This window comes from Tamandua tetradactyla, chromosome 7 (genome assembly GCF_023851605.1).
Source record: "Tamandua tetradactyla isolate mTamTet1 chromosome 7, mTamTet1.pri, whole genome shotgun sequence".
Classification (NCBI taxonomy): Eukaryota; Metazoa; Chordata; class Mammalia; order Pilosa; family Myrmecophagidae; genus Tamandua; species Tamandua tetradactyla.
In genome coordinates, this window is record NC_135333.1 from 138,424,465 (window position 1) to 138,651,375 (window position 226,911).

The window sequence follows — 226,911 nt, forward strand, 5'->3', positions numbered from 1 at the left end:
GCCAGCAGAGACCTCAGTGCTCCTTTCTTGCTTGCTCTGGGTTTGTCTGTGTCCAGAACTTGTATTTGGCAGTCCAAATTTGTTAATTAAAATCACAATTGGGGCTTGGCTGAACTACCTTCCCTTGCTCCCAGTAGAGACTACTTAAAGATATGCTCCTTAGGGAATTATCTCATTCACCTGACTATTTTGTATCTCAAACATATCTTAATTTTGTTCTTGCCTGGGGCAGTGCTGAAGCCTGGGAACGCTGGAATGCTCTATCTAATGGATTGTTTAAAAAGGAGAAATAAAAGTAAAAAAAATCCTTTTGAGAACCAGCCTCCAGCCCTGCAAGTTTGCCAGTCCAGAGCCAGAGTTGGTACCCAGCTCTGTGTACCCTTTTTCTGCAACCCAGCTCTTTTCCAGTATTCTGAGCTCATCTAACTCCAAGTGCTCTCTTTTTTTTTTTTTTCAGCCTGTCTTGTCTTTACCAGGGAGAAACCTCCCAGTTCCTTTTGTGCTTGCTCCAGGTGTATCTGTGCTCAGAGCTTGTATTTTTTTCAGCAACCCAAATTTGTTAATTAATTTCACAATTAGGGCTTGCTTGAGCTACCTTCTTTTCTCCTAGTAGAGAGGGATTCTGTTTCCCCCCAGTGAGAGAACCTAGTCAACCTGCCTTGCCACTGGAGGAGGGGCACCAGCCTCCATGGCTTGGGAGACTTATAATTCTGTGCTGTGATTTCAGCCATTTCACCCATTCCAGACTGGTGTGCGATGTGTGTCTGGTTATAGATATTCCCTAACAGATGTTCCAGACAGTTCCTGGCTATTTACTAGCTGCCCTAGGGGATGAATTACGTTTCACACCTCACTATGCCACCATCGCGTCCTGCCTCCTGTGTGAGATTTTAAAACATTTTTTTGGATGTATACCACATCATCTATGAACTAATTCTAATAATAATGAAACAACCAGGTGAATTCAGAATGTAGGACATTCTATGAGACAATGGGCCTGAAAAATTAAAATATTTAAAAATGTCAGTGTCATGAAAAAGAAACCAAAATAGCAAAATAGCAAAGAAACCATTCTGTATTTTAAAAAGACATAACAAAAGGAAATGCATGAATATTGGAAGTTTGATGAAGAAAAATGTCATGAAATACATTTTGGGGACAATGGTGGAAATTATATATGAGTTAATTTATATATATTGTTATATATATTGCATATAATAATGGTACTGTGATTATGTGGATAATGCCTTTATTCTTAGGAGACATATACAGATTTACTTAGAGAAATGCTGATTTTGGCAACTTAATTTCAAATTACTCAGTCAACAAAGCATATATAAATAAATAAAATGAGAAAAGGCAAAGTGGCAAAATAATCAGGAAATCTAGGTGAAGAGATTTCATGGTACTATTCTTTCAATTTTCTATAGATTAAAACCTTTTTCAAAATAAAATGTTGGGAAACAGAGAAAAGGGACTGAAATGAGTAGTTCAATTTCCTAATTCTATTCCTGTTAGGCTATTACTAAATAAATTAATGGGTAGCAGTGAAAACAAAATTTATTTGTGCATGGCTTTATATTAAGGAATGAAACCAGTTAGTAGTGAGCCATAAGCTTCAATGTTAAAAATTGCTCAGTTGTTGATACAATTATGTTGCTTGTTAGAAGAATTTCTCATACTTTATGGTTTAAACTTTTAATGGAAAAAAAAACTCTGGAGGAAGTAAACTAGATATGTATTCAGGAATGTAAGTTTCTGCTGAGTAAATTTGGCTATATTTAACAAATCTCACTTTTTCATTATTACAAGACTTTAAAAATTATCTGCTATTCTATGCATTCATGAAAGTGAATATTGACTTCCTCCTTTCCTCTAGGGTTTTAAAAAACCTGCATCTTTGCTTGGTTATGACTAAATGGATCTGACTGATAGAGGCAGAGATATTGGTGTAAAAGGACTATAAGAGATAGGACTGTTTTATTGCCCATTTATGTAATTATATGTGTCACTAAGGACAAAGGTCCTTGGAACAAAGACGAGAGGCAGAGTGGAAACAGTTCCCTACATTAAGATAGATGGATTTGCTTCCACTTCTCCCTTTGTGAATTTTTTCCCGAATGATTGTATATTCTTTCAGTTTTATAGTAACATTTTGAAAACTTAACCGTCTTTCTGGGCAAATTTGGAAGACTGGAGATATGCTTCACTCTGATAAAAAGAAAATGAAGTACTTTCAAGAGCATTCATAGGCTTCAAGTCGAGAGGACAGCACTTGCTTTCTGAGGTCTGATAACCCCTGGTCAAAGAGGGAATCCACACCATGGATGTGGTGGGTGAAAAGGAGGCCCTTCAGCAGTTCTTTGAAGGTAAGAGGTCAGTTTCCAACATAAAATTACTGCTTCTGGGAAACGGCACTGCTTCCTACCACTATTTTGCTTTTTTAGAATTCGCTTAAATTTCCCTTTGGAAGAAATGCTATCATACTAAGATAACTCAACTGAAATTGGAAGTGGAGGTTTATTTTCTACATTAGTAGCAAAAATCATAAGCATAGGTAGTGATTAAAAAAGATGAAATTTCTATCTAATTGACTGTGAAAAGAATCAAGGGGTCATCAAATCTACGTTACCATGACTTGTCTCTGTCCTGTGCTAGGCTTTATTCCTTTATGCCCTGATTATTTTTCAGTTTACAGATTTTGACGTCTTATCTCTAAAATGATTGAATATAACACAAGGCAAATTTTATTTAAAGCCTTTTTCTCTTAGTATATTTAAATATAAAACAGCTCCAAACAATACAGAATTCCCTTTCCCCATTTTCATCCTCATTTTGCACAACACTTTGAAAATATGTAACTGGATAATAATTTTTTTTAAGTTAAAAATCATTTTCCCTAAAGGAGAGGCATGCTATGGAACAAAGTTACATGTTTTTTCTTTCTTCTAAACCCTGAAATGGCAGTGCTGCTTCCAATATTTAATTGGGTCTGTTGGAAATGTTAGCAAGGATGTGCCCTCTTGTGGCCCCTTTTAGGTGGGCACTGGGAGATGCCACGACTGTGTGGCTCCAGGTTCTTACAGTCAGCCATGCTCAGACTTCCATGTGAAAGGAAAAGTGGATATGGATTTTATATGTTTTAAGGTATTTCCCAGGAGGGAGTATGAGAAGAATTGAGGGAAGACCTTCTATTTTCAGAATCCATAAGGTAGTCAGAAGTACAAAGAGACACTGGTTTTGGCATTTCTTGTGCTTAATAAAGTGCCTGACAAATAGTAGATGTTAAAAGGTTGAATGGAGTTGGCCAAACATTGGCAGTACCGAACCCTAAACAGTAACAAATCATACCAAAGAAATAGTGAGATTTTAGGTTTAAATCGGAAGGTATCAAAACAGTGCAGTACTTTCCAGGACTTTGTTCTTACCAGAAGTGGCAAGAAGGAACATAAGGCTAAGAGAATAGTTATGTTATCTCAACCCTGCAATCAAGCCCATTGAATGTTCTGCCTCTGACAGTGTCCAAGTTGGTGTTGTTTACCTGAGTCATCTTTGGCATCTGGTGGACAAACCAGTGTTGCTTGATGGTCATGGCCTCATTTTACATCACATGCAACACTTATTCTAGTAGTGAGTAGTACGCGCCAAGCTACAGTTGCACCTGCTTTGTTTTAGAGAAACAATAAATTCATTTTTTTTTTCTTTGTATGCTGTATGGTGGGGTCACATTTCATTCTTTATCCATGTGAGTATCCCCTTATTGCAGCATCATTTGTTGAAGCTTTGTTTGTTTGGTTTTCGTTTGTTTGTTTGTTTGGGAAGTGTATGGGCCAGGAATCGAACCCGGGTCTCCTTCATGGCAGGCAAGAATTCTACCACCAAACTACCCTTGCACCCACTAAATTCATCTTATAAAATGGAACAACTCTACCTCCTTTCCTTCCAGAGCTGGAGAAGACCTGAAAAGTGAATTTTGTCTGCTTTCTTTTTTGGAGAAGAACTATTATGCCTATAGGACCCCTATACTGTCATTAGTTGTACTATTTTCAGCAGTCTCTGGGGATATAGTTTCCATAAGACCTCTCTCTAGCTTGTTTCAATATCTGTTTATTATTATTATAACAGCATCCTAACCTACATTCTTCTCTCCATTGAAACCTTTTTTTTTTTTTGATGAGGGAAGACTCAGTTCTCTATGGAAAGAGAGTCAAACAGAGTTTTATCATATCATCTTTGGTAAACTTTACAAATACAAAATAGAGGCATTAGCTAAGGTGGTCACTGCCCAGCGCCACCTCAAAATCACACAACTAGTTGTCAGGTTTTATTACTTCCTCTATTCAACAAACATTGAGCACCTACTCTGTGCCAAGCCCAAAACCTCCTACTTCAAATGTATCTTACAGTGCTTTGAGGCTTTTCCCTTTGATTTTAATGATTTTTTTTTCCTCTGCACCTTTTTCAAATCTTCCTTAGAATGAGGAGAGCAAAATGAGATGTGTTATTCCAATAAGGAAGGCCGGTCATTGTATGTTATGCACCTATTGTTATGGTATGTTTCTAATTGTATACAATCTTGTATAAAAAAAATCAAGAGGTAAAGGGGATTTTAGAGGTTGGTAAAGCATGTAGAAGAAATATCAAAGAAAACTCCTGGTATGTAAGACATGAGAAGCATTAATAATTCTCAACTGCTCTTACCACCTAAGTATGTGAGCAAATAAAGGAAACATGGGGAATGTTTGCAAGAGTTCTGTAGGAAACAGTGGGATGTCCAGAATGAAGAGAGAGTAAATTTACAATTCTCCAATGATGGTGGAGTTCTATGTATAATTTACAGGATTGATGGATGACTTTAGGCTAGTGTTAACTAAAAAGGTAAATAAAAATCCCCTCGCCATCTTGGAATTAACAATTTAGGAAAGAAGATAATCTCATGCTCAGCTCACCATTAAATAAATCAGTCCTTGAAATATATTTAAGCCAAATACATAGGGAATCCAGAAATAGGAAAGCTTAACTGATTTAGGGAATCTGGCAATGTGAAATTCAGTGAAATCCTGTAGGGTAAGTAGGTAAGGAGAATGGCCATAAGGCTACAGACCAAGGAAAGGAAATTTGGATTATTTTAATTAGAATTTAGTAGAATGCACTTTCAAAGTTTTTTCTTTCATTCTAATTTGTTTCTTTGTTTAAATTGCAAGCATAATAAAAAAGTCAGCAAGACAAATAAGTGATGTAAGTGGAAAGAGACTAAAAGTATAACAATAACAAAAACTGAGAGGGATGTTTCTGTCCTTTAAAGTTTGGGTAATTAAGCAGATTTTGGATAAAAATAAATAGACTTGAAACCATAAAAAAAAATCAGGTCGTGAGCATCAAGAAAAGTCTTAGCAATTTGTTACCAAAAGCAAAGTTATTTTTCTTTTTCTTCAGATACTTCATTCTAAGGAATTAACCCTAAATAATGTATTTTCCCTATAAATATGCTTATATTAAAAAGTACCTGGATTGACAAGATCATCTTGAAGTAAATGGCCTTGACTGCCAAAGCTGTTTTTATTTTAAACTTTCAGATATGCCTGAAGTGTTATGGTGTGTTTCAGAGCATGAAAAGAACAAAGGGTGGTTCCAGGCAATTCTAACTCTATTTCTAATTGCTACTGGTACTGATGCAATAGGTAGAATCATTAGTTAAAGCAAAAGAGGTGTATTGGTTACTCTGGGAACCCCAACATCCTTTTGAAACTTAAACATCAAAGCAAAATGTTTGTTGACTTTTTTTTTCAGCAAAACTGATACCACTGCAAGAGCAAGGTTATGAGAAATGCATACATTATTTTATTTACAATGACTAGAAATTGGTTACAACCTTAATTTCTAATTGTGTGGATGAATTACATAAAGTATGGTTAGTCATGTAATGGAATACTAGGCAGCTATTTAAAAAAAGCTTGGGAATAATTGATATAAATTACAATTGGGTGTATATAGGTTTCTAGAAAAAAGTTTATTAAAACTGATTTGAGGATTTCCGGAGAAGATAGCGGCTTAGTAAGATGCGCGGGTCTTAGTTCCTCCTCCAGAACAGCTACTAGAGAAGTAGAAACGATACAGAACAGATCCCGGAGCCACGAAAGAGACCAAGAAGACAGCGTACCCCATTCTGGAATGGCTGACTGGCTGGGAGAACCCGCTCTGGTGAGATCGCCAAGGGGCGCGGGCTTCCCCGGGCCGGGGCGACAGGTGGCCAGAGTCCCTCCCTCCCTCCTTCCCGGACCGGCTGGGAGAATTGGACAGGCGGTCCCCTCAAGCCGCGATGACTGGCGCCCCCCTCCAACGCGCGGCCCCCCCAGACCAGCTGGGAGAATTGGATCGGAGATCCCCAAGCCGCGGAGAATGGCGACCGGGGTCCCTTCCAAACACGTGGCTTCCCGGTCCGGCTGGGAATGGTGGATAGGCACTCCCCCAAGCCGCGGCGGCTGGTGCCCCCCTGCCACACTTGGCGCCCTGGGCCGGCTGGGAAATTTGGACAGGTGCTCCACCAAGCCGCAGAGGCTGGCGACCCTCCCCACACGCGGATCCCCGGGCCGTCTGGGAGATTCGGATTGGCACTCCCCCAAGCCGCTTCGGCTGGTGAACCCCCCTCTACAGCGAGAGTTTTCCAAAGTTAAAGGAGCCACAGCATCTTTTACTGGTGGGACACGCAGACAGATGAGCACCACGAGCGCCACCTACTGGGCAGGATAAGAAAAACAGAACCCAGAGATTTCACAGAAAAATCTTTCAACCTGCAGGGTCTTACACCCAGGGAAATCTGATTAAATGCCCAGACGCCAGCAGAAGATAACGGATCACGCTCAGAAAATTGAAAATATGGCCCAGTCAAAGGAACAAACCAATAGTTCAAATGAGATACAGGAGCTGAGACAACTAATGCTGAATATACGAACAGAAATGGAAAACTTCTTCAAAAGCGAAATCGATAAATTGAGGGAGGACATGAAGAAGACATGGACTGAACAAAAAGAAGAAATAGAAAAACTGAAAAAACAAATCACAGAACTTATGGAAGTGAAGGATAAAGTAGAAAAGATGGAAAAAACAATGGATACATACAATGATAGATTTAAAGAGACAGAAGATAGAATTAGTGATTTGGAGGATGGAACATCTGAATTCCAAAAAGAAACAGAAACTATCAGGAAAAGAATGGAAAATTTTGAACAGGGTATCAGGGAACTCAAGGACAATATGAAGCGCACAAATATATGTGTTGTGGGTGTCCCTGAAGGAGAAGAGAAGGGAAAAGGAGGAGAAAAACTAATGGAAGAAATTATCACTGAAAATTTCCCAACTCTTATGAAAGACCTAAAATTACAGATCCAAGAAGTGCAGCGCACCCCAAAGAGAATAGACCCAAATAGGCGTTCTCCAAGACACTTACTAGTTAGAATGTCAGAGGTCAAAGAGAAAGAGAGGATCTTGAAAGCAGCAAGAGAAAAACAATCCATCACATACAAGGGAAACCCAATAAGACTATGTGTAGATTTCTCAGCAGAAACCATGGAAGCTAGAAGACAGTGGGATGATATATTTAAATTACTAAAAGAGAAAAACTGCCAACCAAGACTCCTATATCCAGCAAAATTGTCCTTCAAAAATGAGGGAGAAATTAAAACATTCTCAGACAAGAAGTCACTGAGAGAATTTGTGACCAAGAGACCAGCTCTGCAAGAAATACTAAAGGGAGCACTAGAGTCAGATACAAAAAGACAGAAGAGAGAGGTATGGAGAAGAGTGTAGAAAGAAGGAAAGTCAGATATGATATATATAATACAAAAGGCAAAATGTTAGAGGAAAATATTATCCAAAGAGTAATAACACTAAATGTTAATGGACTGAATTCCCCAATCAAAAGACATAGACTGGCAGAATGGATTAAAAAACAGGATCCTTCTATATGCTGTCTACAGGAAACACATCTTAGACCCAAAGATAAACATAGGTTGAAAGTGAAAGGTTGGGAAAAGATATTTCATGCAAATAACAACCAGAAAAGAGCAGGAGTGGCTATACTAATATCCAACAAATTAGACTTCAAATGTAAAACAGTTAAAAGAGACAAAGAAGGACACTATCTACTAATAAAAGGAACAATTAAACAAGAAGACATAACAATCATAAATATTGACGCACCGAACCAGAATGCCCCAAAATACGTGAGGAATACACTGCAAACACTGAAAAGGGAAATAGACTCATATACCATAATAGTTGGAGACTTCAATTCACCACTCTCATCAATGGACAGAACATCTAGACAGAAAATCAATAAAGAAATAGAGAATCTGAATATTACTATAAATGAGCTAGACTTAACAGACATTTATAGGACATTACATCCCACAACAGCAGGATACACCTTTTTCTCAAGTGTTCATGGATCATTCTCAAAGATAGACCATATTCTGGGTCACAAAGCAAGTCTTAACAAATTTAAAAAGATTGAAATCATACACAACACTTTCTCAGATCATAAAGGAATGAAGTTGGAAATCAATAATAGACGGAGTGCCAGAAAATTCACAAATACGTGGAGGCTCAACAACACACTCTTAAACAACGAGTGGGTCAAAGAAGAAATTGCAAGAGAAATTAGTAAATACCTCGAGGCGAATGAAAACGAAAACACAACATATCAAAACCTATGGGACGCAGCAAAGGCAGTGCTAAGAGGGAAATTTATTGCCCTAAATGCCTATATCAGAAAAGAAGAAAAGGCAAAAATGCAGGAATTAACTGTCCACTTGGAAGAACTGGAGAAAGAACAGCAAACTAATCCCAAAGCAAGCAAAAGGAAAGAAATAACAAAGATTAGAGCAGAAATAAATGAAATTGAAAACATGAAAACAATAGAGAAAATCAATAAGACCAGAAGTTGGTTCTATGAGAAAATCAACAGGATTGATGGGCCCTTAGCAAGATTGACAAAAAGAAGAAGAGAGAGGATGCAAATAAATAAGATCAGAAATGGAAGAGGAGACATAACTACTGACCTCACAGAAATAAAGGAGGTAATAACAGGATACTATGAACAACTTTATGCTAATAAATACAACAATTTAGATGAAATGGACGGGTTCCTGGAAAGACATGCACAACCAACTTTGACTCAAGAAGAAATAGATGACCTCAACAAACCAATCACAAGTAAAGAAATTGAATCAGTCATTCAAAAGCTTCCTAAAAAGAAAAGTCCAGGACCAGATGGCTTCACATGTGAATTCTATCAAACATTCCAGAAAGAATTAGTACCAACTCTCCTCAAACTCTTCAAAAAAATCAAAGTGGAGGGAAAACTACCTAATTCATTCTATGAAGCCAACATCACCCTCATACCAAAACCAGGCAAAGATATTACAAAAAAAGAAAACTACAGACCAATCTCTCTAATGAATATAGAACAAAAATCCTCAACAAAATTCTAGCAAATCGAATCCAACAACACATTAAAAGAGTTATACATCATGACCAAGTAGGATTCATCCCAGGTATGCAAGGATGGTTCAACATAAGAAAATCAATTAACGTAATACACCATATCAACATATCAAAGCAGAAAAATCACATGATCATCTCAATTGATGCAGAGAAGGCATTTGACAAGATTCAACATCCTTTCCCGTTGAAAACACTTCAAAAGATAGGAATACAAGGGAACTTCCTTAAAATGATAGAGGGAATATATGAAAAACCCACAGCTAATATTTCTCCTCAATGGAGAAAAATTGAAAACTTTCCCCCTAAGATCAGGAACAAGACAAGGATGTCCATTATCACCACTATTATTCAACATTGTGTTGGAGGTTCTAGCCAGAGCAATTAGACAAGAAAAAGAAATACAAGGCATCAAAATTGGAAAAGAAGAAGTAAAACTATCACTGTTTGCAGACGATATGATACTATACATCGAAAACCCGGAAAAATCTACAACAAAACTACTAGAGCTAATAAATGAGTACAGCAAAGTAGCAGGTTACAAGATCAACATTCAAAAATCTGTAGCATTTCTATACACTAGTAATGAACAAGCTGAGGGGGAAATCAAGAAACGAATCCCATTTACAATTGCAACTAAAAGAATAAAATACCTAGGAATAAATTTAACTAAAGAGACAAAAAAACCTATACAAAGAAAACTACAAAAAACTGTTAAAAGAAATCATGGAAGACCTAAATAGATGGAAGGGCATACCGTGTTCATGGATTGGAAGACTAAATATAGTTAAGATGTCAATTCTACCTAAATTGATTTACAGATTCAATGCAATACCAATCAAAATCCCAACAACTTATTTTTCAGAAATAGAAAAACCAATAAGCAAATTTATCTGGAAGGGCAGGGTGCCCCGAATTGCTAAAAGTATCTTGAGGAAAAAAAACGAAGCTGGAGGTCTCACGCTGCCGGACTTTAAGGCATATTATGAAGCCACAGTGGTCAAAACAGCATGGTATTGGCATAAAGATAGATATATCGACCAATGGAATCGAATAGAGTGCTCAGTATAGACCCTCTCATCTATGGACATTTGATCTTTGATAAGGCAGTCAAGCCAACTCACCTGGGACAGAACAGTCTCTTCAATAAATGGTGCCTAGAGAACTGGATATCCATATGCAAAAGAATGAAAGAAGACCCATATCTCACACCCTATACAAAAGTTAACTCAAAATGGATCAAAGATCTAAACATTAGGTCTGAGACCATAAAACAGTTAGAGGAAAATGTAGGGAGATATCTTATGAAACTTACAATTGGAGGCGGTTCTATGGACCTTAAACCTAAAGCAAGAGCACTGAAGAAATAAATAAATAAATGGGAACTCCTCAAAATTAAACACTTTTGTGCATCAAAGAACTTCATCAAGAAAGTACAAAGACAGCCTACACAATGGGAGACACTATTTGGAAACGACATATCAGATAAAGGTCTAGTATCCAGAATTTATAAAGAGATTGTTCAACTCAACAACAAAAAGACAGCCAACCCAATTACAAAATGGGAAAAAGACTTGAACAGACACCTCTCAGAAGAGGAAATACAAATGGCCAAAAGGCACATGAAGAGATGCTCAATGTCCCTGGCCATTAGAGAAATGCAAATCAAAACCACAATGAGATATCATCTCATACCCACCAGAATGGCCATTATCAACAAAACAGAAAATGACAAGTGCTGGAGAGGTTGCGGAGAAAGAGGCACACTTATCCACTGTTGGTGGGAATGTCAAATGGTGCAACCACTGTGGAAGGCAGTTTGGCGGTTCCTTAAAAAACTGAATATAGAATTGCCATATGACCCAGCAATACCATTGCTAGGTATCTACTCAAAGGACTTAAGGGCAAAGACACAAACGGACATTTGCACACCAATGTTTATAGCAGCGTTATTTACAATTGTAAAGAGATGGAAACAGCCAAAATGTCCATCAACAGACGAGTGGCTAAACAAACTGTGGTATATACATACGATGGAATATTATGCAGCTTTAAGACAGAATAAACTTATGAAGCATGTAATAACATGGATGGACCTAGAGAACATTATGCTGAGTGAGTCTAGCCAAAAACTAAAGGACAAATACTGTATGGTCACACTGATGTGAACCGACATTCGAGAATAAACTTGGAATATGTCATTGGTAACAGAGACCAGCAGGAGTTAGAAACAGGGTAAGATAATGGGTAATTGGAGCTGAAGGGATACAGACTGTGCAACAGGACTAGATACAAAAACTCAAAAATGAACAGCACAATAATAGCTAATTGTAAAGTAATCATGTTAAAACACTGAATGAAGCTGCATCTGAGCTATAGGTTTTTTTGTTTGTTTGTCTGTTTGTTTGTTTGTGTCTTTTTTTTACTATTATTATTATTTTTATTTTTTCTCTATATTAACATTCTATATCTTTTTCTGTTGTTTTGCTAGTTCTTTCCTAAATCAATGCAAATGTACTAAGAAATGATGATCATGCATCTGTGTGATGATGTCAAGAATTACTGATTGCATATGTAGAATGGAATGATTTCTAAATGTTGTGTTAATTCCTTTTTTTCTTTAATTAGTAAAAAAAAAAAGAGTTGAATGGATCAACAAAACAGAATATATACCTCCATCAACAGTTGAATGGATCAACAAAGCATGATATGTACCTATAATGCAGTAGTTTTTTGTCCACAAACAGAATAATGTTCTGATTCATGTTACCAGATGGACGTAACTTGAGGACAACATAGAGAATGAAATAAGCCAGAGAGTAAATTGCAAATATTGTGTTATCTCAATAATATGAAATAAACAGACTATGAAAATCATAATTTCAGAAACTAGAATGCAGTTTACCAAGGCCCAGGTGTAAGAGGGGAATGAGAAATTAATTTTTGACTTTATAGCATCTTTATTTGGAGTGATGGAAATGATTTTGCAGCAAAAGACAGTGATAGAGACACATCTTTGTGAACGTAGTTGAGTACTCAGCTGTCCAATTGTACATTTCAAAATGGATTAAAAAGGGACTTTTAGTTTTCATATGTTACCATGCAAAAAGAAAAAGCACATAAGAGTAAACCCTAATGTAAACAGTATGCTAAAGTAAATAGCAATGTATAATATATACATAATAATAAATGTGTAAGAACCTGCAAAAAAAAACTGATTTGAAAAGAGTTTAGATAGCTAGATATATGTACAAACATAAGAATACATAAAAACTAGAAGAACGCGCTTATTAACACTATGGACTTCCTTATCTTTATTATGTAATAATCAGGGAAAGATTATTTAAAATAAAGGAGAAGGGGTTTAATTCAGCAAATCTGTTCTGTTTATGATCCTTATGTCATGGAATCTTGAATAAGGGATAAGATTTTGTTGGCTTGTCCAGGTTAGTGTGATGCCCCGATATATCCCAGAGTAATTTGGACAGTGAATAAAGAAGTATTTGTAAAGTCCCCTTGGGAATGGGGAGAAAGGAGGAAATATTCAACTTTCCCATTTGGAGAATTCTTGATATTCTTGCAAACAATGGAGACAACCAAATCAATAGGCTGAGCTCTCGATCTTGGGGTTTGCCTCTATGAAACTTATTCCTGCAAAGGATAGGCTAAGCCTACTTATAATTATGCCTAAGAGTCTCCTCCCAGAAAACTTCTTTTGTTGTTCAGATGTGGCCTCTCTTTCTCTCTAAGCCACTCAGCAGGTGAACTCAATGCACTCCCCTCTATGTGGGACATGACTCCCAGGGGTGTAAATCTCTCTAGCAACATGGCACAGAACTCTTGGGATAAGCTGGGCCTAGGGTTATGGAATTGAGAAAGCCTGCTTGACCAAAAGGCAGAAGACAAAAATGAGACAAAATAAAGTCTCAGTGGCTGAGAGATTTCAAACAGAGTTGAGAGGTTATCCTGGAGATTATTCTTACGCATTATACAGATATCCCTTTTTAGTTTTTGTGTACTGGAGTGGCTAGAGGGAAGTACCTGAAACTGTTGAGCTGTGTTCCAGTAGCCTTGATTCTTGAAGATGATTGTATAACAATATAGCTTTTACAGTGTGACTGTGTGACTGTGAAAACCTTGGTTCAGATGCTCCTATTATCCAGGGAATGGATAGATGAGTAAAAAAATATGGATAATAAATAAATATTAGGGGGATAAGGGGTAAAATAAATTGGGTAGATGGAAATATTAGTGGTCAATGAGAGGGAGGGGTAAAGGATATGGGATATGTGACTTTTTTCTTTTTATGGAGTGATGCAAATGTTCTAAAAATGATCATGGTGGCGAATACATAATTATGTGATGATATTGTGAGCCATTGATTGTATGCCATTTATGAACTGTATGTGTGTGAAGATTTGTCAATAAAAATATTTAAAAAAAGATCACATTCGGTTCCTGGTACCTGTCCATGCCAAAAAAAAAAAAAAAAAAAGCCTATAAAAAAATCATTACGTCAAGAAAAATTGTAAAACCTTTCTCACTGATTAAAAAGATTATTAGGTGTCTTCAGTGGAAAACTATGCCTAGATCACACCATTCTAGGAGATCTTATTCTATGGAGTTTGTACTTTCGATGACTTTGAGTTATTTTAAAACTCCATATATTTTAGATAATTTATGTCAATGCAAATGATTCAAATCTATAGACATGAAAGTGAATTATATTATTGAGGGGATCAGCTGTTCCAAAAAAGCCAGTTTTGCATCTATTTGTAAATTCATTTCATGTCCTATATATGTCTGCTCTTTAAATTCTCCTTTAAACTTATTTTAACAGCTTACTAGTTCCTTTATTAACTAAGCTGTTAAAATCTTTGACACATGTTAATTTTAAATCTGTATAAGATTCATCATTTTAACTTTCTTTCTTTTTTTTAATAAATATCCTTTGACGCTTTCAATTGGTCAACTTAGAATACTTTGTAAATTTCAGCTTAAGTTTGAACCAAATTAATAATAACATTTACTGAGCATTTACCATGTGCCAAGGACTGTGCTATATATTGTTTGCATTCATTATTTTATTTAATTCTTTCAAAAGTCCTCTGGATAAAAAGGAATAAGAAAATAAGGTATAATAAATCATATCTCCATTTACAGCTTATCTTTGGCAGCTGTGACCTTAAAGTCTAAATCTTTTTTCCCTATATGTATCTTTTAGACTACCTTGATATCAGAAGACTCATCCTTTATCACCAAGCCTTTCAGAATAATGTTGTCTAAGGCTGATTTGAAAGCAGTATTGTTACTGGTCATTATATTCAACCTGTAACGAGGAACTTCTTGAATTGGTGAGAAGCTATTTATAGCTCCTCCTCTGTAATGTCCTGATGTTTCTAGCTGCTTTTGGACGTTTGCCCTTTGCCATTATGTGTCACATAGTGAAGGCTCATGGTCACAAAGGATTCCCAGTACTGTCCAAATGATTTTAAGACTCAAGCCATAGTTTCTCTGCATTGATGGCTATACTAGCTGTGAAGTACCCTCAAACTTGGTGGCTTAAGTCAGCAAGCATTTATTATCTCATAGTGTCTGTGGGTCAGGAATCCAGGTGCAGCTTAGCAGAGTCAAGGCCTCTTGTGGGCCTGTGGTCAAAATGCTTCCCAGGGCTGATGTCTCATCTGAAAGCTCAATAAGGGTAGGGTCCACTTCCAAGTTTATTCATGTGGTTGTTCTCATGACTCAATTTCTTACAGGCTGTTGGGCTGAGAGCTCCCGTTCCTCTCTGACTATGGGTCAGTCCTGTGGGTCTCTTTATACGGCAGCTCACAACATGGAGCTGGCATCCCTGAGAAAACAAGCAAGTGAAAGTTTTTTAAAATAACTTTTTATTACCTGATACTGGAAGTGCATTCCCTTAACCTGTGCCATGTTTTAGTCATCAGAAGCAGGTCAGTAAGTCCAGCCACATCAAGGGGAGAGGATTTCACAAGGGCATGTATACCAGGAGGCTAGGGTCACTGGGGGCTGTGTTAGAGGTGTCCAACCACAGTGACCATTAGAGAAACAGTTTTGGAGAAGCCTGCCAGAGGGTACTGTTCAGTTATCTCAAAGATTTTAATAGAGAAAAATAGCCTTAAATAAAACTTATATTAGCATACAAATATGATCATCATGCAGCTAAAGAGTTAAGAATATTTATCCAGCATAACACCAAAGGACCCTTGACTTTATACAGGCAGGACGCTTGTAAACATAAGAAAAGGCATTCTCAAACTTAGGCATGCATCAGAATCACCTGATAGCTTTACACCCAGTTTCTAATTCCTTAGACCTGCAATGAGGCTCAAGAATTTGCATCTTGAGAACCACTGTATTAGAAACTCAAACACTTGTGGGCTTATCATGAAAGCAAAAGAGAAAATTCCTTCCATGATTTAGCAGAATAGGAAAAACTAAGTACTAAGTGTTGATCACAGTAAAAGCACAAGAGGAAAACTGGCAGACTGAAACTCTGGCTCAATTACCGAAATCTGTGGAGGCAGCTCATGGAACCAAATGTCTTTGAAGGGCAGGAACATCTCCTGAGATCTAGGAGAAGGAATAGTCATTCAGGAAGCTGCTGTCAAGACTAGCAAGCTTCAACCATTTTTCTGCCCCTGGTTCTCTGTTTAAGATTAAATTCCTTTGAAAGAGCCTGGAGTCATAGGCTTTCACCCACCCCTCCTCACTCACCAACCATCCCCCTTTTCGGAGGAGTGAGCTCCATTAACAGTGCATGCTGTGTGAGATAGTGGTGTCCTAAGACAACACAGGTGGCTATATCTAAGAGGGAGTTAAAGACTCAGGGAAGTCAAATACATGTGCCATCCACCAGCTGCACAGGAATACATAGAGGTGCCAAGTGCTCAGGGAAATGCATTTGAAGCTCTGGAGCAGAAAAGCAGTGGCTGAGATGCCTAACCTAGATGGGATTATTCTAAAGCAGATTCAAGGGAGGTTACACAGAATTGTTGAATAAAAGAGAAATGTAACTTGGGAAAAGAGCCTCTGTGGTGTCAGCATCTAATAGGCAACCAATAAATATTTATAGAATAAGTGAATAAAAGAACAGTTCAAAAACTATTCCATATATTGAGTGGCAACTGGGTTTGGGGCATTCTGCAAGTTCAAATTTAAGAAGGAAAACTTGCCTAAGGGTAGAGCTGTTAAGTGAATAAAACGGACAGAGGCAGTGTGATAAAGTGTTGCCAGTTGGTGGAATGCCTCAGATTCCATTATTACCAGAAGTACAGTGAAAGATATCTTAAATAGTCCCCATATGTTATTTTTTCCAAAAATAAGAAACCACCTCTAATTGGCTCGTGTTTCTGAATTCCTGTGAGAAGAACTAGAAGCTCCTAACAACTGAGTATCATGTTGGAGGCTGGAGCTGGGCAAGACTGTGATATGGATGACCTTTGACCTCAAGTCAATTTCTCAATTCTCTATCTTTCAGTATGGAACCACCACTTTCTCACCCTCTCAGATAACCCACATCTTCACTCTCTGTCCCATGAAACCTGAGCTTGCACAGAAAGTTCAAATGGCAAATGATCTGATGCCACCTTTCAGTTTTATAGAGCCTTATATTTTAAGTGCTTCTACAGAACACAAAGCTGTTTTGATCAAATGAGTCAAAAGGGTCACCTCCTCCAAGAGTCAATTTGGCTAATCTCTATGGGCATCAGGCTGCTTCCTAACATCCCTTCCTAACATCTTATACCACAGAGCAGGGGTATGCCTTGTCTATCTGAAGCAGTATCTGCTTCTGTCTGGAAACAGCACGGACTTTTCAGGAGTCTGAGAGCAAGAATATGCAAGGGACAAGAAGAATGAGCCAACTCATGCAAGCAATTTAGGCTTATCTGAATATTGCTATCTGATGTTAGTAGGTGGTTAGAAACTTTTCTGCCTTGGGAAAAAGCATGCAGAACAGAAACTGTTGGCTTGGGACCACTGAGAAGAAATTTCTTTTCTTCTTTCATGCTAATATATACAAGGTAAAGACAATTTAGTTGGAATTTTAAACATGCTGTAATGAGATCAGTGCTGACCTTGGTGACCTGCACACATTCTGAATTTGAAAATTTCCAGGGTTATCACCATTTCTATGGAGTCCTGGGATCAAAACCACCCAAACAAACCCTCCTGAAGGGAAGGTCCAGTCGCCTTCTTTGGAGTGACTAGTGCTGTCATCTTGTCAACTTTGGAGTCAGAACTGGGCTTATGGAAGACTGTACAATGTTTTAGAAGCTATAGAATTACAATCCAATCTAGTCATTTAAAATTAACCACTTTTTGCTTGGTAAAAATCCAATATATACCCAATGTTGGGAAACATGGATAACCTAAAAGAAGAATATAGTTATTGCTTGTAAGCTCACTATTCCATGCCAACTACCACACACAGTGTCAATCCTGCAAGTTTTTGTAAACCAAAATGGGATTTTTACTATATTATTTAATAATAGACTTTTTCACTGACCATAGAGTAAACATCTCTTCTTATCAGTGATTATTAGTCTACAAAAGAGGTTGACAAACTATGTTCCATGGGCCAAATGTAGCTCACAGCCTGTTTTTTTTGAGATATTGGAACACATCCACTCTTCTTTGTATATTTTTTTATGGCTTTGAAACCAAAGTTTTAGAGGGTGGTATAGTTACTGGTGAGGCCAAAATCTAGGAATGGATCATAAGAGGATGGGGCTAGGTGAAGTGATGAAAAGATTTTTGGAGGTGAGGAATTTAAGAACCTAAGATATTAAGGTACTCTTGGGTGAATGCTGAAGTAACCAGCAATATGGCAAGAGCAATGTTGGAGAGAGGGAGAGATGCTGGAGTGCTTGGGACCAAGAGGCAGACTATAAGGAGGGGACATAGTTGTTTGGCATATGCCTCAAGTAAACGGAGGCTTATAAAGAAGGGAGGAAGAAAACTGGTCTAGGAATAGCAATTAAAAGTAAGGAAAATGCCTTTCCCATCTTCAGACCCTGAAAAACATGTAGGATAGAAAATAACCTCTATTTAAAATGTTCCGTATTTGAACCATTTCCTTTTGAAGGACATTTATGTTGGTTCCAAATTTTTGCCTATTACAAAATTTATTTTTTTACCCAAACCCTTTATTATTTACTTGGCATGAATTTCCCCAAAATGGAACTGTTGGCTCATGATATTTTAAAAAATATTTTAGTCCTTTGGTAAGAGTTGCCAAATTATCAGCTAAGAGGTTTTAAAATATTGATATGCAGGTTCTCACCATCACTGGTGCCTGATATTATTTTGTATTTTTTGGTCCAGAAAAACTTATTCTAACCCAAGCGTAATTAACCTGGGGTAAAAATCTGGTGGGGCATTCTTGAACCTTCTGAAATTTGGTAGAAAATATGTATTTGGGTATGTTCCCACGTTAGAGGAAGACTCCATAGTTTTCAACAGATTCTCAGTGAGGTCCATGACCTGGAGGGGGTTATAAATCACTCCTCTAATGGCAAGATATTGGCTGCTCTTCTTTCCTGTCCTCCTGGAGGATCCAGAGCCTAGAGCAGCCACCTTGAGGGAGGTTGTATTCTGAATGAGGGGGGAGATTCTGGATGGGCCAAGTTTCATCTATCAAAGAATCTAGAAACTTATAGGTTCTACTCAAAATGGTGGTAAGATATGGGAAAGGGAGATGTACTGTATGATGATTAGCAGTGATCAAAAATCACTGGTTCATGTTTACACTCTGTGTTGCAAGGAATAGTGTAAGTAAACATTTATACCGAACAAAAGTTTAACTTAAAAAAGGGGTGAATTTGTAAACATCTGATCTCAATTTCACTGGTAGGTGTAGAAAAACATGTGGCTTCCCCCTGAAGAGTTGAGCTGACCAGGAAAAGGTGATGATTTCCTTTGCTCTAGGTTTCCTTCTTTCTCCTGGGGCTGTTGCTGAAAACCTATTGCTAGAGGCCTTTGAAGAGATACTTCCAGGGATCCAGTTGGTGCCTAGTCTGATAGGAGGAACCCCTTGGCTGTGGGTCAATATTTATTGGTCATTTAATGCCTCACTTGCTTTCAAAAAGTTTGAGAATAGTTTCTATTAAAGGCTGCCTTAAACATTTGTGTAAAAAGTCAATACAGGAGAAAGGGGAGAGAAACATGGAAATCAAGGTAACAGTAGGTCAGCAAGAAGATTCAATATCTCGTCCCTCAACTCTACTGCTCCTTCCAAATACTGGGCTATCGTTCTCTTCCCCATCCATCAACAGACTCTGAAATATCTACTCTTTTCTTTCCTCATTTCCCTTTCACTTTTCAACCCACTTGAGTCTGGCTTCTATCCCCACTTAACCTGAAATTGCTCCTAATTGTTAGATCTCATTAAAGATCTTTAGCCCTTATCCTCCTGGAGTTCTCTCTGGAATTTGTCACCATCACCCATTTTTTAAAATTTTATTCATAGGAACCTCTTATTTGCTTTCATCGAACTTTTTCTTTTCTGGTTCTCACTCAGCCTCTCTGGTTTTTTTTTTTTTTTTTTAACTTTTTTTTAATTGAGAAAAACCTTCACACATACTTTCTGTACATGGTGGACAATCAATGACTCACAATATCATCACATAGTTGTGTATTCATTAGCATGATCATTTTTTAAGAACATTTGCATCACTCCAGAAAAAGAAATAAAAAGAAAAAAGAAAAAACTCGTACATGCCATACCCCTTACCCTCCCTTTCATTGACTATTAGTGTTTCCATCTACCTAATTTATTTTACCCTTTTCTCCCCCATTATTTACTTATTTGTTTTTATCCATATTTTTTACTGATCTGTCCATACCCTGGATGTAAGGAGCATCAGACAGAAGGTTTTCACAATTACACAATCACATTGTAAATGTTATATCTTTATACAATCATCTTCAACTCTTGTAAGAGACTTTAATTTTTTTCCCCTTGCTGGTCATTTTCAGCATTACTGTTGACTCATTCAAATAACATTGCCTAAAAGTTACTGTTGAATCTCCGTTGTCTGAGCTTGGCATAACCATCTTAATGTAACATTCTAGCCAGCACTATCTCCAGAGATTCACCCGTTCTCACAATCTCTGATAGGTAGTTTGGTGTAGTAGTCAAGAGCATGAATTCTAATTTTGCCTCTGCGCCTTGCTAGGGGCAAGAATTACTTCTCTGTGCCTCAGTTCTGTGTCTATATAATTGGGATAAGACAAATGCCTACTTAATAGGGTTCTTGTGGTGTTAAATGATCCATGAGCTTTAAAACAGCACCTGTATTAATGTGTTAAATGATGCAGGAGCTTTAAAACAGTACCTGTATTAGTATGTCTTTATTGTTATTGTTGTTATCAATATTGATATTATTATTAACTGCATGCCAGCTGCCCTGAGATTTCCTAGTTTCTTAAATTCAGCATGTCCTTTCATAACACAAAGCTGCCTCTGTCTGGAATGCTCTTTCCTACTCTTTAATCTCCAAATTCCCTGGGCAGAAGTAGAAGATAAATTCTCCATGCTTCTCCAGCATTTTATCCAAACTGCAATAGCACCCATCACATCAAAGTTTAATTTATATATTTATATGTCTGTCTGTCACAGAAGACCAGGTGAAGACTGGTCCTCTCACCTCACCAGTTTTGCAGGCTCAGTGTCTGGTGTGTAGTGGCTAGTCAAAAAATATTTGTTAAATATGAGTTAAATGAATGAGATTCTTGATCACAACTTCATGTGGAAAGGCTGGGGCCTTTATTGCATTATACGAAGTAGTTCAGTTAGTAATGCTCCTTTACTTTAAAATGATTTGCATATCAGAATCAACTCTGGAGAGGAAGTCCCAGTTCCTCATCGATGTGTTATATATAGCTTACTGCCAGATGTGTTGCCAATAGTGGCAAACTTCTGGCATGGTAACTCTAGTTTCACTTAAAAGGGTCCATTTACTGGCAGGCAGGTAATGGAGGTGGTGTGATGCTCAGCACAAAACATGGCAGAGATGCTAGCTGGAGTTGGAGAAATCCAAACCCAAAGTCCGTAGGTGAGAGGTTCAACTCAAACTGGCTCATGAGTTGAGAATGAAGATCAGTACTTGGAATCCACTAGGAGATCTTAGGAGTCAAGCAGAGGGATGGAAGCTGTAGTCGTGAGAAAAAAATAGATGTCCAGGAACTAGGACACAGTTAAGGTAACAGACTTGGGGTGTGGAAATAATCTTGGGGGTAGTCAGATCACAGCATTCATTCCTTTCTGAGGCTGCATGTAAAAGACCACCCACATCAGCAATGGGAATTGGGGTCATGGCACTGTTATAAATAACACAAATCAGCCATGATTGTGTGTGTTCCCAACTTCAGTCTGCCAATGTGGTGATGACTGACACTGGTTAAAGCACAAGTTTTTTACCCCGATTTCTGGGGTTCAAACCCCACTTCTGCTTCATACTTAAGATGCTGCCTTGGCAAAAGACCAGGCCTCCCTAGACAGTTTTTTCATCCAGAAAGCGGGGGTAATACATACTTCATAGGGAAGGAAGGAGTGAAAATTAAACAAGACAATATATGTAAACTACTTTGCATAGCACTTGATATATAGTTGTTTTCCAAGAAAGTATTATTAGTAGTATTCCACCATTAAGGAAAATTTTATACTTATAAAAGAGACCTGAAATAGCCTCTGATTAAGAAAACCACTGCCATTTAATGAATGCTTGACTTTATGCTAGACAGTACTAAGACACTTAGCTGTATTAATTCTTAATCTGTACAACAAAGTGAACTGGTAAATAATGTTATCACCATTTTACTGATGAGGAAGGAGATTTAGAGAAGTTATGTACCTTGCCCAAGGGTACACAGCTAAAACTAACAGAACTTGGATTTGAACCAAAGTCTGGCTGACTCTTAAGGTCTTCATTCCTAACTCCTGGGCACATTGTCTTCTGGACCAGTAGCAAATGTACGTCTGTAGAAGTAGTTGTGGAACTTACAATTCCTGTTAGAATAACCAGGGCTTTCTTTTCAACAACTAGCATGCAATTCCACTCTGTAGATAAAATTATTCCAGAGAGTGAGCGATTGGTACTTCAGTGCCATTTGGCATTTTTATTTGGCAAAGCTCAGCTCCAGCACCATGAGATGAGGCGTTAGCGGCTCAGGGCAACGGTTATGTTCCTAAAGTAGGCAGTTACAGAAATTCAAAAGACAAAGCCACAAAGAGGAATGCAAAGAAATAAGAACACCAGCCCTGGTCTGTAATACTGCTCGGTACATAGCAAAGACCTACGGAGAGAATTTAGGCAGCCAGGTTTGCTCAGAAGTATAGTAGGACAAAATGTCCAATGGGACAAAAAGTCCTGCAAGATAGAAACTGATATTTGATGCTCTGGTATTAGCACATAAGAAACAAATGTCATATATAGCATTAGGAATTAATGTGTCTTAAGGAAAACATCATATGACAAGATATTAAAATAGTGTCATTCCTATGGAGTTGAAGCTGTTATTGTCTTCAAATATTAGGAGCTGAGAAACATACTTCCTAGGAATCTCTATGGTGTGCTGGTTAAGGGTATAGGTCTTGATTCAAACAGACCTGGGTTTGAAGCCTGGTTCTTTCACTTAACCATGTGACCTTCGGAAATTACTTAATATTTTAAGGTTTCAGTTTCCTGCAAGATAGGGACAATAATATCTACTTCTTAGATATGAGGATTAAATTATGAAATGCTTAATAAATGGTAGTTATTATTGATTTTTATTAGAATGTTTACAAGGATGAAAGAAACCACATTGATTGCTTCACTATTTTAAAACATGAATGAGTACAAGCTACCTACATATATCCATACATTTCCTTTCTCAAAGAAATGCTCTTCTCTTGGGAAGTTATAACAACTTTTACATGTTCATGTTAATTCCAGAGCCTTTATAATCATAAAAGCCATTTATAGTCCTTAGTTGCCAAGCAACAAAGGACAAAGTACTGAGAATTTCCTTCCATTGCAAAAGGTTCAGCTTTTCCATGTTGGTCTTGAAATGAACATTTTTCAGAAAAAGCAGAAGAGTACAACTTTAAAACTGTATTTCCAAGGTTTAGTGGGCAGTCCTTGTTTGGGGATAAGCTCAAAACTGAAAAGATTATATTGTTATTACTGTCCTCTTCTTGAATAGTGTAAAGCACTCTGTGCTAATTATATAGGAAACAGGTAAGAAGTTCTGAAGTTAGGAGATGTAAATGCATTTTAAGGAGATATATATATTTTTGATTTTGACCATGTCCTGTTACTCTCCCTCTCTAAAAGTACTAGTTCTTTTATCTGTTGATTATCTTGTGGGAAAGGTTGGGGTGGTGTCAAATATATACTAGGCAGTATTATCTGCTGACCTCGATATCACTGACATCAAATAGGTCATTTAATCAAACATTGGCAGAGTTTGAGGAAGCTGGCTTCTAGGTTCCTAACTAAAACTGAACTTTCTACTTCCTTAGGAGCTATCAAAGCTTGTAATTATTTTTTTGTTTTTGTTCCTGGATAGTCAGTAAGGAAAGGTTTGGATATTCAAAAAGAATGGAAACAGTCTATTACTATTTAATTTCTTATGAAGAACCTCAGCAGAAAGAGGCAGGAAGGACACCTATAAAATATCCTTTCTAAATTTTTCAAAGTAACATCTAGTCAGGCTGTTCTGCTGAGATTAAATGTCTTTTGCGATGATTTTTTTTTTTTGCACCTGAATATAAGGTCTAGCTGTTAGCTTCACTAGGCTAATCCCAGGTGATCAGAAGAGGAACAAGTACAAATCTATTATCCATGCATCTCGAGCAGTGTCGTGCCTTAAGAAGCATTTGAAGAACTACCATTTTCCTCTTTTTTAAATTTATTTTACTCTTCATGGGGCCAAAGACAAAGACACAAATCTCTACCCTAGGAGGATCAGTTTTCTGTGTGAAAATTGGAAAAGACCTTTAATGGTGGTGAGGAAGTAAGAGTGGAGAAACAAGCTCAGGACGTTGTTCTCCTCCTTTGCTGTTTTTATTTTTTTTTTTATCAAAATATTGGGGGAAAAGAGCCACACATGTTTTCCAATTTTTGCATTTTCATATTTTGCCATTCTTTTCCTAAATTCATCCTCAAGGTTTTCTTCTCACTCTTCTATTTGTATTATGCTTCCATATAGAGTTTAACTTATTGGTCCCAGTACTAGATTCCTAGGATTTCTGAAACAAATTACTACAAGTTCAGTAGCTTAGAACATCAGTAATTGTATTCCTTCACAGTTCTGGAGGCCAGAAGTCTGAAATCAAGATGTTGGCAGGGTTGTGCTCCCTCTGAAGGCTCTGGGGGTGAATCCGTTCTTTGTCCCTTCTACCTTTCGGGGACTGCCAGCATACCTTATAGCATTCTTTGGTGAAGTAGTTGTGTCCCTTCACTCTCTGCTCCATCTTCACATTGCCTTCACCTCTGTGTGTTTCTGTATCAAATCTCCCTTTGCCTCTCTTTTAAGGACACACATGATGGCATTTAGGGCTACTGGAATGATCCAGGATGAGCTCCTCTTTTCAAGAGCCTTAACCTAGGTAGGTCTTTTACTATCTGTTTTAGTCAGGATTCTCCAGAGAAACAGAACCAAAGAGATGTGTGTGTGTGTGTGTGTGTGTGTGTGTGTGTGTGTGTGTGTGTGTGTGTGTGTGTATGTAAATATTATGAGATTTATTATAGAAATTGTCCCACATGACCATGGTGACTGGCAAATTTGAATTCCATAGGGCAGGTTGCAAGTTGAGAACTCCAGTGTAGGCTTTGAAGATGGAAAAGGTGGCTGGTTGAAGTAGAAATGAAAACTCTTCTTTCTGACTGCTGAAATCATCACTCCTCTTTTTAAAGCCTTCAACTGACTGGATGAGACTTCTCTCACTGTTGAAGGCAATCTCCTCAGTTGATTGTTGAGGTAATCCGCCATAGAGGCAATCAGCTTACTGATGATTTAAGTCCACAAAATATCCTCACAGTAACAATCAGGCCAGTGCTTGATGACCAAACAACCTGATACCATAATCAGGTCAAGTTGACACATGAACCATCATAAGACAGCATTCACAAATCTCAGGGGATTGTTGTGGTTATCTCGGGGAGGGGGACATTTTTCAGCCTACCACAGCCTCTCAACAGACCGCTGAGAAGACGACATTTTACAGAAGAAAAAACTGAGCCTCAAGTTGAGCAATTTGTCTAAAATTATATTAGGTGGCATGATTGGTGGCAAAACTCTAGTCTTCTAGTCCAAGTCCAGTGCTCTTTCAATCTCCATACCACTCTGCCTCTCCCAAGGGAAAAGCAGATAAAGACATACATGGCTTATTGGCATCCATATTCTAGTGCTGGACATCAGAAAAATATTAAGCTTTGCTTAAGTATTTGGGGAAAACACCTTCCTTCAAACCTCCTCTTCCTCATTTATACCTAGCCACTGTGTAATCTCTCATATGCTCGCCCCCAGCCAGCATATGAGAGTCCAACCATCTACCACCCACCCATCTGGAATACAGCCAGCAAGTTTCTACTTTTTCTAGCTTCCTTTTCTAGGCCTTCATTTAACACCCTATTTTTCTTTCTTGCAATTCCTTTGATGAAAAGGAGGGAGAAATTATACATAGATTATATATATATATATATATATATATATATATATATATACGTATGTATATGTGAATATCACTATATACATAATCATAGGTATTGCAGAATACACACATGCATGTTTAATAAGAGGATATATTATACATAATATTCTGTGCCTTCCTTTTTCTATGTAATAGTGTAGTCTAAAGATGTTTGTATTCTAGCACATGCAGCTCTACTTCACTTTCAAAAGAACTATCTGGTACCTCTTTTTATGAATAGTAAGCTATAATCCATTCATCAGTTCCTAAAAAGGAACATTTGTTTGTTTCTATTTTGTTGATGCTTTAAACAATTTTTCAATGAGCGTTACAACGAAACCAATGCCCTTCACCAAAACCATTTATTAAATAATTCCCTTTTCCCCCTATGGACCGCTAGTGGAAACTCTAGGGCAAAGAAAATTCCTAACTGTATGTATTGTGTGAGTTTTTTAACATCCTGTTTTGATGAAATTGATCTGCCCTGACCTCAGTAATTGACTCATTGTTCTGAGCCCTGTGTCTGGAGGGTGGGTGGGGAGCAGAAAAGAAATAAGAGAATACACATTTATCACATGCCAAACACCCTCCATATTCACACAAATTCATACAAACCACAAATAACATGGTTGAGAAGAATGAGAGCAGAGTCGTTTTATACTGAACTTCAGAAATTTCTCTAGGTTAGCATTTTGGAGTATAGTTGTTCTTCCAGGTACAGTTTTGCCTAAGTCTAATGCAATTCCCTCTATCTTTCTCCATCTTAGCTAAAATATAATAAACTTTCCCCCCACCCCCATTGGATTAGAAGCCTCACCTCTGTACCTCCTAGGACCCTGATGTTATCACACTATATTCTCCCTGCCGAGTCCTTGTCTGGGTTCCCCTCCCCTACCTTGAGGGCAGGCTGTGTGTTGGTCATTGTCATATCCCCAGTGTATAGCACACAGCACCTATTAAATATTTCTTGAATGCCAAATGACTAATTAGCAATTTTGTCAAGTGTCTAGTTGAAATCAAGATGCACATTTCCATTGATAATCCCCTGATCTGCCAGTGAGACAGCAAAACAGGAACGGAAATGACGTGTTTCTGCATCTGCGTGGCCACTTCTCAGGGGACACACGGAAGCTCCTTGAAGTCTTCTGCCTTTCCCAGAGTCCAGCAGCCACGTTTTATCAATCCATTTAGAGTTCTGAGTCTGTGACAGTTCTAGAAAACCCATGTGGGTGTCACCATCCTGTTACAAAATGTGCTTGCCACTATTTATTTACTCAAGTGGAATAAAGGTTAACTTTTATTTTATCTCTCAGATTATCAGGCACATCAATTTCAGGTGATTCATATCATGTTAAAGTCCACAGACAAGTCTTCTGATTTGGCCACTATTTCCAACAATGGCTCATATTAATTCCTTTTTTTTTTTTGCACGGGCAGGTACCGGGAATAGAACCCGGGTCTCTGGCATGGCAGGTGAGAACTCTGACACTGAGCCACCATGGCCTGCCTGCTCATGTTAATTCTGCCTGAAAGGGCAGATTACATTATTCCTGGATCAGTGTGGGACTACCTGTGCAAGGAGGACCAGGAAGACTCCCAGGATTCCAGACTATTAGGTGGAGCTTTTCTTAAGGGTAGTATTCTGCTAACTCCAGTCTCCTGGAGTGCACAGCAGGATGGACAGGAGATGGCCGCGAGCAGAGGAAGTCCCGATCCCTGCCCCAGGCCCCTCACTCAGCTCGCTGATATTTTCTCTACCAGGGCATCTGCACAACCACCCAAACAGCCACTAAAACAGGGATTGGGAATCATCTAGATCCTTCCAATAAGTATCAAAGACAAACACACTCTTCTCCTAAATATCACTCAAATCCGGTAGTGTGTTGGTAAATATTTAACAACCAACTCTTGGGCGGGGAGGTGGGTATGGGTGTGGGGGAGTCCTGATTTGTAGTGTGTGCCAATTTCTGTGCCTATTTCAAGCTACCAGTGAGATGCCATTAAATACAGATTTGGGAGGAGACGTGGAAATTGGCCATCACAGGCCCTGCAGCTGGCTCCTGATGACCACTGCTTCAGCCCCACCTCCACAGCCCTGGGTCAGATTATAATCAATCACAGGACTGATCCGAGTTCTGGCTTCATTTACACTCATTTACCTTGAAAGCTCTTCCTGGCACTGCTTTGCTCCTGCTGACTTGTTTAGGTAACTGTGATGTCCGGTGCACATTTCTATTGCATTGCTTTGCTTTGCTATGGTGTATTTCTCTATTGGTCTTATCACTGGTCTGTGAACTTCTTGAGTACAGATAGTGACGGTGATGACAAAGGGTAGCACTTATTGAGTTAGGAACTATGCTAGGCACTTTATATGCATTTTCTCATTTAATCTTCCCATCAACTCTATAAGGTAGAAGCTCTTATTCTCATTTTATGATAAGGAGGCACAGAGAGGCTAGATAATTTGTTCAAGATTTCATAGCTGGGAAGTATCTCAGCCAGAATTTGAACTTAGGCCTGACTGTGGAACCAGGACCCTTAACTGCTAAGGCTCATTTGTCCTTGTGTCTCTAGCACTTGGCACTGTGCCTAATCCATAGCAGATGCCCACTGATTGTATATCAGGCAATTTAATGTGGGAAAGCTGATGTCAGCAGTGACCTTGACTAGTCTTTTTGCTCTGGTCTTGTCTGGTTGCAGTCCAGTTTCCTAACTGTAGGCAGAATAGCCTTTCAAAAATAAATACCTGTTTGTGTCACTCTTTTGCTTAATTTCTTTCAGTGACTCCATAACTTTTAAGGTAAAATCCTTATCTCAGCACCAAGGAATCTCCATGACTTGGTATCTGCCAGCCTTTGTATGTATATCTTCCACCATTTGTGGTTACATTCATTCATTCAAAGCTTTCTGCTCATCCAAAAACTACAATATTTATTGAATAACTACTATGTTTCAGGCCCTGTTCTTGGTGCTTAGGATTTGTACAATAAGAGGCAATTCCTTCCCTAAAGGGGCTTAGAGTTGAGTAGAGAGAGACAAACACACAACAAGTAATTGGTGCAGAGGTTGAAATAAAAGATCATATAGTTTGTGGTGGGATGGTGAAGGGCAGTTGCTCTGTCTCTGCCATCTCTTCTCCTGCTTCCTCCTCTGGCCATGCTACAGATGTATTTCCAGAGTCCTGCTGCTGATTACTTGAATTTCTTTGTAAATGCTCTTTTCTCTTCGTAGAATGTTTTTATTGCCCCCCTTCACCTAATGAAACTCTCTTATTCTCAAAAATTCCTCTCAAGCTAAAAATCCTGCCAAAAATCCTTGGCCCACCCCAGCTGGCCAGTTTGAAAGGGTCCATGTATACAAGCTCACATTCATGATAACACACCCTGTAACTGATACTTCTTGACCACCCTGGACTGTGAGCTCATCTCTGATTTTTATTCCTGGACACATATGGACACTGTTCTAGTTTGCTAGCTGCCAGAATGCAACACACCAGAGACAGATTGGCTTTTAATAAAATGGGATTTGTTTAGTTAGTTCTTCGGAGGAAAGACAACTAACTTTCAACTGAGGTTCTTTCTTATGTGGGAAGGCACAGGGTGATCTCTGCTGGCCTTCTCTCCAGGCCTCTGGGTTCCAACAACTTTCCTCGGGGTGATTTCTTTCTGCATCTCCAAAGGCCTGAGCTGAGTTGCGAGTGCTGAGATGAGGTATGCTGAGCTGCTTGGACTGTGCTACATTGAGCTCTCTCATTTAAGCACCAGCCAGTTAAATGAAACATCATTCATTACAGCAGGCACGCCTCTTAGCCAACTGCAGATGTAATGAGCAACAGATGAGGTTCACGTACCATTGGCTCATGTCTGCAGCCACAGAACTAGGTGCCTTCACCTGGTCAAGTTGACACCTGAATCTAACTACCACAGACACTATGTAAAATTTGTGAATAAATAAGTCAAAGAACTAATCCATTGATAATTGAAAATATGTCTGGGAAAACAGCGTCTTTACTCCTCTAAGTCTGCTCTGGTGTGTTTTTAAATGCCCACACTGGATTTCAGATCCAGTTTCATTTTCAATGGATTTTCAAGACAAAGCTATCTTTAATAAATGAGAAAGGTAATGGTATTTGTTTTTCCTCCTTTCCTCCTCTTCTTTTCTTCCTGTTCTCCACTTCTTCTTTAGAATAACCATTGACATTTACACTTCAGTTTCTCATGAATACTGGCAATATCAGAGGGAACTTGCCAAACCACAATGATTTGGGGCATCCTTGTGGTTAATTTTTAGAATCCTTGAAAAAACTAGAGTTGCTGCAACAGACAATTTTTGCCATCTTCCCTGAGGTCTGAATCCACTGGATATCATTGTTGACAAAGGGCAAAAAGGTAGATAAAGTGAGAAGGGGACATCAGGAAAGTGATATGAGTAGGAAGCCTGTCAGAGAGAAACAAGAAAGGGTCTTCACGTAGGACTGCGGGTGGTGGCTGGGCAGTGGGCGAGGGGGCAGGAGTAACGACAGGACGTCCTTGCTTATTACGCTCACCCTGTTCACCCACTTTTAGAAGCGCTGTTTCCGGAAACAGTGGGATTTGCGGGTTTATTAAGTAGGCCCTGTGGCTACGACTTGGATTTGTCTAACATACTCTCTAGGACTGGCCTTCCTAACCATGACCTTTATTCTGGTCTTCCTAAGTCCACGGGCAGTGGGCAGGTTACCATCCTGCAGTCATCACTGCCTAGAGGGCAAGGAAGAGGGCTCAGGTAAGAAAGCGGTGTGCTTTAGAAGATCAATAAAGGGGGCAGCGTCTCTGGCACTCTCAGGAGCCCCGGGCAGCCCCTCCTTTAAAAAAATTTTTTTTTATTGACAAATCTTCACGTACATATAGTCCGTACATGGTGTACAATCAATAGCTCACAATATCATCACATAGTAATGTGTTCATCACCATCATCATTTTTTAGAACATTTGTATCACTCCAGACAAAGGAATAAAAAGAAAAAAGAAAAAACTTATACGTCCCATACTCCTTACCTCAACCATTCATTGGCTACTAGTATTCTCATCTACCCAACTTATTTTACCCCTTATCATCCCCTCATTTTGTGAGGAGGACTGTGACAGCTTTTTCCAGCCACCAAAAAGTAAATGTAGAAAAGTGATGGATTCAAGGGTTGAAACTGAGCCTACTCGACAGGGAACGGGATGCCCAAAGATACTCTCTTTGCAGGCTGAGTTGCTATAAACAAGTGTTTAAAACCTTTAGAGCCAAGTGATTATTTTTAAAAGCATAAGATTTATTTTAAGAGTCTTTTGAGAGTTGCCCTCTGTGTGTAAAACCTCCCGAAAACAATTTCATCTGACACTTTGGATTTATCTTTTTGAGTAATTTCCTTTGGGTTTGGAAAGCACAGATGCGATTTTGGAGTCCTAGAGAAAGCTGGCTTCTGCAGGGAACCTCTCTCCTTGTTCATTAAGGGGTTTGTATGTACCACAGGAGGGAGGCAGGCTCTGGGATCTGCAGGAGTGTTCTACCTCTGCCTGGGGCTGGGGCTGGGCTGGTGGGTGATGTAAAGAAAGTCACATTTCGGTCAAACCTCAGAATCTATGTACTACCTCCTATTTCTACCTGGAGAATTGAGAGGGAGGGGAACGTGTAAAGCAGATGGCAAACCAGCAGGGGCTTCAGTGGGAACCTAAACAGAGCCCTCCATCCATCTGCTACTCTCAGCAGGCAGCTGGTCCAAAGCCCAGTGAAGTAGCAGGAGCAGGCCGGCTGGCACTGTAGGGGAGGCGAGGAACACAGAGAGGGTGAGACATGTGCAGGGATCCGAGCAGGCCAGGGTGGGCTTCCCGGTGGGTCACTTCTAGCTGTGTGACCCTGTGCAAGCTTCGTTCACCTAAATAATCACTTTGCCTCATCTGTAAACCAAAGATAATATTAATGTCCCCTTTTAAGATTTCTATGATGATTAGATGAAATAATGCGGGTAAAGTGCTTGACCCAGAGTAAGAAATCCAAAATTGGAGATTCCCTGGACAACCATGATGGTGTTCAAACTAGTTTCCCTTCTCTCTTATGGTCCTTTCTCCACAAGGCAACCAGAGTGACCTTTTAAAGTGTAAAGCCTATCATGTCACTTTCCAAAGGCTTCCACTGCTCTGACCTCATCTCCTGCCCTGTGTCCCATGCTCTCTGTGCTCTAGTATGTGAGCACACTGCAATGACATATTTTCTCAAATATGCTAAGCTCAGTCCAGCCTCCAGGCTCTTGGACTAGTCTTGCCCTCCGCCTGGCACACTCTGCCCCCAATCATTGCATGGCTGGTTCCTTCCTCCACGGACTAGCATATCACCCTGTTTTATTTTCAGCACCACTGGAAAGTATCTGTTTATTTATCATTCATCATGTTATACATATCCTCCCACCCCCACTTTATTCCCCTACTTACAATGCAGGCCCCCGAGGGGGGAGCGTATCTTTTTATTCTCACTGCTGCATGCACCTTGTATAGTGTTTGACACAAGGTAGGTGCTTAATGAATGTTTATTGACTGAATGGAAGAATGTATATGGGCCAGCTTATCTTCATCCTATCCTTTCTTCAAAGTCTAGCAGAGTAGTATTCTAGGAACCATTCCACCAAGTAGGGATTTATCCCACTTTTCGAAGTCTCTGTTCCCCAGTGCAACCCAGGACCCTGGAACATGACAAACATTGAACATCTTTCCTGGCTATGCTGAGATTCTGCAATGCTCTGTAGGGGCTCCTACTCTAATGGGGGATTTCCTTGACCTAGTTTTTTTTTTTTTTTTTTTTTGTAGTGTATGGTGGGGTCACTTTCATTATTTTTTCATGTGATCCCATTATTGCAGCACCATATGTTGAATTTTTTGTTTGTTTGTTTGTTTTTTGGGAAGTGCATGGACCAGGAATCAAACCCGGGTCTCCCACATGGCAGGCGAGCTTGCACCCACTCCTTGACTGTTTTTAAGGAATAGTTCTGAGTCTACTTTTCTCCAGATTGGAAGATAATAATGAGAATATTCGGGAATTTTTCAACTCACTTTTTCCATTGCTGATGAGCGTTTTGGATTGGATTAGGAGCCTCTCTGTCATGCTACAATCTACTGTTTCTTTCTTTTGCTGCCAGCTTTTGAAGATTGTATGTTAGGATTGTTTTCATTTCCTTGTTTAGCTTCTGCCGATGATTTTTTTCCCTATTGTTTGGCTGATTCTAATATAAGGATAGAGAGAGATTTTGTGATTCTGTTTCTTTTCCCCACCTTTTGGTAATTTATCTTTAGCTTATTCATTGACCCTAGTCTCCCCAACCCATTCACCTACTTATTTCTTCCACCATTTTCAAGTTGCAGAAAAATTATCATACTATTTGGAGAGAGGATTAAGAAATCTTCTGGAAGGTAGGTACTTGAGATGGGAAACCAAGTATACATATGTTTGGTGAAGTAATTTACAGTCAGGGAAAGATATAACTATTTAGGAATGAAAGTGACTTTTGAAAAAGAAAAATGGTGCGCTCAGTGTAAAAAATTCAAATAATATAAAAATCTGAAAAAATTTGAAAAAGAGGGTAAAAGATGTGTGTTGATACATGTGTACAATTTTACATAAATGGGATCATGCTGTATATATATATATATACAGTTATATCATTTTATAACCTTTTTTCACTCATTTGTGTCATGGAAATTTCTCTATGTCAATAACTACTACTCTATAATATAACTTTTTAATGACTACATAATATTTCATTGGATGTATGTCAATTCCATTGAAGGCCATTTATTCTCAATTTTTCATTATTATGTATCACACTGTCAGGATCATTTTGTGTAGACATCCTATTTACATTTATGTGACTCTTTCCTTAGGGTGAAGTCTAAGAAATAGAATTTTTTTGTCAAATTATTTATGCATATTTAGGTATTTAGAAACATACACTAAACCATTTTCAAAGAGGTTATTTTATTTATACTCCCATCAGCAATGTATAAGAGGGTCCTCTTATCCACCTTCATCATTAACAGCAGTGTATTAGTTTGTTAAGCTGCCAGGACGCAATATACCAGAAATGGAGCAGCTTTTGTAAAGGGAATTTAATAAATTACAAGTTTACAGTTCTAAGCTTATGAAAATGTCCAAACTAAGGCATCCAGGTAAAGGCACCTTAATTCAAGAAAGGTCGATGGGTCTGGAACACCTCTGTCAGCTGGGAAGGCATGTGGCTGGCTGATCCTTTGCTCCTGGGCTCCATTACTTTCAGCCTCTGTTCCTGTGGGGGTTCCTCACTTTGCTTCTCCAGGGCTGGCTTTCATCTCTTAGCTTCCCTTATCTCTCTCCAGGTTCTGGCTTGCTTAACATCTCATGGGAAGGCACACAGCAACGTCTGCTGGGCTCCAACCATCTCCAAAGACCCGTGTCTCTCTTCTCTGAAGCAACTGTTTTCCAAGCCTCTACATCTGCTCTCTCTTTCGGCTCCAGCTCTCTCCAAAATGTTTCCTCTTTCAAAGGACTCCAGTAAACTAATCAAGACCCACCTGGAGTGGGTGGAGTCACGTCTTTCTCTAATCAAAAGTTCACACCCACAATTGGGCACACCACACCTCCATGAGATAAGCTAATCAAAAGCTTCCAACCTACACTTTCAAATCAGGGTTAAAAGAAACAGCTGTTCCCACAAGACTGGCTCAGGATTAAAACATGGCTTTTCTGGGGTACATAATAGCTTCAAGCCGGCACACTGGGTTTTGTTAATTCTTTGATTGTATGCCAATGTGGTAAGCAATAAATATTTTTCTGTTCTTCAAATTGTTGCTTAGTGATCCATCTTTTCTTACTGATGCCAAAGGATATGTTTATCATGAACTAAATTGCCTATTTCTGGACTTATTGGTGTCCCTTTGCTGCACCTATTCATGCATCTCTCAGTTACCCATCCCCCCCCCCCCCCCCATTTTCCTGGCTATTCTTATGTATTAATTCTTCCAGAAGAATTTAAAACACTTTAACTTAGGGAATACTTGCTTTCAGGTAACACACAGACCAATTAAAAAGTATTTGTTGAGGGCGGTGCAACAGTGGCTCAGTGGCATGATTCTCGCCTGCCATGCCAGAGACCTGGGTTCAATTCCTGGAGCCTACCCATGTAAAAAAAAAAAATATATATATATATATATATATATATTTGTTGGGTGTAAATAATAGTTTGTCATGTGATGGGAGGAAAAACAGAACAACCAGTCCCCAGGTAAGGTAAAAAAATCAAGCAAGTAAATGTGACAGAAATGTTTAGACTACCACGCTAGTCCTCTTCCTTAGCTAATGTCTGACTTCATCTCGACAATCAGCTTTAAAGTCTACTGGATAACATGCTTGGCAGAAATCACTGAATTGGTCACTGGATAGTCAATGGGTTGATTCTCCTGATTGGAGTGTCTCTCTCCCCAACCAAGTCAGGCTCTCAGGGTTATGGCTATATAACCATATATATAAGCAAATATGACTGCTGAAGACTGTCATTTTCAGAGGAGAGTTCTCAAAAAAATGAATATGTGGATATGGCAGCCATCCTAAAATAATGTCTCATATGTTTGTGGATACAAGATACAATAAGGGTCCCTGCCCTTAAAGACTTTAGTAAGAGACAACAAAAAAGCAAGCAATTATAATACTTTATAAGGGAAAATATGTGGCATTATGGATGTACATATAAAGGGGTGCTAAACCAGCCTTGGACAAGCAGGGAATGCTTGCTGGAGGAGGGTGACATTTAAAGAAATTTTGGAAGAAAATACTTGAATGGAAGAAAAACCACATTCTCAACAAATGCATTATTCCATTTAGGTGCTTAAATTCTAGGTTGTAAGCTTGTCAATATTTTTAGCCATTTGGTGTTCTTCTGAAGTCCTCATGGACCTCAAGATTTCTGTTTGTCTTTGCAGCTCAAGGGGCCAATAGCACTCTGGGGAACCCAGCTCTGGATACAAGCCTGCTGGAGGAGTTCTTGGACAATGACTTTGATTTGGGGGCCTTGTAAGTAATGAGATCACCGTTCTCCACTTAATGTTCTTAAAATTATGAGATAATTAAATGAGTTGGGAAGTGGTCCCTCCTATTTTATTTTTAGAAGAACTTGGGTAGAATTTGTATAATTTCTTCTACCAATGTTTGGCAGATTTCACCAGTGAAGTCACCTGGGCCTGGAATTTTTTTTGTTAGAAAGTTTTTTGGTTTTGTTTTTACCATAACTTTAGTTTCTTTAATAGATATGGGGCTGTTCAGGTTTCTCTTAGTAGTTATCAGCTTAGGCAGTCTTTCAGTAATTTCTCCATTGCATCTAAGTTGTCAAATTCCTTGGTATAAGGTTGTCCATAGTATTTCCAGGTTATACATTTAATGTCTGTAGGATCTATAGTGATGATCCTTTTGTCATTCTTGATATCAATAATTTGGGTTCGTGCTCTTTTTTTTTGTTTTCCTTCATCAGTCTGGCAAAAGGTTTATCAGTCTTCTCAATCTTTCAAAGATTTTGTTTAAATTTAAATGAATTGTTTTTTTGTTTTCTATTTCATTGCTTTCTGCTCTTATTATGTGATGTTGCTATAGCCATTCCAATTTTATTTTGTAAATTAATTTTTAAATGTGCATACAGTAATATTCAATTTTTGGTATCTAGTGTTTGAGTTTTGAAAAATTCATAGCTGTATATCCACCACCATGATCAGGAGAAAGGTAAGGGAGAGAGTAAAAATGATGGGTGGGGAAAGGCTGCTGTTTTAGATTTGAAGTCAGGAAAGCCCTCTCTTGATATATGAATTTGTATGTACAGCACATATATATGGCCATGTGGGGTGTAGAAGAGTAGTAATTCCTAATTATTAAGTACCAATTGCATATCAGGCACTTTATTGAGCTAAGCTCACTGTGAGATGCAATAGGGTTTTAGGGAAGAGGACGTTGGTGGTGTGTGAAGGCACTGGGGGGGTCATTAGAGAAAATTGGGAATTGTTGAATTATGAGTAGTCCCAGCTGAACAGTCACATAGTGCCTGAGTCATGAGCACACAGGAGGCTCTATTTCTCCATCCACACTTCAAAAGATTAAAAACAAGTGTGTGTCTGAAAGGAAGGGGTTTAGACACATTTAGGCTAAGTGGTAACCATGTTTTTAATTATTCTATTTTTTTATCAGCAGTCAAGAATCTGTTATTATTGCAACTATCTTCTAAACAGAAGCTTAAAGACAGTAATATCCACTCAAAGAGTGGTCCATTGTGTCTGCTGCTCTCTGGATCCACTTTGTGGAAACCTCTTTAGTGTAATACATTCAGAGCATGAAGACCAAAAATAGTGCAGTGTGCATTGCTGGGATTTGTGACATGGGGATTGTGAGTAGGGAGTAGGTCAGCAGTTCAGAAACAATCCCAAACTAGAGTGGTTTTCTTGAATTTAATCATTGTCTTGTTTTCGTATTTGTTTAGTTTTGAAGATAGCTTTCAAACTAATTTTTAATTAATTCTTTCCTCAAATTCTCTGAAGAGAACTGCAAGATTTCTCTTAATATATTAAGATACATTGAACAGCAAAAGGTATAAAATGCAATGATATAATGAATTTTGGAAGAGAGTAAAGCATAAGGAAAACTTGAAAATTTTAAAATTCCTTATTTTAAATCCACCAACATATTTTGTTGTCATTTAGCCCAGGAACCTTTTGTTCTCCATCTGGGCCTCATGGAAGGAGCATTGTATTCCTGCCATAATATGCCATGCCATATTTCCTGAATGATTTATTTACTTGTCCTTTTCAGCTTCTATTAAACATATTGAATTCAGTGGTTCCCCTACTACAAGAGTATCTAAACGACTGTCTAGGACCTTGAAGGTGGAATTTTAAGTTTGCAGAGTCAATTGCAAAATTTAATTTGCAGATTTAACAGAGCATATGGCTCATAATAACAATCCCTTGCCCCATTTTTCCCCACACCCTTGAGTCCTGATATCCCAGAGTTAGCCGCTTTCAACTCTTTCGGATATTTCTACTATCCTATAGCTAAATAATGTTTCTATGTTGTTGTTCTTATTTGTTTTATTTTTTTTCTTTATTTTTTATTTTTATTTTTATTTTTATTTTTTATGTTGTTGTTCTTGAGTTATGAATTTTTAGGTCTTAATGTCAATTTCTAGAAGGATTACTACATCCATACACTCATTTCTACATTCAGCCTTCTAAAATCATAAAGTTATATAAAAATTTTTATTAGATTCAAGGTTTACATTATTATCACTACGTGTTCATGTATAATTTACTATGATTACATTTTCTTTCTTGAATTTTTTGTTTTTCTTGGATTACTGTCTTGTTTTAATAATTTGTTTGCTTTCAAATGTAGCTCTCATAAATTCTTCCCTAAAATTCTCTGAAAAAAAACTGAAAAATTTCTCTCAACATTAAAATTGATCAGTTTCTTTTCTTCTTAAAGACATGCCTCAGATTTTCTATATCTTTACTGACTTTTTTCCAAACAATTTTTTTCTATTTTGTTTTATCAAGCAATGAGAAAAGGATGTTAAATCTCCAACTATGATTATACAATTATTTCTTTTTATTTATTAATTTTTATTTATTAATTCTATCAATTTCTGCTTCATGTAGCTTGAAGCTCTGTTATTAACCATGATTGCTATGCCTTCTTAATGAAATGACTCTTTTATCATTATGGAATATTCCTTTTTATGATGATTCTCCTTTTCTTGGTGTCTATTTCAACTAATATTCATATGGCCATTTCTGCCTTTTTCTGCCTTCAGTTTGCATGTGCTTTTCAATCCATTAACTTTCAAGTAATCTGAGTTTTTATATTTCAGATATTTCTTGTAGGCGACATATAGTTGGGTCCTGCTTTTAAAAAAGATCCATTCTGAGAGTCCCTGCCCTCTAACTAGAGTGTTCAGTTCATTAACATTTAATATTTATTATTGCTATCATTGTATTTAGTTCTACCATTTTATTATTTGCCTTCTTTTTGTCTTTTCTGTTTCTTATTCCTCTGTAACTTATTTTACTATTTTTATTTTTTTGCCTGGGTAGGCTCCAGGAAACAAATCTTATTTGTTTATTTACAGCAATTTGCCTCTGATTGTCTAGGTGTGGTTTTTCTCTTTATTTACCTTGCTTGAGAGTCCCTGAGCCTCTTGAATCTATAAATTTATGTCTTTACCCAAGTTTGTGGAGTTTGGGGCAATTATATCTTTATTCTTTTTTTCTGCTCCTTTCTCACTATGGGTTCATGAGTATCTTTTTCTCTCATTTTAAATTGATTTCTTCCTCTCTTTTCTTTAGAATGGATAATTCCTATTGATCAATTTTCAAGGTAAGCTATTAATTTTTTAATTTTAATTTTCATTCCTTTAATTTTTCATTTCTGTAATTTCCATTTAGTTATTTTTTTATAGTTTCTTTTTCTTTGCTGAAATTTTGTATCTTTTCGTTCCTTGCAAGCATATTTTCCTTTACTCCATTAGGCTTACCTATAATAGCAGCACTAAAATCCTTGCCTGTGAATTCCAATATCTGGATCATCTCTGCATGGGTGTCTATTAATTGTTCTTTCTCTCAAAGCTAGGTCACATTTTCCTGGCTCTTCATATGTTGCTTAATTGTATCCTGGACATTGTATATGTCTGGATTCTTTGATATTTCTCTGGAGAGTATATATACTTTTGTTTCAGCAGGCAGTTAATTTGCTTAGACTCAAACTGTAAACTGTGATTGGACAGTAATTCAACTGGCAGTTCAGTTCTTTTATCTTTAATTGGGTTATTTGCAGTCTGCTCCATAGTTGCACAGCCTCAGGAGTCAGCTAGAGATTTGGGCAGAGTTTATATACAGAATTTGGGGATCTCCTACTCTGTTTTCATTTTTCAAGAGAGAATTTGCCCCAAATTCTCTTCTCTGGTTCTTTGGAGAAAGGCTGTGGGTTTTCTATTGGAGTTTTAGCCATCCTGTGCTTCTGACTTGACTTGCTTTACACCTAAGAGTAGGCTATGCATTCCCTTCTTCCAAGTTTCAGCGTTCTCCCATAATCTGCTTGCTTTTGTCTACTTTCCAGTGTTTCCAGGTTCTTTTCCCCCTAGGGTTTATAGTTTTTGTCTGTGGGAGGATCAGGTCTGAATAGGAGCTTAGCAGTCATATAAGAAGCAGAAGCACTCTCTGTGATTCTTTTGCATTCCTTATTTCTCTGGTTATTCCTTCACTGTCTTTAATGTCAAAAGCTTCCTGGAAATGTCTGGTATCCTTCATGAAATGCTTTCCCTGTTTAAGAAACTACATACATTATTCGCAAGCAATGAGTTTCACTACAGTGTGAGCAGGCAGGCTGGCTATTTCCTTGGGTGACTTCAAAATATATATGTTTTTTCCCATGAGGATATTTAATTTTTTCTAGGGAATGGTCCTCCAATTTCTTAACTGTGGGAAATCTGTGAATGCATGCAAAGCAAAGTTGAGGAAGAGTCTCACAGGTCAGCACTCAGACTTGCAATTAATCTTTCTAGTTTTATTCCAGCAGCTCTGCTTCAGTTTCACCAAAGAGTAAACTTTCCCAACTTCTGTTGGGGTGACAGAGGCAGTTACCTAGCTATGGTAAGGTGAGAAATTGAATCTAAGGGTTTCAAACATTAAACCAATCCTTTTGTTTTCAGTCCTCACCCCTGAACTCAGGGATTCCTGGTGACTCCAATTCCCTGAGCTTTTGTGGAGTTCTCGTTCAAACTGAGTTACTTCTTGTTGACTCTTATGCCCCCTCCATCATCCCCAGACAGTTATGTTTCTGCTTTTTGCATTCTTCTAGTTCACTTGCCGTCCATCCTATTTTTATCTGCCACAATGTTATTGAAATATAGTTTGCTGTGGTCTCAGCTCAGGTACCCCTTGTCCTTTTATATTTATACTTCCTTATTCTTTTGCTTTCATTTGGGTGGGGTTTTTGAAGGGAGATAAATATATGTTCTTTCTTCCTTAAATAACAGGAAGTGAGCAAATTATTAAAAAAAATTTGAGGAGAAAACGTACTTTTTCTAGTGAATAATAAAAACAGACTTTTCTCTTCATTGTAATATGTTATAAACTTAATGAACCAGGAAAAACAAGTTAGCTTATTCTCCAAGTCAGAGAATCATGGTGGTGGTGGTGCTGTGGTGTTAATGTATGACTTTTACTTGGAACAACAGAATTTCTGAGCTATAAGAGAACTTGTAGGTCTTTCAGCTCAGTGGTTTCACACTTTAAAAGTTATGGTACTCATTGTTTATCTTCTTTTTAAATGAAATTTTATTGGCACCTAAATATATAAAACAGATAGAAACTTTAATTTTTTTTCTAAGTATTAAGAATTATTCTTCTGTGAAGCCCCTGGAGCTTCTTCCAAGAGCTTTGGAATTTCCCAAAGAAAAGCTAAAAAAACATTGCTTTAGCAGTATTTTATACTGCCTTAGCCCAAGTAGCATGTATAGAGTGCCTTGAGAATGCCAAGAAGAAACACTGTATTAATTAAATACTCACCATGTTTGGGGCATGACGTTATAGGATTTACAAACATTATCTCATTTAATTTTCATGACAATGCTATGAGGTAGGAGTAATCACTATTTCCATTTTGTAGGTGAGAAAATTGAGCCCTGGAGAGGTTAACTACTAGTGTGTATATAGACAGCTAGGAAGCAGGAGAGCTGGGACTCAAACGCAAGTCTGTCTGGTTCAAAGTCCACTCAATCACGATACGGCCCTGGGCCCTTGGCCCCCTTGGAACACCTGATAACCATCACTGTGGGTGTTATACACTGAGTCCTGCCTCCTGCTAGTGACAAAAATTATAATGATGCAATAAAATTTTTTTTTTTTTTTAAAAAGCAACCCATGTCTTTGATCCTCAGGCAACGTCAGCTACCAGATACCCCACCCTATTCCGCATCAGACCCATGCTCTCCTCCCCAGGTCAAAGGTGAGTGAGACCCACCTTCAGCATGCCTTGTATTATTACGGTTCTTGGACTCTGGGTGGTGAGAGAGACATTTCTCACTTGTTTCCTCCCCCAGGTACATGCTTCCAAACTCAGAGACCAACAGCTGGAAGGATTCCAGCTCCCTTTTTCCACTCTGCAGCTGCACCTGGGACAGCGCCTCTACAACCACCCCAGAGTACACCTGAAATGATCAACTCCGGCCAACCCCCCAGCTGCTTTCCCACCTACTACCCAAACATCAATCATCCCGCGGCTGTCCTGGACCCATCCGTGTCCTCCCACTCAGGAATACCTTGTTCTTACCAACAACAGCCTCTGTGCCACAACCCTGGGTAAGGGACATGAGAGACCGCGGCAGAAAACCTCCGAACAAGTTGGACCCCGGGGTAGGGACAGTGACAGCCGAGAGAATGAGCTGCAGAAACCTCTCCAGGAGATGGCAGCGTTGAGACATGTATCAGACACAGCAAGGACCCAGCACTCTTGACTTGAGACAATCTTTTAATTAAAAACCTACTAAACCCAAGGTCCTTGCTCGATGAAAAGTTAAAATGTCAGAAATAGAGAGACTCTGGATGATGGAGGAAGAACTAGTTATGCAGTTTCAGCTAGAATCCTTAAGGAAATTTGTGAATGAGCATGCAGAAAAGAAATGTCACTTAAGCATTAACTAATAATCTTATCATCTCTCTTCCTTTGTCCCAGTTTTTTATCCCTTTAATTCATCCTTCTGGAACTAGAGGATGGTAAAAAGAGTAAAGGCTATCAAAAATTGTAGTAAAGTTCCACGTGAAAAAAATTTCCAGGTGTCAGATACATGCTGATGTTTTGTCTCTATCTTCTCTGTCCCAGTGAATCCTCTGTCTTTGACCATGTTGTCAGTTTAATTTTCAAGTAGGTGAATTCCAGGTTCATTGAATGGAGGAAAACTAAGGTTCAGACTGGCAAGGCTCATGGAACCCCAATGAATTGCAAAATTAGACTTAAGAGGGCAGAGAGTAGAGACGTGGGAAATTAAATATAACTTCATGCAACAAGGGGAGCTAAGGAGAATTCTAACCTTTATTTTGGTTTCTTGACTTTAGAGCTACATTTCCACCCACGAAGAAGAGAAAGCACACACAGGCACTGGAAGACGCTGGGGCCTGCCTGGGGTGGACCTCCCAACCCAGACCAAGTGAGCACACCTGGGGCGGTAAACAGAGGCAAAGTCAGAGCTTTTCACTGGCCTTTAAGCAACCCTACACAATCACTTTCTTTCTCATAGAAGAGCTATGATAGGTGTTGGGAATTTATCTCTTCCCTCTTGACATAATGCTTCACGCACAGTATTGGGTGGGGGTCACACAGGAGCACTCAGGAAGAGATATTTTTCTCTTTCTCTGGGGGAGGTGAAATGCCACTCATTTCATTTTGGCAGCAATGTGTCAGGGGACCCAGCCCAGGCCAGCACCTAACAGAGACTGCTGCTGCATCCATTGCTTTTTTTTTGCATCCATTGCCTTTAATGCAATACTTTTCCACTTTAATTAATGTGCATACAGATAACAATGGAATCGTATTAAAATGCAGACTCTGCTTCAATAAATCTGAGGTGGGGTCTGAGATTCCACAGCTGTAATAAACTCTCAGGTAATGCTGATGCTACTGGCTCATAGAAGGTGCTCTGAGAAGCAAGACTTAAGAGGATTTCTTCTCTAGGGCAGGAAGGCAGAAAGTCAAGATTTCCTAGCATTCACTTCGAATCAGCAACTTCCCGGTACATCTTTGAAGTTTTGTAAATCATTTTTGAAGTTTTTCATCAGAATCACCTGAGGCCAAAATGGGAAGTCTGCTTTGCTCTTTGTCTTATGTAACATGTGACACATCATGTTTTGCACTTAGAGACGCTTAACAAGTTGAGAATGAATTGGTTTTATGGAGTCTGAAGCCTTGAACTTAAGGATTTTCAGAGTAATTGCTATGGCACTTACCAGGGCAAAAGATAATACCCCAGGCCAATTCTATGGTAAATACTCAAATATAGGTAGTGAGAACAGCGCCCCAAATTCAGGGTAGCAAGTCATATCTCTACCACCCCCCATGAGTCAGGATGGTAAGACTTCCCTCTTGGGGCTCCTCCCTTCACTACTGTCCCCAAATTCTAGAACTTAACACTGCTCTGAAAGGAGATGCATGTTGCTTTCTCATCTGGTGTGGTCTCCCAGCACAGATGGCTGCTGTTGCTTCCCATAGCTGTATAGTAAGAGCTGGTCCTCCCAGTGATGTGGAGCCTTCTCCAGCATGGGCTGTGGAGAATGATGGCTTCACCCCCCAGCTGAGTCCCACACGCTGCCATCCCCCAGGAGTGCCATGTCAGTGTTGCACTGGGCATCCAGGCCCTGCATAAGCTGAGCTTCTTTCTGCCTCCTCTTCTTTTACATGGCTCCACATGGCCCACAGTTGCACAGCTCCTCTTTTCCAACCCTAAAAACACAAAATGCTAATTAAAGTTTGCTTTCTTGGTAACATGGAGCTTGCCGTCCATCTTTCTATGTGAGGTTATCCTAATTTTTTCCTTATATCCACCCGGCAGCTTCATCGTGATTCTCAAACACAAAAGGCTGAGTAAATTCCCAGCCAGAAGAAAGAACCATCTGTTTGCTCTCCTACAGATGCCCCAACTCACTGAGAGATACTGGGCAAGTCTCTCAACCCACCAGCAGTTTCCTCATGAAGACAGATTGTTGTTCAAATTGTCCTGGCCATTATAGAGTTAAAGCTCCATCCTTTGATGGTTTTCTGTTGCCTGTCCCCAGAGAGGGCATTGAGTTTTCTCCAGAGAACAGCCACGGAATAGTAACTGAAATATCCTGACAGATAGGAAATCCTGAATCCCTTGTTTAAGTTCTGTTCAAAAGTTACTGAAAAGCTGAGTAAAGATAATTAGTTCAATACAACAGTTACAGAATGAAAATGAGCAGATGCCAAATGTCCAGGAAAAGAAAGAGAGAAGGCAAAACCTTAGTTAATCCAGATGCCACATTTTGATTATAGTTTGTATTTTCAACAAAGTTTTCTAGTAGAGAACTTTGATATGCAGAGGGGGAGGGGTTTTCACAAAGATCCTGGGGGAACAGCCTGTTGGTAGATGAAGGAGGAGCTTATGAAAATCTTCTAGGCCAGAGTAGAATTGCTGATTTTGATGGGAGATGTCTTAAATCAAACACTAAAGCTTTTCCAGTGGTCTTCTCCCAGCAGTATACTTTGGCCAAGGGTTCCAAGATCCCTTTTTATAGGACTCACAATATAGAAGGACTGGGTCAGTGGGGGAAGATGTAAAATCTTGTTTAAAGAGGAAGCAGCTGGTGTCAGCCTTCTGCTAGCTGGTTCCTGGTCCCACATGGTCTGAACTTCAAATAGAACGTGGCCTTTGGCTCACATTGAGAGGTGCACCAGCTGAATTCACATTGTATGATCAGAAAAAGTGTCTGTCTCATCTTTCCAGCAATTAGTGACTTTCCAAGTCTTGCTTTTCTTTGTTATCAAATGGGAATGATAATTTCTACTTTGCCCATCACCACAGTTTTTATAAAGTAATGTATAAAAACATATTTTGAAAGGATTCAAATGCAAGCAGTTTGCTGCTTTCACACTTCTGGTTCTTTCTGTTATTAGACCTTCTCAAGAAATCTTAACTGTAGCATGAAGGGAAGAGAAAGGTTTGAATCCCTTCTCTTTCACTCAACACTGTGACACTGGTTAAATTATTTCAGGTCTTTGAATGTCAGTTTCCACATTTGTCAAATGAGATTAAGAGTCCTTACCTGTTAACCACTTCAGAAATGTTTGACAGCTTCTATTAAAACATTTCCTATGTCCCAGAGCTTATATAGGTCCAGGAATATAAATGTGTACATTTATCCACAAAAGGACATGCATAAAATGTCCATACCAGCATTGTTTATATTCATAACCAAAAACTGAAAATAATCCAGGATAAATTGTGGTATATTCATACAATGGAGTGCTGTACAACAATGAAAATGTACAAACTACTACCATTTGGCACAATAATGAGTGAATTTCATAAATGTAATGTTAAGCAAAAGAAGCCAGCACATCAGCATATGTACCATATGATTCCATTTCTATAAACTCCAGTGCAATGCTAGATTTCAGGATAGCGGTTACTCTCAGGCAGGAGGGAGCTGCGCTTAGAAGGGACATGAGGGTGTCTTCTGGGCTGCTGTGGTATCCTGGGTGATAGTTACACATGCAAATTCATTTTATAAAAATTATCAAGCTGTGTTCTCATGACCTGTATATTTTCTTCAAGTACCTTATCTTTCAATGAAAAAGTTTATTGAAAAAAAGGATCCTTATCATAAAGGTGATTTAAGGAGTAGATGAGATATTATTTAAAATGTCTGGGAGAGTGCCTACAGTGCAGAAAGCACTCGGGAGTGGTAGATATTAGTGGTAGTGTTCGTAATAATTTTGAAGTCCCAGCTTTGAGTTCAGGTTTGTGTCTGGCATTCAGTGTGGGTCTGTGGCCCCAGATTCTGGTCCTGGGAGTCTCACCAGCTGAAATCCAGCTCCCAGGGGAGTGCCATCTATGCCACTCCTGTTGAAGAGGCTGCTACTCTACTCTTGAGGACAATGCCCTCAGCCTGCTGCTGACCCACCCCATCAGTATCGGGAAGGGTGGAGCTTCTCCCTCTCCCCCCCCCCAGGCTGCTCCTCCCCCACTGCTCGGCTCATTGATTGACTTTGCCCTCACACTTGAGTGCAAAGAGCCTGCGTTAGACTGTCATTCAGTCAGGCACATGACCTTAGTTATTTCACTTTAGATAGAGTTGCCATGGAGGCCAAAAACAGAATTATTTGCCCAGACTGAGGAATAACTAAATCACCTGAGCTGAAACAAGAGCACATGATAATGACAGTGCCACTAACAACATCTAAAGGCACCACTTCTAAACCACCACTGGTGGCAGACACCATGCTGAACACTTTACACAGATTACTCACTGAATCCCGTCAACAACCCTGGGGGAAATCACTGTTATACCCATTCTGCAGATCAGAAACTGAAGTTTCAGGAGTTTGAATCATTTTCCGAAGATTGTACAGCCACTGAGTGAGTAGCTGCAATTTAAACCTAAGGCCTTCTAATTCTAAACTCTAAGCTCTTGACCCTTCCTTTAACCTCTTTCCATTATAAGCAAGAGGAAGGAAAGATGGAAGAACTGCTTTCCCCCCTCTCTGTATTTGGAGCAAGCAGGTGAACCATGGAAGAGGGTTTTTTTTTTGGAAAAGCCTTTCAGCCAGGCGGCTTTGGGAAGGGCAGATACAGATGAGCTCCTTGCATTGCCTACTTCTAGTACTCTGAGCTGGGAAAGAATCTTTTGGGATTTTGAGAAAACTTTCCAAAAATGTTGTGTTAACAAAACCCCCACCCCCGCCCTGTATGTTTTGCTTAGGTGACATGTGATAGTGCACCCCAAGAAAAATGCAGTTTTGATTACATTAGGGATCAAAAGCAACCTGAAAAGCTCTATTATTTATTTATTTTAAGAAGTTTTCAATGGAAGCATGAAGAAAGGAAAGGTTAGATGAGTAAAGGAAAGCCCAGCCATTTTCTCAGGCATTTTTCCAATCTGTGGGCTAAATGTACACTCCATAGGATCCAATGGCATATTTCTGCATTGTTGCTTACAGCCTGCATCTGCTCTTATGAGCTGCCACTAATTTCCTTTCACTTCTGATGTCAGGCATGAGTGAAGGTAGAACAGTTAAAAGAAAAAGGAAACAGCACACATACCAATAACATTTTGCATAAGAATTACCTAAGGTTGTGTACAGTTTGGAAGCCATACTCAAATTAAGTTAAACAACTTGCAAAAAGATTATGCAAAAATAATAGATGGTATGTGTGAAATTGCCATTATTTGAGCATTGTTGACCTATAATAGTCGCAATTTCATTTGGCTGATATTACATACTAACAAGATCTTCTCTGTTATTTTATCTTGGCTTTAGCTTCAGAAAGTGCTTTTGCTTTTTTCATCCCATTTTCTGTTTGTATAACATAGCAAGATTGGCAGGACATGTATTTTTCATTTCTGTTTTACAGATACTAGAAGTAAAAAGATACTAAGTAAATAAATAGCTCATCTAAGTTCAAAAAGCTAGTTGGACCACTAATTCTTGGTGCCACAAGGGACCCATAACAAATTACAATGTGTTGGGTGTAATTAGAAATAAAAAATGAAATACAAAAAACCTCAAACTACTGTAAGCTAAAAAAAGAGGGCTCTATAAGCAAGGAGTTTAGGGCTGGTTCCCAGAACTCAAATCATGTCCTTAGGACCAGGTTGTCCTCCATTCTTAACTCTGCCTTCTGCTGTGTTGGCTTCATTCCCAGGCAGGCTTTTCCTTCATGGTCTCAAAATGGTGCCAGCAGAGTTGGAGGTATATCTCACAAGTTCAAATCCAGTGGAAAAGAGTGAGCTTCTTTGAATCTCCATCCCCTGAAGTCTGAAATCCACTCTGCTTGGCTTAGATTAGGCTCTGTGCATACTGCTGCAGTTAATGATGCAAGTACCGAATGCTACACTTGATTCAAGCTGGGTCACCCACCTGCATGGAGCTGGCAGTGGACTTCATTGGAACCACACACTTTGGTTCCAATATGCCATTGGATCCTATGGAGTGTTCACTTAGCCCACAGATTGGAAAAATGCCTGAGAAAATGGCTGGGTTTTCCTTTACTCATCTAACCTTTCCTTTCTTCATGCTTTCATTGAAAACTTCTTAAAATAAATAAATAATAGACCTTTTCAGGTTGCTTTTGATCCCTAATGTAATCAAAACTGCATTTTTCTTGGGGTGCACTATCACATGTCACCTAAGCAAAACACACGGGGGGGGGGGGGGGCGCTTTGTTAACACAACCTTTTTGGAAAGTTTTCTCAAAATCCCAAAAGATTCTTTCCCAGCTCAGAGTACTAGAAGTAGGCAATGCAAGGAGCTCATCTGTATCTGCCCTTCCAAAGCCGCCTGGCTGAAAAGCTTTTCCCAAAAAAAAGCCCTCTTCCATGTTTCTCCTGCTAGCTCCAAATACAGAAAATGAATAGAAACTATGGCAGAAAGTACAGTAGATAGAGGCTGGGGGGCCCAGCCAGCACTTCAGAATCACTGAGCCCAAGCTGTTGCTGCTCTTTTTTGTAGGTGGGGATGCAAGACTACCAGAACACCTCCCTCCTGATATTGGCCATCTTCCATGTGGTCACTGCCTCACACATGGCCTATTCTCTAGTTCCTTGTATCCATCTGTGAGTAGAAGAAAAAGGGTTTTTCAAGGAAGATCTAACCCACCGATTTCTTTGCAGTGACAAGTAGGAGTTATGGCAGTGAAGTACAAGACCAGGATGGTGAGGGTCAGTGTGTGATGCCTGCGGACCAGTGCTCTCCTGCTCTGAAGTGGCAACCGTACCAAAGTGCTCCCTGGCATAGCTTACTAAACAGTTGTTACGAAAAACTGTAAGTGGCTGTTGGAACCCATTGAGGTGGGCTGAAGTAGTCCAGTGCTATTCTCAGGACTGAATCCATTTTTGGGCTTTGATAGGAGCCCAAATCAAATGGAATGGGTTAATGAGAAGATGTTTGTCTTACTGCTAATGTTTTGCATCCTAAAGAGTGAATAGTTGAGTCATGGATTTCTGGCCTAGAGGAATCCAGACTTGTGATTCTAATTCATTATAATCTACCCATTAAATGATGGACAGACATGAATTCTTTCTGGTATCACGTGCCCACTTCAAGCTAAAAGCTGGCAAAAGGAGACTTCCCAAATCACTAGCACTTAATCCTACAATTAATTTATAATTCACAGAAAAAAATTTGGGGCCACATTAAATTGTTAGCTAGTGAACATTCCCAATCGATGCTGCAAATCAGTACCCTCAAGTTCATTGTCAATATACCCTGCAGCTTAACTTGCAAAAAACATGAATACTGTCTTCCCAGGAGACCCATTAATATTTTCTGCCTCTGAATTAGAGGAAAAATTAGAAACTCTTTGTTCATTATAACGCAGCCATTCTAATTGAAATCCCAGCAGTAGAGAGTTAGCACAAACACTGTGCGTTGCCCTCTGTCACGTATGGTCTGGGAAGGAGCCTCTTCCTTGTGGAAGAGCCCACATTTAGGAAACTTGATGTATTCAGAATCACTTCCTATACCTACAGTGTGTAAGGCGAAAACTCACAAAGAAATTTTCAGCTTTTACTTTCTCTTCTCTGGTTAATAACAGTGTTAGGCATTTAATAAGTTTTCTTTTTCTTAACATTTCAAACGTATTTAATGAAATACGTAATACACAAAGCATTGCTATTGAAAATGATTAACAATAGAATTAAAGCAAAAGTCTTGTTAGCTACCCCGCCACCATCTCATTCCTTTCTGCAGAAGTAACCATCATTGTAGGTTTTCAGTGCTGTTTGTAGATAGGGAGTATAAATAGGAAATGACCTTGCTGTAGTGCAAACAGATTTTCGATAAGCAGTCTGACTGGCTCTGGTTAACTTTATCTGGTTTAAAGCTGTTGCTGATCATTTTGACCAGTCTGCTTTTACCTACTCCAACCAGGACACTGCATATTCATTCACTGGAGTGATTATTTGAGTGTGGTGTTGATGATTAAATTTAGCTACTTTTTTTTTTAAAAAGGAAGAAAGAGATTAATTCTATTCCAGAAATTTCATGAACCAGAGTAAGGCAGTGACTTCCCAACTTCTAGCCTACATCTTTCTATTTTATTATGGAGTCAAATTAAAAGTCTAGAAAGCACAGAGGGCAAAGGCAGTCTGAGGAAACAATGCTTCCACTTGGCAAGAATTGTACTTCTTCCCTGTGGGAAGATAAAAAGTGAAAGCCAGCTGTGTTTTGAAATACCATTTCATTTCCTCAGTAAAAATCCAAGAACACTGATTGATTAAATATAGCAGAAGACATTTTCCACAATACATTTTTTTGAAATGTTTATGCAATTAATATTGTTTCTTGTTTTCTCTTTCCATAGTCCTGATGTAGACTATCGAGTTGTCACAGACAAAGGATTTAATTTTTCACCAGCAGATGAAGCTTTTGTTTGCCAAAAGAAGAACCATTTTCAGATAACCATCCATATCCAGGTTTGGGGAAGTCCAAAATTTGTCAAAACCCAAATGGGCCTGAAGCCAATAGAAACATTTTACTTGAAAGCTTTTGGAGTTAAGGTAAGGCTTGTATTTAATTCAACTTAATTCAGCCAACATTTAACAAGTATTCCAATTGTCTATTGTTTAAAAGAAATTATCTCTAAACTTAGTGACTTAAAACAATAACATCATTTATTTAGGATCAGATCTGCAACTTGGTCAGGATTTGGCTGTGATAGCTCATTCCAGTTCATGAGGCATCAGCCAGGGCAGCTCAGGTGGGTTGGGAACACTTCCAAGATGGCTCACTCACATGGTTGGCAAGTTTGTGTTGGCCATTGGCTAAGACTCAAACGGGCTGCAGCCTTGGCTCTTCTTCATGTGAATCAATCTATGGGATAGCTTGTACTCCCTCCTGCATAATGGATGGGTTCTAGGAATAAGAGTTCTAAGATATAGGAAGTGAAAGGTACTCATTTCTTAAGCCAGGGCTCAGAAACAGGTACTCTATCACTTTAGTCACAAAAACCACTCAGATTCAGGGGTGGGGATTTAGATACCAGCTCTACATAGAATGAGGGTCAAAGAATTTGAGGGAATCTTTCATATGCTATATTAAGACATTAAAAATATAGTTTAATATATTTGGATATACCATGTTTTTGTTATTAATATCATTCATTTCAATAATAATTACTTTTCTATATATGCATGTTCCTATCTAACTGTGCTACTTGGGATTAGAACAACTCTGTAAATAAGAATGGCTATTTCTTGATTCAAAATAAAAATTATTCCATAGAAAGAGGCCAGTGATTTTTAGAGACTTTAAAATATTGAATAAAGATGTTGGACTAGTAGCCAAGACATTCCTGATTTTTTATAATCCTCCTGACAAGCACTCCTCTTCATAAAGCTAGTTTTTATTCATTTCCAACCACCTCATAAACATGTATTCCTTTCCAGATTCATGCTTCCTGGTGGCAATGATGAAAGGGAGGCAGCAAAGTATGGAGTAATGATTTCTTTCCCTATAGCCAGCAGACTTTTCACTTTTCTTGATCTGCACCTAACCAGCAATGCGTTCCTGAGCAAATCCTTTAATATATTTAGCACTTTGTTTTCTTATTTGTAAAATTTAAAAGTAAAGCTATATAATCTCTAAGGTCCCATTTTAGCTCTAAAATGCTATCGTTTTTAATGCTTTCCAGGGAAAATGTTACCACGATATTTGAGGAGGAAAGGCAGCATTCATGCAACAAATGAGTATTGAGTTCATATTAGTGTCACACACTGGGCAGCCTCTCAACAACCAGTAGATGAAATAGGCGAAGTTTAGATGGTTAATCTGGGCTGAGACACTGGGTCTTTAAAAGGAGGCTTGGCCTCTGAACTCATTAGCTGTCCTAACTCCAAACTGAGCTCTTCAACAGAACCAAAAACAACAAACAGATGAACAACAACAAAAAATGTTTTCTTTCTTTTTTTGCATAGTTTGTTTATTGGGGGTTAGGTAATAAAGGATACCCTTAAGGAATATTATTTTCCATAAATTACATTCAGATTTTAAGATGCCTTCTTTATTTAGGACAATGAACTTTTTTTTTTTAACTTCTAAAATTGTGTAATATAACATTAAAGAAATGCAATCATTTTCAAAGCACACTTCAACAAGAAGAAGTGTTCTTCTACTTGTGTGCAGAACAGACCCCAGAGTTTGTCATGGACTACCATTCCATCATCTCAGAGTTTTCCTTCTAACTGTTCCAAAACATTGGAGGCTAGAAGTGATATTAATGTAGTGAATCAGCACCATACTCATTTGTTAAATCCATTTTCTCTGGCCTCCTCCTTCTCCTTTAATCCTTCTCCCATTCTATAGAGATCTTTAGGGAATGCCAGTTCTGACTTTTTCATATTGAGAAGGGGTATCCACACTGAAGGATAGGGGGATGTAATTAATTGATAATCCCTCTGGGTTTCAGGATTTATCTGACTTAGTAACCCTCTGAGAATTATATGTTCCAGCAAGACAAACCTAGTGCCTTAAACCTTTATAGAGGCTCAGGCCAAGCTGGGTGTTTTTAAGAGTGAACATGAGTGATGCTGATTGGGGTTTAGCAAACCATGGCAATTAATAGTATTTAACTGAAGCTTCCAGAACAGCTTCTTGACTCCATTTGATCTCTCTTGGCTCCTGTTGCCACCCCTTTTCAGTGATAAATTTATATGATGGAATTTGGTGCAGATACAAAAAGAAGGGAAGTTGAGGGGCACAGGATGAATTGAATAAACCTTGAGGACAATGGGCTGTTCAAAATGAGTGAGAAACAAAAGAACAAAGGTCTCTCAGAAAATACTTATTAAAAACATGAGGGCCTGTACCGTGGGCCCTAATAGCAGCCACATTTGGTCTGAAGTTGTGTGTGCATTTCTGGATTCTGAGACACTGATGTGTGTCAGCTAGTATTTCCCTAGAACTTCGAGTAGCTCTGTGACACCTAGAACTTTGAGTAGCTCTGTGACACCTGGGTCCCAGAAATGGAGTGTTGCAGACCTGAAAGTTGGCATAGTTGTATATAATAACAGTTGAAGTAACTGAGAAAGAGATCAGGCTTCAGTTAGAGTTTAAAATGAAGCCAATTTGGCTGGGTCTAAGGTAGACTAGAATGCAGGTAAAGGATGATAGTGTATGTACTCTAGACCTTTGGCTGCTGTATGAGATCAGAGGCAGAGAGGTTTTCTATATCTAGAACCTAAATTTTCTGTAACAGTCTGAATCAGCCTCCTGGGATAGCTCATTTAGACAGCCTGGACTTCTGGAGTCCAGAATGGGAACGAGGCCTTGTAATTCTCTATGGCTTAGTGTAGTCCCAGGATACATCTCAGACTATGGTGGGCTGATAATTTAAAAGTATTGGTAGAAGAGGGTGCAAGGGTAGTTCAGTGGTAGAATTCTTGCCTGTCATGTGGGAGACCCAGGTTCAATTCCCCACCCATGCACTTACCAAACAAACAAGTAACCAAACGAAAAACCAAATTAAAAATTCAGCAAATGGTGCTGCAATAATGGGATACTTACATGGATAAAGAATGAAATGTGACCCCCGCCATACAGCATACAAAAAAAAAAAATAGTATTGGTAGAGTCTCTTGGGGATCAGAGGAAGAAAAAAAAATTTATATATCAGTTTTTCCATCTGGGACACCCTGGATACCCTTTCAACCACTGGAGCCCTGTTCAGTGCCTAGGATGGTGCCTTGGGAAAAAATTTTAAATACTTGGACATTCTTTATTAATGAACATTTTAAATGAATAAATTTATTAGGTGATTAATTTATTTTTCTTATTCCATACAGGTAGAGGCCACCAATCAAATGATTGCTATTGAACAGTCCCAAGCAGATAGAAGCAAAAAGATTTTCAATCCTGTTAAGTAAGAATTTCTGAATTCCTATTGCCCAATTTATCTTGCTTATTTAAAATAAAACCCATCATAGAAATTAAATTAATAACAATATATTAATATTATGAACACACGCCCATCAACAAAAATGAAATCGGTAAAATGCACTGAATTAGTTGCAAAGAAAATTTATGTAAAGTCCTTTTAAAATCATCATTATTTTTATAATCATTTATTATAACAACCTTGCTAACCACCTTAGTATAAACTTTGGTTCCTTGAAGGATTTTGGGTGGATTTTTTTTATTTAATTTTTTCATTTAAATCAGCACAAGGCTGACAATTAATTTCAAGTTTCTGCATCCCTGCTATTCTGACAATTTATTTTTCATTATTTTTTAAGGCTACATTGATAGATTGCTATATGGGTCCCAAGATAGAAAGCATACGTGACTGGGGCTGTCCCAAACCAATATGGTGGGCCAAAGCTAATGTTCTCCTGCAGAATGACTTGGAGTGCTATTTGTTTTTTTGACTGATTTGGGGGTGGGGGATGGGGGTGCAGTTGAAACATCTCACTGTTTTGATCCTCAGTTAGTCCTATTTGCGCTGAGAAGCAGTTCCTACTACTCGCCCAGACCCGGCAGTTACTCTATTTGCTGCTCGGGCAGAAGCTCCTTCCACAGACACAGTGCTAAGCTCACACCTGGCTCTCCCCTGGCTGGGCAGGCTGTGGGTGGTCTGCCTCAGGAGGAGGCTGCCTCCCACCGCCAGGCTAGGAGAGGGCAAATAGGGGAAGAAGGTTTAAAGGAGCTTACCAGGAACTTGGAGAAATTCCTTCAGTCAGGAGCTGAGGACTGTGGCAGAGAGGCATGAATGAAATATGTCTTTTCTCCCCATGTGGAGGTAAGAGAAGCCATTTGAGGTTTAAATGGAGCACAGTGTCCTTATGACTCAGAAACTCTGGGCTTGAGCTTCTGCTGAATGAGCATTTCTTACCTTCAAGGGTTATTCTGTGGCCTTCCCTGGAAGCCATTCCTGACCATGCTGTGGGTAGCTGATTAATAATCAGCTGGAATGAATTGTCCTGATGTTGTGGAATGAGCTGGAAAATGGCACATACTTGAGAATGGCTTAGACATGATCAAAGACTGGGTATTCTCTGAACAGTCTCGTGGTATTTCTGCTGTTTGTTTTAGAATTGACCTACTGGCCAACCAGGTCACGAAAGTTACACTTGGAAGATTACATTTCAGCGAAACCACAGCAAATAACATGAGGAAGAAGGGAAAACCAAATCCTGATCAGAGGTACTGGCATCACTTTGTGTTCTCAGTGTGGCGGTTAGTTTGTATGACTGGGCAGCGCCCTTCCGAGGCCCCTCGGATCGTCTGGGCCTCCCTAAGCCACTTCCCTCTCTTCTCTGGCTCTGTCACTTTATCAACACATCACATTTGCCATTCGACACCTTTCTTTTATCCTCACTGCCTCCTGCCCAGCCCCAAACCTGTTTGCCTTGCTTCCCCATGGTTCTTTAAAGGTGCCTTCTGTTTGTGTCTGGTTGTTGCCTGAGGGCTGAGGACCGACTGTATCTCACAAAGCTGTGTCAGTCATAGTGCTGAGTCCTGGAGGTGTTCTACCGCTTCTTTTATTTAAAAAGGAAATAATACATTTGCACTAATGATTTAGACCTGTAGTTCTCAAAGTCTTGCACCCAGAGCAGTATTCCTGGCATTACCTGGGAACTGGTTAGAAATGCACACTCTGACTTCACCCCAGACTTACTGAATCAAAACTTCTGGGGGGAGGGGCTCAGCAATTTGTCTTTTAGCAAGCCCCCTGGATAATTCTGAGGCATGCTCAAGTTTGAGAATCAGTGGTTTAAAACAGGTTTTTGAGTTGGACAGAAGTGAGTTTGAATATTTGTTTCTGCCATTTACCAGCTGGCTGGGCGACCTTGGACATGTTACTTAACCTCTCTGAGAATCATTTTCTTATTCTATAAAACAAGGCCTATAACAATATACTACTTCAATAGGGTTGTTGTGAGTAAGAACAACAAAGTGCTTAGTTCGGTGTATGACACATTTTGGGCTATCAGTAGATAGTAGCTAGGAATAACAATTGTTACCATTATTGATTTACTTTAGAGAGAAGGGAGAACTCTTGTTCTGTAGGGATTGGAGAATCTATACAGCATCACTCAGGAAGTTGGTGGAGCTTTTCTTATGCAGTTCTTAAAGCAAAAGCTTCTCTGGTAAGGACAGTTATGGTTTTGAATTCAAGAGATGGTCTAATTAAAAAAAATTTTTTTTGTCAAGGGTATCTGTAAGAAGCGATTGAAATAATAGAGATGAAAATTACCTTGGAAGCAAATGGAATTTGGCTGAAGTCATGACCCAAGAATGTGGAGGGTGCAGGATACTTGGCTGGGAACAGGTTAGGATGGGTAGGATCCATTGTAGCTGAGTAAGCCCTGTGGGTTGCCCTCCCTTCAGGCCTAGGACATGCAGCTTGGGGACTTTGGATAAATGGACATCTAAGGGGGCTTCCTGTAGTGTACGTTTTCTGAGCAGTGCTGTGCTAAGGGCCCAAGAATGCAGCAGGGAAAGGCCTGCCCCAGTTCAGCACAGATGCACTGAGCCCAGGCTCCCATCAGATGCCTCTCCAGGGAGGGCTGCGTTCCTGGAGCCTTGGGGCCTGCAGAGCAGCTCGCAGATACCTCGAACTGGGCAAAGTGCTGACCCACGATAATAGCGTGAGAACCAACTGCTTTCTCCTTTCACAGGAGGGCCAACTTAGAGCAGAAGAGAAAAAGGAACCTTTAAATACACAAACCCTTCTAGGTAAATTCACTTTCGAGTAACTGTTGGGTAACATTTGATTGTACAAATGATATTTCTGTTCCCTGATGTGTTTACTCTTGCTCTGCTGTTTCTGAACTAGATACTTCATGCTGGTGGTTGGACTCTATGCTGCTAACCAGGACCAGTTCTATCTGTTATCTGCCCACATCTCTGAAAGGATCATTGTAAGGGTAAGCTCAGTTCTTTGACTTTTCTCCTCTGTAGGTAGAATTTGTATTTTAATGGGCATGCTTAAAGTATACTATTTCTCATGATGAAGAAGAGAGTAATAGCAGATCCCATTATTTTAGTATTGCACAGTGGTTCTCAACCAGGAGTGATTATTTGGCAATGTCTGGAAATATTTTGGGTTGTCATAAGTGAGAGGAGCATGCTTTGGGCAAGCAGTGGATAAAAGCCAGGGAGGCTACTAAATACCCTTCAATGCATAGGATGGCCCCTGCAGCAAGGAATTAACCCTCCCAAAATGTCAGCAGTGCCAACATTGAGAACCCTGGTTTTACACTATATCCTAAGCCTGGAACATAGCTTCGTTTCATTCTCTATATCTAAGGGAATTGAGGTTCAAGAGACTAAGTAACTCTTATGATCCCACCAGTCATAAATGATGGAGCCTGAATCATAACCCAGTTCTCTCTGACCTCAAGGCCTACAGGCTGGGAAAGATGACAGGAAGGCATTTTCATGCTTCAACATGGTTGGTGACGTCAGGGCCATCTGGGACACTGCCCAGCACATGGTAATGGCTCAGCACATTTTGCTGAATAAACGATTGGTCATAGCTTTGGATGGGAGGCCTTGGCAGCCAGAGAAGCATAAAGCTGCTGGCAGCTGCAGTTGCAGCTGTGTGAGGTCAGGCTGGCCACCGTTGAGAATGCCAGGGGCATGAAGTAACAGGTAACCACATGTTCTGGCTGGCCCTAGGAGCGGATGTGCTGCTGTGGTCTTTGAACTGATACTGGGAGGACATGCCAACTCCAGTTGGGAAAATCATTTGTTATGTCCATGCCCAGGTACGTAACTGTTAACCCTAGGCCCGGAGGAGCAGTTCTGCCTATTAGCAGAGTGGAGTCTTCTCACTTTCCACTGCTTGCCTGGAGCTATTCCGAAACAAAGGGGCCTCAGTGTAATTCTTTCAGTCTATTAAAAATAATAGGCCACCTCTTAGTGGAAATCCTTAAGCTACATCTCAGCATTTTAATGGAGGTGAAGTAATGATGCAAATAAGGTAAAACATTTACATACTTAGAGGTCCCAGGGTAAGGGTAGGGCCATGTGCCTGAGGATATATGCCCCAGACTGCGTTTTTGTGGGGTGTGATATAACCCATGGCAAATGAGCCTCCTCTGAGGCAAAGGGAGATGGGACTTTCTCCTTTATTCTTAGCCAACCCCAAAGCTGCCCAGTGCATCCTGCAGCTCAGTGGCACTGATATAGCTTTGCTTTGCTAACAAATTTGATTTAAGGTCAAGTCTGAAACCCAGGTTGCTTTTTGATTTCTGGTAAGAAGGAATAACGACAGACAATGCCATTCTTTTCATGGTTAGCATAGATTAGATATCATGAAAGTACTGCCCTGAGCTGTGCAACTCAGGCCTGAACTAGGCAATTTGCTATTCACCTGCAAACTTTGAGTGAGTTACCTGGTAACAAGGTTGTTGCATTTCCTGCTGGTGACTCCTAGAAAGCTATGCTATGACTGTTGTACAGATGCACACAAAAATACTAGAGAGCTCTGTTCTCCAGCGTTGTTAGCTGGAACTCTCTGATACCCCTTCCTCATTAGCCAAAGCAGGATGATCATTTAGTGCATCAGAGTGACTTTGAGGACCTGAAAGATTCTGAAGTTCACATTCAGTATGAACACTAAGAAAATTAAATTATTCAGTATAGATTTTGGTGTCATGCTATTTAATAAATTCTTATTTTCTAAAAATTGATTGCATTCCAGATTTGGTAGCTTTCTGCTAGCCAGAATTTTTGGCTAAGGAGAATATCCTATTCTATGAGTGTTTGTGTAGAAAGATAAAGATCAACTTAACAACAACAGTGAGAGGAAGACGAAGTGTAATAACGCAACTCCCCACCTCCCCCTCCACCACGACTTGAATTATCTTATGGATATTATTTCATTCTAACCTCAAGGCACAGAAATGAAAGTGAAGGCAGACTTTTGAGTTTATACAATTGTTTAAAGTTGAAACCAACCAAGAGAAAAACTGAATTTAAGAAATGCCACTATTGTTTGAATTATCAAGGTTTGGAAATGTCCACAGAACATGTCTGGTAGCTCCTGAGATTCCAGAGGATGCTGCACAGGTATATACGTATACACAGGTATATAGGACAGACCAGCCTTTTTTTTTACAAAAGAACCAGATATGGCCTCTTAGGCCATGTCCTGCTTCTGCCAGTTTGAGATCCAGAATGAATGATGGGAAGAAAAAATTGACAGTTAAAGATGTTGCACCATCTGATCCACAATAAATGCAGTACAGCAAACTGCATTTAGGAAATCCCATTTCATTTTGTGGACTAGGAGCTCATTCCTCCAAGGAGCAAAGGTTGTTGTTGTTTATTTTTTGTTTGTTTTTTATTTGTTTGTAGCAGAGTTTATTAGATGAGTTGCAGGCCTTCCGGAAGGATTTCAGGAGGACAAGTTTGTCCGAATTAGCCTGGGAAATAGAATGGTGGGCAGGACTCGGGGATTGTTTATCTGAGCTGCCAATCCAAATAGCTTTAGAAGTGTATTATGGTCCTATGGTGTTAATTGACCAATTTAATGGAAATTAAAGTTTACTGAAAAGAACAGATTTATTTCCCAGGTCTTTGTTTTTGGGAGCAATCCCTACTGGAGTTCTTTCTGTTCCCCTGGTTAATTACAAGGCTTTACTTTAGCTCCACCTTCTTTCCTAAAACACATAATTAGACCTGGTTTGGAGTGCTATGTTACAAGTAGGAGGGATGATTACTTTTGTCTGCCCTTCAAAGGCACCCTTTTGACACCTAATAAATTATCCTAGTTTCTTTTCCAGAAAAGAATAGAAATAGGCATGTTTCCAAGAACTCCTCTTTAACTGCTCTGCTGCCCTGCCATGAGCTGGGAAAACACGCAGTGAAAGAGGATAGAAAAACTGCAGTGAAGAGCATGGCAAGAGGGTTAGAGCAGAGGTCTCCCGGGTACCATCCCCCTTTTTCCTGGCTCTTTCCTATTCCTGCCTGCAATTGCTTCCCTTCCCAGCCTCCCCCCCCCTACTGCCCCCACCTCTGTCACCTCTTCTGGAGTTCAGATGAATTTTTAATTACCCAAAGGAATCCATTTGCGGAGCAATGCCTGTATGCCTCTGTAGATGAATACACCTTCCCTCTGCTATGGAAGGGGTAGCTCAGGACCAGGAATATATAGCACAAAGAAGGGGTTCTCAAACATGCACAAGAATCCCCTGGAGAGTTTGTAAAAATACAGATTTTTTTGGCTCTGGCCCTACAGTTTTTTTTATTCAATACGTCTAGGATGCCCAAGAATATGCATTTCTAACCACTCCCAGGCAATGCTGATGGTGTTCATCTGTGGACCACACAGAAAAGACCCATTTTCTTTAGCCCTTTCAGAAAAGTGGGGAAAAAATGATTTTCTAAAAGCTGCCTCCTTCAGCGCAAGCTCACCTTATATGCTCTTAAGCTGCTGCTTTAGAAGTCCAATGTTAAAGCAAGGATATTCCCGCTTTCTATTCCAAGCTTAAACAGAGTAGGCCCAAAATTGCCACACATGCTGTTGCATATTCCAAGTACCTGCAGGGGGCGCCTTTTACCTCATATTCTTTGTGAATGGATTTCCCCCGGAATCCAGGAGTTTTGCTGAGGGAAGCAGATTAAGTGATTACAGGTTGAACAGTGTTTTCTGGACCAGGCAGTGTATTGAGGATGAATTTGAAATTATTATATTGCTTTATTTCCTTGCATGCATATAATACTTCTCAAAGTTCTTTTTGCAAAATGTTCACATATACATGATTTCACATCAACCCTGTGAGATGGGTAAAGACATTATTTTTATTCATTAGAGGGCAAAACTGGTACATAAAGGATGAGTGACAGCCCCAAGGTGACAGCCAATTTGTGTCAGAACTTGGTCTAGAATGTCCAGGCCTTCCTTAAATGCATGAGACTATAAGACAAATAAAATAAGTATTTTAGAAACTTTAATGAATTCATTCTGGTGCTTGATACCAGCCAACCACTATTGGGTCACTTGTGAATGCAATTTTTTAATTTCAGAAAGAGAGGAGTACATTACAGTTTGCTGTAACACATTAAGATTGTGGATTCCAGAAGAATGAAATAAATTCACAGATCTTAATAATCACACGTTCCATTACTGATGACAACCCCTCCATAAGAGGGACTATAGAGAGAACATTGTAGATAAGTGGGCCTTTCCAAAATGATTTGAACATTTTTAGGAATTTGGGTTTTCTTCTAAGGTTGTTGCAGTTGTTCCAAAAAATTAAATCTACTTATATCTGCTGTTCCAGTATCAAGTTACCAACATGATGATAATTACCCTGAAGCTCATTAAGAAAAAAAAAATCCATCACTGTCCTTTGTGTTTCCATAAAGTGGCTCATTATGGTCAGTGTAGAACAAAATTATCAATATTTCATATAGAATGCCTTTGAGTTTTGTTGATTGTTCACTATAAGAGAATTTGAGTCAAAGCCAATTTGCATTCACAGCCAACAGTGCCTCTAAGGTACCTTGCAGGAAAGCTCTTTTGTTCAAGTGAATCTGTACAAACTAATGTCCAAAGTTGTTACTTTATATTCTTTCATTGCTTTTGTCTATCAAGTGTCAGTGGCTGAGTATTCTAAGCAGTTTAGGATTCAGACAAGTGGGAGGGAATTAGGAAGTTGAAGACACGGAAAAGTTTGTTAGCGAACCAAACTAAAGGAATATACTCTGTGGTTTATTTTAACTGTTCTCTTTAAGTCAGTAACCCATGCATATGGTAAAACATTCAAACAATACCAAAAGAATATGTAGTGAGCAGTGAATCTCCCTCCCGCCTTAGTTTCTCCATCTCCCAGCCACCACCATCCTTGAGGAAATCGTTGTTATTGATTTCTTTGGACATTACTATGCATACTCAGGTGCTGAGCTTGCAAAAGCTCAGATACCACAAGAAAGGCAAAAAATAAAGTCGTTGTGCTGATATTTTAGATGATTAGGGTTTCTACTGTTTGTCTGAACTTTTGATAACCTACCTCAAACGTGCAAAAATCACATTCAGAAGAATATGCCATTATTTAAAGAACAAATTAATTGTGTTGTAAGAATTTTGAGGGATTTAGAGATCTCTACTTAAACATATTTGGAAATACTTTCAACTACTGCAGGGAAAGTGAGAAGAAAGGGCATACAGTTGAAAATTCTTTGGCAAAGAATTTTATTTATGCATTATCTTCAAAATTTTGTGTGGTCCAGTAGTTTCCCTTGGATTTTCCTGGAAGATTACATTCTTCCAGGGCTACTTCTAGGCAGCACCATGAAACAGGCAAAGTTAGAGTCATTATTTAATCATAGGTTAAGTATAATTCTAATTCCAGCACATATTGGCTTTAGGCAATTTATTTATCCTCTCTGAGTCTTGACATCTATAAAATGAGAATAACAGTATATATCTCATGGGATTGGGGTGTGGGTGGCTGCTATACAACAAATGTAGCAGTGATTATTCTTTCTTCAGTATCATCTGCGTTTAAGGAATAGTTGGGGTTTATTAAGTATATTTGTAATGTCATTTGCTTGATATTGCATATGAAATCATAAATACGAAAGTATTTTGAAACTGAAAGGGCTAGCTAAATGCAAAGTTGTTCTTATTTTTTCTGAGCTTTAAGAAACTTGTAATATTTTCTGATATGCTGTTCTGGTTTTATATTATTATTATTCCTGGAAATATATTCATTTTGAGTTTTATTCTTCTTCCTTATTCATCAGGTATAATTGACCACATTCTCAGTTCCAGATATATACGATAGAAATTGGACATTCCAAATAATGATGTACAGAGCTCCTGCTAGTAAAAGGCAGGGCAGTTTTGGAAGGGGGGGGACCTTGGCAAACCTTGGGCCACAGAGTTATTTCGTCATATCAGAATGTTCCAACTTGGGATTCTCATGCGAAAGACTTAGATAACAGTTTTTTCCTTTATTATGAAGAATAAAGTGATCACCTATTCCTGCTACTATACCTTTAATTGTAACATATTTATATCTTTCCTCCAGGCCTCTAACCCTGGGCAATTTGAAAATGACAGTGATGTCCTATGGCAGCGAGGACCAGTTCCAGAATCTGCTGTCTGTCATGGTCGAGTAGGAATAAACACAGATACACCGGATGAAGCCCTGGTGGTCTGTGGCAACGTGAAGGTGACAGGGACCATCCTGCATCCCTCTGACAGCCGGGCAAAGCAGAACATCCAGGAGGTGAGCACAGGGGCCGGCCCTGGGCACCTCTTCTGAGCCCCCAGTCAGGTGTCCTGGGCAGTCCTGGTCTCTGACAGGCCTTGTGCCTGTTGGCATACCACCAACACGGCGTTTAAAAATGATGACTGTGTGAGCTGCAGGGCATCTCTGCTGCAATGGTTAAGCAGTTCTTGCCTAGAGAGAACGCAGTTACCTGACAGAAGCAGCAGGCGACAGCAGTATTTCATGGCTTCACAAGCAGGAAGCCTCAGTTGTTTTCCACAGGCCGTTACCCTTCCTTCCATGCATTGTCAACTGCCAGGGCTTGCCTTTTCCTTTCCATCTCCCAAATTGGCCTCTCCCTCCTCATCCTTCCGAGCACTGTCTCAGTCCAGTTCCTGATCATATTTCTCCTGGTCCTCCACAGCCTCTTCCTCCCCGAGTCCCTGGTACCAGCCCTGCCCGCCATTGTTTTATCTACTCATCTCTCTCAGATGAGCAAATTAGGGAAACTGCTCCTCTTCAGCTCTTATTCCAATTCTAATCCCAGCGCCCCAGTTTGCCCCATATGGAGAGGCGGTGCTGCCAAGTGGAAGGTCCTGGCCTACAAACGAGGAGCAGACGCCTCCACTTTGGGCTCTCCCCAGCGGTGTAACCCTGGATAAAACACTTGACCTCACCCAAGCTCAGTTTCTTCATCTATAAAATGGAAATATTTCCTGCCTGCCTGATCCCACTGAGTCGTTTTTTTTCCCCCTAACTAGTTAAAATAGGTGCGGAATAGACTTGGAAATTTACACTTGCTATGTAGACCGAAGGGATTAGGGTTAAGAGTCTAATTCTTAGCCAGAGCACTTTTGGTTACAGCTCTTCTGCCACTTACTTCAATTTCTCCTTCACAGCTTCTACTACATCCCTATCTTCTCACTCATACTACTGTTGCCAGCATTTGTGAGGTTGTGGCAAAATTGTGTTTTTAAACCTCTGTTTCCTTTGCTTCTTTATTCTCTTTTGATGAAAAGAAGGCCTAATCTGTTAATCATTGGCCCTTCTTCTGGAACGCATTTCTTCCCCAGTGCAAATCTGTGCTGGTTTTTCTAAACTAGCCAAGGAATGTCCTCCTTTCCTGAGAGAATTTGAAAGAGTAAGTGAATTGTGGGCTTTTATACTTAAGAAGCTATGGTTCATGTTAGCAGAACTAGGACCTAACTAGCAGAGTGGGAATTTGGAGGGCTAAAATATCCTCACACACATTTCCAGCCCTGGATTTTGTGGCTGTGGCTTTTAGAGAGAGATAAACTGTATTTCACATCATTCCAACTCAAACTTATCTTTGCAATTGACTATGCAATTCTCTACCAGATCTTATCTAAATGCAAATGAAATATAACAACTGTGGGAAATCTACAACCCTCCTACTAACACAAGCCTTTATACAGAACTTCATTTACCAAATGTCTTTAAATGTTCCTTCCTGGTTTGAAGAAAATATATTATCTTAAAATAAAAAACTTCCCTAGATCTTCTCAAATCCCTTCTAGGAAGCCTTCTCCACATAGATGAAATGTCGTCCCAATCTAAGTTCTCAGTGTGAAATTCCTGTACCCCTTCCAGTTTACAGTTACAAAGACTGACATTTTATTCTTAACTGGCAATCATCAGCCTAGGAATTTTGGCCCAGAGATGCCATGAACCCCTGTTTTCTCATCTTTGAACAAGGAATTCTCATATACAGCTTATTCCTGTTAAGGGTTTTTTCTGAAGATAAGCTCATAGATGTGAAATATTTTTTTTACTGAACAAGGCTAAACAAATAGGTATCATTTGTATTATTATTATTTAATTGTACAAATGTAAATTACATTGATTCATTTATTAAGTGATTCTTATTAATATGTTCTTAATATGTCTATCCACATTTATGAAATATGTGTTCCTAGAAACCTTGTCAGCTTATTCAACATTTATTACAGAGACAAAAGAGGCTCTGGGGGAGATTGCAGTCCTTGCCCCTTCCAGTTTCGCATGGCTGTCAGAGCTCTTCGCGGCTGCCTCCATCCTCTACCTCCATCTTCACATGACCTTCTCCTTCTCGCTCCTAGTGTTGCTCGTCTGTGTACCCCACAAGGACACTTGTCATTGGATTTATGGCCTCTTAGATAATACAGGATGATCTCATCTCGAGATCTTTAATCACATCTGCAAAGACCCTTTTTCCAAACAAGGTCATACTCACCAGTTCCGGAGGGTAGGATGTGGACATATCTCGTTAGGGGCCTCTACAGTGAGTTTCATCTTCAATGCTCCTTGACTCAGTTTCTCTAACTTTTAGAAAGGGAGCCAGTCTTCCCAAACACTCTGGGAACTGACCCTTGGTTAATTCCATGCATAAGAGCAGAGGAAATTTCTCATTCTTTGACATATGGTAACTACTGCTGGCTTTGGAATGAGCTGTTGCAAAATATAGTGACCAAACATGTTCCTTAAAATAGTATTAGTGGGCAAAATGAATATAGGTTGCTGCCTTGCCTCAACTATATGTCTTCTTATATATCCAAGCCAATGTAAGTTGCTGTATGGAAATTAAGCACACAAGCACGCTGCATAGACAGTCCTGGTAGAGTTGCTCTTTGGTACTCTTCTGGACCCATATCTGAGAAAAGAAGAAGTTAAGCAGATAAAATTGAAGCCTGTTGAAAATGAGGCGCTGGGAAAGTGAGATTGGCTTAAGCAAGGAGCAGCTTAACTGCCCAGAGAGTGACATCATGTTTACTGATGCAACTACAAACCAGAGAAGGAAATGCACCTCTTACCATGAAAACTGAGCAAAATTAGGCTGGAAATGATATGCTGAAAGCCGAAGAGAGAGGGACTTGAGAGTTGAATGTGTCAGTCAAATTCTGTGGTAAAGGCTGAAAAATAGGAAGCAAGAAACTTAAAAATAAAAGCCAGAAAAGATACCAGTTAAGACGAAATGCTCAACAACTATTCTGTTTATCCTCTAACACACTAGTCACGTGCTGGTTAGAGATAAAAGTGGATGTGTGAAGAGCACAAGAAAGCCAAATATGCAAAGTCCCTCCCTAGGGCCACATGCGGAATGCAGAAGTTTCTCAGCTCTGGGTAAGCAGGTGTCACTCAAGCTGCGCCTGATGCCAGACAGATTGGCTGTGCTGTGGGCCATGACCAGATGACAGATGTGAGAGATCACCTTCCCTGAACAAAGTGGAGCCTCACAGGCTGGAATGTCTTGTCAACTGCTGCTATTCCTAAGATAAGGATAGAGAAACCTTGGGCATGAGGCAGCATGATGGTGGTGCTCATTTATATTCATGGCCAAAACTTTCCAAAACTTCTGTGAGCAAGACCAAAGCAGGCACCCAAATTCAGTTTTTAGCTTCTTATTTAAAACACATGGATGAACAAGGCACTGTGTTAAATGCTGGCCTCTGTGGTTCCTGGGGGAGGATCCAAAAAAGGCACAACCCTTGCCTCAGGGTTTTCTCTTGCAAGCATACACAGAGGGGACCTGAAATACAAGGAGTTTATATTTAGCTTGGGGAAATCTTCAGGCCAGTACTAGAAAAAAAATGAGAAGAGCATTTGTCTTAGAAGAACATTGTTCTATAAAATGTTTAGGACCCTAAATCAATCCTCAAAAAGTTTCTTTGGTCAATAATGTGTCTAAAATACAATTGTAATAGTACTGCAGAACCTAATTGCTATGTTGAGCAATATGTCTTTGGGAAAGTGCATTCAAGGATCCAATTTACACAAAGGTTCATTTTCCCTCTCTGCAGCCTAGATGGCCTGAATAAGGATGCTCTTCCTCTTTTTTTTTCATCTGCAGCAAAGGAACTGATACTGCCTCCCCTTTGGTCTCTGGTGGGGGCTCATGAAGGTTGGGCAGAGTCCAAGGGAATATGAGAGGTGAATATAGGACTGCCAAAGGTCCAGGAGCTGAGAAGCTGGGTAGGGCCTGGGAAGTGCAGGCCCAGTCTAAGCAGACTCCTGTCAACTCCTTCCTTCAAATTCTGCTGGCTTTAGGGATTGCCCTGTCACTTCACTGCCTTCATTCTTTCATTCCTATTTTCCTTCATTAAAGTATTTTGGGTGTCTATTCCAGATCAGACACTTTGCTAGGCACTGTGTGGGTCCTCATATGAACAAGACACAGGCCTTTCCCCCAAGAATGGAGCTTTTATTAAAATTTAAGCTCCAAATAAGGAACCTTATTTGGCTCACTCATCGAATCTTCAGTGCATTGACTAGTATCTGGCACATGGTAGATACTCAATAACATTTGTTGAATAAAAGAAGGAGTTCACAGTAATAGATATATGCACAGGGCAGTATGGGATTACAACTGAACCTTCATAGTGTAGCCTGCAAGGCACTCCCTGTTCTTAATCTTTACAGTATAGCAATGCCAAACTCTGCCTTGGTTGTGCAGGCATTATTCAAGTGATTTGCTATCTTGGGATTTAACTCATGCTATTCTCTCTGCCTAGGTTCCCTGTCTTAGACCTCCCCTTCCTATTCCCAACCTACTGCACATCTTTCCCTAGCTCCTATTTTAAAGTTAATTTATTTAACAAATATTAGTTGAGCACCTATTATATAAAAGGAATTATACTAAAGACTGCTGCTGTGATAGTGGAAAAAGTCCATGGTCTCAAATATGTCCTCATACTTAAGAACTGTGTATTCTGTAGGGGAAGACAGATAATAAAGAGGACACAACTTGTTATCCAGTGGTAATTGTGAATGGTTTTATGAAGGAAAGAGAAGGTACTCTAAGCCCAAAAAGCAGAGGGACCCTTCCAAGTCTTGAAGGTTGTTTTCGTTTCCTAGGTTGCTTAAAACAGGTACTGTGAAATTGATTTGGTTTAAGCAATGGAAATATCTTACAGTTTGAGGCCAAGAAAATGTCCAAATCAAGGTATCACCTATGATGTTTTCTTCCCAAAGACTGGCTGCTGGTAATCCTTGGCTCCTCTGCCACATGGCAGAGCACATGATGGCATTTGCTGGTCTCTTCCTTCTCTTTTGGGTTTCATTGATTTCAGCTGTTGCTTCCATGGCCTTTTCTCTCTCTATATATACATTCATTCCATTTATAAAGAACTTCAGTAATAGGATTAAGTCCCATCCTGAGAGATGAGTCACACCTTAATTGAAGTTGCCTCATCAAAAGATCCTATTTACGACTTCTGGGTGAAGATGGAGGCTTAACAATGTGCACGTTTTAGTTCGTCCTCCAGAACAACTACTAAATAACCAGAAACAGTACAGAACAGCTCCTGGGGCAACGTCAGTGACCAGACAGACACACAGTGTACCCCAGTCTGGACCAGCTGGACCAGCTGCGAGCACCCCCCAGAACCATGAGTTCCCAAAGCTGCGGCAGCCAGCGCCCCTCCCCCACAGGCCGCTTCCCAGAGGGGAAAGGAAAGGACTTTGCCAGCAGCAGGGACTGGGCACAATCAAACGCCAATTGTGGAACTAATTAACAAATTCTGACTACTAAAAATAGGCCCCCAGCTTAGGTGAACCTGATCAAAGCGGAGGTTGCTCATTTTGGTCCCAGTGCCAAGGGGGCAGGACTGACAGAAAAAGGGGGAAAAAAAAAAAAAGAAGGAAACAGAGCTTTTTGTGGCTGTGTATCTACAAAGGCTTGACTGCCTCTGGATACAGTGGCAGGACTTCTCAGGCTGCAACTGCCCCAGGCATAGGCAGAAGTGAGCTCTTTGGGGGGTTTGTCTGGAGCCTGTGCCTTCCTCAGGGGCAGGGTGAAACCCAACTCATGTGGAATCCCTCCATCAAGGAATTCAGACACCAGGGCTTGGTAATTTGAAGCCATTAAAACCAGCCTACAACCTCTCCTCTGTCTCCACCATGCCCCCAGCAGGGAGAGTCTGCCTAATTTAAAGGTACCGCATCATCTTATGCTGGTGGGACCTGCAGTCAGACAAGCGCCACACACAGGGCAGGATAAGAAAAACAGAGTCCAGAAACTTCACAGGAAAGTCTTTCAACCTGCTCGGTCTCATCCTCAGGGAAAACCAACACAGGTGACTCTTTCCTCCTGATAGGAGGCCAGTTTGGTCTTGGAAAATCTGGCTGGGGTCTATAATATCTAAGTAGACCCTCCTAAGTGTGTGTGTGTGTGTGGGGGGAAGGCACCACACAAGCAGGGCAAGAAACAAGAAAAGAAGAACTGAAAAATTCTCCTCTGTTAAACAAAACTTAAGCTAAAGGTCCAGATAAAGCTGAATGAAATGTCAAAGAACAGATAAACAAAAAATTCATCCAGCAAGAAAACCCTAGATAAAAGAAGTGAAAGCAATCTCCAGAATGAACTAATTAAGGTAATTAAATACCTAGACGCCAGCAAAAAATAACAAATCACACTAGGAAAATTGAAGATATGGCCCAGTCAAAGGAACAAACCAACAATTCAAATGACATACAGGAGCTGAAACAATTAATTCAGAATGTACGAACAGACATGGAAAACCTCATCAAAAACCAAATCAATGAATGAGGGAGGATATAAAGAAGGCAAGGAGAGAACAAAAAGAAGAAACTGAAAGTCTGAAAAAACAAATCACAGAACTTATGGGAATGAAAGACACAGTAGAAGAGATGAAAAAAACAATGGAAACCTACAATGATAGATTTCGAGAGACAGAACATAGGATTTCAAAACTGAAGGATGGAACATCTGAAATCCGACAAGAAACAGAAACAATAGGGGAAAAAATGGAAAAATATGAGCAGGGACTCAGGGAATTGAAAGACAATATGAAGCACAGGAATATACGTGTTGTGGGTGTCCCAGAAGGAGAAGAGAAGGGAAAAGGAGGAGAAAAACTAATGGAGGAAATTATCCCTGAAAATTTCCCAACTCTTATGAAAGACTTAAAATTACAGATCCAAGAAGTGCAGCGTACCCCAAAGAGAATAGATCCAAATAGACATACTCCAAGATATTTAATAATCAGAATGTCAGAGGTCAAAGAGAAAGAGAGGATCTTGAAAGCAGCAAGAGAAAAGCAATCCATCACATACAAGGGAAGCCCAATAAGACTATGTGCAGATCTCTCAGCAGAAACCATGGAGGCGAGAAGACAGTGGGATAATATATTTAAATTATTAAAAGAGAAAAACTGCCAACCAAGAATTCTATATCCAGCAAAACTGTCCTTCAAAAATGAGGGAGAAATTAAACCATTTTCAGACAAAAAAATCACTGAGAGAATTTGTGACCAAGAAACCAGCTCTGTAAGAAATACTAAAGGGAACACTAGAGACAGATACGAAGACAGAAGAGAGAGGTGTGGAGAAGAGTGTAGAAAGGAAGACTATGAGTAAAGGTAAAAAGAAGGAAAATTAGATATGACCTATGAAATCCAGAAGGCAAAATAGTAGAAGAAAGTACTACCCATGCAGTAATAACACTGAATGTTAATAGATTAAACTCTCCAATCAAAAGACATAGTCTGGCAGAATGGATTAAAAAAACAGGACCCATCTATATGCACTCAAAGGACACGAGGCCAAGGACACAAATGGACATTTACACACCAATGTTTATAGCAGCATTATTAACAATTACCAAGAGATGGAAACAGCCAAAATGTCCATCAACAGACAGTTGACTAAACAAACTGTGGCATTTACATAAGATGGAATATTATGCAGCTGTAAGACAGAATAAAGTTATGAAGTATGTAACAACATGAATGGACCTTAAGGACATTATGCTGAGTGTGATTAGCCAGAAACAAAAGGACAAATACTGTATGGTCTCACTGATATGAACTGACATTAGTGAATAAACTTGGAATATTTCCTTGGTAACAGAGACCATCAGAAGATAGAAATAGGGTGAGATATTGGGTAATTGGAACTGAAGGGATACAGATTGTGCAACAGGACTGAATATAAAAACTCAGAAATGGACAGCACAATACTACCTAACTGTAATGTAATTATGTTAAAACACTGAGTGAAGCTGCATGTGAGAATGATAGAGGGAGGAGGGCCGGGGACATAAATGAAATCAGAAAGAAAGATAGATGGTAAAGATCGAGATGGTATAATCTAGGAATGCCTAGAGTGTATAATAATAGTGAAATGTACAATGCACAAATTTTAAAAATGTTTTTGCATGAGGAAGAACAAAGGAATGTCATTATTGCAGGGTGCTGAAAATAGATGATAATTAATACTTTAAAATGTCACCTTATGTGTGACACTAAAGCAAAAAATGTTTATTTGTTACAAAATTTATATTTTGACTAGAGCATTTCCTAATATAACTCATGTAGATAGTTTGATTGAATGTCATAAGTACTTGGAATCTCAGGTAGGACATGAGATTTTGTTGGTTTGTCCAGAGTGATGCACCGATGAATCCCAGAATGATTTGATCTGTGACTGGAAAAGTATTTGCAAGCCCCCTTTGGGGAATGGTGAGAGTGGGGAGAAATTCAACTTCCCCAAGTTGAATTCTTGATATTCTCACAAGCAGTGTGGACAACCAAAGCTATAGGCTGAGCCCCCAGTCTTGGGGTTTGTTCATATGAAACTTAACCCCACAAAGGATAGGTCAAGTCTACTTAAAATTTAGGCCTAAGAGTCACCCCCAAGAGAGCCTCTTTTGTTGCTCAGATGTGGCCTCTCTCTCCAGCCAACATGACGAGCAGTCTCACCACCCTCCCCCTCTGCATGGGACATGACTCCCAGGGATGTGGACCTTCCTGGCAACGTGGGACAGAGATCCTGGAATGAGCTGAGACTCGGCATCAAGGGACTGAGAAAAACCCTAGAATGAGCTGAGAATTAACATCAAGGGATTGAGAGAACCTTCTCGACCAAAGGGGGAAGAGTGAAATGAGACTAAGTGTCAATGACTGAGAGATTCCAAACAGAGTTGAGAGGTTATCCTGGAGGTTATTCTTATGCATTAAGTAGATATCACCTTGTTGTTCAAGATGTAGTGGAGAGGCTGGAGGGAACTGCCTGAAAATGTAGAGCTGTGTTCCAGTAGCTATGTTTCTTGAGGATGATTGAACAATGATATAGCTTTCACAATGAGACTCTGTGAATGTGAAAACCTTGTGTCTGATGCTCCTTTTAGCTACTATATCAACAGAAGAGTAGAACGTATGGAATAAAAATAAATAGTAGGGGAAACAAATGTTAAAATAAATTTAGTTTGAAATGCTAGTGGTAAATGAAAGTGAGGGGTAAGGGGTATGGTATGTATAATCTTTTTTTTTCTCTGTTATCGTTTTATTTCTTTTTCTGTTATCTTTTTATTTTTTTCTTAATTGATGCAAATGTTCTAAGAAATGATGAATATGCAACTATGTGATGGTATTAAGAATTACTGATTGTATATGTAGAGTGGAATGATATCTTAATGTTTTGTTTGTTAATTTTTTTAATTAATAAAAAAAGTTAGAAATAATGAAAATAAAAAAATAAAAATAAAAGATCCTATTTACAATGGGCTTAACCCACAGGAATGGATTAGATTTAAGAACGTGTTTTTCTGGGGTACATACAGCTCCAAACCACCACACAGGTCAAAGAATATGTCTCTGAGAAAGGGGTGTTTAAATTGTGGAGGATAAGTTAGGGAGTGGGATGGTAGGCAAGGAAAAAGCCATAAGTTAGAATCCTGATTTGGAAGGTGCAGAAATTGTATAGGAATTTAAATAAACCAAGGTATAGTTGGGGTTTCACCATCTCTAGGAAGCCTTCCTTTATGCTCCCCTAAGAATATTTTAGGTGCTATTGGGGATTGAATCATCTCCCCCCACAAAGGCAGGCTCAGGTCCCAACTCTTGGTCCTGTGGGTATGAACTCATTGTGAATAGGAGCTTTGAAGATGCTATTAGGTAAGGGGTGCCCGATCTGAATGAAGCTGGGCCTTAATCCAATAAGGCTGAAATCCTTATAAGCAAAACAAAGGAAATTGGACATGGAAGCAGAAGCCATGGGGAACAGCCAAAAGCTGGAAGTCAACAGAATCTAGAAGAGAAAGAAAATGATGCTGCCATGTGTATTGTCATGTGATGAAGAAACCAAGGAACCTCAATGGTTGGCAGCGAGCCAGAAGATACTGCCCTCAGGAGGAAGCAAGCTTCTACCTTCTGAAAATGTGTGCTAATATATTCCTGTTGTTAAGCCAACCCATTGTATTTGTTTTAGCAACTAGGAAACTAAAGTAGGTACCTTCTTTGAGCTATCATAATTCTCTATTCATAATTCCATCATTGCCTTGTATTTCTCCCAATGTAATGATATGCAATGTGCTTGCCTTGTGTCTATACCACCAATGTTTAGAGTTATCAGTTTTGAATCCCCAGCACCTAGTATAATATAAGAAATGTTGAAGGTGAGTGGTAAATGTTAGTGGAACAAATGAACTGAGCCAAGCTTTTTATCACCTTTAATAGCAGTGAGCTCAAAATTGTATTCCCCCCAAAGCACATAAAGTAAAGCTATTCCATTTAACTTTGAAAGACTATGTCTTTCAAAACCAGCCAAAGTAAGACTGAGTGCCTTGAAAGATGGTGGGAAAGCTTCACCACCTGCCTCACCCAGAGTGGGTCAAGGTAGGAGTTGTGGGTTGTGACACAGATTTTCTAAAAAAAAAAAAATAATAATAAAACTAAACATTTTCGTTTCCTTAGATACATGGATGAATGCCCAGGCAGTATAATTTTGTAAGAGTTTTTAACTTCAAATCTATTTGCCTGGTATTGGGATAGCCACCTCAGCTCTCTTTTAGATAGTATTTACATGGAATATTTTTTTTCCCATCCTTCCACTTTCAACTATTTGTGTTTATGAATTTATGATGAGTCTTTGGTAATAGCATATAGCTGGGTCATGCTTTTAAAAAAAAATCCAGGGCAGGCCATGGTGGCTCAGCAGGCAAGAATGCTTACCTGCCATGCCAGAGGACCCGGGTTCGCTCCCCGGTGCCTGCCCATGTAACAAACAAACAAACAAACAAACAAAATCCATTCTGCAATCTCCTAGGCAGTATATATATATATATTCTAGGTAGTATATTTTTAATTGCCAAGAGACCACTTGTTTCATAATCCGTTTATGTTCCAAAAGAAAACTGGGGAGCCCCATATAAGGCTGCCAACTTTTTACTTATTAAATATGGGCATTAAAAAAAATGATCCTCTGCAATTATCATTAGAAAAACAAAAACAAGCACAAATTAATGGGGAATTTTTTTAATCAAATGCATTTGTCTTTAGGAAAAATTCATTACATTGTCATTATTCTTATCATTTTGCTGGGAAAAAAATTTATTGGGAATGCCATTAACACCCTAAGTGCACTGACCAGGGTGGTGGGAGAAAGCTTCCCGGAGTAGGAGAAAGGCCTACATCCCAAACTTGGATAAATTTTCACCAGCACAATGTCCATAAGCAGCTCCATGATATATGTTACATGAGATCTCAGAGGTTGTTACCTGAACTAAGTCTATATTGTCAATTTTGAAATAGAAGTTTTGCCTGTGAACATGTGTGCTCATTTGTCAGAAGGAGGATTCAGCTTTCAGAGGAGAGATATAAGGCAAGAGCAGTGAGTAATGGCGCTTTGGACCTGTCATCTGCAAATGAAAACTCTGGCTCAGTTTATTATTCAGTGTTTGGAAGTCACTGATGTGACCTGAAACTTTGGCTCCTCTGAAGATAAAATGGATTTCTTTTAAAATACCTTCTGCAAAAGAAAAGGACAGTCCCACTGATAATGTTCTTAATTATCTCTCTGGGTTACACTGGTCATTGATTTGAGTAACAAATACCTAAGTGCATGAAATCTGTTCTTTAATTAAATTAGGTTGACACAAATGAACAACTGAGAAGGATAGCCCAAATGAGGATTGTTGAATATGACTACAAACCTGAATTTGCATCTGCGATGGGAATAAACACTGCCCATCAAACAGGTACACAGACAAATTTCCTTTTCAATTTTGTATTGTCAACTATTACAATTTCTAATTCCCTCTTTAACTTGAGACAGTGTGCTATGAAAGTTGACAACTGGTGCTCTGACTTGTCCTTTGTGAAATCCATAATCACTAGAATAGGAAAAGTTAAAGAATCTCTTTATTCCACACCCCACCCTTACTCTCATGTCCCAAAGTTCTTGTGCAATATTTTGAATATATGGTATCTTTTCACTCGTGTCCTCTTGCTCACAGAAGGAGCATTCAGGGCAGATGGAAGCTAGGATTGTGTGAAAAGCAGCATTCCTTGGGAGGAGAGAGTGGGTGGCTGGGCAGAAGGCCTCAGGTTGGCAAGGGGGAAGCAAGGTGGATTCCAGTTCAGGAATCCTAAAGAAGGAAGGAACATTTAGAGGTCTCCTACAGGAAAGGAAATGAAACCCGGCTAGTGCCCCACCCTGACTTCTTATGTATAGAGATTTTTCTTGTAATTTTTTTGTATAGAGATTTTTAAGTGTTTACTCACCCTTGAAACATTTGGCTCAGGGTGTCAAAGAGAAGCAAAGAAAGAGGAACACCCACTTTTAATCCTATATAGATTCTTGGCTCGGAATTTCTTCTTTGCCTCAAATGCATCGCAGATCAAAGTAAAAACTGAGAAGGAATAGCATCTATTTCCATTTATTTCCAAATGTCTTGTGTGGCTGTTGGTATTCCATTCCGACATAGGCCTGATATTCTCCAGAAATGTCTTTCCTGTCTAAACCTGTTGGAGTATTTTCTATGTAGGAATAATTGCCCAGGAAGTGCAAGAAATCCTGCCCAGAGCTGTGAGAGAGGTGGGTGAGGTTACCTGTGAAAACGGAGAGAAGCTGGAGAACTTCCTCATGGTGGATAAGGTAATTAATGAATAAATATCTGCTCCTATAGCTGTAACTCTATGGATAAACCCTCTTCTGTGGAATCACAATAAGCAGAAACATCTAACCAGGAAAGAGGATAATAAAATGAATTTTTCAACGTGTTGTGGAATAAGTTGGTATCAAGTATCCCACACTGGTCACAGGTACCAAAAAGAAGCCCCGTAAGGGAGTAAGAAAAAGGAATATGCAATAATTTAAAAATGGAATTCTGTGGGTCCTCATTGCTGGACTGTAAGTGTTCCTGGGAGAGCCCACTTAGCATGAATGCACCTAAAATAAGGTTTGTGTTCATGATAAATAGTGACAAAAAGTTTTGATTAGAATTTACCTTTAAAAATTGAAACTTAGGGTGGGCCACGGTGGCTCAGCAGGCAGAATTCTCAACTACCATGCCGGAGACGTGGGTTCAATTCCTGGTGCCTGCCCAGGCAAAAAAAAAAAAAAAAATTGAAACCTAGGAAAATATATTTTATATAACATGATTTACATGCTGCTTCTTAGAATGAGTAAAGATCGAATGAAGTGTAGGTTTGCTTTTTTCAGCATGATTTTTTGACAGAAATGTAAATTTGACTTTCACTGCAGAATCATAAAGTGGGTCAATTTTATAAAGATATTCATGGGCCTTTCATTTTTTTCCCAAGAGCCTATCTTAATTATTTGCTATTCAAATCATTTTCTTTTGAAGCATCATCATCTTTGTAGATTTTCTCTCCTTCCCTCCTTAAGAGGACTGACTCTGTCACTACACTTGGTACTTTGGATGTGATTTGAGTAGTTTCCTGATATCCTTTCTATCAATTATGCGGAATCCTTTGCAAGGTTCACTCTGCTGCCAATTTGCATCACATTGCCTTATCATATCTGAACTTTGGAAGAGAGACTGGCTGACATAGGTGTATTTGTGTGTATCTCAGTGAGACTGGTGACATAGGCAGTGGGGAGAGATGTTTGAGGGAAGAATAATTTATAATTTGTTGGTTCAAGAGGGCAGTGCTTCTCCAATTTAAAAATGTATAGGAATCACTGGGAATTTTGTTAAAATGGAGCTTCTGCTGTGGTACAAGTTGGGTGAGACCTGAGATTGTGCTTTTTTAATAAACTTTTAGGGGATGCCAATATTGCCAGACCTGCTGGTCAGCAACCATGCTTGGAGTAGCAAAGCCGAGGGTGCATTTTCCTATCAGGCCCCTCCATAGTCTTCCCACTACAAGGCCGTGGATGACAGATACTTAGTTGATGGGGTCTGGAAGTCCTGCTCAGCTTTGAACTGGAAGAGCCTAGTGGCAGAGTTGGGTTACTTACTCCTCCTTTCCAGGAACACATCTTTGACAGAAGAAACTTTTTTAGACCTGGGCTATCACTTCACTTAATGGGTGTAACTTGAGAAATTTTTTTAATAATAAATAAGCTTTCTAAAAATTTACTTAAAAACTAAAATACGGCATTGTCTTAGTTGTCAGGCTACTATCACAAGTACCACACAATGGGTTGGCTTAAACAACAGGAATTTATTGGCTTATGGTTTTGAGGGTAGAAGTCCAAAATCTAGATACTGCAAGGTTTTCTTTCCCATAGATTGCAGCGTTCTAGCACTGGCTTCTGCCAATCCTTGGGTTCCTTGGCTTTCCTGTCACCTGGTGATATCCTCTCCTTTCTCATTTGGTCTCATCTTGACTTCCAGCTTCTGGTTCCTCTTTGTGGCCTTCTCTCTGTCTGAACTTCTGCTTATAAAGAGCTCCTCTGATCTGGATTAAGGCCCACTCTGCTTCAGTTAGCCACACCTTAACTAAAAGTAACATCCTCAAAAGGTCCTATTTACAATGGGTTCACACCCACAGGAATGCAGTTTAATATACAGAACATGTCTAAATCAGTTACCTAATTCAATCTGCCTCAGGTATATTGAAAGTTATTACTCACATTTTCATAAGCTTTCTGGGGTGAGTGAGAAAGGAGTGTAGTCTCAGAGGACAGCCTGGGGAGTGGGTCACCAGGCTGCCATGGTGAAACTTTTGGGGTCACCCATTGTTAGGGAAATTTAATTAAAAATGAAATCTGCTACCGAACCAGAAATACTCTCCACAAAGTCAGAAAAGAAAGAAAAAAGGAATTTAAGCAAAATGTGATACATTAAAGGTAATCCATTAAAGAGATTATAAAAACAGAAGGAGAGCTCATGCTTTTTATGCTGCTAAATGAATGCAACCGCCATTATGTACATGTTCTCAAGATATTTCTGGTATCTTTAGGAACAGAGATAGGTTTGCAATTTGAGCCAAGCACTCCCTGAAGGTATGCTGTCTCCTCCTAGGAAAGTGGGAGATAAGGGCCTTATCTTCCTTGATGATTAGATTTTAAAAGTGGCTCTGATCTTTGAGGAAATATTTTTGCATGAGGCTTATTAAACCTTTAAGAAAGATTTACGAACATTTCAAAGGGACAGAGACAGAATTTACAACTACAAGTTTGCTAAAGTAAATGCTGAAAAAAAGGGAGGGGAGCACAAAATATATTCCTTTATTTTCAACAGAGAGAATTAGATTTCTTGTTTTAATCTGTATTTGTCTAAACACTGCCTGGTAGTGCCTGTATCACTTCTGGCTGTGGCCCTCCCCTAGAACACTCAGAAAAAAGGTTTTCTGTATAAGTAACATCTGCTCAGGGCCTTGTGGCTGTCACTATTCAGTGTAATAAGTGGCTCTCCTCCTAACCCCCAATATCTTCCCATTCCCTGGTTGAGTTGAAATGGGACAGTTAGGATTATTACCAACAGAACTCCTGCCCCCCTTCTCCCAGGAGAGGCTGCAAGTAGGAGGTGTAATTCCTGTTGCAGGCAGCAGGTTTATGTGTCACTCGAGGAAAAAACCATGCCAAGGCAACCAACCCTCAGTTTATAAATAAGTAAAACCAACAGAATCCAAAATGGAAAAGTTAGAATTCTCTTAGTAACAGGACCTTGTAGTGATGCAATCTGTAGAGGTGGCAGTAAGGTCACACTCATTTACAGAATTGGTAACATTAAGAGCAGGTGGGCATCTCTCCACTCTGATCACATGGAAAAATTCTGGCTTTCTCCTTTAGCTTACTCCTCCTAGATAGACATCAGTTGCTGGGTCAATTCTCGACATTGTGGGATTATCCCCTCTCTCCATCATAAGTGCTTCGAAGGGCATCTCCTTTATTCTTTCCCATTAAGAATTCAGGAAATGTGGCTGTAATAGTTGTAAAGCAAGCAAGATACTGAGAGAGCCTCTTGCTTTTTTACCTCCCACCCACTCTCATGGGCAATTGGTAAGTTTGATTACCATGTCCAGGTACTGTGTTTAAAGGAACTTCTTTAGGACTTCCTGGGTTTTGTTAGGATGGAAATTTTGAGTCTTCTTTCCCCTTATCTTTACCATACAACATTTCCTATTCACTTCAGCAAAACTGCCTTTTATTTCAAAACACTTTCATGTCTTTTACTCCACTCTCCTTAAATGCTGCTTTAAAATATTTCTACATATGTCTGACAAAGGTTTAATATCCAGAATATTAAAGAGCTGCTATAACACAACTAAAAAAATGGGCAGAGGCCTTGAATAGGCATTTCTCCAAAGAGGATATACAGATGGCCAATAACCACATGAAAAGATGCTCAATATCGTTAGTCATTAAGGAAATGCAATTAAAAATCACAGTGATTTACTGCTTCCCATTGACATGGATGAGTTTGTAAAGGCAGAATAATCTCTATTCAGTACTGTATGTTTGAATCTGTAATTAGATCATCTCCCTGGAGATGTAACCCAATCAAGAGTGGTTGTTGAACTGGATTAGGAGAGCTGTGTCTCCACCCATTTGGGTGGATCTTGATTGGTTTACTGGAGTCCTATAAAAGAGGACACATTTTGAAGAATGAGAGATTCAGAGAGAGCAGAGAAGAATGACATAACCACAAGAAGCAGAGAGCCCACAAGCCAGTGACCTTTGGAGATGAAGAAGGAAAATGCCTCCCTGGGAGCTTCATGAAACTAGAAGCCAGGAGAGAAAGCTAGCAGATGACACCATGTTCACTATGTGCTCTTCCAACTGAGAGAGAAACCCTGAACTTCATCGGCCTTGAACCAAGGTATCTTTCCCTGGATGCCTTTGATAGAACATATCTATAGACTTGCTTTAATTGAGACATTTTCTTGGCCTTAGAACTGTAAACTAGCAACTTATTAATTTCTCCTTTTTAAAAGCCATTCCATTTCTGATATATTGCATTCCAGCAGCTAGCAAACTAGAACAGTTGACAAGCATTTTGAGAAATTAGAACACTTATAAATTGTTGGAACAGCTGCTTTGGTAAATGGTTTGGTAGTTCCTCAAAATGTTAAACATAGAATTATCATATGACCCAGAAATTCCACTCCCAATAAATGCTCCCAAGAATTGAAAGCAGGGATTCAGCACTTGCGCCTAAATGTTCATTAAGGCATTATTCAAAATAGCCAAAAGGTGGAAACAACCCAAATGTCCATTAACAGATGAACAGATAAACAAATGTATATACATACAATGGAACACTATTTAACCATAAAAGGAATGAAATTCTAATACATGCTACCACATGTTTGAACCTTGAAAACATGTTTAGTGAAATAAACCAGACAGAAAACAACAAATATTTTATGATTCCAATTATATAGAGTATCGAGAATGGTGAATTCATAGAAAGTAGATGTGTTGGTTGGAAACAATTATGTACCCCAGAAGAGCCATGTTCTTCTAATCCAATCTTGTGGAGCCAGATCTATTGTTGGGTGGGACTTTTGGATTAGGTTGTTTCCATGGAGATGTGACCCACCCAATTGTGGGTGGGGTCTTTGGATTAGATTATTTCCATGGAATGTTACCCCACCCAGTCAAGGTGGGTCTTAATTAGGTTTACTGATCACCCTTTCTTGAGTGAAGAGATCCTCTAGTTGATTCTGTATACTGAATTAAGTCCTTTAAAGAGCTCTTGGAGAGAGGGAGAAAAGTCAGAGCCAACACAGAGAGCAGAGATATGAAACCAGGCGTAGACATGTGGAAATGCTGGTAGACAGAAGCTCAGAGAGGAGGCCACTGGAACCAGGAGCTGAAAGCAATGAAACCCAGGAGCAAAGGGTCAGTAGATGCCACCATGTGCCTTCCCAGGTAACAGAGAAAATCTGGATGTGATCAGCCTTTCTTGAGTGAAGAGATCCTCTAGTTGATGCCTTAATTTGGATATTTTCATGGTCTTAGAATTATAACTCATAATTAATAAATCCTCTTTATAAAAGCCAATCCATTTCTGGTGTATTGCATTCCAGGAGCATTAGCAAACCAAAACAGTAGATTAGAGGTTACCAAGGGCTAGGAGGAGGGGTAATGAAGAGTTACTGTTTAATGAGTACAAAGTTTCTGTTTGGGGTGATTAAGAGGTTTTGAAATAGTGGTGATGATAGTACAAAACTGTGAATGGAATTAATGCCACTAAATTGTACATTTAAAAATGGTTAAAATGGCAAATTTTATGTATATAACATATTTATAAAATATATATATATTTTTTACCACAATAAAAATGTTAAAAAAGAAGCACAGAGTCTAGTAGAAAAGGTAAAATCTTCATACAAAAAAAAAAGTCTAGCTCTTATCTAGAAATATACTGCAGATTCAGAACAGCAGCAAGGGGTCTTAGGAAGAACATTCAGCAGCAAAGAAGAAGAAGATTGGCATTGCTCTGCCACTACCTAGCTAAGAGATTTAATGTGATCACCTAATTTCTCTTGGCTTCAATTTCTTCATCTATCAAACTGGGTGAGTTACTAGAAGATCTCTCAGAAAATTATATTTCTGAAAGGCTGTAGTTCCTAGAAAGGCCTTATCTCTTCTTAAAATGAAGATCACCCTGACCCTCTAGTAGTACTTTATATGACCTCTAAGATATGTGCCTTGTTTAATTCTAAGAAATGAGAATGTAAAACAGTATTATGACATTTTATTTACAGAAATTCTTAGGTGAGAATTTTTTACTCTAGTTTCTATGAAAACTAAGGAAAATAAGGTAATATAATTTTAAAGCTGAATGGGAACTTAAAAAGCATCTAGTCCAACTCTCTCATTTTAGACATGAGGACATGAAACCCAGACAACCTGTTTCCTGATCATCTCCATCAAATTCTCGCTGCTTTTCTTCTTTAACATTTGAATTATAGTACATTATAGCAAATTATTTGTTTCAGCTCATTCATTTATTTGAAAAGGTCCATTTTTCCTTTGACCTTTGTCTCTTTCCCCATGAACATTTGAGGGCTCTGATCAAGCTCATACTTCCTTGGATTTTCTGTATTTTAGATGTGTCAGCATGCCATTCCCCAAATATGCACATAAAATTAATTCCATTTTGTTACAATCACAAATGTGATTAGGTTCAGACCATTTTGGATGAAATTGCCCTGAATTTTGTCTCTTGGGAAAATAACTCTGACATTTGAAAGCTGTTTTGAAGCTTTACCTTTAATGGGCCAAATTGAAATTTAAATAAATTTAATAACAACAGGATTATAGTTTAGACCTCATATGCTGTAGTGACTGGAAGAGATCATATTAAGATAGTTTTTCACTCTTCACTCCACTTTACTTCCATCTACCTGTCCCTTTTCATAAAGAAATTTTTATTAAAGCTAAAACGAAAACTAGAAATGCATATGAAAATGTTACTAAAAGATTGCACTCTATGATTGCTATTTCATGTCCACATGTACTTTGCAATTTTATGACAAAATATGGAAAATATGGCTGGGCCTTTAGTTGACTGTTCTTGCCATCAACCTAAGTTTGAGATTATCAAAGTTGTTACAAACAGCTTTTCTTTCTCCTCCTAACAGAAGAGATGGCCTTGCAAGATAAGCTCTTATCTGGGGTGACTTGCTTCTTCTCATAAATTCCTCTTGGTTTCTGTGTGCTTCAGTGAAGAATGTTCCACAAGGAGGAGGGAGTATTTGGGTTCAGGGCTAATACTGAGAGGAGGGGGTGACAGGAGGCGGGCACTGTGGTCTAAACCTGTGTCAGGCCCCTGGGAATTTTGCCGTTTTTGCGTGTTCATCTATCCCTTTATTTGACATCTTTATTTGTTTCTGTAATTATCTGGGAGAAGATGGAACTTTTCTTAAGCATCATTATTACATGTGCTTGGCAAAAGAAAACTGTACCTGATAAATGTAAGAAATGCCTTAAACAAACTTGGTAATGTGTCCATATAAAGATGAGGTTCATCCTTGGAATAATTAGTTCCTGACCTATCATTATTTGTTTAAGATTGCATCCTACCAACCACTGTCCAACAACAGTGTACAGCTACTTTTTATTTATTGAGTCCATCTTCCCTTCGATCATAATGTGCCAGAAATTGTCTAAGTGAATCAACCGAAGATAAATAACACTTGCTTCCTGTCCTTTGAGGAGTTTGGTCTAAAAGGGGTGATCACACAGACACACAAGAAGTAGAGTTCTAAGTTACAGTGGGAGAGGTGTTGTGGGACAAGATCATAAAATAAAGCACTGCAATTCAGAAGAAGGAAAGAGAATATCTGGAGACCACACAACGGTTCACAGGAAGGAAAGGAAGGAGGAAGACTTGAATTACAGGAGCAGAAAACATTGACAGATCCTGGGAATTGAACGTGTGAGGGGTATAGGGAAGGTGGCATCAAAGACGGCCTCTCCAGCCTCATTTTTCTCCTGTACCCTATTCAGACACCAAGTCCTGTTTTTCCTACTTTACAAATATCTCTTGTAGATCAGTTCCCCTCTTTATTCTTTACATTTTTCTTCCAAACAGTTATCATAACCTCCTAACTGACCTACTGGCCACTGTAGAATTATTTTCCTTAAAAACAGAAATAAAACAAATTCTTGATCATATACATTCCCCTTTCCCACTTGTTCTAGTTTGCTAGCTGCTAGAATGCAATATACCAGAAAAGGAATGGCTTTTAACAAGGGGAATTTAATGAGTTGCTAGTTTACAGATCTAAGGCCAAGAAAATGTCCCAATTAAAACAAGTCTATAGAAATGTCCAATCAAAGGCATCCGGGGAAAGATACCTTGGTTCAAGAAGGCCGATGAAGTTCAGGGTTTCTCTCTCATCTGGAAAGGCACATGGCGAACGCAGTCAGGGCTTCTCTCTCGGCTGGAAGGGCACATGGCAGACACGGCGTCATCTGCTAGCTTTCTCTCCTGGCTTATGGTTTCATGAAGCTCCCTGGGAGGCATTTCCCTTCTTCATCTCCAAAGGTCGCTGGCTGGTGGACTCTCTGCTTTGTAGTGTTGCAGCATTCTCTGCCCTCTCTGAGTCTCTCATTCTCCAAAATGTTTCCTCTTTTATAGGACTTCAGAAACTAATCAAGACCCACTCAGATGGGTGGAGACATGTCATCCCCTAATCCAGTTTAACAACCGTTCTTAACTAAATCTCATCAACCAGGGAGATGATCCCATCACAGTCCCAAATACACAGCATTGAATAGAGACTATTCTACCTTTAAGAAATGGGATCCATATTAAAACATGGCTTTTCTTAGGGGGCATACTTCCCTTCAAACCAGCACACCACTTTTAGATACAGACTATTATAACCCTCCACAAACTCAAATCGAGTCTTCTCTCTCCAACTCACTTCCCAACACTCACATGCACCCCTTCAACCCCAACACACCTCTGGTGCAGCCAGAGTGAAAAACTCTCTTCTCACCATCTTCCAAATACGCTAGGTCTTTGCAGAATACTATCGACACATGCTGTTTACCTTGGGCGCCTTGGCTAACTACACCGTTATAAACTCCTTCATATCTTTTCAGATGAAATGCCAACAAAAACCTGGGCTTCTCCTGTACTGCTTAACCTTCCTCTCAAGCGTCTTCCTTTGCATCCATCTCCAGGACACACAGACCCCTCTGTCTGCTTGCTCCTCACCACAGCAGACTTTTTCTCTATTCCTAAAACATACCAAGTTTTTTTCTGCCTCAGAGCCATTCCACTGAGTGTTCTCAGTTCTAAGGACTCTCCTTGCAGAGGATCTCATCGTTGGGATCTCAAGGCCGAGGCCTTCCCTGGCCCCACATCTGAAACAGTCTCCATATAACTCCAGGCTACGGTTATATTCTTCATGACATTCAGTGCCACTGTGAATGCCTTCATGCTCACTAAAAAACAGGTGCCCCTTCTGGGCTGATGCTTACCCACCACCCTCTCAGCTGGGCCTCTGTGCAGTGAAAAAACTGCAAACCTGGTCACAGCAGCCTGCAGAGAATTTGTCCCTAATTGACCTGCTCTGGTTTATTTGCCTAATTACTCCTCCCCTATCTCCCAGTTAGTTGTGTGAGACCAGAAACCTTATCTGTATTTCTCAAAACTGTATCTCCGATGCTTTATTGGTGGCTTTAACCTCAGGGATTAGAGCACTGTAGGAATTCAATATATATTGGTTGAATAAATTAATGCTTTGATTGATTCTGTCTCCACACTGCCTTAGGCCTTGGAATATATGTTTTCTAGAGTATTTATTACATTGTGTTGCCATTATCTTTCCATTATCAGTCTCCCCCCTAGACTGTGAGCTTCTCTGGCCAGAGAAAGTGACTCCTCAATCCTCTATTGCTTAATACACTATCTGATACATCCTGGGTACCCAATAAGAATTTGTTGAACAAATGTATGTTTACGTTAAAGCCTGAGTTATTGAATCTCAATGAAAAGAAGAGAATTGGGTCCATTAACATAAGTAAGGAAATCCAAAAATGGTTTTCTGGTGAAAAGAAATATTCAGTTTTAGGGATTTTTTTTTTTAATTACTTTTTCCAGTTTCGAGTTTGAAATGTCAGCTGAACATTCAGATGAAAATATCCAGAAGGTGATGGGAACAAGAGACTTGAAAGAGAAGTTGGGGGTAGAGATGAGGCTGCAGACGTGTATGAAGATATTAATTATTGAGGGAAAGAATATGAAGAGAGGAAACAGATTGGGAACTGGTGGCTAAATCTGGTCTGCACACATTTTTTTTTTTTACCCCCTCGTGGTGTTTTTAAAATGTTTGAATTGGTTCTCTACATTTAAAAATGAGATTTTCACACATAGTTTGGATTTCTGGCTCCCTTGAAGCATGAGGAGTGGCGTCAGTAGACCTCTGCTGCCTCCTATCACTGCTTCCTGTTACCTGCCTGGCCTTGCAGGCACTTGGGTTCGTATAGGATGAGAAGCGAAGAGGAGAAAATGCAGCACCTTGAGGAACGTATCCAGTTAGGAGGAAGAGGACCTGTGCAGACCCCAAGGATTGGACAAAAAAAGTAGGAGCGGAATTTGGGGCAAGCAGACAAGATCAATAAGGAAGTGGGGAGGAGATAGATGATGCAGGGGGGAAATCAACCTTACAAAAAAAATTATTGATTTTGATGATTGAAAAATCACCAATAGTATAAGATAGTTAAGAGCCTGAATTTCAGCATCAGATAAACCTTCATCCAAAACCTAACTCAGAGAGTTTTGGGGACTCTAAGGCCAACTTTACAAGTATAAAAACAAATGATTTATCCTTTACAGTTTTGAAGTAAAAATAATTCGTTATTGTGGATTGAAACTCTACCTTCTTTAATTACTTTTTCTCCCATTAAAGTAATATTTTTTTGATTAATGATTTTTGATAATGCAAATTTTCTGAGGATCACAACTTTCAGGTCATACAACATAGGAGGATTCCATAAATGGTTAGTTGTCAATAAAAGTTTTCCTTGATACCACCATTTCAGGCCTCTCTGAAATAATTTGTTTTATAGGGTGTTTTAGTTTGTTAAATCTACTGGAACACAACATACAAGAAACAGAACAGCTTTTAAAAAGGAAATGTATTAAGTTGCAAGTTTACAGTCCTAAAGCTGTGAAAATGTCCAAATTAAGGCACTAACAAGAGGTTACCTTCACTAAAGAAAGGCTGATGCTATCTGGAACACCTGTCCCAGTTGGGAAGGCATGTGACAATGTCTGCTACCTTTCTCTCCTCATTTCATTAGGTTTCCCTGGGATTTTTTTCCTTCTGCATCTTCAAAAATCTTTGACTGTGTGGGTTCTGCTAGCAATTTTCAAAATGGTTCCCTCTTAAAGGGCTCCAGTAAGCAACCGCACTTTGAATGGGGGGAAACACTTCTGCATAGAAACCATCTAATCGAAAATTACCACCCACAATTGGGTTGTTCACATCTCCATGGAAACAATCAAAGAGATCCCACCCAACAATATTGAATGAGGATTAAAGAACATGGCTTTTCTGGGGTACACGGCAGTTTCAAATTGGCACAAAGGGTGCAATATGTTATTCTTCATTTTTAAATATAAAGAAACCACATTATTAAAAAAAAATTATGTTAGTTTAAGTTCAGATAGCTGGCCCAGAATCTAAATGGGGGCTTTTTAATTTTCTAATCAGCAGTTAGCTCATCAAGGGACAAAGTAGAAATCATTCGTTAGGTTGGGGTCACAGGTTTCCCTTTGGCGGTGGGGGTGGTTAGTATTCAGTGCCATATGCACCTGATTGATTTAACATCAGACTGAATGATTACTTTATTTAGAGTTACTACGTTGGTACAACCAACATTTGATATTTCAGTAACTGATGATCTGTTTGATCTCATCTTCCTCTTTCCTAGGAACTCCTTACACTGGGGCAGGGAGAAAAATATGGCATTTATTGTTATCTTGGAAAGAATTTTCTTTTTGTAGTCATACCTTCTTAACAAAAGTTATTGCTCATTTACTTATTTTTTCATGCGTTTAAAGTAAAACAGGTTGGATGAATAGATATGTGATAAAGAAAGTAGAGCAAAAAGCTAATCACAGAATTTAGGACGTTTGTTGTATAATTTTTCCAACTTTTCTGTATGCAAGAATATTTTCATAGTAAAATGTTGAGAAAATAAGTCATTGTCCCAGACACCCAAAACTGCAACTTAAATATTGTGTCAGTAGGTGGTGGTAATACTTTGAAATTCAAATAGGCCTGTTGAAGCTCTCCCTGATATAGTACTTAGATACTCACACTTTATTTACCAAAGTGTAACTTTGTTAAAATGGCTTAATTTATGCCAAAAGTTTCTAATTTGATATTTTAGTATAATTTAAAAAGTAAAGTCTGTAAGTATAACTCGACCCCTTTTTGATTAATCTTAGGTTTTCTTTATCTAGTAAATCCTAATCCTAGAGCTGAGTCACATTACTGCCTATAGGTATGTGCTTCCTTGGATTTAGGGCTGCAAAGCACCCGTGGGCTACTTTGCTTTGTCTCAGCTATTATGACCATCATTATGCTTTTGAGCTATTTAAATTGATTAAGAGAGCTAAGGCAAAGTAAAGAAATGTTGTGCAAGACAAAGTTGCACAACTTTGTGTTGTATTTGAAGAAGTACAATCCTTTCAATTACCCCCTCTGTTTTTATTATTGAATTTATGCGTTAATGTACTATACTCATTTTACTGCTCTTTTGTTTTACTGATTTTTTCCTTCTTCATCTCTGTCCCCACTTCCATCCAATCCCCACAATAAAGGCAGTGACTCTAGTGTGTTCCATCTAAATCTTTGTACAGGTAGGTTTTTAAATAATATTATTAGCATGGTTTTTTGTAAGTGGCTTAAATTTATATGAATTGTATTGCTTCTATGTACATCAGCTCATAGTTCTAACTGATATATAGAATTCCTTGTCATGTCTCTGTGATCCTTCAAGCAGTCATTCCCCAAGTGATGGACCCCCTTCAAAACTGTTTACCATATCAATGCAGTGATTAATGTCCTCACACAGCCCCCTTATGAATTTGTAGGAAATTGTCTCTGGGATGTACTCAAGAGTTGGGTATAGAATACGCATATACTTAGTTTCATGTCATGTTGTTAGACTGCTGGTTAATTCTAATTCACAGCAGCAGTGTAAGGAAACTTACTGTTTTCCTATATCCTCACCCAAACTTGGCATTATCAGACTTTCTAATTTTGGCAGTTCTGAATGAGGTAAAATGGCATCCTAATTGTTTTAATTTGCTTTTCTCTTGTTAGAATAGAGTTGAGCTTCTCTTTCTTATGTTTAGCCTCTTGACTTTCCTCTTCGTGAATTGTTTGGCCCAATCTTCCATTGGGTTTCTGTCTTTTTCACACCTAGAATATACCTTTTCACTAGATGCTATTATTTTATTCTTTCCTGGCACTTTCAAATACAAACTATGCCAAATCCATAGCAGTGGCCTTAGAGACAATTATTCTTCTCTATGCCTTCTTGACTTCCTTCCTAGTGATAATTACAACTTAAAATCATATTATTTGTTTGTGGTTTACTTTTATTGGTCAATCTCTATGACTAGAAAATACATTCTATGAGAACAGAGACCCTGACTGCCTTATTTAATTATTGTAGCTGTGTACTTAGGAAGTGTCTAGAATATCATAAGTGCTTGATGAAGAGTTATAGATGATATTTATTCCTTGAATATTGAGCATCTATGTGTGCCAGGCACTGAGCTGGGCCTGGAGAGTCACAAGGCTTGGTCACAGCCCTCAAGGAGGTCATAGGTCACACTAGAGAAGACAAGAAATCAAATAATTACAGCAAGGTGATATGCTAAATGAGCTTGAAACCTGTGTCAGTTAAAGTACTCAATCTCCCTCCCTTCCACAGATTAACCACAGGAACAAAAATTAAGTAAGAATTCTAAGGCAAACAAAGGGCAACAGTGAAACATAGTTTGAAAAGGAATTATAAAGCTTCATGCTCTACCTATGTAAGTCAGAAGGTCAAAACACAACCTGCAGAATGAGCCCAAGAGTTGTCCTCTTTGTAAGAGAAATATGCATGTGAGCTAAGCCTCTCCTCCAGGGACCTGCTGAAAATTCAGCTGGAAATCTGAGCTTTCACACCATCCAAGCAGCCTGCTTTTCTGGTTTGGGGATTCTTTTTTTTTTTTTTTTTTTTTTTTCTGTGTCAGGGCCTGGCGAGCTTTCCACAAAATAAACTCTTAGACAAAGATCTAAAGCCCAAATAATCGCCAGGCACACCCATTAGCTAAAGACAGTTTTTCTCCCTTTGGCAATCATTTTTCAATACTCAATTACAGGATTTTTTATTCCTGTGATTTTATTATGAAACATCAATTTGTGCAAAATCAAATGTGGCACTTAAAACAAGGAGAGACTCTGAAGTCTGTGATTCTTACTGGGAGAGAAACAAGATCCTATTTCAAATTTTCAAAGCTTTCTTTGCAATCAGGCTTATTACCCTTATTCAATGTTAATAGACAGAGGCCAAGCTGTGGTTCCCAAAGAGGAGAAATCACGTCTGCTGCCTGGCTGCTCCCCAGTGTCGATGGCTCATTTATCGTGAGAACTGCAAGGGACGGGTGCTTGTAAAGTGTGCTCTGCAGACTCCAAGGGTTTCTAGGTGCTGGGGGGAGACTGAAGGGGACTTTGTTCTGGTTCCTTAGCCAATCCTGTCCCAAACAGAAAGGGAACTAACCTGCAGTGGAAACCAGTTTACTGGGTATTGATGACTCTTCCAATCTTGGGGCTTTCTCAGCTTTTCCCACTGTAAACAAAAGAATGCTTGGTCCCTTTGTGCAGCTATCATCTACAAAATGTGGCAGGTCACAGATGTATGTTTTCTGTTTACTAACCTCCAACCTACATCTTCTGAGATATGTGCCATGTGCCTGACTTTTCAGAGCAGTAGTTGTCATTATTTGTGTGGTGATTTATTTATATCTGTAAGCTCTATAAAGGCATAGATGGTGTCTGCCTTGCTTATCATTGTACTTCCAGCATTTAGTGCAGTTCCTGGCATATAGTAATTGCTTAATAAATATTTTCCATGTTATGACAAGATTGACAGAGGATGTATAGAGTCAATGTTGGCATTTGACAGAGCCCCTGTCCCTCCTGTTCCCCCTGTATTACCTTCTGAGACCAATTCAGGAGAAAGTCTTAGCAGGTATGCAGACCTTAAGAAAAAAGCTGAGAATCCTACAAAAGTGCTTTCCTTTAATGCAAATAGTTTAGTAGCTTCAAGAACTAGCACATCTACCATTATATTAAGCTACCTGGAGAAGCTGTGTGAGCAGATAGAGAAGCTGTGAAGACAGTTTTCTGATTCACATAAGTTAATTGGTGAAAATGAGTAAAGCCCAGATTAGAATTTTAGTTTAAAGCAAAAAAGGTCTCTATTAGAAATGAATGCTTTCAAAGATTTACATCTCAGAGAAGGAAATAGAAGCCCCAGAGTTAGACTGTGTCTATTGGATTGATTGTGATTCTAGGTACAAATGCCAATGGAGTCTCAAATGTGCTAGTATTTTTTTTAAAAGTGCGGTCTAAAGTCTTCTTTTTTTAATGTTTTTTATTGTGAAAAATGACATATATACAAAGAAAAAGCAATACTTTTCAAATTACACTTCAACAAATAGTTATAGAGCAGATTTCAGAGTTTGTTATGGGTTACCATTCCACAATTAAATATAAAAGTTCCTTAAACTTTTATATTTTCTCTGTTATAACTCCTCCTTCTCCTTTCATCTTTTTCCCAATCCATATGGCTCTTTAGGCAATGCCCATTCTGACTTTTTCATGTTGAGAAGAGGTGTTGACACTAAAAGATAGGGGGATGTAATTAGTTAATAATCTTGAAGAGGCTGGCCTCTCTGGATTGTTCTAGCTGCTCCAAAATACTGGAGGTTAGAAGAAATATCAACATAGTGATTCAGCGGTCATACTTGTTCCTTAAACTTTTATATTTTCTCTGTTATAACTCTTCCTTCTCCTTTCATCTTTTTCCCAATCCATATGGCTCTTTAGGCAATGCCCATTCTGACTTTTTCATGTTGAGAAGAGGTGTTGACACTAAAAGATAGGGGGATGTAATTAGTTAATAATCTTGAAGAGGCTGACCTCTCTGGATTTCAAGATTTATCTGGCCTAGGAACCCTCTGGAAATGATAGATTTCAGGAAAGCAGACTTAGTGCATGAAATTTTTACAGAATCTCAGTTTGAACCCTAGGTGTTCTTAAGCACTAACAAGAGTGTTGGTTGGGGTTTAGCAAGCCATGGCAATTAGCACTATCTAACTGAAGCTTGTATAAAATAGCTTCCAGAATAGCCTCTTGACTCTATTTGATCTCTCTTAGTCATGGATGCTTTATTTTATTCGACTTCTTTTCTCTCTTTTGGTCAGGAAGGCATTGTCAACTCTGTGATGCCAGGGCCAGACTCATTGCCAGGAGTCACGCCCCACATTGTCAGGGAGACTTTCACCCCTGAATATCATGTTCCATGTAGGGGATGGGTAATGATTTTACTTGAAAAGTTGGGCTTGGAGAGGCCACATCTGAGCAACTAAAGAGGTTTCCTGGAAGTAACTCTTAGGTCTCATTATAGCTAGCTTTAACTTCACCACTACAAAAATAAGTTTTATAAGGGCAAACCTCAAAATCAAGGACTTGGGGTGGGGGGGTGCAAGGTAGTTCAGTGGTAGAATTCTCACCTGCCATGCAGGGAACTCAGATTCAATTCCTCGCCCTAGCACTTTGCACCCCCCAACACACACAAATTCAACAAATGGTGCTGCAATAACAGGATAATCATGCAGAAAAAGAATGAAATATAACCCCTACCATACAGCATGCAAAAAAAAAAAAAAAAAAAAATCAAGGATTTGGCCTATTTCCTTGGGAGTACCCTATGGTAGAAAGGGTATCCTGGGTTTCTTAGACATTATATTCCATCATATAAATGTATCAGTGTTTGCCATTCTGCTTCTCAGTCATTGTACCCTTCAGCTCCCTCCATCTATTGGGCATCATGGACATGTCCAAAATGTATTTATTTTTTTGTTCCATATGTTTATTTTTTCCTTTGGACCCTCAAGGGACTCTACCAATACTTTTTATTTATTTTTAAATTTTTATTAATAACACCAATCAACATACAATATGAACATTCTTTTTTTATCACATAGTTGTATATTCATCACCATGATCATTTCTTAGAACATTTGTATCAATTCAGAAAAAGAAATAAAAAGAAAACAGAAAAAAATTCATACATACCATACCTCTTACCCCTCCCTTTCATTGATCACTAGCATTTCAATCTGCTAAATTTATTTTAACGTTTATTCCCTCTATTATTTATTTATTTTTAATCCATATGTTTTACTTGCCTGTTGATAAGGTAGATAAAAGGAGTATCAGACACAAGGTTTTCACAATCACACAGTCACATTGCAAAAGCTGTATCATTATACAATCATCTTCAAGAAACATGGCTGCTGGAACACAACTCTACATTTTCAGGCAGTTCCCTCCAGCTTCTCTGTTACAACTTAACTAAAAAGGCGATATCTATTTAATGCGTAAGAATAACCTCCAGGATAACCTCTCAACTGTGTTTGGAATCTCTCAGCCATTGACACTTTATTTTGTCTCATTTCTCTCTTTGCCCTTTCAGTCGAGGATCTACCAATACTTTTTGATTATCAGCCCACCATGGTCTGACATGTATCCTGGTATGACATTAAGCAATACAGAATTACGAGGCTTTATTTCTGTTCTGGACTCCAGGAATTTGGGTTATTTAAATGAGCTATCCAGACAGGTTGATTTAGATTGTGTGTTACAGGAAATTTAGGTTCTAGACATGATAAACCTCTCTGCCTTTTGTCTCATACTGTAGGTGAAGGTCTAGAGTATAGACACTATCATCTTTTACCCTTTATTCTGATTTATCTTAGTCCCAGCCAGATTTATTTCATTTTTATCTCTAATTGAGGCCTTATCTCTTTTTTAGTTACATTAACTGTTAGTGTATATAGTTATGCTAACTTTCAGGGCTGCAGCACTCCATTTCTGGGTCTTTGGTGTCAGAGAACTTCTCAAAGTTACAGGGAAATACTAGCAAATACACATATAGCTCAGTGTCTTGGAATCTAGAAATACATTTAGAACGTCAGACTAAGTGTAGCTGCTATAAGAGCTTACAGTTTAGTCTTCAATTTTCTTATAAGTATTTTCTGAAAGGGACCTTAGCATATTTGTTCTTTGGTTTCTGTTTCGCACAGTACATTGTCCCTAGGTTTATTCAGTTTGTTGCATGTCTCACAGTATCCTTCCTTTTTGTAGTTGCAACATATTCCATCATATAATTGTATCCCAGTTCACCCTTCTGCTTCTCAGTCATTGTACACTTCAGCTCCCTCCATCTATCGGGCATCATGGATAATGTCCAAAATAAGCAAACCATGTCTTACAGTGTCCTCACTTGGTTGTACAGTCAGCAGTACTCTTAATTTTAGACAATTTTCATTGGTCCATAGAGACAAAGAACTGACAAACACAGCCTCACCAAATAGCAAACTAAAACTACCCCTTATCACTCAGTCCCTTCCTCCAGTTAGTTGCCTCTGGTAGTGCTGTTAGTGTCTTCCTGTTAACTATTGTGAGCCAGTATTTTTAATTGGAACTGTATTTTGTATGTGTGCGCTCTGGTTACAAATTTCTGCAGGTATTAAACTGCCTGTTCTATTTTCCTTATTAATCCATTTAATCCATGTTGGTTTTAGTGTGTGATTTGCAGAATCACATAAATGACATCTTGGCAGAAAATCCAAACTCATTTATTCCTATTGCAGCTCTTTGAAAGTACTGTTTAATTCCCATGATAAGAAGGGATGAGAAAACTGGACTTTGCGATGTTAAATAATTTGACTATAATGTCCAAGCCCAAAGCCCATTCTCTAAACCACTAGTCTACTCTGCCCCTGAGTCCTAAGGGTTCTCTGACTACTTTTTGGCTCTTAACATTGCCTTCCCTAGACCAAAAACTCCTTTGAGGCATCAATCTCATAGAACTCTGATTTACAACTTTCGTCCACCTCCATCACTGGTCTCTATTCTGTAACATCAAATATTTTCTACAGACATTTATTTAACCATCTGCAATTAATTAGAACTACAGATATCGCCACTTTTGTTTTAAGGTGGGAATTTTTATCTAATTCCACACTAGCATTTATTTGCTAAATAATGAGATAGTATACTTTTTGTACCAACTAAAAGTTGCTTAAATGGTGAGAAACCTTTATTATCTCACTGAAAAATTGCACGGTAGCTCAGAATCTGTCAATTTGGCCCCTCAAGGTTGTGGAAGCTGTGTGTTTTACTTTGTGCTTCTCTTGGCTTTCCCCCCATGAGGTCTAAGCAGGAGGTCCCTGCATAAATCATCCAAAGACAGAAAAGGGGTAGATTCACACATCTTGTATCCTTTCTTAAGAGCAAGGGAATATCCCCAGCAGCCTCCCAATTGATCCTCCATCCATTCTTCTGGCCATGACTGTACCCTACCCGATAAACTACCAGCAAAACACAAGGAAACAAAGTGAGCCACGGTGGCTCAGCAGGCAGAATTCTTCCTGCCATGCCAGAGGCCTGGGTTCCATTCCAGTGCCTGCCCATGCCCCCCACCCCCTAAAAAATAATAAGTAAAAATACAAGGAAACAATGTGGCTACTTGAGACAGATCAACATTTTTCTACCTCAAGCTAAGAAAGGTCCCAAGTAACACAGGGGTATCCAATTTGAGCAGGGCCTTCAATTACCAGGGAATCAGGGGTGACTGGCTATTGGGTAAGCAACCAAGAGTTTCTAAGTTTTACCATATAAGCATCTTAACAGATTGTGCATAACATTGGTCAGGGACTTTTCAGATGCTTCTCTGACTGGAATTACTCATTCAAATGTCAAAAACCGACATCATAATCTATGTTTTGGAATTATGGAAATTTTCAGAGTATCAAATTGTCAACCTATGATTGTCATTTTAAGCAGTGGCAAAAATCCCCAGTTACCTAACAAGAATTTATATCATTTTTTGCAGAGTCAGACAATTCTCTAGTCCAGCAACTAAGACATTAAACATATATACCCCATGTGGCATCACAAATGGTGTTAACAGTTGAGCTGGAATTCTCTTTAGAGACTTTTTGCCGTAAACCTTGACATAATTCCATGTTTGAGAAAATGTTAATGGTTTCCAATACGTCTAGCAAAATACCAGTTCTGTGTAGAAGAATCAATTTTGGTTATGAAAATTAGTTTTCTATAATCTGCACACAATCTAATTGGACTGCTTGGTTGTGAAACAATATTTCTTGCTTGCTATAGGGCAGTTGTTCTTAATTGTTTTGGATCACCAGTTTTGTTTTTTTTAATAGAACTTGATGAAAATTGTGAACTTTTTCCTTAGAAGAATGCATGTAAACATATCCACGTATATTTCACATTTCAGGAGGTTTGTAGGCCCTTTGCAATCTATTCACAAACTCCTCTGGGATAAGGTCTTCAGCTATATGACTCCATAATGACCCCTACATAAGGGGTTCCCAATCCACATGTCTATGAGGCCTGGTCAGATACTTCAAGTGAGTACCTAGCCTTGGTGTGAGGTATCTGGGGACCTGAGCACTGTGGGGCTTGGAGAGGACATGCCCTTCTGAAGTGGGCAGCCACCACCAGCCGCAGCTCCTCAGGCATTGCTGGGAGGCAAGAATGCTGCTGTGCAGGAGTAGAGGCCTAGTATGGCTAGATCTTCAATTTTTCGAGAGGGGGTAGAAATCTAGATTTTTATGTGAAATCTATTTTAAAAACATTAGCAACCACTTCAGACATGTTTAAAACACTGAGTGAAATAACACAGGTCTGATGGCGGATTTGGTCTGTGGGCTGCGAATTTGTGAACACAGTCCTTCCCGGACAGAGACCATATCTTATAACTTTCTATCCCCATTAATGACCCAGCCCTGCTGCTCAAATAACTATTTGTGAGATCAGTGGTTTGACATGTGTCTGCTTCCTTTATGCTGCCCCATAACACTCTTCCTTTATTCTTTTTAAAATATTTTTTTAATTTTAAATTAAAAATTAAAAATTTTTAAAACTCTTCCTTTACTCTTGTTCTTTTCTCCTATAGCCTAGGGTTTCTCAGCCACAGCACTCTTGACATTTTGGGCGGGCTAACTCTTTGCTAGGGGGCTGTCCTGTGCATTGTAGGGATCCTTAGCACAGTCCCTGGCATCTGTGCTGTACATACTGGTAATAGTCCCTGGCCCCAAGTTGTGACAATCAAAAATGTCTCCAGATACTGCCAGTTATCCCCTGGGGGGCAGATTGCCCCAGCTAGAGAACCTACTGTCATAGCCACTTGTTATTGACTCTGTTGAGTGGTAAATCCAGTGGATTGTCTATCAAGCAGTGAGCAGGGCTGGAGGGTGCTCACAGCACGTCACCAGCACCCATCTCTCAGTTCCACGTTCATGAAAGTGTTCTTACATCATAGCAGTACTTCTGGGTTACTGTGCCCTCTTATACCTGTGAGGTTTGATAAAGAGCCTGACACTCTTTTTTTTTTGCCCTCAGTAAACTTGGTTTTTATTCAGGGATTGATTGAATGTGAAAGACTTCTCACCTTCTCTCTGCATTTGAATGGTGAGAACCTAATTGGTTCCTGGTGAACACGAAATAATAAACCTGATGATTTATGATGCCAAACACTGTGATTATCTCTGCTCACCTTTATCATTCCCTTCAGGGTTATATTAAATGGAACCACTAGTCCATTGCCTTAAGGGCAATAAGCCCTAGTTTCTTTCATTCACCCAGATTTCCATGGGCATTTCCTAACATTGAAAGAGAATATGGACTTTTTTTTTTTTTTATTCTCTGAGAAAAATCACAGATAAATGAATAAACTGCAAGTTTGGCTGTCTTTTCATTTCACTAGAGAGCAAAGCTATGATCTTGCAGTGCCTTGTGGCATGAACCATCACTGTGAGAATACTCATTCACTCACCCCTCAGATATGTACTGTGTTTTCACTTGGTGCTGAAGAATCAGCTCTGGGCGAGGTGCAAGGCCTCTCCTTGATGCATCCACTTTATAAGTGTTTATAATATAAGAAAATTTGACGCCAGCGTAAAGAAGGTGAGAGATGGAAGGACAGGTGGTTCAGATGGAGCTAGTTCCAGATATCACAGAAAAGGATATGTTCAGCAAACCACAAATGTTCAATATGGTTAGAGCATGGTGAAGGGAGCTGTGGTGAAAGGTGAAACTTAAATGAAGGACCCATTCTGAGTTGGAATATTGGCTCTGTTTTCATGAGCATATATACTTGCCAAACTGCCCTCAACATCTGACCAGATCATATATCCAGACTGTCTCTCTGTATCTCCTCCTTCTTGCAAGTTTTTCAAACCAGTGGGTAAAGATTCTTGTATGGTTTGAAATAGTTGACATTTTGCCCCATGTCTTATCAACAATTTTTGGTGCCAAGCTGGTGTAACTATTTTTACACCACAATTGCAAGGCTTCCTATCAGCTGAGGTTGTGGGCCTCACTAAAAAAAGTTAATTATAGTTGTGCAGTGTCAAATAATTGAAGTAGGTATAGTTACAAAGTAGTTCTTAACCAAGGGTGGGCATGGGATGGAGAAACTTCAAGTTGTCCTGGCTTTAATCCCATCTCAGCCATGATGAATCCAAATTTCTACATGTGACTTGGATAAATGTATTTAGAAAAAAAAAGTTTCTTGGGAAACTTGGTATACATTCTAGGTTAAAATCCATTGGTGGAGACATTATCACTTGTGTATAAAAGGACATTTTCAGAAAATTCTAGACTACGTTTTTAAGGATATTTATACCGGTTTCCCTGTGATGTTAGAGGACAGAAGTGTTCTAAAAGGGTCAGTTCCCATAAAATGTCCTGGAAATTTATCTTTTGGTAATTTTCCATTGGATCCATAAAGCCAGAACCATAATTATAATCAGGAAGGTAGTAAATTCTCTCTCTACCTTTATTTCCTCTTAAATAGGAAAACACATAAATAATCTTCTTGCCTATTGGATCTACCTGGAAGATGTATGGTGCTGGCAGATTTGAGTTGAAGAAATTAGAGCTGGCTTTTTATCATTATTGACAAGTAACCAGACCATCACAGCCATTGCCTATATCTCATGAAGCAGCATTAAAAGTCTTATTAGGAAAGATATTCTAGAGGAACTTGCTGTGGGTTAGAGTGGAATTTATCATCATTCTCCACAGTCTGCTTTGGTTTGGGCTAAACTGTAAATCAGCGTTTCAAGCGCAATTTTTTTAAAGGATAAAGTTCAGTTTTCAAGAAAGAAAAGTGTGTTGGCTACGGTAGTAGCAGTGAGGATAGAGAAAAGTGGATAGATTCGGGAGACCTGGGATGTAAAACTGACAACATGGTGTTACACAGTATGAGGGGACAAGGCAGGGGAAGGAGGCAGACATAATGGCCAGGACTCTGGATTGGACTGTTGGGTGGACATCAAATGACCATAGTATCTGCTGTAAATGATGTAATTGCAATTATAGTATAAGGGTCTACAATATAAACATGGCAAATAATCTATGGTTTAGTATCTTGGAATGTTGTTCTCAACTTCATAATTTCTGCCTCATTTTAATGAAAGCAGATTTAGAAGTTAAAAGAAAACCTGCATCAAAGTTATAAAATTTAGACAGGCTTCTGTAGGGAGAGTTTTTGAGTGTGCATGTGATTTATTTGTTAACATTTCTAATGAAAAAATTCTAAACATGCACAAAATAAAAGAGACAAGTATAATGTTATCAATATATGTCCAATTTTATTTTAGTTATATCCCCCCTCACTATCCTCCCTGAATAACTGGACTTTTTTAAATTACAAAATATATATTAAAAATAAGCAATAAATTTCAAAGTACATTTTAATAAGTAGTTATAGAACAGATTTCAAAGTTTGGTATGGGTTACAGTTCCACAATTTCAGGTATTTCCTTCTCCAAGATACTGGAGACTAAAACTAAATGTCAGTATGATTCAGTAGTCTAAGTACTAACTTTTCTATGATAACTTCTCCTTCTCCATTGATCCTTCTCCCAATCTTTAGGGATATTTGTTTTATACCCATTCTAATTTTTTTTCATGTTGAAAAGGGGTGTTAACAATATGGGATAGGGTGATGGAGCTGGTTGATGTTCTTGGTGATATTTGTACCTCTGTATTTCAGGGCTTATCTGCTCTGGGAACCATCTGAAGGTTTTAGGTTTCTGAAAAGTAAACTTAGTGCATGCAACTTTTGTAGGATCTCAGATAGAGCCCTGGGTATTCTTTAGGGTTGAAAGAAATGATGTTGGTTGGGGTTTGGCAAACCATGGCAATTAGCAATAACTGCTGAAACTAGCATAAGAGTAGCCTCCAGAATAGCCTCTTGACTCTTTTTAACTCTCTTAGACACTGATACCTTATTTTGTTACATTTCTTTTCTCCCTTTTGGTCAGGAAGGCATTGTTGATTCCAAGCTTATCCCTGGAAGTCATGTCCCATGTAGTAGGGAGGGTAGTGAGTTTACTTGCAGAGTTGAGCTTAGAGAGAGAGGGAGGCCACATCTGAGCAACAAAAGAGGTTCTCTGGAAGTAACTCTTAGGCATAATTATAGGAAGGCTTAGCATTTCTGCTACAGAAATAAGTTTCATAAGAGCAAATCTCTGTTTGTGACACTGCTTTCAACTCTTCTGGGTATATACCAAGTAGTGGTATTGCCGTGTTGTAGGACAACTCAATAGTTTCTGAGGAACTGCCAAACTGTCTTCCACAGAGGCTGTGCCATTATACGTTCCTACCAGCAGTGAGTAAGTGTTCCAATTTCTCCACATCCTCATACCTGGATTATTCTGAAGCAAACTCAAACATCTTTTCATTTTATCATAGATATTTCAATATTTTTTCTAAAAGAGAAGGACTTGCTTTAAAGAATTCAACCTGTATACCATTATCATACCTAAAACTTAACAGTAATTCCTTAATACCATCAAATCTAGTCAGCATTAGAATTTCCCCACCTGCTTTTTATATCTGTATGTGTGTGTGTGTGTGTGTGTGTGTGTGTGTGTGTGTGTGTATAAAACAAACAAACGTAAGTTTTAGCAGCTATTGAGGATTGTTGCTTTGGTCCATTATTTAATTAGGGTTGGAAAATGGTAATACTCCAAGTCTATCATTCCTTCTTCATTTATAAGCTATAATTCTTCTAAAATGAGAAACTGTCCTTCATCAAATACATAGATGATATACAAGAAAAGCAGGTTAAGCTTAATTCTTTGTTTTTGTTTTTTTTTTTTTTACATGGGCAGGCACTGGGAATTGAACCCGGGTCCTTGGGCATGGCAGGCAAGCGTTCTTACCTGCTGAGCTTAATTCTTTCTTTTATTACTAGTTTTCAGAAAAATGAATTGAAATTCTTAATATCATTCAATTGTGGCCAATAAAGTTTCTTTTGCTTTTTACTAATCGGGTTATGAACTCGTGTATGTTGTAAAAACATATTTGATTGCTTCAGTGTATTATGGTAACTAGTCCTTTTTATCTTCAAATTGTCCTATCTCTGGTTAAGGGAGCTTCTTCGGTTAGTTCCTTATTCGTTTTGATATAACTTCAGTAGTCTTTGATAACTTCCTTGTTTTTTGGTATTGTAAGATGTTCCAGGTTCAACTCATACATTTCCTGCTCCAAACCTGAAATCAATAGTTCCCCAAAGGTCCTACTTCCTTTCAGTGAGGAATGGTATTCAGAGATCAAAATGAAGCGGGTTCTTTGCTGTGGATAGAAGAATTTTTTCTTAATCAAAAAAAATTTTTTTCAGTGAACATAGCTAGGAAATGTCTCTATTTAAAAATAAAATGCATCATGAGTTCATACTAATATTTCTCATTCACACTTAGGTTTGCTGGAGCTTGACTTAATTTTTTGATTTTTTGTTTATATTTATTTTCTTAAATGCTAAAATCCTGGTTCATAACTCTATTAGCATAATTATATTTGCTTTATCCAAGTATATATGTAACTATATCTATTAAATTCATCACAATCACTGACAATATGATTATTGAAAAGCTTAATATTTCTTTGTAGGTTTTTTTATTGTCTTCAGTATATATCTCTCTAGCAATGGCCAAATTATTATGTTTTGAAGTTACGTAAAAGAAATCCTTTCTGTACAGAAACTCAAGTTACAGTACAAATTCATTTGTTTTATTTTGCTTTTGATTTTAAGGGGATTGCTTTTAAAATCTTGATTTAATTATAAACCATAACTATGAATTTAATTATAAATTATATTTATTTAAAATATCTACATTATTTCAAAGGCAAATCTGTACAAGTTACATTCAGAAAGCCTAACTTCTATCTCTTTCACTTATCTTGTTTCTTCCTTCCCATTATTTGTACCATTTAAAATTAACTTTTGATTTCTTTTTTCTTAGTATAAGAAAATGTTTATATTTTTGTGTTTTCCTTTTGTAGATAAAAGTTAGCATAGTATACATCCTCTTCTTTGCCGGCTTTTTTCTATCTATACTTTGTCCTACTTTCCTCCGTAATATTATCAGACATACACCTCATTCGTTTTTACAGCTGCATAGGACTCCACTGTGTGAATGTACTACATTTTATTTATCTGTCCCCTACTTTTGACTAGATGAATAGACATTTGGGTTGAGATCATGCTTTTGCAATGAGTAGTGCTTCAATAAGTAGCTTTATGGATATATTTTTATTGTTGTTTCAGTTCCACTAGGGGGTCAGTGGAATAGATTCCTAGAAGTGGGACTACTAGGTCAAAAATAAAAACATATGTATTTTTGTTAGTGATTGTCAAATTCTACCTCATAAGGATTTTTATCAATTTGCATTCTTTGGATAAATTTTGAAGGACATCTGACAAGACTTTAGGAAAAATCTACGGTTTTTCTGATGACTTTTCTTCTTCCTTCCTTCTATCCTTCCTTCCCTCCATCCTTCCTTCCTCCCTCTTTCTTTCTCTCCTTTACTTCTTATTGTAAGTTTCCTTAGAACAAGCATACTAGACCTCAGACACCAACCTTTTGGTCACTTTGCTTCTTCAAAAAGAAAGCTTTCTGCTAAGTCACAGCACCCTCTAATTCCAATTCTGTACATTCTCACTGAACATTTACTAGAGGCAAAGCAGTGTGCTGAGTTGTGTAAACTAAACTGAATCACCATCATCTCGCATTCCACAAGCTCACAATCAGGGTGAAGAGGCAGACACAGACCACCTGATACAAGACAAATGGGCAGGTGATAAAATGGAACACACTCTGAGAATGAGAGGGGTGCCTCTGCCCAGTGACCCCTGGGAAGGCTTCTGGGATAGGATAGGGTTTGGCCTGGCCTTATCAGAGGTAACTGTTTGAATAGAGACTCAGGTATGGGAGAGTGCAGAGAGCTCAGGGGGCTTCATTAGATCTGTGCTGTTCTGAGCTTAAACGAGTCCTCCAGTGTTTCACAAGACACACTCAACTAAACAGTAAAGCTGTAATTTTCAACTGTGGAGTCCTTTCTGAGCGGCTGTTCTGAGATGTTTTGAAACCCTTACAGCTTCACTTTACATGATGAGAACCTCAGAGGTTGCCCCCCAACCACAAAAACAGCTAGTCTTTCTCTTTTGGCCTTAAGCTTATCACTTTACAATAGTGGGCCAGCTTCCATGAGGCAGGGAGAACGCCGAGGGATTCGGAAGTACTTGTAAACAGAGAATACATGGGCTTGGGGTATGAGTTGACGAGCGTTCTGGGGTTTCCGTTTTGGCTGAGAGATAGAGGCATATGCTCATTGAATAGCCGAAGTGGGGGGGGGGGGGGGACGGACGGGGGAGAGAGGTGGCCAGGCCTCTCTGGCTTTGGTGGGTCTCCCATTTCTTCCTGTTCCTGATGTGCCAGTGACCCTCTCTGAACAGGAAGAATTACGTGTTTGTTTGTTAAATTGTTGTTTGGGATTTGGGCTAAAATATAAATTGTATACTTTAGCTAGCTCTTGGGATGTTAAAACAGAAATTAATACCTCAGGAATTATCCTCTCATGTATAGACAAAGAACCTGAAGCCCAGAGAGGTTATGATGTTTTACCTTGAGGCTCACAGCTGGTAGACAGCAGATTCCAGAGCACACCAGGTCTCGAGTCTTCCTCCTTCTCCTGAGCAGCCTAATGGGCATTTTACCAGGCAGTGCTGGAGCCATTTCTTCCGGAGATTTAGGGCTGAACACCCAAATCAAAATTCAGATGCCAGTTCTGGCTCTCTTTTTATAAGCTTAAATATAGCATAATGGCCACTGAAAATAAATCTATGCATTCCAAACTTGACAACGTCCTTCAGCTCCATTCTCTCTCGGGTTTCAAGGACATATTTCCATTTTATTGCAAATGGAACATAAGCAGTTTTACAACACAGCCAGCAGTTGAGCAAGACGGCTTTAAGTTTCAAAACTTCCCAGATTTATCTTGAATGAACTTGTCGCTGTGCGTACGTAAGCGTTTTCAGTGGTATGTTCCAACTGTCTTTGGGCTATGGACAGTTGTCTGGTGAGCTACAACTGTAAAATTTTATGCACTCTGTATTCTTTTCCTTTCAGGACCAGATCTTTATGGAAAATGTCGGTGCAGTGAAGCAGCTCTGCAAACTAACCAACAACCTTGAAGAAAGAATAGAAGAGTTAGAAATATGGAACAGAAAGCTGGCCAGGCTAAAGCGGCTCAGTAGTTTGAAGTCCTCTGTTAGTGAAGCAAGCTCCATCAGGTATACCCAGGAGCATCATAGAAATTTGGGGAAAGGAGAGTGGGGTGTTTCCATAATGAGAACAATGTAAATGGTCTTTTTCATCAAGCAGCAGCCTTTCTTTTCTGATAATAAAGTCCTTATTCTTCTTTGAGAATGTTTTGGAACACAGTTGCCTTCTGTAACACTTTTTCTGTTTTTTCACTTGCTGCTTAAAAACAAAACAAAACATGAAGCATCTGCTTAATAGCAGTTGTTATAGGAAGTGCTATATTATAGTAAAAGGGAGACTTCTCCTTTAATGAGAAGAGGTGGAGATTTCTAAATTTAGAAAATCATTTGGTACTGAAGGGGGGAAGCATTTTTTTTTTTAATTACTTAAGAAGGTGAATGCACAGTTCCTAGGGTCTAGTTTTGAGAAAAACAGAAATGCAATGTTTAATGTATTCATTTATGCTTAGTAGAGTTCTTTTCCACAAAAGGAACTCTCAATTGCTTTGACTTTTCTTTTTTAAAATTACACCACTGCATTGCAAAAAAGAATCATACTGCTGTCTTAGTGACAGCCTGGGCTTTTGTCATATACTGCCTGGAGAAGACATTTGCATAATAATCAATATTCTCTCTCTTTTTTAAAAGTAAATTTAGCAGAGCTGTCAGTACATCTTCTCCAAGAAGGACCATTCCTAAAAAAGCCAAGGTAAACAAAGTTAAATTTATAATGATATTTTCTATACTAGACAAACAAGTCTTTGTCTTTAGAGAAATTGATCAATATATTTTTTTCATTTATTTGGTGATAGATTCTCTACTTTATTTCCTTATGCACTTCAGGTGTTTGAATACCATCCCTTTAACAGATGCTAGCAGGTTTTAAAGGGCAGAAGTTTAGAGAAATGAATTCAGAACATGTCCATTTCAGAAATATTTATCCTATCAGTTTTTATTTATATTGTCCTCATCAGATGAAATGTATCAGGCTCTGCATGCAGATGGAGGGCATGGGGCTACAACATCTGTGTGCATGCCATGACTCTACCTAATCCCTTATCTCTGGCTTCAGAAGATCCCAGAGGGACAGCAGTTAATCCCCGAGTTCCTCTTTTCCCTTTTATATTCAGTATTGCATATGCAAATGCAAAAATAGGTACTCACTTGTTTGCAATGGTTAAAATGTGATGGTTTTAATTAATGAATAAAGATAACTTAAGCGGCTGTAAAAACAAAGAAGAGCTGTGAGCTAGCAAAGTCTTCAGTTAAAATAACATTTACAGCTAAAATATGAAGGTCAATCACTTATTAACCTAAAGGGGACCTGGCTGTTTTACAGAGAAATGTCAGGGATGACTGGACTGAGGTTGCCAAACTCCCTTTCTAGCTGCAATTCTCCCGTCCTACCTGCAATTCAGAGAGAGCTGTGAAATTCAGCTTGCTGGCTCTGACCCACCAGTGTTTCATGAAGCAGGAACCTCCCAGGGAAAGCAAACCAGAACTTAATTGATACACTGTTACGGGTAGACTTGATGGTTGGCACCTGCACTCTCCCCACCCCCCACCCCCACCCCCATTGCGCTCTCTTCCTTCAACTATACTATATTGAGCTATTCTAAAAAGATTCAGAAAGAATTCAAAATCCTTCTACATTAAAAATAATTAGAGTGCACGGGTAGTTCAGTGGTTAGATGCCCATCTTCCATGCAGGAGACCCAGGTTCGATTCACAGACCATCTACTCCCCCAAAAATAAAAAAATAAGTAAAGCATTATGCTGCAAATAAGCTTCCAGGTGTACCTAGATACATGGATATATTTATTCATATATGCAGTCTTGGACTAGTTACTTAATTGTACTGGCAAATGGGGATGGCGCCCACTTTACAAAGGCTGTGGATGGGATTAAGTGGTGATGGAGTTAAGGTGGGTGCTTAAGGAACACAGTATGAATTATTTTTAAAAATAATACTAAAACCATTGTGTGGGAGGGTGCCCTTTGGTTATTTTTTGTTGTTGTTGTTTTTTAATTAGGAACCTGGTAGGTTTACAGAAAACTCATGCAGAAAATGCAGAATTCCCATATATACCCCTATTGTTAATACCTTTCATTGGTGTGGTAATTTTGCTACAATTTATGAAAATTTATTTATTTTATTTTATTATTATTATTATTTTTTTTTACATGGGCAGGCACCAGAAATCGAATCCGGGTCCTCTGGCATGGCAGGCGAGCATTCTTGCCTGCTGAGCCACCGTGGCCTGCCCTGAAAGTTTATTTTTATAATTGAGCTGTTTACTATAGTCCACAGTTTACAATAGGGTTCCTTGTTTATGTTGTATAGTCCTATGGTGTTTTTAAAAATTTTTATTCTCGTAACATATATACAACCTAAAATTTCTCTCTTTTAGCCATATTCAAATATATAATTCAGTGCTGTGAATTACATTCACAGTGCTGTGCTACCATCATCACCATCTATGACCAAACCTTTTTCACCACTCCCAAGAGAAACTCTGTTAAAGCATTAATTTCCCATTCCCTACCTCCTCCACCTGACCCCTAGTAACTTGAATTTTAGTTTCTGACTCTCTGAATTTGCTTATTCTAATTATTTTGCGCTAGCAAATTTTCAGTGGCACAGAGGGAATGACAGCAAGAATCTACATCCATGATAGCCCTATTGCTGCAAGCTGAAGACCTGCAGCCTCTGCAGCTGCTCTTGTCTTTATTTTGCAGTTATCTCAGAATGTCAATAGCATGTCCAGTCCATAACAGCAGGCACCAAGTCTGCCTTCCTCACTCTCTATCTCCAGGGACTGGCACATAGTAGGTACTCAATAAATATTTATATTAAAATGCATGAGTGGAGGGTGCATGGGTAGTTCAGTGGTTAGAATGCCTGCCTTTCATGTGGGAGACCTGAGTTCGATTCTTGGACCATGCACCTCCCCGAAAACAATGCATGAAACTATTCTCTGAAGACTCATGATTTAAATTAAAAACGCATAATGGTTCAGTGTCTTGGATGGTGGGTGGGGTGGGGAGATTGGAGTGTGCACACAGAGGTGGAGACTAACTTCAGCCATTAGAGCACCCACTCGACTCAGAGACCTCTTGCAGTTACTGCGCTTTTGTAGGAGGTGGAAAAAGATGAGTAAAATGTGGCCCCTGCTAAGGAATTACAAGGTAGCTGGGGCAGACCGGAAGGAAATACGCATAACAGATGTACAAAACTGGATGTGACTAATGCCTCAGAGACTCAGAATATCTCAGGAATATTAGGGGAGCCTGGCCTTAAGGGAAGCTTAAGCTTTGACTAGACAGTGATGGGATGACAGTGAAGGGATCTTGTAGAGAGGTTTCAGAAAGACATTAGCAAAGGTCTGTAAGCTGAAAGCTACAATATATTTTAGGGAGTTGGAATTAGCTTTGTTGAGGATTGGGTGGGAGCTGGGTGGGGAGAGAGTGGAAGATAAGGCTGAAAATCTAGGTTAGGCCCAGGTTCTCTTGGACCACCAGGCTAAGGAGTTCATTTGGTAAGTCATGAAAACCTTTTCAGTAACAACATCTTAGCTGTGTAGCGTTTTCTTTTTTAACAGATATGAAAAGGAGGCCGCATAGCATTGTGGTTAAAACAAACATGGATTCTTGAGCTGAATTGTTTGATTCAAATCCTGGCTCTGCGGTTAATTATCTGTGTGACTCGAGTGAGGAACTTAGCTTCTGAGTGCCTCATTTTCCCCACCTCTAAAATGGGGATGACAACATATCTGTCTCAGAGTGTTTGTGAGGATTAAATAAATCAGTATATGTAAAGCACTCAAAAGAGCATAAGGCATGTAATAATGCCATATAAGTGATCACTGCTACTATTGTTTTCAAATTTATGGTTCTCATTCTTTGGTGTATATCAGAATCTTCCAGGAAGCTTAATAAAATACAAGCAATAGGGGTGCTTTGCTCCCCCTATGTTGTCTTTGTAGAAGGTATCATTTGAGATTGACTTTCATTACATTCTACCACCAACCCCCCAGATGTCATCTGTTCCTAGAGGCCACCAAGATCCTTGGGTCATTGAAATAAACATGTGAGCAGGGAATGTATTTTCTGGTTGGGTGGGGGGTATTGATGAGCAAAGTACTGGCTGTGGCTGGCAAAGTACTAACTTCCCAATGCTGCTTCTTCTGGAGAAATATTGAGGTCTCCCAATTTAGCTCTCATCCAATCCATGGGGTTCTTCATTCCCTCTGTCTCTGCTTTCCAAGAGTTGGGTGGGTGATTCCTGCTATGTTTGGGATTAGAGTGAGATGGAAAGGCCCTCCAAGTTTAAGGAAGAATTTACTGAATATGCAGAGGAGGAGAGGAAAGGGGAAGGAATGAATACTGATAAATACTTTTCAACATCCACTTCTTATAGATTCCCTGACCTCAGCTTATCCCAAATAAAATCTACTGAATTGAATTTTTCAGGGCATTTAAGTTTTTAATATTACAGAATTACTCCATGGTAGTTCTCATGTACACCTAAATTTGAGAACCACTGCATTGTTAATTGGATCATCCAATAACTCTGAAAAGGTAGGCAGACATTATTTTATTATTCCTATTTTATTAATGAAGAATATAAGGCTCAATGATGTTTAGGTAACTTATACAAGACTTGACACCGAGTCTGACTCCAGGTCCTAGACCATCTCCCTGTACTAGGTCAAAGAATTTCGGGCAAAAGTGTACGATATAAAATAATCTGGCAGGTATAGGAGAGTGAGTTGGAGGGGAAAGCACTTGTTCTGAGACTAATACTATTTAATGTCAATCAATTCAACAAATTTCATTGAATCCTTTCTTGGTGCATCATTCTATTAGGACATTCTTAGATCCATCTCAGTGAGATGTAAAAATAGTATAAACCATTCAGATCTTGATATTCAGAGTGACTTCCACTATACTTATGGGTGACTCAGTTATAATAGGATCTGTGTACTTGTAAATAACAGTAAAAATTTTCCTCCCAATATTACATTGAAAAACATTTTCTTTAATCAGATAACTAGCCTAAAAATTTCAACCGAAGGTCAATTTTAAGCTATTTCTTAACAACCACCATCATCCAACACCTTTCTGACCAAAAGCATGGCTCTGCCCTTTAATCCCAGGAAGAAGCAAAAATAAAACTCCCCATTGCATTAGAGGGAAAACTCATATTTAAGGAGTACCCACTGTCTGCCAGACGTGAGCTGCTTTCATGTGTCATCTTATTTAGGTGGGTAGAAAATCTCTACCCATATCTTCAGCTGGCTTCCCCATCATTCCACAGCTGTGTGTTGTATAGCTCTTGGCTCATACCCCATAGGCAAATTTTCATGCCAGTATGCACCAGTCCTAAAATTTTGTCTCATTCACTTTCTAGAGACTGTAATTGAATTATTTTTTATATTCCCTAGAGCGTTTATTGCACATAGTAGTGATCAATAAACATTTTTTGAATGACTATGAGAATAAATAAGGCAAAGGTCCAGAGCTGTCCTTATAAATAGGAGGTAGAATTGGGTACCAGTGTATGTTTTAAGAGTGCTTGGTAGGATTTTGTGCCACAAATGTCCTTTCTGTAGTCTGTCATGATGTTGGAAATTCTTCCATTGGAATTTGTACCTTCATGTCTTGAAGATCTTTTTGTTTTCAAAGGTATCCTATTAAAAGGGATGGATATTTGGGTTCCAATAGCATCAGGTCTGGTAGGTCTCCTCTTCCCTCAAAAAGTTGCAAGATTAAGCACACAGACAATTGTCCTATGGGATTTTAGATAAAGGGGAGATTACTGTGGCCTGAATGTAAGGAAAGGGACTTGAGGTAGGTGCTGGAAGAGAGTCATTTTCATAGAAGTAGAGGGAAGGAGGAAAATGTGAGCTGAGAAGAGCATGTCAGCCACCCCGAGGGAGCAGAAAAGATCACTAGTGGGAAAAATTCCTCAGACTTCCTTATCTCAGTGTTGTTCATTTATCACTACTCACTACTGAATCTTTTTATAGGTTTATTTTTCAGGAAAAAAACAGTTGTGCCCTAACTGGGTTTTCCAGACCTTGGTTATAACTCTAATTGCTGTGATGGCATTTTGGTAAGAAAAGCTTCAATGTTATGTCAAATTCTTTCTTTTCTCACTTATGAACTGGAGACTGACCTTCCCTTTGCTTTGAAGAGAAGCAGCCTTTAAACCAGGGATTGACCTGCTATTTAGCTTATAGATAAGAGAGCCTTTTTCAGACTCATATTTTGAAGGAAGAAGCACAGGCCTTCTGCACTTAAATGTGAAATGAAGGAGGTCTCCTTAAACATGAATGATGATATCAATCAACTGGTATGTTTTAGCAGCTTGCTGGGCCTTTCACTTGTGTGTGTGTGTGTGTGTATGTGTGTGTGTATGCTAGCATACATTTGTGTCTCTCTTAGTCATGCAAATAAATTTCTCAAATTCTTTGTTCTCCCTTCTACTTGGGGGAAAGGAGTGAGTTAGCAATCAGGTACAAGCCACGATTCCCTGGTCACTCATATTTTTTAGAAGTCTTTTGGACTCTTCAGTGAAGACTTTGCACCAAAGGGACTATGAGATTACTCCAAGATGTACAAATAAATGATATTGTAGTCAAATTTACTAAGTAATTAAATAAAACAAATACAGTAAGGATAAAAGTATTTGCTGTGCAAGCATTAGGTGACATTTGATGGGCTGCCCCTCCTGCCCAGGAAAGTGGGATGATCTTTCTCAGGCCTCTGTCACTGCGCTGGCTCCTCTGCCTTTGACCTGGTTAGCTGTGCTCCCTCAGGCCTCCTGCTCTTGCCCATGTTCTCCGGACTTTGAATAGTTTTTTCTTATTTTTAGTCTGACTAGTCACATGTTGAAAGGAGTATTTATCTAACCCCCAAAAGTGCTTTGTTAGTGTGAGAAAGGACCAGCTCCAGGACCTTGTCGTAGGGGAGATAATCATTGTCAGAGACAGAGCAAGTGGCTCTCCCAAGGCACCTCTGGTTCCTTGATCTAAAGCAGTTCCCTAGCTGTAGAAGGCAGGGTAGATCTCTCTGTACCCATATCTGTCCTCAGCATTTTCACTTTTGACTTGCTGCCCACTGTGGGAAGTTTACCCAAGTATTACACATCACTCCACAGAATTCTCAACTCAGGAAAGCACAGCATTTACCTTTAATAGATACACTTGGCATTGTCTAGCAATACAGATTTCCATTAAATCCAATGGAAAGGTCATACAAGATCTAATTCTGAGACTTTGTAAAATGTGCTTATCAGAGTCTATGAATTCCAATATTGTTAACCATCTAAGACCATAAATGGGAGGTATTAGGCATGTTATCTTGTTCCTGGCCTTGCTTCTGGTATACCTGAGAAGAACTAAACCATCGGACATACCCCCCAAAGAAGGGACCTGTCCATTTCACTGTATGGTCCTGGAAGTTCTCTGGTTATATAATGAAGTAGATGGAACAATTTAGAAATATTACTTAAGGATTAGTTTTGGGGGGCCCGGAGAATTGGGTACATGGGAGAACAATGTAAGGGAAACTGGACCAAAAAACAAACAGTTGCCACAACAGCAGTCCATATTCTGTCTGACGATGACAGTTTTGTACCTCCTGGGAGGAACCAGCTGCTGAGGACATACTGAGAATTCTTTCTTTTTGAATGGAATTCAGACATGTGGCACATCTCTTTGAGTATACTTAAGGATGGTAAACCCAACACCTTTAACGGGCAAAGCAAAATAATAAGCAGTCCCATCTGGAGGACCAGGTGTAAAGTAAGCTGGCAAGAAGTCAAGTTAGGTAAAGCTGTCAAATCCAGCACCAAGTGTTACTGTAAAATTGTAAGGCCGACTTCCTTGTATGGTTTGTGAGATGGTTCTAAAGGCATCCCCCAAAGAGGAGACCCCTAAGTGTTTAGATCCATGAGCCTTGTTAAGAATAGTTTCCCAAAGCTCAGCACCCTTAAGAAAAGATTCCGTTTGGATATATAAGTTCTGATAATTAGGAGAAAAAACAGATATTCTCATTATTTTGAAGTCATGTATTACGGGAATGGATGCTTTATTGCATTTCTTTTCCTTCCTCTGCCCATTTTGGTGTATTGTGCCTTAAAAAGATAGACAGCAGGATTATGTCAGAGAAGTGACCAAAGGGGTTGACATCTACAGCTGGCTAATCATGTGCTGCCTTTCATCTCCAAATGCTACAGTGCAGGCGACTTCCATCAGTGGGCTGTGAACTTTGCTCTGACTTTTTCCTGCAAGGAGCAGAAGGCTGCCTCCAGAATTCATACACTTCCCCTTGTAATCTTCCACTAGTTATCCACACTTCTGAGACAGCTTGCCAGCCAGAACCAGGAGACAGTGTTGTGGAAAAATCCATCAGCCTGGAGTACCTCGGGAGCCTCTGAGCTGCAAGAAGCCAAGGGCTTTTCTCACCAGGATAGAAAAGTATAATTGTGCTTGTTTCCATGGCACTCCTTTCAGCCATGGCCCACTCTCCTTCCTCTCCTATCTGTGTGGCCTGTTAGTGTACATTCTTGGCCAGCTGGATATGTGAGAAGTGTCTGGATTCAAATCCACCACATAATGCTTTGTTTATTTATTTTTTAACAGTGCCCTGACAATCGTCTCCCTTTACATACTTAGCTTGAAAGATCAAGACCGAGGTGCCCCAAGTCTCCCCCCAAGGTGAGTTCGCCTCTTGCCTTTTGGGAGGAGGATCGTTGGAGGTTCCTTCAGTAATCATCCCATTGTCCTCCTCCAGCAATCTCACAGCCACGCAGGAGCCTGGTCTGACTCCCACAGCCTCACCCTCTGGTAAGGCCTTCCTGTTCCTCATCTCAAACCTTCCCTTCGTGTGAGCGGTCGCAGAAGAAACCCCCCGTCAGGGTAACCTTGTGGCTTCCCTCCCCTCTACCCTCTGCCTTGCAGCTGCTAATGTATCCCTGGCAACCACACCGTCTTCCCTCCAAGGACCTGAAATCACTTTCTGTGAGATCCTGCCCTGTCAGGAGATTTACTGCTGCCCCATCTGGGGAATCAGAAGAGTCATTTCAACTCCTGTGCAAAAGCAATCCAAGGAGGAGGAGAAAGAACTCCATCAGCGGCAATGGACAGGTAAAGGGTGTTCAAAGAGAACAGCTAGGGCTTTGCCAGTACTTAATAAATAGTCTGTTAATGATTCCGGATAATGTTTGTACTCTTCAACTTGGAGTGGCAAAGTCTTTAAAAACGCAAATACCCAAACCGACCATCACCTATAGGATGGAGTTCCCTGCCCAGGGGTGAAATTTTGGTTGATTCAGGTCCTTACAATTTTCACCAAGGGAAAGAGTCTCATTTGTCTGTCACGGACAAAGACAGTATTAGCACTAGTGAAGTAATTATATGCATGAGGGTAGATTTTTTTGGCTTACTTGGAACTTAAAAAATGATGTGGTATCTGGGCTGTTTGCCTAAATCAACTAGGGCAAACATAGACTTTGGAAACTCTAATGAGTTCAGGGTAAGCTTTAAGTTAGTGAAAAACACAAGGTTAGCATTCCACTTTCAGATTATCTCCTTCCTAAGGACACACACGCATCACACGAATACACATGGATGTTTTTAAAGTCACATAATTTTCATGTTAAGAAAAAATTGTGGAAACTTGATCAAGGCCTAAAAATGTACTTTTTAATGTAAGATCGAATACAGTACATCCAGAAGTATACTTACTATTGTTTTTAGAAATCTCCTTTCTGTATACCATGTTAATGAGTGTCTAAAATAATAATGATGATGCTAGTAATAGCAATAAATACATATTGACATAGCTTTCAAACAACAGCCCCTAAATCAGAGTGGCGTCATATGGCGAAAATTTATTTCTCACTCACTCTGTATATCAAATGTAGATTGAAAGAGGGCTTTTGGTCACCATGTCATTCAGGACCAGCTGGTGGGGACTCCAGCTCACTGTGTATTTCCACAATTTCCATAGCAGGAGTAAGAGCATGAGCAAATTATGTGCTAGCTCATAAAACTTCCACCTAGGCATAACACGTGTCACTTCTGCTTTTACTGGCCAAAGCAAGTCAAATTGTTTATGTCTAATTTTAATGCAGGTGGAGAAGTATAGTCCTAACATGTGCTTGGAAGAAGATGACACTGAATATTTGTGAGCAGCACCAGTCATTGACATGTAGAATATGATCAGTGGTAGAGATTGGTGACTGTAATGGAATTTCTTTTCCCTTTTGATATTATTTCCTATCCTAGTCTTGGATAAATAACTTATCAATCATTGCGGTCATTATCATCATCAGGATATAATGAGATATTACTAAATGTGAGGCACTGTCATAAGTAGTTTGCATGAATAAATCATTTAATCCTTCAGCCTAAAAGATAATAAAAGTGCTGTTATTATCCCCATTTCTCACCCTGCCACCCTCATACACACTTGAGGAGACAATGCTAGCTTTATTTTTCTCATGAAATAATTCTTGAGGGCATTTGGGAACAGATGCATCCCTATAGGGTTCAACTTGAAGAAAGCAATTAGTTTCAGTCACCAGATTCTCAGTACTTGAAAATATGGAGCATTCCAATAGTGCCATAAAAATGCCCCATAGCCTTTTCCCTTGTAAAAGTTCATGGAATCTTGTGGCTGGAAAACTCCTTTCTTGCCTTGGGAGTCCACCTTGGTGTCATTTCCTGAAAGCAGTCCTCAGAAGAGACCATGCCACCTCTGACAGCTGTGCTGATAACAATGGATCCTGAGTAGGAAGAGGTCATGGACTGGTCCAGTCTCCATCTTCAAAAGATTTCTTGGCCCCTGAGAAATTGACTCCCATAGCAACAAGCGCTTCACATCCAAGGAGTATTGGGAAGAGCAGCCCTCGTCACACCTCGTGGGGATCTGCTGCCACTATCTCTGGACAATGAGTGTCTGCTTATCTTATGTTGCCATAACTATGAGAGAAACTGCAGTGACTCCTAAAGAAAGAACATCTGCTCAGGGTGCCCCTCTGTGTCTAGATAGACATGAGACTATTTAGACACAGACAGGCAGCTTCTCTGGCTAAAAATGAAATTGAAGTTCTGCCTTACCAGGCTCCCTGCTGATATACTGGAAGAGTACATCCCTCTTTCTCCTTTCAGTTGGAGAAGAATGGAAAGGCCTTAACTATTCTATTCACTTTCACCTTCAAGAAACCTGAAAAACTACTGGGAATTTAGTCAGAGACTGTCAGAGAGCAGCTAGACCAATGGTCAACTTTTTGACCTTGAGGGTCAATTATTAATATATTTTTACAATTATTTAATTGAGAAAATACACAAAGGGAGTCTATAACTATAAATTCAATTAAGTTCTTAACTGAATTATTTTTATTAATCCAATACAAATCTATGTGAGAACTCATAGTTCAAGTTTCAAGTTCACAGATGACATCACAGGCTCCTTCATGTAATTACCCAGGATTCCAGAGTCCTCAAGTCAGGAGAACCTCTGATTTAAACCAACTCACCCATTTTACAGTTGATGAAACAGAGGCTCAGGACCTTGCTTAAGGTCCTGTGGTGAGTTGTTAATAGAGAAGTTAGAATTGAACTCTGGGTCTCCTATTTCCCTATCCTGGTTTCTTTCTATTCAACTATCCTGCCTCCACTTATTTGAGCACAGTTCTAGAAAGTCCCTTCAGTTCCTAGGTTTCTCCAGTCATTGAGATAACCCCACTGTGGGACATTTCTGGAGGTCTGAGGAAAGGCCCTTCCTTTTTGCTGCTGATCCATCCTTCCTTTCTGTCCAAGGCATCATATAACATCAAGGAATCTAAGTTTCAAAGAGGAGAAAGCCACGCAGCTATTCTTTTCTCTACATATGTTTCTGAGGCATTAAATACCAATTAAAGATAAGATGTAAAAATAAGAAAGAAATGTAAGGGTAAAAAAAAAACCTTAGAAAAACTCTCAATGGGATGCAGTGTAATATCTAACACATTTATGAGCCTCCTCCTTGAAGAATAACCATCCAAATAAAATAAGTGAAAGGAAATCATCATTTTTTTAACATGCTGAGTTTAAGACATTTTTCTTCTTTTGGGCCTAAGTTGATTTGGGGCCAATAAAGTGTTGTTCAGAAAAGTTATTTTTCTTCTTCCACTTAATAAAGGTTTGGGTAAATAAGACTAATCAGAAATTGGAAAGTGAGTATTTTGGAATAGTGAACGTCTACTCTGAGGAATCAACTGAATGTTATAGATTGGATTTAAACCATAGAACTATGTAGACAGCAGAGTTAGATATTAAAAAGCCCATAAGAAAAAAAGTTATGGATTTCTACAGATTGTAAGAGAGTTGATGAAGACTCAAAAAATATCACAAAACAGAAAGTCATCTGGATTCATGCTCATTTTGGTTTGAAGATCAGAACTCTGAGAAGAGCAACTGACCAAAAGAAAATGGTCCCCTATGTTAAAGGACTCAGCCATTGATTGGTGTGGCTCTTTGAGTCTTCTTTGCATGAATATGGTTCAATCAAGGGAAGAGAAAGGTAGTCAGGATGTCGATGTGGGACTTACCCATTAACATAGTTTTACAAGTAATGGAATACACACCTTCTCCTAGGACAGTATGTGCTTTGGTTGGATACCATCTCAAATGTCTCCTTACCAGAAACTTCTAATTTAGTTTATTGGCGGGGGGGGGGGGGGGAGTTACCACCCCCCAATTGTGAACTGTATCTCCAACTTTACAATGAAAACCACTGGGAATATTAGTGGTTATTGTTACAGTGTTATTTATAGTGACAATTGCTAGAAGGTATTTGTAAAATAAGAGCTACCTTTGTATGACTGTAGGAGAATTTATGGTTTTCCAATAATCAGGATTTCAGAATTGACTAGTCTTGCTTTAGAGCAGTGACAAATTGGAGGTGTTTTATAAGGACCTGTTATTTCCAATCATGCTTTTGAAAAAATATTCTAATCTTCAAGATTAATTATCCCTCCTCAACCTCACCTTTTTATGCCTGTTAAAAAATTCTTTACCCAATCAGATCCTCAATCCTATTTATAAGGTTCTGTGACTCCAGAAACTTTAATACATGATCCTGTGGCAGTGAGGCAAATTGAGGTTCTATTGCCAGAATTTATAATGCACTTCTTGCAAATTCAGCAGAAAGGTGAACAAAAAGTGGGGCAAGAAAATAAAGATAAAGTTCTGGTTTCCCTTCTCTTCAGGCCCCATTTGCCCTATAAATTTACAGCCTGTGTGGAAGCAGCCATAAGAAAACTAATAGCAGGAGGCATGGTGCTTGAAAATTATTGTTGGGATAGCTGGAATCCAAGAAATCTGGGAGTCTTTTGGGTAGTACATATATTTATATATTAAAGGACACAAATGTTCCATTTTCTAGAAAATCCTCATAAATCAAGATTTGACTCTTCTTAGTAGAAAACATCATGTTGGGCAAGAGGCAAGAGGGTCAGAGAACTTGAGCGCCTTCGATTTTTATACAGCTCCATGTCCTTTCTGATATTCCCTCTGTACCCACTCCATGTGGGAATCTTCCCTGTGAACGTGTGACAAGGAAACATTTTTCTAGAGGTTATGTAATTGGCCTTCCTTTCTCTTTCTCTACCTCCATTTCTTCCACAAATACCTGTCGAGCACCCACCGTGAGCAGGCACTACATTGCTCTGAGGATACAATAGGAAACAAGATGAGGTCTTCAAGGAGCTCACGGTCATGTGAGCAGATAAGTAAACAAGCCCTTTCATTCAAGTGTGAGAAGTACTAACTGGGACAGAGATACTCGGGAGTGATTGTCCCCGAGTAATGTGCACTCTGGCTTTTAAGTTCTATACTGAAATTCAACAGAGGAGCTTGAACATGGATCTAAATCTGTAAATTAAGATTAAGGATTGCTATAGTTAGTTGTACAATTAGAAAAATCTTCCTTCATGAATTGTAGCAAATGTTCCACACGAACAAGGTGTTAATGATAGGGTGGTATGTGAACATTCTATATTTTAAGCATAATTTTTCTGTAAACCTACAACTTCTCTAAAAGAAAAAAATTGAGGTTTGTTTAGCAACGCACCTAAATGATTGCTATCACTATCCGCTTTATGTAAAATGGACTTTTTTTTCCTACTGCTAACAACAATCATCTGGACAGTTGCCTTTTCAAAATTGTGTTAAAATGCCTTTTTGGAGTGTATGCATAGCTATTCCCTGGCTTCCAAGCCTATTCTAGCCTGATAACAAAGGGCTTGATCTGCCTGTCATCTGGCTGTAGCTCAGGCCTCACCTTAGGCTTTAAGCTAAGCTCACTTTGTATGTATGTGTATGTATATGTGTGTGTGTAAGTGTGTCACATTTCATACACTTCTAGAATAACAAAGTTATGGACTCTGGAATTAGACTGGACTGGAATCCCGTCTCTATTCTTACCCACAGAATGACCCCTCAGTGCCTCTGTAAGAAGAGGCTAACCTCCCTCATAGGTCTGTTGTGAGACACTAAGAACAATGTTCAATAAATAGTAAATATTCAACAATTAGTAGCTGTAGTTATCATTATTAGCCTTCAAGAAAGAATACATAAATCCCATAGAATTTTCTCTAACATTTCATAGTCAAATTATTGAACAATCAGGAAGGCACTTCCACTCAATTTGTTTTATAAATTTTGCTCATCTGTAGAGACTCCAACCTATTTGTATGAAAACCATTAATATTTCATTATTTTACCTTAAAGAAAACTTGCTGCTATTTTTCTTGGTTTTTACTCCCTTTTTCCATTGGCCCTAAACCAGATTCCCTACTTTAACAGGGTCCATCAAACAGCAGGGTAGCTGCAAAAGTAGGGAGAGGTAGAAACTGATGGGGGCCAATGTACATACTTGACCCTGGGTCCCAGTGTTTCCCGAATTCAATTTTAAAGGGATTTTAAATCTGAACAATTATAGCACTTTGCTTTTCCCTTGGAACTCTAGAAAGAGATGAGGTGTTAGATTCCAGACATCTCTGTTATTTTTTCTTTTTCCTTCCAGCTTTCTAAATACTTTATTTTAAATGACTTTTGCCCTCACTCAGTAAAAGAAATATGGGTAATAAGCATCTCTCTGTCTCTTAGCAACCTCCTATGAGCAGGGCTCGGATTGGGCAGAGCAGTTGCTGTTAGGGCCTGTTGTATTTACTCAAGAGGTAAAACAGATTGATAGGGGACTGGCGGGAAGGTAGAAGCCAGCTCAATAAAAGTAAGACACTGGTGTTCAGCGTTGTCCAGTTGAGGAAAGGGCTGCCCCAGGAGTTAGTGGGTCCCCATTATTGGAAATATGTAAACAAGAATTCCCTGATGAGTTATTTCCCTTTTCTTTCCTCATCAGCAATGCACCCCTAAAATAGTAACACTGAGGTACCCAGGAAAGTACACATGTAGTCTTGATTTAGAGTAGCTATGATGATAATTCACAAACTAAATAAGAAATGCAATCACTATTAGTTTGTCACTTCTCAAAGTCAAATGGTTTCCATAATTTGGGTCAGATATTATTGCATGCATTCAATGAAGCTTAATAGAGGGTCCCTACTTTGAAGTTGTTGAGAAAGGACAAAAATACATGAAAGGATAAGTAATAACACAGAATAATATGAAATTCAATATATTGACAGAAATATCATTGATCACCACATAGAAGTTTTCGTTAGTAGATGCTAGAGCAGTAAGTAGAAAGGAGGGAGCTTTGAGCCTTAGGAATCTGATCTGGGATGGCTTCCTGGAGAAGAATGAGAATAAACTAGATCTGTAAGGCTGGTGTAGGGATGGGATGGGTGGAAAGGTGGGAGAGAGAAAGTGAGAGAAATGTTCAACTAACAGAGAAAACTAGGGCCCCGCACTGGGTTTCTGCTCATTCAGAACCTTTAACGCTGACAGAATTCTTTCCTCCTCAGAAGATGGAAAGAAGGCATTCCCAGCAAGAGATGTGCTAATCAGCCCCGACTGGGGGAGTGACTGTAAGTTTATGCATAAGGGGCCCTATGTGGGGACTTAGTGTGAGGGGGCAGACAAAGTGACAAGTTGTAAAGGCATTAATGGGGTGAGGAACAAGGACAAAGACCAGTGGGGTTGTTTTGTAATCAACGTCAGCCTAACCACGATTGAGGCAACAGAAATGGCCACTCACTACCAGACAAGTTGTGGTTGAGCACCAGAGTTTTTAATAATTCATTTTAACTTAGTGCCCTGCTTTTCTCTTCTATTATTTCAGTTCTGATTTTTTTAAAAACGCTTCCTTTGTTTGCCAGATTGCATTTTCGTGTTGCACCCTTCACTTTCAATGAATTTCAATTTAGCAGGACTTTGGTGGTCCAGAAATACTTTGGGATCTTATGAAGCTGTCTATTGGGCCTGGATCTTTATTAATTTTCTTTAAAATGCACTATGACAATAAAAGCTTCTCTTTTTCATATTTTGAATGCAAAATGGAATCCATTTATCTGGAAAATTCTCATTTCACAGTCTGCAATTTGGGGACTGTGATGTAGTACCCAGAAGAGTTTACCATGCCCTCCTCACCACAATGCAGAAGAATTTACCTCCTTTTCTCTATTTCTTCTCAATTCAGGGATTGATACAACCATCAGTTCTATTCAGATTATGGAAATCCAGCAAAAAATAGATCGTCAGTATTGCAGTAGAAGCCAATGTGGGTGGGTAAGCCTCTTCATTATGTCCCCATTCTTTCTGAAATTTACCCAGTGGCCTGAGTTTTTGAAACTGGAATGATGAAATTTCTGGAAATTAAAGCTAGGGGTGAAATCAATGGGTGCTTATGTTGTTCCTTAAGTGAAAACACATGGTTACACGGAGAGAAAAGGGGACCATAAAGTGGCTGCTATTAGCAAATGTCAATGAATCATGGCTCCAACAATTCTAGGCACCTGGCTTAATAGATAAGTCCAAAGCAAAAAACCTTAGGGGCAGCTGTGTGATTGATTCTCTGATGGCATATAGGCATGGAGCTGCTAGTTAATTTTATAGACAGGAAAGACATTGTTACTGACAGCTTTTAAGTTATGGATGAGCTAATATTTGTACATTTTAACAACAAGGGATATCATTATTTTAATTGCTGAAAAATCATTTATCTTAGCTTTTTCAGTGAGGAGGGGAAATCCAGGTACTGCAAATATTATCACTATATCAATCTCCAGCATATGGTGTTATCACCTTTGTCGAGATTATGATACATATAGAAGCAGAGAGTGCAAGTTACTTCAGCAAGCACAATGTGAAAGTTGCAGGTATTAAGAACGGCAGAGTTTTTAAAAATCTGACAAATAGTTACTGAGTGCCTTCTGATTAAAGGCAAAGTAATAGACACTACAGTTTGAGCTAGAGTCACAATTCCTGTGGCTCCTCAGCCTTATTTCTTTTCCAACCTGAAAAATGGTTTTAGGTTTCAAGTTGATGATCCTGAGTTATGAAAATAACTTGTATGATGTTTTACGAATTGTTTATGACCTGCATATTCATTATTTCGTTGAATTCTCACAAAATTCCCTAGAGGTTGATATTATTGACCCTCATTTTGCAGTTAAGGAAACTGTCATTCAGTGGGTGTTTTCGTTCCCTAGTTGCTAAAGCAAATGGGAATTTATTGGTTCATGGTTTTGAGACTTGCTGAAGTCCAAATCAAGGCATCATGAAGGCGATGCTTTCTTCCCCAAGACTGGGTGTTCCGGGGCTGGCTGCTGTTGATTCTTGGTTCTTGGCTCCTCTGTCGTAGAGTAATGCACATGGCGACTTCTCCTGGCCTCTTCCTTCTCTTGTGGGTTCCATTGACTTGCAGCTGCCCCATTTGTGGCTTTTTTCTCTCTGTGACCTTCCCTAAAAAGCCTTCAGTAATAAGATTGAAACCCATTCTGGCCCACACCTTGTCTGAGGTAACCTCACTTAAAGGTCCTATTTACAAGAATTCATACCAACAGAAATGGATTAAGTTTAAGAACATATTTTTCTGAGGTACATAGCTCCGAACCACCACAACTGGTTTGAAAGTTTGCCTGAGGTTACTCACCTTATAAACATCAGGGCAGAATATTAAGTTAAATGGTAGGGTGACATAATTAAGAGGAATCAGATGATTCAGGTTCAAATTCTAGAACTTTGGCAAGCTGCTTATTCTCCCTGCATATCTGTTTCTTCACCTTAGGTGAGGCTACTATGTACTGAATTGGATTGCTGTGAAGCAGGCAGATTCTAGGAGGCACATTGTTGGAAATAAAGTCCATGCAATGTGCTTCCTTTGGGGAAATAAGCTTCCCCCAGTCGAACAAAGCTTTCTTGATCCCAATCCAGATATTTCTATTTCCTTAAGACCTGGTTTAGTATTCATTAAAGTGAATCATTTTAGATGACTGGCCCTTTCCCCCATTTATCTGGTTTTAAGCTATATTCTCCATATATTTCAAAGGAATGGCCAGGTCGTAAGGAGAACTTGCATTAGACGCAATATGCCTTTTCCCTAGAGTTTTCCATTACAATATGCATCAAAGGAACTCTTCCTTTTTCCTAAGTATCTCTCTTAAAGGGGGGAAGAGGAATATGATTAGGCATATTCTCCATTAATTTCTCTAATACTAAAGAATAATTTGGAAAATAATTTTAGTTAATTCAGGTTCTGAAAGTGCATGATCCATCCTGCTAATGTCACTTACAAGGGAGTGATTTCTGGTAGAGAAGCTGGCATTTATTAGTCCCAGTCTTCCTTTCCAGGAGGATTGTTAGCTTGAGGACTTTGCCTCGTTTGTCTTCTGAAATCTGTATCTCTTTAAGGGGAACTGAAGTCATTTCCTGTGTATTTAGTTTTGCGCATTTGGACTGGGTTTTGACTTTCTGTCGTTTACTCTGTGTTCTAAGACTATATTAATCTTTGTGGCTTATTTTATATTAAGCCCTGAAAGAGATCACTTTGTAAAATTTGACAAGTATGTCTCTGAAAAACATAAAACCATACCATGTTAAACTTACTTTTCTATATTTATTATTTGCTCTACAATATTTAACAGTTTATGTAATATGTGATGAGTGGCAAATATCTTTTGAAGCCCTTCCTGCATATTATGATTTATGGCTTTATTTTTTTCCTATTTAGGTCTGGAAATTACAATTACAATATTCCTGTTAATAAATACACACCTACCAATGTGAAATTCTCTCTAGAAATCAAGTAAGTGCATGGTGGTAAAAACAACAACGAACAATTCCATTTTCATCATTAACAATTTTAATATTTCAATAAGTAAATAAATACATTATAATAACTGTTCTTCACAATATGATCAGGGGCCCTTCAGGCTCCCTGCGGTGAAATGGAGAGGCTCATAGGCTGTACACACCTAAGAAGTAGGAGTGTCTTTGGGTTTGAATCTCATGAACTGTAAACTGAGCCTGGTGCTCCTTGTTGAGCTGGGGTGGAAACAAGAATCCTAACATGGCCCCGGGAAGGAGGGCTTCACGGTTTGATGAGAACCTGGTAATAGTGCGAATGTACACCCATCCTTTTTGAAAGAAAAAAGGAGCTTGAGTTTGGAATTGGGCAACCGGGGTTCAAATTCTGTCTCTGTCACTTACTAATTTTGTGATTTTTGAGAAGTCACTTCTCCTTTTGGGACTATCATTTCTTTATCCATAAAATGAGTATACTACTATACCATAACATGTAGGGCTGCTGTGAAAGTTATTGTTAATAGTAGTGAAATTAATAGCTATTGTTTGTTGAGCACGGATCATATGCCAGACACTATACACTTTAATACTGGGTTAATAATCCTCACAACAACACTATGCGGTTGGTATTTTTCTTCTAGTTTGTTTTTCATATAGGATTACTTGGGTTTAGAGAGATCTAAAAACTTGTTCCAAATCTCGCAGCTAGTAACTGGTGGAGCTGGGCTTCAAACTCTGCCCATCCTTTTAACCGTCACTCTCTTGCCTCCCAAATGAGACAAGGTATGTAAAGACATTGCTGTCTCTGGCACATAGTAGGTTCTTAATGGTAGCGATTATTTTCACTACCTTGCCACCAAAATCACAAAACTCTAATCTATTCTTATGAGATCTTTTAAATCCTTTAATACTTTGACCCACCTCATTCAAAAATTATGCAGGGAACTACTCACTAGGAAGACAGAGGCACCTTTCCTTTGTCCTTCCCTTTCTTTCTTTCTGCCTCCCCACCTCTGTTACTCCTCCTCTGTCAGTTTTCCCTGCTCTCTCTGTCTCTTCCTCTGTTTCACGCACGCTGCATACTTCTTCTCTCATCAACTTTGCTTTTGCAAGGAGCTAGTGCCATTCAACCCTAGGAAGGTTTGTTTCCAGCAGCTAATGTTTTGTGACTCTGAACCCACCATATTTCAAGGCAGAGCAAAAGCTAAATGTACTATTCTCCAGCACTCCTTGAGTAACCTTGAATAGCATTTCCTCATTCCTGTCTAGCTTTTGATGAAAGGAAATGAGCTTAAATGGTGTATTCCCTGAAGCAGCAAGAATCATCTTGAGCCACTTAATTAAACTCTTTAGTTTAAGAACTAGTTTGGATGATTTCAAAGTAACACATATATCTCAACTGAGAGTTAAGGTTGTCCCTACACATGCAAAAGGATTGTCTTCAAAGACAGATAGATTTCATACTCTTTGTGTTTATTAATGGGCAGACCTCCAGACAAGGAAAAGCATGCTTTCTCACAGCACTTCTGCTTTGTGATAGCTTTGAAAACTAGTGATTTCTAATAAGGCTCCACTACCAAATCCCTGCCTGTGTTTGTTTGCATTGCTGTTTCAAATTATATCTATCCAAACCAGGAGTTTACAGAATTTGAACTCCTGGAAGCATCAGATAGATGCGAATTTAGTTGCCAGTGAAAAGAGAAGGGATAAATCCAAATATTATAAAACTCTAAGGAGATGAGAAGTTTTGAGGTTGATGTGATTTATGTCATGCGAGTGTTTTAGAAATCGACATCTGCGATTTCAGTAACCATCTGAGATCATTTCTTCTGTAATAATGAGATGTGAGCCAGCCTATTGGCATCAGTGAGCCTTGTGTAATAAAATGCCTTTTGTGAAATTTGAATGGATTTCCAAGTTATGTTCCCATGAGTTCCTCTTCTTATCAGATATCCAAGTAGAAGCTGGTAACTGCTTTTCCATTTGGCTTTTCTTTCCTTTGTCTCTTGAAGTACAACAGAGCCATTGATAGTCTTCCAGTGCAAAGTCACCCTTGGAAATATATGTTTCCATAGCAAAAGGGAAGCCAAAGGGACCCAAAGCCACAGAGAAGTCTCCCAGGAGATGACACAGGTAATGTTTTCCTGAATCTTTGGCTCTGTGTCTCTGTTTCAGAATGAAGTATGTCTTGAGTTGTGGACCTGTCTGTATTTCCCACTAAGAGAGGGGCGGCTTCAGCCAAATGCTGTGTTGCCCTTGCTGGCTGGCCCTGGTCACAGGCTCTGCTCAGCTTTTCCTTTGCAGCTTCCTTAAGAAGCAGCAAACACTGTTCTTGCTCTGCCTGGCATAAGCTGCTATCACAGATACCTCTCCTTCAGTAGTCAGAGAAATGCTTTCTTAGCCTACACTCTTTCCAACTGAGTGTAAAATGTGGTTATGAAATGGATCTCTTTTTCATTCATTATTTAGGGATACCAGCACATTTGGAGTCTCCCTGTAGCCCTGTTCTCTGACAGCGCTTACCATTTCCGTGTAGCCGCACCGGTAAGCTTTCTTTTTTTCCTTTTCCTTTTCAATAAGAATGAAATGAAACACACACAAGCAAAAAATTACACTTTAACTACAGTTGATTCTTACGTTAATATTTCCTTTTTCTCCTATTGTTTCAGGATTTAGCAGACTGTTCAACGGATCCTTATTTTGCTGGGATATTCTTTACAGATTACTTCTTTTACTTCTATCGATACTGTACCTAATTTATTCAAGTTTGGTTGGGAACTCTACCGAGTGACTGGGAAAAATACTAAGAAATACAGTTAATGGAAACTTATGTCCTTTTACAACTTCTTTCTTATAAAATAGTCACAGTTACTGCTGAAGGACTTTATCAGGCTTTGGCTTCTAACTGTTTTGAGACATTAATGAGGAAAGCAAGTGTTTGCTGGAACTTGAGATAATGTGATGTTTGATTTTGCCATGCCTATGAAGAAAACATTTCCTGGAGGAAACAGTACTGTTGGATTTGAAGATACTGCTTCTCATATTAAGGAAGCTATGAGGTCAAAATAGGCAGCTCCAACTTTACATTGTCTTGATGTATTTCAAAACTTTGGGGGAAAATAAAGAGACCCATTTCAGCTGTGTCAAGTTGAATCTAATAAGCATAGACTGTGTTTGAGAATTTGTGATGTGGCGCGCGTGTTTCGGGGGGAGGGAACAGTGAGTGGATGGTGTGTAATGTGGAGTTCACATTTAAGCAAACGATTGCTATGTGTTAGCATGTGTGAGCAAGTGCATACACACATGCACTAGAGTGAAGAATGTAGCTTGGTAATGAAACCAAGCGAAGTAGTTGTAACTCTGCTTTATGATGCTTGCTGGACACTAAACTTTTTGTGAGGTGGGACAGGCCCTCTTGTGACCAGCTGTTCACCAGGCTTTTAAGGTAACCCAGGCAATGTAGACCCAGGTGTTTGTATTTGACCTTCCCGTTGTCTTTGTTTTGATTTGCTTGGTTTGGTTTGGTTTCCTCTATACTTGAGGGGTTCTCTTCCAGGGCATTAAGGCCATTCTCAGTTCATTACAGCTGAATTGGCTTCAGATAATTCTATCTATCTATGGGTGAATTTGTATACATTTTCCAATTTGAAAATGCCAGAAATCCTCTAGCTGGAGATTTAAGCCACACTAGCTCTCCTTCTAGGTATCGGGTCTGCTGAATGGCTGCCTTTCCCTTATCTTACTGTTGTGCATAGATTAGGATGGGACAGTTTGAACTTTTTACCTTGGCACTAATACCAGCAGTAATAGCACACCCTCCCTTTCTTTATTTTCAGATATTATTAAGCATATGCCATATGGATGGAAATTAATTGAGACTCCACCTATTAAGAAAAGTCATGACTCTTATTCTCATAGAAGGCACTTTGAAATAAATCTGCCAACATAAATGTTAAACCAGAGATTAGGAGCTGAGGCTCTGGCCTTTGGTTCAAATGCAGACTATATCTGTGTGTCCTAAAGCAAATTACTTAACTTCCCTAAATTTCAATTTCTGTATTTACAAAAGAGGACAATGGGTATCTACAGCAGACAAGATTAAATGAGATTAAATAGGTAACCCACATGATAGCCTCTAAAATGAATATGAGTTGTTTTTGTTATACCTGCAAGGAGCAGAATCATTGTAAAGATAATGACGGAATTATAAAAGGATTGGGTAACTGAACACTCACACATTTATTGGGGCATTTTGGTCAACTGTAAAAACCATACTGCAGATAGCACATATGCCTGAGTTTTACATAAAGTTTATATATTTTTTCTATAGTTGGAAGCTTTTTTCTCTTTCTATGAACCGTGTGGGCTTTGTAGACAATGGAGTGGGGCGGTTATTCTAGGGTGGATTATTTCAGGATTCCTCCAGTTTTTTAGATTCAAATAAAAGTTGATTCTCTATGTTGTAGTACCAGCCTGTATCAACATGACCAAGACTTAGTTATCATTTGATCTTTTAATGGAATCTGGTGTTTGGTGTAGGAAAGATCCCATTTATTTGATTCTTCTACTGGTAGAGGAATGTTTGTCAGCAGTAGAGTTACAAGAGTTTTTGGTTTTTATTTGAACTTTTTTATTGTATAGTATAACATATATACAAAGCAAGAAATAAAAAAGCAATAATTTTCAAAGCTCTCTTCGACAATTAATTACAGGACAGATCCCAGAGTTTGTCATGGGCTACTATATGATTCTCAGACTTTTCCTTCTAGCTGTTTCAGAATATAGGAGGCTAGGAGGAATAAATACTTTTTAATCATCACAATCAACTTTTCTTTCTTTTTTGTGAGAAATAACATATATACAAAAAAGCAATAGATTTCAAAGCACAGCACCACATTTAGTTGTAGAACACATTTCAGAGTTTGACATGGGTTACAATTCCACAGTTTTTAGGTTTTTGCTTCTAGTTGCTCTAAGATACTGGAGACTATAAGAACTATCAATTTAATGATTCAGCAATCATATTCATATGTTACACCCTACCTTCTCTGTATAATTCCACCATCGCCTTTGATCTTTCTATCCCACTCTTTAGGGGTGTTTGAGCTATGGCCATTCTAACTTTTTCATGTTTGAAGGGTCTGTCACTAATGTGGGGTAGGGAGACGGAACTATCTGAAGTTCTGGAGAGGTTGGGCCTTCTAAGTTTCAGGACTTTTCTGGTCAAGGGACCCATCTGGAAGTTGTAGATTTCTGGAAAGTTACTCTAGTGCCTGGAACCCTTGTGGAATCTTGTATATTGCCCTACATGTTCTTTAGGATTGGCTGGAATGGTCCTGGTTGGGGTTTGGCAGGTTATGATAGGTGGCAAGGTTTAACTGAAGCTTGAGTAAAAGCAACATCCAGAGTAGCCTCTTGACTCTATTTGAACTCTCTCTGCCACTGATACTTTATTAGTTACACTTCTTTTCCCTTTTTGGTCAGGATGGAATTGTTGATATCACGGTGCCAGGGCTGCATTCATCCCTGGGAGTCATTTCCCATGTCGCCAGGGAGACTATCACCCAAGATATCATGTCCCATGTAAAGGGAAGGGCAATGATTTCACTTGCAGAGTTGGGCTTAGAGAGAGTGAGGCCACACCTGAGCAACAAAAGAGGTCCTCCAGAAGTAACTCTTAGGCATACCTATAAGTAGGCTAAGCTTCTCCAATATCTAGATAAGATTCACAAAAGTAAGCCTCAAGATCAAGGGTGTGGCCTATTGATTTGGGTGTCCCTAAAGTTTGACACAGTATCAGGAGATTTTCCAATGGTAAAGTTTAATAGTTCCATATTTTTTTCTCCCCTTCCTCAAGAGACATCGCCAATACTTTTTGATTGCTTGCTTAATATACTCTAGGATGTATCCAGGCATTACATTAGGCTATACAGGATTAAAGGAATTCTTTCTTATTCTGGGCTCCCTGTGTTTCAATTGTTCAAATGAGCTATATATATAGGTTGAGTACATTTGTGTGCTACAGAAAATTTCAGTTCCAGACCAAATAAGCCTTTCTTCCTTTGGTCTCAAAGAGTATGTGTGGTTCTAAAATATAGACATTGCCTTCCTTACCCCTGTGTTCTGAATTACTTTAACCCCAACCTAATCAGCTTTGTTCTTATCTCTAAATATCAGGTTTTATATATTTGTATATATAAAACAGCCTCTCAAAATCCAGAAATAATAGCAAGAGTTTTTTTTTTTAGCACATAAATTCTATGTTATTATTATTCATATACTTATGTCCAGGACAACATTAGGGTTTCACATACCAAATACTGTTCAATAATGTTACCTATAAGGGCTTCCTGTAAAATGAATACTCTTTTCCCATTAAATTCCATTAAAAAACTGTAAATCTTTTCCCCACAGACAGTCTTCTCAGGAAACTGTATTTAAAAAGCTTCAGGAAGAAACTGTGCATGCTGGGATTGGTTAAATCTTTTGGGTGACAGACTTTGCTGGAAGGTTTTTTCTTATGTTTACAGCACTCTCTCGGTTCTGAGATGTCCCCTCATTTTGGACCAGGCTGCTTTATGCCAAAAGACTTTTCCTTATCCCAAAGAAGAATCTGACTTTGTACTGATATATCTCCAAAGTCAAGATACTAAAATGTGTATAAAAGTCATAAACCCAGTCTAATCTTGAAAAAACAGCAGACAAATCCTGATTGAGAGATGTTCTGCAAAATCTCAGTTCTCCTCAAAACTCTCAAGGTCATCATAAAAAGGAAACTGTGAGAAATTGTCATAGCCAAGAGGAGCCAAAGGAGACATGATGACCAAATGCAGTGTGATAGCCTAGACGGCATCCTGGAACAGAAAAAGGACCTTAGGTCAAAATTAAGGAAATCTGAATAAAGTATGGATTTTAGTTAATAATAATATATCGATATTGGTTCATTAATTATGACAAATAGATCTTACTAATGCAAGATGTTAACAATAGGGGAACTGGAGATGTGGTTTAAGGGAACTTGCTATACTATCTTTGCAACTTTTCTGTAAACCTAAAGCTGTCCTAAAATTTAAAAGTTTATTTTTTTAAAAAGTCAGGAAACAGTCTATAACAGCTCAGCTGGAATATCACATGCTGCCACAAGGTGCCATTTTATGATAGCATAGGATAAGTTCAAGCCTGAAAAATAGGTAAGAGTTTTAACTTTAGGTTATTCAAAATATCCCAGTTGCCAATTATTTAAGCTAAAATTCTACTTATCTATTTCATTATCCCCCAAATATTATAAAGTATTATAAAGTAATCATGCAACATAAGCACATAGAATCACACTAATTCTTCATGAATTCTGATATAACAACTCAAACAAGATTTTGAAAACTGAATTTTTTCAACAACTGAACTATAAAACTTCTTTCAAAACAAACAATTGGCAGACATGTTTTTAAAAATTTTTTAATTTTTAAAATTAAAAAAATATGACAAGAAACACATTCTTAACATATGATCATTCCATTCTACATATATAATCAGTAATTCACAATATCATCACATAGTTGCATATTCATCATTATGATAATTTCTTAGAACATTTGCATCAATTCAGAAAAAGAAATAAAAAGAAAACAGAAAAAAACTCATACATACCATACCCCTTACCCCTTGCTTTCATTGATCACTAGCATTTCAAACTAATTTTATTTTAACATTTGTTCCCCCTGTTATTTATTTTTATTCCATATGTTCTACTCATCTGTTGACAAGGTAGATAAAAGGAGCATCAGACACAAGGTTTTCACAATCACGCAATCACATTGTGAAAGCTATATCATTATACAATCATCTTCAAGAAACATGGCTACTGGAACACAGCTCTACATTTTCAGGCAGTTCCCTCCAGCCTCTCCATTACATCTTGGATAACAAGGTGATATCTACTTTATGCATAAGAATAACCTCCAGGATAACCTCTCAACTCTGTTTGGAATCTCTCAGCCATTGACACTTCATGGCAGACATGCTTTCAAAATACAAATTTAAAAAACAAAAACCTTTTCTACTGCTCTTAACCTACCTCTTTTCTATTTTTATTTATTTTTTATAGGTATTTTTTTTTTTACATGGGCAGGCACCGGAAATCAAACCCAGGTCTTCTGGCATGGCAGGGAAGCATTCTTGCCTGCTGAGTAACCGTGGCCCGCCCTTTTATAGGCATTTTTGTATTTCAATGTTAGTGATAGATCCCTAACAACACACTATTTGAATCATGAGACTGTAAAGCTCCTCAAAAGAAAAGCGAAAAAGCAATTCTGTTGTCAATCTTACAAAGCACTTTCACAGAACTCCTCTCTGTAACATCAGGAGTGAGGGGAGTTATTTGTATTTCCCTATTATACAGTTGAGAAAATTGTGACATAGAAGTTAAGAAAGGACAAAGAGTGAGCCAGGTTTCCTGGTGCTAAATTTCATAGCTTTCTGCTATATTATGCCACTTTTCCTTTGGGATTTTTTTCCTTTCTTCATGATTATTTGGAGTTTGTAAGATACCCAGCAACTCAGATACTGACCCACCAAAAAGGCACTAACTCACCAGGCCCTTCTGGCCCTGTGAGAGAATAGCTTTTGATAGAAACCATTTAATACAGAATTAGGGGAAGGCAGAGGGACAGAGGTTGGGTGGGATCTTCTGCAACCAGCCCCTAAGGTGCATCTACTTGCATCGCACTGGAGCTGAACAGTTCACTTAAGAATCCTCGATACCAATCTCAGTCTGAGGAACACTTGGCAAAGTCTTTACTCAACAAAGCTAAAAATGTTTTGCAAGGGCATGTGTTGTTGATTTTTGTGTCTGATTCTGAAGAGTCATTTGAGCTTTAAGAAGCATCCAATAAGTTAGACTCTAGTGCATTTTTTGATGAGTGGTTGTTTAAAGCTTGTAGATACAGCACTGGGGGGCCTCTGATTGACCACCAGTGCCCAGCACACAGCTTCATCTTTCCTTGGTTGGATTCTGTGACTAGGAAAGAGCTGTCAGTTCTAAGGACATTTAATTGGAGGGAAAGGATGAGTGCCAAAGATCACGGTCTCAATTCTTTAATTTCTTTATGGCCCTACATAAACATAAAAAGAGAGCGTATTTTAGACAGTCTCTTGATAATGCTTGTTCTTCAGAGTTGAGGTCTCAAGCCATTTTTAGCTGTACTAACCTGTCCTATTGTTTAAATGCAGAATGGGAAAAGAACTAGACTCAGAGCCAGAAGATGTGGCCCTAGCCTTGAGATGACAACTTGCCCGTAGTGTCATCTTGCAAAATTCATTTAACGTTTTCAGTTGCAAATTTGGATTCATAATAGTCCTGAATACTACTAAGGTTAATGTGAAAACTAAATGAGAACTTGTAAAGAGGACAGTGCTGTATAAATACAAAAATCATTAAGAATCATCTCTGAGAAGACATTTTGAATAAGTAAGTGAGACATCAGAAACACTCACTTCTTCTAATGAGTTTCTGTCCATTACGCTTAGGGTAAGTTATATTTCCTTTACCATCCTGCTCATCTGGAAAACATTGCCTAGCACACAATAGGTGATTTGTTAACATTTATTAAGTGAAAAATGGGTAGATAGAAACATTTTCCTCTTATTTATGAGACTATAGCACAATGGCACACTAGAACAGATCTGAATTTTTCTTAGTCTTTCACATGATTTTTAAAAACTGCTGTTATTTGAAATAATAGGGTGTTACTGTTCTCTTCTCCAAACACATTTAAAACACTTCTAAATGACTTCCAATTGAAACTAGAAAATCAAAAGGCCCATTGTCTATTAAAGGATTCCAGAACCACCAGATAGTCAGCTACAGCTTATTATTCATCATTTATGTTTATAATGAAGCATTTAATTCTGTATACCGCAACTACATAAGTATCTAAATTAATTGCAGATTAATTGTGAAGTATTTAATGAGTGTTTCATACTGTGTCTAAACACTGAATGCATTATGGCAGTAATTAACCTGCTGTAGTGTTTCCCCTGAAGTGAACCCTCAGATCTCAGGCCTGTCATCCTGTACAATTACTGAAAAAGATTTCCTTCTAGTATGGACATTCTTGGCTTTCAAGAGCAGTATTTGGAATTATCTACAATAGGAGCTACCCAAGTTTATGTAAAGAAGAAAAAGGCTCTTAGTTACTGCAGGGAAGGTCCCTTTACCTCTAGAAAAGTACATCCATACACTCCAGCACGGCTGGTCCTTCACATAGCCAAACTCTGAGTCCAATAATGGTTTGTTCATTTCTACTCACTCACTGTTACAGATTGAATTATGTTCTCTAAGAACATATGTTGAAGTCCTAATCACCACTACTTCATAGTGTGACCCTATTTCCAAATAAGGGAGGAGATGGAACTAGGCAAGTTAAAAATGAGGTCATATAGAGTAGGGTAGGCCCTTTATCCAATATGACTGATGTCTCTTAAGAAGAAGAAATTTGAACACTGACAGACAGGCAGAAGGGAGAATACTGTGTAACAACCAGTGCAGAGAAAACCATGCATAGTTGGTAAGCCACTGCCAGAAGCTGGGAAAGAGGCATGAAACAGATTCTTGTCTCAGACTTCAGAGGAAGCCTAGTCTCCCTGACACCTTGATTTGGGCTTCTGGACTCCATAACTGTGAGAATATGAATTTCTGTTGCTTCAAGCTGCCAAGTTTGTAGTACTTTGTCATGGCAGCCCTAGGAAACTCCTTCACTCACTCAACAAACATTTATTGAGGACTCTCTGTGTGTCAAATTTATATAAGGTGCTAGGCTACAGAAGAAGCATGGCATCATTCCTGAACTTCCTGAGGCATCCACGATCCAGTGGGCTAGCCAGGCAGCCACCCAGTTAGCCATCACACAACATGAAAAACACTGTACCTGTGGCACTGACATTGTCCTGTGAGAACGCAGGGAAGGGGGCAATAAATCCTGCCTCACAGGTAAATGAGAAAGAGAATGGAAGGAAGGCAAGGGAAAGGCTTTAAGCAGGAGGAGACATCTGAGTTATGTGGATCTAAAAGGATGCTAGGGGTGTGCATGTGTGTGTGTGTGTGTGTGTGTGTGTGTGTGTGTTCAAACAGATAACTAGAAATAGGTAGAAGTTATATATGAATCAACATTTTATGGAAAAGAACCTGAGACAGCTCTTCTGCTTGTGCTGCTCACAGAGAGGCACTCCTGTTTCTGAAAGACACCCGTTGTTTCCCTCAGCTCCAAGAACCTGCCAATTGTCCTGAGACAGTCAAGGAGACTGCAGGAAAAGTAAAACACATTGGGTGAGGCATGGGATGACTCAGTGAACTGGCGATGAGACTGGGGTGGGGATGCTGAGCCTCAGAACAGTGACTGATTCACCAACAGGTACCACTGTCTCTCGGGTAAGGATTTCAGAAATATTTGTGCAATGGGTGAAGGCAAGTCATGTGCAGCAAATAATTTGTATTTAGCATTAGCTTTTTGATCACTCTTTCCATTTCAAAATAAAGAAGATTTCCTCTCTAAAGGAAGTTTACTTGTCATTCTTAAGACTCAGATGCTCATGGCAGTAAGGGCTTGGATTATCTCTTAGGGAGGACACCTGGTATGACTTCCCCTTTCTTTTGGTAACAGCACACTATTTTTTCTTTAGAAAACCAATTCCGCCCCAATTCTCAATCTTTAAGGAATGATGTGAGATTGACACCACCCCTTCCCTCCAGAGAACACATGTGCCAAGCCTAGCAACAATGAATAGTTTATGGATAAACATGTGACCCAAGTTAAACCAATGACTGGACTATAGGCAAAGAGGTACTTTCTTTCCAGAAGACTTTAGATGGTAAGCCTAAACCTGCAGCTGCTGTGGGGCTTATTATCAGCATGGCAGAATGCCTGCCAGAGAATGAAGCCAACCCAAAGGAAAGAAGCTGAAGTAAGAGAAAGACAGATTTCTGAGCCAGGTATGCCCCCATGGATTTAGCAGTTATGTGGGCTAGTAAATTACCATTTTGCTTTAATTTGGATTCTACCACATACTCAAAAGACTTCTGCAAGTACCAGCCCTTATCAAAAATTGCTGAAAAATTTTCAACACGATGCCCGATTGGCTGATTCTGGGGCTGGTCACTATTCAGGGTTTGGAAAGTAGGCCTGCTCTTGCCTGTTCCTCCTTTCCTGAGTGGCTGCTAAGTCTTAAGTGAAATCCAAAGACAAAACTAACCTTGTATTTGTATGGTGTTTTCAAATTTACTGCCTTCCAACATCTCTGCTCACTCATTTTCTTGCACCCATCATGGTTTCTCTAAAATTGCAATTCCAGCCCCTCAGTCTCCATGAACTTCCAGCTTTATTCTCCAAAGCTCAATGATTTCAAATTGCAACTTCCCATGAGAGAGAATCTGATTGGGCCAGTCTAGCTCAGATGTCTACTCAGAGGTAGACTAGCCAGTCTAGCTCAGAGTCAGGTGGCATATAGGGCTACCCCTTTAGGCTGGAAGTCAGTGGGTAGTTTCTGTAATTAGGGATGGTGGGAGAGAAGTGTAGCATTCTATCTCATTTGATACCCATATTTCTGAAAGGCAAAATTGTTATTATCCTCATTTCACATAAAATTTGGATCAAGTGGTTTGTTAAAGGCCAAGCAATCAATAAGTGACAGACATGGGATCTTGAACTCAAGACTTTCACTTTTCCCCATTACGTTATCTCACTTTCTTGAGCATCACAATTATACCTAGTCTTAATTTTCAAGGATTTGTTTTAATAACACTAACTCATTTTTTTTCTCAGAGAAAACATTAGCTGTGATTCAGAAAGAGAATTTCAAGGAAGAAAATCCAAACACAGCAGACCACTTAAAATACATTGCTATCCATTAATGAAGTAAGCTAGAGTTTGAGAATTCTGTTAGGAGAAGCTGAAAGGAAAATATAGTTGGAGAATAGTGGACTCTGTGCTTAATGCATATGTGTGGTTCGTTAACATCTGCAGAGGTTCTGGTAATAGTTAAGGTGGCTATAAATTTGATTCTTAATTTGAAGATTTGAGTACTGAATTTCTCCAGATGAATGACAGTGCCTTGTGTCTCATGTCTGGTCATTCTGTAAGTATGGATGGCTGAATCTCAGATTTATAGCTCATGCTTCCACAAACTTAGACTTTATAATTCTATCTTTTGTTACCATATCCCACCAACATTGAGGTAGAAGGAGGGAAGCAAAAATTCATTAGTGCAATCACCAGAGGTATTTCTTTGTCTCTGATGTGACCTTTTGTGTAGGACTCACCCATCTTCCAATCCTCTCAAATTCTACCTTAAACAGTTTTGAGGGTCCCCAGAGGGTGTCTGATTAGTGCACAGTGACCCATCTTTAAGTGTGATGCGATAATTGCTATGCTTCTTGTTTTCTCTTTTGTGGCTTCTTGGGGAGTTTAGTTTGGTCACTATCACTCCTCAGATTATGGCTCACCACCGATATCTACCGAAGAGGCCACAGATAGCTGCTGAAGGCACTGCTGTTACTGTACCTACAGAGCTTCTGCCAAAATCTATGTTGGGGATTCTTTGTCTGCCCCTATTGTCACCAGAGCTGCTGGAAACAATAACACCAGTGCCTTGTCCTCCATGGAGTCTGTACTGCTGGAAACAATAACACCAGTGCCTTGTCCTCCATGGAGTCTGTACTGCTGGAAACAATAACACCAGTGCCTTGTCCTCCATGGAGTCTGTACTGGAGCAGATCTTGTTTGGCAGCCTCCTTTTCCAAGGATTCAGCTTTGATTGATCTATAAGTTGTACTGTATTAAATTATAAATACCGGGGCCACGGTGGCTCAGCAGGTAAGAATGTTTGCCTGCCATGCCCGAGGACCCGGGTTCGATTCCCGGTGCCTGCCCACGTAAAAAAAAAAATTATAAATACCTTTCTACCAGGATACTACATTTTGTCTTAAAACCAAACTTGTAGACCTCAACTTGCTTCACTTAGGATGAGCCCCTTGATCTCTTATATAAAAGATCCTGGGGACATGCCCCATGACTTAGCCATGCTTGAATCCTAGGTGAATACATATTAGAGCAAAACGTAAATAAATGCACATAAATATATGAGTACCTTCTGACAATATTTCCTGTGTTATCAAAGGGTGCTTTTCATAATACTACCTCTGAGATTGTGAAAGACCAACTCATATTGAACTTTTTTTTGGAATTGCAAATATATATTAGGACACACACAACCCTTCCTCAGCTCCTGTGCTTCTGGGCATGGGAGGATATTGGTGACCAAGGTCAGTGATTGCAGGTAACTCTCTATGCCTTAAACCTTGAAAGTTGGTGCTCAGTAGCTAACTTCTTAGGGGGTGGGTGTTACTGGTTTTTCCAATACGCTTATTTCCTTTTTGTCTTGTGGCAAGAGTAGAAACAAACGAATAAAAGACTTAGAATAGCATTACTCCTGAGGTACATGTAAACCCAACAGGGATATTCCCCAATTTCAATATTCTCCAATTGGGAGACTTTCCCTCTCTCTTGACCCACTTCTGCACAACACAAATTTCTGACCCGTGAAGTTTGTGAGGAATGTACAGATCCTTAAATCTGTGCACTAATACTTCATTAACTTGTTTTAATTTCTCATTCATGTCTTAGTCATAGACTTGGAAGAGACTGTTTCTTAAGGAGGGGAAATTTTAAACATCTATTTAATAAACACGTTTAAAATCAAACAATTTTCTTGTAAACAGCAATTTGCAAAGGGGACCATTTCATTTCCCATATAATGTCTTGACAAGTTATTAATAGATGTGCTTACAAGGTCAATTTTTGATCAAGGGAATGGAAGGTGGAGAAAAAATAACCATGGTGAAAAGAAGGCACGACAATGTATGTGTGTGTATGTATGCACGCATGCACATGTTTATGCACCAAAAGTGAGTTAAGCCAGCCAAAAGTCAAGGAGTCTGTTTCTCTATTTACCCACCCCCTAGTGCCCTAACAGGTTCACAATTGTGTTACAGATCTTTTAATAGTTAGGAAACTGATAGCATGCTGAACCCAGTTTAACAGGTATTTTTGAGGCACATATTAATGTGTTTCTAATATCTAACAGGGAGATAATAAAGATGAAATTATGACAAGGACATATCCTGCTCTGAGTTGTTTCCTTTATCTGTTGCTCTTAGGGACTCTGAGCAGGAAAGATTAAAATCCATTTCAATTCCACTTTGGCTGCTATTTATGTGCAGTCTCAAATATAACATTTTTTCCGAGAGCTGAGATAGTTTTGTATATGTGGGTTTGCATTTTGTTTGTTACACCTCAAAAATAGTGAAGGATTCTATAAGGCAATAACTCTCTCAAGTGGCCCTTATCTCAGCAAAGGGAACTCTGAGAATAACCTCCTCAGCCACATGGGTGGGGTCTGATCCCCACATCCGATGAGTCCATCAGTTCAAAGGTCCAGAGCAAATGGAGAAAATTTTGCCTTAGGACAGATCATGTCTGTAACTGACTTGATGAGATCTTATACTGTCTCTAATTTTGTACTTCATCGTATTGCTACTGATAGGTTTAAGGATTTCTGATGTTATTATGAAATTAATGTATTTTGTATATGTTTAAAACATGTCTTTTTTAGGGGCCAGAGGGTGGAATGTGCTGGTTTGAAAGGAAGTATGCCTCCTAAGAAAAGCCATGTTTTAACATAAATCTCATTTCTTAAAGGTAGAATAATCCCTATTCAATACTGTATATTTGAAACTGTAATGAGATCATCTCCCTGGTTGATGTGATTTAGTTAAGAATGGTTGTTAAACTGGATTAGGGGATGACATGTCTCCACCCATTTGAGTGGGTCTTGATTAGTTTCTGAAGTCCTATAAAAGAGGAAACATTTCGAAGATTCAGAGAGATTCAGAGAGAGCAGAACAATGTAGCCATGAGATGCAGAAAGTCCACGAGCCAGCAACCTTTGGTGATGAAGAAGGAAAACGCCTCCCGGGGAGCTTCATGAAACCAGAAGCCAGGAGAGAAAACTAGCAGATGATGATGACATGTTTGCCATGTGCCCTTCCAGTCGAGAGAGAAGCCCTGACTTGTTTACCACGTGCCTTCTCACTTGAGAGAGAAACCCTGAACTTCATCGGCCTTCTTGAACCAAGGTATCTTTCCCTGGATGTCTTTGATTGGACATTTCTATAGACTTGTTTTAATTGGGACATTTTCTTGACCTTAGAACTGTAAACTTGCAACTCATTAAATTCCCCTTTTTAAAAGCCATTCTGTTTCTGGTATATTGCATTCCGGCAGCTAGCTAACCAGAACAGATTTTGGTACCAGGTCCCAGGGAAGGAGGATTAGGGGAATGTCTCAGAAGGATCTAGTCCTTTAAATTTAGTCATGGGCAGTATGTGAAAGGAAAATGGAGCCCAAAATTACAACAGGCTACGTTTGTCTAGTTCCTTTGGGTAGGGATTCTCAAACCTCAATGTGTATGCAACTCGCTGAGGATCTTATTGAAATGAAGAGTCTGACAGTAGTTCTGGGGTGGGACCTGAGAATTTCCAACAAATTCTGGGTGATTCTACTGCTCTGCAGACTCTTCTTTGATTAGCAAGACTTTAGAGTTTGCCAAGTGCAGTCTTATGCACCATCCTATTTATTGCTGATGACAAGCCTGGGAAGTACTTGACACACCCCATTTTAGAGAAGAGAAGACAGTTTCAGAGAGGTAAACAGACTTGCCTAGAGTTTGTACAGCTAGTGAGACTGATATCCAGTCTTCAGAAGCCAAATTTTGTGCTTTTCTCCCACACTACTGCTGCCTTCTCTGTATACATTAGATCTTGGTTACTGTTTCTCAGGGAAATGCAACAAATCAGAGATTTTCTTCCTTCTTTCCTGAACTGGTTCATCAGCACACCACTGTTTGTTCCTATTTCCTGTATCTTAGTAGATCTGCCTCGTTATGTTGCTTGTTGGCATGTTTTGGATTATGATTCTATCATCCAAGACATTTGTGATCCCTCTTCACTTTATACTATCCACAGGTAGTGTTCTAGTTTGCTAGCTGCTGGAATGCAATATACCAGAAACGGAATGGCTTTTAAAATGGGAAATTTAATGAGTTGCTAGTTTACAGATCTAAGGCCGAGAAAATGTCCCGATTAAAACAAGTCTATAGAAATGTCCAATCAAAGGCATCTGGGGAAAGATACCTTGGTTCAAGAAGGCCGATGAAGTTCAGGGTTTCTCTCTCATCTGGAAAGGCACATGGCGAACACAGTCAGGGTTTCTCTCTCGGCTGGAAGGGCACATGGCAGACACAGCGTCATCTGCTAGCTTACTCTCCTGGCTTCTGGTTTCATGAAGCTCCCCGGGAGGCATTTCCCTTCTTCATCTCCAAAGGTCGCTGGCTGGTGGACTCTCTGCTTTGTAGTGTTGCAGCATTCTCTGCCCTCTCTGAGTCTCTCATTCTCCAAAATGTTTCCTCTTTTATAGGACTTCAGAAACTAATCAAGACCCACTCAGATGGGTGGAGACATGTCATCCCCTAATCCAGTTTAACAACCGTTCTTAACTAAATCTCATCAACCAGGGAGATGATCCCATCACAGTCCCAAATACACAGCATTGAATAGAGACTATTCTACCTTTAAGAAATGGGATCCATATTAAAACATGGCTTTTCTTAGGGGGCATACTTCCTTTCAAACCAGCACATTCCACCCTCTGGCCCCTAAAAAAGACATGTTTTCAACATATACAAAATATATTAATTTCATAACAACATCAGAAATCCTTAAACCTATCAGTAGCAATACAATGAAGTACAAAATTAGAGACAGTATAAAATCTCATCAAGTCAGTTACAGACATGGTCTGTCCTAAGGCAAAATTTTCTCCATTTGCTCTGGACCTTTGAAAACTCACAACAAGTTATTTACTGCCAACATACAAAGGAGGAACATTCATAGGATATATATATACATTTCCATAGGGAAGAAGGAACACAGGGGTCACCGGACCCATACAGTTTCGAAAACCTGCAGGGCAAAGTCCATTAGATTTCAAAGTCTGAGACTCATTTATCCTCAGGGCTTTAGAAAGTGGCAGTCCCACCCTTTCCAAATGCCTACGCCTGCCTCTCTCTGAATGCAACCTTGGGGGATATTGGGGAGACCACCTTTTTCTCGGCTCCACCCTCTCCAAACATTGGGGCCGCACCCGGGCTCTCTGCCATCTCCGGGGCACACGCTCAACCCCTCCATGTGGTGGCAGCCAGGCTCTCCCCCAACCCCAAGAAAAGTGCTTCACCCTCTCCAAGGCCTGAGGCGGCATGACTCTTCCACTGCAATGAGGTGGAAGGCCCATTCTCTGCCTTTGGGGCAAACTCACCCTCTCCACGGGCTTGGGTGGGTCCACTCTCCTGGCCCGAGGCTTCCTGACTTCAGACCTCAGCCTCCACGGTTTTGCCTCTGAAGTTATTTTTCCTCCAAGGTGTGTCCCTTCTCTGAACCCCTCAGTCCAGACTGGCAGCAGCTCTGTTTATACAGGTCCCACAGCACTCTCGTTGGCTTTCTATGCAGTAGCCTTGGATCATGCCCATTAGACATAAGGAGTTTCCACAAATCTTTCCTGGATAACTCTATGTCTGATCCTGACTTTCTCTGAAATGGCTGGCTAGTTCCACATTTGGTTAAATCCACACTATACTCTGTAGTCTCCCTTTCTGTAGGCCCAGAATTTTCCAGGACCTCAATTTCTGGTTTCTTTTTACTCAAGAGTTCAGTTTTCAGTTTATCTCTTTCCTGTTGCATTTCACTATAAGCTGCAAGGAGAAACCAGACTGCACTTTCGACATTTAATTTGGAGATCTCTTCTGCTAAATATCCAAGTTCATGGCTTTTAAAATCTGCCTTCCAGCCAATACCATTAGTCAACTTTGCCAGATTATCTGCCATTTTAAAACAAGGATCACCTTCCTTCCAGTTTTCAATAACACGTGCCTCATTTCTTTCTAAGGCCTCATCAGAGGTATCTTTAGAGTCCACATTTCTACCAACAGTCTCTCCAAAGCATTCTAGGCCTTCTCTATCAAGCTTCTCACAAGCTTCTCTATCAAGATTCTTCCAGAATCTTCCCCTTATCCATTTAAAAAGCCACTCCAACATGCTTGGTATTTGCAAACCACAGCAGCAGCACCCCACTCTCCGGTACCAAAATCTGTTCTAGTTTGCTAGCTGCTGGAATGCAATATACCAGAAACGGATTGGCTTTTAATAAAAGGGGATTTATTTTGTTGGTTCTTCAGAGGAAAGGCAGCTAACTTTCCACTGAGGCTCTTTTCTTACGTGGAAGGCACAGGATGGTCTCTGCTGGTCTTCTCTCCAGGCCCCTGGGTTCCAACAACTTTCCCCGGGGTGACTTCTCCAAAGGCCTGGGCTGAGCTGCAAGTGCTGTGATGAGGAATGCTGAGCTGCTAGACTGTGCTACATTGCGTTCTCTCATTTAAGCACAAGCCAATTAAGTTAAACGTCACTCATTGCAGCAGACACGCCTCCTAGCCGACTGCGGATGTAATTAGCAACAGATGAGATTCACCTACCATTGGCTCATGTCCACAGCAACAGAACTAGGTGCTTTCACCTGGCCAAGTTGACAACTGAATCTAACTACCACAGGTAGGTATAAAATTACTGGTTTCTTATTTGAATAAAAAGCAGGCTTTTCAGTGATGTTTGGAGGCTCAAGTTTTGGTGGATACATAAAGGATCAATCCAAGGAAAGTAATGCAGCCAGTATATATAGAATTGGAATAAGAAGTGAAATATTTTCCCATTGCTAATAATAATTAACAAAATGAGAATAATAATATAAAAGCTACAGGTTGACAGAAGCATAGTGGGTATGCCGGTTTGAAACTGTTGTGTACCCCAGAAAAGCCATTTATTTAATCCTCATTCAATATTGCTGGATGGGATCTTTTTTACTATTTCCATGGAAATGTGACCCATCCAATTGTGGGTGGTACCTTTTGATTAGGTAGTTTCCATGGAGATGTGTCTCCACCATTCAAGATGGGGTTGCTTACTGGAGTCCTTAAAGAGGGAGCCATTTTGGAAAAAGCTTCAGAACCAACAGAGCCCGCATAGCTAGGGACCTTTGGAGATGAAGAAGGAAAATGCCCCTGGGGAAGCCATTGAAGAAGCCAAGAGACAAAACTCGCAGGTATTGCCATGTACCTTCTTAGCACATGAGAGAGGTGTCCAGAAGCCAGAGGCCCCAGCAGAAGCCAGCCACAAGCCTTCGCAGCTAACAGAGGGGTTTTGGATGGCATCAGCCTTTCCTGAGTGAAGATTAAGGCACTCTTGTAGGTGCCTTAATTTGGACATTTTCACAGCCTTGGAATTGCAAACTTGCAACTTAATAAATTCCTTTTTTAAAAGCCATTCCATTTCTCATATACTGCATTCCAGCAGTTTTAACAAACTAAAACAGTGGTAAACATGGGGCTTCAGAGGGTTGGAAATTTAGTGCTGCCTCTTACCAAACACACAACTTGGGGCATGTTACTTAACCTCTCTCTACCTTGATTTCCTTATATGTTAAAAGGGGATAATAACACCCACTTCATATGGCTTATTAATCTAGAAGTAGATTATGCCAGGGACATAGTAAGTGCTGGTAAATAATAGAGAGTGTCATTATGTCAGTCAAATAACCTAAACTCCTTTTTTTTTTGATATAGAGTCACAAAGGCCCAAAAAGCTTAAGTGATTTTGACACTCATTAACAAGCAAGTATGGAGCTTTAGCTACATACCAGACATTTGCTGCTGGTGGCTACACTAATGTAAAATGGGAAGCAGAGGAGGTGATAACAAAACACAGGCCCTCTGATTTCTATTCTATGATGATGAGTTCAGGTGTATGCTCACCACACTTGCTGCTGCTGCAATAATTCTTTGATATCTTGAACAAGCCCAGGCAGTATCACATTTACCCTATGGTACTTTATCTTCTTTCCTCAATTGTCTTCTTGTCATGGAGGAGCCTGGGAGTATGGAATGGAAGACAAAGAGCCTTTAACTGAGCCTCAGGGCTGCAGAACTAGCTAAATGGGTGCCTGGGCCTGCAGTTTAGGAGTGCTCTAAAAGCCTGAAAGCTTGGTATCTCTCTCTCCAGGTATAAATTTCCCACCCCACCCAGAGATTATTGGGTTTAGAGCTGGCATAATTTACCTGTCTGAAGTTAGAGGTATTGGCATCTTACCCAAGGAGGGTAAGGAATTTAGTTACCCTGAGCTAGCAGGGTGGGGAGGGCCAGGTTTGCAGCTGATCCTCCTGCCAATTTAGGCAAGTCTTAATTTCCACTGGATTTTGAAACCTTTGTCCTCAGAGAACTCTCTGGCTCTGAGAGTCAGTACTTTTGTATGGGGCAGCCTCTCCCCAGTCTTCAGGTTTCAGGTAAGGGATAAACACAGAGAGAAATAAAAATGCTTTATTACTTATGTGAAGCCAGGTATGTGCAAATAAATGACAAAGAAATGCCAATGAATTCAAGGGAGGGATTGCATAAACTCCCAAGAGGCTATTAACCCATCTTTACAAAGAGCTGCTTAACGTTTCACTACCTTGTATTTTCATCTTCATTTAGAACACAAATTTATGATCATTGGTAGCAATTTAAGGGGTATATTACCTTTAGACTAAGTCACTTATTGCAAATATTTGTTTCTTATTGCAAATTATTTCAAAGCTATCACACAAATTCCTTTTTCAACAATACCCGTCTGGCATCTCCTGTGAGTGAGGCCTACTTGGGCAGAAAACCCAGAAGTGTTGAAAATAGACTTTCATAGTCGCCTTAGCCCAAGGGAATTTACTGCCCCAGTTACAGTGATTTTTAGATTGTAAAGGATAGAGGACTCCAAACAGCAAAATATACAAGAAGGAAGACGCTGCAGTCCTCTACTTTCACACAGAGAATGAGAAGTTAGTAGTACCTACTTCTTAATGCATTGATTTATGGAATCGGACAAAGTTCAATGCCAAAAAAATGTTTTATCAAAGTAATATATGCACATGGTTTCATAAGTTAAATAGGACTAGTAAGCTTATCACAAAAACCACAGTTCTCTCAGCCATACCCATTTCACCCTCCAGAAGCAAATATTTTCTACTTTTAGCAATTTGTTACTGTACTTGGATGGATATCTCTAAATAATATGCATATGCTGCTATAGTTCATCAATTTTAGACATTAAATTACATGAGGATTTTAGCTCTCCTACCTCCCATCTCATCATCCAATATATTTACAGCACAACTTTACAACAATCCATAGTTTATGTGTTCATAATTCTGACTTGCAAATATCATTCATTGCTGAGCATAGGAGTTTGATTATATTTTCTGTATATGTTTGTTGCTATAAAATGTTACCATAGTGTGGATGTGTCAAATGAACTAGCCTTCGATTTGTGCATTACTTGCTTGAGAGTTGGGCTTGCATGAGCCTGATCATAGAGAGCTACCATGTCATTATGCACTAATAAAATCAGATTAGCCTATAAATATGATGCAATCCAACTAACCTACTCTCTTTTTCTCCTGTAGGCTTGTTCCTGCCTGGGCAAAGCCCAGGAAAAAGGTACAAATGGAGGGTTTGGGCCTGTATCTTATCCCCCTCCTCTCCCTACCCCTGGATCTAAACTTCACATTAGGGACTTTGTGAACATGCCAAAGGACAACCCAGCTTCCATGTTCACAGTCCATCCCAGGATGAGGGGACCTGTGGGATATCTTTCAGGTCAAGAGGGTGTGCACGTGGCATTGGCTTCCCTTGGAGGACAGGCACAAGAAAGAGACGGGAGCAGGACCTGGCTCTTGCTCTAAGCCATTTAAGGTGGATGGTCTGAGGGTGAGGGACTGCCCTAAGGGTGGACACATTGCCTTGGCTTTATATACAGACACCTCATTCTGTGGGAAGAGGTTTGGCCAGAGGAAGATCAGAGTAAGTCCCAAGGCTGGGGCCCTGGTTGCCCAGTTCTTAGCAAGATATTGCCCATGTGATTATACTTTCTCCACTCAAGAACATCTTGCCTTAACTCTTGACATGACCTCTTTAACTCAGCTCTCTAAAACTGCAATAATTCCTAATAGAATTTAGTTTTCCAAATTGTGGTCTAAGGGGGATCTGACTCAAGGCTGTGGATAATAGGCCAGCCATATGTCATTTGAAGTTACTCTCCAAAGAACTGAAAGCAACTTTGGGGCTCTCTATTAACATTTATGGAGTTTCTTCAGATAATCAGACTGAATTCCTACCTAATGTAAAGATGTGGTCCAGGGTCATAGTCTTATTTGCCTTAATTTTAGGGTCATGAGCAGAGAAGGCTGTACCTAACTGTTAATGGAAGTCCTTAAACTGAATGAAATGGAAACAGTTGGCTAAGAGATACTAGCATGCAGTATCAGTAAATGACATTCATATCGTTTCAAACTAATTTTATCTTTCAGAGCTCTGTGCTGGCTGATGGAAACAAGAATTTGAAAGGAACAAAGTAGAACCTACTTTAGTGCTTTGGGGCAGAATGGTTGCAAAAGCTATGACATTTTGTTCCAAGAGATTTCACTGAGTGAACGCTTCATCCAATCTTTCTTACTAAAATGAAGCCACAGAGCTGCAATAGGAGTGGAACAGAAAAGGATTTTAATCTGCTTAGCCAGCTGGTCTATCATCTAGATTATACAAGGGGAGGAGGAAGAGAAAAATGTGAAACAGAATGTGGTACACAGTGCAATTTCATGTGATTACCCGATAGATGATGCCTTAAAATTATATGGATAGGAAATCAATATTTGCAAAGTTCTGGCTGGGATGAAGGGTTGGCCTTCCCTGGCAATATTGATATAGCTAAAGAGCTGTGGTTAGGGGAAGGACTGGTTTCCTTGGCTATTCATTCAAATTCATTTCATGTCAATCATTTATTCAGCAATTGCAAGGCATTATTCAACAAGTGACTATTTGTATGGATTCTCTTCCTTTCCTATCTTTTTTTATTTTTATTTTTTGGCATGGGCAGGCTCCAGAAATTGAACCTGGGTCTCTGGCATGACAGGCAAGAATTCTGCTGCTGAGCCACTGTTGCACTGCCCCCTATCTTTGTTTCTACTATAATCTTCAATTCCATTACCAGGAAGGTAGCATAACATAATAGGTTACCATGAAAACCATGCAACTTTGGGTAAGTTATTTCACATCTGCGTCTCGATTTCTCATCTGAACAGTAGGGATGGTAATGGTACCTGCCCACACTAGTAGCTTGGCACATATAAATTCCCCATAAATAATAATCATGAATAATATTATGAGAAAGATAATAATTTTCTTCATTGGTTGCCGGAGATAATTTAGAGGCTAACTTTTGGAAAAAGTAGCGCCAGCCAGAAATGAATTTAAGACAATGTTTGTAACTTCCAATGGTTTTGTATTTCTAATCACCAGTATCTTTTGAGCATGTACCATGCTAGGGTATAAGCTCAACTTTTTTAGTATGTGACATCATATAATAATCCTTACAGGATAGCCTATAAATTGGGTACTGTTGTAATTTACATTTTGTAAATGGGTAAACTGAGGGTCAAAGAGGTAAGACATTTGTCATCTTTATACAACTGGTAAGCAGTGAAACTAGATCTCCTGAATTCAGAATCAGCACTGTCAGCCATCACTCTCCCTGAGCTCTCCATGGTCAAAATGATGGTGGAGACCCCAACACAATGTGGCACAGACACTGAAACAGCCAAGGTTGTAAATACAGCAAAACAGCTAATTCTAGTTCTACTTTGAGATTGGGAGTACACATGCTGGTTTAGGAGGTGGGTCCTGGATTCTGTTTGCTCATCCTTTAAAGAATTTCATCATACAGCTTCAGATGACAGACTTGTATTGTAGTAAAAAAGGAGGCAATGTTCTGAAATTCTGAATTAAGCTTTTTTCTCTTTTTTTCTATTGATGCTATAGCAAATGCCACAAACTTAGTAGTTTAAATAGTACAGTTACCCTTTCCACATTGCGGGAGTTAGGGGCAATGTACTCCCGTGATCTGGAAAATCTACATAAAATTTTTTGGTCCTCTCTTTTTACCACAGAGGAAGTCTGCATTTTTTTTTTCCTTATGGGGTATTTACAGTACCTTATTGTAAAATTTGGGCTAAGTATTTGGTCATAGGCTCTACGTAGGTCAATGTTAGGTAAAAATACTGTATGAAAGAGAAATTTTAAAAATATAAAATAAATATGAGAACTTTTTTTAAATGAAACAAATTTGAGGAGAATAATAATGAATATGCTGCATGTATAACAAAAGACATTAAGAAAAAATAACCTTTGAAATTCCTCACTGTTAGCCTGCGGTACATCTCTGATGGCCTTCATATGTCATCTGCAGCTCCCAGAAACTCCCCCAAAGTTCCCATTTAATTTCTTATGCCAACCCATGATACAGCAAAACTGCGATGGGGAAAGTCATGACGTAAGACCTTATCCTACAGGTCTGTAGGCCAGAACTCTTACTCGGGTCTCAGTGGGCTGAAATCAAGGCACTGGCAGGCTGCAGTCCTTTCTGGAGGCTCAAGGAGAGAACCCACTTCCTGCTTATTTGGGTTGTTGGCAGAATTCAGCTCCTAGCAGCTGCAGGACCAAAGTCCTCAGGCTTTTGCTGGCTGTCAGCTGAGGGCCCTTTCCAGCTTCTAGAGGTGTCACATCTCTCCGAATCACTTCTGCCTCTTCCCCTTCCGCCTTTTTTACTTTTAAGAGGTCATGTAGAGATAACCAAATCAACCTCAATCTTGGGGTTTGACCCTATGAAACTAATTCCTGCAAAGGATAGGCTAAGCCTACTTATAATTAGGCCTAAGAGTCACCTCCAGAGAACCTTCTTTGTGGCTTAGATGTGGCTTCTCTCTTTAAGCCAACTTAGCAGATGAACTGCCCTCCTGCCTACATGGGACATGACTCTCAGGGTGTAAATCTCCCTGGCAATGTGGGACTGAAACCCCAGGATGAGCCAAGACCAGCATCATAGGATTGAGAAAAGGGAGATGAGAGAAAGGAGACAGAATAAAGTTTCAGTGGCTGAGAAATCCAAACTGAGTTGAAAGGTTATCATGCAGGTTATTCTTATGCATTATATAGATATCCCTTTTTAGTTTATGGTGTATTGGAGTGGCTGGAGGGAAGTACCTGAAACTGTTGAGCTGTGTTCCAGTAGCCTTGATTCTTGAAGATGACTGTATAAAGATACAACTTTTACAATCTGACTGTGGAATTGTGAAAACCTTGTGTCTCGTGCTCCTTTTATCCAGGGTATGAACAGATGAGTAAAAAAACATGGATAAAAAAGAAATAAATAATAGGGGGGACAAAGGGTAAAATGAAGTGGGTAGATGGAAATACAAGTGGTCAATGAGAGGGAGGGGTAAGGAGTATGGGATGTATGAGTTTTTTTCTTTTCATTTCTTTTTTTGGGGTGATGCAAATGTTCTAAAAAATGATCTTGGTGATTGTTCTAGTTTGCTAGCTGCCGGAATGCAATATACCCGAAACAAATGGCATTTAAAAAGGGGTATTTAATAAGTTGTTAGTGTACAGTTCTAAGGCCAAGAAAATGTCCCAATTAAAACAAGTCTATAGAAATGTCCAATCACAGGCATCGAGGGAAAGATACCTTGATTCAAGAAGGTTGATGAAGTTCAGAGTTTCTCTCTCAAGTGGAAAGGCACACGGCAAACATGGTAAGGGTTTCTCTCTTATCTGGAAAGGCACGTGGTGAGCACAGAGTCATCTGCTAGCTTTCTCTCCTTGCTTCCTGTTTCATGAAGCTCCCTGGGAGGCGTTTTCCTTCTTCATCTCCAAAGGTTGCTGGCTGGTAGACTCTCTGCTTCTCATGGCTATGTCATTCTCTGCTCTCTCAGAAATCTCTTGCATTCTTATAGGATTCCAGTAACTAATCAAGTCCCACCCGAATGGGTGGAGACATGTCATCACCTAATCCAGTTTAATAACCACTCTTGATTAAATCACATCTCCAGGAGATGATCTAATTACAGTTTCAAGCATACAGTACTGAATACAGATTAGAAGAAACGGCAGCCTTTACAAAATGGGATTAGGATTAAAACATGGCTTTTTTTAGAGGACACACATCATATCAAACCAGCACATTCCACCCTCTAGATCCTAAAAAAGACATGTTTTTCCCATATACAGAATACATTCATTCCATCACAATATCAGAAAATTTTAAAGCATTCAGTAACAATCAAATGCAATACAAGATTAAAACCAGTACAAAGTCTCATCAAAGTTAGGTACAAGCATGGTCTATGCTCAGGCAAATTCTCTTCTGTCTCTGGACCTTTGAAAACTCATAACAAGTTATTTGCTGCCAACATACAAAGGAGGAACAGTCATGGGATACATACATTTCCATAGGGAGGAAAGAACACAGGGGTCATTGGACCCATACAGTTTTGAAGACCTGCAGGGTAAAGTCCATTAGATTTCAAAATCTGAGAGTCATTTATCTTCAGGGCTTATGAAAGCAGCAGTCCCACCCTTTCCAAGGGCCTATGCAGAGGCTTACCTCTCTCTGAATACAACCTTGGGGGATATTAGGGAGACCATCTTTTCTCAGCTCCACCTTCTCCAAGCATTGGGACTTCACCCAGGCTTTCTGCCATCTCTGGGGCATGCTCAACCCCTCCATGTGGTGGCAGCCAGGCTCTCCCCAAACCCCAAGGAATGTGCTTAACCTTCTCCAGGCCTGAGGCGGCATGATTCTTCCACTGCAATGAGGTGGAAGGCCCATCCTCTCTGCCTTTGGGGCAAACTCACCCTCTCCGTGGGCTTGGGTGGGTCCACTTTCCTGGCCCAAGGCTTCTTGATTTCAGATCTCAGCTTCCATGGTTTTGCCCCTGAAGTTACTTTTCCTCCAGTGTGTCTCTTCCCTGAACCCCCCAGTCCAGACTGGCAGCGGGTCTGTTTATACAGGTCTCACAGCACTCTCGTTGGCTTTCTATGCAGTAGTGTTGGATCATGCCCGTCAGACATAAGGAGTTTCCATAAATCCTTCTTGGATAACTCCATGTCCAAGTCTGGCTTTCTCTGAAGTGGCTGGCTGGTTCAACATTTGGGTAAATCCTCACATGGGGCACTTTTCTCTGGGGTCTCCCTTCCTGGAGGCCCAGAATTTTCCAGAACTTCAATTTCTGGTTTTTTTATACCCAAGAGTTCAGTTTTCAGCTTATCTCTTATTTTTTGCTTTTCACTATAAGCTGTGAGGAGAAACCAGGTTGCAGTTTTGACATTTAATTTGGAGATCTCTTCTGCTAAATATCCAGGTTCATGGCTTTTAAAATTAGCCTTCCAGCCAAAGCTGCTAGTCAACTTTGCCAGATTGTCTGCCATTTTAAAACAAGGCTCACTTTCCTTCCAGTCTATAATAACACGTGCTTCATTTCTGTCTAATGCTTTATCAGAAATGTCTTTAGAGTCCATATTTCTATCAACAGTCTCTTCAAAGCATTCTAGGCCTTCTCTATCAAGCTTCTCACAGTCTTCCAGAATCTTCCCCTTATCCATTTAAAAAGCCGTTTCAACATATTTGGTATTTGCAAACTGCAGCAGCACTGTACTCTTGGTACCAAAGTCTGTTCTAGTTTGCTAGCTGCCAGAATGCAATATACCAGAAACAAATGGCTTTTAAAAAGGAGTGTTCTAGTTTGCTAGCTGCCGGAATGCAATATACCAGAAATGGAATGGCTTTTAACAAGGGGAATTTAATAAGTCGCTAGTTCACAGTTCTAAGGCCAAGAAAATGTCCCAATTAAGTGTATAGAGATATCTGATCAAAGGCATCCGGGGAAAGATACCTAGGTTCAAGAAGGCCAATGACAGTCAACGTTTCTCTCTCAGCTAGAAGGGCACATGGTGAACATGGCGGCGTCTGCTGGCTTTCACGTGGCTCTACCAAAAGGGACTCTCTCCAAAATGTTTCCTCTTTTAAAGGATTCCAGCAAGCAACTTCACCTTCAGTGGAAATTTTCTAATCAAAAGTTACCACCCACAATTAGATGGGTCACATCTTCATAGAAAGAATCAAAATGCTCCCACCCAGCAATATTGAATGAGGATCAAAGGGCATGGCTTTTCTGGGGTCCACCACAGATTCAGACCAGCACATTCCACCCTTTGGACCCCAAAAAGACATGCTCTTTCCAAATGCGAAATACATTCATTCCAAAACAATATCAGAAAACCTTAAACCTTTCAGTAGCAATACAAATGAAGTACAAAATTAGAGACAGTCCTAAGGCAAAATTCTCTCCATTTGCTCTGGACCTTTGAAAACTCATAACAAGTTATTTGCTGCCAACATACAAAGGAGGAACGTTCATAGGATACACATGCACATTTCCATAGGGAGGAAGGAACACTGGGGTCACCGGACCCGTTCAGTTTCAAAAACCTGCAGGGCAAAGTCCATTAGATTTCAAAGTCTGAGAGTCATTTATCCTCAGGGTTTTAGAAAGCGGGGGTCCCACCCTTTCCAAGGGCCTACACAGAGGCCTGCCTCTTTCTAAATACAACCTTGAAGGACATTGGGGAGACCACTTTCTTCTCGGCTCCATTCTCTCCAAGCATTGGGGCCACACCCGGGTTCTCTGCCATCTTTGGGGCACACATTCAACCGCCCCATGTGGTGGCATCCAGGCTCTCCCCAAACTCCAAGGAATGTGCTTCACCCTCTCCAATGCCTGAGGTGGCATGACTCTTCCACTGCAATGAGGTAGAAAGCCCATCCTCTGCCTTTGGTGAAAACTCACCCTCTCCACGGGCTTGGGTGGGTCCACTCTCCTGGCCCGAGGCTTCTTGGCTTTAGACCTCAGTCTCCACAGTTTTGCCTCTGAAGTTATTTTTCCTCCAAATTGTCCCTTCTCTGAACCCCCCAGTCCAGACTGGCAGTGGGTCTGTTTATACAGGTCCCGCTTGTTGGCTTTCTATGCAGTAGCCTTGGATCATGCCCGTCAAACATAAGGAGTTTCCACAAATCCTTCCTGGATAATTCTATATCCAATCCTGCCTTTCTCTGAGATGGCTGGCTGGCTCCACATCTGGTCAAATCCTCACATGGGGCACTATCCTCTGGGGTCTCCATTTCTGGAGGCCCAGAATTTTCCAGGACATCAATTTCTGGTTTCTTTGTACTCAAGAGTTCAGTTTTCAGCTTATCTCTTACTTGTTACATTTCACTTTAAGCTGCAAGGAGAAACCAGGCTGCACTTTCAACATTTAATTTGGAGATCTCTTCAGCTAAATATCCAAGTTCATGGCTTTTAAAATCTGCGTTCCAGCCAAAGCCACTGTCAATTTTGCTAGATTATCTACCATTTTAAGACAAGGATCACCTCCCTTCCAGTTTGCAATAATACGTGCTTCATTTCTGTTTAAGGCCTCATCAGAGCTATCTTCAGAGTCTACATTTCTACCAACAATCTCTTCAAGACATTCTAGGCATTTTCTCTCAAGCTTCTCACAACTCTTCCAGAATCTTCCTTTTATCCATTTAAAAAGCTGTTCCTACATGTTTGGTATGTGCAAACCAACAGTAGCAGCACCCCACTTCTCTGGTACCAAAATCTGCTCTAGTTTGCTAACTGCCAGAATGCAATATACCAGAAATGGAATGGCTTTTAACAAAGGGAATTTAATAAGTTGCTAATCTGCAGTTCTAAGCCCAAGAAAATGTCCCAATTAAACAAGTCTATAGAAATGTCCAATTAAAGGCATCCAGGGAAAGATACCTTGGTTCAAGAAGGCCAGTGAAGTTCAGGGTGTCTCTCTCATCTGGAAAAGCACAGCATCATCTGCTAGTTTTCTATCTTGGCTTCCTGTTTCATGAAGCTCCCCGGGAGGCATTTTCCTTCTTTATCTCCAAAGGCTTCTGGCTGGTAGACTCTGCTTTTCATGGTTATGTCATTCTCTGCTCTCTCAGAAATCTCTTGCATTCCCCAAAATGTGTCTTCTTTGGTAGGATTCCATTAACTAATCAAGACTCACCCAAATGGGTAGAGACATATTGTCATCTAATCCAGCTTAACAACCACTCCTTTTTTTTATTAACTAAAAAAAAATTTTTTTAAATACCAAAAAACACCAAACAAATGCAAACATTTGTAACTTTGGATCATTCCATTCTACATTTATAATCAGTAATTCACAATATCATCACATAGTTGTATATTCATCATCATGATCATTTCTTGGAACATTTGCATCTATTCAGAAAAAGAAATAAAAAGAAAGCAGAAAAAAATTCATACATATCATAACCCCACTCTTCCCCCTCACTGATTGCCAGCATTTCAGTCTAAATTTATTTTAACATTTGTTCCCCCTATTATTCATCTTTATTCCATATGTTTTACTCATCTGTTGATAAGATAGATAAAAGGACATCAGACACAAGTTAACAACCACTCTTGGTTAAATCACATCTCCAGGGAGATGAACTAATTACAGTTTCAAACATGCAGTATTGAGTAGGGATTAGAAGAAATGGCTGCCTTTACAAAATGGGATTAGGATTAAAACATAGTTATTCTAGGGTACATACAGCCTTTCAAACCAGCACAGTGATGAATATACAACAATATGATGATACGGTGAGCCATTGTTTATACACTATCATGGACTGTATGTGTGTAAAGATTTCTCAATAAAAAAATATTTTAAAAAAAGATTAAGTGCTTCAGGGTCCAATAATCTTCTTATTTTAAAAACCAGCTGATTAGCAACCTTAACTCTATTTTGCTATCTAACATAACATAGTTACAGAATCTAGGGATTAGACATGGACATTTTGAGATGGGGGCATCCTTTGACTTCTTACAAATTGTGTGGGATTTATTGAACCACTGCTCTGTGCCAAGTACCATAGTAAGCACTGCGGATGCAGTAACAAACAAAGCAAAGCCCTACGTCCTAGTCAAATCACATAAGCAATAACCATAGGTATGTTTTTGTGTTTGTTTCTAGTAATTTTTGCAGCTTTGAGTATAATTATGGTCAATAAACTACACATATTTAAAGCATACAGTTTGATGAGTTTTGACGTAGATATCTATACCTGAGAAACCATCACCACAATTGAGATCATGAACCTAACGATCATTCCCCAAAATTTCTTCTTGCTCCTTTGTAACCCACCCCACCCCTCCTCAAACCCATGTCCAGGACAATCCTGATCTGCTTTCTGTCACTATAGATTCATTTGCATTTTCTGAAACTGTATTCAAATAGAGTCATTGTGTTGGTTTGAAAAGACATATGTACCCTAGAAAAGCTAAATTTCAATCCTAATCCCATTTTGTAAAGCAGCCATTTCTTCTAATCCCTATTCAGCATTGTTTGTTTGAAACTGTAATTAGATCATCTCCCTGGAGATGTGATTTAATCAAGAGTGTTTGTTAAACTGGATTAAGTTGAGGCACGTCTCTTCCCATTTGGGTGTGTCTTGATCATTTTACTGGAATCCTATAAAAGAGGAAACATTTTGGAGAAAGCTAGAGATTCAGAAACAGCAGAGAAGAACGACATAGCCACAAGAAGCAGAGAGAACCAGCCAGTGACCTTTGGAGATTGAGAAGGAAAATGCCTCCTGGGGAGCTTTATGAAACTGGAAGCCAGGAGATAAAGCCAGCAGATGACATCGTGTTCACCATGTGCCTTTACAGCTGAGAGAAAAGCCCTGACCATATTCGCTATGTACCTTCTCACTTGAGAGAGAAACTCTGAACTTCATCAGCCTTCTTGAACCAAGATATCTTTCCCTGGATGGATGCCTTTGATTGGACATTTCTATAGACTTGCTTTAATTGGGACATTTTCTTGGCCTTAGAACTGTAAACTATCAATTTATTAAATTCTCCTTTTTAAAAGCCATTCTATTTTTGGTATATTACACTCTAGCAGCTAGCAAACTAGAACAGTTGTATAGTATGTAATCCTAATTACATATTAATTTTATACTATGTAAAATTCTAATTTTCTTGTTAGAGCAGTTATACATTTACAGAAAAATCATGCAGAAAATACAGTTCCTATATACTTCACCCACTCTCACATACAGTTTTCCTAACTAATATTTTGACTAGTCTGTTACCTTTGTTACAGTTGGTGAAACATGAAGTTACTCTTGAATGTGTTCCAATTGTGACTAATCATTCCTTCCTCCTTGGTTTGCTTCAGTGGAGGACAAGAATTGTGCCTTTAGCACTTATCAGAGAGTCCTTGCACATTTAAGTGACTCTGTGTTTATGGAACGAATAAATTTTGCTGGATTAATATTCCTTTCTGCAGATGAGACAACTGGAGAGAAATAATATGGCCATTAAAAACCTTTAGGGATGGCTAATCAGGCTTTATTAGGTAAGGAGAGTATGACCAAAGGAGTAAGAAGCAACTAATTACTAAATCCTGCCTTGCACAGATTTTTTTTTAACTCATCAAATCTGTATTTTCAAACAATTGACTTTACTGTTTTGCCTGCAAGTTTAACACAAGTCTAGATTACTTCCTTTACCTTCTTAAGAGAGCACCTCCAGAATTCCTTGATAGTTTCTTTGACTTCCTTTTAAATGGCTCTAAATGTTTTTCTTCTTGGTGTTTGGATTTCTGGAACCATTTATGGGTTAACATGTCCATTTGTAGATTGCCTCTAAAAATTCTACTGATGTCAAAAGGATTAAGTCCTCACCACCCATACACCATGTATGCCATAGTAGCTTGAAGTATGACGGTGAATTCAGACACAGGAATGTGTGAGAGGTATCAAGATATGGATTTTCTAATATTTAAGGTATAGAAACAATACAGGCAATTGCCTTATTATTTCCACAGCAGAACTCTTCACCTTCAGGATCCAGTCTAAGCTGTTTTACACAAGAGGTCATCTGGTGTAGTGGTTAAGAGTGCAGTCCTGGAGACCGTCTGCTTAGCCATTGGACTGCTGTGGCTGTCTTGCCACCAGGACATGCCAACATGTCCAAAGGCAGGGCTGAGAGAGTGAGAAACCAGGTCCTAACGCTGCTGCTAAAAGCCCAGGTCATTCTGAGCACAAAGTCAGACCTACTCCTAGATGTTTCAACACCCATGAGGCCCTCTCTCACGGACACTTCTCACAAGGCCTTTAGCAATTATGCCTTGGGCTCTACTTAATTGCCTGGGGACTCGAGAGCCAAACTGCCTCAAGTTGGAATCCTGGCCACAATTTATACCCTGTGTCAAAGATTCTCTGATAGAATACCACGTTGCTCCAGACAGAATTCATGGTCTGATTCATTTCCCTATTGTGCCACCCATCTTATTATAAGTTGTCCTGTGAACTGGGTCTGTTTTTAGACCTACCTTTGAATCCATATATGGGCCTTCTTCCCTCACCCGCCACTGGAAAAACTGATCTTCCTTTATCCTCCCTTCCATGTTCAGACTCCAGGTCTTTGCCTGACCCTGCAAATACGTTGGATTCTGGGACATCCTGGATCTTCTTTGTTGATGCCTGATCAGGGGTATGATGTAATCAGACAACCTCAGTAGCTGACTCCTCCCCCTTTCCGGATTCTGGAAATGGCTGGTGCTCGAAGCAAATAAAGGTTGTACCAATGGTCTATCTTGACAGCAAATGATTTATTCTGCTCAATAACACAAAGTAACCTCTATTCCCTTGCAATTAAAAAAAATTGAGCTCCAAATCCATATCATCCTGCCTTCTCTTTCCTGAGAGGCAGTTTAAGGGATTAACTGCTAACAAAATCCTTCATTCAAATGAACAGACTCTGAAGAGTTTATGGAAAGAACATTAAATCCAGATGTTCATCTGAGATGTTGTCCTTGAGCTGATGGCAAAATGAAAACAATATAACTTAATAAAGTCAAGATGCATATAAACAGAACAGAAAAGCTTAAAAGCTCTTAGACAATGGCCAGGGTTATGGTTCCATTTCTGCCATGTGTGACCTTAGGTAAATCATATAACTTTTCAGTGTTCTCTTCTGCAAAAATAGGATTAATAATAAGTTATTCCATCTCTATCACACTGGGCTGTGGTGATGATCAAACTAGCGAGTGTATGCTTGCCTTGTTGCATCCATAAGTTATTTTTGTTATTATTATTATTGCCAAGTGATGCAGGATGTGAAATCTAATTTCTTAGTTGGACTTTTACACAACAACATCCTGTAAAGATGAGAAATCCAATATCCTTGAGCAACCTAAGTATAATTCTTTATGAAAAGTCCACATTTACTTTGCAGACAAAGTCACGTCTGAATTTTAAAATCTGTTCCTGTTACTTTCATGTTTAAGCTGACAATTTGTAATTAAATCAGGTGACAATAATGTAATACAGCTACATAACTATAATTCTTATTACAGATGAATGAATAGAGCAGAAAAGGAAGTGGGAGTATTGAATGGGAGGAATCCAAATTTGGGCATTGGATAAAAGGTTTTGTAGACTGGTTGCTATCTGTTGGCCTTGAGTGTTCCTGCTTTCAGGTCATCAAGCTTCCATTTAAGAAAAGGAAGTCACTTAGACTCCTTCTCACTGTGGGGTGAACTTAAGATTATAAGGAGCTATGAAATTTTTCTCCTTGAAGTATGCTTTAGTAAGATTAATTTAATTGAGAACTGCTATGTCACTATGTCACTATCTTGACATTCATATTGATGTGGCAAAGCAATTTGGGTAGAACTGCTGACATCTTAGCATGAATCAAGGCAGTAACACAAAACCATGATAGTAGTAAGTGACTGCCTTCTTTGCCACCAATAACTCCCAACCTGGGCTCCCTGAACACCTCCATGCAGCAAGACCTCAGTTGGGATGGCCATGTAGTGCCTTTGGAATCTGGGCCACTGTGATACCAAGTGCAGGAAAGGATGCCCTTGCCATAGGCATGGCCAGGAAGCCAGGAGCCTCTGGTCTTCAGTTTGGGCAACTAGGAACTCAGGGGAACTAGGATAAACTAGAAATTAAGGCCCTTTTCTAGATTCTGGATTCCCTGAATTTTCCTGTTTTCTGATCCTATTCTGGAAGTAGATTCAGGCTGCAACAATGACTAAAAGGACACTTTCCACCAGTCAAGTGGGATGGAAGCCCAGAGAAAAAAATGAGGTTGAATTGAAGGGAATGAGGAAATAGAAACTGAATAATTCTGACCCACTGAGTTTGTGGATAGAGATGAATATCTACTACTATGATAATAGTCCTGCATTTATATTCCCCTTGTTTTAGGGACCGCTTATTTTATGGCAGATGTGTCATTGAAATATATGCCTATGTGGTATTTGGTTGTCCTAAAGCCAAGCTGAATTTCATTAAGGGCTGCTGAGTAAGCCACTCATAACTTGCAGGTTGGAAGTGTTTTTAATGCATAAGAAAGGGACTAGAATTTGGAAAATATTTGGCACATCAGAGAAATGGACAAATACAGGCAGAAAGGAATCTACTAGGGGAAGAAACAATACACTAAAAGAAGTAAATGCAACAGAGAAGATTGACTTTGCACATGCATATCCACTTAGTCATTAAATTGAACAACAAACATAAATCAACAAGTGCAATCAACTCCTTGAATTATTATTTTCTCCAAACAATGCTTCTCTTCTCATTTCACATCTACCCAGATCAGAAATTTTCTTTTACTGCAGGAATCTTAATCAACCCACCTTGTTTATTTTATTCAACTGGCAAATCTTTATCAAATACTTTCTAGGTGCCAACCATCATATATACAAAGGAAAACACCACATGATCCTTACTGTAACACAGACGATGCCAGTGTAGCAGAAAACCCTGCTTCTTTTCTTTTCAGGTGCATAGCTAGATAGAAAAAGCCTAAGAGAAGGTTAAATAAGTTGTCCATGGTCACACAGTCAGTAAAAGTTGAAGAGCAGGATTCAATCTTAGGATAAAGTTTAAATGTAGGTGGTAGGCTCAAAAGCAGACTATTAGATGACCATTCACTATATTGAAGTCCAGTGACTATTTGAATTTCAGAAAGGACTTCACTAGAAGGTAAGGCTCATGAGGACTGACAGCCTCCCTTGCAGTTAGTTAAAGCCATGGGACTGAGTTCAGGCCCATAAAATGTGGGTGGAAATGAGGCATGTCACTTTCAGGCCCAACCTCTAAAACCCATTTCCACATCCAGCATGGACTCTCTGCCCCTCATCTGCCAGCCAAATGTGCAGGAACTAGTGGAAGCTTTCAAAGCCGCAAGGGATGGAGAGGGCACAGTTTGGGAGGAGTCATGGACCCTGAATGACTATACACCCCTCCAATGAACTCCCATTAGACTATGACGTGAGTAGAACCTTTATTGTGTTAATCCATTGAGAGTTGAGGCTTATTTGTTTGAATAGACTACTGTGATGAATTCAGGTGTTCTAACAAAGTCTACCATCTAGTAGGGGAGGCAGAAATGCAGGAATATCACACCCCATAATAATCACTCCTCTCAGAGGTATCCTGTATTTATGAACTGTCTTTGGCTCCAGGTTCATAGAATCACAGCCCTAAGGAGCATGATGGATCTTTCTACACATGATGTTGAAAACAAGAGGGAAGCATACATGCTTCAGGAAGAAATGTGAGCAAATACAGGAAATGGTCAAGTGCAAGACAGTAAGGAATGGTTAGCAGTTGGTCCAAACTGAAAAATGGCATGCCCAGGCCCCCAAACAATCACATTTATTCTTTTCACAACTTTATTGGATAAATAATAAATGTTTTACAGTGTATATCTGCCCATCAAAGTCACAGTTCTTGCATGGGACATTTTACTTTGGTGGCCCACTGTATTATTGATTGTCAAAAATTCTTGTATGTATAGCATTTTCTTGTCCATTTTCTCCACTGTAGAATATGATTTGAAGGCAAACATTCTAGGTCAAGACCCTATTGCTTCAGAATTAGTGCTTTATTGCTTTGAAGCCTGAAAGTTTTGGTCTCTAAGAGTCCATATTATTAATTTAATATATAATTATTGACAGGTCTGGGCTACATAATTTTCCAGGCCCAGTTCAAAATGAAAATACGCAGGTTCCCATCCAAAAAGCAGGTATGTAGTTTGAAGCTGCATATACCCCAGAAAAGATCATGTTCTTGAAGCTAATCCAGTCCTGTGGGTATGGACTCACTGTAAATGGGATCTTTGGGTGAGTAGAAAATTAAATTGAGCTGTGACCCATCACATTCAAAGTAAGACTTAATCTTCTCACTGGAGTCCTTTATAAGAGGATAAACGACAGAAAAAAAAAGTCCCCAGAGAAGCTCAGATAGAGAAAATCAGATAGGATGAGAGAGGACACACAGAAAACAAAGATGAAGCCACTGAAGCCAGAAGCTGGAAGCCATGAAACTCGGGAGAGAAAGGAGAGACCAGCAGACATCGCCATGTGTGTGGCCATGTGATAGAGGAGCTGAGGATTGCCAGCAGCCAGTCATTAGGGAGAAAGCATTGCCTGTTGCTGCCTTGATTCAGACATTTTCATGGCTTGAAAACTGTAAGCTTGTGAGTTAATAAGTCCCCACTGCAAAAACCAACCCATTTCTCCTAGATTGCATTTTGTCAGCTTTAACAAACCCAAACTGCAGAGAAAAGTGCCATTGAAGATACTCAAATATTAATTTTTTTTCTTTTTGTGGTTTCTCTCTTGACCTGTCATGGTATTTTTCATTAACTGTTTAATGTCATGCTCCCTTGGGCACAGAGATGCTCACAGGTCAGGTGCAGATCCTTGCAGGTGGCTGTGACTTGTGCCCACGCCCTGGCTGGAGGCAGGTAAGTTCCCCAAGGGATTACAACCTCCGGATAATTGCCCACTATGGCCCTGCCAGTCTGGGGGCTGGGGAACTGTAATCTCAGAGACACAGGGCTCATGCACCCAACTTCTTCCCTTCCCACGCTCATACCTAGACCCCCAGTGGAGTCAGAGGGCAACAGCAGAATATCCAAACCCCACCCCCGCTGCCCCAAGGTGACCTGCTCCCCACCCCGGGGAAAGGGTGGCATTGGTCATAGTGTGGGGGTAGGGAGGGGCAGCCAAAGCCCCCGGGGAGGCCCAGACGGGTTGGGAGGTAGACTCACACATGAGTCAAGGCCCCAAGTCCTCCACCCACACTCCATTGTCCCGTCAGACGTAACTTACGGAACACAAATTCAGAGATGAAATTATTAAGAAAGTCAAGCATTAAACCCAAGTGTGGCGATCTTCTAAATGTGGTGACCTGCGCAACTGCTCTGGTCGCGTGCCCACGAGGCTGGCCCAGATTCTTGAGCATCTATTACCTGTGAAGCACTGGGATGCAGCTATGAACAAAACAGATGACATCTCTAAACTCGTGGAATTTGCATAAAGCCTTTATTTAGATGCAGATAAGCATGGAAGGCGTCATACTTCAGTGAATAATTTAATTATTGAGAAGGGTTAGTAGATGGTCAGCTTTCAAGCCTTCATCAAGATTTGGACTGTACTCAGCCCTAGGTTTGGATCTTGCTCTTCCACTTTTACCAGTAGTGTGATTTTGGGCAATCTACTTAACACTCTCTAAGCCTATTTCCTCATCTGTAAAAGGGGAATGGCGGCAATACCTGCTCCCCTAGGCAAAGAGCTGAGATGGGCACCTGCCCAATAAATGTTCACGGTTATAGTCTCTTAGTAGTAGTATTGCTATTACTAATATCCATTAACTTTAGCTTAATTGAACAGAAATACAATGTACAGAAATGGAGAAATGGAGCTAGGGGAAAGAAGGATGGTATTTGGTTAGAGGAAAAGAGGATATTAGCAAGAAACACTTTCCTTACCTCATTGCAGTTAAATGACCTAAATTTAGGTTACCTTTCCTTATATAATGCCAACTGAATTGATTTGACTTTTTTTTTTCTCCACTGAATTGACTAAATGATTTGGTGTTACATAGACAGAATCCAATAGAGTGGCTGCCTTTTATTTTTTAAGAGAAAACAGGTTTTAAAATTAAGTAAAGAACAGTTTAGTACTAATTTCTACAGGCAAGGAAATGATCACATTTAACAATCTCACTAAACCATGAGTCAGGAAATTTGGTGTTTATGTTCACTTTCACCACTAACCAGTTACGTGTGTTTTCCTTAATCTCTGTGGATTTGTAGTGGCAACACTTGCCATATTTTCTGTTGAAGTATTTTGAGGATTACATCAAATTCTCAAAATACTAGAGATTTAATGAAAGGTACTTGCTCAAAAATGAAAAGAAGCAATGCGGGAGCTCTGTTTTTTTATTTAAAAAAGAAACCAAAAATTGCTAGAAGATCTTGATTTTGACCTTCCAGAAAAGCATTCGTAAGTCTGAAATCTCCCAGGATGCCTTGCCAGGAACTAGTGGTGAGTTCCCAGAAAATCAATATGACACGTAGTACACATTTATCTAGGAAGTAATTCAACATATCTCTCCACAAAACTCACACAGACACTTTCCGTTGTTTGTGGACCTCCAAGTCAGGAGAAAGGAATGTACCTGTACTAACCAGAGAATGGAAGGATTTGTTTTACAAGATATGCTAAATAATCATCATTGAAAAGAAAAACTTCTTAGTCTTATACCCATCCAGAAAAATAGATTCTCTTTTTTGTTCAGATTCATTTCATTTTATATTTATTTTCACAACTCATCATGCATTTCCCTCAGGTTCTGTCTAATATCTAGTTAATATGAACTGCCCCCAGTGTAAATTATCTCTATTTTTTTCCCCTTGGTCTTCTTTTCTCCCATTCCTTGTGTGTGATCTGAGAAATTTCCCGTAGCATCAGTCTCTGTTAGAGATCAGACTCATAGCTCTTTTCTGAGAGTAGCTGTATACAGTAGGTTTAACAGATGGCTATAGCCTCTATAAATCTGATCAGGCATCATTCCACATTGTGTTTGAGAATTTCTTTTTCTCCCCTGGGTCTGCATGTTTTCACATTGTCAGGAGTCCTTTCTGTGCCTGGCTGAAAGTCCAAATATGTAGAATATCTTGTGAAACAGATCCTTTCCATCTCTGCTTAGTACACTTCCTGAAAGTCCATGTGCCAAGAGGAGATCAAAGGGTTAAAAACTCACAGAGCCAGAGGAGGGGGGAGGGAAGGGAGCCTGGGAAAAGTGGATAGAAAACTTCTGGCTTTTCATCTGGACTGAGTTACTTCATCACTGTATCGTCAGCTAGCCTCTCAAGAAACCCCAAGAGAATTCCTGGGCTCTTTGAGGAAACAGAGTATTCCATCTGAGTGAAGTCTTCCTTGGAAAATGAATTACACACACATACACACACACAGGAAAAAAGAATGTTACAGGCTCCCATATGTCTGTTCCAAGTGATTTAAGCTCTCTCCAGAATACTTGGGTTTCTTCATGCCCTAGGTTTATTTTATTTAAAATAAAATTCCATTGACTATCCAGAACTCAACAACCTAGATTCTGTCCAACCTTGGATTCCTTTAGAAAATAAAATAGGTCGTACTTGTGAGGTACCATAATGGAATTTTCCCATCTCTTCAAGGGAAGTGTAGAAGTGACTCAGGGTCTTTTCATTTAAATTACCTACAGTTTTAACCATGGCTTGTGAAATTCACCACTATTTGTCGTGAAGGTCCTACCTGTCCAGCACTAAGCTGGACACATTCTACCATATCTCTTTAGGATCCGTTGAAATAATTATGGCCAGCCCTCCGCATTTGAAGGAAATTCTAAAAGCTCTGTGTATGTGTGTGTGTGCACACATGCGTGCACAGAGGAACACTGAGATGCCCTGCAGTGCTACAGTCTTATTCACACTTGAAGGTCTTCATGGCGCTCCTCCAAGGAGGAAAGCGGGGGTGGGGGTGGGGGGTGCTGGAGGCGGGTGGGCAGAGGTGAGTGTGGGAGGAGACGCCAACGCTTTTGGAGGCTCCGTCCCTGGCACAGAGCGTGGAGGCTGAGTTTGCATTTCGTCCTGGTCCTACTGCTTCTCAGCTGTGTAAATTTGAACAAGTTATTTGACCTCTCGAAACCCCAGCTTCACCTGTGAAGTAGAAAAAACATATAATAATTTGCTAACACTTTTCGAGCACTTATTACATGCCAGGCACTGTTCTAAGTGCTGTCTGTGCCCACAACAGCCCTATGAGGTAGGTATTAGGGATAAATGAGAGAATTCAAGTAAAATGCCTAGCAAATAAGTGCCTGCTAGTCATTAGCATTTATAATAATACATATCTTATTACTATATAATAAGATATCTTATAATACATTTTGTTTTACTTTCCCCAAATCCTATAAAGTTGGATTATACACCCCCACCCCCACCCCTGCTTTCCTCCTTGGAGGAGCGCCATGAAGACCTTCAAGTGTGAATAAGACTGTAACACTGTAGGGCATCTCAGCATTCCTTTGTGCATGCGCGTGTGCACGCACACACTCATACACAGAGCTTTTAGAATTTCCTTCAAATGCGGAGGGCTGACCATAATTATTTCAATGGGTCCTAAACAGGTATGGTAGAATGTGTCCAGCTTACTGTGGACAGGTAGGACCTTCAGGACAAATAGTGGTGGATTTTACAAGCCATGGTTAAAACTGTAGGTTTTAAAAATCTTCTCTACTTTTTCCTCCTTGAGGAAACTGAAGCACTGGGAGGTTAGGGAAATTGAAAATGTTTGTTTGGCTGTTAAGAGGTAGAGCAGGAAGATTCAAATTCAGGCCTGATTCCAGACTTGTTCTCTTTTCACTGTGTTGCCCCCAAACTTACTATTTGTTATGTAGGAAAATCGCCTTCTGCTCTGTGGCTTCAGAGCATCTTATCCTCTATCTGTCAACTTACCTTCCGGATCTGAACTTAAGCTTTAAGAAGCAAGTTTGCCTGCACCGGTTTAGTTGAGGCTGAGGTCATGCAGCCAACTCAACTGCTTGCCTGGAGGCGCACCTGGCACCACCACCACTACCCACAACACCCTGGCCGACTGCCCCGGCTGGGCTCAAAGATCACATTCTCAGGGAGCCCTTTCCTGGATGCTGACCTTCTATTCTTTTAGCCCCTCGCTCAGCAAGGAGTGTCTACTATGTGCTGGGTACTGTCTGAGAGCTGGAGGACAGCATTGAACAAAGCAGAGCAAATGCCCTGCTCTCATGGTGCAGACATTCTAGATCGGTTAAGGTTCCCTATGGCATCCTTGAATTCCCCCTCACAACAGTGCATGTTGGTGGTTACTGATTATTTGTAAGAATTTTAACTCTTGTCATTCTACCCCAATAATTACTAAGTATAGAAAAAGCATGGGCCATATGAGCTTTTCTCCATTAACCCAGAGCTTTGCACTTAGTAAGCACCCGATAATGATTTTTTGGTATGACTGACTGGCAGTGGGCACATTAATTCAGCTTTTCTAGGGAGCCCTGGTAATGGGCTTGCTCAGCACCACCTCCTAGAAGTTCCTGAGGGGCTGTGAGCTCAGGCATCCAGCCTGGAAGCAAAACAGAAAAGGTCCATCATCTAAAAGGGAAGAGCTCCATATAGTTTATATTTAGTTTACTTCAAAGTTTCTTCCTTGCAAATGGTCCCTGCCTTAAGGAAGTGGAGACTTAGGAATCTTCACATGGTGTAATGGAAGTATAGATCTGTGGGGCCATTCTGGCAAGCAATCTTACAGAATTTACTCAAGTTAAATATACCCACACCCAATGCTCCAACAATATGGTTCCGGGTTATATATCCCAGGGATGTTCTCACACAGATCCATTAGAGGACATATGCAAGAGCGTTATTTCCAATTGTATTTGTGGGTGTCTTCCCATCCCTGGAAAATCAGATGGGCAAAATGTGTTGGAGGCCCTCTGTGGGTATTATGTGACAGTTAGGAATGATGGATTAGATTTACATATGGCAATATGGAACCCAGCACTGCTTGCCTCTAAACCAAGGCTTAGTGGAAAACAGACGGAGATGTTTGACATGACCGTTAATGTACATTAAAATTCCATGCACACACACACACAAACCCAAGCACGCAACACATTACATGTTTTACAAAGCACACATGCAAATTAAAAGATCCATACTAAGCATATTAAAATGATTGCTTATGGTAAAAAGAGACTGGGAATGGAGATGGGGATCAATAGAAATGAATTAATGTGATAAATTAATTTGTAGGTAAAATAAAGGAGGGGTCTTGCATGGACCATTGATGACACTGAGCAGAAGATTCAAAAAGCAAACCAAAAGAATTCTGGAGAATCTGCCGTTTGTAGCGCCACTTGCCAGACTCCCTGATGCCACCTTGCAAGGGTGCTTTGGAGTGTCCAGTATTTGTTTCTTCTGCCATGGTCGCCCTTATTCAGTTTTGCCCCCAGCAGCTGCTTGGAGATTCTGTTTAGCTTACAGTGCCAATTTCTGTTTAGCTTACAGGGACATTTGGCCAAGCAAGGCTCCTCATTGCTCAGCTGGTTCTGCTCCAGGAAATCACTGAGGATGATCTGCCGCCTGCTGCGAATGCTGAAGCCTCATCTGCTCAGTAATTCAAATATGGCATCTGGGGCAGGCCCTGGTCTCCTAACCATGTAGAAATATTGACATGATTCCTGCTTTTAGTTTGGGGCTTGATGGCTCATTCGTGCAGCTGTGGCCTTCGGCTGAATCTGAGTTTCCTGAACACAGGCAGGTGTCTGATGCTTGTTGGGCCATTCCCTAGCATCGTACAGCCCCACAATTGACACTGTGGTCTTGCTATGGTTCCCAAGTTGATGTTTCCAGAACTTCGGCTCTCTGGGCAACAAGCTGCCATACAGAAACCACCCACCATGGTGTGGGGCCGAGCCACTGTATTGCCATAGGTAGCCACACTTCTCACATGGGGACTGATAGAGCCTGGGCTCTCCAACGTAAAAACCACTGGGTTGCAATGGCCTGAAGTGCACCCAGAAGAATATATTTGGGGAGGTATTAGCCCAAAGAGTCAGAGTTTAGTCTGGGCAATCCTTGGAGAAGTGACAGGGAACTTCACAGCTAGTCCTAGGGACAAAGTGAGAGAATTGGGGATGGGGGTGGAATGGAGTATGTCCTTTTTATTGAAACATTCCAGCTTGGGACAGAAGCAGAGTGGTGAGCATGGCCATGTAACTCCAGATGGACATTCATTCCCAAAGAGCCTCAGATTTTGATATCTGAGTTTGTGACTTCGATTATTACCTGGAAATGTGGATATATCCAGGTCTAGAAATACTCTGACAGAGCTGAAAGAAGAACTTTCTCATACTACTTTAAACTTGTGCTCTGTTACATGACTACATGGTCTACATACACTGCAAATAAAAATCCCTCCATGAATCCTATTAATTGTATAGAATGATTTTTTGATGATAAAAGCATTGATTTGTTAAATATAAACAGCTATAATAGACTACACATTTTATAACCCTCTTTTGTCATTTCTCCTTTTTAAAAAAATGGCACAGCCTCAAAAAAAAAAAAAAAAGAAAAGAATTGAATTTCTTAACCTCTGAGATGTTTCCAGTAAAGAGCCAACTAGCAGGTGTCATGAAGAAACAAGGATGTATCAGAATTAACCGGAGGGTCGAAATGAAAGAGAGAGGACAACCAGATATCACAAGCCAATTCTTGGAGAATTTTTGTGTTTCTTATTTTGTTTTGTTTTCATTTGGTTGTTTTTTCCTGATTAAGAAAATAATTATTTCTGAAAATTCAGAAAGTACAGAGATAAATAAAGATTAAAATAAAGCTGATACTAAGAAAGAATTTTTTAAAATAGTGCCACTCAGGCTATATCCTATTTCTGCACACAGGGCCATGCACCCCTCCCCCTGGCATACACAAATCGAATCAGAGGACACACTTTTTTCCCCACTTAGCAATATATAAACATCTATCTTTCCATGTCTATAAATATAGATCTATATCATCCTAGTTAATGGCTTCATGTTTTTCATGATATCGTATAGGTATGCTATATTTATAGATATAATAATTATAGATATAGATATGCCATAATTATTTAATTGATTTCCCACTGATGTATATTTAGGGCATTTCAAGTTTATCTGTACTGTGAACTCTATAGTAGCTAGCATCCTGTTTGTTGATCTTATCACATTTACCCAACTGTTTCCTTAAGGTAAATTCCTGGGAGTGGGGCTTCTAAGTCAGGCTTTTTTTTTTTAAGGCTTTTCTATATATTGCCACATTGTTCTCCCGGAAGGTTGTACCCATTTACACTCCCACCATAAGGGAAGGCGTATGCCCATTCCCCCAAACCCTCCCCAGCACTAGACACCATCAGTCTTCTCGCTGTTCCCCATTCTGACATCTGGTGCTTCCTTTGAGCTCTGGGCTCCATAACCAGAAGGCTGACGTTTTTCAGGGTTCAGCAGGCTTGGTGCTTTATTATTTCAAGATCTGACTTTCCACTTCAAGTGGACAAATCAGCTTTCTCCATCCGCCGGTGAATGTTTACCCTGGTCTTCAAGGCTGAACTAAACTTTCCTTTAGCTGTGTGTGGCTGGATTCCTGAGTCGAACTGGCAAGGACAGATTGAGCATATTTCAAAGTTGAGTAAAATCAATGGCTAAGGGAAGGATCACCTGTGTTCAGGACTGACCTAAACTGGAAAATTATTGTCAGGACACCACTCAGTTATACCCAGGTCACCATCCCTCTGTTTCATCTTAGAATTCAAGCTGAGTGAGGCTATTTATGTTCTTCTCTAAAACCTGTCATTTGGTCACTCACACTGTTTTGGACATTTAAAATTTTTTCATTAATAAAAAAATGTGTTTAGATCTAACCAAATTAACATTTTGCATTTGCTTCGCCAACTTTTTTTTTTTTTAACTAATGTAGTTTTTTCCAAGGTTATATTTTTATTTTGTGATGTAAATAATTTTGGAAACACAGCTGAACATACAGTATAATAAATGTTAATTCTGCCTGCTTATATGTGAGGGGAAGAGAGGGGCAGAAAGGGAAGGAGATCATGACGAGAATGTTTTTACAGAGAAATGTGCAGCCACAAGAAGGTGGCATGAGGAGTCACCACCAGGAGGGAAGTTTCTATGAACTCATGTTCCTGAAGCTCTGAGAATCCTTGGGTGGGACCTGTGGGGTAGGAGGAGGCTGTGGAGACAGGCAGACAGGCTGCTGGCATGAACCATGACTATACATATATATATATATATTTTTTTTTTTTTTGGTCCACCTAATATGTTTTTAAGTGCTTTAGCTTCTTTCAGCTTCTCTAAGAGTTTCCATATGGCTCTTCTATTGCCACTCCAAACTCGCTGTCACCTCCTCACCTGCATGCTGGAGCCTCTGGTGGGTTGTCTGCTGTCAGTGCCCCATGAGGCTTTGGAAAGACAACCTAGGGGCCATTGGTTACTGGCTGGAAGAGTTTGGGCACTAACATAGTTTTAAGATAATTGCAGACATTTCATCTCCTAGGAATAATTTAACCTTACAATTTATGTGCTTTCCTCGCTTCTGAATAGTCTGAGTATTACTTCTGTCAACAAACAAACAAAAAATCAAATATGCATGAGATAGGTAGGTAGACAGATAGATAGCTCAGGTTTTTTATTTTTTTAACCTGACAGGAGTCACTAGACCTCCCAAGAGTTCATCTTCTGATCCTTCTAAGAAATTTTGCAAAGCACAGAACCTAGTTTTGTCCTGCAGCTCTGGAGATGGAGAAGCAGTTTGTCTGCTCAGACAGACACGTGCCCTTTGGGTCAGCCAAGGGCAAAGACCGTCCCAGACCCTGGGGGTCCTCACGTGAGCCAGTGGCTCCTTTTAGGGTGATTTTGCAAGTGCTACGGGACTGACTTCCATATTGTAAGGAGCTCTTACAAGAAGGGTAGAAATGTGACTTGGTCCATCTTATTGTTCTCCTGGGATACGTTTGTGGAATGGCCTCCAGGGCCAGGGACTCAGGACAGGTGATGGCTGCCTAAGCCTGCAGGGAAAGTGTGGAAAGAGACGCTGGCTGCAAACCCTGTGTGGTAGTTAATTCAGTTGTCAACTTGGCCAGGTGAGCGTACCTAGTTTTGTTGCTGCGGACATGAACCAACGGTACGTGAACCTCATCTGTTGCTGATTTACATCTGCAGTCGGCTAGGAGGCGTGCCTGCTGCAATGAAGGACGTTTGACTTAATTGACTGGTGCTTAAATGAGAGAGCACGATGTAGCACAGCCTAAAGTAGCTTGGCATACCTCATCTCAGCACTCACAGCTCAGCCCAGGCCTTTGGAGATGCAGAAAGAAGTCACCCCGGGGAAAGTTGTTGGAACCCAGAGGCCTGGAGAGAAGGCCAGCAGAGATTACCCTGAGCCTTCCCATGTAAGAAAAAACCTCAGATGAAAGTTAGCCGCCTTTTCTCTGAAGAACTAACAAAATAAATCCCCTTTTATTAAAAGCCAATCCATCTCTGGTGTGTTGCATTCTGGCAGCTAGCAAACTAGAACACCCTGGCTGTGGGAGAGTAAACAGAGGAGATGGTGGTGAATACTCAAGATTGTTCCCTGCAAATGTGGCCCTAGATTTCACAGTGGTTGACGTAGACTAAGAACAAAACCTTTCAAATCAGGTGAAAATGAGTCCAAGCTCCTGCCAGCTCTGCCATTAATTTTTCTTCTTGAAGCCTTGATAATAGTATTTACTTTAGGGCTGTTGTAAGGATTAAGTGAGCTAATGCATGTGAAGCTCTTAGGAAAGCAATGGGTGCATAAACTACTGAGTAAGTGAGTATTATTAATTGAGACTTGGGAATCATTTTCCCTTCTTTGACACTACTCAAAATACTACACTTTAAGACAGTATTTGGCAAACAATAGCTCATGGGCCAAATCCAGCCCACTGCCTGTTTTTTGTATAGCCTGTCAGCTGAGAATAGTTTCTACGTTTATAAAAGGTTGAAAGAAAATGAAGAGAAAAATAGTATCTCATGACGTGAAAATTATTTGGAACTCAAATTTCAGTGTCCATAAATAAAATTAAATTGGAACACAGCCACACCCATGTTTACACATCGTCTTTGTTGCTTCTGTGCTCCAGAGGCAGAGCTGAGTAGTTACAACTGAGACTAGAAAGTCTGCAAAGCCAAAAATATTTACTATCTGGCCCTTTACAGGAAAAGTTTCCTGACCCCTGACTTAGGGAATTGTAGAGCATGGGGTATGATGGGATTTCCCCCTGGCCTCACTTTCATGATCACGGAGAGGGCTGCTCTTTGTCCCCCTAATCAAACTTGGTTTTGGTTTTGCTGAAAGAACAGTTTGGTCAAAGCTGCTCCCTGCAGCACAGAAGGACCATCCTTGACAATGGTGTGCGGTGCATGCTTAAGAACTGGCTTTATGGAAGGAAAGAAGTCCTGATTTGTAGTGTTTGCTGGTTTCTCTGGTTTGAATACTCTCACCATGGTCGATTTCGAGCCACCAACATGGCATTAACTGGAGGGCAAAATTTTTGACATTGTAACCATTGGTTCTCATGAGCCGTGCCCACCAGTTCCAGCACACGAATGCCCTTGACTTCCACTGAGAGCCTCATGACTGCTCTGCAACCTGGAGCTCTAGGTCTAGTTCTCTACTGCACAGGTGGGGATAGCAGAGTGAGGGCTGTGATTAATTATTGAGTCACCAAGGAGGGGGCCTATACGAGTTTGTAAGCTGCCAAAATGCAATATACCAGAAATGGAACAGCTTTTAAAAAGAGAATTCAATAAATTACATGTTTATTGCTCTAAGCCTATAAAAATGTCCAAACTAAGGCATCCATGTAAGTCTACCTTAATCCAAGGAGGGCTGATGGGTCTGGAACACCTCTCTCAGGTGGGTAGTCATGTGGCTGGCATCTGCAGGTCCCTTGCTCCTGGGCTCCCTTGCTTTCAGACTCTGTTCCTGTGAGGGTTCCTCATTTTGCTTCTCCAGAGCTGGCTTTCATCTCTTGGCTTCCCTTGGCTCTCTCCAGGTTGTATCTTGATTTAACATCTCACATAAGTGTCTGCTGGGCTCCAAGCATCTCCAAACATCCTTGTCTCTGTTCCCTGCCTGTCAGTTCTGCTCTGAAGTTTCTGTCAGCTCTCTCTCTGTTGGCTCTGGCTTTCTCCAAAATGTTTCCTCTTTTGAAGGATTCCAAGTAGACTAATCAAGACACACCTTGATTGGGCAGAGTCACACTTCCATCTAATCAAGAAACCACACCTACAGTTTATCTCCACATTATCTTCACAGCTCTGTGAAGATAATCTAATCAAAGGTTTCCACTCTACAATACTGAACCAGGATTAAAAGAAATGGCAGCCTCCACAGGATTGAAGCAAGTTTAAAACATGGCTTTTGTGGGATACATAATATTTTCAAACTGGCACAGGGCCCCACTTGTGTTTCTACAAGGTCAGAATACATGTTTTTCGTAAATACTGATCACACACGCGAGATTTAACAGGGGAAAGCTGCCATGTGTATGGAGAGAGTCTGGTGAGTGAAGAAGTTGGTGAGAAATATAGTAAGAGTTGTGGGTCATTTAGTCTTTAATTGGAAGGTCTCAGGTATGCCACAGATCCTGCGGATTCATCCATCTTGCTCTTGCTCCCCTAATGCTGAACCATATCTCAGCTTGGCTGAGGGAGTGAGCCATGAGGGTAACTCAGGGAAGAGCTTCCAGTCTGGGGTATTGCCAAATGCAAAGGTCCTGGGGTAATAGCTCTTAATTCACTCCCTCTTCTTTGTTTCCTGTGGGCCCTTTCAACTCTGGCTTTGCTTTCAGAAAGCATTGGGTTGATTGTTTATACACTGCTTAGATTGTGAGCTCCTAGGGGCTAGAACTTTCTCTTATTCTTTGCAATGTTAGAGTCTAGCACAATGCTAGTCACATAGTAGGTGTGCAATAAACAGGATGCATTATGTAACACCCAGTTAGTTAACTCCCTCACTGTGATGTTCAGAGGAGTCTGTAGTTTCCTCTATGTGTACTTTCCAGCAATTCTTTTAGGGTTTCTGAAACAGAATCCTGTCTGCATGAAACAAGCCTTTCCACAGTAGTCTACCAATTTACCTGCCTCTGTATGCAGCCTACACTTTCTTCCTTTTCAACATTCTTACATGTCAGGGTTGAGTTTTTCTCTTCATGCGTCCAGGGGAAAAGTTTGGAAGGTAAGTCAGAGAAGCATAGCCTTGGGCTTTTAAACAAGTTTTACCAACAGAGCTTACAGAACTCTAAAAGCAGCTCAGCCATTTTCTTCCTTTGGATCAGGCTAGAGCAGAGAGCAGAGAGAAGAGACAGACTACAGTTTCATTCTATTTGACCAGCATGTGAACATACAGCAAAATCAACCCTGGTCATTGAAACTCTTCTGAAGATTTCATTTAGTCTTCCTTTCTTTCTTCAAATCACCTGCCTGTCAGTCTCACATTCATTTCTCCATTTCTTCCCTCCTTTCCTCTGCCCTGTCAACTCAATCACTTTTTGTGGTCCATAGCTTGATGGACCAGAGCAAGCAGTCTTGAACCTGCAAGTTATGGAGTCGACTCCAGGCTGCTTTCTCAAGGTGACTGGGGTTGTGCGGGGCCAGGCATAGTAAGAACTTATTTGGGGCAGAAAATATGTTGACTCATAAGGTGTTATTTTTACCTTCCTTTTTTTTCTGATTGTAACCATACTCCAAAAACATAATTGAATTGAAGCTTTAAGCATAACACAGAAAAGCCCACAGAGTGTTCGAAGGCAGTATAATTTTAGTTCAGATCACCAGTCAGACCAACAAGCAAGGAAACTTTCCACAGTTTGGGAAGAAAGCAAACTTCTGATTTGCCTGAGGTTTGTGTGCTAAGTATTTTTGTTTGGTAAACAGGAGACTGCTGGGTGAGAGAGGTAAGCACTTGCTTAAAACAGGCAGACTGTTTTGAGTGAAAAATTTATTTGGTTGGGGCCATTTTCCAATTACTGACTTCCACAGTGACCCATATAGGCCAGGAAATGCTGTTCTTCTTTAACTTTGCTAAAGTGTGTATGTGTGTATTCAACTTTGGTACTAAAGAGCAAGGGATAAAGAATACCTATAGAACCCTCCAAGTATTATCTTAAATTTGCCATGACTCAAAAAAGTACTGTATTTCATCAATTCTAAGATACTTCTTCATAGTTTAATATCTCTGTCAGATAAGACTTCCAATCATAGCCTATAGTTTAATTGGTAGTGATTTTTTGTTTTCTTAGTGGTACACAAAATTAAAGGTGTGTGTGACAATCAACGGTGTCATAGATTCAAGGACATGTGATACCTGACTTGGATATCTTGCCTGTGCCTTCAGCTGAAAGGCAGAACACACCTTTCAAAGACTTGAAAGGTCATAAAATCAAGGCTTTGCTCTATGGAAGCCCATCTGTGTCATCTCCAGTATTCTTGTCTAAAGGTTTTGCTGTGTCTCTCTGTATTATATAGACAGCATTTATAGAATTCTTCCTACAGCCAGGCAATATTCTAAGCACTTCACACAACTCTCCTTTCGCTGTTAACATGAATTAAGTGTTGCTATCCTGTTTCACTTAGGGTCCAGTCAAGAGACAGAAACCACACTAGTTATTTAAATAGGGAAAATTGAAAATAAAGAATCATTAAGTAGGTACAAAGTTGATAATTAGGTAACTAAAAGGGTAAAAAGAGGACTCTAACATGTCAAGGAGACTGCAACTATAGGAACCAAGATCTGGGGAACAAAGGGAAGAGATTGGAATTCTTGAAATAGAAATGCAGAGGAGAGGCATTTAAACGTTCAGACCTCTGAAAGGTCTATGGGGTGTGGGGATGGCAAAGCTAGATCTGCAGGTATTGGAAACAACTGCAAATTGAATTAATTGCTGCTCCAAAAATCAACTTTTGCTGCTGGGGTAAAAGAAGCTTGGTGGGAACGCTGTTCTCAGGAACAGGAAGCAGAGGGGGAGGGCAAGTTCCTTCTTCCCTTCTTGGCCCTGCAGTCTCACTCCAGTTCCGGCGGCTGGCAGGGCCAGGGAACCAGCTGTGAAAGCAGAGATGCGGTCTGCAGAGTCACAGCACCACAAAACTAGAACACAAAATAGTGATTTGGAGATGAGAGGAAATAGCGAAATATCTCAAATTTATATTCATTTTTACATATGCAGAAACTGTGGTAAAAAAAAATTAGTAAAAATAGTGAGTATCTTATCCAAGATCACACAAATCTGAAGATGCAAAGACAAGATCTGAACATGGGTTCATCTGTTCCATACTCTGCACTTAACAATTACACTGACTTCTTTCCTATCCGTTGCCCTCTGTGTGTGTGTTTTTGTTTGTTTGTCTCTCCTTTTCATTTATTTGGTCAACAACTATTTCTTGAGTGTCTACTGTATGTAAGGCAGTGTGCTTGACTCTGGGGAAAACACAGCAAATGAAACAGATGTGGTGCTTGCCCTCAGGGAGCTGTTAATTTAGCTCTGTCTGCTTCTGTGTGTAGCTTTTTGTTTTTCTATATCCCTCTCCCCCTCTCTGAATTTCTCTTTTTGACTCTAGAAGAAATAAAAGATCTCAACAGACCAATTATAAGTCATAAGATTGAATTGGTCATCAAAAACCTCTTAACAAATAAAAGCCCAGGACCAGATGGCATCACTGGTGAATTTCACCAAACATTCAATGAAGCATTAGAACTAATATTGCTCAAACTCCTCCAAAAAAATGAAGAGGAGAGAACACTACCTGACTCATTCTATGAGGCCAACATCATCCTAATACCAACGCCAGATAAAGATACTCCACATCCACTAGAACGGCTACCATTAAAAAAAGAAACAGAAAATTACATGTGTTGGAGAGGATGTGGAGAAATACATGCACTCATTCATTGCTGGTGGCAATGTAAAATGGTGGATCCAGTGTGGAAGACAGTTTGCTAGTTCCTCAGGATGCTAAATATAAAATTATTGTATGACCTGGCAATATGCCACTAAGTATATACACAGAAAAATTGAAAGCAGGGACTCGAACATATATTTGCACACATCAGAGTACTCATATCAGATGCTCATATCAGAGTACTTATAAGTCTGAAAAAATGGGAGCAACCCAAGTGTCCATCAACCTGTGAATAAGTAAACAGAACGTGGTATATATGTATGATGGAGTATTACTCACCAGTAAAAAGTAATGAAGCCTGATGAATGTGACAACATGGATGAACACTGAGGATGTTATTCAGAGTGAAATATTGTATGATTTCACTGATATGAACTAGTTATAATAAACAAACTGATAGAGTTAGAGCCTATAATGTAGGCTACTAGGGGATAGATTGGGGGTAGAGAATGGGGAGCTGATGTTTAATTGGTATGGAATTTCTATTTTGGTCGATTGTAAAGATTTGAAAATGGATGGTGGTGCTGGTAGCATATTATTGTGAGTGCAATTAGCAGTGCTGAATTATGTAATGTGAATATGGTAGAAAGCAGATTTTTGGGGGTTGTATATGTTACTAGAATGAAAGTTAGAAGATAAACCAGGGAATCCTGCTGTGGATAATGGATTGGGGTTAATAATACCAGTAGAAGAATGTTCTTTCATGACTTATAACAAATGTATGACACCAATGCAAAGTGTTTATAATAGAATGGTATATGGGGGAAAATATACCTAATGCAAACGATGGATATGGTTAATAGTACTATTTTAATATTCTTTCATCCATTGTAACAAAGGTCCTACACTAATGCAAAGTGTCAATAATAGGCAGCATATATGGGAATGCCATATTTTTTATATGAATTCTTTGTAAACTTTCAACTTTTCTAGTTAAAAAAATGTTCTTTGCTCTGCTTCACACTAACCACAAATCCACAGATCTCAAAAAGCAGATTCTCATGGAAAGGACACAGTGCACTGTGTGAACAGTGCTGCCCCTCTCAGTGCCTCTAGATGAGGGCCTTATTGAGTGGCGACTCTGGATTTGCTCAGAAAACCGCCCTTTGCCAAGAGCTGGGCGTGGCCTAGTATGCGCACAATAGGATCCTGGAGGAGGAGAGAAACCAAACATGGGTACTGGGTACTATAAGATTTTAGTTCTAAAGTAATAACACAATGGAAGGATGTTAAAGGGTTTCAAAAGTGGGCATTCTTTCCCCTTTCCATACAAATTTTAGAAAGTTTATCAATATCCAAAAGATAATATACTGAAATTTTGGTTGGGATTGCGCTAAATATATAGATCAAGTTGGGAAGAATTGACATCTTAAAAACATCAAGTTCTCTTATCAATAAACATAGAATATCTCTTCATTTATTCAGATTAAAAATTTTTTTTAGAGTTTTCAAATATTACACGTATAGATTATGTACCCATATTTTGTTAGATTTTTACCTAAGAATTTCATTTTGTAAATGGTATTTTATTTCTAATTTCAGCTGTACATTGCTGGTATATAGAAAAGCAATTGACTGTCTTTATAAAAAAAATAAAATAAAATTATGCTAAATGAAAAACCAAGACACACAGTACTACATATTGTTTGCTTTTTGGGAAATGCATGGGCTGGGAATCGAACCCGGGTCTCATGCATGGCAGGTGAGAATTCTACCACTGAACTATACCTTTGTAACCCCTCTCCAGCCTTTTTGACATACAAGCTCTCCTTTCTGTGGACCTGTCACATAAGTACTGAAGAAATACTGAGTTTCCTTGTTTTTTTCTGGTTGTATGTGAAAGAAAGCCTAGACAACTCAGTTTAAACCCAAAAGGGTTGCATAACTGGGAAGCCCAGGAGTAGATCTGGCAGCCATGTCTAGTGTCAGGGCTTCACCTCAGATCACCAAGAGACTCTCTCCATGTTTTATCTGTTTAGTTTCATTCCCTTTGCTGCAGACATGCATTTCCAGCTGGTGACAATATGGCTTCTGGAAACTTGGGTTTCTCATCTTTTCAGCTACTCTGGAGTGTCATACTCAAAAGTATTCCTTTAGTAGAGTCTATAAGCATCTCAAACTGAGTCCTTTTCCAGGGAAGTCCTGCCTACCTGGAAACTCTCTATTCCTGGAAGTTGAGATAGCCTTGGTTTGTTTGGAATGAAAATTGGAGTGTCACCAGAGCCCAGATAGCAAGCCCATTTTCTCTTTGAACATTTCTTTCAGGTAGGCCAGGGTGTCATCATCCAAATAGGGCTTTTGGTGACCAGTTGTGATAATCCAGTATCCCTAAGAGTGGCCTGCATATTATGCCCTCACTGTGACCCACCCACACTACACTCTGAATTGATGCCTGCCTAATGACTGATTGCATTTTGAAGAAGGCTCCCTGTGGCATCATTAGACAGGAAAGACATGGAGGGAAGTGAGAAATTATTAGGTTTGGGATGATCTTTGCCAATTCAAATTTAAGTGGTAGAAGACATCAGATCCCATTTCTGCCCATTCCTTCCCTCTCTTCATATCTCATTTATGCCCTTTCCATGAGCTCTTTTGCTATTAAGCAGATGCTGTACCTCTGGTGAACCTATATTAAAAAGATCTATTCTAATCTCTGGACATCTTTAGTGATGTTTCACATAATATGGAAAATTATATCAAATGCCTCAGTTCTCCAACGCTAGAGGAACTTGTGACATGTTTAAATAAGTTTCAACTGTTTATGTTAAAAAGTATTTTGAAGGACAAGGTTTAGAGTATGAGCATCCAGTTACACAGTCGAGTTTTCAAAAACATCCATAGAAGTTAATGAACAGATCACTGAGTTTCTCATCGAAAGGGCTGCTTGGGCTTAGGGATTGTCTCCTTCAGGGGCACATTAGGTTTTCCTGTTCTCTGTTGTCATCACAGACTTCACAGGGCTCAAAGCCTGAGCCACACAGGCCTGCAGCTCCCTCAGCTGCAGTCCACAAAGCTCTGGCAAAGGAGAGAGGGTGGATCTGCTGGGAAAGAAGTTGAGTTCCTGGGAGTGGGGCCAGGCACTGAAAAAGTGGGTGGAACCCAAGGAGCTTGTCAATCCCCCAGTCTCCCTGGAGGAGCTGGGAGGGCCCAGGCAGGGGCAGTGAGAGAGCAAGTGGGGGTGGGTACAGGGGAGGCACTGGCTGATCCTTGGAAGGCTGCCAACCCTGGACGCCAGAGGCAGGGAATCATGTATAAGGAAGGAGTCAGCCAGAGGAATTAGGAACCCAGTGGCCAGGACAGCTGTGTCTAAGCTCTGGAAAGTTAGGCATCGCCCTTGATGTCCAGTCCCAAGGCTTCCTCTGAGCTCCTCTGTGGAGCTGTTTTGATGAACCGCTCTGTGACTGTGACTTGGAGCTTCTGGGGCCGTTACCTCAGCGACTCCCGGGTGTTTATTTCCTGTGGACGTGGATGCTAACAAAAGCTGCTTGTGCCCAGAAAGTCACCCTTCAGGAGGCGGGTGACCCTGGTTTCTGACCCACCTCTGCCACGCAGCCTGCCACTTGTGTTTACGAAGCGGGTGTGTGTGTCTGGAGGAGGGGAAGGAGGATGCCTGCCTCCTTCTGCTTCCCAGGGAGTTTGCAAAGGTGCCCCAGGGAAGTCGTTTTACTTCTGACAAAACCTGGTCGAGGTCCACAAAAGGAATTCATTTTTTGGTGGGTTCTTTTAAGAAGAGAGAAATACACAATGTTCTAATTTATCTGCCTTAAAATGAGAAAACAGGGACCAGTATTCAGTAAAAACAATTAATAGAAGGCACATATACAGTTCCCTATCCATTAAATTTTAGACAGGTAGGACATGTCCAAAAACCCAAATTTAAATGTCCCCATTTAAATATTCCATGCCATTTTTAACTTTAAAAACATTACACATTTCTTTGCCTTCTTAGCCAGAGTCTGTGGAGTACAGTCTAACCATCTTTTGGTGGATCATATCAGTGTTTTCCTCAATGACAGTGAGTATCTCTGGAGGCTAATGCTTTTTCTGATTTTTTTCTCTTATCTCTGTTAGACTTTCACTTATTGCTACTGTGAATGTTCTCATCTGGAGACAGACTATCCTTCCTCCTTTTTTGTTCCCATTTTCTACTCTTACTGTAGGCAGGGAAACAGGCGAGCTTATTTGCATTCTTTCTAAAATAAAGGGGCAATTAGGGTGACCCAATGAAGTGCTCAGATCCTGACTGACATAGGCACAGAGACACAGTAAGCACACATAGACACGCTTTTTCTTTTTTTTTTTTTAAAAAAAGGGAATTTAGATTAAGTCATTAAATACTTCTGGAGCTTCTCCTCTATGCCGAGAGCTGGGTTAGACACTGGATATCAAAGGAAAGAAAGCTCAGTATCTTTCCCTGAGACACATGCAGTTCATGGTGGTGAGAGACCATACCAAGATAATCAGGTGTTATACGTAAATGCCAGAGAAGTGCTGCTGGACAGCCAAGGAGGGTCCTCAGCCAGGTCCCGGCATCTGGTGAGGGCCTCCTGGGTGAATCCTCTCTCAGGTTGAGTCCTCCCTAGGACATTACCCTACTATACATATAGGGCCTTTGGATCCACTCTATCCTCCTTCCCCCACTACAGCAATTTTATCTGACAGTTTATGATGGGCCTTTCTCTCTTTCACTCCTAAATTGAAGGCCGTAGGGCGTAAATTAAAAGCAAGCTAATACATTTTGAATGTAACTCAGCAATTTGAATTTAGGCACAAATGCCTTGTTTGAATACTGAGAGTGCAACTGGCATTTGGCAATGTCATTTTTAAAGATTTGGCGGGTTTCTTCAGAACGAGGACCTAAATGATTAACTCTTCTCTAAGGGCTGTGATTATATACCCCTTCATAAAAGGAGGGTTCTGTTGGGTTGCTGTTTCTGTGCTTGCTGTTTCTCCTCAAACAAATGAGACTCAACCCCTCAGGGAGCGGCAAGCTGTGCAAATGTCCTTGCCCCACTCTTCCACCCCCCACGGCCTGGAAAGGTTGGATGGTATGGGGGTCCCTCCCCTTCTCCCCCACCAAGTCAAAGGAAAGGTGGCACTAAAGAGAAATTTCTCTCATGCTTCCAAGTGAGTCTGTCTTCTCCATGGAAAGGTCCGCTCATTTAAAGCAGTTACAACCTGCACTGATCGCTCTCCTTGGGATTCAAAAGGCAATCTTTAATCGGACCAAGTAAGAGTGGTACCACAGAAAAATGGTAGAAAGGCCTTCAAAGCAAAGAGATCAGCATGAGCAAAACCTTGAGGCCTAATGAAGCAGATCAGCCTTACTGGAGTATGAACTGTGCGGCGGAGATGCAGTGGGAGCAGGAGGCGGGGGCAGTAATAGAGGCACCCGCTATGCTGAGGAGTTTGGCCTTTATCCTATAAATGATGAAAGGCTGTCGAATGATTATGAGTAATGGGATGATATGGTCAGATTAGCATTTTAAAGAAATCATTCTGACTCCATTGCAGAATGTAGATTCAATGAAGACAAAAATAGAGGCAAGAAGGCCAGAGATATAATTGTGGAAATAGTCCAAAGACACAGGATAACTAGCATTAGCACAGTGGTAAGAAGTCTTCAGTTGAGGAGGGGGATTTATATGAGAAATAGTTAAGAAATAAAATCAGCAGGATTTGGTAACTGATTAGTTATAGAGATTGAAGGAGAGAGAGAAGTCTTAATAATTCCCAGGTCTGGGGCCTAGATCACTGAGACATTGGTAGTGATCTCTATAGAGAGAGGGAATGTTTTGGATACGGTGAGTTTGAAGTACATTTGGAGCATCCAAATGGATGATATATGAGAATAGGTTAAAGAGAAAGATATGATCAGGAGATAAAGTGGAAGTCACTAGCACAGAGATGATAATTAAGCTATGGGAGCAGATGAGGTCATCCGGTTTGAGAAGAGGAGAAGACCTAGCACATAACCCTGAGTACACCAATATTTAAGGGATGGGAAGAAGACAAGGCCCCTGAGAAGGAAGAGCCAAGTGAGGTCGACAGAGGACCAGGCTATGGTAGCATCTTGGAAATCAAAGGAGCAAAGAATTTTAAGAGCAAGAATATAATGTATGTATCTGTTTTTTTGTTAGCTTTATCAGCCCAGTGTACCTTCTTCATGCACTTTGTAACAGTTCTCTGCTTTCCTTTGGGGAAAGGCAAAGCCCCAATTTACATGGTCTTTGAGGAATTGTCAATGATGACACCATTCCTTTTTACCCCTCCCCCCAGTCAACACACACACACACACACACACACACACAAAGGGTGGGGTTTCAGGAGAATAAAGGCCAACAGTACCTTCTCCTGGAAATTTGAAACAGGAGGCAGATAGAACTGAGTCATCCCAGTGGCAGTACTCTAAAGAGAGAGTCCATAAATTTCTACAGTTGAGATCTCCTGTTTCTTTCTTCTTCAGGTTGTTCTACTCTTTCCTTGATTTAATAAGCCACTCAATAGGCATGCATGATATTCCTTTTTTTTTTTTTTTGAGCAAAATAAAAATATCTAGCCATATCAGAAATGAACCAAAATTTAAAATTCAAGAATGGAGAAACCACCTATTTTTATGTCCTGTTCCCATTTTTTTTACATAACTTTTTAGAATACAGTTTAAATTGGCTTATATTATTTGATCATGCTCATAAATCATAATTTATTTAACTTTCCTTATAACAAAAACATGAATTAGAAACTAATTGTTCTAAAAGTAATACTATGATGGAATTTTCTTGTACTCATCTCTGATTATTTTCTCAAAATAAATACCTAGAAATTGAATTAATGGGTCAAATGATATAAACATATTTAATGCTTTGGTATGTGTTTTAGTTTGCAAAAGCTGCTGGAATGCAATATACCAGAAGTGGAGTGACTTTTAAAAGGGAATTTATTCAGTTGCAAGTTACAGTTCTAAGGCCATGAAAATGCCCAAGTTAAGGCATCCAGACAAAGATACATTAACTCCAAAGGAGGGGCTGATGAAGTTCAGGATTTCTCTCTCCGCTGGGAGGGCACATGGTGACATCTGCTAGCTTTCTCTCCTCATTTCATAAGGCTTCCCAAGGGGCATTTTCCTTCTGCTCCAAAGGTCCCTGGCTGTGTAGGCTCTGTTGGCTCTGAAGTTTTTTCCAAAATGATCCCCTCTTAAAGGGCTCCAGTAAGCAACTCCACCTTGTGTGGGTTGAGATACATCTCCATGGAAACCATCTAATCAAAAGTTATCATCCACAAGTGAGTGGGTCATATCTCCATGAAAACAATAAAAAAGATTCCACCCAGCAATATTGAATGAGGATTAAGGGACATGCTTTTTCTGGGGTGCATAATAGCTTCAAATCTGCACAGTATGTATTGTCAAATTGCCCTCATGTCAATTTAAACACTCATCAACAATTAATGATGACTTTCCTCACCCCTGCCAACACTGTTATTATCATTTTAAAAAATCTTTACCTAATTTTCCTTAGGGGCTGGGGAGATAGGAGGAAATATTTAACTTAACAAATTCAGTAAGCTGAGCCCCTTATCTTGGGGTTTGCCCATATGAAAATTGTTCTTGCAAAGGAGAAGCCAAGACTACATATAATTATGCCCAAGAGTCACCCCCAGAGAATCTCTTTCATTGCTCAGATGTGGCTTCTCTCTCTAAAGCCAACATGGCAGGTGAACTCACTGCCCTCCCTCCTACATGGGACATAACACCTAAGGGTGTAAACCTTCTTGACAATGTGGGACAGGATTCCTGGGATGAGTGAGGACCTGGCATCATGGGATTGATAAAGCCTTCTTGACCAAAAAGGGGAAGAGAGAAATGAGACAAAATAAAGTTTCATTAGCAGAGAGATTTCAAACAGAGTTGAGAGGTAATTCTGGAGGTTATTCTTATGCATTATATAGAGATCCCTTTTTAGTTTATTGTGCAACGAAGTGGCTGGAAGTTTATCCTGGAGGTTATTCTTATGCATTATATAGATGTCACTTTTTAGTTTATGATGTATAAAAGTGGCTGGAGGGAAGTACCTGAAACTGTTGGACTCTGTTCCAATAGCCTTGATTCTTGAAGATGATTGTATAGCTATATAGCTTTTACAATGTGACCATGTGATTGTGAAAACCTTGTGTCTGCTGTTCCTTTTATCCATGGTATGGACAGATGACTGAAAAAAAATAAGGACAAAAATAAATAAATAATAGGGGACAATAAATGGTAAAAAAAAAATGGTAGATTGAAATACTTGTTGTCAGTAAGAGGGAGGGGTAAGGGGTATGGGATGCATGAATTTTTCTTTTTTCTTGGAATGACGCAAATGTTCTAAAAAGGATCTTGGTGACGATATGTGATGATATTCTGAGCCATGATTGGATACTATGGGTGGGCTCCATGTGTGTGAAGATTTCTCAATAAAAATATATTTTTAAGAATCTTTGCCCATTCACCCAGTGAAAAAATAACTAATTCCATTGTTTTTGCATTTCCTTGATTACTAGTAAAACCAATTATTTTGAATGCATTTAAATTTTTGTAATTCTTTTATGAATATCCTATTATCTTTTAACCATTCAAAAATGAGGATATTTTTATACAATTATGAAAACAACAATAGCAAATATATTTTCCCTAATTCCTATTTATATTTTTATTTTATTTATGGTATCTTTTATGTAAAGAAGTTTAAATAAATCTATTGATAGTTTTACTATATATTCTTTTGTATTGTTATGAAAAATACTCTTGCCTACACCAAGACCTATATATTCTTCCATTTTTTGTGATTGCATCTTTACAGTTGTATTTTAATCTAAAATATATACCAATTGAAAGTAAGTTACTGTTAATGACACTTGACCCCTAAAAAAACTTCAGCATGTTTCTCTTAAGAATGAGTACGTATTCCTTCATAATCACATGGCTATGATTAAAATTTACTACTGCTAAAAAAATACATTCTACGCTTCATTTAAACAATTGTCTCAGTATACTTTTATAGCACTCTTTTTCTTCCATTACAGGATGGCTCATGACATTTAATTGTCAAGTCTCTTTAGACTCCTGAAATCTGTAACGTTTCCTCAGTTTTCGTCTTTAATGACTGATATTTTTGAAAAGGCTTATTTCAGTTGTTTTAAAGACATCCCTCAATTTGGGTTTGCTTTCTTGTGATTAGACTCAAGTTATCACTCTTTGACAGGAATGAATTTTATGTACAATTTTGAAGATAAAATTGTATCTTCTCTCTTCTAGAAACACTTTGGGTTCTGGAGGCTGACAAAACTGGGTTTGAAATCTTGCCTCTGACATTTCCTACGTGTGTGGTCATGAATGGGTGACTTAACTCTTCCCAGCATCTGTGTCCTTATCTGTAAAAAGAGTATGTACTGTACCTATCTCTAAAGGTTACTGTAAATAATAAGAGACAATGGATTTTAAGAACCTAAAACAATGCCTAACCTCTAAAAAATCCTTAATCATTTTTTATTTTAAATATGGAAAGACTAAAAAATAACTGCAAAAATTGACTTGTTTTAAAGAATTGTTGTGAGCTATGGTAACATTTTGGAGTAGTGGTATAGCATCTATCCCATGTGCTGTTTGGGATATATAATGTGCTTTTTGCAATAATAATAATAATAATATCCACAGTATGAATGCAAGCATTCAAATTCTAAAAACAAACCACCAATATCATAAATAATTTATGACCCACATAAATGTAACAAGAGAATTAAAAACATAAACAAGAAGAATACACAGCAACTTTAGAAAAGTGTTTATCACTGAAGAGACAGGGACAGAAGAATGGAATTCCAGAGAGGTTTAAAGGGCCTATAAATCTGTCTGTAGTCCTTTTTCTCCTTCTTTTTTAAAAAATGGTATGGTAGAGATGCCAAAATATTTAACAACTACTGAATCTAGGTGGTGTGAATAAGGATATTTGTTATACTTTACCTGTGCTGTTGAAAATAGTTCATAATAAAATAGGGAACTAAGAGAATAAAAATAAAACCCTTTCTGTTTATATGTAAGATTGTTCTCCTTCTAATACCAGGGACCTGGAACCTGTCCATGTATTTAATTCAGTTGAGCTGTTGCTGTTATGTGGGAAGCACAGTTATTTATGTGTCTGGCTTTGCGGTGGGTTTATTTATGCCTCAACCATCTCTTCTTTTTCCATTGGATGGAAACTCTTCAAAAGCAGGAAGCAGAACTAGTTCATACTCAGTGGCTCCTTGGGAACAGGGACCATTTAAGATTCCCTATTTATCCCCAGAACTAGAAGTGTCTTGCTCATAGTTGGATTTCAATATATAATTGTAGGATGAGTGAGTTCAACCGGACTTGAATTGAGCTCCACTACTGCAGCTCTGTGCTGAGCCCTGTCTTCATGGCGCTCACACCCTCTAGTAGAGACAGACCACAGGTGCCAAACTTGACTGGACAACAGGCTGTCCTAGTGCACCAGATGCAAAGATGAGGTGATCAATTCTGACCAGGGTTGCTGGGAGAGTGTTATGCTGTGATTAAAGTTACTACATATTATATGGAATTGTAATCCATCTAAACTCTGAAATCTGTTCTATGACTAATTGTTGTGCTGTGCTCTGAAATTTGCTTTTTAGTATATATGTTATTTTTCACAAAAAAGAAAAGAAAGTGATGGTAAAAAATATATGTATTCCTTCTAGCCTCCGATGTTCTGGAGCAACTAGAAGGAAAAATCTGAGATGATGGCATGGTAGCCGATGACCAACTCTGGGATCTGTCCTGTAACCACTTGTTGAAGACTGCTTTGAAAGCTATTGCTTTTTTCTTTCTTTGCTTTGTATGTATGTTATATTATACAATAAAAAAAATTACAAAAAAATTACTACATATTAATGTTCTGCTTTGAAGTAAGAGATTGTTTACCCTGGAGACTCAGTTAAAATATAATCTATTACCTGGAAGGAGCAACTTGTTTTAGTTTGTCATGGCTACTATAACAAATACAGCAGACAGGTTGGCTTAAATAACAGGAATTTATTGCTTCACAGTTTTGGAATCTAGAAATCCAAAGTCAAGGTGTTAGCAGGATCATGCTTTCTCTGACATCTGAAGCATTCTAATTGTGGCTTGCTGACAATCCATAACCCAGTCCTTACCTCTGTCACCTGGCCATCTGTCTCCTTCCTCCTACTCCTGACTGTTTCCAAGTTTCCTTTGCTTATAAGGGCTCCAGTCATATTGGATTAAGGCCCACTGTTTTAGTTTCCTAGACTGCTTAAAGCAGAAACCATGAAAAGCATTGGCTTAAACAATGGGAATTTATTAGTTTACAGTTTAAGACTGTGAGAATGCCCAAATGTATAATTACTGAATAAAGCATCACCTTGATGCATCATCAAGACTGGCTGCCAGTGATCCTTCACTCCTCTGCCACGTGGCAAGGTACATGGCAGCATCTCCTAGTCTCTCTTTTCTCTCCCAGATTTCAGCTTCTTGCTTTTGTGGCTTTCTCTCTCCCTCTCTATAGTCACTCCATTTATAAAGGACTTCAATAAGAGGATTAAACCTATCCTGAATTAGGTGGGAAACACTTAACTGAAGTGCCTTATCAAAAGGCCCTACTTACAATGGGTTCCACACCCACAGGAATGCATCATTAGATTTAAGAACATGTTTGTCTGGGGTGCATACATCTTCAAACCACTGCATCCACCCTGGTTCAGTTGGGCCTCATCTTAATAAAATCTTTAAAATAAGATCCCATTTACAAATCAATTCCATCCGCAGGACTGAGTGTTAGGACTTGAACATGTTTTGTGGGGGATATGATTAAATCCTTGATGCTCATTAAGCATTCATCTTCTATCATCACATCAACAGGTTGAATTTACCAGATTAGCCCCAAGATTTAGTAAGGCTGAGATAAGTCAGAACTAGTAGTACCAAAGACTGGTTTCCCAGATGAGGAAAAGAAGCTGGGAAGTACAGTTTGGAGACAGGTTTTGGAAGGTCCTGACAACTGGAGGACACTGTGAAGTCACCTAATGGGAAATGTGAAAGAAAGGAGTAAGGTAGACAGTTACAAGGAAGATGAAAGGACCACAGGTTTAGGATAGAAGACAGTGTTCATAAGCACTGGCTGATTCACTTAGAACTTAGGCAACTCGAGCCTGTGCTCTTTGTAACCTCAATTGTAAACTCTTGGTAAATACCCACACCCTGCCTGGAAAAGCTGCTGCTGGTGGTAAATGAGAATACTGCCCGAGGGAGGCTCTTGGTTTATGCATTACTCCCAGTGATGGAGGCAGTGGTCTTGGAGTTGACCTTTGGGTCATGCTTGGGTTGCCCTGAGGCTGTTCAGGCTCAGATTGAAAACATTGATTCTGCCTCCAGTTTTTTGGCAATTCTCTCTGATATGGGCTGCTCTACAGCTGTTTTGTCTAATCCTTATCACACCCTCTGGAGGGATTAAGTTTGTGGTAGGTAAAAACAGCTTTGTTGAAGATGAGCTATAGGGAAATTATAATCTTGTTCACACTTCACGGAACACCTGACTCCCTCCTTTCCCTTCTTTTCTGTTATTCTGGAAGACTTGGAGTTTTGTGTGACCACTTTGCAGTGCCCCCTCATGCTCCTCATGGTGGGTGAGGTGATTTGTTCCCATAACTCCCTATAATACCTCTTTGTATTGCTATCCTTCCGCTTACACCACCATCTGGTGTTTATATGTTTGTGTGTTTACCTGTTTAGTCTGGCTATGAAATCTCCAAGGTCAGGTGCCCTTCCATATTCATTTTCCTCTGCTCAATGTTTAGCATAGGACTGGGCACACAGGAGGTGCTTGCAACATTAGTTGAATGGAATAGAGCTGGTAATGAACAAATGCCTGTTCTTTATTTGCTACACCCTGGTCCACTGGTTTTCTTTCTTCCATTTGTTTTGTTTTGTTGTATTATGCTGAGTACATATGCAATACCTGAAAGCATTCTCCTTAAAAAATTCAAGCAAAAGTATATAGAGTAAAAGGCACAAGTCCATATGTACCTCTTCCACTCCACCTCTCAACCCCACTCCCCTCTCGCCAGAAGCTGCTACTATTATCAGTTGTGTTTGTATTCTTCCAGAAGTTCTCTATGCATTTACAGATATATACTGACTTAGTTTCCTGGCTGCTAAGACAAATACAACACAATGGGTTGCCTTAAACAACAGGAATTTATTGACTTATGGTTTAGGGGTTAGGAGAAGTCTAAAATCAAGGTGTCATCAAGATGTTGCTTTCTCCCCAAAGGCTGTGGTGTTTTGGAGCTGGCTGCTGGTGATCCTTGAATCCTTGGCTTTTCTGTCACATTGAAACGCACATGGTGGTGTCTCTTTCCTCTTCTGCGGTCCATGGACTTCTGGTTTCCTCCTGTGGCCTTTTCCTTTGTAAAGCTGTCAGTAATAGGGCTATGACCCAAACTCATTCAATTGGGCTATGCCTAAAACTAAAAACAATATCTTCTAAAAGTCCTATTTACACTGGGTTCACAGCCACAGGAATAGATTATGATTAAGAACATGCTTTTCTAGGGTACATAATTCACCTTACCACATATATGCAGATGAAGAAACATGCCATATTATTTTGTGGAGTCATACCATACATCTGATTCTACATTTTGCTTTTACTGCTTATCAGTGTTTTGGACTTTCCATGTCAGTATTTATGGCTGATCACACTCTTTTTAACTCTTTCATAGCAATCTATAGATACTAGGTAAGGGGCTAGGATTGGTTTAAATAAAAAAGGAACATATTGAAAGATATTAGCCAGTTCACAGAATTTATGGAAGGCAGGGGAAGTAGAACCTGAAGCCATGCAGCCAGGGACAATGTCCAATCATACCATGTTAGTTTGTAAACTGCCAAAATATAATATACTAGAAACGGAATGCCTTTTTAAAAAGGGAATTGTTTAAATAAATTTATTGTTCTATGCATATAAAAATGTCTGAACTAAGGCATCCATGTAAAGATACCCTCATTCGAGGAAGTCAGGAAAACTTCCGTCAGCTGGGTAGTCATGTGGCTGGCGTCTGCTGGTCCCTTGGTCCTGGGCTCCTTTGCTTTCAGCCTCTGTTCCTGTGTGGATTCCTCACCTCTCTGGGGCTGGGTTTCATTTCCTGGCTTCCCTTGGATCTCTCCAGCTCTGGCTTGCTTGACATCTCATGGCCACATCTGTTGGGCTCCAAGCGTCTCCAACCATCTGTGTTTCTGTTCTCCAAGTGTCAGCATCTGTGTCAGCTCTGGACAACGCTGATCTGCTCTGTCAGCTCTGCTCTAAAGTTTCTGTCTCTCTTTCTGTTCTGACATTTCTGACTGTCTCCAAAATGTTTCCTCTTTTAAAGGATTCCAGTAAACTAAACAAGACCCACCTGGAATTGGTGGAGCCACATCTCCATCTAATCAAAAGGTTGCATCCACAATTGGGTGTGTCACATTTCTGTGGAGATAATCTAATAAAGAGTTTCCAATTTACAGTGCTAAATTGGGGTTAAAAGAAAGGCTGCTCCAATAAGATTGGATCAGGATTAAAACATGGCTTTTCTGGGGTGCATAATACTTTCAAACCAGCGTATATATCATTTATGTGTTGTGGTGCAGTGGATAGGATGATGTGGCTTCTGTAGTGAAGACCCCACTGCCACCACTTTCCACTCTCTGTGAACTCAAGGATGAACTCCTACAACTCCTCCACTTCCACCCTAAGTGACCCAGATGCCTCCACTCCACACTTACTAGAAAATTGCTTTTCCTCCAGAAACCTCCTCTTTGGCTTTGTTATCACCAGCCTGGTCATTATTGCATCTTTGAAAGAACAAAGCACTAGTGAGAGCTTTGAGAGAGCAAATCTTGGGTTGCCAAAAGGAACCATGGAAATGCAATGGTAGATATTAGCAATAAATCCATAAATTGAAGAGTAGATCCCCTATACAACAGCAACAAAAATATGAACTATGTTGGAACAAGTCACCTAATTTATTTAGAATCTTGGCTTCTGGTCCTGCCTGGAGAAGAGAGAAGGGGTAGAGAGTGACTGTAGAGCTTGTCCTCCTTTATTATTGTGCCAGGAAAGGAAAAATGCAATTCCCCATCAGCTCTTCTCACAGGTACTAAAATTTATTGACAGAATCATAATTAAAATAACAGGCATGCTTTTGAATTAATTAAGTATTCAGTTTTATGGAGCATACACTGAAACATAGAGCTTATTTTTTCATCTGCTACTCAGGCTTAGGATCCTCCACTAACCTCCACCTCATTTAAGCACACACATGGACACTGGCATATGGCTCCTCTAGAGCAACAGTATGAAAAAAAAGCTCAGTTTTAAGAAGCAATTTTTATGACTTTCAATTATCATTTTACATTTACCATGATCATATTTTCTACATCTAAACTCAAAATTTGAGGAAAATTTTTAAAAGACTGAGGATATTTCTCTTGGTTTCATTAGTATTCTTCTTCAATAGTCTTGAGCTCAGTAAATTGGTGAGGATTGTTTTGCATGCATTTTGCTATAGTATACCTACCTTTGAGTCATTTTCACCTAAAAAAAAAATCTGTCCTAAGCTGGGTGATGACCTTGGGCAAGTCACATGGAATCTCCAAGACTCTTGGAGACAAGAAAATGTGAAATCGTTGGTGAGTGGGGTTAGATAGAGGTAGAGATTACACATACCTGGCAAAAATGAAAGGTTTGAATGAGATAAAATATGGAAGAACATTTTTGGGGAATGTGAACTACACTGTCTAAATGCAAATGATTTCTGTTTAGACTGAGTTCCTCAAAGTCTAGAACTTGTTCTATCATTGTATTAAGTGATCCCTCCCTTTGCTCGGTGCAGTGCTTGGCACCCACAGCACTGAACTAGGTATACACAGTTTCTCATTTTGAACCCAAAAATTTCTTTTGTGTTGGTGTTAATATAATCCATATATAAGAAAATCAGGAGGGTTTAGTAAATTAAGATACAAAATCCTCATGGAATCTCTCTCTACAAACTCCTCAAAAGAGAGTTTCTGTTTTTACTGATGCCTGAAATTGTACAACTGGAGATGACTTCATTTGACAAGAAACTTTGTGGCTTTTCAAGATGCAAACACTTTGGGAGGGGAGAGGTATCTTGTGCTATCTTGTAAATAGGTTTATCAGATCTTCTGGGAGTCAGGTTTGCTAAGAGTGAGACAGAGGCAATAAGAGACAATAGAGCCCCTTGCAGTGGGAGAGATAGTTTGTCCCTGAGAAAAATTTGAGGTTGGAGGATAAAGAAATGAGAGGTTTTTCAGAGTTGCCAGAACAAATAACTACACCGCTGAAAGAAATAAGACGAGAGAGCGAGAAGGGGAGACTAGAAAGCAGGCTGCACTAGGTGAAAAGGCCAGCTATTGGGATGACCTGTGGAAAACTGACAAGAAGACAAAGACATAACGAGGAGAACACACAAACACAGCTGCACTATAAGCTTATAGACACACTGCACGCAAATACATACTGTCTCTGAGGCCCAGGCCCTGTTCAGCCAACCCATCTGTCTATGATCAGAGGCCTCAGCCCGTCAAATTGTAGATACCTAGGCCCTCATTTTCTGCTGGCAGAAAAATATTTTCCCTTCTTTGTATTCAGGATTGAAAGGTGCACTCCACAAATGACATGTTCAAGTCTTAATCCATATTCCTGTAGGTGAGGACCCATTTGTAAATAGGACTTGAAAGATGTTATTATTAGTCAAAGGATGGCCACACGGAATGAAGGCAGACCTTGATCCAATATGGCTGAAGTCCTTCCAAACAAAGGAAATGGACACGAAAAAGAAGCCAGAAGTCAGCAGGAACCAGAGGAGCACACACAAAAAAGAGACAGATTGCCATGTGAGGGAGGATTGCCAGGGCACTACAGGCTCCGAGAAAGCAGGCCCTGCCAGTACCTTGATGCTGGACTTCTAGCCTCCAAAACCATAAGACAATCAATCCCTGTTGTTCATGTCAACCCACTGTGTGGTATTTGTCATAGCAGCCCTGGCAAACTAGCACACCCCCTATTCCTACCTTCCAATCACCTGTCACAGAGCTAATACGAAAACAGGTTTGACGTGGTAGGCCAAGCCCTTTAAAGGACATTTTATTCACTCCTGCACAAGGCCACCCTCAGAGAGCTGAACTGCCTGATTAGGGAAGCACAGTTAGAACAAGTTCCCACAGGAATAACAGTGAGGAGCAGGCTCACCTGGCTCAGCACATTACCTAGGGGATGGGAGTTCCCCTTTGACCCAAGCTTGCCTTGGACAGGGACTCCGCTTCTGATTAAGGCTGCATATTCAATACAAAGCCTATCCTGTCAGGCTGAAAGAACAGGATACTTATCATATACTTTATACTGAAAGGACTAGGCCATGGTTATTACTTTTTTAAAAAATAAAAAATCTTCTCGTGAATAGCACAATTACATTGTCCCTTTTTATAAATGTTAAAAACATTAATTTGGGGTGGTGCAAGGGTAGCTCAGTGTAGAATTCTCGTCCGACATATGGGATACCTGGGTTCAATCCTGGAGCCTGCACATACCAAAAAAAACACATTAATTTGTTCACTGTAGGCAGTTATAATACACCATACTTTTGAAATCCTCTTTTGGCATTTTTTCATTTTTTTAATACAAAGCGCCCCTCTGAGAAGCCTGGAACAATTTTTGGCTAGCTTTATTTTCCATTTTAAAATGAAGAAAACAGGGAGAATGGCCATTTGTTTACTGTTCACTTAATTTTTTTAAAATCTTTTATTTTAATTCTCAAATATTTTTTTAACAATTTTTCTTCTCTCATCAAGGGCTGCCACAGCCCATTTTCGCATCCCACCTAGTCCAGCTGTGTTTATAGTTGTTAACTAGAACATAGATATTTAATTAACTTTTTAATACCAGCCCCACCCCCCCAATCTTTCTGAGGTGTGAAGTCTTGCAGACCACTTTGTGCTCTTTCACCCTGCACCCTAACCCCACAAATGCTCTGGGGTTCTCCACCAATCTTCCTTTGTTTCATAGTAATTTTTTTATGGAACCCATTCCAAAAGAAATACATGACTGTTCCATTTATTAAATAGTACCAGACAAGTAGCTGGGGCAAAATAGTTGAGAATGTCATAGAAATAAATGCAATGTAATATAATGTTGAAATCATGAACTCTCTTGAGGTAGAAGCTTGTGTGGTATCTATCAGATGCCACGCATTTTTGTGTTACCATCGAAATTTTGAAATATCCCATGGCACGCTAAGCACCTCAGAGCGTAGCCTGGATATTGTGGCCTTTATCTGTTAATATTTATTACCTAAGGATTTGAAAAGTAGAGCATAGTAAGAGGGGAGATAAGACAAGACAAAAAATATACACTAAATATTAAGTTCATGATAAAAGCTGAATAATATGGTCTTATTTGTAGAAACTTACATTTGATTGTAAACACATAAATATATGCAAAAAAGAGTATCACCAATAGATTACAACAGTGATTATATTTTTAGAATGTTGGGAGTTCAGGTTATTTGATTTTCTTATTTGATGTTTAAATTTTTTGCGTGGATTTTTTCCACATTATTTATTAAATCAGGTCAGAGGTAGCTATTTTTATTTGAAAAAAAAAGAAACTAAAGGAGTAAGTCACAAGACTTTTAGAAAATAGTATCATGTGGAAATTCTTACAGTGATACAGCCAAATCTATACTAACAGGCAATTTAATGTCTTAACCCTTTATATTATCAATCAAAAAGAATGAATTAAGCATTCTCCAGGAATAAAAAAATAATTTTAAAACTTTTTAATTGATTAATAAATGGAAGATATTTTGCTACACACACACATGCACCTGTGTGTACACTGTAGGAAACCTATTTTTCTTTACTAGGGAGGTGAAGAATTCAAGAATTCGTAAAACATGAAGGGATAATGAGGAAATAACTAGATGCACTAAGGCAATTCAGAGAATTTTAAAAGAATGCATTGTATAGTACAAAATTTGGATAAAATGGATAAGTTCCCAGTTTCTGTTAAGAAAAGATAGGTACTAGACCAATATCATCAGAAAAAATTGGCAAAATGTTTCAGTGCCACCTCTAAAGCAATCCTGTTTCGCAGCTGGTTGTTCGTAACCTTCACAGAACTGATGCCATTTTAATGTCTGCATCATTTTAATTATTCCAGAATATAAAGAATACTATAAATGCTTCCAAATTAGTTTTTAATATATTTTAAGCCAACTTCAATCTCTAAAGGATTCCTGTCAAAGCTGAAGCAAGAGTAATGACACAATCACAACTAAAGTTCATTATTCTGGAAGCCCTAGCCAAGGCACTTGGATCAAAAAAAAATAGGAGGAAAGTGCAAATACTGGAAAAGAAAGGAGTTGGGAAAATTCCCATATGTGTGATGTTATATTTATATAATTGAAAATTCCAAGATTTATTCAATTGAAGTGATTAGAAAAATGAAAAATTAGTAGCTTTACAGTATACACAAATGATAGATTATGTAATGAGAGAAAATAATCTGTGTAAAATAGCAATAAAAATTGGAAAAAACTTAAAATATATTTTAAGGCAGAAATAGTTAAAAGTCTGCGAAAGGACTCTTTTTTTGTATGCTGTATGGCGGGGTCACATTTCTTATTTTTCCATGTGAGTATCCCATTATTGCAGCATCATTTTTTGAATTTCTGTTTGTTTTGCTTGTTTGTGTTTTTGGGAAGTGCATGGACCGGGAATCGAACCCAGGTCTCGTACATAGCAGGCAAAAATTCTACTACTGAACTACACTTGCGTCCCTTGCTGAAGGACTTTAAAGAAGGCATGAGCATATAGGAAGATATAACTTCATAGATAGGTGAAGTGAATAAAGTTGTTAGTTCTTGATATAGTATAGATTCAGAGACATTTTTCTGCTCAAAATTTTGACAGGCATTTGTTTCATGTATATGTTTTGGTTTTTTAACTTGACAAAATGATTCTAAAGTTTATCTGGAAAAAATAATGGAAGAATAATGAGGAAAATTATGTAAAAGAAGAACTGCAGGGAACCAGTTCCATTAGATATTAGATATAGGCACAGCAGTGTATTACTTTTTTAACAAAAATTTAATTGGCTTATTTCCAATTATATGTATGTACAAATAAATGTATGGTATAAGAAAAAATAGACAGAGAATCTAACAAAAAAGGTGGTCTGGAGTAATTCCAAATACATAGGGAACTTTAATATTTGACGGTAGAGGAAAGAGGATTATTCAATAAATAGTGTCAATGAAAGGAACCACACCTAGTTCTGGTCTAGTGTATCTAACTGACTAACTGAGGACACATGTCCATTGTCTCTCTGGCAGGAGTCAGGGTGAGGAGCTATTGGCCTCTTCAAGTCCCTGTCAATGTGAGAGTGAGCAAATAAATTATTTTATGCCCGTGCAGCTTTGGGGAAGAACGGAGGTGGCTCTGTATGTAACTGTATGGAAAGTTGTCTAAGATATGTTATAGTATTAAGTGAAAAAAAAATCAAATTATAGAATAGTGTATATGGTGTAATTTCATAAAAGTAAACAAAAAGTTTATCTGACTGTAATGTATACTAAAATTTTTTTGTAAAGATGCTTAATAAACTGTTTAAGGATGATTGCCACTAGGGAGTGAATCTAGTGTGAAAGAGGAAAGAGACTTCTATTTTCCATTTATTGCCTGTACTGTCTGGACTATTTCATAAAAGAGTATATTCCTTTATTAATTAATTAATTAATTTATTTAGGATGGGCCGGCACCAGGAATCGAACCCGAGCCTCCGGCACAGCAGTGTATTACTTTTATTAACAAAATTTAATTGACTTAATTCCAATTGAACTTTCAACTATGGAAAAAAACTTTTTTATTAATTAGATTCTCAAGTGCTTTGAGAACTTTCTAAGATACTATTTGATTTATAAACGTCACAAAGGTAAAAGTATGTTCTCTTAGAGAAAAATACATTTGGCTAAATGCACCTTTATTCTGCTTGACTTCATGAACTTAAACGTACTGAGTTTAATGTAGGTTATGGACAAAAAAAATTGTATGTTGATTGACTAATGATTTTTGGTCAGTCCCTATTTGATTCCAAAATAAACAGACCCTGGAAAAGCCGGGGAAAATGAAAACTCTTCCTAATGGAGAATGTCAGCCAAGAATGATTTTGTTTGGGAGGATTTCCAAAACCAGTCCTTTGTGTCTGGACAAGAAGTGTTAGAGCAACACTTCCTGCTCTAACACTGTGAGCAGGAAGATCTAAGCATTTGCACCAGAAAGCTGTCATTTCCCATTGTGACGGGTCAGAACTTGCTGCACGAGATTTATTGGACATTTCACCTTTTGGTAAATTTAACCACTTTAGTAAGATTTGTAGATTATTTTGAACTGTTTATAAATATTTTATATTTGGCATTTGAATAAACTTGGGTTTATGTGAATCTCTCAGCAGCATTTGTTCATAGTTGACCTCTTCTGCCTTGAAACACTATTTTCTTGACCTCCATGCCATTTCATACTTCTGGCTTTCCATCTAACTTATGACTGCTTCTTCTCAATCTCCTTTGCTGGCCCCTCCACCTCTACTTAACTTCTAAATGTAGGGGTTCCTCCAGGGTTGGTCTTGGGTTCTCTTCTCTTTCTACACTCTGTCTAGGTAACCTTGCTTATTCCATCAGCTTTAAGTACCATTTCCATACTGATAGAACCCATAGTTTTATCTCCAGTCCAGATCTTCCTTTAGAACTACAGATTTGTATATCCAAACTGCTTTTTCTACCCCCCTGCTTATGTATCTCAAGTGAAATCTCCAAATGGAAATCATACCTGCTCCCACCTATTCCTGTTTATTGTCTCTCCATAAAAGGTACCACCATTGACTTGTCTGCTTGAGCGAGAAGATGAGATTTGATTCTAACTTCTACTTTTTCCTCACCTGCTACATTCAATCTTTCAGTAAATCTGGTCAATTCTACTTACTAAATATATATCAAATTTGTCCATTTCTGCCTGCTTCCACTATCACCTCTCTACTTTAGGCAGATGACTTCTTTCATCTCTATGCTGCAGTTGCCTCCCAAATGGTCCCACCACTCCAACTGCCTGCTCCATACTAGTGACCACAGCAGCAAAAGCAATCTACTAGAAGGTAAATCAAATAATGCCATATGGTGCCTAAAATTCTTCAATGGCTTCCCATGGCATATAGAATATAATTCACATTTCTTATTGTGGCAAAGGTGAAACTATATGCTCTAGCCCTTATCTAACTCTCCAGTCTCAATTTTTATCTGTACTCCCCTCTCTCTCGCCTTACTCCTGCCTCACCTATCTTTTCTCAGTTAGTCACTTATGATAAACTAATTTCCGGTTCTAGGCCTTTCTACATGCTGTTCCCACTTCCTGCCATATTCTTGCTTCACTAGCCCTGCCTTGTTCTGAAGTTCATATTAAATGTTATTTCCTCAAAAATCTTTTTCCTGACCATCCTATCTAAAGTTATTCTTGGTGTTTCCTGCACAGGGCATCACATATTTTTTAAATCATTTTACTTACATATCTATGTACTTGTCTTTGTCTATTCTATCTCCTTAATTCAGATTTATGAGGACAGACCTCATGTCTATCTTGTTGACTGTGGAATCTCCAGAACCTAACACAGTACCTAATTCAAATTAGACTCAATAAATATTTGCTGAGAAATACAAACCATTTACATGATGACAAATAGAGTTCTTGATTGAATGACTGCATAATATCCATTTCAGGATCTATGCTCATCTTCACTGTCTTGGTAAACTATGCTCTCACAGCATTGTTAAGCTACCCACTAGCAGAGCAAATTCATATGGCACCGTCATTATTTACAGATCTGTCCCCTTTACTAGACTTGTCTTTATGAATAGGAGTTGAGTCATATTACTTGTATCCTCTGAATCCAACAGTTTCATACTGACTGGGGGAGGGAGGGGGGCTTACAAATGTGTTTTATTTGGCCTACACAGTTTTGTTTTCTTTTAAGTTTAAATTTTAATTTCTTTGGATAAAGCATCCACTCTGCCTTTCACCACAGACTCTACCACTTGTATTGTATTATGTTATACCTAGCCTAAGTCATTCATTTAGTTTGCCAGCCTTATGGCTATGGGAATTTTATTTTTATATCACTGTGTTTATCTATTATATTTTTTCATACATAGTGTTCAATAAATGCTATTAAGAATTAAGAGATTAATTAATGAGTAGAATACCATTTTCAAATAAAAATGTTCATAAACTAATTCTGCTATTCATATATGTAGATTATACTCGGAATTCTGGAAGAAATTGTTTCCAGATCAGATTTCATTCATTACCAAAAATTAACGACTTTCCACCTTTTTCTGTGGTCTTTTCCAAGTCACATTTGTGGACACCAAGCATCATACTACATGGAATATAGCATGCAATCTTAGGCCTGTTCTCCTCTGTTTTTTTTTTGAAACGCCATTTATCCATTACATGTATCATGTTATTTAATGTAAATAACTTTTACATGATCAAAGTCTCATACAAATATTCACTAGCATATTTGTCTTAGTCTGCCAGGTTGCTAGGACAAATATCACACAATGTGTTGGCTTTAACAATGAGAATTTATTAGCTCACAGTTTTGAGGCTAGAAGAAGTCCAAAATAGAGGCATCAGCAGGTAACACCTTCTCCTCAAAATCTTTTGCCTTCTGGTGTCAGCTGCCAGCAATCCTTGGGATTCCTTGGCTTGTAGATCTGCCTCATGTCACATAGCAATGTTCTATCCTTTGTCTTCTGATTTCCATTGACTTCTGCTTCCCCTGTGACCATCTCTGGCCCTGTTTTCTGGTTTCTTCTGTTTATAAGAACTCCAGTAAACTGGATTAAGACCCACTCTGCTTCATTTGGCCATATTTTTACCAAAAATAACATCTTCCAGAGGTCCTATTTATACACCCACAAGAATGCAGATTAAGAACATGTCTAGATTGGAGTACGTAATTCAATCTACCACAATATCTATTCATATAGCTCCCCTTTTGTAAAAATCTAATCGACTGGGTGTGGCAAGTAGCGGAGTGAGTGGAAGGCAGTGGTGGCAGTAGAAGAGGGAGTTACTGCTTAATGGGTGTGGAGTTTCTGCTTGAAGTAATGAAAATGTTGGGGTAATAGATGTTGGTGATGGTAGAAAAATACTTTGAATGCGATTAATATCACAGAATTTTACTTAGATAAAATGGGAAAATTTAAGTTATATATATGTTTTTGCAATAAAAAATTTAAAAAATCTAATTGATATGTAAAATTAATTGTAAGATGGCTAAACTGATGGGAATACAACATTCCCTTTCTTTAGGAACTTTTCCAGTCTCCTCTGATCAAAGAAAATCACCTTCTGAGTTCCCAAAGCAATCTGCACATATCTTTATATAGTTTATATTGTACTATATTACTATAATTAGTTTCTATGCCAATCTACGTCATAATGACCTTTTAAAATTTCCTACTATCTAGTATAGTGCTTGGTACATAATAAATACTCACAAAAATATCTGTTGAATTAATTAAATAACTAATTAATTAAATGAATGAATGTAAAGCATCTTTTAGGTATAAGAAAATATATGATGGTATTTTCCCATTTTATGATCTGATTAAGAAATGTATCTGCTAGGGCTGAGACTACCTAGATATTATTATTGGGGAAAGTTTGTCAAACTGAAAAGATAATGGGGTCATAAACCCTTTTAACAAATACAAGATTTAACAAGGTTGGTAGAATTGAATTCCATTGGATTAATAGTAGTCTAGTGGCAGGGACTCAACTCTTATTTTAGAAATATGTTACTGCCACACATATGCATTGAGGCAAACGTCTTCATTAAACTGAATACTACTGAAATTCATCACAGTGAGAATTGCTTCAAGTGTTCCCTATGTTATTAATGAAAAAAGGTCACTGCTAGCTTTGACAAGACCCACTCATCAAGGCTACAAGCACACACTAGTAAGTGTGAGGCTCACTATTCTCAGTTGTTTCTGGAAAAAAAATATATGGCAGTTTTTCAGAAGACATGGGAATTGGGTTTCAAAGTTGGTGAGAAAGTGAAACCAAGCAGTATCAGAATTGCTTTTGAATCCCTTAAACCACCCATGGTTTTGCATGAATATTCCTGATCCATAAATGTATACATAAACACATGCTATGAGTAGTAACATCCATGCCAGGATTTTAAGGAATTATATTTTTCCTATCATGATTTCAGAACCAATTGAGAGGTAGACAAAATGTTACTTCAATGGATATTAAACATCAATTAAACATCACCTTTATTATTAAACAGATATTGGAAAGCGCAGTTAGTGTGTGTGGTTACAATGTACTGCTAATACTTTTCTCTTAATTACACAATGTACTCATCCAGTCACAAACAGGATAGACAACTGTAGGCCTCCCTCACAGGGACAAGCCCCTAAATATATGGCAGAGAAAAGACTGGAATGTATGCCTTTCATAGACAGGCTGGATTCAAATAAAGACGGGAGAATGTGCTGAGCTGAGTGTACTTAGTTTCTTCTCATAAAAGTCACCAATCCCACAAGCCAATTTTCTTCTTAAGGGAAGGAATAAGCAAGGAGTGAGAAGAGAGGTGAGAAGTATTACTTTAGTTGGAGTTCTTCATATGCAAAAATTAGACCAGGAGATTGCTGATTGACCCCCTAACATGTATATAATTCCACGGATGGGCTCATTACAAAAATTAAATAGTCAAAACATTTACTGTTTGAGCCACTTCATGAAATTTATGAATATTTTCATTTGCTGAGTCTACCTATTCATAGTCATAAGTGTTATCTACTGACTACATGAAAGCCCTCCTAACTTGTCCTTAGTAAGTGTTCTTCTATGGCCTTCAATTAATTCTTTAAACATGCCTTACTCAAACATATAATACAGGAACATTGCCCAGGACTGCAGGAACTCAAGTTTCCAGGTTGAAAGGGCCAACTTATGCCCAGTGGAAGGAAGGAATAAGGACATATAGCAGTATGTATCCTTATGAAGACGTAAAGCTAGAATATGACAGAAGAACATCTTAAAATTTCTGATTGAAAATCATTTCCAAGCTAGAATTCTACATTCAATCTGGTGTAAGAGTATAATAAAATATTTTCGGACAGTGAGGATTCAGAATTTATCTTTCATGCATCATTTTTCAGCATGTGCTCCAGCAAAATGAGGGAGTAAGCTAAGAAATTTTTTAAAAGTTGGCATCCAGTAGCACAAGAATCACAAACCCAAGAGTATACACCACATGACATTACCCGTGCAGCAGACCTGAAGAACATGCAGTAGACCAGACTGAGGCAGAAGGAGAGAGAACACGGGGGTGGGTGGAGAATGGAATCGATATTTTCTGACATGTTTGAGCATTTGGAAAATTATACATTCAAGTATATAACAGATATTTGAACATGTGGACAAAATTAAGGTACAAAAAAACCTAAGCAAATAAATTTGCAAATTTATTAATGTTCAGAAAGACCAAAAAGTTGCACCAAAAACTAATATACTTTCTGAATTCAGAAGCAAACAATATTTACATTGTTATAAGAAGGGAAACACCAATTATTGATTCAATAAAAAATTATAATTATATTATGAAGATAGGTGGAGAAGATTTGAGGGAGAAAAGAGAATTCAGTCTTCCATGGTGAGAACTTAGTAGATAACATCCAATAACAACAAACCCAAAATGGCAGTAAAAATATAATATTTAGATTATGAAAGTAAATAGCAAGTTAAACAGCTAGAAGAGTTCACTGGGATTATTTTGAAAATAAAACTGTTCGAAAAAAAAAAGTACAGTGAATGACAACACTGTGCTGGCCAAACAAAATACATTAACAGAATCACTTAATCTGAGGTCCACCATTTATGAGTTTATCCCATGAGACCTTCATACTAGGGCTTCCACTGAGACCTTAGGGTGCCATTCCAGGCAAAGGAATAGGGGATGAGGGACACTGAACAGAGAGGGCTCCAGGCCCCATTTCCGAATCAACCAGAACAACAACCCTTTTCTCTAGTGTACCTTTCAGGTTACCAAAGATTATATTTGAAGAGAGGCTTACACTACCTTAACAAATAAATGTTTGAAAATTATTGGCCCAGAAATGTCGCACTGGAGAACACTTCCAAAGAAGATATATACAAGCCAATAACCCATTATTTATTTTATTGCCACTTCTTGGAGTGTAGCTTTAGATTGGCTAGAGATTCTAGTGAGTGAAAAACAGTCAGCCTCAGACAAGGTCCCTGGCATTTAGGTAGTAATCGTCACAGGATGTGGGGGTCTGGTGAAATAATCTATTGGTTTTCACAGTTAACCACCTAAAGGGTTTGCAACTTTGGCTTTAGCTATTCGGGAAAGAAAAGAGAAAGTCTACGCTAAAAGAGATCAAGTATCCATTGCATCCAAGTGAACAAAACTCATAAATACAAAGAAGCTATAGCTAGAAAGAGTGATCTTTGAAATCCTAAATTCAAGGACAACAGGGCATATTAATATTCGTAGCTTAAAGAAAAATTTTTACTGTAGTCAAAACTGTTAAAAGGCCAATTTATGGAGGTTAAACTAGAAATGAATTGAAAGGGCATATTTCAAACCTGAGATAGAGAATTGGAAATTTCATATAATTTATTCTTTCTAACAAAGGTGGTTTACTAAAACTGGAATAACAAATTTGGAAGAAATCTTTTATCAAACTGAAGACTGGGGGTTGGTAAAAACGTGGTTCTTTGAATTGCTTCTTTTAGAGGCCACAACAGCCAGAACCCAAATAAACAGGAGGAAATTTTAGTATCCCTTGTATACAGTAAATGCAAACAATCCCTTTAACAAAATTAATGCTTTCACGAGATAGGTAGGCTCGCACTGGCAGTTTGTGTTGGAAAGTGGATGAAATGAAACAGCAGGCAAAACTGCCAGAAAGGAAAGGGCTGTGCAACAGGAGAAGGATTTATGATACACCTGGGACAAAGAGTAAACTTGTTGTTGAGATGCAGAAAAGGCAAGGCTCTCTTTCTAAAAGTCTCCTTTTTCAGATAAATTTTGGGATAGCTTTATATTCTTCACATGATTGAACTATGAATTAGCTTCAGATCACTGAAATCTTCCAGATATTGAAAATTAAGCCAGTTTAAGGATCATATATTGTGAGAACTTATTATTTTTAAGGCAATGTAGGGAAATTTTTTGTGATAAGCATTTTTAAAAAAATCTTGATTTTGAAAATGCCATTTGCATCCTAATGCCAAAGTATTATAATAGCTCAATATTAAAAATTATATTGATATAGTTTTTAAAGTGTTAAAGGAGAAATTATATGATTATCTCAATAGATTGTGAAAGGTATTTAACCAAATCTTATACATACTCTAAACCAAATTTAGTAATCTGATTTCATATCTAAATACATATATATGTATTACATACATATATATACAGGCATATATATATATATATACACACACACATACATATATATGTAAATGTATAATCTTCTTTAACATATTAAAAAACTATCCATCTTAAACCAACAGCTGGCATTAAGCTTAATGGTGAAATTTTATTAGCAATCCTATTATAAGCACAGGCAATTTACTACCACTACTATTATTTTACTCTGTTCTATAACTAGGAGCCAAAGATATTAGACAAGAAAAATAACAGTAAAGATAAGACCCTACTATGTGTCAAGTATTCAATTATGTTCTTTTTCTGGAGTATTTATCTCATTTAATTTTCACAACTTTATGAGAAAGAATTATAATACCAAATTACTGATGAAAAAGGAAACTGAGGCTAAGGAAATTTAACTCAGTGATGTGGTAACACATCCAGTAAGTTGTGCAGCCACATTCAAACCCAGGAGATCTGACTTCAGAGCCCAGGCTGTCCGATATTACCCTATATTAATTTAATTAACAAATGTATATCAAATGTCAACCATTTCAGGCAATGAGCACTAGAGGTATAATAGTGCATAAAGAGACAAAACTCTATGCCTTTATGGAATTTACAATATAGAAGTAAGAAAGATTGATTTTTTGGAAAGAAAGGCAGAATTATGATTAATATGATTGCCAAAACTGAAACCTACTAATTTCAAATGAATAATTATGAGAAGCAAAAACTCTGTTATTGATTCGTTTCAAATCAATTTATTTCCTAAATTCAAATATTGTAGGAAAATAATAAATCAGAAATATAATAGAATATTAATTTCTATTTCAATAGCAAAAATGATAAAATATTGGTGAAAAAATTTGCCAAGAAGGTATACAGGACTGTGAACCAATAGGATTCATAATAGAAGATAAATGAAAATTTCCTCTAAATTTCCACTTATTTCTCTCTAAATTTAGATAGAAATAAGATTTAACCCAATCAAAACACTAATAATAAACTTTTTGTCATATGTAAAAATTGAACGAAGCCTCCTTATCCGAAAATAAATAGACATGCACAAATTGGCAGAAATATTCTGAAAAAGAAGAGAGATGAGGAGGCTAAACCCACAACTAGCAAGTATCACTTCTGCTGTACTTAACAAGCCAAAGCAATCACTAAGCCAGACAAAATTCAAGAAGAGGGGAAATAGAACCCACTACTCATTGGGAAAACAGTCCACAAATTTGTGGCTATCTTTAATTTGCCACATTAAAATCTGCAACAAAACAAAACAAAACTATACACTATCTCATTTCTTATATCAAAAATATACAGAGGAACCTGTATTTAGAGTCCTAAATGTAAAAAAGTAAATCAATTTAAAAAACATGGATGATTTTTAAATTATAATTTATTGGGAAAGACTTTGGGTATATATATAATATCTGAGAGTCAGAGTTAGAGCTCTGAAACTATGAAAGTCAGCATTACCCCATATAGGAACTTCTTAAAAGTTGAAAAAGTGATCAGACTTCAAGTAGAGATATGAATGAAGCTGATCTGGATAGGACTAAAGTATATCAGAACACAGGGTAAAGGATGATGTCGTCCATATATTAAAACTTCAACTTCTGTGTAAGACTAAAGAGAGAGATGTTTATATGGTGCAAAATTTATATTTTGGGTAGTGTATTTCCTGGTTTAACTTGTATGGTCAGTTTAGTTGAACACCATAAGTACATGGAATCTTGAATAGGGTGTGAGATTTTGTTGGTTTGTCCAATATAGTGAGATGCTCTGATACATCCCAGAGTGATATGGGCAGTGAATAAAGAAGTATTTGCAGAGTCCCCTTGGGCACTGGGGAGAAAGGAGGAAACATTCAATTTCCCTATTTGGAGAATTTCTGATACTCTCACAAGCAGTAGGGACAACCAAATCAATAGGCTGAGCCTTCGATCTTGGAGTTCACTCCTATGAAACTTATTTCTGCTAAAAAGGATAAACTAAGCCTACTTAGAATTATGCCTAAGAGTCACCCCCAGAGAATCTCTTTTGTTGCTCAGATGTGGCCTTACTCTCTAAGCCAACTCCACAGGTAAACTCACTGCCCTCCCTCCTATGTGAGACATGACTCACAGGAGTGTAAATCTCTTTGGCAATGTGGGACAGAAATGCCAGGATGAACTAGGACCCAGCATCAAGGGATTGAGAAAGGCTTCTTGACAAAAGGGGGAAAAGAGAAATGAGACAAAATAAAATTTCAGTGGCTGAGAGATTTCAAACAGAATTGAGAAGTTATCCTGGAGGTTATTCTTATGCATTATATAGATAGGCCTTTTTAGTTTATGGTGTATTGGAGTGGCTGGAGGAAAGTACCTGAAATTGTTGCGCTATGTTCCAGTAGCCTTGATTCTTAAAGATGATTATATAAAGATATAACATTTACAATGTGACAGTCATTGTGAAAACCTTGTGTCTGATGCTCCTTTTATCCAGGATATGGACAGATGAGTACAAAAACAAAAACAAACAAACAAACAAAAAAGCAAAGGATAAAAATAAATAAATAATGAGGGGACAAAGGATAAAATAAATTGGGTATATAGAAATGCTAGTCGTCCATGAGAGGGAGGGGTATGATATGTTTGAGTTTTTTCTTCTTTCTTTTTATTTCTTTTTCTGGAGTAATGCAAATGTCAAGAAAAAAATGATCATGGTGATGAATACACAACTATGTAATGATATTGTAAGTCAATGATTGTACATCATGCATGGAATGTATGCATGTGAAGACTTCTCAATAAAAATATAAAACAACTATATATAATTTACTGGGAAAAGTCTTTCATAGCATTAAAGGAAACCAAGACGATTGATAAATTAAACTTTTATAATAATTTAAAACTTCTAGACAAGTGAAAAAAGAAAAATACCATAAGAAAATTCAAAAGACAAAGGACGGACTTCTGCTTCTCTCCATATCAGAGTCACTGGTACTGAATTGCATTCCTGAAAGAAACAAATTTTTCAGACATTGGACAATAGGCAGCACAGAACTGTGATCTTTGGGAGAAAGAGAACAAATTGCTCCATCTCTCTGCCTGGGCATGTTTTCTGGACCATAGCAAAGGGTGGGTATACCAAGATAGAGCATAGTCTTCCTGCTGAGTTGAAGAGACAAAGATTGGACTTTGGGAAGGCTAAGGCACAAATTGTGGGACTGAGTACTATAGAAGAAAAGCAACCTAGAGAAAGAGCTCCAAAAATCTACATAAAGATCCTCCTGAGTCCTTGGCTGAACACTAAGCTATGTATATGTAGGGTAAGACTCCATAAGGATGGGGAAAGAACAACTACTGGTAGGGTTGCCAGATTTAGGAAATAAAAATACACGATGCCCAATTAAATTTGAATCTCAGATGTACAACTTTTTTTTTTTTTTTTTTTTTTTAGTATAAACATGTCGCAACTGTATTTTAGCTGAGAACCCTCTACTAGAGAGTGATACACTAATCAATTGACAGCACATGCACAGGGCCAGGAGATGTCAAGCTCCACCTAAACTAACTTAGGTTCCTGGAGAATTCAGCTGAGCTTCAGAATATCCACTCCCTAACAACAGTGAAAGGTAACAGATAAATGGGATTGTAAGTGGAGGAGGGATTGGGATCAAAAGTTTGTTTGTTTTTTTAATGGGAGAAAATATATAATAGCTACTGGCTAGTAGAAATGATGCAGAAAGGAGGAAACAAAGCTGTAGGGGGAACAGGAAAAATGTACTGGAGTGATGTTTTTGCATATGTGAGAGGAATTGGGATCAATATATATATGGAGGTGTTGGCCTTACATAGGTGTAGGCCATCCATATAGATCATCATTAGTAAGAGGCAGGGAGGCAAAATATATGGGTGCAGATGCCACTAGAGGGTAAATGTGCAGTGGGAGCCTTTGGAAGTACGTTACTGAGTGTTTCTATTTTCTCAAAGAAGTAGGAAGGAAAGTTATCGTCTGTGGATGAGGGTGGGGAAGGAGGTGTATTGAGATTTTCAGGAGAGAGGAGTAAATGGGAAATAGTTGTTTGGAATGTGGAATGGGAAATGTAGTATTAAGGCTTATCGATATTTGTAGTCATGAATTTAAAGTGGGACTAACCAGAGGGTAGTGTGCTTTCCTTCAGCTGAAAGCTGCACAAGTTAGGCACACAGTTAGATTAAACCAGGGTTGTATTTGGCCAAATTAATATGACAATGTGAGAGAGGGACAAAGGAATTGAGGTACTTGCACAGGCATGAAAATAGCAGCTTTCATGGATTTTAAGCTGGGAAAGGAGGGAAGTAAATAGGATGAAGGACCAGAGGTACCAGGATCAATGGATTGGAAATCCTGATGAGGTCAAAAGATTGTTGAAGTTGAACTTTAGAGGGAGTGAACTGGAAAAACAAGACATTCGGGAGTGAAATTGAGATCACAAAGGGGTGGAATTATTGGTAATAAATCACAAGATTCCCTCCCTCTCCTCATAGGAATGAGTGGCTGAGGTAGAGTGGAGGACAAGGTCCTAGGAGGAAAAGAACTTAGTAGAACTGGAAGCTCAGGTGATTGGAAGAATCGTTTTTATGTAAACTATGAATAATTAAAACAGGAGAAGCATTGGACAGAATGACTTTGAGCAAGGAAATTAAGGTGTTTGAGTCAATCAATTTCCCAGTCAAACACATTCTGACAAGATGTTCTAGTTGGTTCTCAGAGGACTTCAGGTTTATGCTGCAGTAGAAGTGAAGGTTAATTTTTTCTGAGGAGCTGGCTTTCTGCAGGGCGGGACCATTTGGCAAGCGCCCTCAGAGAACACTGAGGTGGAGAAATGGCTGGAAGCCAAGGTTCCACACATCAGACACCTGAAACTACAGGCTTGTACCTGAGCCCCTGATTACACTGGAGAGGATCTGGGACTATAACCATGACAGTTGAGATGGCAGAATGGGGGAAGTCTGACAAGGCAGAGCAGAGGCTGGTGCTTTCCCTAAGCGTGCGGTGTATCTGCCCACTGAGTTTGGAGTACAGTCCTGCTAGTTCCCTTTTCACTGTCCCAGAGAGCAACAGGCAAAAGAGGAACTGTACACTTGCTCCTACTCCTGCCTCTGTAAGTTTCTCTGATAAATGCTCCAGGCCTATGTGTGTGGTGTCAGGCCATTCATTCTGTGGGTTCAGTTAGCAGATATTAATGATCGACTCACTTTTCTTTTTCCTAGCTTTATATTTCAAGAATGAAAAGAATGAAAAGGATAGAAAGAAAACAATATGTTTTTCCTCCTAACTATACATCTAGAGTCATGCATTCTAATGGCTTGCTTTTTAAGGGTTTGAGGTAGTGGTCTGGAAAAAAGAAGACTAAAACTAGGCTTTCTTTTGCAACCAACTTCTGGAGAGAAGAGGAACTGGCCTGGAAAACCTAGGAAAAGAAGGAAATTTAAATCAGTAAGGCATTTTGCAGTACTAGCAATGGGTTGCTAAGTCAGGATGGCAAGTGTGAGGCTCCTCGTGCATCCATCTGTACCCCCAAAGTCATGGCAGATGTCACAGTACACTTTTCTGCTGATTCATATTCCAGCCAGAAGTTGTTTGTTTTGCACAGTGCTCCAGGGAATCACTGTCAGTTAGCTGGAGCTGGCACCGAACATCCATCATATGTGCCTTCTTGCTAAAGAATGTATTGATCACATAATTTAGAGAGGATGTATCCTCGACATCCAACAGCTGGGGCTGCCACAACATCTGATAGTTGTATTTAAACAACAACTACAAAAGTTTTTCAAGATCTATTAGCTTTCCCAATAAATACCTAAACCAAAATGAAGTTGTTAGATCTGCTGCTACCAGATTGCCACCAGCCACATATTAACAGTCCTGGCTCAATTACTGATGATAATTAAAGCTGAATATAATTCAAAGCTTTGCTTTGCAATGCTTGATTCCACCATGAAATTGAGCTATTATGAGACTACTGACAAAAAGGAGATATTATAGTGTAGTGCAGTATTGTGGATTTTAAAGTCAGAATTTAAAAAAAATTTTTATTGTGACAATCTAAAACATAAATTTGCCATTTTAAACATACAGTTCAGTGGAATTAAGTACATTTACAATGTTGTGCTACCATCACCACCATCCACTGCCAAAACTGTTCATGCTTTAAACAGAAACTCTACCCAGTAGGCATTAACTCCCTATTCCTCCCTCTCCTCATAGAGAAATGTGAATTTGTATCAATTTATTATCTCTTTGACCTTAAGTAAGTTTCATAATATTCCCAAACCTCAGTTTTACTTCTGTAGAATGGAAACAATACTACTAAGAACCTTGAAGGCCATTTTGATCTACCATGAGAATTTAATGATAATATACATAAAATATTTAGTACAGAAGCCAGAACAGAATTAATGCCCAATTAATGGCAACCACTATAAATATATAAATAACGTAACTTCTGAATACACTCAACTCAGTATAGGTCACATGCAATTTTCTATGTGAAGAGTAGACTTCTTCATAAAAAATAAAAAATAAATTCAGAGTAAGACCTCTAAAAAATAAAAAATAAAAAATAAATTCAGGCAGCTGCTTCCATGTAGATTTTTGATCATGTGAGTCACTGTTAAAAACCTTGGCTGCCCTGACCAAAACTTGGGGCTTTTATATGTGAATGTGACATTTGTTACAATCTGTTTCTTATAAATTTATGATGTCCCAAAAGGAAGAAACTAGGTCAATTGTAACTACAACCACACCCCAGTTATTGAAGGACAAATCGTTATACTGTAAGGTTTGTGTCTCCAGCCCATTATCCCAGCCCCAAAATAAAGGAGGGGAAGTTATCACCATGTTTCTCTAAGACCAAAAAAAGCTAAAACAACAGAGGAGTCATCACCACTCCTAAACCAGAAGCAAAAGGTAGAGAAGAATCCCAGCTTCTCTCTTTATCCACCGTATTAGTCAGGGTTCTTCAAGGAAACAGAACCAACAGAGCATATGTATATGCACACATACATATACACATGATATACATATACATTTACATATGCATATATATACATTTAGGTATGTATATGTATAAATATTATGAAATTTATTATAGGAACTGTGGGAACTGACAAGTCTGAATTCCATAGGGCAGGCCACAGTTTGGGAACTACCAAGAAGGTTTTGATGAATTCCCCAGGAGAAGCTGGCTGACTAAAATAGAGATAGAGATTTTTCTTTTTGAGTATTGAAATCATCACTTCTCCCTTAAAGGCCTTTAACTGATTGGATGAGGAGACTCCTCTCATTGCTAAAGACAATCTCCTTTACTGATTATATAGATGATTAGCCATCAATGCATTCAACTAATGATCTATAACCATGAAATACCCTCATGGTACCAATCAGGCCAGTTCTTGCTTCACCAAACAACTGGACAATGACATCATAATTGGTGCATGAACTTAATCATCTCACCCATCTTCCAATCCCCTACTAATCCTTCCAATTGGCCAAGCACAGCAGAGCCACCTAAGTAGAACGCTGGGAAAACACAACCTGCAAGAGTCAAGCTCCTGTAACATAAGCAGACCAGGGGCAGAGTCAGGACAGTCTGAGGGCCAAAAAGAAAACAATTAATATACAGGCCATCTTTAAAGTTCCTTGAAAAGGCCAAACCTTTTCCAATTTCAAGATATTTACATATTTCATGGCCTCTGCTTTTAAGTATCTTTCCACCACTATTCGCCTGACTGCCTCTTTCTTAACCTTCAGGCCCTAGCTTTAATATCGCTTCACCAGAGAGGCCTTCCCGACTACTTATCTAAAGTAGGACTCCCTTATTATTGTTTCTTTAATACCCTTCTTTCTTACTAACCTTAATAATTAAATTCATACCTGTGTAATCATTGTTCAATTTATACCTCTCCAGGGGCAAGGCATATTTGTTTTGTTCTACTGCATTGCCAGAACTTAGCACAGTGCCTAGCATATAGGCAGCATTCAAGAAATAATAGCTAAAAATTACTACTGTCTATTATTTTTAAAATTAATAAAAAAATTAGATGGAGATATTAGCCTTTTCTGCAGTAGATGTTAATTTCTTCCTGGTGTCATTTTCTATTGTTTTCCTTCTAATAGTCAGTAAACATAAGTTGTGTGCTCCAACTCCATGAATACATTTAAACACTGTCTAGAATACCAAATTTCTAAATCATGGGCCTCAATGGTCATTGGGGGGAAACTGATACATTCCTTGAACTGTCAAAACAAAAACTACGTTGTCAAATTTGAATAAACAAATTCGTTCCATCAAATGATCTGCAACTGAAAAGAGAAAAATGTGTATAATGGAACAATTTATAATAAGCAAAATCTGTTTTTTTTTTTCACACACTCTGGTTTGGATCTTTCCATTTTTTTAAAAAAAACCTATGGAATGATACGTTTTCCTGGACTCTTCCTAGAATATCTTCATTATCCTTCTTTTACAATCAACTCATTTCTTTTCTCAATAAAATTCAGATCCCTCTTTTTTTTTCTTAGCATTTGATTATGCTTCATTTGGAGTAGAGGAACGCACCATTTTTTATCAACAAAATAAATCTGGACTTCACACGAAGAGGGGTTGTTTTGTCTTTAGAGACTTTGTCATTGAAGTTCCTAGGTTTTCTTTGCTTCAAGTTTTCCAACTTCAACTATCACCATCTCTACATTCAGAGGGAAATTACTACAAGTTCAGATGTGAGGAGTTAGAAGGGCCAATAAGACAATATTGGGGTGACTAAGGCGACCATCCTGGGGCAATGGGCATATATGGAGTTAAAGAGTTGTGCTGGTTTGAAAGGATGTATGGGCTCTAGAAAAGCCATGTTTTAATCAAAATCCCATTTCATAAAGGCAGAATAATCCCTATTCAATACTGTATGTTTGAATCTGTAATTAGATCATCTCCCTGGAGATGCAACCAATCAAGAGTGGTTGTTAAACTGGATTAGGGGAGATGAGTCTTCAAGTGGGTGGGTCTTGATTAGTGTCTGAAGTCCTATAAAAGAGGAAACATTTTGGAGAATGAGAGAGATTCAGAGAGAGCAGAACGACATAGCCATGAGAAGCAGAGAGTCCATCAGCCAGCAACATTGGAAATGGAAAACACCTCCCCGGGAGCTTCGTAAAGGGAAGTCAGGAGAGAAAGTTAGCAGATGATGCCGTGTTTGCCACATGTCTTTCCAGATGAGAGAAACCCTGACCTTGTGGCCATGTGCTTCTCACTTGAGAGAGGTTTCTGAGAGAGCAGAGAAATGACCTAGCCACAAGAAGCAGAGTCCACCAGCCAGCAAACTTTGGAGAGGAAGAAGGAAAATGCCTCCTGGGGAGCTTCATGAAATAAGAAGCCAAGAGAAGAAGCTAGCAGATGATGCCATGTTCGCCATATGCCCTTCCAGATGAGAGAGAAGCCCTGACTATGTTTGCTATGTGCCTTTCTACTTGAGAGAGAAACCCTGAACTTCATCAGCCTTCTTGAACCAAGGTATCTTTCTCTGGTACCTTAGATTGGACATTTCTATAGACTTGTTTTAATTGGGACATTTTCTTGGCCTTAGAACTGTAACTAGCAACTTATTAAATCCCCCCTTTTTAAAAGCCATTCTGTTTCTGGTATATTGCAACCTTCTGGCAGCTAGCAAACTAGAACAGATTTACTGAAATGCTTTAAAGTTTTCTGATATGGTGATGGAATTAATGTATTTTGTATATGGGAAAAACATGTCTTTTTTAGGGTCCAGATGGTGGAATATGCTGGTTTGAAATGATGTATGTACCCTAGAAAAGCCGTGTTTTAATCCTAATCCCATTTTGTAAAGGCAGCTGTTTCTTCTAATCCTTATTCAGCATGTATGTTTGAAACTGTAATCAGATCATCTCCCTGGAGATGTGATTTAATCAAGAGTGGTTGTTAAACTAGATTAGGTAGAGGCATGTCTCCACCCATTTGGGTGGGTCTTTATTAGTTTCTGGAGTCCTATAACTGAGGAAACATTTTGGAGAATGACAGACATTCAGAGAAGCAGAGAGTCCATCAGCCAGTGACCTTTGGAAATGAAGAAGGAAAATGCCTCCCAGGGAGCTTCATGAAGAGAAGCCAGGAGAGAAAGCTAGCAGATGATGCTGTGTTTGCCATGTGCCCTTCCAGTTGGGAAATAATCCCTGACCCTGTTCACCATGTACCTTCTCACTTGAGAGAGAGACCCTGAACTTCATCGGCCTCCTTGAACCAAGGTATCTTTCCCTGGATGCCTTAGATTGGACATTTCTGTAACTTGTTTAATTAATTTAATTGGGACATTTTCTTGGCCTCAGAACTGCAAACTTGCAACTTATTAAATCCCTTTTAAAAAAACCATTCCATTTCTGGTATATTACATTCCAGCAGCTAGTAAACTAGAACAAGAGTCCACTTTCAAGTTCATATTTGTCATCGCTCATATGTATTCATCAAACATTTATTGAATACTATTGTGTGTTAGACACTATGCTAGGGATGGGAATTCAGTTACAAGTAAGATGTGGTTCCTGTTCTCAAGGAGCTCACTGTATATGGGGAGGCTGGCAAGTAGCAAATATTTATAAATAATATGTCAAGTGCTATCAGAGAGATAAGCACAGAGCACGATGGGAGAACACAGGAAGTCCCTAACCCAATCTTGGGCAGATGTGGGTGTGGCAACTTACAGCAAAGGCTTTCTGGAAGAAGTGATGCTTGAGCTGAAAGATTAGTAGGATTTATACAGACAAAAAGTAGAGTGTTCCAGAAAGAAGAAACAGTATGTGAAAAAGTTCATAGATAAATGACAGCAATGTGTGATTGAGAAACTACAAGTAATTTAGGGCCAGGGCAGGGAAGGGGAGTGGGAGATGAGCTGAAGGGGTAGGTAGGGGACAGAGCATTGACAGGTTTTACATTGGGTGAGAAGCCATTCTTTATCATCAGACCCCTATGGACCAACACGATTAAAAGGAATTGATTAAAGCAGCCCAGAGGCCTGTCATCAGGGAGGTGGGGAGTGGAGAGGGGCAAGTTCCCACGTGGCTATGACTAGAGTTAGGGTGCCTGCTGGTGTTTTAAGAACGCTACATGCCTGGATTGGACTCTGGGGAGCACTCCAAGGAATACCTTCTTCATATAAACCTTGTGCTTCCTGGAATTGATAATTACATTTTCCAAGTGCCAGATTAAATGGATCTAATTATAAAACACTTTTCCAGAATATTTTCTCAGTGAGATTTACAGGGCTTTTGATATTTCCAGAATATATTTTTCCACTTTCCATAAGACTCAAAAGTAATATAAGCTCTAAAAAATCCACTAAAAAAAGTGCACAAAGTAGAAAATGAAAATGGTTCTGATGAAGAGAGGGATCCTGATGAGATGAATGGGCAAGAAGAAGAGCTCGAGAATGATCTGTGTTGTCAAAGACTTTAAAGACTTAGAAAAAGTAGCCAGTCTTTGTGGTAGGATGCTGTACTGATGATGGGTCTGGATATTGGAAGAAAGAAAGTAGAAGATGCATTCTGCAAAGGTGAACTCAGGCTGAATGGGGAAAAATTATGGAAGAAAAGCAGAATGGTGAAAGTGGGAGATACATTAGACCTTCTCATTGGAGAGGATAAAGAAGCAGAAACAGAGACAGTGATGTGAATTCTCCTGAAAAAAATGTTTGAAGACTGAAAGTGAAAAATATAGAGTGGTGTTACAAAGGTGCAAGAAGTTAGAGTTTTCTAAGAAGAGTGTGTCCAAATACAATGCTTAGTAGGGATTGCTAGAAAGTGGTAGTGGGGAGGGACCAGCTTAAAATGAGGACCTTTTTATTAAAATAAAAGTTATCCTACCATTAGTAGAATCTGCTGAGTCATTTTGTGGAAATTGGGATCTATAGCTTGGAGATAGTCCCAGTGGGCCTGGGTTCCTTCCTGGGCTTGATTTGTGCTTATTTTGGTTTCATCAACATGAGAACCATTTTGCCTAGAGTGAGATGGTTGCTGAATGAACTAAGCCCAGAGAATTACTTAATGACTTGCCTGCTGTTCCCTCATTAACTACCTCACTGTCACTATAAAATAAACTGGTCTTGTTGTTTCTTAAAAAAGAATAAAAATAAAAAAATATATAGGAATTGATTTCATACAGTGGAAAGAGAGATTTTTGAAGTCAGGCAACTTGTGTTTGAAACTTGACCCTGCTACTAGTTTGTGACTTCGGGCAAATCACAGTCTCTCGAAGCCTTATAAACCTCAACAATAAATAAAATAATAATATCTATCTTAATGGGTTATCATGAATATTAAATAATATATGTGTAGTTTCCAGGAGACTGTGTGGTACCACATTAAAATTCAAAAACTCTTAAAAGAATAAATAAATTGCCACAATCAAGAATATCCACCAAAAGCCTTGAGTCATTTCGTTAAGTGAACAAAATCTAGATGCCGGTTTGTCTAGTTACCAAAAAAAATATTTATCCTGCCTGAACCTGTTTATATCCTTTGGTCTCTTTGGCTCTGTGCTCTTAATGGTAACATATATTTCACAATTTAGTGCTATTTCATTGCCTAATAAATGAGTTATTTGGAAGTGAATGAATTAGCATGTCCTCATACTCAAACCCATTGCACTTCCTTCATGCCATAGAATTTTAAAGCTGAAAGAGGCAATAGAACTTATCTATGGTGACTGAGAACAGAGCAGCATGTTTGAATAGAAACATAGGCTAAAAGCAAACAATCTGAATATCTATCAGTAGAGAAAAGGCTAAATGAACGTGCATCTTTATCCTGTAAAATACTATGCATCAGCCGAAAGGAATGAGGTAGCTCTTTACGTATGTGGCTAGATCTGCAAGACATATTGTTAAAAGAAAATACTGCTGGTGAAAGATATTTGCTAAGTGATACCATCATTTTTATAGAAACACACACACACAGAAACAATATTCTATTTCTTCTATGGCTTCTTATCTAAGTGTATAAATGCATAGAAAAAGTCTGGAAGGATACATTAGAATGATAAAAACAGTTATTTAGGGTGAGATGAGAAGGTCTGAGGTGGGGAGCAGTTCAAGGAGACTTTAGCCTTCTCAGAAACATTTTAAATTTTTGCAAACAGATGCTCTTATTGTATGTGTAATTCATTTTAAAAAAGAAGTAAAGACAGAGCAATTTGCTTTGAGGTTAGATGAAACTTAGCTCAAATCCTGGCTCAGCAACTTGTCAACTTTGTGACTTTGAGAAAGACTTGATCTCTCTGTCTCAACTTCTTCATCTCCAAAATGAAAATAGGTAGATGTTTTGTAGGTTTGTAGTAAAGTCTGAAAATAAAACTCCCTATGCACATTATCAGTATTGTATGTGCTGCTTGTTTCTTTCCCGTGTCTTGTGTTGTAGTTTCCTTGGCTACTCAAGCAAATACCATGCAGTGAGTTGGCTTAAACAATAGGAATTTTTTTTTAAGCAGATAGAAAATTTATTGATTACACATATAAAAGGACATGTGGGCACTCTCATGGAGACAGAGGTGAGAAAGGCAAGGGCCCTGGCATTGTGGGGTCACTTGCTTTTATAGATTAGCTTTACCTATACCCCCTTCCCTCTTTCCTTGTTTGGGGCTCTTTCTCCTACACCTCCCTTCTCTTCAGGGAGGTGCCTTGTGGTAGATAGTGAGTGCACTTGGGTGGGTTGGTTGGCTCCACCCTTCTCCGTAGATGACTCAATCAGGCAGGGATTGTTTGGCTCCAGGTAGGTTAGCTGTCACCAGGGGTTTCCTCTAAGTAGGTAGCCCCCAGGCAGAGTGTCTGTGCAGGATGGGCCCTCATGATCAGTCTTGCTCAAGGATTCTTTTAGTTTGTTAAAGCTAACAGAATGCAATATATCAGAAATTCCTTTTAAAAAAGGAATTTATTAAGTTGCAAGTTTACAGTCCTAAGGCTGTAAAAGCGTCCAAATTAAGGCACCAACAAGAGGTTACCTTTATTCAAGAATGGCATCAGCCATCCAGACACCTGTCAGCTGGGAAGGCACATGGCTAGCATCTGCTGGGGTCTTTGGACTTCTGGGCACTTCTCTCAGCTAGAAAGGCTCACGGTGACATCTGCTAACTTTCTCTACAGGCTTCTTCAAATGGCTTTCTTGGGGGCATTTTCTTTCTGTTCCTCCAAAGGTCTCTGGCTGTGTGGGCTCTGTTGCTTCTGAAGCTTTTTCCAAGATGGTTCCCTCTTAAAAGGCTCCAGTAAGCAGCTCCACCTTGAATAGGTGGAGTCACATCTCCATGGAAACCACCTAGTCAAAAGGTACCACTCACAATTGGGTGAGTCACAGCTCCACAGAAACAATAAAAAAGATCACACCCAGCAATATTGAATAAGGATTGAAGAACCTGGCTTTTCTGGAATACACAACAGTTTCAAACCAGCACAGGCACCCTCATGTTTTTTTTATTCTCTCCTCTTTCCTTGTTCTAACCCACCTTATCTTCCCCCACAAAGAGTTCTAGCCCCTTAATCTTTGTTTTTGTTTTTACATTTGTTCCCCCATTATTTTTTTATTTTTAATCCATATGTTTTACTTGTCTGTCAATAAGGTAGATAAAAGGAGCATCAGACATAAGGTTTTCACAATGACACAGTCACACTGTGAAAGCTATATCATTATATAAGCATCTTCAAGAAACATGGCTACTAGAACACAGCTCTACATTTTCAGGCACTTCCCTCCAGCCTCTCCATTACACCTTAAATAAAAAGGTGATATCTATATAATGCATAAGAATAACCTCCAGGATAATCTCTTGACTCTGTTTGGAATCTCTCAGCCATTGACACTTTATTTTGTCTCATTTCACTCTTCCTCTTTTTGGTCGAGAAGGTTTTCTCAATCCCTTGATGCTCAGTCCCAGCTCATCTAGGATTTCTGTCCCACGTTGCCAGGAAGGTCCACACCCCTGGGAGTCATTCCCACATAGAGAGGGGGAGGGCAGTGAGTTTGTTTGTCGTGTTGGCTGGGAGAGAGGCCACATCTGAGCAATAAAATAGGTTCTCTGGGGGTGACTCTTAGGCTTAATTTTAAGTAGGCTTAGCCTATCCTTTGATATGAACAACCCCCAAGATTGAAGGCTCAACCTATTGCTTTGGTTGTCCCCACTGCTTGTGAGAATATTAGGAATTCTCCACTTGGGGAAATTGAATTTTCCTCCTTTCTTGCCATTCCCCCAAGGGAACTTTGCAAATACTTTTTTATTCACTGTTCACATCACTCTGGGATTTATGAGGGCATCACTCTGGACAAACCTACAAAATCTCATGCCCTACTCAAGTTTCCATGTACTTATGGTGTTCAATTAAGCTGTCCACATAAATTATATTAGGAAATGCACTACTCAAAATATAAATTTTGTACCAAATAAACATTTTTTTGCTTTAGTCCCACACATAAATTAAAGTTTTAAAATATGAATTACCATCTATTTTCAACACCCTGCAATATTATTATTCCTTTGTTCTTCCTCATGCAAAAACATTTTTTAATTTGTACATTTAGTCACTATCATTATATACTCTAGGCATTCCTAGATTATATCATCTCAGTCCTTATCACCTATCTTTCCTTCTGATTTCATTTGTGCCCTCAGGCCTCCTCCCTCTATCATTCTCACATTCGGCTTTGTTCAGTATCTAACATTATGTATCATAGTTAGGTAGTACTGTGCTATCTATTTCTGAATTTTTACAATCAGTCCTGTTACACAATCTGTATCCCTTCAGCCCCAATTACCCAATATCTACCCTATTTCTATCTCCTGATGGTCTCTGCTCCCAAATGAAATTCTTCAAGTTCAGTCATTAATGTAAGTTCATATCAGTGAGACCATACAGTATTTGTCCTTTTGTTTCTGGCTAATCTCACTCAGCATAATGTCCTCAAGGTCCATCCATGTTGTTATATACTTTATAACTTTATTCTGTCTTACAGCTGCATAATATTCCATCCTATGTATATACCATAGCTTGTTTAGCCACTCATCTGTTGATTGACATTTTGGCTGTACCCATCTCTTTGCAATTGTAAATAATGCTGCTATAAACATTGGTGTGCAAATGTTTGTTTGTGTCCTTGCCCTCATGTCCTCTGAGTAGATGCCTAGCAATGGTATTGCCAGGCAAACTGCCTTCCACAGCGGTTGTACCATTTGACATTCCCACCAACAGTGGATAAGTGTGCCTCTTTCTCCACATCCTCTCTAGCACTTGTCATATTCTGTTTCATTGATAATGGCCATTCTGGTGGGTGTGAGATGCTATCTCATTGTGGTTTTGATTTTTATTTCCCTTATAGCCAGGGAAATTGAGCATCTTTTCATGTGTCTTTTTAGCCCCTTAATCTTAAGGTTTGCTGAGGGACAAGGGTCTGTCTTCTGTAGCTGCTTCCTTGTAGCCCTTCCTTGTTAGGGGGTGTAGGCCTGCTTTATGGGGTGTAGAAATTTCTGGCTATCTCATTAAGTTGAGAGGAGAGGAGTCAAGATGGGTTGTTGGGATGGATGAAAATCCTTGCATCAACATGAGTTTGGTGTGAAAGGCTTTTAGTCTGGAAGAAATAAACTTGGTGAGAAGTTTAATAATGCCAAGGCCAATCAATAGTAAGAGAAGGAGAGAAGTGAGTGAGCCTAGGACACGCATTAGCCAAGAGAGACCCGAGAAGAGGGAAGGGAACTACAAACTTCAGGTTCAAGAATGAATCTTAGTAGGGTAGCTCATTCCTGTTCAACTAGGAAATAAGAGGGTACATGTGGCAAGTTTAGGGGTACAGGAATGAGGCTTAGAAGGCTGTAGCCTTGGCTGCTGCGTTGGCCTAGTTGTTTCCTAGAGAGATGTTAGCATTAGTTTTTTGATGGTCATGGCAATAAATCATTGCTATTTCTGTTGATAAGAGCATGACATTTAAGAGATTGAATATCTCTTGGTGGTATTTAATTGGGAGAAAGCCTCACTCTTTCTACACTGCTGCATGAGCATGCAGGACGAGGAAGGCATAGCCTTTCCCTTTTCCCAGTTTTAGAGCTCAAGTGAGGACAATTAGTTTTGCTTTTTTAGTTAAAGTCCCTGGGGGCAGGATTTTGGCCTCACTTAATTTGGCTGACTATTGCACACTTTGCTTCCTTTGTTTTTTGGTTAATGAATCTGCTTTAAAAAAGAAAAATATTTGAAAAACTACAGCAGAAGTTTTGTCCTGATTTACCTTTACATATTTACTGGGGTTATGTTAATTAATAGGTAGATCATGACTTATATACTTGTCTTGTTTCTGTTTTAAAGTCCTTTTTGTTGAAGATGAAACTTTTGTTGAAGATGACTTACAGCTGATCATGTGTACTTTTAGAAATTTATTCAATTTCTAAATATATGAATAACATTTCACCCATGTAAATTTAGTTAACAGAAGGATAGAAATTTTTAAATTATTGCAATACTTTTTAAACACTTTATATAACATGTTAAACTATTTTAGCATTTTACTTTTACAAGGTGAGAGAATAAATTATTTTCAACAGTCTTTCTTTAAGAGTGAGAAGACTTTTCTTCTGAAATAAAGGATGATAAAGTCAACATAAACATCAACAAGGATATTATTTTGAATATATTAGATTTTTATTTTTTAGGCAGAGTATTCAGATGGTTAAGAAAACTTTTAAAATAACTTCTCATTAAGAGCAGTTTAATAGAGCAGCATTGATCATGACACACAGAATTCATTTTTATAAACTCTCTACAACTTCTTATAGTCAGCAGTGACTTGAACAAAACTTATTTTCCCAAATTATCCACAATTTTTCACATCCATCTAGGGTTTGCAGTCAGTAATGGGCCACAAAATTTACTTTTTAAAACTTTCTATATCCATTAATAGCATGTAGTTAGTAATGACTACAAAATTCATTTTCTTAAGCTTTCTGCAACTTTCAATAATGTCCATTCAGTTAGCAATGACTACAAGAAATAAAATTCACTTTTATATTTGCAATATGTTAGTTCACAAAGTAAGCATATTGCAAGACTTGATTTGAGGCAGTTAGAGGTCAGCAAAGTCTGCTGCTAACGCATTTCTCAAGATATGGGGATTATTTTGAAACTCTTGGGGCAGCACAGTCTAAGTGAGTAGGGTAGGGATTTAATTGTTAAGTCCTTGCCATTCAAAAGGAAATAGGTATTGAGAGTTAAGGTGAAGAGGTATACAGGGGGTATATGGCAATTTTGTATTTTTATATGAGTTTTCTGTGATAATACAACTTCTCTAATTAAAAGAAAATAATAATGTTTTAAAACATTATGCTAAGTGAATAAAGCCTGACACAAAGTACTACATATTGAATAATTCTATTTACATAAAATGTAAATAAATCTATGGAGACAGAAATAGACTACTGTTTGTGTAGGGATGGGGAAGAATACAGGGATTAAGGGGTGACTGCTAAGGTATATGGGTTTTTACTTTTGTAGTAACGAAAATGTTCCAAAATTTATTGTGGCAATGAATACATGACTCTGTGAATATACTAAAAGCCATTTATTGTACCCTTTGGGTGGATTGTATGGTATGTGAATAATATCTCAATAAAACTGTTTTAAAAATAAAGAAGAATGTGTTTTTAAGATGTAGGACTGAAAACTTGCATACAGCTAAGGGTTACTTAGAGGCTAGCCTGGGATGCCTTCAACTCATACAGACAAGTTTATTTGTTCAAGGATCTTCTTTGGGATGATGAGAAGCCTTGTTCTCATAGGAGTAAGGAAGTAAACACTAGCCAGATTTACTTGCTGTTTTAGTTTGTTAAAGTTGCCAGAATGAATATACTAGAAACAGAATAGCTTTTAAAAAAGGGAATTTATTAAGTTGCAAGCTTACAGTTCCAAAGCTATAAAAATGTCCAAACTAAGGCATCCAGATAAAGATACCTTGGTTTAAGAAAGGCTGATGGATCTGGAACACCTCTGTCAACTGGGAAGGCATGTGGCTGGCACCTGCTGGGGTCTCTGGCTTCTTGTTTCAAAGGACTTTCCCGGGGGCATTTTCCTTCTGCAAGTTTAAAGGTCTCTGACTGTGTGGGCTCTGTGGACTCTTAAGCTTTTCCAAAATGGTTCCCTCTTAAAGGACTCTAGTAAGCAACCCAAG

General features: G+C 39.1%; 1 protein-coding gene and 1 pseudogene across 3 annotated transcripts; both read left to right on the forward strand.

Annotated features, from left to right (window-relative positions):
• The first annotated feature begins 448 nt into the window (after positions 1 to 448).
• Positions 449 to 128,233, forward strand: MYRFL (myelin regulatory factor like). 3 transcript variants are annotated; one of them, XM_077111412.1, is made up of 25 exons: positions 450 to 2,376; positions 36,172 to 36,262; positions 42,162 to 42,229; positions 42,324 to 42,582; positions 43,336 to 43,427; positions 49,627 to 49,777; positions 51,318 to 51,513; positions 54,796 to 54,872; positions 56,042 to 56,152; positions 57,789 to 57,879; positions 63,997 to 64,197; positions 76,063 to 76,171; positions 76,961 to 77,070; positions 105,665 to 105,828; positions 106,447 to 106,507; positions 111,831 to 111,916; positions 114,450 to 114,524; positions 114,601 to 114,653; positions 114,768 to 114,953; positions 121,781 to 121,843; positions 122,455 to 122,539; positions 124,987 to 125,061; positions 127,073 to 127,193; positions 127,530 to 127,604; positions 127,730 to 128,233. In XM_077111412.1, exons 1-25 carry the CDS (start codon positions 2,328 to 2,330, stop codon positions 127,814 to 127,816), a joined length of 2,736 nt encoding a protein of 911 aa, XP_076967527.1. In that variant the 5' UTR covers positions 450 to 2,327; the 3' UTR covers positions 127,817 to 128,233. The 3 variants fall into 3 exon arrangements, with proteins under 3 accessions (XP_076967529.1, XP_076967527.1, XP_076967528.1); XM_077111413.1 differs by having other exon boundaries at positions 452 to 2,369; XM_077111414.1 differs by lacking the exon at positions 121,781 to 121,843 and having other exon boundaries at positions 449 to 2,376.
• A 90,134-nt stretch (positions 128,234 to 218,367) lies between these two features.
• LOC143690691 (mitochondrial transcription rescue factor 1 pseudogene) lies at positions 218,368 to 219,506 on the forward strand (annotated as a pseudogene).
• Positions 219,507 to 226,911: the final 7,405 nt, after the last annotated feature.

Bases quoted from the DNA above. Each gene is read 5' to 3' on its own strand.
- MYRFL (XM_077111412.1), top strand. From the start codon at position 2,328: ATGTGGTGGGTGAAAAGGAGGCCCTTCAGCAGTTCTTTGAAGGTAAGA. The intron at 56,153-57,788 runs GTACTGGCATCA...TTTCTGAACTAG, and splicing joins AAACCAAATCCTGATCAGAG to ATACTTCATGCTGGTGGTTG. The intron at 111,917-114,449 runs GTAAGAAAAGCT...ATTTTTTAACAG, and splicing joins ATTGCTGTGATGGCATTTTG to TGCCCTGACAATCGTCTCCC.